Consider the following 274,604-nt stretch of genomic DNA (forward strand, 5'->3'; position numbering starts at 1 on the left):
TATTACCTTTTATTACTGTGCATTATAAGAAGAAAAGCATTTGAAGTGAAAATACTAGGTTAAAAAAATCAACAAATACAGTTATCCCTGAGGCAAACATATTTCAAGAAAAATGTATATGGTTTAACACATATGCGGGCCATTTTTAGAATTCTTGATATTTTTTTCCTCCTTTAACTGAATTACATTTCCATGGCTAATGGCTACCCAGGAAGTTTGAGCTACTTAGATGTCTAGCTAAAGCATAAAGAGATAAGCAAATTGGCAAAGGGGGTGGCGCCAGGAAAGAGAGAAAAGAGGAGAGAAGCAGAATCAACAAGTACATTCTGTTTGAAAATACCAGAGTGAAGTCTAATATTGTATGCTTATTAATTTTAACATAATTTTAAATAAACAAGTATCATTTTAAGAAAACACTGTGTAAAGAAATACATGATAATTATATTTTAAGAAAAATTAACAGCTGTTTTAGTGTGTGTGTGTGTGTGTGTGTGTGTGTGTGTGTGTGTATTGTGTGATAGGGTCTCATATAGCCCAGGCTAACCTGGAATACTCTATTTGGATAAGGATGACCTTGAATTCCTGACCCCCTGCCTCAAGCATGTCCAGCTTACTGTTTTCTTTTTTGTAAGATTTACTATTTTTATTTGTGGGGGGGAAGGGTTCGAGACAGGGTTCCTCTGTGGCTTTGGAGGCTGTGCTGGAACTAGCTCTTGTAGACCAAGCTGGTCTCAAACTCACAGAAATTTGCCTGCCTCAGCCTCCCGAGTGCTGGGATTAAAGGTGAGCACCACCAACGCCCGCCTTGACTATTTTAGGTATATATGTGTGGGCCTGTGTGAATTTATATATGCCACATGCATGCAGGAGCCTTCCAAAAGCCAGAGGAGGGTGTCAGATTCCCTGGACCTGGAATTATGGGCAGTTGTAAACCACTGTGTGGGTGCTGGGAACTGAACCTGGGTCCTCCGGGGAGCTAGTAAGCACTCTTAGCCACTGGTCTAACCAGCCACTCCCAACTATTTTCTTGAAACAAGATTATAATCTACTATAACTATGTTTGCTTCTAATCATTCAGAAAAATACAAGTACTTTCACTTGCCTACACTGAGCTCATTCAAACTCAGTGATTGTTCAGTGACATGAGAACAAAAGCTATTCAAAGGCACCCACTCCTGCCAACTTTCTATTTAAACTCAGGGAATGCTGCCGTTACATGGGCAACAGGTTGTCAAATGGTCCACATGGCCTCTTTCATTTTTCCTCCTTTCTTTCCTTCCAGAAATACCCCGTGCAAGTAAGAATCCAGACAACCAGATGTGGAGGATTTGTCTTGTGAGCTCATTGATTACAACAGTCAAGTCAAACAGAAACGTCCTTGTGAATCAAGCCATTTCCCAGTCTTTTAGTCAGAATGCTCCCGTGGACACCCGCTGTAAATAGTTTGACCACAACTGTCACATGCCTGCAACTAACTTCTGAGGCAGACGGTGGATATGCAGCAGATGGGCTGCAAATTCACAGACCGTTCTCCGTGAGAGGAAAGACTTGAATGTCATGACCACAACAAAGGAAGTTGTTAACTCAGCAATTCCAGACCAAATGTCCTGCCAAGCGTGGAGGGCAGATGGAGGGAGGATAGATAGGAGACCAGAAAGTCGGGAAGCAGGAACAGCAACGGCAAAGTTAAAGATGATCAACTGCCTGTATTAGATTATTTGCATATGCCCTGGCCGCTAAAGAGTACTGCCTAGAACTCTCGTTAGTGTTAACTTTAGTATCTCATTCCTTCCCTGTAAAAGAAATGTCTTGGATTATCAAGATGGTTCCATGGGTTAAAGAGTCTGCTTCCAAGCTTGACAAGAGTTCAATCTACAGGAAGAAGAGAATCAACTCTTACACATTGTCCTTTAACCTCCACATGTGTGCGGTGACACATAGCCACACACATACACATGCATATGAACAAAAAAAGTATACAGTTTTTTTAAAAAATTTTAAACAAAATGTCTAGAACCAAGCATATTACCCACCTATTGCAGAAATATGTATGGGTGTTTTCCTGCATGTATGTCTTTGTACTACACACATGTATGGAAGTGAAGTTATAGGTGGCTATGAGCTGTCATGTGGGTGCTGGGAACTGAACCCAGGTCCACTAGACCCTAGTCTAGTCAAGTAATACTACCAAGTACAAATACTAGCATTAAAAAATAATGATAAGGGCTGGAGAAATGGCTCATTGGTTAAGAGTGCATATTATTCTCCCAGAAGACCCAAGTTCCATTCCAGTTGCCCGCAAGAAGTAGGACTCTATTATTCCAGCACCATATCTGCCTGCATGCTGCCATGCTCCCTGCTATGATGATAATGGATTGAACTCTGAAACTGTAAGCCAGACATCCCAGTTAAATGTTTTTCTTATAAGAGTTGCCATGGCCATGGTGTCTTTTCACAGCAATAAAAATCCTAACTAAGACACTCACATTGTAAACCTTTGTTCTACAGCTGGTGAAACTGAGAAAGTTGTGGACCCTTTGGGATATGGTGCCCAACTTGTAGACACAGGCCACATGGGGTATACCTCTTTCAGTTCCCACCTCTATGCCTATCCACCAAAATGTGGACAAGCAGCTGCAAGCCGCCGCCACCAAACAAAGCGGCAACACCATGCTGCCCCTGCAATGCCATGCCACCACTGCTGTGTCAGACAATATTTTCTGAAAATGTGAACCAAAGAAAGAGCCTCCTCCTTGAATCTGTGATGTATGTCACAGTCAGGAGAAAAGCAGCTCATGCACTCACCAAATAGTGACTGGGCATCTGTGAGGTGGCTGGCAACATTCTAGGTACAAAACCACAACACAAACTAAACATCTGTACTCTTAAATTCCTAATTTACCTTCCCAGAGACATGTCATTATACCAATAAATACTGAAATAAATAAATAAATAGACAGACAGACAGGCAGACAAACAAACAAACAAATAAATAAATCCAGACAAGGAAGCAGACAGTAGTCAAGAAAGGATGGACTGTTTCAGAGAAGGCCATGAAGTAGGCTGTGCATGCAAACACAAGCAAGATACAACAACCTGTGCGCTGGCCCTGACTGAGAGCATGTGCATGGTGCCACCGAGGGATATGCAAGACAAAGTAGAGGGAGATGCAAAGGAGCCAGAGGGTGTCAACCACAGGGCACCATGGCAACTACCCCAGAACGGATTCTAAGAAAGAGTCACTATGACAGGTTTCAGAGCGAGAGGAGGCTTACTTTCTTGGGGTTTTGTTTTGTCTTGTCCGTTTTTTTTAAGAGCTCGGTCTGCTGTATGTAGAATGCATTGCTGAAGGGACATGGAAACATTTATGGCAAGACACTGTGGTCCTGGCAGATGAGGGCCATGAGGACGCGATTTCAGTATTCGGAGCGCAGGAAACAACTTGATCCTGGATCTGTCTTGAAACTGCACATAGCTAGGGGCAGCAAATGTCAGGATATAGAAAGAACAGTCAAGAAAGAAATACTTTCTAAGAAACCAAAGAGCAGGTTTAGGGTCAATTTTGTGGAAAGATAACCAAAACATAGATCATTTTTAGCACCAGTATATGAAGTATGTGAAAAAAGAATTTGAGGCCAGTTCTCTCTTTGGAAACAATTAAATTGTCATGTAAACATACTGACTTCAGGCAATATTATGAGACACATAAAAACAGCTTGGGCTCTCTTTGGTCAAAGCTTCCTAAGTGAGCACAGCTGCTTACTGCCCAAGCATAGTTAGAGCTCCGCCTGGATTTGAAGCATGGCATCTCATTAGCAAAATGAAAGGATGTGTAAAGTCGTATTTTTAAGCAGATCAAATGGTGGGCAGCTTGTAGGTGGCAGGCTGCTTTCACTGGGTTACAACCTAGTATATCGTAATGACACATGAGCATCACTTGTCCCTTCTTTGAACGGATAAAGCTGGTCTGAGCATGGGCTGTTCATCAGGTGTTACACTGGGCCTTCTTGAAGTAGGCACAGTTGTAATTCCACAGCACCCAGGGAAGGAAAAGGCCATCTGTAGACATTTGTGTTGTACTCACAGCCTGACAAAGTCTTTGTTTTCTTAAGACTGCCAGGCTACCACAGGCACCACGTTAAAAAGAAGCATGTAAAACTGATAATACTTCTATTGACCACTGTCTAATAGTTTCTCATTTATTCGCTGAACTATTGGCATTTCACTAGCCTATTAAGTCATTAGGTACACTAACTAGGAAATAAACTCCTAAATTCTGACTTTTTCAATCACTCAGCAAACTCTACAACAGTTTCAATCAAAGCAAAAGTCTCTGTTTTCCCCTCTGTAGAATCTAATCCTTAACAAAAAGAATGAAGTTGAATCATGAGTTGTTTCCAAGTAGCCATCTTACAGAGAATAGTTTTCTATTTAGTCACTAATATAATAGGGCCAAATAACATTTCTTCAAAATAAAGTAACTAAAATATGTCTTTAAAAAGGAAAGAATTGGCCAGTCAGAAATGGTAGTACATAGCTGTTATCCCAGTATGAAGAGGCTAAGACAGGAGAAGCAAAAGTTCAAGGTCAGCCTAAGGTATATAACAAGGTTCTCTCTCTAAATACATTAATTAAATAAGATAATTGGCAAAGCACTCCAGTAGCAGTTGCTTTTATTGTAGGGCCTTTAAAACCCAGAGAGAACGTAAACCTACTAATATTTACAAACAGCAATTTTAAGAATTAATTTAATGACTCCATAGAATTCTTTACATATACCCACAAAACAAGTTTCAACTAATGTAATAGGCTATAAAGAAAATCATACAAGCACTCTCTCTGACCACAAGGCAGCAAAATAAGGAAGTTAGCTTTGAATGCAAAGCCAAAAATCAAACACTTGGAAAACTAAAACCATTCTTCAGAGTAATTCAACATCCACGAATCAAATTATACACAATTTCATTTGTCATTAAAAGAAATACCAGGACTTAATGGGAAATTAACAGGTTCTAGGTACAGGGTAGAAATTGTCCAAGATCAATCTGGAATATCTAGCAAAGACTGCAAGAGCCACATGGAAGGATCTGAAAATCAAGACAAAGGTCCTCCCACTGATCAAAGATGGGACTGTGAGAGCATAACAGCCAGTGACCACAGTGCTTGAAACACAGCAATGTGTTGAAATGCATGCTTTTGCAAACAATGCCTTAAGACAGCCATTCTGAAGGCTTCCCGAGCACCCTTTATTCTGAAAAAAAATTCAAGACTTTACCCTGCCCTGTAAAATCTATTTCAGCATAAACACTTGTGACAGTTGACACAATAGAATGAAGTAACTCATCCTTTCTTCAGTCCATGATGAAATAAGTACCTGTAAAATCTGCTGGAACCATTAGGTGAAGCTGTTGGGGAGCCTCAGAAGGATGGCATCAGACTAGAAACTCGTGATTAGTCACAGGACCACCAAAAGACTCACAGTATCCATTGTGGGTCTCTTGATATGGTGTAACAGGAAGTGTACCACTCCTCCCATGAAGAAATCATACCAAAACTCACATGTGTAAAGGGGGAGTGTATGGATACATGTATGCATGCATACTACAAAACACATGTGGAGATCAGAGGACAAATTTCAGGAGTTGGCTATCTCTTTCCACCATGTGAATCTTGGGAATCCAGCTCAGGTTGTCATGCCTGGCATTATTGTGTAGATGAGGACTCAGTAATAAATCAAAAAGAAAAGCAAATAATTGGGCTCTCTTAGGATTGACATTATATCAGTAATTTACAAGAAGAGGGGCATGCAGAAACAATGTGTCAAATGCATGATACGTTAGTATAGACTGAAGAGCTCCTCATTCCACACACTCAGAAGGTGCCCAAGTTCTCATCCTCAGAGCCACTGGATATGTGACATGACACGAAAACAGCATGACTGCACATAAGAAGGTCTTCTGGGACCAAGACCTGAGATGGAGTCCTGGATCGTCTGGGAGGACTTGGTTGTAAACACACAGAGTTCCTTGGGGCTGGGGGAAAAGGCCAGAGACAGGGCTGAGAAAACTGATGATGCTATCTACATTCTAAGTGTAGAGCAGGGCCATGAGCCATGGAACACAGGTAGCATCTCCAAGATGGAAAAGAAAACAAATTCTACCAAAACCTTCCAGGGGGAACCAGTGCTGGACCAGCTTCACTGGAAAACTCTGATTCCAGTGTGGAAAAGAATACATTTGTGTGCTTAAGCCACTAAATCTGTGCTAACTTATTGTAATAGGAAAGTAATACAGATGAGAAAAATAAAGCTGAAGGCACAAGTGACAGAAATTGGTTAGAGTTAGTGTTTATTTTATACTTGTTTATTCATTTAGAGAGAGAGAGAGAGAGAGAGAGAGAGAGAGTGTGTGTGTGTGTGTGTGTGTGTGTGTGTCATACGCATGAGCACAGGTACCTGCAGAGGCCAGGTGATAACTCTGTATTTCTCTCTACTTTATTCCCTTAAAATAGGGTCTCTCAATGAACCTGAAGCTAGGCTGGCATGCAGCAAGCCATAGAAATCATCGTTTCTCTGTCCCATACAATGCTGGTGTTACAGGCATGGACACAGCCATACCAAGCTTTTCACATGGGTGCTGGAACCAGAACTCAGTTCCTCAAACTTGTACAGCAAGTGTTCTTACCCACTGCGCTATCTCCCCAGTGCCATGTTCTTTAGATCCGAACAGCCTCATAGGAACTAATCCTGCCACAAATGGCCTTGGAATGAGATCCTTCCTCAGTGACTCCTTCAGGTGAGACTTCAAACTCTACCAACACCTTACTTGCAATGATGCTCAATATCCAACTGAGCCACAACCTCATTTCTGGCCCAAGGAACTTATAAGACAATAAATATTAGTTTACACTTGATATATTTTGGAAGAAAATGTTGTACAATGCATAACCAGTACAGTTACTTTTATCCAAAACAATGAACAAGCTAAGCTAAGCAGTTGTGGGGGAGGGGCAGTACATGCACATGCATGAATATATACATGTTTGTATAGAGTTAGTAACAGGGATGGGGGACAGGAGCCTGAAGGAAGGCACACATCTGCTAGTGGAAGCTATTTCTGGGGTGTGAAATTAGAGGGGAAGGTATACTTTCTATTTGCATATTGTTTGAGTTGATTACAGAAAGCCCTAATTACCTCCCATATCTAATTACCTCCTATTTTCTAGAAAGGTGTCTGGATAATTACCCTGAATGTTCTTGACTCATTAGCAATGATGAGCTACTGCTCTGAGCTGTTTGGATAAGCATGAAGTTGGATTCCTACCAATCCACCTACATGCTTATCATCCGTTACAGTAAATAGCACACTTGCAAAGACACAGAGCCCATATTCAGTCAAACAGTCAAACTAATAGACCTAATAGAGTGAACCATTGCCCTTATCAGGTTAAGGGATAAAGTTCTGTCCATAGCATACTGCAGAGGCTGGAGAGATGGCTCAGTGGTTTAGTGTACTTCCTCCTCTTCCAGAGGACCTGACTTTGGTTCGCAGACCTGCTCCAGGGAATCTGATGCCCTCTTGTGGCCTCCATGGGGACTTACACACACACACCCTCTACACAACTAGACACACACGTGTACACTTAAATAAAAGTTATATAAGCATACTGCACCATCACCACCAGATCCTCAAGGAATCCAAACACCTCCTTCCATGTTCTGAACAACTTCAGGTCTTCTGTGTCATAGCCCTGGAACACTATGGTCACACATCACTTCTTTCCTTTGCTACACATACTCATGAGCAAGTTTAAGAAACAACACACATTTGAGTGTGGCCACTTTTCTCCCTTTTTATGGCCATCACCTTGCTGTGTCTCTCCTAGACCACGAAGTTGCTCTCTCACTAGGCTTCCAATGTCTATACTGGGCAGCCAACAAACTACCCTACACAGGAGCCAGCATGATCGCTTTTCTTTTTCTTTCTCTCTTATTTTTGTTTTAATTTTGTATTTTATAATGGTTTCAGATATACAGGATGTAGGGGATAGCAATAACACACACACACACAGACACACAGACACACACACACACACACACACACACAAATCCTATCTAGGCTAGTAAAATGACTCAGCAAATAAAGGTACTGGCTACCAAGCCTAACTACCTGAGTTCAATTCCCAATATCCACATGATGAAGGAGAGAAGCAATTCCCACAAGCTGTCCTCTGATTCCACCCATAGACAAACATACACACAAACTAAGTCAATAAAATGCAACACAAAATTTAAAATAATCCCGATGAAAAATTCCCTATAAATTCACTCCAGAAAAAAATAGCCCTGCATTTGCTTAGCATCACCTGAGACCACCTCCCCCAACCCCCAACCCCCCCCAACTACCCCCAACACCACCACATGTGCACACAGACTTTCTGAAGCATCTCTGTTTCCCCGTCCAAATACTTCCAGATGCATCTCCTAAAAAGGAAAAACTTTCTCTTGTGAAAGCAGTTATTAAAACAGTGCTACAACTTTGTTTTCTAACCTACAACCTCTGTTTAGATCTTGCCAGTTGTTCCAACAATGAAACCACCTTTTGTAGCATCAACTAAACCATATACATAGTATTTTTATGGACACACACTACACTGCATACACAAACTTCTCACTTTAGTCTAAAGGTTTATTCAGGGTCCTGCCTGCTTATCCTCCTTTATCTCCTAATATTCTCCCATTCTCGACTCTGATTGAGTCTTGTGCATCATTCTCTTCCCCGAAACCTATCCCTATTTCCACCAGAGCCTGGCAGCCACACTGTGCCTCTGCAGGAATGGTCTGCCCCACAGATCCACAGTGGTTGAGATCATCACAAGCGGCCACAGGCCTCCTTGCCAACTTTGTGCTTTTTCCTTCCCTCGTACAGTGTTTAGTGTTTCGTTCCAGGTGGTATCAAGATCCCTGAAGGGCTGAATTCTCTTTTATACACATTTCATTTTATTTAAGTAATTTATAACTTGTAAGTTATGGACCACATAGAGCATCCAAATTCAATAAAACATCCTTCTTCCTAGACAGATGAGGTAGTGCACACCTTTAATCTCAGCACTCAGAAGGTAGAGGCTCTCTGAGTTCAAGGCCAGCATGATTACATAGCAAATTCCAGATCTTCTTCAGACTCTCTATGTCAATAACAACGTATACCACCATACAGCTGTCCTTCAACACTACCAAGTTCCTATCAGTGAGTAATGTCTGATTTTTTTTCTACCTTCAGTATGCTGACCAATACGCATCACACCCAAATGCAAGCATACCTACAGTGAGGCTCTTCTGAGTACAAGATGTGCTCCTAGGGAGTGCAAGGGTCTTAATGACGGTATGTAAGCCAGCTGTGGTAGCATGCACCTGCAATCTTAGCACTAGGAGGGGAGGCAGGAGAACTGATCGCCTTGACATTGAGGCCAGCATACTCTTAGTAGCCAGGCCAGCCAAGTCTGCATAGCAAGATCCTGTCTCAGAAAAGAAAAACCAAACTTTTATAATCAGATTAGCATGTATGTATTTAAGATTTATTTAATTTTTATTTATGTGTGTGTGCATTTGTCTATCTGAGTTTATGCCCACATATATGTACAGGTGCCCGGAGAGGCAAGAAGAGAGCATCAGATTTCACTGCAGTCACAGGGGGGCTGTGAGCTGCCTGATACTGGTACTGAGATTTGAACTCTGGTCCTCCAGATAGACTAGCAAGTGCTCTTAAGCACTGGTTCATCTCCCCAGCCCTAGCATATGCTTACGGCCTCTGCATAAGTAGGTGTGTCCCAAACATCGCTCTGAACCACAGAAACCACTTCTATCATGAACCCAGCACCACTCACCATCATGTGAATCCAAGGATGGCGTGACAAATGGAAAGTAATTATTGACATTATTAGGGCTTCATGTCATTTCTCTATAGTGTCATCCTGTATTGCTCCTACTCCGGGTGGCAATCGTTCTCCTGCCCACACTCAATGACAAGGATTACATGTTTGAATAAAATGTCAACATCCTACATTATGCAGGGTAATGGGACTCCATCATTTAAATATCATCACAACCCAAGGATGTCATGTTCTGACTCTCTCTCACTCTTCAGAGCAGCACATCTTTGAGACCCTGCCTGAATTTTCAGCTGATGTCAAGGTGACAGACTGTTCTTAAGAACTGTTACCACCTTGGATAATTATAATGCTAGAGAAAGGCTTCACGAGGAAACAAAGAAGATTAACACTTCTGCACGACAGGCGACACCATGTAACTGAGGCAGGTGCAGGGGACCCAGAACTAAGAGAGCTGCTGCATCACCCCCAAACGGGAAGAAAATTGAAATCAGCACCCAGGGATCAGACCTTTCACAACAGTTCAGTGCAAAGACGATGGCTGTACCTTTTTGAAAGCTACAGATATTTGTGGCTCAGAACAGAGTTCCGAATACAGTCAAGGTCACAGCTGCAAATGAGTGAGCTGTCCAGCAATGTTAAGAGGGACAAAGAACAAAAGGAGAAAAGTAAACAAAAATATCATTGCAATGCAAAAATGCAGGGAACGGGAATGGGCCTTCTCATTTGGCTGTGGCCCACACGAGCATGCAGGCCCGGTGGAAGGATGAACCCCATTACCAAAGCTATGGGTCATGTGGTTCCTTTGATGAGTTGAATTCAAAACTACCCATCTCTGCTTAGTTAGTTCAACTCAGCAAACATGTTCTGCAGCAATGACCTTTAACCCTTGGCCCAATGCGATATGAAGAAATGATGTCCCAACTTTTACCATATAATTTTTAATCAATGAGGCCCCGATGGTTTGTTGTTGCTTTTGTTTTGTTTTGTGAGACAGAGTTTTTTTGTGCCACAGTCCTGGCTGTCCTAGAACTCATTCTATAGACTAGACTAACCTCGAACTCAGAAATCAACCTGCCTCTGCCTCCCAAGCATTGGAATTAAAGGCGTGTGCCGTCACCACCCTGCTGATGCCCTTTTAAAACTCTCTTTCAAAATGTCTAGCTTACGTATGTTACAAAATACACAAGTCATATCAAGTCATACATGTAGATTACTAAACTCATGAGCACAATCATAAAGTGAATTTTTTTGGGGGGGTGGTTTTGTTTTTTTTAATCTACTGTGCAGGTATAATGGTGTATGCCTGTAATCCCGGTGTTGAGGAACTGGAGCAGGAGGACCACAAGGTCACAAAAGGCCAGCCTGGTGAGCCACTGCCTCAGGAAAACAAGCAAAAAAAGAAAGTTTGATGACTGGCCAGTGGTCAGCAAAGTACAGAGATGTTGACTCAGGAATACCAGTGTGGGGCCCTGGAGTGAGCCTTCCATATGACTCCACAGTGGAAGGAGAGAACCTACAAGTTGTCCTCTGACCTACACACACACAATAAATAAAACAGAAAACACTAAGGCTAGTACTCCAGTCTCCACCACCCCTCTTGTCTATAGTATCAATAATTCACAGCTAACCGCTTTCTAGAAATATTCATGGAAATTACATAACTTTAAATTGACATCCTGAGTGATAACTCTGCTACCATCCTGTCCCATTCAAGATACTGATTATCCATCTGCTCATGGTACCCACACTGTGAGCGCCAGCTACTCCTCGGAAGCTTAGAGACAGAGAGCACATCCACATAACTTGCTTTAGCATATTATTCCAATAATTTTGTTATATTATATATTGTTAGTGATCTCTTACTGTGATTAACTTATAGATACAAGTTTCTTATAGGTATGTAGTACAGGGGAAACAAATGGGAAATGGCTATTACTGTTATCCTACTCTGAAGACAAAAGCCACTGAAGCTTAGGGAACTTGGTCATTCCCCAGGTTCACAAAGCTAGTAAGTTAGAGGCAGAACTGGAATCCCATATCAGTGGGATAATCTCACAAAGTTAGAAAAGTACAGTTGGCCCAAAACCAAGGTAAGCAGAAAGAATTAGAGAATGTGCACCCATATGTGTCCGTGCGCACGTGTGTGAGCCTGTATATGCCTGTGTATGCATGTGCACAGGAAGGCCAGAGATCGGCCCCAGGTGTTGCTCCCCAAGAACCACCCTGTTTGTTTTTTGTTGGTTTGTTTTTGAGACACCTCCCAAGTATGAGCTCATTTGGCTATCATGGCTGACCAGTGAGCTCCAGGGATCCTCCTGTCTCCGCCTCCCCAGCGCAAAGGTCCCAAACTTGTACATAGGCATTGAGCATCAATCTCAGATCCTCATATGAGAAGCAAGATCTTTGCAGACCCGGTCCTCATCTCACCAGCCCAGAATTAGTCAACTTCCAGGTAGAGCCTCCAGGGGGCGCTCCAATGGCTGCATCACTCCCTAACAAGCCTCTCACACAAAATCCGTCTTCTGTTGTGTGTTAAGTCACCTTTTTCTGGGTCATGAGATGGAACCCCTCTCGAGAGTCAAAGATAGAAAATAAGACACAAAAAAAAAATGCTTCAATAAAGTATCATCAGCCAGAACCGCCTGCTGCCTCTGTTTTCCTTTGAATGCAGCCTTTGACCATATGGAACTCATCACCATCTGCCGCTCTCTGTTTCTGCCTCCTTTCTAGCAGTTCCTTCTCCAAACACTCAGTAGCTTCCTCGCTTTACATTTGTAAATGCTGTTGACTATGGATAGAATCCATGTTTACTTTCTACTCGAAACCCCACAGGAAAGCCTGTCTTAATCACCCACAGATGCCTAGTTCAGCTCTGCTTAGCTTGGCCCAGAACTTCAGAGGGAAATAAAAGGGCAATCTTTATTTTATATTTCAATTGTAGATTGCTACAGACTAAATACAGCCCCAAACTGTTATTGGAAACAACACAGCCACTGGAATAACGATAGCCGCCATCGCGTTTTTACAATTATAATTTTTTCTGGCATTTGTGTAACTCAAGATGGTTCCTGTATTTTATAAAAAGTGCATTTTTCTCCCCCTACTACTCTAAATGAACCTTCATGGAAGCTGTAGAAATTTATAATTTATTTTTAATACATGCTTGTATATTTGGGAAAAAATGAAACTATGCCACGATATGTAGTCATTAGGCTTTTATGTTATCCCTTTGAATTCCTTCAAAAAACACTCATTAACCAGCCTTAAAGTCCATTGATTAAGTCTGGAATACCTCAATGGGTGGGTTCTTCCTTACTCCCCTTACATACCTATATCTCTTAAGTACATTAATACATAGGGAGGTTGGGAGATGGTTCACTCAGTAACACGCTTGTCACACAAGTGTGAAGATCTACGTTCGGATCCCCAGCATCCACCTAAGAATCCAGGCTTGGGGGCACACACTTATAATCCCAATACTGGGGAGTTGGGACAGGAGGATGTTTGGGCGTTACTGGCCAGACAGTTTATAGTAAAATCTGTGAGCTCCAGGTTGACTGAGAGACTGTCTTGACAAACAACAAAGAAACAATGGAGGAACACACCCAGGCTTGACACACTGGCCTCCATACACGTGTATCAAAACACACGAAAGGTATATAAATACTCGCTATGCTTAGATTTACACTTCCCAGTTATTAAATGAAAGGGGAGAGTTCAATTTTCTGGCAAACTATTTCTAGGAGTTTCAGGCAGACTATCTGCTTAACCTCCCCAAACTTTCATGGTTGCTTAACATCTCCTGTCTTAATTGTCCAAGCTGGCCTGCATCCCTGCAACCTCAGGTGGTTCAATGGAGTTTTGTGTGTTTTGTTTTTGATGTTGTTTTGTTTTGTTTTTGTTTTGTCTTTTTCTCTTCTCATTCCTACTAATGAAAAAAATCAGACTGAGCTCCACAAGACCAAAGTGCAAAAATCACCAAGTTTACCTCTCCAGCAAGCTGTGACATCATTCCTTCAGGAGCATTTGTATCTGCATGGCAGAGCTAATGAACCTCTCAGTTCAATGTGTTAAGTATCACTGGTGTTTTATTAACTTTGGTGGTAGTATTTGACTCAGACATTCAGTTCATAGTGGAGAAAAAAGATTACCTCTCAAAAGTGACCCTAGAATTGGGACTGGAGGGGTGGCTCAGAGGTTAAGAGCACTGGCTGCTCTTTCAGAGGACCAGAGTTCAATTCCCAGCACCCACATGGCATCTCACAACTGTCTGTAACTCCAGTTCCAGGGGATCTAACACCCTCACACATGCAAGAAAAACACCAATGGATGAGCATAAAAAAGAATCATCAAAACCTTGATGAATGTCCACCTATGGCTCCACATACACATGTATGTACACACACATGAATACTTACATATGCCACACGTACAAAGAATTTAAAAGTTTTGTCTTGAATGGTTGAAGGGTTTTCTCTGTTATAGTATTCTGCTACCATATATAGTAATAATCCTAAAATATCACTCTAGTCTAGACACACTTGTGAGTGTGGTATGAACCATAGCACCAAATGCTCACTCAAACAGTTTCTCCATGCCCATGCAATGTGGATCATCCCTTTCAGGGTATCTTGTACAGGCAGCCAGTTGCTGTGAAAACAGCAGGGAGAATGAATACAGAGTTGTTGACACTCTGTGACAAGTATAATTAAAATGAAATGCAGGGAGGAAAATTAAGATGCAATACACACATAGGAATAGAGGCATGTCTTCTATCACAGTTAAAGCTAAGATAATTTAAATCATTTTTAAGTTCCAAACATACGTTTTCCAAACATCTCCAGCACAAATGTGTCATTCCTTGTCAAGAAAGTTCCATGTCAAAAATAAACAAATAAATAATAACAAACTTAATTATATGTAAATATATGTTATTGGTTCCTTAATTTACAGAATTAACTATGCAATACTGTATTTCTTCATATCCACAATAACATCAATGTTAAAATATACTATCAGTTTATTTCCCAAGCAGGGGAGGGCAGAAATGTCAAATGGGACGGGAGAGATGGCTCAGTAATTAAGAGTGCTTGCTGTTCCTCCAAGGGACCTGGGTTCTGTGCCCAGCACACACATGGCAGCTCACAATCACCAGAAACTCCAGCTCCAGGAGTTCTGACTCCTTCTGGCCTCCTTGTACACTGCATTCCCATGTGGCACACACACACATGTGTACACACACCAAAAGATAAAAGATAAATGCTGAAAAATGAAAATGAAGCCCAGGTATATGATCAAATGAAAACAAATTCTAATTTCAGAAATTAAAATGTGGTGGAAGTGGGCATCTTAGACTCTGAAATTCTCTAGACACACACACACACACACACACACACACACACACACTTGCAATAAGAATCCTGCTCAGCAACACAATAGGACACCTGCCTAAGAACATTAAAAGCATAATAAATGCCTTCAACAAGAGTTAACCCTCAAGCAATGTGGGAAACCAACTAATCTCTACAGCTTCTGAAATCTTTCCATCTTCCAATACATTTTTCCTCTATAGTTTTACATAATAATGTATTTTATTATGTTGGGGTTTTCGTGGATTATACTATTTTTAAAGTGCTTAGAATTAAGAGAGGTTGCGGGATGAGGGACTTTTTAAAAATACACAAAAACATAGCCGGGCGTTGGTGGCGCACACCTTTAATCCCAGCACTCGGGAGGCAGAGGCAGGCGGATCTCTGTGAGTTCGAGGCCAGGCTGGACCGACAGCCTCCAAAACAATACAGAGAAACCCTGTCTCGTAAAACCAAAAAAAAAAAAAAACCACACAAAAACAGAACCTGTATAAAGATGTGACCTGGTTTGGAATGGCTCTGTTTTAAAAGAAAAACAAAACTCTGGCTCACTCCTTGAGCTCAGGCATCCTCCTCCCCGACAAGCGGCTGCTGTGGCTACGGCCAGAACCCAGAAGACTCTGCCTTGCCTATGCAACTGCCAAAGCTTTGCCCAGTTTGCAGAGAAAGACTCTGACCTTGCCCCTCTCAGCTGATGATTTCGAGAAGAGATGGAGGTAAGGGCATGGAGCCCAAAGACATGAGGACACAGGCTGATGCCATAGCTATGGTGTCAGGCAAGTTCAAGGCCAACACTATAACTCTATTTCTATTGCCTTACTGAGACTAATGGAAAGCCTTGTGTCTCTCCATTCAGCTGTTCTGGAGATCTCATTTTAGTTTTATGCTAATATGAATGAACATGCACTAATAAAAAGCTCCAAATTCTACTTCACTTATGATGTTGAATGGCATCAAGAGAAACGTCAGAGAACTACAAAATCCTAAGTATTCCCGCAGCCATCAGAGAGCTGAGGTCATAATGTAACCAAGAAAACTGATATCCAAAGATGTCCTGAGAGAGCTGGGGATGTTCACAGAGCCTCTGCCAGAGCAAGGAGAAAGATCTAGTCACAACCAGCATGTCACAGAGTTTCTACTATGGAGTCTAGACTGACTCACATTCATCATCCTTCTGTCTCAGCCTACCCAATGATGGGTGACACTGAAATGACTTTCTTAAAATATAAACACTGCTCAATGTGTCCATTTGAAACAACTGGAGTCCTAGAAACAATGTTTCTTCCGACCATCTTACGTTCAGGACCCTGGATTGGGTGCTCACTCTTGGGAGAAAAATGAGGACAGGATGGGATGTCAGAGAGCCCTCTTCAGTGGCCCATCTGCTGTGATGGGATAGACCTTACCTTCCATGCAGGAAATAGCAGACTTAAGTTGCTAAGAAGGGACAGCAAACTCCTGTCTCTCAAGCCCAGGCAAAAAAAAAGACCTGCTGCTTCTAAGGAAGTGACAGAAGCAGGTACCTCTCTGCCTTTGAAGTTTGAAAGGAAACTGTCCAGGGCCCAGAACTCTTCTTATTATTACTATCATCATCATCATCATCATCATTTATTTCAATGCATTCATGTTTTGCCTTCATGTATGTCTGTGTAAAGGTGTCAGAGCCCCTGAAACTGGAGTTACAGGCTGACATATGGGTGCTGGGAATTGAACCCAGGTCCTCTGCAAGAGCAAGTCACTGAGAAATCTCTCCATCCCCAAGGACCCAGAACTCTTGCAAGATACCAGTCATACCAGAAGTGACAAAAAATGTTCTCCCACATAAGAGCAGACAGACACAAGGTAAGAGTCTGGCTCTCATTCTGAGAAAGGGGGGAGGGCGTGCTGAGAAGACCTCCTTCCAAGGACTGCTTGAGTCTGAGACTCAACCACCAGAAAACAAAAGCCTTCTACACCTACCACAAGCCCCACACCAGTGGATGAGCAGTGATGTTGCCATGAGGTAGAACATGAAGATGAAGAAACGTTTCTGTGGCTGGAGGAGGCAGGACAGATACACTGGAGCACAGCACCCAGTACTCCAAGTACAAGCAGATATCAGCACTACTAATGGAACTTACAGTCTACCAGCTCAACGCCTGACTGTTCTCATTCAGACTTCACGCCTATGGCATGAAAGAAAGAGCAATATGGCCATTAGCAGGCAAAAAAAAAGTATTACTGACTTCAGGCTCTCTATTTAGATGCCCAGCATTTAATAAAAATGCAAGAAGAGACCTTCTGTTGTCAAATTATATAGGCACAGAGAGACGATATAAATATTGGGACCACCAGAGTCACTAACCATGATCAGTATGTGAAAAAGATGAACAACATAAACAAACAGAGAAGAAATACAAGCTGGGAGATGGGAACTATTAAAATGGGATATCACGGAGCTGAATAGATAGCTCAACACACAAAGGCACCTGCCACCAAGCCTGTAATCTAAGAACAGACCCCCAAAAGTTGTCCTCTGACTATCACATACTATGTGGCACACTTGAGTGTGCATACACACACACACACATTCACTTGAAATAAATAATATATGTAAAAAAAATTTTATGGATCATCAAACAGAAGCACTAGAATTTCATAAAAGATAGTATCAGAGACCAGGGCCCCTACTCTGAGCCTAGTGATAGATTAACAGAGAATTCCAAACTAAATCACAAAGGAAAAAAACAGGATTTTAAATAGAGCTAGAACTGTAGAATAATAGCAAGTGTCTAACATGTGACTCAAGTTCAAAAAAGACAAAATAGGAATGACTATAGAGATACTAGTCAAATTTTCCAAAATTAGGAAAACCAAACCACAAACCCCAGTGCCCTCAAGGATAACAAGCAGAAACTTCTTCAAAAAAACAATGAACAAACACATGTGTTATTGTTAAACTGTTTTTTTAAAAAAAAAAAGAATGATAATATGTCTTAAAAGAGAGATTACCTGTAGAGAAAAAATATAACTGTTAAAAAATCAGTGTCACAAACTTAATTTAAAACCATAAAAAAACCTATAATCCTCACCAGGTATGGCAGCTTTCACCTATCATCTCAGCAAACTGAGACAGGAGGCTCTCCATGAGTTCAAGGCTAGTAACCCTATTTCAAAAAAGAAATGAATGAATTGTAACCTTCATCCCACCATTTGATGTTGTTTGATATTTCCTGAGGACATTTTTTTCTGGTTGAAGGACAGATATTAAGAGATCTGCTCTTGTCCTTTTGGGGGTTTTGTTTCCTTTTTTTCTAGCTTTCATATCACTGTGCAGCCCAGGCTGGCCCTGAACTCATGATCTCTCCCTCCCTTCGTCACACAGGCACTGGGGCTATAGGCATGTAGCACTATGCCTGGCTGTGTCTGGTGTCTAACATCACTGTCTCACGGCACAGAAGGAAGCACATGTATCCATTAGCACTCCAAGCACCAGGAGACTTTCTTTGTACATAACTCTTAACTGAATGGAAGACTCTTTTTAAAGATCCGGTCTTAAATCCTAAACATATCTTTAAATCAATTTCATGAGGCATTTTAATCTTACATTCCCTACCTTTTGTTTTATGGAAACAAATATGAGATGAGCATTTGTAGGGCCAACTCCACCCTTAGCAAAATGCCATCACGGGTCCTCCCCACCTGGATTGTCCCTTCCCCCACTCTAACGTGCTAGGTTTTAGAAATTGTGATCTCCAACACACCATCTTGCTCTCTGCAACTGCATATGTACGCTTCAACTTCCCTTCCATGGGTTGCCAATCCTTCACAATAAAGGCTTTTACGTGGGCACACACTGAATGCACCTTTTTTTTCCGTCTCTTTTCTTTTCTTTTTTTTTTATTTTATTTTCCAGTTTAAATTTAGATAAGAAACAAGGTTGCTTCACAAGTCAGTTCCAGGTCCCTCTCCCATTCCCTCCCTCCCTCCCGAGCCCTCCCCCCCCCCGTTATCCCCTCATTTCCCCAGGGAGGGTGAGGCCCTCCATGGGGGTGTGCATAGTCTGTCATTTCATATAGGGCAGGGCCTAGACCCTTCCCCAAGAGTTCAGGGTGAGAGTGTACCTCACATTGTTCTACGGGAGTCCAAAGTCCGTGTGTATACTTGGGATGGGTACTGATCTGCTGCCCAAGGCTCAATAGATTCCCTAGGCCTCCTCACTGACACCCACATTCAGGGGGTCTTGATCAGTCCCATGCTGGCTTCCCAGGCTGATGCCTGGGATTCAAGAGTTAACCTTTGTCTGGTCAGCTGTTTCTGGGGGTTAAACCAGCCCAGTCTTAATCCCTTTGATCATCAGTCCTCCCTCTCTGTTACTGGCTTTCTTGAGTTCAGCTCAGTACTTAACCAAGGGAGTCTGCCTCTTCTTCGATCAGCCACTAAATAAAGTTTCTGTTTCCCAGACTCTCTGGCCATAGGATTGAAGGCTGGCACTCCCCAGATCTATGTCTAAAATCCATATATGAGAGAGTACATGCCATGTTTCTCTTTTTGTGACTGTGTTACATCACTCAGGATGGTTTCTTCTAGTGTCATCCATTTGCCTGCGAATCTCATGATTCCATTATTTTTTTCTGCTGAATAGTACTCCATTGTGTAGATGTACCACATTTTCTCTATCCACTCTTCAGGTGAGGGACATCTAGGTTGCTTCCAAGTTCTGGCAATTACAAATAAAGCTGCTATGAACATAGTGGAACAGACATCTTTGTTGTATGAATGGGCATCTTTTGGATATATGCCTAAGAGTGGAGTTGCTGGGTCTCTCCATACCTTTTCAACATGGTACTTGAAGTTCTAGCTATTGCCATACGACAACAAAGGGGAATCAAGGGGATACAAATTGGGAAGGAAGAGGTCAAACTTTCACTGTTTGCAGACGATATGATAGTTTACATCAATGACCCAAAGAACTCTACCAGGGAACTCTTACAGCTGATTAACACCTTCAGCAAAGTGGCAGGCTACAAGATCAACTCAAGAAAATCAGTAGCCCTACTATATACAGATGATAAAAGGGCTGAAAGAGAAATCAGAGAAACATCACCCTTTACAATTGCCACGAACAACATAAAATACCTTGGGGTAACGCTAACCAAACAAGTGAAAGACCTGTATCGTAAGAACTTTGAATCTTTGAAGAAAGAAATTAAAGAAGCCCTCAGAAAATGGAAAGATCTCCCATGCTCTTGGATAGGTAGGATCAATGTAGTAAAAATGGCAATCCTGCCAAAAGCAATCTACAGATTCAATGCAATCCCCATTAAAATCCCAGCACAATTCTTCACAGACCTTGAAAGAACAATAATCAATTTTGTATGGAAAAACAAAAGACCCAGGATAGCCAAAACAACCCTGTTCAACAAGGCAACGTCCGGAGGCATCACCATCCCTGACCTCAAGCTCTATTATAGAGCTATAGTCCTGAAAACAGCTTGGTATTGACACAAAAATAGACAGGTAGACCAATGGAATCGAATTGAAAATCCGGGTATTAACCCACACACGTACGAACATCTGATCTTTGACAAAGAAGCTAAAAATATACAATGGAATAAAGAAAGCATCTTCAACAAATGGTGCTGGCATAATTGGAGACTGGCATGTAGAAGAATGCAGATCAATCCATGTTTATCGCCATGCACAAAACTTAAGTCCAAATGGATCAAAGACCTCAACATAAATCCAGTCACACTGAACCTCTTAGAAGATAAAGTGGGTGGTACCCTTGAACGAATTGGTACAGGAGACAGCTTCCTGAACATAACACCAGTAGCACAGACAGTGAGATCAACAATTAATAAATGGGACCTACTGAAACTGAGAAGCTTCTGTAAAGCAAAGGACACAGTCAGCAAGACAAAAAGGCAGCCCACAGAATGGGAAAAAATATTCACTAATCCCACATCTGACAGAGGGTTGATCTCCAAAATTTACAAAGAACTCAAGAAGCAAGTCTCCAAAACACCAAAGGACCCTATTAAAAAGTGGGCTGCAGAACTAAATAGAGAGTTTTCAATAGAGGAGTCTAAAATGGCTGAGAGGCACTTGAGAAAGTGCTCAACATCCTTAGCCATCCGGGAAATGCAAATCAAAACAACTCTGAGATACCATCTCACTCCTGTCAGAATGGCTAAAATCAAAAACACCAATGACAATTTATGCTGGAGAGGATGTGGTGAAAGGGGGACACTCCTCCATTGCTGGTGGGAGTGCCAACTGGTTCAGCCACTTTGGAAATCAGTATGGAGATTCCTCAGAAAAATGGGAATAAAACTGAATGCACCTTTAATCTTAGGGTTCAACATGCTTGGGGTTTTAGAGTTTTGAATTTGAGGTTATTTTCAAGCATCTGACAGTAGGACTCAAGTCTTACATTTCATATACACCTTACATCTAGCAGCCTAGAGATCATTGTCTATGTTGTTTTCAATGGACCTGGATTTTGAATACTACTGGTCACACAAGATAGGATGTGGCATCTTCCATCTACGGCATTGTGTTAGAGTTAACTTCCAAATTAGAGGTTAAGTTTTTTTTTATATCTCGCTCATATAAAACATGCATGTTGAAATGCTTGGCTACTGATGTTAGTATTGTGAAAACATTTGGTCATGTCAGACTTTGTTCTTATATTTTTAGGTTGTAGGCCCAAGAAGAGGGAGCAAATGACTAAAACACTGACTTCATCACTGGGCCTTACCCAGTGCCCACCCATTCACTCCTTCTCTACCCTGACTTCACTTTTCTAGACTGATTGTTCCCAATCCATAGTCAGTTCTGGAGTCCTTCATCTACTTAGCTTTCTGGTTCCTCAACAACCACTTTATTCTCCCTGTAGAAAACTTGATGCCCTGTTTCCCACTAAACACTATGATGCTCTGGAACATTTTTTAGGTGCTTCAAGACACTGTGTCATAAACTGCACACCTGGGTTCTAATTCAAGCCCCAAGGCTCAGACTCTGGACAAGAAGTAATCTTTTAAGATTTACAGTTTTGAGCTACCCAGTATGGGTTCTAGGAGCCAAACTTGAGTCTTCTACAAGAGTAGTACTGTGTTACTCTTAACCACTAAACCATCTCTCCAGTCTTAGTTTCACTTTGAGATAGGGTCTCACTATGTAACACTGGCTGGCATCAACCTCACTGGATAGGACAGGCTGACCTCAAACTTGCAACGATCTTCTTGTCTATATCACCTTCATGCTGGGATTACAGGTGTGTGTCATCACATTTAGCAAAACATAATCCTAAAATACATGAAAACAAATAGCCCTATTTAAAGCCAAAGTGAAAATGTGGTCTTAAGCAAACAATTCTCATGCTAGGGGTATGTTTAAGGGAGATGGAACAGATTTTCACACAACACATTATCTATGTCTATGAACTCCAAAAAACATAATTCCAAAATCACTGCTTTAGCAGAAAGTTTAAGTAAATGGAATGGGCTGTTTACCAGCTTCCCATACAAGCAGAACAATTATTTCACAGAGTGAAGCCACTCTACCCATGCATGGCCATGCATGCCTGTCATCCCATCACCTCAGACATGATAAAAGAAGCAGCAGTTTCAGGTCTAGTCTCAGCAAGCTTGAGGCCAGTCTGGGCTACATGAGACCGTGTCATACAAAGGTAGGCTCTTGAAAAATCCTCAGGATTTTTGCTTAAACACTGAAAAACACTGAGGTATCCAATCAGTTTCTTTGACCTACCTGAGGCTCTGTGGTCCGTTCTCAATATTCATGATAGCTGTGGCCTATAAGACACTACAATGGTTCTGAATGATCTGTCACAGATCACTGCTTCTAGGCAAAGGATATTGTTAGGTTTTAGATGGTCTCCAGTTGTAACCCTCTTGTTCACTTTGGCAGCAGTGGTTACAAATAAAACCTCAAAACCTCAGACATTTGTCTTTCCTGGGCATGAGATTGTCTCATCCTTTTCTGAAAAGAGACTTGATAGGAATAGACACCCAAGAAGGAGAATCCAGAACCTAACAGAAATCTCTGCTATTTTGTTCCTCAGTTCTGTTTGGCCCCAGTGCTACTCAGAGGGGCAGCATCCCTCTGTTGCGCCAAGCACAGGACTTCACAGAATCTGGAAGTCACTGTTTTCTACGGTTTACAATTTAGACATGTTTGTCAGAAACTTAAAATTAATCCTTTCAACTGCCATATTCCGTGAGCTAAGAGAGATCTTTGTATAATATCTCAATATAAAATAATGTCTCTTGAAGGTCTGTTTAATTTTGCCTTTTTAAATAATGTTAAAAGATTCCTGCTAACTGAAGAACTTTAAACAAGCTACACTGAGGAGTTTTTAAAATAAGATTTGGAGGCTGAAATCACCAAGGGGAGCAACTGTATTTCATAGGCCATTGGTATTCCCTCAATTTCATAATTTTAGAAATTCCGTAAACCAATAAACAATTTAACCACTTGATTGCCATCAGTCTACATTTCACCAGGGTTGGTATTCTTGGCTGGGACACATTTTCTCATGAATGAGATGTCTTGTTAATGTGTTCAAAATGTGATTCAGTAATATATCCATGATGTTTCTTCAGCTGCTAATTTCAGAATTGGAAATAGTGCAGTTTCCAGCTTATTTACAACCACTGTCAAGGGGTCCTTGAAACTGCCATTCTCTTGGTCTCAGTCACTTCTCTTGGATGCACAATTGTGATTCACAATGTAACTTCTGCCTTTCATTGGAACATCTCTCAAATGACATCCTCAATCTTATGGTTTTGTAAGCTTGTACCTGATTCTACATCTTACGCTATCTTCGTCCCACCTTAACTTAGCTACTCTTTGATGGCCACCCATCCAATCTAGATGCAGATGCCTCATACTCTTATTTCAGATCTGTAACTGACTAGTAAACAGACCCACACATCTGAGACAGCCACGTTCTGTGGACATTAATAAGTAGGTCTGATGTTAAAATTAACTAGGCTATTAGCACAAAATAACTAATGGCCAATTCAGATGTTTCAGGCTTCCATTTTAGTAATCCAAAAATATGTAATTAGTGTCAATCTTTCAGAACAACATCAATGGGTTATGTCACTGGACTGACTCACTGTGCTAAAGAATTTTGTTCTCTAAGAAGGATGTAAAACTAGCTAACTGAAATTCTTATGCAAGATTTTTAAATCCACTGAAAGTTGTTTTATTTTTTAATTGTTGCTGCCTTTTAAGCCAGGGTACTCCTATTCAGTAGTTGTAACCCCACCGCTACCAGCAGCAGCTAGGCCGCAAGAGCCGAAGCCTGAGGGAATTCTGCTCCCTCAGGCACCCACTCTTTCAAAGCTACTAAGAAAATTTATTTAAACCTCTGTACCGCTAAAGAAATCAAGATTCAAAAGTTGAAATAGAAATCTGCTTCAGAGAGGCTGGATAGCAAGCAGCTCACATCTCCCAAGACGTCTTCGTGCTTGTCTCTCTCCTCTCTATAAACCCTTCTCCACCTGCCTCCTCCCTGCAACTTCCTGTCAGCTAGTTGCTGACCCAGCCTCCTGACTCCAGATGAATTTTATTTAATCAAACACATCTTTGCATCATTAAACAACTGTTCCAGACCGTAAACAAAAGTAACACACCTTTAGATAATATTCTACAACAGAAAGCTATCTTTCAAATGAGCACAAAAAATATTTTCTGCCCTCACTTCTGGTTATTGCCTTTGAGTATCATGTGTATAGATTTCTAAGGCCACTGTGTAGATAAATTCAAGAATCACAGCCCTTGCTGAAGTCCCTGAAATAGTCTGGCAATTATCTAGATTTAGAACCATGAGCTTGGATTCAATTTCTGATTCTGTAACTCCCAAATCATTTAATCTCTCCACATATGTAGTCTCACTACACATCCATCTATTCGAGAACAACAGAGAAAGAAATAATGAAAATCAAAAAACAAAGGTTTCCTAAGCTTGACCCTACTGACGTTTTGGGCCACAAAGTTATTTGCTGCAGTATTGTACATTGAAGGACCTTTAACAGCAGGCTTGGATTCAATCCACCAGATGCCAGTAATGTGTGAACATACACGCATGTGCACACGCCTGTGTGGATGTGCACACTCGTGTGTGCATGCAACACACACACACACCTCAGTTCATGTGGAACAGTCAAGAGTACCTCTAAATACTGCCAAAAATCTCAGGGTGAGGAGGTGAGACATTACATCCACACTCATACCCTTGCCCTGTTAAAGATGACTGAATTAAATGGTTTCTATGAAAGCCTTCATTAATACTTCAGAAATATAATAATCACTTGCTGTATGACTGGCACAGAAGCCAAGTTGAACAAGACGTGATTGAGCAATCCAACAGAGCAGGCAAAGCACCGAGGCATCTAAGGAAAGAGTAGAGGAGGAGCCCACGGGTGCATAGAAGGGCAGGGGAAGAATACTTGATACTTAGGAGCAGAAGCCACAGGAGTTGAACTAAATGGATGTAAGGGAAGGAGTAAAGGCCAGAGAGAAAAACAACTCTTACAATGTCAACCATGGTTAATTACTATGTATTACCTATATCAATAGAATTTTTCTACAAGATAGTGCCATTTACCAAAAGCAAATTCATACCATATAAATGCTCACAGACTTGACTTTTAAAAAGTGCAGGGACATTCCAACTCTTACATTCTGTTTGCACACCTATCCCAAAGTCATCAAAACTAATGGAACTCAGTAAAATCTCACAGCATAACTAGACTACAGAAGTCTCAAAAAATGTGGGAAGGGTGTAACGAGTCTATTTCTGTCCCTCCAGCCAGTTCCCAAATAATGACACAGAAACGTATTAATTACGGAAGCATGGCCTATAGCTTAGGCTTGTTCCTAACTAGTTCTTACAACTTAACCCATTTCTATTAATCTACATTCTGTCACATCTCATCGCCTGCTTCCTCCGTGTCTCCTCCTGTTTCTCAGGTGCCTAGATTCCTCCTCCTCCTTTCCTTCTCTGCCTGCAAGTCCCACCTACACCTCCTGTCTAGCTGTTGGCCATTCAGCTCTTTATTAAACCAATCACAGCAATACATCTTCACACAGTGTACAAATGTCCCACAGTGGGGGCTGCTGGAGAGATGGCTCATCAGTTAAGAGCCCTTGCTGCCCTTTTAGAGGCCCTGAGTCCAGTTCCCAGCACCTATGTCAGGTGGTTCACAACGGTCTATAACTCTAGATCCAGGGCACTAACGCCCTCTTCTGACCTCCCCAGGCACCCCACATACATTTGGCATATACACACAGAGAGACACAGAAATCAAAAGTAAAAATAAATCTTACAAAAATGGCAGCAATGTAATAAGGAGCAGCACACTTAGTTCATGCTTTCTGGACTCATTCACTGAAGAACACAGTATTTTAAGCATTATCTTAGAGGTTTGTTAAATGTCAACTGAAAACTCAAGTTGAAATTTCTCCATAGCAGTGGCAAAAGGAAACCAAAGCTAACCTGGTGTGAAAAGCCCCTTTCCCCCTTTCAGAACATTGTCTCCTGTAAGGCCTCACAGACCACTGCTTTAGCCATCAGCTCTCTTCTAGGACAGGGTGAGCCACCACCCCATTAGCGTGTGGCACTTCCTAGCTTGTGTGAAGCCAGGGAAGTACTGTTTTGTGTCACATAGCATTCCTTTAAAGAGAGCTGGCTAAAGGCTGCTAATGGGGCCTGGTTCCTACTTCTGCTGTAGAGTTTGGAGAAGGACCACACACCTAACCACATTGATTTCAGATGAAATTCTCTTTGCAAATATGTGCTAACCCACACCCTGAAAATGATAAATGCCTTCCTAGATTTTAAAATTTATAATCTCCCTAATAATGGAATTCTGTGTGGAAATATCAGAATTCAAGTAACAAAGGCAATTTTTGCAATGATCAAAAAATAGAAACCATTATTAGGATATAAAAACATTTTTGTTACTTAAAAACCCATGTTTCTAAGAAAGGCAGCCTTATTAACCAACATTTGCTCAATAGGCAATTTTCCCCATTTAATTTTCATAAATAGATCACTTTGAAAGCTATTTCCCCCTAACAAAAGCTGCACATTAACAACAAATGATACGTCTTCAAATTTTAATTAATGTCAATAGCTTTATTTCGCTTCCAAGCAGCTTCCAGAAACATGTTATTAATAGAATTTCATTTAAGGGACAGGCATTTGTTTTCTATTTTTAAAACTAGGTGGTGCTAAGACTCTGGCCCTGTCAACATCATTTAGACATCCCTGTCCCTCTCCTCTATCTAATAAATTAAATCGGCATTTTAATTGTGCCCATATCTTGTGGTTCCTGGCAGCTCAAAAGATCCTCTTGTGAGCTCATGACTCCCTCCCCTGTATAAAGCCCACTGAGTGATTAATTGCTAGTCTGGAAGATATAAATATGTCTCTCAATAGAGACAGTATGGACAGCTGAAAGCCCTAGCCTTAGCCGTCTCCATGGGGCGCCTCAGCATACAGACATCCTCCTAATTCAAACAAGACTCTGGCTCCAGCGCTCAGGGACAGCTCCACCATGACACACTGTGTCTCTCTGGAGCAGCACATTTGTTTTAATTAACATCATTTGGGATGTATCCAGGAACCAGAGGGAATCAGGCTTTTGAGACGTCTCCAGGTGTCTCTGGTTCTTGAAGAGTACAAAATGACCTTGGGTCTTTTAAAAGCACCATTTCTATATAAAAGTGTTTTGGTTACACCCTGACATTAATCATGGGCCCTTCTAAAGGAAAAGTTTGGCCAAGAAATCATAACTTTGTAAGTGAAGTTATAAACCAGCAGGTCCGTTTGCTGAGCCTCAGGGTCACCTCTGTGTAGACTGAGCAGCCCTCATTATCTCTGGAGCCAGGGCAAGGCAAGAGAAAGGACTTGATGGAGCTTCCTCAGGACTGTGGACAGCACAGCCAAGGCCTAAAACAAGGGCTGACGGAATCCCAAGATCTTCTACAGGACCAAGATCAGTGAAGAGGCGGCCACAGAGCGAGCAGTCAACTGACTTGGAAATGAAACTAATCTAAGAAATGGGGGCTAGAAGCCAGCTAATACCTGAGGAGTCTCATGCGGGACGCTTGGTTTAACCCTTTATATGACAGGCATGGTCATGACATGAACTACCAGAACCCAGCATCTCAACCCCTTTAACAACATTCAAGAACGTAAAGGTAGCTGAAGATCGTTCTGGCCAATCCAGAAACACAAACATTAGGTTCCTAAGCACCCTGTTAGAAACAAGATGAGAAAACATTCCCTAAAAGGTCAGTATGTGTTCTATGACAAAACAATGCCATGTGTATCCAGGCTTACCACCCCGTTTGATTTTACCTGGTGTTTGGGAAACAGATATTTTTGAGCATGGTCAAACACAAAGGAAAAGATTAAGTCACTCAGCAAATGTAAATTTGAACCAGAGTTCCCTAATTACCTACCATGAGGGCCATCACAGTTCAACTTATCCCTCAACCCAAAAAAGACCCTAATCCAAGCCTCTAGAGCAGTTATTCTCTGCTCTAATCCTTTAATCCAGTTCCTAATGTTGGGGTAACCACTCCCCTCCAACCACAAAATGAGTTCATTCCTTCTTCATAGCTGTAATTTTGTTACTGTTATGAGTTGTAATGTAAAATCTGATATGCAGAATGGTCTTAGGTGGCCCATGTGATAGGGTCCTTCAATCTGCAAAGGGGTCACAACCACGGTTAAGAACCACTGCTCTAGAAACTTTACAAATTCTATCCCCAAGTTTTTACGACTCTAAGCCCACTATGGCAACAGACCCTGGCGAGCCTGTGAGAGGGTGAGAGGCCCTGGGTAAAGAGGCTACATCCTCGAGGCTGTGACCATCATAAACCACCCAACCCCTACAAGCTACCATCTGACTATAGGCCGCAAGATTAGCCACGCTTAGCTTACCAGCCAGCAGAGCCCCATCAGAACTGTCAGCCTACAATATCAAAAGCTCAATTAACTGGCTACATTTTTAATGGCTAAGTTCAGGAGTAGTTTGGTGGACAGAACCAGAATGGGTTCCAAAACCTCAAAAGAAATCCTTCCCAGGTTTGGGCTCTAGGTCAAGTTTCCCACTATGCCACGGCCTTTATTTATCATGCACTGGAGCATGTACCTGCTGATCTAGTCCCTTTTCAATTCTGATGACTTTTTCACTGAAGCAAAATTTAGGGTTTGACTAACTCATGTCTCATACAATTTCCTAAAGGGTGTCTATGATTCACATACAAATTATATTTATTTATTTTCGAGTAGCCAGCACACTGAACTCTTAGTTGTTCAGTAGATACTTAGCATGATTTAGAAGTCGTTTCACTTTGCAACAATGTTACATGCTAACCCTTTCTTGTCTGTAACATGTAGATCAATTTAGCCCATTCCAGCACAGAGTAGAGTCAGTCGTTTTTAAAATCAATTAATTAACCTTTTCAATATATAAGATACAATAAATTTTATAAGAAATCAAAAATCAATTTAACATATATAATTACATAAGTCACAAAAAAGCACAATTAAAGAACAAAAAGTGGGGGGGACAGTTAGATTTAACATATAAAGTTCTATGATCCATAATACATAGAGTATTCCTGCAACGCGAAGGAGAAAGACAAACAATTCCAAAGAAAATGGAGGTACTTAGGGGCATAAATGAAAAGAAAAAGGCACTTCATTTACAAGAAGTCAGAACACAAATTAAAACAAAGAAATGTTTCAACCATCATATCATTAAAAACTAAAAGAGGTTCATAATTAGTGGGAAGAAGATGAGATCAGGCTTTCCTGCACACTGCCCTGAGGATAATAGCACAAACCAGCATGGTTTTAGAGTAAAAAAAAAGCTTGGGGGGAAGGAAAATATCTACCAAAATATTAGGCCCATGCCTTTTAGCCCAAAAATATTCATTGAAACCTTACTTTCAATATTGAATTCAAAAGCTAAACATCCATCATTATTCTCATGACAAATACTGATTCACTCATGTATGGAAAACTATGCAAAATATTTTAAAGAATGTGACAAATATGTAAGTATTGCCATGAGACATCAAAAAAAATCTTCATTTAAAAAAGACAGTTTGCCCAAAGAATGTGAGAAAGTGATGCTATTTCTAAATAGTTAAACATATAAATGCACAGAAAATAGTCAAGACTGATTTAAAATAAATAGTAGCTGGTGCAGAAAGTGGGACCAGCATCCTAGGAAAGTGGAGACAATTGTGCGTACTTGTGTGTTCTCCAAGGATGCATTTATGCCTGTTATTTGTTTCCATTGCACATACCTGGCTGGGTAGCAGGAGCAGGGAGCAAAGATAACTTCATCCATGGAGCCAAAGGAGCTCTCAGAGGACGTCTTTAGCGTATCCCAGCTGGAATGAGCAGTGTGGCTCACATAGATGTTACACACAGGTGGGAACTTGTACTTGAGTTAGCGGCCCTGTAAGCATTACTTCATCTGTGACCAAAAAAAAAAAAAAAAGGCAGTTCAGAGCAGTGAGCTGTGCTGGTGGCCTTGTGTTTGGCTTCTCAGGACTACAGAGGAACATCCTCCCGGAATCAGCATCATGAAAATTAAACTTGAGAATCACCATGAAGTGGGTGAGAGGAGAGAGAGGAGAGGCTGCCTGAAATAACCAAGTCAGCAGCTACACATTATAAGGGCTACCTGCATGTTGTTGTGAGCAAAACACCTGCCAGAAATGAATGAAGAGAGGAGCTTACTTGGGCTCATGCCTTCAGAAGACTCAGCCTGTGGAGGTGGGACAGCCTGATGGAGCTCACGGAGGCTAAGGTTTGTGGTCCAAGCTCCTCATATCACAACAGATCAGGAGGCTACAAAGAAGCCAGAATACGTGAAATTAGGCTCTCTCACACACATACACACAATAATGACAATTCTTTAAAGAAGCAACTGTTCACGGACCCTAGATGAGTTTCTTCCCTATTTTGAATGTGTATGGTCCTTTAGATGTGTTTCCACCATACTTTGATATTTTAGGTCTATATCAAATGCTTACAATCTACACATAAGTAGTTGGCACAGACACTGTTGAATGTATAGATCACAAACCTAGGCTAAGGTGGAGGAGATGCGGGGCAAAGTAAAGGAGCTACCTCCGGGCATTGAGAATGGGACTCGGAACAGTTCTGATAGGCACAGTGTAAGTGCAAGCTCATGCTCATTTCACATACTGAGAACATACTGAGATGTTCTTAGACAAAGCATTCGTTTGCCTTAGGACAAAAGGGAGGCAGAAGGAAGAACTGGCCAGTGCTCTGTTCCCCTAAGAAAGGACTATATCAAGAGCCTTAAAACCCTTTGGAGAGGGCTGAAGAGATACTCAGTGGTTAAAAGCACTTGCTGCTCTTCCGGAGAACCAGAGCCCAGTCCCCAGCATGCATCAGGCGACTCACAACCACCTGAAATTACTGTTCCAGAAGATCTGATACTCTCTTCTGGCTTCTGCAGGTACACATAATGCACACATGAGCACATGCGTGTGTGCACCCACACACACATAAAAATGAAAATAAATCTTTTAAAATTTTTCTTTGGAATGTAACTACAGATATTTGTGATTAAAGCTGACTGAGACAAACTGGTATGGGGGTTCAGTAATTTTCTCAGAAGTGCCTTAGCCTCTTAGTTAAGGGTCTAGTTTATAGCCACAAAGAGCCCTCATAATTAAAATCTTCACCCCTAACTATAACCTTAAATAGAAGGAGTCTTGCAATCATTACAGTGACTACAAAGGGGATATAAGACTTCTGGAAGTTGGGTAGTGGTGGTGCATGCCTTTAATCCAGCACTCAGGAGGCAGAGGCAGGTGGATCTCTGTGAGTTCAAGGCCAGCTGTCTACAAAGCAAGTGCCAGCACAGGCTCTAGGATCCAAAACTAACAGAGGAATCCTGTCTTGAAACACCAAAAGGGGAAAAAAAGACTTCTGGAAATGCTAAGACATCTCCTTAGATTAGAAGCTACGAGGCTAGAAAGATGGCTCAGCAGTTAAGAGCACATGTACCCAGAGAGGGAGAGAAAGAGACAGAGAGAAAGAGAGAGAGAGAGAGAGAGAGAGACAGACAGACAGACAGACAGACAGACAGAGAGACAGAGAGAGAGACAGAGAGAGAGAGAGACAGAGAGAGAGAGCTAGAGAGAGTTAGAGAAAACAAAATGATCACACACACTCAGGAAGTCACTGCTTAAGAAGTTTCTCTCTGAAATAGTTTTCATAGTTTTATCTCTTATGAGATCCTTTGGCTCAAATGTCAGACTTTTTCTCCTGTGTGTTTAAGAGGCTTCTTGTCATTGCCATTCAGGCCTGAGATGACCTGAACATCCACAAACACAGAAAAGGAAGATGAGAATTGCATAGCTTGTTGGGTAATATAAAACTGAAGATGTTCTAGGTTGAAGAGCGTGCCCCAAAGATGCCTACACCCTAATCCCTAGAACCTCCGGGCACACTACTTTATACGACAATAGGGACTTGGCATATATGACTAAAGATCTCAAGAAAGATGGTTCAGAGGTAGAAAAAGACAGAGAGTGATACACTTGCAAGATGGAGAGTGAGTCAAAGAAGGCAGGCAGTTAATATCAGCTGGTCCAGATAAGGAAATAGATTTCCCCAACCCTGGACCCCAGAGGGAACATGCCTGCCCGTCAACACCTTTAACCCTAAAGGCATATTTTGCATTCTTGCCTCCATAATTTAGATAATGAATTTGTGTTCGTTGAAGTTATCAAATGTATAGTCATTTGTTACAGAGCCAATAAGATGAAATAATGATGAAAGAGAAGGGTTTAATCTGAAGCCAATCCTCAATAGCAAAGCAAATGCTGTGTTCTCCTTAACACCCTAGAGAATAAAAAATGGCAAATAAGAGTTTAGAGTGAATGATCCAAGACAATAAAGTAAAAAAAAAAAAAAGGAGCAAGGAAGAAAAGCCGAGGCTAATGAGCAGAGGGATCTCCCAACTCCAAAGACACACGACTCGAGTTTCGCTTCAGTGACAGATTTCAATACCAAATACTCTGAGCAGCTCAGGGTCAGAGCAAAAGAAGATGGCTGCCCATCTGTGGCTTCCTTGCTACTTCCGGGAGAGTAATGTCCACACCACACACAGTGATACAAAGGGCTGCAAGCCAAAGAGGACCCAGATAAAGAGATAGGGTGTCCGAATTAGCCCCAGACGTGGAGGTGTGTCTTCTTGCGCTCCCCTACCCTCACCAGTCCAAGTGTATGCGAACTTCCATGAAAGGAAAGAGAACACAAGGAAACATCTGCATCAGACACATCCTTCAGCACATAAGAGACTCGGGACTCTAGGGAATGCCAGACTTAGTTATCCGCAGCATTCCTTTGCCAGCATATTTAAATGCGATTACCAATAACAGTCCCTTCTAAAATAAATATTTTCATTTATGAATTTTTCCTCACTTTGACCACACGAAACCTGAAAACTTAACATGTGCCAGGAGATGCTGGCAATGGGGTAGCTAATCTCCTGCTAAAGCATGTGAAATTTTTTATAGATGTTTATGTGTATGTGTGGAGGGGGGGAGGAAGAGGGAGAGAGAACCTACCTTTGATGAAATAACTGCCTCAGCTGTTATTTTTTGCTGTTGCTTTAGAAATACGCTCTCTGGAGCTCCCTCCCCCTTCTGTGTCCCCATAGTGAGGGGCCCTGCTGCTGAGGTAGATGAAAGGTCCAGTCTCTTTAAAATTTCATGCCGAGTCCTTCTCAGCATCCAAGCTTTATAAAGGCCCGTGGCAAATTCAACATATTGTTACACTTGATGGAAGCAGATAAAAAATTACATGTAAAATATATCATATTTTCACTGTCTGGAAAGACTCTAAATTAAGGCTTCCTCACTGTCACTAGCCAACATGGACACGGACATTCTGATTCCAATATTTAGAGACACAAAGGCTGCCCATGGAGTAATGGAACAAAAATGAGAACAAAACAAATCTTGCAGGGTTAGACTGGAGCATTACAGTATGTGAAAAGCTTTATTAATAGTCCTCTGAAATTGCTTAAGACATAGAGGCATATTTTATAGATAGTAAAAGACACAACAAAAGATATACATTTTAAGACTCCGCACTTTGGAGACCATTGGCCTAAGACATTTGCATTTGCAAGAAGGGTGTAGTCAGGTGTGTTGATTCACTCCTATAATACCCACACTCTGGAGACTGCAGCAGGAGGATTGCCTTTAGTCCAAAAACAGTAAGAACTACAGGTTTAAACTACAGTGTGTAAAATACTGTCCAAAGAGAGTTTTTTGTAATTCACAATTGTAAATTTCTTATATTTTTAATGTAATTCTCTCAAAAAGTTAAAAGCAAAAAATAAAAATAAAAATCATGGTGGCCTCAAAAACAACTTCCTCGGTCATGGTTCTTGGAAGCTTGTCTATAACAAGCTGCCTGTATTCCAAAGTCTCCTTGAAATTCACAATTTAGACATCACAAACTATGTCTAGATTTTTAGCAGGCATTGTGACTTAGTCTAGTAAATCTGGGGTTGTAGATTTTTTCTTCCATTTTTATTCATTCTTGGAGAATTTTGTACACAGGTGTGCTGTATTTTGTAATCTCCACTCCAATACATCTTCACTCTCAAGTTCAGGCCAACTTCTTTATTTTTTTATAACCCACTGAGTCTAATTAGTGCTGCCCATATGGTTCATGGGTGTGGGGCCATCCACTGAGGTATGGACAATCTATAAATGGCCACATACCCAAAGAAAACTGACTCTCCCTCCCTGAGCAGCCATCAACTGCCAACAGCTCTCCTCCACCAGTAATGGCTCCTTTTAAACACCTCCCAATCCACGTTGGAACACTGGCTGGCCTGACCCGCCAGTAACCACAGCTACTGTAGCTCATTAAGTACAACAGTCAGGTCACATTCAGACAGCTTTTCACAGCTCTCTTCCTCCCCAGTCTCCAGCTCTTACACTCTTCCTGTCCCCTCCTCCTCCATGTTTCCTGAACCTTGAGAGAGATGAGCTATTTTAGGCTTGGCTTGTTTAGATGGCACTATTTGGCCTGACTTATGTCATTTGAATTCATTCATATTCTCTCTCTTCTCTTTTGTTTTTGCTTTTTTGAGACAGGGCTTCTCTGTGTAGACTGGGCTGTCTCTCTGTAAACCAGGTTGACCTTGAACTCACAGGAGACTAACCTGCCTCTGCCTCCAAGTGCTGGGATTAAAGGCATGCACCGCCACCGCCTGGCTCATTCTATTCTTTTAAGCATTTACTGGATATTTCCATGGCAGGCACATGCTAGATATCAAAGATGAAACAGTAACCTATGCCTCAGGGTTATAATAGGGAAGAAGGATTTAATTAAGCACAGTGCCTGTGATGAGCCTGAAGGCCCTTTAGCAGAAGTAGGTTTGGAGAACTTCAGTGCCTTGAAGGGTGATTTGGTTCTTCTACAAGAAAAGGAAAAAGGTAGCCAGTCGCCGGGCCTCTGGTCACAGGCCAGCTCTTGGCTAAGAGCTGGTGGAACAAACCCAGTGTTAGCAGATGCCAAAGGAAGGACCAGCTTTGAAAGCCCAACAGTACAGAATCCATAGGATTGGCCACTGGTTATGGGAAGAAAGCACCAGATGGATGGAGGGCAAATGCCTGCTGCTAATACTGATGTTACCACGTTCATCGCTCTTTACCCGTCACCCCTGCCAGGCACCGTTACAAAACTGAAGACGCTGCAGTGAACAAACCAGAGAACCAAGTCACCGAATACAGATGTTCACAGTGCCTCTGAGGGACAGCCCAAGAGGTTCTGAAATGAAGGAGTCTTGGAAAGGTCCTGCCGGCCTCGCCATGAAGGTCAGTATTGACTGTCACCTAGGGATCTAGAACCGTTGAGGAGGACAACCTCTGCATATGTCTATAAGGGAGTTTCTAGATTGAGCTAACTGAACCCCACACTAAACGTGCCTGGTACTAACTAGCACATGGGCTGGGGTCCTAGACTGACTAAGAAGGAAACAGCGAAACGTTTCCTTTCATGGTTAGCTTTACCAGTCAACTTGACCCAGCCTAGAGTTACCTGAGAAGGGAGACTCAACTGAGAGATTGCCCAGATGGGAGATCACAGGAAGTGTTTACAGCATAGTTTACAGTTCTTTGCACCGAGTCTGGCCATGTACATTTGTGTGAAAACTACTTCAGTCCAGGCTGTAGATCATTGTTTACCCAGAACCCGAAGAGCAAACATACAAATAAGCATTTTGATCAAATGTTTACACACTTTAGTGACAGGTAAGCATGAGATTATCTGTCTACACTTGCAGATTAAAGGGTAAAAAGAAAAGTATAAATTAGTAACCATTGGAGACACTTAGAAAGAGGTGGCCTGATTCTGCAGAAGCAAGGAAGTCAGCTTCCTGCCTGCTGAAGGTGCGGGCCAAGTGAGTGATTTCAATTCACCGTGTATCTGAAGAACTGGAGAACCACAAATTAGGCAAGCATGGTGGCACACACCTGTAATCCCAGCTCTGAGGTGCAGAAGCAGGAGGCCAGACTGAGCAAGTCAACCAGAAATGTTGCCTCATTATAAATTTACTTAACATAAAATAAATTTTAAAACCGTCATAATCAACACTAACCATAATTGGGTTTTTTTTGGGGGGGTTGGTTTGGTTTGGTTTGGTTTGGATTTTCAAGACATGATTTCTCTGTGTAGCCCTGACTGTCCTGGAATTTCCTCTGTAGACCAGGCTGGTCTTTAACTCACAGAGATCTATTTGCCTGCCTCTGCCTCTTGAATGCTGAGATTAAAAATGTGTGTCACCATATGAACCATAACTATTATATATGTTCTAGTGTTGTGATTTAGGTAGTATCATCTGGCTTTGATGTTTGGCTCATGAATAAGTCTTTGCACCATTAGTACAATTCAGTAAAAGACAAAATAATCCATAAAAACAACTCAGACTTTGCCTGGAAGCTGGTTGGTTTTAATCACAGCCATAACCATAACTGCTGACTTTGTGTCTAGGCACAGAGCGAAAGGGTTTACATTTATCGTGTACTTTGTTTTTTTGTTTTGTTTTGTTTTGTTTTTTTGTTTTTGGTTTTGAGACAAGATCTTGCTATGCATTCCAGGCTAACTTAAACCTTCCATCCTCCTTCCTCAGCCTCCCGAGTACTAGGATCAGGCATGGTCCTCGACACCCAGTTCATCACTTACCTTTAGTTATTGGAACCAGGTTTACTACCTCAACTTTCCCACTATTTGTCCATCAGAAATGAGGTTTGTCCCACTGTTGGAGACTTGAAGACACAGGACTCCTTTGCAGTTGACACATCTGACTTCTGTCTGACAGGACTCTGTGCTGGGAATTCAGTGAACTCATTTTAGAGATACTCAGCACCTCCAGGCTTTCGTCACCCTGTTCAAAGCCTCACAGCTGCTGGGTGGCAATGCTGGGAACTGAAGCCAGGAAGACACCCAACCTAGAATTACTTTTTTAAATATTTGTGTGTGTGTGGTATGTTGTATGTATGTGCATGTCCATGCGTGTGCATGCATGTGTCTGAGCGAGGACACGTGGAGGACAGAAAATGCTTCTAGTGTCAGCTTTAACCTTCCACCTTAAGGAAGGGTCTCTTGCTTTCATTCGACCGTGTCTTCAGAGCTTTGAGTAATTCTCTGTCTCCACCCCCATCTCACTACAGAAGCGTTGTGGTTGCAGATGTGTGTGTCACAGAACCTTCCCATGGCTTCTGAAGGTCCATAACCAGGGTTTCACTCTGGAACAGCAAGCACTTCATCCATTGGAGCCAACTCCCCAACCCCAACCTAGATTTTTCCTCCAGCACCTAGCAGTGGAAAAGCTTACCAAAAATATTGCTACCTATGAATGAAAAATCCAGGGAACAGCAACTCTTAAAATTCCCACAGGCCTAGAAATGAGGGTCTTTGACAAAGCCAGAGTTCTTGTGGTTTTTTTTTTCCATTGCTGAACTTTGAACACCATCACAGCCCTTTCTCCCACTCAGGAGTCAGACTGGCTCAGCTCCGATCTATCCCATGGGGTCCTTCTCTGCCTAATTTCCCCCACAAAAGTATTTTTTCCTTATTAGTCAAATGCCACAGTTACCAGCTCTGCCCCCATAGTATACTAGCCACAGAAATGGTGTAAGGGATATAGTCTGAAAGAAACAGTATTTACATGAAATACTAGTGTAAAATTATAATTAAATTGGGGGTAACTAGGTAGGAGCTATTTATGCATCAGTCCCCTTTAAGTTTATCAGATGATACAGAACATATACCAAACTAGTCACAGAAACAGAATGGACCCTCCAGCTACATCCCCCAGGAGGGGGAAAAAAACCACACTGGGTAAGAAGTTCGGGTTTATCTTATCTTAAATCGGACCAAAGGGATTTAGGATGCTTTTCTAATCTACTTGTGCATAATGATCTCTCAGATTAATCATACTGTTTAATAGAATATTATTATTAATTAGACATGTCAATGCTTCAGGCAGGAAATGATTGGAAAGTAGAAAGATCTGTATTCCAAAGGCTCATGAGAGAGATTTCCACTTCTAACGCCTCACACATCTCTCTCAGTCCAATTCTCAGTGGAAAACCCTCAATGAATTCACCTTGTGTAACACTAACATTCAGATGTTTCCCATTCATGAGCCAGCTGAACAGAATTGGCCTTTTAAGGTATTTTCTGCTATTTATAACCCAATTACATTGTTTGAGACTTTATTGTTTTATGTGTAGGAGTACTTACCAGTGTGCCACATGTGAGCAGTATACAAGAAGGCCACAAGAGGGAGTCAGATCTCCTGGGAATGGTACTGCAGATGGTTGTGAACCACCATGTGGGTGCTGGGAATCGAACAGGACCCTTAGAAAAGCAGCCAGTGCTCTTAATCATTGAGCCATCTCTCTGGCCCCATTTTTAAAATGCTCAATAATTATATTAATGTAAAATATGAGGCTTAGAAGACATGAGTGAATTCTTTGCAACGATCCCTGATAACTTAAAATAATACAGTAGTTCTCTGTGTTGCTACATTTTCTACTTTAACAAAAAAATCTTCTGGGTATAGTGATGCACAGCAGATCTCTGTGAGTTTGAGGTCAGCCTGGACTACATAGTAAGTTCCAGGCCAGGCAGGGCAATATAGTGAGACCCTGTCTCAAAACAAACGACAACGAAAACCTGACTGAGTATGGTGGCACACACCTGAAATCCCATCACTTGAGAGGTGAAGACAGGGTGGTCAGGAGTTCAAGGTCTCCTTAACCACACACTAAGTTAAAGACAGGCTAAGACCCTCCATCCCCCATCTCAAGAAGAAAAGTAATTCAAGTGGTGAGACATGGTTATTGCAGCAAAACCTTAAGTTCAGGAGTGGGTCTATAGACCCTTGCTGAACTCCAATCCCCAGGGTGACCTCAAGGTTAAAGTTCACACTTCCTGAGGACCTGTACATACACCAAAGTTGTCTGTGCTGTGGAAATAGCCTAGCCAGTAAAAATCCAGATAGTGAAGGCCCACCACCTCAGGAAATGCCCATGTCTGGATGAACGGAGGTCAGGGAGGTGCCATTTGCTAGGGTTCTGGACTGGAAGGATGGGAACTTACGAGAACAGAGTCTCTCTGGTGTGCTGAGGTTGCCGCTTCACCTTTTGCCCTATCCTGATGAGCATCTGAAAAAAAAACTAGAATTATTTTTGTTGGTCGTTATTGTTTGAAATATGGGCATGTTAGGTAGCCCAGGCTAGCATCAAGCTCAGGATCCTCCTGCCTTGGCCTCCCTAGTGCTGAAGTTACAGATGTGCAAAATTGTGCCACTATGGTATTTCTAAATGTCATTTTATGCTTATAAATCTGTGCTGCAAAAAAAAGAAAACTAAAAAGCATCCAAACTTTCAACTGGGACAATATATGAGGCCACTGGCACTGGGTCCAAGACCTAACACTAATGCACAAACTGACTTAGTGGAGCCCATTCTATATGGAGAGACACCTTGCTCAGCCTAGACACAGGGGTGTGGGGGTGGAGAGGTGCCTTGGTCCTGCCTCAACGAGATGATGGGACAGACTTAGTAGACTCGCCCAGGAGCACATGGGAGGAGAGGGGGAGTGTGGGGAACTGGCATTGGAATATAAAAAATAAATTAAAAAATTGTTTTAAAGTTAGACTTGATCTGTTTACATATGTATAGAACATTAATCTAATAATTCCATTTACATAACCAAAAACATAAAGAAGCATCCAAACCTTGCTTGAGGCTAGGAGATGGCTAGGCAGGTAAGAGCTTTCTGCACACGCATAAGGACCTAAGATTGGATCCCCTGAACCCACACCAAGCTACAATCCCAGCACTCCCATGGGAACCTAAAGAGATAGGAGAGTCCTCAGAAGCTCGTTGACCAGCCAGCCTGACATGTGCACAGACTAACACAGAAAGGCTGTCTCAGGTAAGGTGGGAGGTCGAGCCAACACCTGAGGTCGTCCTTTGACCATCACACACATGTGTCATGAGATACACAGACCTGCACTCAAACACAAGTACACACACATGGGGAGTGAGAGAGAGCTAATAAGATAAATAACCTGATGGCAGCAAACTGTGGTATCTGTGTATCTTTATCTTGTGTGTATGTGTGTGTATTTGAGCACGTGCACATGCACACGCATGTTCATGTTTATGCTTGTCTCCCCTAAGACCACAAAAGGGTACTAGAGCCCATGGAGCTAGAGTTACATACAGTTGTGGGCCACTCAATGAGGTTGCTAAGAACAGAATTCCTGTCTTCTGCAAAAGCAGCAAGCTTTCTTAACTTCTGAGCCGAGCCAAACGGTGGTGGCACACGAGTTTAATTCCAGCACACAGGAGGCAGAGGTAGGCGGATCTCAGAGTTCAAGGCCAGCCTGGTCTACAAAATGAGTTCCAGGACAGGCTTCAAACCTATACAGAGAAACCCTGTCTCGGAAAAAAAAACTCTGAGCCATTTCTTCAGACCCAAGAAACTTTTTAAACTATTTAATTGGGGGCTAGAAAGACAACTCAGAGGTTAAGAGCGCCATCTGCTCTTGCAGAGAACCCAGGTTCCATTCTCAGCACCTACATAATGGCTCACAGTCATCTGGAACTCCAGTCCCAAGAAATCCAGTGCCCTCTCCTGACTTCCATAAGCACCACACATACATGTGTCGCACATACATACATACATGCAGGCAAATCACTCATACATAGATGCAGGCACTCGTACACAGGAAATAAATCTGTCAAATGTTATATTGCTGTAGATGTGTCTGTATGTGCCCACGTGTATTAATGTGTACCACATGCATGCAGACACTATGGAGACTGGAAGGGACGGCAGATCTTGTAGAACTACAGTGACAAGCAGTTGTGGCCTCTTGCTGTGGGTCCTGGGAACTGAATTCTGACCCTATGTGAGAGCAGAAAGTGTCCCTAACCACTGAGCAATCTCCAGACTCCTGCAATTAAAAAAAATAGACAATCATGCTTGATTTGTATCGGGTTACTAGAAGGGCATTTATCCTTTTAAGCCCTATAGATGCTTCTACAAAAAAAGATGGACTTAATAAAGGTAAAGGAGGAAATTTTAGGTTAATGTGAAACAGTCTGTGACTTCTTTTGGCTGCCTACTTAGGTGTAAAAGTTTATGCAACTGTAGTGAATATTTTTCTTGTGAACCAGCAGATAGCCTGAGAAACAGCCTTTGACAACAAAAAAATTCTTTAACTTTAAAACTAATGCCTCCCCAGCAGCCAGTATTCTCCAAATGATACTATTTTAACCAACTGTAGTTTTTTTAATTGAGAAAGAATAATTTTTATAATATCTTTGAGTGTCTAGAAGTAAGGAGTTATAATGAAATTTTCTTGTAGCTTCAACATTACAATTCATGATTCTAAAAATGTACCTATGTATATTAGGTCAATATTTTATAAGACTATGCATTCTAAATTATACACAAAACAGACACATGCACATGCCCTATGATTATTAAACTTCACAAATCTACTCATAATGTAGAGTTTCTTTGCCCTTTCTTCTCTGTTTAAATCTTGCTGGGTTTGTATTTAGACTCTACCTGATCGCAAGGTAACCCAAAACACATTGACTTTAATAACTTTTACACATTCATAAATATTCTTAAACCTCATAAATGTTTAACATTTGTATTGTAGATCAAAGTGCCGTGCTTTTCCCTGTAAATAAATCATTTCTAATCTAAAGATGGGGGTGAGGGGTACTTAGGGAGAAGGAGGTTCTGAATGCCGGTCCTTCTGGCCACTGAATCAAAAGACATTCCCAGACATTAGCTTTTCTTTCCAAATCTGAGAAACATATTAAATGGACATCTTAACTTAAGATGTTTTCCTCATGTTTCCTGTGGACCAAGTCCCTTAGTGCATTCCTCTCCACGCTAAGCTTCAGAATTCTCAGCTTTGTCATTTCTCCCTCTGCAAGGGAAGGGAACCAAAATGACTGTGATATCCCTTGATCAAGACCCACTGTGTCAAGCTCAAGTATGAAATATCAAATACATAGACAGATATTCATAAGCACAACCTACTATACTGCTCTACAAGTGATTCCCACCATCTGTGTCCAGAAGAAAGTAAAAAAAAAAAAAAAGAACAAAATGAAACATAAGGCAAGCCTGGGATGCAGTTCAGATAGCAGGGTGTTTGCTAGGCAGGTTCAAACCTCCATAGACCGGGTGAAGTAGCTTGTGCCTGTTACCCTTGCCCTTAGGTGACCGAGACAGAAAGATTGGAAGTTCAGGTTCATCTCCTGATATATAAGAAGTTGGAAGGCCTGCCTGGGCTACATGAGACCCTGTCTCAAAAAAAATATAAAAGTAAAACATCACAAGGCATTCACAGAATTGAGAAGAATTTTCAGGACTGCTAACTGGTCTACAGCTCACACAGCGGTCTGGAGTAGGGCGATGTGTCTTGCAAACTGAGCTTTCCCTACTGCTCTGAACTCTTCTGACACTTCAAGGAACAGGAATCAAATAATTAGTAGGTTTCGCAGGCACCCGTGCTGCCTGCATCCAACAGGGAGGCTGGGACTGTGCTGTGGAAGTGGTGAGCTCTGTCACACTTGTGTTTCAGCAGCTCCGAGTCCCTGTGTTACTCCCATGATCTCCTTTCCTGTGCTTCAGTCATGCCCGTCACTAACCGATTATGCTATGCCAACTGACGATGCCCGTAGCTGTCAATAATTCTTCTGTTTAAACATCCTCTTTGAATCCGTTCTTGGCCACCCCAATTGCCCCACCTCACTTCCTCCCAGCAGCACCCCCACTTCAAGGGAGGGAGCGCGTCTGAAAACACGGCTCTGCTCTGCAGCAACCTTTTGGTTCTGTGTGTGCATTTTAATTTCATGCACAACAGGGGGGGAATCGCAATCGGCCTTAAACAAAAATTGAGTCTTTAGTGTTTTATTGTGCTGTACCATTTATCCTTCATATAGGCTATTAACTCTTTATAAAAAAATATAAAACACAAAACAGAAGGAGAAAAGGGTCCTGTTGATACCACGTATTCAGAAACACTCAACTTCCAAATCAAAATCCTACCAATATTTCACCAACTGTATTTTTGTCGAAATAAACTGAGTCTGTCAGACGCCGCCTCCTTGTTATGCCCGCACAGTGTGGCTTCCCGCTTTAAACTTGGTCCCCGTCGCCCTGGTCACCAGGAGAGAGAGAGACTATCTCAGATTCAGAATGGCTCTGCAGTGTGGCTATAATTTAAGCCTCGAAGAACAAAAAAGAAGTGGGACTGGGGGGCCAAAAGAAGTGTGGGGGTGGAAGCCAGTGCGGAGAAGCTGAATTATCTGGAGCTGGAGACAAACGAGCATACACAATCAGAACTGGTCTCTAGCCTGGCACGTGATTTCCTTCTTCCCTTGACAGGGCTGTCTCCCTACATTGGCAGTAACAGTCTAGTGAAATTCTGGTCTTTTCCTCTTCATGTGTGTTTTAAGGGGCGGTGGACTTATATGTATATATGTGATACACACACACATACACACACACACATCTCACAAGTCAGTGAGGACAGGCCTGCCTCCGTCACTGATAGTGGTGCTAAGTCCAGCAATTAGAACTCGAGTAGACTCCAGAGAGGCAGTAAGTGATGGGCCAGGCTGGGCAGTGCAGGAGAGCCACAGCCCAAGGAAAGCAGAGAAACTTTCCGAATCATCTGCTCATGGAAACTACACAGAGGGAAGCCTCACATTTTAAAAAGCACACATGAAAGGCAAAACGGGGCTTCTGAGAAAGACGTTGTGAAGAATTTTATTTACAGCCCAGACTTTTCTGCCCTCTTGTGGAGAAAATACAGAGCTCGGGAGCCATGTCAGTATGATGGTATTCTTGTTTTGTTTTGTTTTATTGCACAGGGATGCATGTTCACATGTGTGTGGGTGCACATATTGGGGGTGCAAGCAGAAGTTTGATACCAGTGTTTTCCTGGATGGATCTGCACACTATAAATAGAAGCGTACTCTCTCTCTTGAGCCCAGAGCTCACCAACACAGCTAGACCAACCAGTGATCTTACCCCAGGAATCCCCTGACTCTGCCTCTCAAGCCCTGGGATCACAAACAGACTGCCACACACACGCCCAGCCATTTGTACAGGTACCGAGGATTTGAACTCTTGTCTTTGGACTTATACAGCACACTCTTTACTCACTGAGCCGTTTCCCCAGCAATGAGGATGCCTTTTTAAGTGGCTTCTTGTGTGCTTTGGCATCACAGTTGGGTTTTCAGGTGTTCGCAGAGTTTTACTAGCTGTGTAATGTCCTCAGACCAAAAGTAGAACCTGTGGGTTTCTCTGCTGAGGACACACAAACAGCAAAAAGAATCTGACTTTAAACTGATCCCAATTGTCATTTAGAAGTCACTATTGCAAGAGAATATGATGTGGATAATTCTGGGAAAGGAAACTTTTTTTGCAGAGTTAACACTCCTCATCATCCACCAGGTTATTCTATGCAGAAGGATGCTTGCTTCAGGGGCAACTTAACTAGTTTTGCCTATTCAAGTCAGTGCTGTAAGTGATGATAGGTATACTGATCTTACCCCTATATTTCCAGTCCTGCTGTTCTGGGGTATGTTGTATATTGCGAAATAAAGTAAAATAATGTATACTGTAACATTTAAAAGTAAATGAAAAGCAGAATTCAAATAATCAAGTAAAACCAAGACAGGTATTAAACTGGTAGAAACCATTTAATATGAGGAAAAGCGGAAATTGCAGTGGGTTTTAATAATAGGCACATAAATGCATTTAAAAACAAGAGAAAGAAAGCAGAATTTGCAAGACACCCTGTGATAGCTGCTGTTCTATTTCTATTTCCCACCTAGAGAATGGGGAACACTGGAGGGGGGGTGCGGGGGGAGGGGCTCAACTGTGCATTGTCACCAAGCCAGCCCGGGCAAAGGACAGGCAAATCCCATTAGCAACTCCTGTAAACTCAGAGGGTTCCCAAGCTGCTCTGGGTTATTGGTTATTTATATGAGGGAAATGTGTGGAAGCTGTTTTAAATTGACACAGAGAGAGATGAAGACGAGCCTTGAGCCACAAATACAATGCCCAGCTAACCAAAGGCCAACTAGGGCCATGGCTTAAAGGCTAAGCCTGCCTTGGCCATCCTAGAGGACATTCGAGTTTTTCATTGCTTGTCTTTGGGCAAGATCTCACTGAGTACAGCTCCAGCTAGCATGGAACTTGCAGTGTAGACGAGGCTGGTATGGAAGGCACACAGAGATCCACTTGCCCCAGCCTCCTGAGGGCTGGAATTAAGCCTGGCCTGAGAATGAGCTGGTGTTTTTATTCAGTACATGTCCTGAAATTATCACACAAAGGGTGCCACAGTACAATCCAATGGCTCTTCTTAATGTTTAAGATGTAGAAAAGAAGAGGAGACATATTCACCATCATAGAAAAGGAGTCATGAATACGTGTGAAACTTTTGAAAGGCAGGTTGATCTGGTGTTGGCAAAACCCTCTCAGAGTGCCAAGCACACAGCAGCTGACCCTAGCACATCTCAGCCATGCTGCTCAGTGCTGGGATGACTCACGAGAAAACAAATAATCCCTGCCTTGCATCATGAGTCATCTCTCCAGCTACCAACCACGAGTAAGTTCTCCTTGCAGAAGGCCAAAGACAGACAACAGCTGGCCAGCGAGGCCCGAGGGACAAAACAGGCCCTCTAATTAATGGACTAGGGAAAAAATCCTGTATGTCAGCGATTTCCTGGGGAGGAAGGGCAGCCAGGGAGACACGGAGTTGGAGAAGAGAGAAGCTATTCCTGACAGAGCAAACCCAGGCTGGCTTACCAACAGCTAGCAAGCTAGATTCCAATGGCTCCCAAGACAGGGTACTCCAAGTTAAAGTGACTGTGGGGCTGGAGAGGTGACTCGGTGGTTAAAAGCACTTCCTGCTCCTCCAGAAGACCCAGGTTCCATTCCCAGCACCCACATAGTGGCTAACAAGCAATGGTAACTCCAGTCCCAGGAGATCCAACTCCTGTTTTGGGCTTCTGGGGACATTGTAGGCACATACTCAAGGAAAAAGCCCATACACATAAAAATAGTAAACACTTTAAGCATGTGTTTAAGAACACAGTCCTGGTAAGACGGCACTGTAGTATAGAGAACAGAACTGCAAAGCCTCAGTCAGGGTTTCAACAGAGGAGGCCGGACTGATGTCTGGGCTGGGGCTTGTTGGTGTCATTTCTGCAGGTGACTCTGAAGGGGTCTCCAGTGCCTCGGAACGGGGTACATGAAAAAACGAGCCCATGAAGTGATGTTAAAGCTTTCAGAGGGACCTAGAAGTCAGGGAGGAGCCCACAAGCTGTGTGCAAAGACTAAATAAGCAGAGTTATCGTGTAGTGACAGTCCTGTGGGGATGGCAAGGCATGACATTGTCAGAACCAAGAAACACTCAGGTGTTTATAACCTCCAGTGGGCTACCATAAATGGGTAGTCATTTTCCGTCTATATTTTTTAAGTAAACTTGAGTTTAAACTACAGACTCAAAAGGAAAAGTTCCTAGACTGGCATTTAAAAAAAAAGACTCAGTAACCTTGCCACCTTAGCAGGCTTAAACACCCAACAAACAAAGTCACATTGACCAGGTTCAGTGATAAGTACTTGTAATACCAGCACTCAGGAGACAGAAGCAGGAGGATTGCTGCAAGTTTATGACCAGCCTGGTCTACAGATCCAGGCCAGCCAGGGCTGCATAGAAAGGTCCCCTCTCAAGTGCCAGCTCAGAACAAAACAAAACAAAAGACAATAATTTCCCCCATTACATCATCATTTAAGCATTTACTGATCACTTAATATACCTGGCACTGTACTGGGGACTAAAAGTAAAATTAAGCCCCTAATCCCAGTATTCAAATGTAGTATGTATTTGTGTCTATGCTCGGAGGGCACATGGATACTATAGTACATATATGAGGGTTAGAAGACAGCTGGGTGGGTCTGTTCTACCCTTCCACGATGCCCAGGGGTCAAACTTTGGTCATCAGACTTGGCAGCAAGTCCCTTTACCTGCTGAAGCATCTCGACCCTCAGTTTCTAAATCTGATAGAACAGGAGTAAGGTAGAACATGGTCAAGGATATCCTAAGGACATTGTGAATACAGTGCACAGAAACTCAAGAGGCCTCCCATCCCAAGATCCTTTGCACACTTAAGGGGAAAGCATAGCAATGTTGAGAGAGAATTTTCCTTTTGTTTTCTTTGGTTTTGTTTTCCCCAGGAACTTACTTAAAAGCCAGAAATGGTGACACACACCTGTAATCTTGGCACTGGGTACTGGGGAAGTAGAAACAGGCCTATGGGGCTCACTGGCTAGTCAGCCCTGATCAGTTAATAAGCTCACAGGAAGGGTTCATTCCACAAACCCAAAATTCATTTTTAAAATATAAATGTGCTGAGTTGCGTACAGGTGAAATCCCACCACAGTGAATCTTGTAACAAGATGTTGGGAAAAAGCTCTGTCTTGGGAGAGGACTACCCTACCAGGTCCATGACTGGGGCAACCATCACCCAAGCCTTGATGGAAACTGATCACTCCTTTTGAAGCAATTCTAGCTCTTCTGGAAGAAAAAGATTTTTGTTTGATCTTTTATTCTTCAAGAAATAGTTACTTTTAAGAAAAAGAGAAGACATTTCATTTGACAGGCAGGTGAAGTTCTCAATCTATTAAAAGTTAAAAGAGGAACAAATGACCAGCTTTGCCTAAAACACTTACAAAGATGGGTGGGAGGATGGGTGGCGGGGAGGACAGAGGGAAAGATGGAAGGTTGGATGGATGGATGGGTCGATCGATGGGGAGGGTGGGAGGATGTATGAACAAATGCATATATACGTGCATGCATGCGTGGGTGGATGGTGGATGGAAGGACAGGTAAGAACAAACAGCTGAGGAAAGGTACGGAGCCAAGACATGAAACACTGTTTCTGGAGGGGCAATGTGACAATATACATCCAAAGTGTTGATATGGGGCTGGTGACAGGGCTCAGCAGGTAAAGCACTTGCCATGCACACTTGGTGATGCAAATTCAATCCTAGACCCCACATAAAGGTGCAAGGAGAAAACTGGCCCCACAAAATTGTCCTCTGACCTCCATAGGAGTGCCATGGCACACACACACACACACACACACACACACACACACACACACACACAAGTAATTAGTATTTTGAGCTAGGCATTAATACATAATACATACATATTCTTGAGGGATTTGGGGGTGGGAGTATTTGTTGTTGGGTTCTTTTGTTTGCTTTTGGTTTAGTTTGGCTTTGTGACAAGCTCCCACTGTGTAAACCAGGCAGGCCTGAAACTCACAGAGCCTACCTCTGCCTCCCTTTGCTGGGAATAAAACTAGCCCTGTCTAATTCAACTGTTCTCATTCTAGGAGTTCACCATAAGAAGAAATGGCACATATAAAATTCCCCAGGCATAGTGGTAGATGAATCTCTATGTTCCAGACCAACCAAGGATACGTAGTAAGAGCCTGTCTCAAAAAAAAAATTTAAGTGGGGTGGTGATAGTGAATGCCTTTAATCCCAGCACTTGGGAGACAGAGGCAGGCTGATATCTGTGAGTTTGAAGCCAATCTGGTCCAGGACAGCCAGTACTAGGCTACACAGAGAAACCCTGTCTCCAAAACAAAACACAAAATGGACAACTCCTAAGGAAGGACACTAAGGTTAATGCCCAGCCTCTACATATGTGCACATGCACACACAAAATAAAACTTAAGATGCAAACATAAATTTGCAACTAAGTATCAAAATATCTGGTTTAAATGAACTATAAGACATCCACAATAGAATCTTAGACAACTATTTTAAACAATATCCAAAATGGTAGTATGAGTCTACTTTTGTGAAATATACATATTTGAATTTCTAATAAGTATAAAAGACTGAGTAAAATAAACTGACAAAACAGCGGTTTTGCTGGGGTGGTCAGAAGCATCTTTTTATTTGTTCCTTATTCCTAAATTTCTTCTACAAAATTCTTATTATAAGGACACAAGAACTTTCAAACTACCTTTTAGCTGCTCTTTTCCCCTCAACTTTTCAAACAAACACAATCAAACTACAAAAAAGATTAAAGGGCTGGAGAGATGGCCCAGCAGTTAAGAGCGCTTGTTTCCAGGTTCTGGCTATTACAAATACTGCTGCTATGAACATAATGGAGCAGATGTCCCTGTTGCATGAATGTGCATTCTTTGGGTATAGTCCTAAGAGAAGAATTGCTGAATCTTGAGGTAGACTGATATCTATTTTCCTGAGGAAGTGCCATACTGATTTCCAAAGTGGCTGTGCAAGTTGGCACTCCCACAAGCAATGGAGGAGTGTTCCCCTTTCTCCACATCCGCTCCAGCCATTCTAACAGGAGTAAGATGGTATCTCAGAGTTGTTTCGATTTGCATTTCCCTGATGGCTAAGGATGTTGAGCAATTTCTTAAGTGTCTGTCAGTCATTTTAGATTCCTTTATTGAGAATTCTCTATGTAGTTCTGTACCCCACTTTTTAATTGGATTGTTTGGTGTTTTGGTGCCTAGCTTCTTGAGTTCTTTGTATATTTTGAAAATCAACCCTCTGTCAGATGTGGGGTTGCTGAAGATCTTCTCCCATTCTGTGAGCTGCCTTTTTGTCTTGTTGACTGTGTCCTTTGCCTTACAGAAACTTCTCAGTTTCAGGAGGTCCCATTTATTGATTGTTGCTCTCAGTGTCTGTGCTACTGGTGTTATGTTCAGGAAGTGGTCTCTTGTACCAATTCCTTCAAGAGTAGCTCCCACTTTCTCTTCTAGGATATTTAGTGTAGCTGGATTTATGTCAAGGTCTTTGATCCATTTGGACTTGGTGATAGATATGGATCTATCAGCAATCTTCTTCATGTCAGCATCCAGTTATGCCAGCACCATTTGTTGAAGATGCTTTCTTTTTTCCATTGTACAATTTTAGCTTCTTTGTCAAAACTCAGGTGTTCATAGGTGTATGGATTAATATCAGGGCTTTCAATTCAATTTCACTGGTCTGTTTTTATGCGAATATCAAGCTGTTTTCATTACTATAGCTCTATAGTAGAGCTTGAAGTCCAGAATGGTGATGCCCCTCAACCAAAGAATGGATAAAGAAAATGTGGTACATTTACACAATGATGTACTACTCAGGGGAGAAAATGAAGTTTTGAAATTTGCAGGCAAATGGATATAACTAGAAGAAACCATCCTGAGTGAGAAAGACAAATATGGTATGTACTCACTCATATATGGATATTAGACATAGAACAAAGGATTAACAGCCTACAATCATACCTCCAGAAAAACTAAGAAACAAGGAGGACCTTAAAAGGAGACAAGCATAGTCCCCCAGAAGAAGGGGAAAGGGACAAGAACTCCTGAACAAATTGGAAGCACGAGGGAGCAGTAAGATTGAGTCGGGGGATGAATAGAGTGGAACAAGAAAAGAGATACCTTAATAGAGGGAGCCATTATAGGTTTAAAGAGAAATCTGGTACTAGGGAAATGTCTAGAGATCTATAAGAACGACCCAAACTAAGAATCTAAGCAATAGTGGAGGGGCTACCTTAAATACCCTTCCCCTATAATGAGATTGATGACTACCTTAAATGCCACCCTAGAGCCTGCATCCAGTAGTTGATAGAAGCAGAAGCAGAGACCCACAGCTATGCACTGAGTCGAACTCCTGGAATCCAGTTGTAGAGAGGGAGGAGTGACAAACAAAGGGGTCAAGACCATGGTGGAGAAACCCACAGAGACAGCTGACCTGAGCAAGTGGAAGCTCATGAACCCCAGTCTGACAGCTGGGGAACCAGCATAGGACCAAACCAGGCCCCCTGAACTTGGGTGACAGTTAGGAGGCCTGGGCAGTCTATGGGGCTTCTTGAGATGGAACCAGTATTTATTCTTAATGCACAAATGGACTTTGGGAGCCCATTCCTCCATGGAAGGATACTCTCTCAGCCTAAATACATGGGGGAAAGCCTAGGCTCTGCCCCAAATGATGTGACAGACTTTGATGATCCCCAATGGAAGGCCTTACTCTCCCTGGGGAATTGATGGGGAATAAGGGGGGGCAGCATGGGGGAGGATGGGAGGGAATGGGAACTGGGATTGATATATAAAATAAGATTGTTTCTAATTTAAATTTATAAAAAAGAAAAACCAGAGAAGAAAGAGCACTTGCTCCTCAGTTCCCAGCACCCTGGCAGCTCACAACTATCTGTGACTCCAGTTCCAGGGGATCCGGACCCTCATCTGGCCTCTGTGGGCACCTGGCACACATGGGGTACACAGACATGTGCAGGCAAACACCACATATAGGACGAAGATTACCATACATGGGATAGGGATGTCATAGGTATTTTTGTTGGGGAGAGGTCACTTACATGAGAAACCAATTACCCAGGGGCAGCGCTCCAAGCATCCAGTCTCTGCCATTCTCCGAGAGCCAACCGGGACCCTTAGACAGCCTATATCCCACAGGCCTCATACACACCTGTGGCCACGCCCAAAAGGGCGTGGTCAGCACCACAGGTGCCTAGTGAGATCTCTCCCTATACCCACATACATAAAATGCATCTTTTAAAAAATCAAGACAAAGACAAACATATATCACAACAGAAATACCTTTCGGTATTACTTCATGTCTTCACTCAGTTAAGACCAATTGCTTTCAATACTTCCTCATCACTGAAGTTTTGTGTTTTTTTGGGTCTTGAAGCCGAGTCCATACAGCGCAGGTGGCTTTAAACTCATGACATGCTTTCCTCAATCTCCTAAGTGCTGTGGTCTAACTGGTGTGGCACCACACCCGATTCTGGATCTCTTTGTTCTCCATGGCTAAGACTGCATTCTCTGGATCTGTATCGTGTTGTTTTAGTGTGTGTGTGTGTGTGTGTGTGTGTGTGTGTGTGTGTGTGTGTGTGTGTGTGTGTGTGTTTGGGGCATAGCCATGCACATCACACCAGGTTCATGCAGTTCTGAGAACTGGCCTTGGGCATTCTACCAACTGAGCCAATTCCCAGACTTGGGTACCCATTCTTAACAAATATTGTTAAAACTGTGAATACTTATAGAAACTGCCCTCTACTGCTATTTGCTTCTCATATATGGATAGATGGGAACAAAAACAATGGTGATAACTTTGTAAATGTTGCCTGGAAATAACAACAAAAAATAATTTTTTTTTGAGATCATGAGTTTCTTCTCTCAGACTTTTAATCCACAGAGCCCATCCTAATGATGCCCCTGGTGGCAGGTAACATTTAATTTTTCTGTGTCATTGAAAGAGAATTAGATGTAAAACTCAGGTAAGAGATTAATATTTCAAACCCCGAGGCTAAGTACCTCAACATGAATATTCATAAAGGCCTATTCTGAGCGAAATCGCATGTGAGGATAGATTTAAACCCGCTTCAATCTTTTTCACAGTTCAGAGCCTGGGCATTCCTGAGAGAAAGACGTTTGGTCAGCCAGCAGGCTGTTCACCGCAGGTCTCAACGCGTGGGTATAGGAAGAAAACCACAGGTACAGTGGCACACGCCTGCAATACCAGTCCTGAGAGATCAGAGGCACGATGGCCACGAGTTCAAGGTCATTCCTGGCTTTCAGCTCAGACAGTACGTTCATTTTTTTTAAGAAAGTAGGAGAAAGAACATCTGGCAGACACACCCATGCTCTCACAACCTTCCCACATTGAAAACTCGACTCCCTTTTTCTTTGCCCCTACTGGTGAGGAAGGCGGCAGAAGAGCCGCGTGACAGCCGGAGTCTTCACAGACCCACGCAAGTGTCTGCTCCTAAGAGGACTTGGGTAGGGAGGGCTATGGTTTGAGCATGTTCCTTCTGGAAGTCCAGTGTTAGCAACATTGACAGCTTTAACCTGGAGGGGCGGAGCCCTTGGGAGCGGAGAACTTATAGGCAGAGCTTTTCAGGGGTGGTTGGGCCTTAAAGGCTCTCCCATTACAAATGGCATTAGACGGCCTTCTGAACGAGCTTATGGGCTGTTTGTCCCCTTCTGCCTTTGTCATCTTCCACTGGAAACTGTAACTTTCCTCCATTGTAAGGGCACAGCATTCTGGGCGTCATCTTGGAAGCAGAGAGTAGCCCTGAGCACATGCCAGCATGCTGATGCTAAATCTCCCAGCCTCTGTAACTGCGAGAAAGGAAGTTCTTTTCTTTGTGAATGACCCAGCCTCAGGTGTTCCATGGTAACGGCACAGGATGAACCAAGACAAGAGGAAAGACAGAAAAGGAACCATAAACGGAACTACCCGAGCTGATTAAACTTACTTTACTGTCAGGCTCCCACCTCCACAGGAAGGCTGATGGGTTGCCTCCTCATACAAAGCTCCCACTGAGCATCTTCCCTGTATCCATTTCAAACCTGGTCTCCGGTGTAATTCACACCTTAAAAAGAGGGGCGTGCCCACAATGAGAGATGCTTTCTCAGTCGGGACTCGTGGGGGGAGGGCCTAGGTCCTGGCCAGGATGAAATGACAGACTATGGATACCCCCTATGGAGGGCCTCACCCTCCCTGGAAAAAGGAGTGGGGATTGAGGGGGAAGGGTATGTTGGCAGGAGGGTGAGGGAGGAGGGGAGGGAGAGGGAGAGGGACCTGGGATTGACATGTGAAGTAACCTTGTTTCTAATTTAAATTTAAAAATAAAAAAAGACATAAATTTTTTTTAAAAAGAGGGGGTGCCATGGTGTGGACATCTGGGGCCTCTCAAAATTCCTATGTTGAAACTGAATCTGAAGATGACGGTGTTAGAAGGAGGGGCCTGTGAGAAGTGGTTGGGTCATAAGAATGGGTTCTAACCAATGGCATTTGTGCCCATATCAAACAGGCCCCGGGATCCACTTCATCCTTTCCACCGAATGAGACACGCAGACATGATTAAAAGATACCATCTAAGCCAAGAGCAGGCTCTCGGTAGACCCTGAATCCATCGTCCCCTGGGCCATGGAAATCTGATTTTGTTTTCATGATCCAGATGGACTAAGACATGACTATGATTACACAAATTATTCCAGTATAAAAAAAACTCAGGGGGTAAGAGATAAAGACCTGATAAATCCAAGGTAAAAGGAGAGTGGGATGGCTGACCCTCTCTCCACATGCTACTCCCCCTCCAACCATCAGCCCCGGAAATCCCCAGGAAAATCTCTCTTCCATCTTCCTGTCCTCTCTAGCAGACCTCTTCAGTCCTCCAAGAACTCCATGGCTAGTCCCGGTCAGCCAATTACTGACTCCATCCTTTGATTCAAGGTAGGTTTATTGGCACTGTGGAATGGTGGTACAAACAATTCACCCCCAACATTTAGGCCTTGTAGAATTGGGGGCGGGGGATGCTGGAGCAGAAAAGGAGAAATAAGGTTAGAACTTTGGAAGTAAAGGAAGAGAAGAAGAAACCACATGGCCAAAAGCCAAGGCAGCCAGGGAGTCACAATCATTCCCGCCCCCATGCCTCTAAGACAGAGACAAAGATAAACAGCTGAGGGTATCATCTTACCTGACACAATAACCAATGAACCTAAACAAGGTAGAATAAGCCTAAGCTCCTAACACATCTAGGATTTTGAAGAATGTTTTCCCCCAGGGGAAAGTGCTTTTCCCTCTGAGTAACAAAGCACTGGAGGACCAATCAGCAGGTGACATTAGTAATAGACTGACCTTGTCTCATGTATTGCATTCAGACTCTGAACAAAGGAACTGCACCATTACCTATGTGGTGGTTTGAGTAGAATTGGCCCCATAAGCTCATAAATAATGGCATTATTAGGAGGTGTGGCCTTGTTGAGGGAAGTGCTTCTCTGTGGGGACGGGCTTTGAGGTCTCCTATGTTCAAGCTAACATAGTTCAGTTCACTTCCTGTGGCCTGCAGATCTACATGTAGGACTCTCAGCTCCTTCTCCAGTATCATGTCTGCCTGCATGCTGCCATGTCCTACTATGACGCTAATGGACTAAACCTCTGAACTGTGAACCACCCCAATTAAATGTTTTCCTTATTAGGGATTGCCATGGTCCTGGTGTCTCTTCACAGCAATAGAAACCCTAAGTAAGACAACCTGATTGCCTCTGTTCTCATATCTGGCTAGGAGCACAACTACTCCTCCCTAAAGCTCCCGTCCCTCTGCCACTGCAACCATACATGCACATGTACATCAAGGGAAAGAAACTCCAGCAATGGCTCAGAAGCCAGAAGAGGTCTTTCAGGGATGTGTTCCAGCCCTGGGAATCCATTCTCTTTCCTGCTTATTCTGATGCCCACCATGGTGCACCTCACACAGGACAGCTGGTTGGCTCTGGTACCAAGGAAGGATTTAGACCAGGAGAAATAAGGTCACCTGGAAACAGAAGGAGTCAGGCAGACACGGTGACACTCAAGGACTGTGAGATCAAGGCCAGACTGATCTGCATAGAGGTAGGCCAAGTGCCTACCAAGAGTATAGTGTTAGCACCTACTTTCTCTTTGGTGGTGTATGTTCCAGACAGTGTCTCACTATACATCCCTAGCTGGCCTGGAACCCAAGTGCTAGTATTAAAGACACTTGCCACCATGCCCAGTTTACCTTTCTATTTCAATATTGCATTTACAAACAAACAAAAAAGGCTTAAGTAGATATCCCATGCTATGATTCAGACCTTTTATCAAAGAAGAGCTCACTATATCCACAAAAGTACCTTCTAAAACATCACGTCAAGGCTGGAGAGATGACTCAGCAGTTAGGAGCACTTATAAATCTGCAGAGGACCAGAATTTGGTTCCAGCACTCACATCAGGCAGCCCACAATTGCCTGAAACTCCAGCTCTAGGGGATCTAATGTTAGGCATCTGCATGAACATATACATAAAAGTAAAGCTAACAAAAGCATTATACCATGATTTAAACAAACACATATTAAAATGCATAGACATTCATGATCCAGAGAGGAGGCTTTTTCCCTCGTTTTATTTTATGTAAATGGGATTTTGCCTACATGTATATTTGTGCAGCACATATATGAAATGCCAGCAGAAGCAGAGGGCATCTGAGCCCCTGGAACTGGAGCTCCATCATGTCGATGGAATTGAACCCAGGTCCTCTAGAAGAATAGCCGGTACTCTTAGCCACTAGGAAGAGGCTTTTTGGAAAATGTCATGGCAACAGTGTGATCACCTGCCTCCCTTATACACATCTTCACTTCTGTCCTTCTTTGCTTCATTTTTGAAGTTCACACAATCCATAAGGGATTCCCTTTTCAACTCTGTAATAGCCAAATAGCAGGAGTGAGGGAGTAATAAATAAAATACATAAGATATTTGCATGTAAACTAAGAGTTTTGAAAAAAAGCATACTTTTAAGAAGATAGATGCCTATGCTTACATGTATGTGTTCAGGTACTGGAGGATAACTTCTGAGCTCTTTCTCTATTGCGCTCATCTTTTTTTTTTATTGAGGCAGGGTCTCTCTTACTGCACCTGGAAAAATGCTGGAGATCTGTACTCAGGTCCTCATGTTTGCACAATAAGCAGTTTGTCCACTGAGCTTTATCCACAGCCCAAACTGAGGTATATAGCTTTTTTTTTTCTTCATAAGATTGCTAGGCCCCCTGACCTTACCTGCTAATACCACCAGAGCTAAAGCCAGGGAGCACACCTATACTTGAGAGTATATCCTGACCTTACTTTCACTTGAGTGAGAGTAAGATATACAAAAGTAAGGAAGGGAAAAAGGCCAAAGGCAAAAGGTAGATGGCATCGTTTAAGTTAAGAAACACTGACTAGAAACAAGCCAAGCTAAGGCTGGCATTTATACGAAGCACTAAGAATCCATGTGATTTATTTGAGAGCTGGGTGACAGGACCCCCAAAAGAGGAAAGAGCAAAGAGTAAGAGCTAAGAGTGGAGAGTGAAAACAACCAACTACAGGCAGCTTTTCATAAGCATATATTAGGAACATTTCAATTATCCTAGACTATAAATAGCCATTCATTTAATACAGTCTAATGTCTCATAAGAAGATGGAACATTGTCACTCACAAGCATTTCTTCCACTTCTCCAAAACCACAATGCCACCATGTTCACTCTAAGCTATTTTGCCATTATAATCATCTCTGACTTTTCTTACCGTGGCATAATTGATTTCTGAGTTATTCTCAATCTCATTTTCCAATACTTTGTCATTCCCAACCTGTGTTATAAACAATCAACCTAAGAAAAAGAATAAATCAAATCACTGGAACTCTTGATTTATTTGCAAACAACCAGGAAATAAACAGTGTCCTCTATTTCTTTCTCTTGTACTTTCTACAGAGGTCAACTTGGGATCAATCTACAAGAGTCGATGTTAAAGAACTCAAAACACTCCTAACCCAGTTCTGCCATATAAATAGTGCCGACTTCGGGATCCAGCTCCTGGGAGGCTGAGCTACCTATCTAGCACCGAAATAACGTCAGATTTTCACTTGATTATTCTACAAACATTACAAGGTCCCTCGATCCACTGTCTAAATCAAAAACATTATATTTGCTGGAGACAAAGAATCCAAATTTTCCCCCTTCAAAATCCTGAAGGGGGATCAGAATCAAGGCCATTTTCTACTATCTAGCAATTAGATAGCCTGGGCTACTGCAACCAAGGTGGAGAAAGAGGGAGGGAGAAGAGAGGAGGAAAGAGGAAGTAGAAAGAAAGGGGAGATCAGGAGGAGCAAAGAAAATCTACAACTTCCTGAAAAACAAATTCTTAGCCCAGAATCCACCCATGTCTTACTGTGTGAGCTAGGGTAAACCGGGAAAGGCAAACAATCCCCATTTCCAAGTGTCATGGGGTTTGTCTCGTGGTCAATAATCTCCGGTGGTCGTGTTTAAGCTCCTGCAGCAAGGCTGTTGGCCACTGCTGTGCTGTCTGGATCCCAACTGATGCTCTGCTTTCTGTGTGACTGTTCACACTCCACACCCGGTCCCTCCTGCCTGTTGGTCAGCGCTGTAAATATTCACCAATAAGCTGCACTGGCCAATGACTGACCACTTGTGCACTGTAAAAAGGGGGCTGCAGATGGGTTCCTCTCTGCTGCTGCCCATGTGTAGACAGCTTGATTGTTTTACCACCACCCAAGCCATCTATACCTACATGTGCGTTCACACACCATCTTACACACGCACACACATCTTCTTGCACACATACATACACAATAGTATAGAAGGAAGGAAGAATGAAAGACAGGAAAAGATGAGGAGAAAAGAAATAAAGAGGGGATAGCCAGATTGAGCTAGATCAAGCATGTACTGAAATAGTAAGTGGACTACAGCCTCCAGTGTCAAAGCAGCTTCGCAAGGGATGGCGATGCTGAAGTGACAATTTGAGGAGAGCTCCTGATTTGGCACTAGCTGCTTAGGGAGCTGAAATGAACTAGCCACCATAGGCCAGTACATTAAATTCAAGAAGGAACTAAATTCAAGCCAAGCTCTCAAAGCCACGATGCTCCAGAAATGAGATTGGGTCTCCCGTGAGCAGAAGAGGAGAGGTCCTGCTGCTTAGGGGACTTCAGGGTTCGAATGTTCAGAACACCATTATATCCCAGGCACTCCACTCATACAATCAATACCCGTGACTTGGCAGAATGGGTTTCCTAGATGAGAAACATGCTTTTTCCCAATGTGCCCAGTTAAAACAGGGTAAGCCATCATCTTGAATTTAAAAACCAAGGAAGCAGAGATATCTCAGTTAGTAAAGTGCTTGCTGTGCAAGTATGAGGGCCCAAGTTCAATGCCCCAAACCCTCTTAAAGGCGAAGCACAGTAACATGTGCTTGCAGTTCTGGAACTGGGAAGGCAGGCATAGGAGGATCTCTGGGATGCCTGAGTCTCACTGGCCAGCAGCCTTAGCCTAATCAGTGAGCCCCGGGTCCTAATGAAAGACCCTGTCTCAAAAGACAAGGTGGACTGCTCCCAAGCAGGGACACCTGAGGTTGACCTATAGTCCCCACATGCACACACGTGATCTACGCTTTCCTAACCCTTCCCTTGGTGTCAGTCTGCTAAGGAGAAAATTCCTTAACCAGTTAAGTTTGGTAGAACTTAGATGAGCACAAATTCAAAACAAGGCAAAAGAAAATTCTGCTCAAGCCTGGCAGCTGCCATGACTAGAACAATAATATTCTGAAAAGTCCAGCCAGTGATGTTCAAACACCATTAGTGGAAAAACTAACACAAGGCATGGTGGTTCAGGCTTGTCATCCCAGCACTCAAGAGGCTAAAGCAAGCAGTGTGAGTGCAAAGCCTGCCTGAGCTACAGTTTGATACTCTGTCCTCAAAAGGAATAGGGGAAAAGCAAGATGAAAACAATTTAGCTGGCTATAGCTTCACTCATCAGCTGGTCAACTGGCTACAGCTTAGTCAGTTGGGGATCCGGTCTCCGGCAACCAACCAACGCCCATAGTTGCTGTCACGCTCCACATGAGTATGATCTGCTGAGTCCAGGGCAGGCGCCTAGTCCAAACCCATGACCACTTACGAAACATCTTTCCGTCTCACTCGAAACTCTCTTTCATCACCACCAGGGAATCCCAGACCACCTGCCAACGTCTTGCGGAAGTCAGAGCTACTCACATGCATGATCCATTTTTCACTATTCCTCAACTGGAAACCCCTGAAAGACAAATTTGGCTTCAATATGATGAGCAAGAACAATAAAATTAGCATGCAAATGAGGCATCTCTGGCTAGATCTGTTGGCGCATGCATGTCATCCCAGCGCTTAGGACACAGAAGCAGGAAGATAGTGAGTTCCAGACCACCTGTGTGTGTATGGGGCAGATAAGGGGGCCACAAGCCTGCAAGCACCCTTGAGATCTAGAAGCAGGAAGATCTTCAGATAGTTGATGGCCTGGGCTACATACTAGACCCTGTTTCAGCAAAAAACAAAACAAACAAAAAACAAAACAAAAAAAAGCATGCAAGAAATCAAACCAACAGGAAACCACAGGGCAGGCATAACATAGCCTCTCTCCTAAGGCACGGGAACACGTTCATTCTAATTCCTGCTCATTTTCTCACCTTTCTAAATGGAATAAGGTGTTATCACCATATGCTAATGCTACAGCACCTATGGAAATTTCTAGAAAGACTTATCGGTTTACTTTCATGGTCAATTACCAGAATAATTTGGAATAGTTCTAAAGCATTTTAAAGGGAGAAAAGGTACACTGAAATCCCCAGAAAGCTGACAAAGGGAAAGGTTGCCCTCCTGGCACCTCTCTCCTCTTGCAATTTTTCCCCAAATCAAATAGAACAAGAAAACCCCACACTTTACAAATCAATACAGAACTGCCCACCTCATCTCATTTTTCCTGTTTGTAAAGAATTCAAAGGGCGGATGTTTCTGTATTTTAGCACAGAAAACTCATATACAATATCCCTGCTTCACCCCAAAAACAATGCTCAGGAAAGGCCGCTGGTGACAGCCCACGGCCTGCTGAGGGGGCACCCATGAGCAAGTCACCTCTCAGACAGGCAGAGCATGGCCCGATGGGGTCCTCGGGGACACACCCAGTTCCCAGATTGGAACTGGCACAAACAGCTGAGGCTGGAGAGATGAGGCAGTTACCCATCAGTCTCCTAAATCCCATTGGTCGAGACTTGGGTCTGACTGACTCGGCTCCACCCGTCTCTTCACAGGCTGCACCTGTGTCCCCTTCCTCAGCGCCTCTGCTGTAACTTTTTAATACCGTCCCTCAAGCTGTGGTGACCTCCAACCATAGAGCTGTTTCGTTGCTACTTCATAACTGTAAAAATATCTAATATGCAAAGGGGCCGAGACCCACAAGTTGAGAACTGCTGCTATAGGGGACAAGGGGGTGGGGGACTGGGAGTGCCTGACACTCACCTAGCTGAGGACATTACTGGTGGACCGAGGGAATGCAATGGGGAAGGGATAGAAAATGCCTGCCACAACTATAAGCGTTTTTCTTGAGTTTCCTCATGTCTTGTATGGAATGTGTTTTTCCACTGCACAAACCATTTATGAACAAGTAACAAATCAGACTCTGGGGCCAACAAGATGACCCAGCACATCAAGGCTCTTGCTGCATGCGCCTAGCAAGCTAAGTCAGATCCCTACACCCACGTAAAAGTGGAGAGAGCTCACTCCAGTTATCCCCGACCTCCATGAGCTGTGTGCCCATGTGAACGTGCAGCCTACACAATAATAATTCATTAATTGAAACGTAAAATAAATCAGACTCTGCCAGTGAAAACACTAGATATAGTGTCTTGATTAGAGTCACTATGGCTGTAATGAAACACCATGACCAAAAGCAATTTGGGGACAAAAGGATTTATTTGATTTATGCTTCCACATCACTGCTCATCATTGAAGGAAGTCAGGACAGGAACTCAAACAGGGCAGAAACCTGGAGGCAGGAGGGCATGGAGGAGCGCTGCTTACTGACTTGCTCAAGCTGCTTTCTTATAGAACTCAGGACCACCAGCCCAGGGATGGCCCCGCCCACCATGGGTCAGGCCCTCCCCCATCAATCATCAATTAAGAAAATGCCCTACAGACTTGCCTACAGCCAGACCATATGGAGGTATAGTCTCCACTGGGGTCCTGACTCTAACTTGTGTTGAGTTGACATAAAAGCTAGCCAGCACAGATGAGCTGGGATGCAGTTCACATAAGGATTTGGTAGAGTGTTTACCTTGTGTGCACCAAGTCCTGAGTTTGATCCACAGCACCAAATAAGCCAGACATAGTAGCATACATCTGTCACCCCAACACTCAAAAGATAGAGACAGGAAGATCAGAAGTTCAAGGTTATCCTCGATTATGCAAGAATTTGGAGGCCAGCCTGGACTACATGAAACCCTGCCTCAAAATTGGAAGAAAAACTAGTGGCCCTGAGGAACTTGTTCTCGCCAGGCAAATAAAAATGCTGTATTTAATAATTTATGTAAGTCAGCACACAGCTTGCTGGATACAGAATTCTAGTTTCTAAATCAGTTTCTCTAAGTCTTGAGAAGATATTGTTCCCTTTTCCAGCTTCCAAGACTGCTGTTAAAAAGCCCTTTTGAGTCTCTATTTACCTATGTTCTCTGATTTTTAAAGTTACATTTAGTGTGTGTGTGTGTGTGTGATATCCATTAAGTCCTTTTTACAACAGTTCTATTCTCTTTCATTTTGCATACTCTTTAACGTCTGAAGATTGTCAGCCATCTATTCACATCGCAGAGTGAGGCAGGCAAAGACCAGCCAGCTGATGGATGAGCCTGTGGGAAAGGCTTGCTGACCTCAATGGGGAGTCAAATGCAGCCCTCGCCCTTTCCTTGACTTGAATGTCGTTATTTTCAGGGCTTTTCTTTGTGGCCGTCTCCCCAGAGAAGATTCCCCTGTGTTGTGAATGGGAGCATAGAACCTGCCTTGGGGTTTCTGGAAGCTGCAACAGCAAACACTGTACTGCACCCATTCAGCATTCAGGATTCATTTTATCTCTGATATAGGCAGGCATCATTGCCTGGCGCCAACTGTGCCTAGGATCTCTTGTTCACTCTCCAGAGACTCCCCTCTTTGACTAGGTGGAGAAGAGGTTATCCCAGGGACGCACGCCGTGGGAAGAAGAGAATCTTACTGCTTCTTTTAAGGGCTTCCAGCCAGTCCTTTGTCCACTCGCACACTCAGAAGTCTTGACTGGCACTAAGCCTGTGGCTCTCCTCTGGTGCTTCTCGAGATCCATCTCTGGTCGGCCTCACTAATCCCACTTTCCTATCTGTGTTGTAGCTCGGGGTTGGAATGGAAACTCTAGTCTATGGTTGTTTGTACCCATTTAGTCACTGTCGTCTTTTACACTTCTTTACTTAAGGAGGGCGGACAACACATCCTGCAGCACGCATGTTGAGGTCAGAGAGCAGCTTACAGGTATTAGCTCTCGCCTTCCATTATGTGGGTTCCAGATTATCAGCCAGGTCATCAGGCTTGGCGGCAAGCACCTCTACCCACTGAGCCGTTTCCCCAGCCCTGTCATTGGAATGGACCTGGAGAGGAACCAACAACCAACCTAGAAAATCTGAATTCCAAAGCTCACCCACACCCAAGGTTCAGAAAGAAATCTGTAGCATGTAGCTTAAAACAAGACCCTTCCTTCCAAAGCTGAACTGGGGGGGGGGGGGGGTGTAACTTGGATTTGGGTCCTTCGTCAGTCACTATGTGATCTCAAGCAAGCCTTAACCTCATGTCCCTTGACTTGTTTATCCACCAAAGGAAGCCACAGACAAGACTGCAACCTTTCTAGACGCAGAGGTTTCACTGGGGAAAGCCAACGTCACTTAGAAATAAAATATACTTGAATTTTCAATTCCCGATTTCTTTTTCTGAGACGTAGGTCTGAAACCACTGCTGCTCTGCTCAGAATTCAACAGAGACTAGCCAACTTCATGGAAGCATGAGTAGCGACCGCATGGATCAGAAGGCTCTGGCCTGGACGAGCAGATTGAAAAAAAATCAGGAACTGTCATTAAGTGCTAAAGTTTGCTCGCATTAACAGCAGCTGTTGAGTTGCTGACCAAGTGGGAAATGCCTCACGGAGTGAAAACACTACTGTGCGTGCTAGCCTGCCATGCTCCCCCTGTCCCAGGGAAACACAGAGAGCAGGTTAAATGCGTAAGCTCTGCTGCCTTGGTAATTGAGCTTTCTTCTGCTGCCCCAGCCTCTCTTATATGAGGATGGGAGGCAGAGGGAAATGTTTTATGCAAACTTTCCATTAAAAATCTCACACTGGGGCAGGCAAGATCTCTCAGTGGTTAAGAGCACTCGCTGCTCTGTGCAGAATACCTGAGTCCAGTTCCCAGCACTCACATCAGGCAGCTCACAACCACCTACGACTCCAACTCCAGGGTACCCAATGTCATCTTCTGACCTCTGAGGACACCTGTGCACACATATAAACAGAAGTAAATCTTGCCTAAAAGTCACACTACTTACAGGGATTCCCACACTATAAAAATGATATCTTAGATGATTTGTAATATTTTCCCTGAGAAATAAATCCTTAAAAAGTGGCTTTGTTTCACCCAAAAGGGTAGGTGGGAGGGCAAATCATTCTACATTTCTGTAAAAAATATAATTCATCATTACTCAATTACCAGATTACATGCACAATTAAACTTATTTATTAAACAAGACATATGCCAACAACTTTCAATAATCCTCTAAACCCTAATAGCAGATTTCCAACTTTAATAACAACATCATGCAGTTAATACTCAAAGGACTAATTTTAAAAGTGAGGGCGTTTGGTAATTGAAACTGAAATTATACAATTAAGCACTTGAGTAATTTAAACATGAACATAAATATCGTGACTCTGTTGCTCTTGGCTTTTAGTCAAATGTACGCGTGCCAGTTAGATGCTATCACTCTAATTACGTCTGCTCTCTAGCAGGGCTGGCTAATGAGAAATTGAGAATTATTTGAAGTATTTCTTATTCCTGTGACTTCTCTGCTTCAGATATATATTACTCTTTCCTCTAATTAAGGCTTCATAGGGACACTCAGGAATAGCCCGTGGTAATCAGGACTCCACGGAAATGCAAAGGGAGACTTTTTTATGTAATACTTGGACCTAGAAAGAGGTTCAAGAGAACAAGTTTTAACATTAACATAAAGGTTAGTGGGTGAGGAGGCTGGGGATGTGGCTCAGTTGGTAGAGTACTTGCCTCTCACCTATGAGGTAGACTCCCCATCACTCTCACAAAAGCTTGGGACAGCAGTGCACACCTAGGACCTCAGCACTGGAGAGGCAGTGGGGAAGTCCCTGAAACACACTGCTCAGCCAGCCAAGCCAAGTTGATAAATCCCAGCTTCAGTGAGAGAGAGAGACCGCTGTGCAAAAACTAAAGTAGGAGGGCTGGTGGGATGACTCAGTGGGTGAAGGCACTTGCTGCCAAGTCTGATGACCTGGGTTCGATCCCTAGGATCCACACAGTAGGAGAGAATGGGCTCCTGCAATGTTCTCTGACCTGCATATGTGTATCATGCGTGCACTCGTCCTCATGCATGCACACACACCTGTAGTTCCTTCAGCAGCAAATATAATCACCTTCAGTGATTTCAGCTAAAATAACAAAATTGTCCGTCTAAGAAGGAACAAGAAACTCAAACATACTGTCAAACGAAACTGTAGAATTCCAGAGGCGGTAGAAAGGGGAAATCTTCTATAATTAATTAGTCTTTCAAAAGAGAACTCCCTTCCAGAATTAGTATGTCATTTTCTTGGTTGCAACCCTAAAGAAATGAAGATCTGAAAGCTTGATTCTGGCTGTATTTAGAGAGGAAGTTCAGGGTCCACCCAACTCTCTCATCCGAAGGTGGCGGGGATACTGGCTGAAACATCCACTGCTTCCTCTAAAGAATGTTGAATTTTAAACCCAGTAAGTCCAAATGTAGCTCTAATGTAATCTGCAAATGACCTTACTAAGTCTTTCTACATCTCATAAAAGTATATTAATTGTATCATTTTATTTAAGTCCCCAACTTGCTGTGATGTATTAGCATATTAAAATTAACTCTGCAGGCTCTAATCATTTTACCTTCTGAGCCAACTTGCCAGGACAAATTTGATAAAATTATAGTTCCCCCTTGTGGTGTTACCTTCATACCCAATGAGGACATTTTGTAATATTATATATTTTTTAAAATCTTCTTCCCCTGAGATCAGCGGTTGCCTAATTAACCTTTTCTAAACTCTAATAAAAATGGTAAGGAGAATTAAAAGGACTATCACTAGATTTTTGAGAAGCTATGAGGCAATGTGTCATTGGACCAGAAGGTCAAACTCTGGAAGCCCTGACACATTATTTTGAGCAGACAGAAAACAGTATTTCCTAGAGACTGATCTACAGAGTAAATTACAGTACACAACTCTAAAATTACTCACTGGGTTTTCACTTGTTTTACCAGAAAATTCAAATAGCTGAGGAGGGGAAATAAATCTGTTACTTCCTGAGCAGTAAGCCACTGTAAATTCTTCTAAAATCAAGCAGGATGAACAAAGCCAGTAAAATTTAAACATTTATTTTGATTTTTTAAAATTATGTATACTGACCATCTATGGTGGCACACACCTTTAATTGCAGCACCCAGGAGGCAGAGGCAGATGGCTATTTTTGAGTTTAGGCAAAAAAGGCCAACATAGTAAGGCTCTGTCTCAAAAAAAGAAAGAAAGAAAGAAAGAAAGAAAGAAAGAAAGAAAGAAAGAAAGAAAGAATAAATGAGATTCTAGCATCAGTTCTTTGCCAATGGGAAAGTAGTCATTAAGGGAAAGACTAAGAGTAGAACTATATTTAGAGACAGAGCCTTTAAAGAGCCGATTAAGTAAAAAAAAAAAAAATGAGACTGATAGATTAGGCTCTATATCAAACAGGCTGTGATGTCCTTGAAAGAGAAGATTTAAACAGTGAGACTTCAGGAGCATTCCAGCATAGGGGGAAAAAAAAAAAAAAAAAGACCAGGAGAGGACACAGCAAAAAGGCATCCATTTGCAAGCTGAGGAAAGAGACCAAGTAAATAAATAGATAAATAGCAAACAAACTGACAAATAACCCATGGAGCTAGTGAAGTAGCTCAGTTGACCCCAGAACTCGGGAAGTGAAGGCAGGAGAAGCAGGGGTTTAATGTCATCCTCCATCCACAGGGAATCCCAGTCCAGAGATACATGATACTCGGTTTCAACAACAATAGCAAAAAAGTAACACCTTGATGTTCTGAAAAACAGTTTTTTCTGGTGTTTGGTAATTTGTTACAGTAGCCGGAGCTAACTAATATATGTAAGGAAGACACCGAAACTCAACTTCCTTCCTAAAGCAGTCTACTCAGCCAAAAAAACAAGTGTTGGTAGCTGTAAAACACTGACATTTCAGAGCTGCTTGTTACATAACATTGTTGCAACCAAACCTGACTAATACACTTTCATTTATTATTTCACAAACATTTGTTTCTACGTATATCAAAGAATTGTTATTATTAACACCCATCAGTGCTATTGGCTAGAATCACTTAAAAGAATCAATAAAGAAATAAATAAAAACAGAGACTGTCAGCAATCTAAATACTAACAAAGACAACTGTGTAATCATGAATTCCTATCTTGGTTCAGCTTCTCTGGTTTTGTCTTTCTTCCACCTGAGATCTAACTCGGGTCTTCCGGTACCTTGTCACCTCCCTGGCCTCACAGTAGGCTTTCAAGTCTTACAATGCTGCCATGGGCTGACTCACTCCCCTCTGTTGTTCTCTAACCCATTCTAAAATCCCTGTCACCTTCAAAGTTGCCATGCCAAAGTGGAGAGGGGAAACCAGAAAAGGTTCCACCCTAGAGGAAGAGCTACAGGCTGTATACAGCTGCTGAGGGAAAACTGTTCTTCGACAGGAACCAGCTCCCCCAATCCCAAGCAGTCAGCCCCAAACACATACGTACATACAAGCAACAATAAATGCACTCAGTAGGTTTGGAGTGTGTGCATGGACACATGCATATATGTAATATAACAATAATAAAGAAAAAGAGGTTGATAATTTGAAAGGGAGGTGGGGGGGACACAGAAAGAGTTAGATGGGGAGGGGCTGGAGAGATGGCTAAGCCGTTAAGAGCACTGGCTGCTCTTCCAGAGGACCAGGGTTCAATTCCCAGCACACTTGGCAGCTCCCAACTGTCTCTAACTCCTGTTCCAGGGGATCTGATGCCCTCATACAGATACACATGCAGGAAAAGCACCAATGCACATTAAATACATTTTTAAAGAGTTAGACAGGGAGGAGAAAGAAATAGGAATATGTAAATGAGGTACTCCGTGTACCAAATTCTAAAATAAAGAAAACCACCACCTGTGTGGAGGGCTTTCCATCTTAAACATCCCCCTAAGGCTTTGAACATGTGAGTCTTGACCCCTTTCAGAGTCAAATGACCCTTTCACAGGAGCCACCTAAGACCATCCAGAAACACAGATATTTACATTGCAATTCCTAACAGTAGCAAAATTACAGAAATAAGGAGATTCAGAGCTCTTAACTACTATATGTCACTTAGTGTCAAATAAATAAATTTGCAACATTTTCTCAAAACTTGAACAAATCACAGCTAATTTGCTTTTCATTGTGTGTGTGTGTGTGTGTGTGTGTCCACGTTTGTGTATGTGCACAGGCATGTGCATGCCAGAGGTTGGGCCTGGGTGTCTTCTTCAACAGCCCCCCACCATATTTTTCTTAGGCATTCTCACTGAACCTGGAGTTCGCTGATTGGCTAGACTGGCTGGCCAGCAAATCTCAGGGGTCCTCCCATGTCTAGCTCCTCAGTGCTGCAAGTCCAGGCACATGCTGCCAAGGGAGTTTTTAACACGGCTGTTGGGGACTCGCATCCAGGTCCTTGTGCTTGTACCGCAAGCACCTTATCAACTGAGCCATCTCCCCAGTCATTTTTCAAATGGCAGTATTAGCTAACATTTTGGGGACCAGTCTTTCAAGAGAAATGCTGTGAGTACATCAATATGGCAGAACTCTTAAGAACCTCAGGATGCAGGTTGTAGGACTATGCCCAATCCACATAGGAGAAACCACCACACAACCCCTGTCCCACTCCTGTCACAGAGGCGCTTGTACATCTACGTTCATTGCTGCTCTGCTCACTGCAGTAAGGAAATGGGCCAACCAAGGCGTCCATCAACGGAGGAATGTGGTATACACAGACAATGGAAGTGTATTCCGCCGTAAAGAAATATTAAATTATGACATTTTCTGTGATTGTATTTTGTTGTGTACATGTAGAAAGTTCTCAAAAATAAGTATTTTAGGAAGTGATCAAATTTGCAAGGAAATGAATAGAACTGGAAAATATTCTACTAAGTTAGATAGCCCAGGTTCAAATTCTGCATGTTCTCTCACGTTAAAAATCCTAGCTTCGCCGGGCGGTGGTGGCGCACCCAGCACTCGGGAGGCAGAGACAGGCGGATCTCTGTGAGTTCAAGGCCGGGTTGGACCGATAGCCTCCAAAACAATACAGAGAAACCCTGTCTCATAAAAACAAAAAAAAAAATCCTAGCTTCTAATTTATACACATTTGTAAAAATTTATTATTTGTGTGGGAATAGGTGTGGAAAGGCCAGAAAACTAGAAAGAGGCGTGGGAGGAAGGGCAACGGAGGCTTGGACACAGGGGTGGGGAGAGTAAGGAAAAAGATATGACAGAAAAGTAAGCAGGAGAATACTGGGGGTGGGGTCTAAGTAGGAGTGGGGTCAGGAGAGGAAATCAACCAAGACAAAAGAAAATAAAATCTAAATTGGGTTCCTTGATTCTAATATTCTAAGGCAGGACATCTTGAGCTTTTCCCACTCACGACTCCTATTTGCTAGGAAAATTTTATATGACCACAGCATATAGGCATGTAATGTAAGTATGAAGCCAAACATCTACTGATAATAAAACAATTCTTTGATTTACATGCAGTTTTACCATTTATTAAAGACAAAGTGAGATGGAACCAGTTTGCTTTGTCCCCACACAATACAATCCAAAGGCACACAAGTTTGAGACATGCTGAGAGATGTTGGTAGGAAAATATTGAAACGGTAGTTTCCGTAATTAAACCATCATGTTTCTGTAAGAGCAGGGAACTGTGAGTATACTGTAAAAACACTGCAGTTTGTAACGTGCAACACCTGGGATCTGAGCCAAGGCGCTGCAGGACGAGCTTGGTGGCACAGTGTGTCTTGATGGCTTGTGTGGTGTGAAGTGCGGCAGGTGTTCCAAAACACCTCAGATTCATCACGCGTTTCATTGTTAAAGATTGATCTTATGTTTCATTATGTGTACGGTGTGTGTATAGCTGTGTGCAAATACATATGTGTAAGTGCAGGAGCCCACAGCAGCCAGAAGAGGGCACCAGAGTTCTTGGAGCTGGAGTTACAGGTGCCTGTGGGCTACATGGCATGGGTCCAGGGAGCAGAACTTCAGTCCTCCATGCCTACTCCTAATCACAGAGCTATCTCTCCAGCCCCAGGCTTCTCTTTTAATTAATCACTGGTCTTATGTTCAGAAATCTCTTGCCATTGTCAAATTTTCCATGACCCCCATACTCAGTTATGTGACCCCATTTGGGGTTGTCACTCACAGATTTAAAAACAAAGTTGTTGTTTTTTTTTCTGAAGGATCAACAGCAGTCACCTGCCACTGAACTCTGGTCACTGAAACTAATGTCCAACTCATAACCACAAATAAGATGCTTGCTGTGTAAGGACCAGAGTTCAGCTTCCTAGAACCCAAGGAAAACGAGTGGGCAAGGCAGTCTGCCTATAATCCCATCCTATGGGAGCAGAGACCGCAGATCCTCAGAGCAAGGTGGTCAGCTTGTCAGCAGAACCAGGAAGCTCTGGGTTCTAGTGGGAGACCCTGTCCCAGTGTATAAGGTGGTAAGTGGTCAGGAAAAGCAGACGACCTCAAATGCTGGCCTCCTCATGAGCGTGCACACGCACCTCGTACACACATGAACATGCACACACACACACACACACACACACACACAAATGACATAATTGAATTTGAAAAGGCTCTATTCACGACAGCGGACCTCGAAGCAGAACTACTAACTGCTAAAGTTTACAAGTGCTAATGAGCAATGCTGTGCCCGATGTTTGATTTCAATGACAGACTCAATGGCAACAAGTGTGACCCTTGAAGGATCACATCCCTGCCTTCAAAGCCACCACACAGCCCCCTCAGGAGAAGGATGGACAACGGAGCATTCCAGACAAAAGGAAATCTTAAGCACACTTTCTCTGGCCATAAACAAGGCCGTCGTTTGCAACAAAACAAGTAAGTAAACAAACAAATAAAAAACTTCTTGAATGATTTCACCAACCCCATGTGTGGCCTGACTCTAAATAGCAATCTCTCTCTCCATTCCCCTGACCCAGTCATGGAGGGAGGAGAGAGAGAGAGAGAGAGAGAGAGAGAGAGAGAGAGAGAGAGAGAGAGAGAGAGAGAGAGAGAGAGAGAGAGAGAGAGAGAGAACCTGAAAGAAAAAAAACACTGTGTCCATCACCCGGCACATTGCATTCGACTGCAACACATTAATCTGCCTCTGATTTTCCTACCACTTTCCTGAGATTCCAGAGGCCAGGGTGATTGTTCCACACAGCAAGTGCTACCCTCACAGCAGCGCACATTAATAATGGTTCTATGTGGTGTCATGGAAGCCCACAGGCTCTTAGCTGAATTTATTTGAAAAATAAAGTTGGTAGGGTTTCTCCCCCTGAAGATCTTTACTTAAGTCAGCATGGAGCTGTTGTAAAGATAACTACCCATAAGTCACAGCTACCCAAGGACCGTCCTGCTTTTTCAATTCACTGGTCACCATGACAACGTAATAAACATGCCCTCAGAGGCTCCTGCTCACCTAACTTTCGCCTGTGTCATAGTTCCCCTCACGGTGCTCCCAGGCATAGACATGAACTACTTTTCTGTATTCTCTGAAGTCCTAGTCAAACACCCATTTCCCACTAGAAGCTGCTACTAACTGTGTCACCATAAGCCGGGCAAACAAACTTTATTCCACAATCCACTAATGATTACTGAGATTTTTTTAAACAAAAAAATAACAGCAAACGATTGAGGCAGGAGGGCTTCGGCATCTGTTTTTTCCATTCTTGTTTGGAGCGCTGTTAGATGTCCCTGTGCCCTTTCATAAGTGACTAATAGGAAAGATACAAGACTAATAGGAAACACAACTTGACGCAACCTCATTGACGGTTGGTTCCAGTTAGCAGCTGCTCTTTAAACTGCCCAACATGAAAGCATACATTTTAGGGGGGAAGTTGACCCCAAAACTGCTTCATAAAATAAAGCATTTCATTTTTCAAAGCGTTAGGATTATCTGAGAGGCCCTTGTACTAAAAAGCCCCACGAGTTCTGTTCTCTCTCTCTCTCTCTCTCTCTCTCTCTCTCTCTCTCTCTCTCTCTCTCTCTCTCTCTCTCTGTGTGTGTGTGTGTGTGTGTGTGTTTAAAGAGAGAAAGTTAAAAATTTCCACCTTAAATATCAGAGACTAGAGACTTTAGAGCACAATAAGTATCAGAAATAAAATGTAACTCCTTTTTCAAAGTCATATAAAAAGCAAATCTCTGTAAAAAAGGGTTTTCTTTCCAACGGTGAGCATGAAGTTCAAATCATAACAAATGGTTATGTTGGGATTCCTCTAAAGGTGACCAGGCAGCCACATCAACCCAAACTTCAGATTTCTGGGTGCCTTAGCTGGTAGTGACAATTCCTCAACCACCAGCGGCTGCTTCCTCCTTTTGGTTAAGGAAATCTTACAAGATTTGAAATAAAATAACAAACTCAAGAGACTAGTAAAAATAAAGTCTTTTTTAATATATTCTGCAGAAAGAGACAACACAGAGAAAAAGCAAAAATGGCCAGCTACTGATTTGACACAAGAGAGCCATTTTTAAAGTCCCCCATCACAAGACATTCCTGTCCCCTTCTCCCCTAGTTCCCCTAATCCCCATCTCCTTGGTTTAGAACCCTAAACCTTATATAGTGAATAATCCGGGGCTTGAGTCTGTCCTCTTTTTCTGATCTTGGCCCCAGTCTATAGCAAGCTTTCTGGATCTTTCCAGTTCTCTGAGTTTTAAGATAAATGCCAGCCTTCAGCTACAGGAAAGAGGGCCATAATACCCCCTGCTTATCCATAACTCTGATGAACTCTAAGCATACTTCATACAGAAAACAGGGGAACAGCATGTTTCTTACAGAACCACATCATGGGAAATAGAGTCCAGCCTTCCACCGTTAGTGCTGAACACTGTGGCATGAGCTTGCAATTCCTGGAACTGAGGAGGCTGAGATAGGGGATCCCTTGAGCCTAGGAGCAAAGTGAGACCCTATCTCCAAAGGGAAACACATACACACACACACACACACACACACACACACACACCACATATATATACACATTCTCACATACCACACACACACACACACACACACACCACACACCACATATACATACACATTCTCACATACCACACCACACACACACACACACACACACACACATACCATATATACATTCGCATTCTCACATACCACACCAAACACACACACACACACACACACACACACACACACAATTTCCAACAAACAAATTCAGTCTTTTCCTAAAATACCTAGAAGGGAAAGGTGTGATTTCTCTATGCAAATGATTGTTTGGATTTGAGGTTTGGTTTGTTTCCTTCTCTATACCCTACCTTCTTCTTTCTTGTTGTTTAATTAATCAGTGGGAGGTGGGTGTGTGTATATCCATGTGTCAAGGGACAACTTTCTGAAGTCTGTTCTCTCCTTCCTCCTTTTGGGACCTGAGGATTGCACTCAGGTTGTTGGCTTGGCTGCGAGTGCCCATACACACCGATCAACCTCAGCAGTCCTCCAACCCACATTTTCTATAACAACAAATCTCTTTTAAAAATCAGGGGGAGGGCACAGTGGCACATTTTGAAAGTGTAGCACTGAGGAGGCAGAAATGGGCAAAGCCCTGGGGCCTGGACTAACCACCCTCTGGAGCACTGATGTGTCTGGTGTTAGCACAGTCCTGGATCCCTGTCTGTTCAAACAAACTCATTTAATTAAAAAAAAAAGTGGCCAGCTCCTAAGGAACCACCCCGAAGGTGGTCCTCTAACCTCCATGAACCTAGAGAAACAAACAGGGAAATCAGCCAAGCGTGGGGATGGGCAATGCCTCCGATCTTAAAAAAAAAAAAAAAAAACATGAGGTGGGCTCAACAAGAATGTCTGGTAGGCAGGATGAACTTTGGAGACCAGAGTCCCAGCTGACTGCTCAGATTCAACAGGCAAAGGCTGCCGGTCCGCACACCAGGGGTGACTTGCTTTCTCTCCAACAGGGATAATGGGCTTTTCAGCACTTCTGCCAAATTACTGACAGAAGGACCTATTTCCCCTTCCTGTGAAAGCAACTGATAGTGACAGAAGCAAGAGAATCACTTTGACCACTAAATTATACATCGCAAAGGACGAAGGGTGACATGAAACTCCCACGTAAATTCTATTCCAAAGTCCTTCCCGCTCAAACTTTGTAAGAATGGCTGACAAAGGTGTCTGACTTGAAGTTTTCCTTCCAGGATCTTTTCATGGCTTCTGCCTTATTACTGACTTATGGACACATTATTTTTCATTTTTAAAAAGATCATCTTATTAGTAAGTTATGTATATCTGTGGGGGGTTGTTGGTTTGTTTGTTTGAGAGACAGAGCATGAAGTTGGAAAGGGGAATATGGGTGGAGAGGACCTGGGAGGAGTTAGGGGAGTGGAAAAATAGGATCAAAATATATTGTCTGAAAAAATATTTATTTATTTATTTATTTATTTTTACGTTTGCCCAGAAGAGGGCACCAGATCTCATTACATATGGCTGTTAGCCACCAGGTGGTTGCTGGAAATTGAACTCAGGACCTTAGGAAGAGCAGCCAATGCTCTTAACCTCTGAGCCATCTCTCCATCCCTGTGCGGAGAGGGGTATGGGGGGAGTGGGGGAGATCTTAAATAAGACAGGTGTAATGGCCCGTGCCTTTGGTTCTAGCACAGGGGCAGGTGGGGCTCTGTAAGTTTGAGGCCAGCCTAATCTATATAGTGAGTTCTAGGACAGTCGGTCCTGTCTAGAAAGACCCTTTCTCAAAAAAGGAATAAGTTTAAATTGATAAAAAAATAGTAATTTTACTTTTTTAAACATGTATATCTGTGTTTTTTTTTTCTTTTTTCCTGTTTGTGGGTACAGCTGTGTGAGTGCAAGTAAGTATCCATGGAAGCCAGAGAGGGCACCAGATATCCAGGAGCTACCTATATGAGTGCTGGGAATTGAACCCAGGTCCTCTGCAAGAGCAGCAAGTACTCTAACTTCTGAGCCATCTTTCCAGCCCCTCATATTATTTTTCATTTACATTGCAATTAATAAGTATTGCAGATTGTTGTATGATTAGAAAATATTGAAAGATCTCTTATTTGGCCCTCTTGTTTTTTTTTTTCTGAGAATGAATTAACCTTATAACTGGGTCAGTTAGGAATTTCCAATTTAACACTGGTGTACATTTTCCCACAGGTGTAAAAACCCTCTGCCACCATGTCTGGCTCCAAATTGTTGACACTTTTTCCCCCAGTAATCTTTGTGCCTGGCTCATGGTCACGCGCAAGTGGATGCTTAACAAATAGCATTGGGTGATGGATGTACACAATTATAGAATATTCAAAACTGCCCCATTTTTAAGTCTCTCAAACAGCAAAACTACTGTAGCCTTTACGTTCACCTTAGCTCAATGCCTGACCAGTTCATTTGAGAAATGCACACGTGTGTAATCAAAACTCAGAGGGCGGCTGAAAAGCATCTCCCATCTCCTGTATCATCCCTGTCTTCTCAGAGCACAAGGCAAGTCAACATCAAATAATAGGAAGTGAATTAAAAGACAGTGTTCTGAAACTCAGGGTGCTTCCCAAAATCCAGACACGCTTCAAAATCTGAACCCTGAGTGAGTCCTACCGGCAAAAGAAAAGAAGCCACATTGTCTAAGCGGAAGAGAGCACACAAATACATGCACGCATTATTCAAAGCAAACCAAGAATTAATGCTGTAAATATGTTGCCAGGTAAAGATCATAATTGCTATGCCTGGCTAAGTATTCTAAGTATACCCTCAAGGTTTTCATGGTCGCAGTTTATCACGAAGCGGGGATGAGGTGGCGACCGCCACCGGTGTCGCCTGGTGGGCCCAACTGGGAGAATGGGGAGCAGAGATACGTGTGTCGCTTTAGAACAAAAGAATTCATTTCATCACTTGCCTTTAACCGCCGGACAAAATGGCTTCTGGTGTGGGAGTGCGTGATAAATGTGCTCCTCCAGTTCTTTATTGCCTCTGTAAATCACGGGACTGACAGCAGTTAATAAGAAAAGCTTCTGAGTGGTTTTGAAGTTTGGCTTTGTACAAATAAAGTCTCATATTAAAGATTTTGCTAGTCTTCAAGGTGTACAAAAAGCAGCGTGCGTAGCCTTTCCAAGCTTTTAACCGCAGGTCTCCTTTTTTCAGATTTTCATGGTGGGTGGGGGGAAGGGGGCGGGAAGAGACCCTTCCAGACACACACGTTGGAAAAATACAAACAAATCTGAGTTTAAATAGCTTCCTATGCCCAGGGTGTTGCTGGCACAACTGAACTGACAAACTTGTAGATTCCATAACCTGCATCTTCAGCTAAATACCAGAAAAGGTACGTGGTAAGGAGGTTGTTACAATAGATTTACTAGTACGTTGCTGGACATAGTGTACATTTTACCTCATTCAGCCAAAGAAAACTTTGGTTCAGTTTCTAGATGGACAACTTTAAATTCTTCTGAACAGATCAGCTGCCAGCCCAGTCTTGGGCTCCAAGTTCTGGAATTGTGAAAACACATTTCAGAGCATAGTTGAGGCTAAAAGGACTAGAAAAAGCACCACCTCACTGAGTGTCCCTTTTCTCCATGGAGCTCTGGATGCCTTCCCCCTCAACCAGAGGAGCTCCTAAAGGGCAGGCTCTGTTCTTTGTGAGTGCCTAGGGACAAAGCTGAGACACAAAAGGCAAGCCGTGTCTTTCCCCGATTATCGCCAAATCTTCCGTAAAGCCCCAAACAGACTAGACTCATTGTTCTCGCAAGATCGCACTCAAAAGTGCAGAAACATACCATTTTTAATGCATTTTCCACAGCAGACGGTTGAAACACTTGGAATCCATCTACTCCGGTGTGTAGCTGTCAGGACAGTAGAAACTGGCCAGCTTACAGTCTGAGCTCTGTGTTGCTTTGGCCCAAACAATGGGAACAAATAAAAACCAAATTTTCACAATATCTACCGGGGCTGAGACTGCTTCTTGGTAAGCATGAAGTTACAGGGGCAAGACACTTGCTAGCTTCACCAAGGGGTGTGCTAAGGGTATGTATGTATGCACACATCCATGTGCATGGATGCAGGTGCATGCACACACACTGTGCACAAGCGTGCAGAGGCCACATTTCAGAGCAGCACACCTTCAGAACCCCACTTGGACATTGGGACTTCATTAAATGACATTTTACTGAAACAAATTATACCTAACGTTCCAGTTTGGCTTTGTTCCTTTTCTGTGGTTTGCCTTATCCTAGTCTAACTCTGGGCAATGCTTTCCAAATCCCTTTTCCTTAACCCACCATCTAACATGACCCTCTCTAAGGAGACATCTGACCACAGTAGATTGTGTCTGGAGTCGCCCAAGGCTCTTGAAGAACAAGCGCTCCAGTAACTCAAATCAGCGGCAGTTCCTGTCCCTCGACCGTCTCTTCCTTCCCTGCAGAGGAGACTGACTCCCTGGGGCCAGACCTGCACATGTCGCATGCACCCGTGTGGCTCTAGGCATTCCTTTAAAAGGAAGACCCCCCTCTAGCTAGATTATCTCCAAGAATGTCCTCGACTCTGGTGGAGTCCATTAATGAAAACGTGCCAGTAAAGGACGTGTAAGAAGGAAGTCTGGTCTACCTAAGTATCACACACGTGCGGGCAGGTGAAATGTCCAAGATAATGCCTGCAGGCAGACAGCACACTCAACAATCGAGATCCTGAGAAAAGCAAGTGGGGTGACACACAATTGTAACCGCAGAACCTGAAAGGCAGGAGGACCAAAGGTTCACGGGCCAGCCTGAGCTGCATAGTGAGTACCAGTCCATCCTGAGCTAAATAGTGAGAACCTGTCTCAGAAAAAAATGTAAATTAAAAAAAACTGTGGAGGGGGCCCAGATGATGTGGCAGACTTTGATGATCCCTCATGGAAGGCCTCACCCTCCCTGGGGAGTGGATAGGAGGTGGGATGGGGGGTCCGGTGGGGGGCATGAGAGGATGGGAGGGAGGGGGAACTGGAATTTATATGTAAATAAGATTGTTTCTAAAGTAAATTTTAAAAAAAGAAAGAAACTGTTAGCAGAAACAAACCATGATAAGCCAGAATGGGCACTGGGATCCATGGGTATGCACTACATTTAGAACAATAAAACCCGGATTAAAACAGGACCAGAGTCGGGTAGAAGGCTGGCTCAGCAGCTAAGATCAGGTCCCGCTCTTGCAGAGGACCGGGTTCAGTTCCCAGCACCCAAGTCAGGTGGCTCTCAGGTGCCTGTAACTCCAGCTCCAGGGGACCTAACCTTGTCTGGCCTCCAAGAGCACTGCACTCAGTACTCATGTGGGCACGCGTGCGCGCGTGCGTACACACACACACACACACACACACACACACAATTTAAAATTAAATAAATCTTTAAAAAAGACTCTGGAATTATGGAAAACAGCATAAATTCAAGCTCTCTGTCCCTTTGCGACATTGCAAATGTAACATGTCAGAGTTCCTTTAAGTCCGTCTTATAGGGTCTGTGCATGACAAGGCTCGTGAGGCAGTTGCAGAGTACCCTATAGACAGTGCCCAGTACATCATCCCTTGGCGTGTCTAAACACGTGCCAGCAAGAGTGATCTACATATATTATTTCCTTTAATCCTCACAACAGCTGTATGAGTGGTTCTGATGTAAAAGAAATGTGGCCAGGAGGCATTCTAAAAGAGACCTCCCTCTAAAGGGTCAGGATAGAGAGAAATGGACCATGAAAGGCAGCCAGAGAGACAGTGTGTGACCCCGGCAGCCACTGTTCCCTGTGGAGTGTTGATGCTAGACACCTGCCAGACCCAGGTCCTCGAGGAAGTCCTTCCTGTCCCTTGCCTTTCCTCCCCCTTTCTGGAAGCTCTCACCATAAGGGTGATAGGAAGCTCCGGGGAAATTGCAGCCAGGAGTCCCCACCTCAAGTAGCTCACAACCACCTCTCAGACTTAAGCAATACTAAGCTGGAGACATACTTTGGATGGGAGTTGGAAGGTTACACAGGTGGTTGTTTGTATTAGAGAAATCCAGTCATTCTCACAACAAAAGTAACCAGAGTACAGTTCATTTGTCTAAGAGTAGACAGGGAAGCTAAGGGATGTGCCTGAGACAGCACCCCCGAAAGTGTCCCACAGAGCAGGCCAGCTGAGAAGGGCAGAGTGTTCTACACCCCAGAATGCTTTGTTCCCCTCTTTCAAGTTACCACCCCCTATAACCTGAAATACCACCTGGAGATCTTATGAAACCGGCACGTAAAAGGAGGGGGGGGGAGCGGGTTCTGTTAACCTGTTCATCGGAAAGCAAGTCTGGAAACACTCAACTTACAGATGAACATCCATGGGATGCAGAAGCCTTTATGCATGAGCACTGCGACTGACTCACCGGAGCCAAACATGGCTCCGCTACAATGTGTCAGAATTACTCATTCAATCGGGGTATATTGGGCAAAGAAAGAGGAGTCAGTAAAGCTGGGGACTGAAGAGATAGCTTAGCAGTTAAGTGCACTTACTGCTCTTGCAGGGGACCCAAGTTCGGTTCCCAGTACCCACCTCAGGTAGCTCACAACCACCTGGATATCCAATGTTCTCTGGCCTCTGTGGGTGCCCTCACACACATACAGACACGAACACACACACACATAAATTAAAAATAAACAAATAAATCTGAATAAATTGAACTACTTCATCTATTTAAGTTCTTTTGACTGAGACTGTCTGGAATTCCCTTTGTTTCCCATCCCCTACACACACACACCACACACACACACAGGCTTTCTTTGTAATTATAGCATACCAGGCAAGCACCAACACATTCCTTCATTTCATTTCTCATGAATCCAACCAAAAGTAAGAATAAAAGTTGCAGATCTTGGCCAGTCTAGAAGTTCTTATGTTTTGCATCTGGGTGGAAATAATATTAATTAATTTAAAGTATTGGTTGAGCAGGAGGAAGCCATGAGCCATAGGTCTTCAGGGGAATTGTTAAGATTCTACGGCTTGTTAGGAAAGAAAAGAGATCTTAGTTTTTTTCACTGTTCTTACCTGCACACATTTTACAATGTGTTAAACACTTCACAACAAATGTGAAGAAGGAAGAAACAGAACAAAGATTGTCCTTTTGAAGCCCGGCGGTGGTGGCCCACGCCTTTAATCCCAGCACTCGGAAGGCAGAGGCAGACGGATTTCTGTGAGTTCGTGGCCGGGCTGGACCGATAGCCTCCAAAGCAATACAGAGAAACCCCCCCCCAAAAAAATTGTCCTTTTGAGATGCTCCCTCTGATTTCCCCTTAAGCACACAGTGCTGTTCTGGTTGCTAGTCTATGGAATGCCATCGTCCCATATCCCAGGTCCTTTTCTGAAGCCACCTCCCTGGCATTTCCCTGTGCCATGGCTCCCATCTCTACTCCAGTCCTCCCGTGGGGCATGTCACCTCCACAGAGGAGCAACAAGATTTGATGTTCTCTATATTTGAGACACCTACAACAATGTCTTGCATACTCAATATTTACTCAGTGCAGTTTAGGATAATGTATCTAGTTTATGAGCTACCATAGGCTAATCGTTCACATTACAACTAAATCTGGTTTGCAGTCTCCAACGAATGACTTCTTTCCAGGTGCTCTGAACCTCACTCACCTATTGGAAGTGATGCCCATCCTCATCTGAGCTGGTTTTCTTTCCTGGCCCATGAATGACTGCCACAACCGTAGACACGAGCTCATTTGAAGGAATGAAATGCACTCGCCCAACGATCATTTAACAGACCTCGCATAATTATCAATTTCCTCTCGAAGCTAACATTTGCTAAAAGAAAGGGGGAGACTCTATTAATAATCAAAACACTTGACTTTCTGGATCCATTCCATCTAATGAGAAGAACTTCATTCTCCGGTCTTGGGCTACAGCCAGGTGGTCTCTTACCAGGAATCATTTTCAACTTCTAATCACAGTTCAACAACCATGCACCAAATCATATACAAGTATTGATATTTGCAGTTAAATTATATCAAATGTCAATGCAATCAACTCATTAGCAAGCTTGTAGCAAGGCCCCGTGCTCACTACCTGCATCTGTCCCTCTTTGATTAAGCAGTCTATGGGCCATATTCCCTGCCTGTCTCCCAGCTGATCAGCTCCGTAATACCACTAATATAAAATCAAATGAGCATAAGAAGGGAGCCGTTAGAGGAGAAGGGGAAAAATTAGAGTATCTCACTTCCATCTTATGCAGAATATTAACATGCTAGAATTGAGCAAGAAAAGCAAATGAGATTACCAAATAGAGAGTCATTTTAACTAAAGATCACAAGAGGTTGTTAGGAAAGTCTGTGATGGTCCAGAATGATCCACTCTGCTATCATCCCTCCAACTTCCTGGCTGCCTGGAATCTTAAATCTTTCCTGCTGGCTGTGAAAACCATAAGCAACCCTGGAGTGTGATTGGCACACGTGGGATCTGCAGGCACGAGGTCAGCGGGGCTTACGGTATGCTGGCCCACTGCTCCAAATTTTATATCTCTCTGTCCCTCCGTTATTGCCTGACATGATTTAACAACTGTAATTCCTTATTTAATGATGTCAAAGGTTTTTAGGAAATTGACCGTATTTCACCAACGATATATTTCTTCTTGATTACGGAGTGGTTAAAATGATTTTAAACCGAGACAGCAAAATAAAGCAGTAATAAAATCAATAAAAGGTGCTTAAAACATTCCTTCTATTAGGTAATGGCATTTAAAATATCCGTAGCTTGTAATGGCACTTAGGATATGCCCAAAAATCAATGAGCTAAATTACTTATTGAACTAGTTAATTTGAACATCGAGTTTTTTATGTATATTGATAAAATGGGCTACAGGATACTGGCAAGTAGAGACACCACGTCCATGGTCAGATGGCTCCCTCTGCTGGAGACATGGGTTAAACAATTGTTTTCCAGTTGCAGAACAAAGATGGTTTTCTCTTTTTTTAATTTTAACTTAAATCTATAACTTCAAAACATTGCCAAGAAAGTGTACTAAAATTCCCCAGAACAGTACAAAACCATACATCCATACACTGTTTTAAATGGTTATTAAGCCGGGCATGGTGACACAGGCCTGTGATTCCAGCACTCTAGATATTGAAGCATAAGAGTTCAAAGCCAGCCCCAGACATACACATAGTGAAGCCTTGGCTCCAGAAAGTGGGTGGGAGTCATCCTTGCAGAATATGATATTGTATGTTCAATATCAAAACCAGATTTTAATTATTTCAATTTTTTTCTTCCTAATTTCCTAAACATTATCCTAGGGCTTCAGTATTTTTAAAATGAGATTCTAAAAGCCTGAATTCCTCTCTCTTTGATGTCAGAGGGAAGGAGTTTAAATTTTAAAGGTAAAAGCATAAATCTATGCTCAAGGAAAAGTCTCTATTCTTGGTAGTTTAATTTGATCAAGCTTGAACTATCCTTGAAAGGGGGTTTTGAGCAGCTGAGGTATCAGTCCACTAAAGAGTTTCTCATTTCTGTACCTGGAGTTTTCCCTCAAACACTTTATATTTAAAATGCTAAGCACAGTGTGAAAAGACAACTGTTTTGTTACACACACACAACCCTCCCGCAGCCTCATGCTGACATGGACTCTGAAGAACTCACCTCCTTCAGCTCTAGCTACAAAGGGGAGCTTTGGAAATTATTATAAAAGGAGGACACAAAAAATGGAGGGGTTATTTGACAATAACCCAAAATGGTGCATAGCACCTTCTGAAGACTGAACCAAAGCAAACCATTTTGATTTTGAAAGATTTCATTCGTTTGTATAGCCTTTCAATCTTGTTTTTTAGGTCATTTGGACTCAAAACAATGGGTTTATTAAAAAAAAGTTGTATGCACTAATGAGGAAGTTTGAGTTGGGGTTTTGAGTTTTGTTTGGTTTTAGGGAACAGGCTTTCACTCTGTCACTCATGCTTGAACTACGGTCCAACAGCTGGGTCTACGGGGCTGCACCACTGCACCCAGGCTGGGAGAAAATGTAATCAAATAACCTTGTGTGTGTGTTCAAATTTTATGCTATAAAGATTGGAAAGCCTTTGGTAAGCTTCTATTTGATCCGTGTGTGTGTGTGTGTGTGTGTGTGTGTGTGTGTGTGTCTGTCTGTCTGTCTGTCTGTCTGTCTGTCTGTCTGTGCATGATGTATGTGTGGGGGCATGTGCACACGTGGAAGTCAGAGAACCACTGGAGAGTTGATTCTGTCTGTCTGCCTTTACTTGGGTTTCAAGAATTGAGTCAGGTTTTGTGGCAAGTCTCTTTCCCTGATGAACCGTCTTACCAGCCCTGTTTGACAGATCTTTCACTTTGAGGGGCAAACACACCTCAACTGAATGGACAGTCGCACGTACATGTAATACCAGCAGTCAGGAGGCTGAAGTGGAAGAATCTAGAGTTCTAGGTCAGCCTGGGTATGTAAGAAGACGTGGTGAGAGAGACAACAGAAAGGAAGGAGGAAGCGGGGGAATGGAGAGGGCCGGGCTCAGTGGTGCACACCTGTGACCCCAGCATGTGGAAGGTGAGGTAAGAGGATCAGGGTTTCAATGTTATCTAGCTGTAGAATGAACTTGAGACCATCCTGGACTACATGAAACTTTGTCTCAAGTAGAGAGAGAGACAGAGGAAGATGGATGGGGAGATTGAAGAAGAGGAAAAAGGAGGGTAGAAGGAAAATCCTGCCTCACATGGCATCACTCAGTCACATCCGGGTTGCTAGTTGAGCCTACAGACATCCTACATGCTGCACTTCGACCAATGTGGGACAGCCTCAACTTAAACACAACATCCACCAAACAGCTTGTCTGGGACTCCAAGGCTTACCTCCTTACCTACACCAACCATCTCAATTCTTTTCCTTCTTAAACACAAGCCATTTGTTTCCTCTTTGGGATTCACCCCTGGTGTTATCCAAATTAATATCTCCTAAACTACAATCCCCAGAACCCCAAACAAAGCTGCTTCTACTTAACAACTCTGATACTGGTTATCAGCTTGTAACAGACCTCCAGACCTCAGCACCATTCTGACCTGAAAGCTCAGCACTCAGTCCTCAACACCTCAACACCAAGACTGGAACAGAGACCTAACCCGTCAAAGACCCAGGCCATAGTTCCAGGAAATTTCCTAACTGTACTAGCCTTGCTGTTTGTCTTCTGAGGTTCTGATTTTTCACTAACGGAAGTGTGGCAATCAGGATGTGGGTTTTGTGTATAACAAACAAAGAGCTATAAGGCTCGAGCTGCATGATTTGGGCAAGTTCCCCTGAAGCAGCCAGATAGCAGACTTTCTTTTGGATTTTAAGAGTGTGTGTGTGTGTGTGTGTGTGTTGTCTGTGGGCTTATCTCACAACAAGCTGACAGTGCTCCGTGTGGCCTTGATGAAAGCTATTCAAGGCACAGAGGATGAGGCACAAACTGAAGGAACAGGAATGGAGGGGATGCAGGGGTGACCAACCATCACCATAAAGGCTATCAGTGTCTGCTTGTCTTCTGACAGCCATGTCAAAAAGAAGAAATTATTAAAATTCGGTGGACAATATATGCACTGTTTTGTTTTGTTTCCCTGTTCTACTGTATAATTGGCAAATAAATTATATAGACTTCTGGTGTTTGTTATGGTGTTTTGGTACACACACACACACACACACACTGTAAAAATGGACCACCACCAATTAATCCATACATCTATTACTTATTGTGTCTGATAAGAGCATTCCAGATCCAACTTCCCACCCCTTTGAGATGGGAATCTTGAGCTAGAAATGAAAAATTCAACAAAATCCTACAATAAAATGCATGGTATGAAGAGCAGGACAGACAGGGCTTGAAGACAAGACTAGTATTGATTTTTTTTTGTTTGTTTGGTTTGGTTTGGCAGGGTTTTTTGTTGTTTTGGTTTGGGAGGGTTGTTTGTTTGGTTAGTTTTTGTTTTGTTTTTGAGACAAGGTTTCTCTGTGTAGCCCTGTCCATCCAGCAACAGTAGACTAGGCTGGTCTTGAACTCAGAGCTCTGCCTGCCTCTGCCTCCCAAGTGCTGGGATTAAAGGCTTGTGCCACTATGCTCAACACTAGTGCTTCTCTTAGCCTCAGAGAAGCTTCTTTTTGCAAAGGGTGATGGTTAATGGAGAGACTCAACATTTGTCAAATTACTGAGAATAAGTGTGTGCTTAGCCCTATAAATATAGAGCATCTATATTACCTCCTTGAAGGCCTAGGGAACATCACAGAGAAGGAGTAGAAAGACTGTAAAGGCTGGAGGATAGAGAAACACTGTCTTCTAGAGATGGAAAGGCTAATGCAAGGACGGTGAGTTCTAGGTCAGCCTGGAGTACAGTGTGAGGTCCTACCACAAAAACTAAACAAAACTGACTAGTGAGAGAACTAAGCAAGTAAAGGTGCCTACTGCCAAACCTAGGATCCCAGTTCTGTCCCTGGAATCACATGGTGGAGGTGAGAACCAACTCTCAAAAGCTGCGCTTTGGCCTCTTCATGTGTGCTGTGGCATTTGTGTGCAGACACAAATGCACAGGTGCAAAACAAACAAAATGCAATGCAAAAAACTTAAACAAAAACAATATCAGAATGACAACGAAAATGGGCTCAAGGCACTTTAAAACATAGATGAGATCGCCTTACGGACCCAGGGTGAACTCAGAGGTAGAGGGCTTGCCTAGCATGGGCAAAAACAAGAGCCAGTTCTCTTTTGCTTGTTTCACGTTAATGTAATGAGTTGTTTCTATTAAAATTGGCACCATGCTTAATAGGAGAAAGAGATAAATTCAAAATAAAGGTCTAGTGAGGCCCCAGCTGAAGCAGCTCCCAAGGCCGTGCGCGACCTCCTGGGTTTCCTTTTCATAATGTCTGCTCTAGGTGCTCCACTCCCAATCTCAGTGCCTCGTTTTAATCGCAGCAGCTTCCAACCCTGATTCTGAAAGAAAATGAGCTCTTCAGCTGGGTGATTTCCTACGGTCTGTGCACCAAGGGCTCTCTGGGCTTCATCCAAGAGAGGTGAGCCGTGCTCCGCAGTGGGCACCTCACAGGCCTAGCAGCACAATGCAAAATGATTTTCTAACTCATGCAAGGGTTCCTGTGGAGAGTTCTATTTCCTGGATATGAACAGAAATTGCTGTAATTTTGTTCAGTTCTTTTTTTAATTTGCAGTTAAATGAAATATGACAACAACAAGATGAATAACAGCCACATAGGATCCAAGGCCAGCACACAGGGCCATCACCTGTACAAAGCAAAAAAAGCAGGAGACCTCTTTAAACAAATCGAATTTTCCCTGCAACAACAGGCACTGGAAAGATCAAAATGGCCACAGGTGCGTTTTAGAGAAAAGGATTCATAATAAAATTGCACTGGGCAAAAAGATAAAGAAATATTTGGTAAGGGCAAAAGAGTCACCACTTATTCTTCTAGGTTACCTAAAATATAAACACCAAGTAATAAAAACACAAGATGCTTGTTCCCTATCATAAGGCAGAAAGCTGATGACACATCTCTATTCTAATGATAGGTGTGTCTACAGACTTCTACCAAGTTCTTGGCTTGCTCCTATAACTGTGCTAAGTTCATTTCATTATCACACCATACTCCTGATCCTACTACCCGCACTCATTCTCCCTTCTGTAACACAGTTGTTAGAGTGCTCACCCACCATGACCAAGGACATAGGTTCAGTCCCCCAGCACCATACAGACCAGGGATGGTTGTGCATGCCTGCAGTCTCAGTACTTGGGAAGCAGAAGAAGGAGTATTGGGAGTTCAAAATCATCCTTAGCTACTCAGTAAGTTTGACACCTACATAAAACCATCTCTCAAAAATAAATAGCTGGGTAGTGGTGGCAAATGTCTTTAATCTCAGCACTCAGGAGGCAGATCTCTGTGAATTCGAGGCCAGCCTGGTCTACAGAGTGAATTCCAGGACTCACTCATGGCTATACAGAGGAACCATGTCTCAAAAATAAACAAACAAACAAATAAATAAAGGCCAGAGAGATGGTTGAGTAGTTCTGAGCACCTGGTGCTCAATCATAAAGACCAGAGTTCAAATCCCACACCCACACACAAACCCAGGCCTGATGGTGAGGCTGTGGGCCACTAGATTGGGAGACTGTGAAATGCAATAACCTGTTAGACATTTTTTATGGCTTTTACCCCTAGTGGTGGGTAGTTAGTTTCCATCTCTTCATGGCTTCTTGCCTCCAGCAGTACATTTCCATTTCTCTGAAACAAAGGCCATCTCCTTCATACAGGGTCTCTACTGTTACACCACAAAGAGCAGAGGAGGTCAGGGCACCAACTCTTACCACAGCTAATCAAGACTAAAAGAGACAGAGACCCAATCCCTGCTACAGATGGGGCACACAGCTTTAGTTATAGAGAAAGGGGGGAGATGGAGTCAATGAATGGGATGCCCTAACCCCAAATAAATCCCCACACTTCCTAATTCCCCCCCCCAATTTTCACCGCCCAAGAAGTCTAACATTTGTCAATAAACTTCCATTTTGCACTGAGCCATTACATCAATGGAGGAAAATAACCCACGGTTAGCCAGCACTAGTGGTGTGCTCCTATAACTCTAGTGCTCAGGAGGCAGAGACAGGAGGCTCTCTGAGGCTCATTCATCAACTAATGGTCAACTTACCTAATCAGTGAGCTCCAGGCCCAGTGGAGAGACTGGAGAAATGGCTCAGCAGTTAAGAGCTGTTAGCAACCACTTGGGACAGCTCACAACTGCCTGGAACAAGAGTTTCAAGGGATCTGGAGCTTTCTCCTGACTTTTGCAGGCATTGCACTCAAGTGCATAGACACTCACATACACACACACACACACACACACACACACACACACACAGACACTCACACACAGACACATAGACACTCACACACATAGACACTCACACATACACACAGACACTCACACATAGACACACACACACACACACAGACACACACACACACACATAGACACATAGCAGTTTTAAAATGTTTAATAAAATGATTTTTAAACGGAGACTTGGCATGGTGGTGCATGCCTTTGATCTAAGCATTCAGGAGACAGAGACAGAGGCAGAGGCAGATGGAGCTCTGTGAGTTCAAGACCAGCCTTGTCTACATAATGAGTTCTAGGACAGCCAGAGTAACGCAGTGAGACCCTGTCTCCAATAAAATAAGGTGGGAAGCAATAAACAAAGACTCCTGACATTGACCTCTAGACCCCCACACAAATGCACATGCATGCATGTTCATCTATACACACACACACACAGAGAGAGAGAGAGAGAGAGAGAGAGAGAGAGAGAGAGAGAGAGCAGAGAGACAGAGAGAGAGACAGACAGAGAGTAAAAGATAGTAGCCATCGGAGCTACTCAAAGAGTCATCTTGTTTATTTCCTTCCAAGCTTTTTTCTGAAGCATGATCTACTAATATTTCACATTAACATTTGAGTATTTACACAGTCTTATTTTAAAACAAGAACTTTGTGTTTGGGGCACTATTATAAGTCCCCAAATCACTGGAAAATACCATAAGTAGCACAACAGGAGCCCTGGGAGTCAACTGTGAGACATGAGACAAACTGAAGGCAGGATGTGCGAGCACTTAGGCTTCCTCGAACATCAGATAGGATTGAAAACACTGAGAACCAGCCTAAAGGTCAGCACAGCTTTCACAAAAGCTTTTAACCATGCTGACATTAATTCTCCCACGTTCCTGGAAAGAATAAAAAATAAAACATAAATTTATTAAAGGTTACTGAAAGCATGGCTTTGAATTACATTCAGTCAGCAAGCCCTCATGACGGAGAGATACTATGAACCAACACCAGCCTGCCTTGAGATATTGGCTTAGTCTATTTTCTGTTTCTATCACAATATATCAGAGCCCAGGTTCTTTACAAAGACGTGGACTAGCGAAACGTCTTCATAGGTAAAGTGCTTGCTGTGGAAGCATGAGAACATGAATTTAGATGCCCATATAAAAAGCCAGCTGATTAATCCCTGTGGGGGGAAGGGGGCAGAAGCAAGAGTGTCCCAGGAGCAGCCAGTCCAACCAATTTTGTGAGCTCCAGGTTCAGTGAGAAACGCTATCTCAAAAAACAAACCAGAAGGCGGGGGATGTGGTTCGGCAGTCTTGAGCACTTGCTAATCTTGCAAGTTTCACCAGGCTGGGAATGGTTGTGTAAGTGACCACCACAGGTGACAGGAAGCCAGAGAGCCCCAGGGTTGGAATCACTGTTTTCCTAACAACTCACTTTTGTGAGTAACTGTGGCCTCACGAGAACTACACTTATGCTTCTGAGGATCTGATCGCCTCCCAACAAGCCCTGTGCTGTGACTGGAATGTGAACTGCCCTCACATGCGCACATGCGCACAAGCGTTTGGGAAAGTCGTGGACCCTGAAGGAGGCAGAGCCTCGTGGGCGGGAGTGGGTCATTGAAGGCAAGTCTTGAGGTTTGAGAGCCCAGCCACACTTCCCGCCTGCTCGCTCTCCTTCCTGACTGAATGAAATGCCACCAGCCGGTCTTCTCCTCCTGCCGCCGAGCCTTCCTCACCATGATGGACAGTATCCTCTGCAACCATAACCCTGAATGCACCCTTCCTCCTTGCAACTACTTCTCGTCAGGTATTTGGTCACAGCAATAACTAACGCATCCTACATCTCTCAGGTTCCACGGCTCTCAACACTGCCTCACTGAAGATAAAGCTATTAGCACAGACCTTTAGGGAATTCATTTAGAGCATAGCCAAACCATCGCACACGAAAAGATGAGCAGCACTAATTCCCCACCCTTCAAGGTCCCTCTTTCTAGTGTGGAAATAGGAACTGAATAAGGAGCTTGATGTGGGGGTCAGGTGGCCAGACGGCTCAGTAGGTAAAGGTGCTTGCCACCAAGCCGCATGTCCTGAGTTTGAAGCCTGCAACCCACATGGTGCTGGTACAAGGAGAGGAAATCAACTCTGTGAAATTATCCTCTGACCTAATGGTGGCACATGCAACACACACACACACACACACACACACACACACACACACACACACACACACACACGAGAGAGAGAGAGAGAGAGAGAGAGAGAGAGAGAGAGAGAGAGAGAGAGAGAGGAAGAAGGAAGGAAGGAAGGAAGGAAGGAAGGAAGGAAGGAAGGAAGGAAGGAAGGAAGGAAGGAAGGGGGAAGGAAAGGAAGGAAATGCTTTATACTAAATATTTGGGTATAATTGTGCTGGGGCCAAGGTCTTGAAAAGGTTCCTGAGCTGAGACTTGTGGGATTCTCTAGGGTTATCTAGACAGTAGAAAGCAAAGCAAAAACACATGTAAATAATCAGTACACAAGTGCGAACCAATAGGGACAGAGTTCCTGAGGAGCTGAGCTAAGGAGCCACACACATCTAGGCTCAGATGCCTATTATCTCAATAATTGCCATATTCTCCCCAAAGTCTGAGGCTGTATGTCGAAACAAACAAACCAATCCACCTCTTTAAGGTGAGTCCATCCTGGGTCTTGTACCTAAAAATGGTTCTAGAGACCCTAAATTACCAGATATTTCCAAGGATGGTTGCCTCTGAAACCCAACAATGGACACAGACTTGTTGACATTATCATCATCATCACCACCACCTCCTCTTCCTCCTCCTCCTCCCCCCTTCCTCCTCTTTCTTCCTTCTAAATTCAATAAGATGAAAACTAGAGGTCACAAATCTCAAGATATTGCTAGATATTCACAGGACCATTGCCCCTTTCCTGGATTTAACAAAAATGAGAACTCCTTCAAGATCCTGGGTCAGGAAGACTAACTCCCTAAACTAAAGACAAAAATGATCAAAGGAGAGAAAACCAGATTATCCTTAAAATCTCATCAGGTGCCCCAAAAGTTAAGTCCAGGATCTGATGAACAAAAGACAGCCACCCACCTCCTCTGCATTGCTCTGAAAGAATTTAGCCACCGGGAGGGGCTCTGGTGTCAGGGATTATTTAAAGTCATTTCCATATTTTAAAAATCAGGGTGCAACATGGAAAAAGTGCCTTCCTTATTATTTCAAGCTGCCTTTTTTATATCTGTATATATATTCATCAAAAAGATGTTTCCTTGGGACTCCTATCTTAAGCTTTATTTGACACATAAGGAAAATTAAATCAGCCTTTGATCACTCAATAGCCACTAAATCTCTAAGGACAAAATTAGAGGGGAAATCTGCCCAAGCTCTTTCTATACTAGACACGTCTTTTCTGTGCTGAATAGCATTGTGTTAGTCATGAAATGAAGACGTCCACTCCAAATCAGGCACTGCACACACGCAAGCATGCTTTAACATGTTGTGAGTTTTGAGTTTTGAGGTCATCTTGGTCTACATAGCAAGTTCCAAGATCATCAGGGCTATACAGTAAGACCCTATCTTTAGGAATTTTTTTCTTTAAAAAAATTGTCAGGAAATGGTGGCATACACCTTTAATTCCAGGACTCAGGAGGCAGAGTTAGAGGCAGGTGGATCTACAGGTGGTATACAGAGTGAGTTCCAGGACAGCCAGGGCTACACAGAGAAACCCTGTCTCAAAAAAAATTGTGTGTGTGTGTGTGTGTGCGCGCAAATGTATGTGAGAAGTGTGTGTGCATGCATTTGTGTGTGTGCATATACATACAGGTGCACATGCATATGTGTGCATGTATGGGAGCCAGATGTATATGCCAACTGTCTTCATCTATGGCTAGGCTAACTGGCCAGCAAACTCCAGGGATCTTCCCATCTCCAGTCCTCTATTCTGAAGTTACAGACAATACCAACACATTCAACTTTCCACATATGTGCTGAGAATCCAATCTCAGGTCCTCATGTTACATGACAGGCACTTTATTGACTTCTTCCCAGCCCCAATTTTTCTTAATCTAAATGTTCCATGATCTTAGGAAGTAGTAGAGGTCATCAGATTCATGTCAAATAAAAATATTAATGGGGGGGCAGCAAGATGACTCAATGGGTAAAGCTGCTTGCCACCAAGCCTGAGGACCTGGTTCTGATCCCCAGGAATCACATGGTGGAAGGAGAGAACTAAGTCCTGCAAGTTGTCCTCTGGCCTACACACACACACACACACACACACACACACACACAGAGGCACACTGGCGTGAATGCTCCCCCACATATTAATAAATGTAAAACTGAAAAGAAATGAAGAAAACCCAAAGCAAGATTCTCCAAAGTAAGAAAAACCTGTAGTGAAAGTTGACTGGAGGGACCCAGAAAGGACACAGTGAAAGGAGGTTCCAAGTAAAAGCACCCCACTTCTGCAGATACAAAGACCAGCCTTCCTCAGCAATTGACGGAGTTGACCACAAAACACAGAAACCATTCTTCCTCCCCACTCACAAGTCAGGGATGAAAAGTTAAAAGTGGGCGGTGCTGTCAAGTCCGACAGCCCTGAAACAAAGAGACGTGACGGCCACTATCTCATTCTGAAATCAGAATTCTTCAAAACTTTCAAATATTTCCTCCAGAGCATTGGTCATATCCCAAGGTGAGACGATGGGAAATCTTTACTCTGTTTTATCTCTCTGTACCACCTGCTGTTCTAATAACAAATGTGCAGAAACAATGTATTCTTCAACCTTATTTTGAGGGCATGATAGCTCACACCTGTAATCCCAGCAGAGGCAAGTCTAGTCTACATAAACTTCAGACTAACCAAGGCTACACAGACCCTGTCTCCAAATAAAGAAAACCAAAACAAAACAGAAATTTGATATGGTTTTGGAAACATATTAACATTTTTGTCTGGGGATACTAGGGATTAAACCCATGGATTTGTGCATTGTAGGCAAACACTCTGATACTTTCATCTCCAGCTCTACGTTAGCAGTTTTTAGACAGAATCTCACTAGCCCTGGATAGCCTGAAACTTCTTGTGTGGACCAGGCTGGCCTGGAACATACAGACCTGTCTCTACTGGCATCAAAGGCTACATTAACATTTTCAAAAACAATAATTAAGTAATAGCTATGAATTAGCAAAGTTTTAATCCAAAATGTATGATAACATTCCCCAGAATAGCTCTGAAAAAGTCAGTTCCCTTTCCTAAGAGACCGTATACAATAAACACTGCAGTCGTCACAGGATTAAAGAAAATTACAGCCCTATCTTCTGCCATAAAAATTTTCATGGTTTTTGGTTTGGTTTTGGTTTTTCAAGATAGGGGTTCTCTGTGTAACCCTGAATGTCCTGGAACTCACTCTGTAGACTAGGCTAGTGAACTCAAAGATCTACCTGCCTCTGCTTCCCGAGTGGTGTGGACCACCTCACTTGGCTAGTTTTGAGTATTTTAAGGGAGACCTTGACACCTCAAATAATAGACGAGAGACAGAAGGGAGAGTCAGTGGAAAGCAATGATGGCAGGGACCATGAAGCATCTTTCACACACTGCTGAAGAGGGGCTCAGAGGTTTCAAACACTCACTGCTCTTTCAGAGGACCTGAGTTCAGTTCTTGGGACCTACATGGTGACTCACAACCATATATAACTCCAGTTTCAATGGATCCAATACACTCTTCTGGCTACTGTGGGCACCTGCATATATTGGTACACAGAGGCACACATAGACACACACACACACCTTACACATTCAATAATAATGCTGACAAACAGCATCTTTAAAATGAGACAAAATAGCCTGGCAGTGGTGGTGCATGCCTTTAATCCCAGCACTCGGGAGGCAGAGGCAGGCGGATCTCTGTGAGTTCAAGGCTGGGCTGGACTGACAGCCTCCAAAACAATACAGAGAAACCCTGTCTCGTAAAAACAAAAAAAAATGAGACAAAATATAAAACTGAGTAAATTTTAATGTACTTTGCCTCTACAATCAAACTGAGATTTGTCTCCCATAAATTTCTATTGTAGACTTCCTTTTTCTCTTTCCTACTTAATATCAAAATATTCTTTCTCTTCTTCAACCCTTAAGTTTAAACATTTAAAACTGGCACAAATGGCTTTCTTCTATCTCTGGTTACACAGTAAGTAACATAAGACAGGGAGAAACTGACAAACCAGCCTGCCTCCATCTCAGACTTGAAAGCCATCTTACAGTAGACACACTAGGCTCATCCCTGTTTATGATTAAACCTCTATTTCTCAAGGATAGGGCTGTGCCTCACCTGTAACCTTAACTACAAATGGTTCTGCACTTCCTGTTACAGGAAATGACAACCATGTCTTTGTTTCAAAATCATCTTGCAATTCTATCTTTGTTTCAAAAGATTATGACTACCTTGCTATGAATACCTTGTAGGGAAAAGGGACCAGTTAAAGAAACACACCCTGAGCAGAGCCAGAAATGTACCCTGACCCTGAAACCAGTGCCAAAGGAACACACTTTGTCCCTGGAATCAGATTCAGTGAAAGAAATGCACCCTGGCCCTAAAATTGGAGCCAAAAGGCTAAAAAGGACCAGAGAAAGAAACACACTTTGGCCCTGAAACCAAAGCCAAATCTGACCCTAACCCTGTGCAGAAAACTACCCAATCCTCGAGCAGGAGCTCTAGCCAATCTGAGCTCAGCATTAAAATCTGACCAGTCCCCACCCTGAAAGCCCTATATAAATCCTGCTAAGCTTGTGGCTGTTCATGCTACTAGGCTGTCCTCTGCCACTCTCCTGAATTCTTCCCTCCCAATAAACCCCTTGGATGAGCAGTGGAGCAGAGGCGACCCTGAGCAGAGCAAACAGAGAGAGCAGAGCAAGCAGGGCTGTAACACTTCTGCCGGGGAAACTCTTCCCTGCCAGAGTGGAGTTGTTACACTCGGCTCTCCACTGCTCTCCACTTCTGGGAGCAGAGCTCAACTGTTACAACTTCGCCCAGGAAACCCTCTCCTGCTGGAGGAGCAAAACTGCTGCACTGGGCAAATATCTCCAGCTGGAAGACCCTCTCCTGGAGCAGAGCTGATACACTGGGGAAGCCTTTCCTTGAGGCAGGGCTGTAAGCTGCTATGGTTACTGTAGCCTGCGGTAGTCCTTGGATACCCGAGCTCCAGGATACCTTTCCACCTGAGCTATGTAACACTCAGTATCCTGTGACTCCCGATTGCCAGAATACCTGTCCTGATCCTATCTGCCCTAAATGCCTACATACCTGTTGCTATGACCACCATTTTAAGATAAATTTGCAATCATGTCTTTGCTTCAGAGGGTCATCATAACCAACGTGTGTGCTCATGTTCTGCTCCTGTAACCCCACCTATTTTGCCCACCGAGTCCATTATTTGAAAACCACCTACCCCTGAGCTATAAAAACCATGTCCAGTGCTGACTTCTTGAACTCCACCTTTAAGGAGAGAAAAACGTATACACGAATTTAAAAAAAAAGTTGCTTTAATTAATTGCTTGCTTTAACTAATTTAGCTATGATGATTTGGGTCAGTGGTCTTTCTCCTCAAATCTTTGGGACAAACAAAACCTAAATGTCACTGTATTCATCATATTCAATTGGACATTCAGGAAAATTCCCAGCAATAAAAATGAGGAGAAAATACCAGGCAGTGGTGACCTATGTTTTTAATCCCAGGGGTTGGGAGGCAGAGGCAGGTGGATCTCTGTGAGTTCAAGGCTAGCCTGGTCTACAAAGAGAGCTCCAGGACAGCCAGAGGAGCAGTTACACAAAGAAACCCGGTCTCAGAAACAACAACGACAAAAATGATGAGATAAATTACCCAGTCCTACATCCAAAGCTACTGTTAGAGACTGAGAGCTCCTCTAGGCCAAGTGTGGTGGCACATGCTGTTATTCTTGAGCTTATGAGGTGGAGATCAGGGAATCATGATCATCCTGGACAGCATCTTCCACGTCAGTCTGTGTTACATAAGGCCCTGCTTCAAAAATAATGAAATGAAACATTTTAAAAAAATGAAATTCCTCTGCAAACAGTGCTGTCTTTAAATGAAAGTTAAATATATGTGGTTAAGTACTTGAGTGGGTAGACGTATAAGCTGTTACTATTTGTTTTTCTGGGGATTTTTTTTCTACAGTTTTTCAGAGGGGGAGAAATAGTGAGCTGGGAAGCAAAAAGCTAGGGGAGACAAAAGTCAAGCTTCATCAATAGCGTTAAGTCCCACAGTCGGCCCTTTCTCAAGATGGCGGCCCTGGCGACAGTGCGGGCACACGCGCGAAGCACTCCGGGAGCGGAAGTCGACTCTGCGGCGGTAGTCAAACCGGAAGGGGAGGCACTGGGGCCTGGAGGAACGGCCTGTATCGCTGCGGTTGCCGGTGTTTGTGGGTCGCAGGGAGCCGGGCCGGCGGGCGGGCTGTGTCGCGATGCCGGAGCTGGCGGTGCAGAAGGTGGTGGTCCACCCCCTGGTGCTGCTCAGTGTGGTGGATCATTTCAACCGGTGAGCGGGCGGCGCGTGGCGGCCGCACGGCGCAGGGCTGCTGAGTCACGGGCGCTCCGGGCGTAACGCGGCGGCCGGAGACGCGGGCGGGGGGCGGGCGACCCCGGCGGCTCCACACCGCGATGCTGCGAGCCGATTGACAGCCTCGCACCCGCGCCGCGGCCACCATTCCCAGGCCTGGTCCGCCTGTTCAGTGACCGGAATCGGGGCCATGCTGCCCGCCTTTCACCAGCGCGGCTTGGTGTCCCAGGACAGCGTCTCTCGCGTCGGTGCCTGTGAAAGCTGTCACCGAAATTCTGGCCTCGGCGTCCCCGATGAACGGCTTGGTTGTAACCAACAAGTTTTAAGCAGGAATCTGGTTGGGTGGCACCTTAAAAATGTGGATAAGGTGCCAGCTTTTTCCCTTAAAAATGAGGCAGGTGCAGATTGGGGCCATCCAACAGTACACCTGGTTAGCTCTGCCACTACCACCCTGCTCCAGCCGCTCATCCTGCCGGACCTGTTGCGCGTGTTTGCAAGTTTTACAAGATAATGAGTTGAACTAACAAATGGGAAAATCCCAGCAGGGAGCCTGTGCTTGCTGTGAAGTCGTGCTAGAGCCCGGGCCGAACCAGCCTTTGTGCAGCTAACTCAAATCAGATCCAAAAACACCCTCGAGACGGAGGGTTCGGAGGGTTTGGAGGGTTTTGATTCCGGGGTCAGTTGTCTCTCTCGTTAGGTGCCTCGGTATTTACTGGCTCTGTGGGCTTTCTACAGCAGATACAGTTTTACTCCCTTGGGATACCAGGGCCCCCAATGGTTGAGCACTGCTTCAGTTTTCTTCCAACGTTTGGTAAGAACCAAGTAAGGGCGGACACTGCTGGTGGCCGTGTCGTGGTACAGATGGGGGGGCTCTAAAGACACAGATGGACTTTTGTAAACTGAAAGGCCCGTGAGTGAAGTTTCCATTGACACGTGGAAACTCGTTGTTGGAAGTATTTTCAGTGGATGGGGGGAGGGCGGCGCACCAGGAATACGGTACCCTTAATTTCATTCAACCAATACCCCAAATTTAGTATTGATTTCCCAGGCTCTATGTTAAGCAAAATACTACAGTTAAACTAATTCGAAATTTAGGATTGGTGAAGAGGTACCGTGGCTTGTATGTTTCCTTAGCAGAGAATTCAATTATTTCCAAATGTACAATTTGCTAGTGGCTAAAAACAATTATTTGCAGAGCAATATGCTTGTACCTCCTTAGCAGAAAACCACACAGGAGGTTTGAGATGGGTGGAGATTGACATGAAGCAAAACCCTTCTCACCCATCCAGCCTTTCTCCCCATGTGCTTAGTCACTGACCTCTGCTTAACAAGCCAGTGGGAGGCTGCAAAATGTCACGTCGGTGCTTCTGAATGGGAATCTCTCCTGGGCCCTAGCCCTTCCAGAGGATGGAGCGCGTCTGAAGCTGGGTGACGTGGTACAGAGGTCCTGGAGAAGATTTGGCTGTGCCATAAAACTGGTGCCACTCTAGTGTCTCCCTGAGAGATTGGGTGTAGAGAAGGCGGAGTTTAAATAGTGGGAAAGGAAAAAAAGCATGAAGTTTCTCCAGCGTGTGTTAGGCTAGTTTCCTTACTAACCTGTTACATTTGTTTATGGACTTAGCTCCCACATAAACTAAATTGTATCTGTGCTGTTGATACTTACCACTGAGTAGCTAACTGTTGGGGCTGAGTGTCTGGATGCCTGTAAAGACTGACCACCTGTTTTTCTCATTCAGCATTGGCAAGGTTGGAAACCAGAAGCGGGTTGTCGGTGTGCTTTTGGGGTCATGGCAAAAGAAAGTACTTGATGTATCCAACAGTTTTGCAGGTAAAGGACAAATTAAGCTTTTGATTTTGCTGAGCATGGTTAGAATATGGGTTTAAATATGGGAAATGAGCTTTTTTTTTCTAACTGCAACCTGAAGATCCTATATCAGAATTGCTCATTGAGCCTAATGACTACACACTAGACCAGAGTGAATATTTTTAACCTGCAGTCTCCATTGCAGCTGCTCTTTTGTCTCTTGGAGTGCACGAGCTGCTACAGATTGTGTAAACGTAGAAGTGTGGCTGCATTTTAGAGCAAGCCTTCGGGATAGCTTGTTGGCTCGAACACTGGCTGTGGTAGAACAAGGAGGAAGATGTGGGGTGGGGCGGGGGACCTTGCACTCTCATCAGTCTTTACCATAATGTCACACTTCCAGTCTGTGTATTGCTGGCAGGATCTGCAGTCTAAAAGGACGTGGATATTGTCTATAATTCGCCATGCGGGAAATGTCAGAAAGAGCTGGGCCTTTAGCAAGCCAGAGAGTGTGTCCTTTTTAAAAGCGCTTCCCGGGGTTAGCTAAGTCTTTAGCATTTTGAGAGTAGCTGGAAATGTGGAGGTCTTAAATGAAGGTGAAGCAGACGCAGCTGAGGGGGCACGAGCTTTTAGCCCCTAGGAGGAATCTTTATTTTCTTTTCTCCCCTCTTTTTAGTACCATTTGATGAAGATGACAAAGATGATTCTGTCTGGTTTTTAGACCATGATTATTTGGAAAACATGTATGGAATGTTTAAGAAGGTCAATGGTAAGTCTGGGTGTGGGTGTATACACCTGATGTCTTTGTTGTCACGGATGGGTTCACTTAGCTGAACTAAGTAAAAATAAATGAGATAGGGTAAATAAAATAGAGCAGTAGTTTAAGGCATGGAGACCATCTGGGCTGGAGCAGGGCTGTGCTCGGGTCTGCATGCCCCTAAGCTTTAGTACTGGCAAAGTGCATTGTTACGTGTTATTTCGGTACATCAACTATGGCTCTTTGGATATACTCACAACTGCCATCGGTGGATGGGAACGTGCATTTGTTCATATATTGTTCTGTAACTGATATCTGGTCCCTGTGCAAGTCAGGGATACAGGTGTGTCTGTATCACACCTGCTTATTTTCTTAGAATTCTGCTTTGGAGTTTTAGATTTCATAAATGTGTCAAGGTCTATCTTTGTCTGGAACTCTCAGAAAGGTAGACAACTTAAGAATTGGTGTTATTATTTTGAGCCAGTTGCACAGATCTCAGTGAAATAATTTAAAACTTACTAAGGTTTTGCTTCTCAGCCAGAGAAAGAATAGTTGGGTGGTACCACACAGGCCCCAAACTGCACAAGAATGATATCGCCATCAATGAACTCATGAAAAGATACTGCCCCAACTCTGTAAGTACACTGTTCTCAGAACTCTTCCTTGCTACTCAAGGGTGTCATCAGAAGGACCTGGGTAGCAAACATTCTGTTGCTGCTTCTCCATAAGCTTTGCAGTAAAGTATATTTCTGAGTAATTTGTTCTAACCTAGTATATTTAGCAAGCAGCAGCACCTGCTGAGTGGTGTGTATATAACTGCTGTAATCCTCTCAGTAACTATATGTTGTCTTTATAAATGAGAAAATTCAAGTTAAGAATGGCTAGTGGAGCCAGCCAGGTGGCTTGGTGAGTTAAGGCCTCTGTCGCCAAACCTGACAAGTTCTTTCTCCCAGAGCCCACCCTGGGGAAGGAGAGAACCAACTCCCACAATTGATTCCCTCCCCCCCCCCATGTAAATTTTAAATGTAAATTTCAAGAAAAGGTTAGTAAGTTCTGGGAGGGAGTGGGGCAGAGGTTGAAAGTTGGGCTCTTATGGCGTGATGGATCATGTGAAACATAAACGTATCTTTTGCTGGACATTCTGGCTTGTTTCTAAATGGAACCAGAAGAAAGGCTGGAGTTGTACTTTGTCAGGAGGGAAGTTTGCTAAGCTGAGGATTTTTTTTTTTCTGCCAGGTGTTGGTCATTATTGATGTGAAGCCAAAGGACCTAGGACTTCCTACCGAAGCTTACATTTCAGTGGAAGAAGTTCATGATGTAAGTTGCTTGCTTTGAGCTGGAGATAAGGTTATCAAGTTCTTTAGGTTTTTAGAGGTTTTTGTTTTGTTTTCCATGTTAAACCCAACAAATCTTTATCTCTCTGTAACAAAAAGGAGGTGTTGGTTCCTGCTATCAGTCTGTCTAGCCTTGAGTTTTAAAACTAGAAAAAAACAAAGGAACCTATAATCCTTTTTCACTGAAGAAACTGAAGCCCTGAGTAGTCAGATGAAGCCCAGAGATCTTCACAGTAAAGGGAAGGCCAGGCCTGAGAGCTGGTTCTTTAGTTCAGTGCAAGATCCTTTTGAAGATTTCAGTCCCTTCAGACAGCTCCTAGGTTTTCAAATACGGTAAGACAGCTGCCAAGTGCCAGGCAGCAAGACCTGTGGTCCTTTGACACTTGGGTCGCAGTGACTAGAGCAGTGAGCCATAGCCAGCCCTTTTCTGTCCTTAGCAAAGCTGGTGGGGAGTTCTTAGGTAGAGCCGGATATAACAGGATTGGGGAGTGAGTGCCAAGTGTTTGTATTAGGCTGTCCAAGGAGCCCGGTCTGCAGTGTCAAAAGGGATTAAGATTGTAACATTTTTCTTAATACGGCTTTAGAATTTGAAAAGGGATGTTGTAGGGTGACTCCCTCCCAGCCTTTACACTAAGCCTTGTTCTATTTTGTTGTTGTTTTTGTTTTGGAGCTCTAGGAAACTTAGATCCAGATGTATTGTCTGGTTGCAGTAAAGTTTCATCCCTGCTCTTGACCCAGTTGTCTGTCATGAAGTCCTAAAAGACTGGAAGGCTCAGGCCATCTTAAGCATCCAAAGACTAGAGTGCCTTTAGGGGATTCTCCCACCATCCTGAGTAAAGTGAGAACCAACCACACTTCCAGCAGGTCTGGTGTGTGATAGGACTTAGAGACTTGTCCAGGGCCCTGTGACTTACTTTGCACAAGCTGGTAGAGCCCTCATAGGAGGGGCACAGCCTCTACTGGCAGCCGAGCTAAAAAGTGTCTTCTCAAGTTCTGTGACTGAGTCACTGGTGGTCAGATGAGCCACACCACCCCACCGGATGCTACCCTTCAAACACTAGTTACTCATTGGATCACATTTGGGGCTCTTAGGTCATTTGATTCATGGGACAGTACGTGCTTAGGTTAAATTTGTTGGCATGAATGTACCTCGAGTGCAGGTGTTTTGTATTTTCCCTTCTAGAAATAACTAAACTCTTACCCTGAGTCTGCTGAGCATTGGTCCCTACATGTGGGCCTGAGGGAATACCACAGTTTTCCTTGACAAGAAAATTTCTTCAGAGAACAATTTAGTGACAGCATGATGCAAACAAGCTAGCAGCAGTGTCCCAGCAGAACTGTCCTAGCCCTAGAGACTTATTTGTCAAGCAAACAGTCATGAAATGTGCTGACTGGCAGCACAAGACTGAGGTGTATCACAAGAGAACATGCCAGTTGGCTTGTTGAAAATAAATAACAACAGTTAGGCCTCTTCTCACAGGACGGAACACCAACATCCAAAACTTTTGAGCATGTGACCAGTGAAATTGGGGCAGAGGAAGCTGAGGAAGTCGGAGTGGAACACTTGCTAAGGTGAGACGGTGGGGCTGGGGAAATGACTCAGTGGTTAAGAGCACTGGCTGCTACTGCAGGAGGACCCGGGTTCAGTTCCCAGCACCCACGTTGGTAGCTCACAGCCACCTGTGACTCCAGTCATGCCCTCTTGTAACCTCCAAGGGCACTAGGGACATACGTGGTACACGCATAGAGATAAGCAGGCATGGTAGTGTACACTTTTAATTCTAGCACTTGGGAGGCAGAAGCAGGTGGATCTCAGAATCCTAAGCCAGCCTGGGGGGTGGGGGGCAAAAACCTTTGTACAGAGCCAGAGCCAGCTGCCAAGAGAGCCTGAGTGTGGAAGGGTTGTTAGGTGTTCAGATCAGGGTCAGGTCATCCACTGTGCTTCTCTTGTAAATGAATCACAGCCCCTTCTACGCCTTTTTAAAACAGGGGCTCACTGTAGCCCGTACTGCTCAAAGTCACCATCCCCCTGCTTCATCCTACAAGGTGCTGGGATTAAAGACGTGAGCTACCACTTCCAGCCCTTTGATTTTTTTTTTTTTTTTTATAAATCAATATGGTTGAACAAATTCACCTCTAAAGTGTCTTGACTGAGGAGGTATGACTGTGATAGGATACACATGTGTAATGCAGGCCTGTGCTCTCCAGTGAACAGTGCTTCTGCAGAGAATCTTCCTCCCCAGATGGGATTTGTGTGTGAGCCATGCTTGAAAGATTTCATTTTCACCTTGGCTAAAGTTCTTCCGGGTTTTGAAAACTCCAGAACTGATTTAAGCTGCACAACATTGTAGCAAGACAGGTGGGAAAATGTCATCCTTTATAAACCAGGGAGGCCAGGGCAGAGCACTAAACAAGGTTACCTATGAGGGCTGGAGAGTGTGTGGGTCAGTGGTTAGGAGCACAGACTGCTGCTGAGAACCTGAGTTTGGTTCCCAGCATCCATGTCAGGTAGTTCTTTCACAACTGCCTGTAACTCCAGGGAAATCTGATGCCCTCTTCTGGCCTCTGAGAGCATTGCACTCACACACGGACAAACAGCTAAAAATAAACATTTCCAAAGACCCAGGTGACCAGGAAGTTGTTGCTGATCTGAACTGTTATCCCAGATAGTCCTTACATTTGTGATCGTGTAACCTGATGCTCTTTCTGCCTTTCTTGTGGGTTCCAGAGACATCAAGGACACTACAGTGGGAACTCTCTCCCAGCGAATCACAAACCAGGTCCATGGTTTGAAGGGACTGAACTCCAAGCTCCTGGACATCAGGAGTTACCTGGAGAAAGTGGCCAGCGGCAAGCTGCCCATCAACCACCAGATCATCTACCAGCTGCAGGATGTCTTCAACCTGCTGCCAGACGCCAGCCTGCAGGAGTTCGTCAAGGCCTTCTACCTGAAGACCAATGACCAGATGGTGGTGGTGTACTTGGCCTCACTGATCCGCTCTGTGGTCGCCTTGCACAACCTCATCAACAACAAGATCGCCAACCGGGATGCAGAGAAGAAGGAGGGACAGGAAAAGGAAGAGAGCAAGAAGGAGAGAAAAGATGACAAAGAGAAGGAGAAGAGCGATGTAAAGAAAGAAGAAAAAAAGGAGAAAAAGTAAATGGTGTAGCTTTTTTTATTTGTAAATTAAAATCTTATAAACTAACTTGGTGTGCCACTAGAGGGTTCTTTGTCACATTTGGTGCTTGTTAAAAAGCTATCCTGACAAGCGCTCTGCCTCCGTCACCCTTGCTGTGGCATTCTGTGGAGATGAGTGGACAGAAGGACCGATCCCAGCCTCCCTACACTGCAGCTGCCCCTGCATTCGGTAGGTGGGGTGGAGGAGAGCAGCGTAACCTTTGGCATTCTCCATTCTTTTATCCTTAAAACTGGGATCGGGTATGTTTTCCTACCTTAAAAGATCCTTGGGGTCTGTCGGTAGTAATTGGCAGAACTGCTAAATGGAGCTTTTGGATCCCATATTCTATGCCAACAAACACTTGAGCTCTGACCTTTCTGAACTCTTCAGCCTACACCACCTTTTGGATCTGTAACTCTAGCATTCTTAGGGCTTGTGGTGCAGGTCCATGTATTGTTTACCTTCAAGATAAAATTAAATGGCTTGGTTTTTACGTCTGTGTTCTAGTGGTTTGTGTTTTCAAGAGCAAGCAAAATGATCTTCGGTGGCTGCTGCAGCAGCTCCTGAGAACTCTGGGCAGCAGGTAAATGGGAGTGCTAACTAAGAATGGAACACTGGCTGCAAACGGAAACCCTGTCTCAGAAACAAAAAAAAAATGGGAGGACAGAGAAATGAACTGAGCTATCGCCAGTGAATGTACACAATAAGGGATCTAACACAGGATAGTCACCCAGCTGTCAATTCGTTTTGTTTTTTGAGACAAAATCTCACTGTAGCCTGGCTATCCTCCCAGATACTGAGATTAAAGGTGTGTACCATGATACCCCCGCCTTGAACACCCACAACATCCTTAAATTCTCAAGTGTACCACTTGGGTTAAAATATTCAGAAGTTTAGAAATACTGTAACAAAAAGCAAGTTAACAAATGAATGGGTTTAAGATCAGAAGCATAAATTACCCATACACCTTCCAAAGGACTGGTCAGTGCAAACATTGGCAGTAAAATATAAAGAGCTATAGGAAAAACCTGTGTTAGGTCACTAAGATTCTGAGATACAAAGGGCAAATGACAGTTTTAGCTGGTCTAGAATTGAGATGTTTGCCACATCCAACTGGATAGAAGGAATGTGTAATGTATAATTTAAATTTGGTGGGAAGGTGCTCACAAGACCCCTCGGAGGTTCTACAGGCTGTGGTTGCATAGTGTAGCTGTTGGTACACTACTGTAAGTAACCCTAAGTCAACTCACTGGGTCACACCCACCCATGAAAGTCATGAGAGCAGGAGGAAGGAAGGGGAAATGGATGAATATATCAAAATGCATACATGTATTAAAATGTTATAATGGAGCCTTTTATGAGATAATACATGCTAAAGCGAGATAAACCCCACATCACTAAGTTGACGATTTGAGATGGGTTCCCACTTAAAACATGTTGATGGAGAAGAAAGTAGACAGTTAAATCTTTTCTCCAAGCTGGGCAGCGGTGGCGCTTGCCTTTAATCCCAGCACTTGGGAGGCAGAGGCAGGCAGATCTCAGTTTGAGACCAGCCTGGTCTACAGAGTGAGTTCCAGGACAGCCTCCAAAGCTACAGAGAAACCCTGTCTCGAAAAACAAAAAACAAAACAAAACAAAAAAAAAAAGCTGTCTCAACTTACTCTGTTTAATATTTTACCCACATGTGGACAAAACAGGGTCTTCAGTGTCTAAAGAAAATAGGCTGGTGGTGTATCTTGGTGGTAGTTTGCCTAGCATCTGTGAAACCCTGCACTCAGTCTCCAGCACAGTATAAAGCAAAGAAATACAACATGGGAGGTAGGGGCAGAGAGATCACCGAGAGTTCAAGGCCAGCCTGGTCTACACCAGTGCCACAACAGCCAGGGTTTTGAAAAGGCCAAAGAACAAGAATAGCTGGTAGGTTGTGAGAACACTTGAGCGCATTTCCTAAGGCCAAATTGCTGGCATTCTGTAGAAGAGGGTGAGCCTAGAAGGCTGTGATAAAGTCACCTACACAAGTGACAGAGGATTTTACTGCCAACCCATGAGCCAGGCTTAAAACGAAGATTTGTGCTTATATAACTGGCAGTCTCGAGATTTCTAAATAAATTGTCCTTTGGGAGCATTGAAGAGAGGGATCCGTGGTAGAGAAATGGGATCCCAGGGTGGATTCTCTCCAGACAGGTGTTAGCTCCCTTCACACACACAGATGCAGTTAGCCTCTCTTCACACACACAGATGCAGTTAGCCTCTCTTCACACACACAGGTGTGTTAGCTCTCTTCACTCACACAGGTGTGTTAGCTCTCTTCACACACACAGGTGTGTTAGCCTCTTCACACACACAGGTGTGTTAGCTCTCTTCACACACACAGGTGTGTTAGCTCCCTTCACACACACAGGTGTGTTAGCCTCTCTTCACACACACAGGTGTGTTAGCTCCCTTCACACAGGTGTGTTAGCTCCCTTCACACACACAGATGCAGTTAGCCTCTCTTCACACACACAGGTGTTAGCTCTCTTCACACACACAGGTGTGTTAGCCTCTCTTCACACACACACAGGTGTGTTAGCTCCCTTCACACACACAGATGCAGTTAGCCTCTCTTCACACACACAGATGCAGTTAGCCTCTCTTCACACACACAGGTGTGTTAGCTCCCTTCACACACACAGGTGTGTTAGCTCTCTTCACTCACACAGGTGTGTTAGCTCCCTTCACACACACAGGTGTGTTAGCCTCTTCACTCACACACACAGATGCAGTTAGCCTCTCTTCACACACAGGTGTGTTAGCCTCTTCACTCACACACACAGCCACATTCACTTCCCTTTAGCTTCCCAGCAGCATCACAGCCAGACCTGTGCCAACGCCTCAAGAAGAACACTTGTCCTTCCTGGCTTTGTTTGAAACTGACCTACCCTTGTGAAGGAATGATGGTGTCTAGTGCATGTAAACCAGGAAGCTTTAGAAGGTATGGCCTTCAAGAGGGAATATGTCACCGGGTGAGGACTTGGAGGTTTCAAAAGCCACGCTGTGCTCCCGGTGTGTTCCCATTGTCTTAGCTCAGCTCCTGCTGTGGTTCAAGATGTGAGCCCTCAGCCCTCAGCTGGCTCCAGCCTCCCAGTCTGTCACCTGCTGTCCCTGCCATTATGGACCCAAACCCTCAAACTATAAGCCGAAATAAACTTCTAAAATTGCCTCAGTTATGGTGTTTTATCACAGCAATAGAAAAGAACAGAAGCTTTTAGTGAGAAATGCCCTTCACAGACTCAGATATTCGAACACCTGGTGTTGTCTGGGATGTCACGCAGGCCCTGCTGGAGGAAGCGTGTCACTGGGGAGTGGCATCTGAGAGTTCTTACTTCCAGTTCCCACCTGCTTCGCCCTTGAGGTTAGAGATGGGCTCTCTCTGCTTCCTGTGCCTGCCTCACTGCCACAACGGGCTCCCAGCCCTGTGGAATCGCAGGTGCAAACCCTTCCTAATGCAAGCTGCTTCTGGTCATGTAGTTTTATCATAGCAACAGAAGGTAACTGATAAATGACTACCCTTGGGTTTATCCTTATCGAAAAGATGGAAGCTGTCAGAATTGGCCAAAGGGTGCTGAGCCAATCAGCTAAACGTCCTTCAATTTAGCTCAGGCTATCAGTCACTAAAAGGACAGAGAGGGTTCACTTTTGAGGGGCTCCCTCATTTTCCTATGTGCTAGATGCAAAGGAAATCTTTCAATGAGAAATTGGAGCTGGATTTTACTCTGTTTTCAACTTCCGTTGAAAGTTCAATTATACACAATTATGTCTCTTCAAATAAATGGCACTGGTCCTGATAAAACGTAAGAAAATAATACGTAGTCTGACTTTTTCCAGGAAATAGGAAGGATACAGGGCAGGTTTGAAAGGTATAAAAATGTTTATGTGACCCAAGGAAAAACTTGGAAGTTCATTCTAGGTAACACAGATCTGCCTGCACTGGTCAACATTATAGACTTTCACATGACATCTTTTAAAAACCTAATTACTATCTTTGTCAAAGGATAGATAAAAATTCACTCTGGAAGTAGAGAAATGGAATCATAAAAAGAAAAGCAAGGAGGCAGCCACTGTGGAGATCAGGGTGTCTAGAGCCCAGACCAAGAGGGTTCCCTTTATTCCTCTTAGGAGGCAATCTGTTCTTGGACACTAGGTGGCACCATTGTCTGATCACTACCTGTTCAGAAATCTACCTCTCAGAGTCCAAATTGTCCTCACTACAGTCACTCTTAAGTACACAGTTCTCCAACCTTGGTGAGAGGTATTGATTTGTTGTCGTTTATACCAATTTTCCTGATGTAAGAATCCCAGACAGGACTCCAGCCTAACTACAGGAGTCAAGAGATGGGAAGAATTATAAAGTATTTCCACAAAGACACAATGGAATAACCTTGAATGCACACATCCGAATATGGTGGCCAACACCTGTCATCCCAGCACTTGGGAACAAGAGGCAGGTGGATCAGGAGTTCAAGGCCCTCCTGGGCTACAATAGTAAATACAAGGCCACACAAGACTCTGCGTCAACAAACCATAGGAGAGAGGCAGAGAGAAAACATAACCAAATATAGTGAGATAATTTGGATGTTTGAGTTATGATCTTTTAAAAATAAAATCTACTTAATTTTAGGGTTTTTGTTTTCTGATTTGTTTTCAGCACTAGACCTGGAATCCAGGTGCATGCCAGACAAGCTTTATACCATTTAAAGGTCATTTTGTTTGTTTGTTTAGGGAGTTGGGATTTTTGGTGGTGGCAGTAGTGCTTTTGTTTGTTTGTTTGTTTTTGAGACAGGGTTTCTGGGAGTAACAGCCCTGGCTGTCCTGGAACTCACTCTGTAGATCAGGCTGACCTCAAACTCACAGAAATCTGTCGCCTCTTCCTTCTGAGTGCTGGGACTAAAGGCCTGTGCCACCGTGCCCAGCTTTTAATGTCATTTTTAATGATAGTCATATTTAGCCAGTAGAAAGAAAACTCAAAGTTTAACCACTGACTTTTGGCACCTTTTACAAACTGGCTCTAAGCATTGCAGCAAGGATCCCCAATACCCTGACCCTCCAAATACTATTTCTATGACTTCTGTGACCCAAAGAACTGCCCACAGGTTTATTACTATTATTATTGTTGTTATTATTATTGCAATTTGTTGATTGTGTATATGTTTGTGTCTGAGCATGCCACGGCACATTTGTGGAGGTCAGAGGACAGCTTGCAGGTCAGTACTCACCTTCCACTGTGTGGGTTCCAAGGAGCAAACTCCAGCCCTCAGGACTGGCACCTCAGCGCTGAGTCATCTCACCCACCCAGGTTTTGGTTTTTCATGTTTCTATCCCTTTGCTCCACTTCAAGTTGTAGGTGACAAATCTTTGCTTAGTGCTGGGGACTCTTCTCAAAGGCTGTGGTTGTGTTGGCTGGTTGACAGTCTCAGGTGCTTTTTTCCAGATGTCAAGAGGTGGGGCATGATGGCACACGTGGTGGGCATGGTGGTGCACGCCTTAATCGCTGCACGTGGAAGGCCAGCCTGGTCTACAAAGTGAGTTCTAGGACAGCCAGGACTGTTAACCCAGAGAAACCCTGTCTGGGGTGGGGGAGGGGCGCTATCACATATCCATGCTGGCCTCAAACTCACTGTGTAGCCAAGGGCCTTGAATCTTTTATCCCCTGCCTCTACCCGCCAAGTGCTGGGATCTCAGGTGTGCACGAGAGTGCTGGCTAGTTTTATGTCAACTAGACACAGCTAGAGTCACCTGAGAAGGGGGACCTCAACTGACAAAACCTCTCCATAAGATTAGCTGTACAAAAGCCTGTAGGGCATTTTCTTAATTGATGCTTGGTGGGGGAGGGTCCAACCCACTGCGGGTGGTTCCATCCCTGGGCTAGTGGTCCTGGTTCCATAGGAAAGCAGGTTGAGCAAGTCATGAGAACAAGCCAGTAAGCAGCACCTCCATGGCGTTTGCATCAGCTCCTGCCTCTGGGCGCCTTCCCTGTCTGAGGTCCTGTCCTGACGTCCTTCAGTGATGAACAGCAATGTGGAAGTGTGAGCCTAATGAACCCTCTCCTCCCCAACCTGCTTTTGGTCCTGGTGTCTCATCACAGCAATAGAAACCAAACTACAGTGCCAGGCCCAGTTTCTGTGGTGGCGAGGTCAAACCCAGGGTCTTTCATGCTAAGCAAGTGCTCGACTTACTAAGCCCTCAGTTCCATGCTAGAGCCGTTCTCCAAAGATGGAAACAAACAGTCACAATTAGTGATGGCAACTTTTTAAAACTTCTTTTTTAGATTTTACTTCAGTTATGTGTGTCTGGGGGTGTGTATTCATCAGTTGCTCTGGAGTGGGAGGTATGAGCAGGCCATTGTGAGTTGTTGCCTATTAGTCATTCGCCTGTGGTTACATTGCCTTCCAGGTCATATTTAGGAAGTCCTTTCTACTCCCATGCAGCCATATCCATCATAATCCATGACTGCCGCCTTCTCCGCAGAGCTGCCGCTTGCTTCATAGAGAGTGCTGCCACACAGAGCCGGGCAATGTTAAAGCCACAAGACTCATCTCTTATTTTATTTTTAGATTTAATTTTTTAATATTTCATGTGTGTGAGTATTTTGTCTGCATGTATGTCTGTGCATTGCACGTGTGCCTGGTGCCCTCAGAGACCAGAAGAAGGCATCAGATCCCAGGAACTAGAGTTACAGATGCTGGGGTTAAAGGCGTGGGCCACTACTGCCCAGTGAGTGTGCGTCTTTATGTGAATTCGTGAGCATATGGAGGCCAGAGGAGCCATCCATTTTGTGACTTTATTGTTTTTAATATTTATTACATTGTGTATATGTGTGTGTCTATGTGTGTCTATGCACTTGTGTGCAGTGCCTGTGGAGGCCACAGGAGAGCACTGGATCGCCCGGAGCTGGCAGTCGAATACCACTTCTGGGTCATCTGGAAGAGCAGTAGTCTCTCTCTCTCTCTCTCTCTCTCTTTTTTTAATTCTGTGTGTCTTTTACATCGTGTATCTTGATCCCATTCATTCCCTGTCCCTTCACATCTGCCCTCAGCCCCTGCACGGTCTCCAAGTAAAACAAAATGTAAGAGGAAAAAAAGGAAAAAGAAGAAAAAAGAAATGAAAAACTCAGGAATTTCATCATGGAAGTTGCAGTGCAACACTATAAATCACACCACGTATCCCTTTGTCCATATACCTTTGTTGTTTTGGGTTTTTTGTTAGTTTTTTGAGACAGTGTTTCTCCGTGTAACAGTCCTGGAACTCACTCTGTAGGCCAGGCTGGCCTCTAACTCACAGAGATCTGCCTGCCTCTGCCTCCCAAATGCTGGGATCAAAGGTGTGCGCCACCATTGCCTGGCTTTTGTCCATACATCTTTACTTGAAAGTGTTCATTGCAAAGAGTCATTGGTCTGGCTCAAGGTCTCTGTTTTCCACTACACAATGGATGTTTAGCCTAGGACTCCTCCTGGATATCCTGTTGTTGCCCTGTGTTGTGGAGATCCTGCAGCTTTGGGTCTGCGGGTCAGGTCCCTTCTTGTGCTCCAGCAGATCACAGATGGGGTGGATGTTGGATCTTGGCCTGGGCAGCTGTAGGGTTGGTCTGCCAGGTGTGAAATGCTTACGACTTTTGGGCTGACTTACCCACACCTGCACTAACAGGGTTGGCTCCCCCACTCTTATGACCATAGGGCCAGTTCTCCCACCTGCCCCAGACATTGATAGGGGGGGGCTCATTCCTCTTAACCATGCAGGCACAAGATAGATGAGGAATGGGGCCGTCTCTCCCATGCTTGCGACTTCATGGCTGGCTCACCCACTCCTCCACTAGCAGGGTTGGCTCTGTTGTGCTGCCCTGGCATGGTGCAGGACCTGCTCTCCTGAGTGTTGCAGGTGGTGGGGGTCAGGGACAGCTCTCCCACTCTTTTTTATTTTGTTTTGGTTTTTGAGACAGGGTTTCTCTGTGTAGCTTTGGAGCCTGTCCTGGAACTAGCTCTTATAGTCCAGGTTGGTCTCGAACTCACAGAGATCCATCCGCCTCTGCCTCACAAGTGCTGAGTTAAAGGTGTGCACCACCAACGCCCAGCAGCCCTCCCACTCTTATGACCACAAGCCATCTCTCCCACCTGCCACAGGCATTGATGGGGCAGGTGGTGGGGGCGGGCATCGTTCCTCTGCCTATGTTGTCAAAGACAGACGAGAGATGGTGAGGGCTCTCCCATGCTCACAACTTAGGGGCTGGCTCACCCACACCTCTACCAACGTGATTGGCTCTGTTGTGCTGCCATGGCGAAGTGCAGGGCTTGCTCTCCTGAGGAACTGGGGGGAGCAGGTTGGGGGGCAGGGACAGCTCTCCCACTCTTGCTACCTCAGGGTCAACTCTCCCACATGCCTTAAATGTTGATGGGTGGGGCAGAGGGAGGGCATCTCTCCCCAGCCCATAGTGCCATGTGGGTGATGAGGGGTAGGGCTAGGTCTCCCAGGGTCACTTTCTCAGAGTTGGCTCACCTGTGCTCTCATCAACAGGGCCATCTCTGCCGTGCTACCCAAAGTGCAGGGCAAGCTTTCCCATGTGTTGCTGCTGGTCAAGGGGTCAGCTCCCTCACCATCTCAGCTCTCTCCCTTCCTCCCTCATCTCTTCAGATATGCCTCTGACCACAGGACCTGAGCCATTCTGTCTCTCTCTCCCAACACCATACCATACCACGGCTCACACCAATGGTACTGCAGCGTACCAGATGGGCCCATGTTCTTCCTCCAGAGCCAGGAGTGTACAACTGCAGACCTAAGTGTAGGTCTCCTTGACAGACTCAGGTCACCCTAGAGGTGTGTTGGGCCATGCTTCCTCATCACAAAGAGACCACCATAGTGCCTGACCAGCAATGGGTGGGCTCACTCAATATTTATTCTTAACTCACTTTGTTTTATGAGACGGGGCCTGTCATGGAGTAAAATATTTGTTTAGCTATGTAAAGATGTGCTGCATTTGTTTACCTTGCAGAATAATTGTTTAACGTCATAAAGATGGGCTGCATTTGTTTCACCTTGCCTGCCTAAGGCGCCTGATTGATCTAATAGAAAACTGAATGGCCAATAGCTAAAGAGAAGAGAAAGGCGGGGCTGGCGGGCAGAGAGGAAAGCCCTAGCAATCTGCCTATCTCGGTCTTCCCAAATTTTCCCAGATTTGGGATTACAAACAATGTATGTGGGACTTGAACTCAGGTCTTCATAGCGTAAGCATTTTAGTAACTGAGGGAAACGCACCACCCCTATATAGACCTAACTATTCTACCTGACTTTAGTCCCAGCTTCACTGGGGCTTCCTGCTGTCCCTCCACTGCTATATAGAGATCCATTCTCTTAAGTTCTGTTACTCTAGAGAACCCTATTACAGGCTCTTTGTGAGCTACACACCCAACCTGCCAATCTTATCCAACCTCTTGTTATTGTGAAACTCTCGTTTAGAGACACTTTCCTGAAGTCCCAGTCTGCATACGGACCAGCCCTTCACATCACCCTTCTCATCCCTCTTCCTGGTTTTGTAAGATCTGTTTCCTACTTTATTAAAGCTACATGGCTTTAGTCCCCATCTTCTCCATCCTCCTCCCATCTAGGCAGCTTCAAGATTTACAACTTGTGTGTCCTGTTTTCCTTTTAAACTCAAGCTTCTGTTTCTTCTTCTTCTTCTTCTTCTTCTTCTTCTTCTTCTTCTTCTTCTTCTTCTTCTTCTTCTTCTTCTTCTTCTTCTTCTCCTCCTCCTCCTCCTCCTCCTCCTCCTCCTCCTCCTCCTCCTCCTCCTCCTCCTTTTTCTTCTCAGAGATTCTCTGTGTATCTGGCTGTCCTGGAACTCATTTTGTAGACAAGGCTGACCTGGAACTCACAGAGATACCTCGTCTCTGCCTCCTAAGTACTGGGATTAAAGGTGTGTGCCACCATTGCCTGGCTGTTTGTGTCCATTCTTGGCTTTTTTTATTAATGAAACTGAGAACTCCAAGAAAGGACACTGATATCCCAGGTATTATATGATGGCTTTGTTGGGACTCCCCAAGACTTCCAGTAGCATGTCTTTCCTCTTCTAGTTCTTTAATCAGAAAAGAAAAAGAACCTGTCCCTGTACCCCAAGACAGCATTGCTTTCAGAGGAGAATGAGGTGACAATTTGCACCACTTCATGCATAGGACATTTGTCACTCATTTCCCATGGTAATCCATGTGGACAAATTACAAGCAGTTGGCAAACAACTACCATTGTAAGAGCTGAAATTTCAGAGGTGGAATGAACTCTCTGGAGGGAGTTCTTCACCCACCACCTGCCAGGGCCCAGATATGCACATGTGGCCCCTGCAGCAGGAACTGTGCCCCCAACTCACCCTCAGAGGGAGTCCAGGGGCTGCAAAAGCCACTCTTTGGGTTAATTTACTGCTGTAATAATACTGTTTTCCTGGTTACATACCCGTAATTACGCAGGAAATGAACCCAAAATTGTGCTGAGAGACTGGACTGACCCCTGCCAAGTGGGCTTGGCTGGAGGCCCAGGTAAGAACTAAAGGCGTCTGAGGCCACCTGCAGTCTCGGGCGAGGCCAAGGTCCAGGCAAAGGGTGCCAGGAGAGGACTGGATGCAAGGGCAAAAGTGACACTGTGTTGTGGCACCCTCCACTCCTCAGAAGAATATGACTACAGCTGGCTTAGAACAGGCTAACAAGATGGCTGGCTTGCTTGTTTTGTTTTATTGAGACAGGATCTCACTATGAAACCCTAGCTGACCTCAAACTCACAGAGATCCTCTGCCTCCCAAGCTCTGGTGCTAAGGTGCATCCTGTTATATGCCTAATAACATTTTCTCCACACCATGAGCCTTTAATTTACTAAGAGCCATAGCTGCATTCAGGTATCAGGCAACAGAAGCAAAGCTCATCTAAGCACATTTGATCTGACAGTGAGTGTAGAAGTCATCTACAGCTGTGTAACAAGTTACCCTATGATTTAGCTGGTCAAGACGTGCCTTTCCCGCTTCCCAGGTGTCATGGGGTCAGCAACCCCAGGCATGGCTTACCTGGAGCCTCGGCTTGGGCCTGGTCACAGGCTGCAATCCAGTTACCCACTGGGCTGCTGGCATCTGACAGCTCAAGGCGGGAGGAGCCAGTTATTGTACTGGCCACTAGCAGGGTTCAAGGCCTCATGGGTCGCCGGACACCCCCTCTTGCTAGCTAGTGGACAGGAATCGTTGCTCCGTCCCTCACCGTGAGGGCTTCTCCACCACAGCAGCCTCATCCTCAGAGTGTACATGCTGGGAAGCTGGGAAGCTGGAGAGTCAGCTGGCAGCCAGGCCACAGCTGTCTGTTATCACAGACGGACACCCATTCTTGCTGTCATGGTCTGTTGGGGACATCCCATTCTTGCTGTCATGGTCTGTCGGCTGGAAACAGGTGCTAAACTAGTTCACACTCAAGGTGAAAGTCCCTCCACAAGCTGTGAGCGTTAGTAGGAAGGCATTGAGGACCACCTAAGAAAGAAATCCACCTACCTCAGGGGTGGATCATCAGGGGCTCAGATTTTAGGGGTTAGGCACTGATTTAGTGTTTCTCTTGTGATAAAATACCACGACCAAAAGCAACTTGAAGATGGGTTTATTTCAGCGTACAACTCTCAGGTGACTCTGTGATAGAAAACTCAGGACTAGAACTCATGACAGGAACCTGGAGGCAGGAATTGAAACAGGCCACAGAGGAACACTGCTTACTAGCTTGCTCTTCTATTTTGCCCAAGGGCTGTACTACCATGGCTGGCTAGTCCCTCCCACATTGATCATCAATCAAGAAGATGCCTCGCTGGCTTGCCCGTACACCAATCTTATGGAGGCATTGTGTCAAGTTGGTAAAAAACCAGCCAGTATCGACCAAGCCTGTTGACCTGAGTTCTATCCTAGGATACACATGGTGGCAGGTTCCCACAAGTTGCCCTCTGATCTCTCCATGTGTGCTGTGGACATACCCCTCCCCAATCAATCTATCATTGGATCATGAATGTAAAGAAGGGATTTTAAAGACATCCCAGGCTAAGCAGAAGCAGGTACTATCGGGTTTTCTAAAGACTGACAATGAGGATAATATTAATGGGAAATGCAAAAGCAAGGCATCCTAGGATTTTGCTGTGGTTTGTTGAGGAAGGTCTCATGTAGCCCAGGCTGGCCTTGAAGTCAGTATGTAGCTGAAGATGCACTTGAACTTCTGATAGAATTACAGGTGCATTCCAGCAACCTGCTTTTATTGAGACAGATTCCTGCTAGGCAGACCAAGTGGCACTGGACAGTGTAGTCTAGACTAACCACAAGTCTCAGTCTTCCTGCCTGAGTACTCTGAGTGCACATACATACATGCATGCATGCATACATACATACATGCGTGTATATGGACGTAACAATAAAGAGATAATGGATTTGAGGTGAGAACACAGAAATGGGAGGGGAAAGTGATGAGGTTAAGTGCTCATTTTCGAAGTCTCAAAATAAAAACCCAATAACAAGAAAAACTCCAAAACTAATTTTAAAATTCTGAAATGTGTATTCAGTAGACAGACACCAATGTCCCCTTCCCCTGAACCCCTGGAAATCACCATTTTACTTTGTGCTACAGTTCTGACTAGATCATGTAAATGGAATCTCAGTATTTTCCTTTTTGTGATTGGTTTGTGTCACTTGCCATAATGTCCTTATTTCTACAAATGGGAGCAGAGGATGTAGCCAGTTGATATTGTGCTTGCCTTGGTATTCACAAGGTCCAGAGTTTAGGCCCCAGCCCCAATAAGCCAGGCTTGGCGGTATATGCTTGTAATCTCAGCACTTGGAAGTAGAGGGAGGAAAATCAGAAGCTCAAGTTCATTCTTGGCTCTACAGCAAGATCAAGAACAGCCTGGGATACATTAGACCCTGTATCAAAAGGGGAAAATGGGGCTGGTGAGATAGTTCAGTGGATAAAGGCTTGAGTTTGGCTTCCCAGGACCTACATAGTAGAAAGAGAAGATCAACTCCTGCAAGTTGTCCTTTAACCTTCATACCTGTGGCATGGCATGTGAATGCCCTCCCAACAAATTAATTTAAAATGTAACAAAAAACAAATCTGTCACACCTAGTGGTGTGTGCCCCTAATTCCAGCACTTTCAAGGTGAAGGCAGTGAAGCAGGAATTCAAAGCCAGCCTCAGCTACACGGCAAGCTTGGAGTTAGCCTGGGTTACGTGAGCAGTTGTCTCGAAAACAAACAAGGCTAAGGTGGCTCAGTGGGTAAGGCTGTTTGCTCTGCAAGGACCTGAACTCGAGTCCAGCATCCATGTAAACAACGGGCACTCACAACTGTCACCCCGGCACTGAGAGCTAGACAGGCAGGTCCTGGAAGCTTGCTGGCCAACCATCTCAGCCAAAACAGCTTCTGGCTTCATGACAGACTCTGTCTCAAAGCAATAACCGTGGGGAGCTACAGAGGAAGACGCCTGCTCTAGCACCCCCAACTCCCATCATGCCCTCCACCCCACACACAGGAAGTCAAAGCTGAGAGAAACCAATCCGGGACTTTCAAAATGGCACAGTGAATTCACACTTCACTTCTCTGATATAAATATAATAAAGCCACACAAAATAGAAGGAAAAAAAAAACCTGGTTTAAAACCTAGACCGCAGATTCTTTGGGTCAGACACAACCATTTGCAAAGCAGTAAGCAGGATTGAGACTGGGGGGACTGGAAGCATTTTAGGTCTGAGCTGCTATGCGTTATAGATAATGGCAATTGAAAAGAAAAAAACAAAAGACAGGAAAAGGAAATCGGACACTGTGGCCTGTGCCTGACATGGTCACAGTATATGCATATGGACACAACCTGTCTGGAAGAATCACAGCCCCCTGAGTGGCAGTTATGCCTGGAGACATGTAGATGAGTCCCCACTGTGGCAGGTCATACTAAAATGGTTGGGCTGGTGGCACAGGCCTTTAATTCCAGCACTCCAGAGGCAGAAACAGGCAGACGGCTGTTGAGTTCGGGAAGAACATAGTCTACATAGTGAGTTCCCAGCCAGCAAGGGCTACATAGTGAGACCTTGTCTCAAGAAAGCAACAACAAAACATGTTGCTATGAAACTTCTGTGTACCATGTGAATGTTCCCCGATAATTTTTATGGAAGTATAGTGTTTCCCCATCAAGTGGAAAAAAGCTTTTGGGAGGGCATAGAGCTGCACTTGTATGCTTAACAAGCATGGAGACCTATTTTCAAGCTCTCATACCCCAATATAAGAGCTTCAAGGGGCAGCCTCCACCTCCTGTAATCAGTGTGCTTAGAATGTGACAGTCATTAGTGGGACTGTGGTTCCATGCACCTTTAGTCCCAGCACTCAGGACTAGGCTACAGAGACCCTGTCTCAAAAAACCAAACAAACAAAAAAACCAAACAAAGAATATGTAGTCATTTCAATGTCAAATGTGTCATCAACATATCAGATGGTGGTCTAGTCCATGCCTATTCAGCTTTTTAAAAAATTCCTGTGATATTTATGTATGAATGTCTTGCCTGCATGTATTTATGTATAGCATGTTGTGTATAGTGCCTGTGGAGGCCAGAAGGGGCGACAGACCCCCCGGAACTTGCAATATAGATGGCGAGAGCTACCATGTGGATGCTGAGAACTGAATCCAGGTCCTCTGTGGGGCAATAAAAATTACTGAGTGCCAGGCAGTGGTGGTGCACGTCTTTAATCCCAGCGCTTGGGAGGCAGAGGCAGTTGGATCTCTGTGAGTTTGAGACCAGTTGGTTTACAAGAGTGAGTTTCCAAAGCCACAGAAAAATCCTGTCTTGAAAAAAACAAAATAATAACCTAAAACAAACAAAAAAACTACTGAGCCATTTTCTATACCCTTTTGGCTCTTTTTAAGGCAGGGGCATTCTCTTACCTGTCAAAATAATTGAGTGGCAAGACAAGGTGTGACCCGAATTCAACATCAAGGAATCCCTTGCCATGGGACTCATGCAACCTGAGTCACTTCCTAAATGAATGACAGCTGTACCCAAATCTCAGCTCTTCTGCTCTAAAATGGACAACTGTTACTGAGAGAGTAAGTCACAGTGACAAGGGCTGAGGCAAGTGACCCCTGGAGGACTTGCCACCCATTTCAAAAGCAAAGCTACCTTGGTTACTGGTACCCAAACTTCTCAAAGGTAGCAAGGCTGGCGCATTATCATTCTGCTTTGGCCTAAAGATTCTAGAAGACCTAGGGGGCTGGAAGTCCTGGGACAGAATGTGGGGAAACAGCCACACTGACACCACCCACGGCTGCTGATTGTTTATTGCACAAGAAACTGGCAATACCGAGGCAGGGGCAGGCATTACAAAACAATCTGTCCACCCACTTGGCACTAGCTAGCACAGGCCTTTCTGTACACACTTCCGACACACACACACACACACACACACACACACACACACACACACACACACACCACCTGTGAACCTGATGCTTCCTAACCTTGGGGGCAGCTGGTCCCCCACCAGCACGGAGCAGCAATGAACTGAGCCATTCAGATCAGCATGTGCAATTGCGGGGGGGGGGTAGTCACAGGCTGTACCGGGAAAGGATGAAGGTAGAAAGGAACTGTCCCCTGTAACTAGTTTGAGAGCACGCCTGGGGTGCCTCAGAGCTAGTTTGCACAGGGAGCCTGCATGAGGGAGTGTGCCACCATAACCACTCCGACACCCCAGAGGGACCTTCGTACTGCCTACATGGGAGGCTGTCAGGAGTGTCATAAATCCAGCCAGCGTCTTTTCCCATGGTCAGATAAAGTCTCATGCCTGCATAGCACACTCAGCTGGCCAAGATGTGCTCCACCCTAAGCCGTGTGAGCTCCACCATTGAGGGACAGCACTGTCAACCTGGTCTTAACTGGGGGCTGCGGGGTCTAGCAAAAAGATCTTGTCAGTGGAGAGTTTGAGGGTGGCAGGGACTCAGAGCCAAGCCTTGAGCTGGGGGAGCTACTAAGTGGGTTCCTGAGAGATGCAGCTGTTTGGGAAGCTATTGGATCAAGAGGGTTAAGACCCTCAAGGACTCAGAACACCTGGGGCACCAGCTCCTTGACAGACGGTGATAACAAAATACCCAAACAAAACAGAAGGCAACCCTACACACAAATATACTTCAAGCTTATGTCACAGGACAAAGTCTGGGAGTCTGCTGTCTCCTTGCCACTGACACACAGGTGGCGGCTTCTTCAACCCTTTGCTTGCTAGAAGAGAGACTGGAGGCACTGAGTGCCTGCTGCTCAGTCCCTCTCGGCTGCATCCCGCCAGGGAATAAAGCAAAGACAGCCTTGATGTGGACTCGCTCCCTCAGGCCTGTTTCACACAGACTTCAGGAAAGGTCTACAAAAGCGGAGCCTCTTCTGTTGGCAAAGACCCTGGGCTTTCTGGGTCTGGTCAGCCAACCCATACAGCCTATCTCCTCACCTAACACGTGAGGCCCAGCTCCTGTGGCAGCCCTCTGACAGGGCATGTTCCCTCACACACTCACACACACCCAGATGTGGTCCTAGTGGAGGGGGCAATTTTGCAGAGGGGCAGCCCTCTGACTTTGCGACAGGTGATGAAGTCAAAGGTGATAGGGGCTTTATTTCAGACTGCCATCATCAGGTAGGAGAAAGGGGCCACAGAGCCTCTTGGGGCCAGACTCTTCAGTCACCAACATGATCAAAGCACAGTCCCATACAGGGCCGCTATCCAAAGGGGCCTCCTGAGGGCTGTGCAGCCAGTGGCATCTCAGGCAGGAAGGACTCAGGACTACATGTGCTGGAGGGCATGGGAGGGACAGCCTCGGCTACTCCTGTCCAAAACCCTCAGTCTCCTCGATGGCGTAGAGCAGCTTCTCCTTCAGTTGTTCATAGCTCTTGTAGGGCGGCAGGTCCAGACGGTTGAAACTGTAAGAGACATTAGAAGTGGCATGGGGAGGCCAGGGCTCCAGGTATCCTGCCCCCAACATTCAGGCTCCGGCTTCCAACAAACTCACCATGTATGGCTCCGGGGCAGCCAGGTTTCCTTGCCAACTCTGTCAATGCAGAACTTCTGGGGTCCATTGCTCCCTGTCATCCAAGGCAAGGTGTACTTTGTGTCAACACAGATGGCCTTTTCTAAAGCAAGACCCGGTCCCTTCCCAGCTTCCAGGACGGCGTGCATGCTCTGGGCTGTCCTCACCCCCAGCCAAGGTCCCAGGAGGGCAAAGGGAAAACGCACCAATGAGTTCAGCAAATCCCCCAACAGGCAGGCGACAGGTTCCTGTGACAAACTGCAGTAGCCGGATCCTCTTTTCATTGTCCATCTCCTTCACTACCTACAATTCCACAAGGAGTCAGGGCGCCCTTAGCCTAGCACTCCACACCCCAGCAGGGACATCTCTAGGTCTGGTGGGGCCACACTGGGCAGGGAAGACAGATCCCAATCAGGAACATTCCACAAGGGTCCACGGGACACTGCTTGGTCTCAGGGACATCCTGGGCCTGGCATCCTTTGCCCCTCCCCCACATTCAGCTTTTAAAGACACGCTAAGGTTGGGAGTGGCTGTTTGGGGAAATGAACTGTATTGAAGTTGAATAATGCTGTTAATTGTACAGCACAATCAAGGAGCTAAAGTCACTGAACACCTTAAAATATCCGAGATGGTGAATTGCACGCCATGTGAAGCACACTGCACACCTTCACAAAAACTTTACACACACACACACACACACACGCACACGCGCACACACGCACACACACACACGCACACGCACATTTGTAGCTATCTTTTTCCATGCACAATCTCCTTGTTAAACAGCTGTAAAATCCATATATATAAAGAACCAAGTCATTCAATTCAGGATAATGGGCTCACTGTATTTTTCTAGACACCCGTGCCTTCATTTCTCACCCCGTCTGACTGGAGGAGACCGCACAGTCAGTTGTAGCTGGCTGTGGGTCCCCTTGGCTCCCTGGCACACTGACCACTAACAACCTCTGTCACACAAGCTGGTCGACAATATAAACACAACAACCTCTATCCCGACTAGAGACAGTTTATCCTCTACTTTTCCAAGTGGGGGAGGGGAGGAATGGGTCAAAGATGAAAGGTCCTTGTGTCTGGTGTCGGTCTCATGTCTTTTGGGTAACTGGTAAGCATCCCTGACAAGACCCTTGCCCCCGGCCTAACAGGGGAGACACAGAGCCCAGGACGCACCTGCCAGAACCACTGGATCTGCTTGCTACTTTTGGTGTAGTGCCGGTAGATGGCGTTCTTCTGCCAGTCGTTCATGTCTATCTCCTGCATGCCGCAGAGCATCAGCTGTAGGGAGGGACACGTCAGCAACCCTGAGTCAAGTCCTCCCCCTGCACTGCTGCATGTCCACATGGTGCAGCCTCCTCTCACCAGTAGGTGACTCCTAAACTTCGTCAGCCTGCTATTTTTTTCAGAAATGTTAATGCCCCTGCTCTCTAAGCACAGGGAACTAGGGCTGAGGGTCAGGTGACACTACCTGTACTGCGGCCTCTAGCTTGCTGAAGTGTGGGGCTTGGTGGGTGACTTTCTGTGGTTACACAGCACGGATCTGGGGCAGCCTAGAAGCACTGAAGTCAAGGGCCCATAACTTTTGGCACCTACCTCCAGCTCTTTCTCATCAAAATATCGCAACCACTCCAGAGGGGCCACCTCATTGAAGCCATCCAGGAAGGCTTTGGTCTGCTCTTCCACACCTCGGGTGAATCGCCAGTCAGTCAACAACCTAAAACCAAAGGCAAGCCACCGATGGAGGCCAGGCCACCCTGCTTGGTACACTCCTTTAACCGTTGAGCCTCAGACTTACACAACTGTATGGTTTAATGGGATAGACCAGCCAGCCTAAAGACCGTGAGTGTGAGGTTTGTACATCAGCACCGGAGGGCTGGAAGACTAAAATACACTGGACACAGAAATCCTCTAGGTCAGGAGAGATGGCAACATCTAAGCTTTTCATTTCTTTAAAAAGTTCCTTGCAGTTAGAAGTCTCTTGAACACAGAAAGATAAACCTGGAGCTGGTAACCAAGGCCAGAGGCTCCAGGTCCATAGCTCAAGTCATTATGTGACCAGTCAAGGCAAATGCACCCAGGATATTTTTGCAGTTTGTGAGGACCATGGCCCCACAGCAGTGCCTGGTCAAAGATGGTACAAAAACAAGGGCAGATTCCTTGAAACATGCCCACCCCCAGGCCTGAGACTCACATGATGTACTCTTCCTTGTTCTCTTCTGTAACTCGGATGCTCTCACCACCTTCCTTCAGCTCATGGGTTGTCACCTTGCCCAGGATCTCCATGTCCTGGATGAAGAACAGCTCCAGGCCACACTCTTCTAGGTTGTTCTCTCTGGGACACAGGAGGCCAAGGGAGAAGATGTTCATCTTATCAAGGTCTGCCCTTGACCTGCCCTTACCAAGGTACCCAAGAGGCACTGGGAACTCACAGGTGGCCAGGCACAGTGACTTGGAACATTTTCTGCTGCAGAAAGAGAATTCTAGAACTGTACTACAAGGGACCTAGAAACTCTTATCTCTATAGGCCTTGGGGAGGCCAGGTAAGCACCCAGGAATCTCTGGTAGAGGAAATCAGGGTCAGGATGCCAACTGGCCAATCAGAGCCTGGCTCCATCAGAGCAGGGCAAGCCAGAACTCACTTGATCCAGACAATGGAGTTGTAAAACTCAGGGTCAATAGACTCTAGGTCCTTCAGAGTTGGTCTCTTGTTGAGCATCCGCTTGTAGAAAGGAAGGGTGAAGCCTGTGTCGATGAACTTCCCATGGTACAGAGCCTGGGCAAGGAGGAGGCACAGAGAAAGGGTTTGACTTCCCTGGATGGCAGCTGGCACAGATCAGGAGTGCTTTGGGTGTCAGCTGCCCTCCTTCTGAGAGGACACTCCTTGAGAGCCAGCCGCCTTAGCTAAAGGGGAGGCCTGGGAAACAAGCACTTTTTTCTGACTTGGGCATAGGAACAGACTCATCCCATCTTGAAAGCCATAGGGACAGGCAAAGCAAGCCCATTGTCTTCCCAGCACACTGGTCTAGCAAAGGCCCGTCCCCCACTACCAGGGAGAACTTGTTCATAACAGCTCCAGGTGGCAGCCCTGATTCACTGGCACTCTGAGTGGGTAGCACAAGAGGCCAAAAATAATGCAGACACTGAGGCTGCCGAGAGCTGGCAGTCAGTGGTGAGTAATAGTCTGAGAGTCTCACTGGTCTGTCGTTGTCTGCTGCTAGACCAGGCATGTCTCTAGCCCCAGGAAGAATGTGCCCACTTTTGGAGGGATTGCCAGAATTTAGCCAAGAACTTCCAGATGATGGGAATGGCCATATTTAGTGACAGAGCTTAGGTCCCTTGGCATTCCAGAGAAGGGAATGTGGGGTAAGACTCAGGATATCAACAAAAGCTGGCACTGGGGCACAGTCACACCACAGCCTCACAGACCCCTACTCAGTACAGGTCATCACAGGGGATGGGGCATGGCCCTCTCCACCGCTATGCTGAACCTGTATTTATAGGTGACTATGGTTGCTACACTCACACGCATGCGCATACACACACACACAGACACACACACACACACACACGCACGCGCACACACACACACACACACACACACACACACGCACGCACACACACACACACACACACACACACACACACACACACACACACACACACACACACACACACACGCCTTGCATCAGCCAGCCAGTTTACTTTGGTTCGGATCTAAGTCCATGCTGGATCCTAACTCTCTTCTAGAAGGCTCAGTGTCTCAGTCAGACATTTCCAAAGGTTCCCTTGCCATTGTGGCTCATGCAGCACCTCCAAGAGAAAGGCAGCAGGCAGGCAGTTAGGGCTTTGCCTGAGCCAGCCACGTCCTATAAGTCCCCTGGGCTTCTGTACAGAAAGGAACATGAGAAACCCGTGAGAGCCCCAGGTGGCCACTGAGCAATCTGTCACGTCTCCACAACTAGCTAGCTCTTCTGCTTTTTAATTTCAGGTTAGCAATGTGTAAGGAAGCCAGGAGAGTCACAGCAAGTCCTACACAGAGGGCAGGACCCTGAGGGCTGCTGCTCATGTCACTGCTGCCTCCTCAGGGACTGCCCTTCTCAGAGACCTCAGGTCCCTTACCATGGCGATGAATCTGCCGATAAAGCGGAAGTAGGTGAGGTGGTCAGGGTTGATGGAAGAGGCGGGGTTGATCTGCAGGCAGTAGTTGCTCTTCCCAGCATATTCAAATAAACAGTACATAGGGTTGAGCACCTCATGGGACAGGAGGAAAAACCACTCTCTGTGAGGGGAGAGAGGACAGAACAATGGAGCCCTCTGCTGGGAGCCATCTGGACACATGTGTCCTGGGAGGTCAGCAAGCCAGCCCAGCCCAGATCTTGGGTGAAGCAGAATAGCACCTGAAGATAGTACTAGGAAACCCTGTGTGGGTGCCTGTCAGCTCCCAGAGTACACTTATTACAATATCTAGTGGCAAAGGGGCTCCTCACATCCAGGGCCACCATGCATCACTGTGGAGGCTGCGAACTGCACAAAGCTACTATATTCAATTATTATAGACTGGACGGCAAGAAGGCTCAGCAGGTAAAGGCTCTTGCATCCAAGCCTAACAACCTGAGTTCAATCCCTAGGGTCCATTTGGTAAAAGATGAGAACTGAATCTCCATAAGTTGTCTTCTGACCTCCACACATGCTATATGGCCCATAAGAACACATACACATACACCTATGCCCCAAATAAACAAACAAATGTAATGAAATCATAAACATACACATTTATTACAATGACATTTCTGTCCTATGACAGTATCCACCCTGCTCCACCCAGTGCAATGAGCAGAATACACAGCAGCACGTTCCCCAAGCCCAAACCCTGAAAGCTCTGTGATTCATTTGGCCTCTAGAAACCTCATTCATTCTAACTACCCTCTAGTACCTCACTTGCCTGTTGCCCCCCCTTCACCCCAGAACCCAAACTTGGGCACATTCATCTCAAGTGACGCCACCCAACAGATGCCTCAGCATCCATCTGTACCCTGAGTATAAGTCAGAATTCAGGGTCCTTCAGGGCTTGAACTAAACCAGCAGGGAACACAGGTCAAGGGGGCCAGTCCCTGGCTGCTGGTCTGTTTGTGGCTGTGTAGACGGAGTCCTTCGATGCAGAGGGTGCCCCGGTATCCTGTCCGTGGTTCTACCCTGTGGTAGAACAGCATGACGTAACCTACCATAGGGTAAAACCACTGGCAGGACACAGAGAGAGACACACAGGGCGGGAGCCACACCAGAAGGCCACAAGCACAGCCTGGAGAGGTCACCACGAGAAAGAACAATCCATTCGCAGGATTACAGCAGCAGCAAACAGGACCAGGGATGGCAAGCCCAATGCCAAGCAGGAAGATATCCCACCACCACAAGGTCAGCGGGATGAGGGGTCACCACAGCCAAGACGCTCCTTCTCACTGCCAGGGCCCTCTGCCTGTCGTCCAAGGCGATGCTTTGCCAAACAGCCTGCTAACTTTTGTGGGGGGAAGGTAGCACAGTGTTTTGGGTTCTTTCAGGGATTTTGTTGACTGGTTTACATGACATTCAGCAAGGGACGGATATGCTTAGACATATTAAAAAACGCTCTGAAAATCCTGACTTCACCTGCTCCGGGTGCCTCAAAAAGAAGGAAAGCCGAGAGTGATTTTAAGGGACACCCACAGACTCTAATAGTCAGCCACTTCCCACTGATAAGCTTGACAGGTTGTTTTTTAAGTACAGAAAAATGACATGTAGACTGGCATAGAACCACACCATGTCCCTCCCCAAGAATCTTCCAGGCGCCCCCCCCCATAATCTAGTAACCAAAGGGCTGAGGCCTGACCCTCCTTCATAGCTTCATACTAACCAGAGATTTATTATAGAGTTTTCTTTCTTTTCTTTTTGGATAAAAGGTCTCATGAGATCCACGCTAGTCTCAATTTCGCTATGTAGCTAAGGGCAGCTTTGGCCACCTAATCCTTCTGCTTGTATTGCTCAAGTGCTACAATTATAGATGTGAGTTACCATGCCTGATTTATGTGGTGCTGGGGCTCAAACCCAAGGCCTGCTCACTAGACAAGCACCCTACGTTAACTGAGCTGCAACCCCAACCCAAGAGATGACTCTGACTGTCACACCAGGCCTCCCTGCTCATGTAGGAGAACTCAAGGGGTAAAGAACAGCATGGAGGTGGTGGCTTTCTACACATGGGTCCTGAAGACAAGGGGCATGGGGTAGAGCACAGCCCTCTGGGCACCCTAGCTCACCTGGCGATGCCACCGTAGTCCAGGCCCTCCTCACCACGCATGATGATGTAGAGCCGGCGGCGCAGGTCGTAAGGTTTCATGTTCATAATCTGGGGAGACAGGGCATCCGGCCTCCTGCCCCTGACCCCAGCACAGCAGGCAGGGATGTGGGGGCAGGGGGCTCTAGGGTTTACTGTCTAGCAGATATGGTCACCAATGCTTATGCCATGAGGTGGGGTTAGGTGATGGGAGGAAGCCGCTTAAACCAGGATCCCAGAATCAGTAATATTCTCTAACCTGTTGGAAAGAATCCTCAAAGAGCGTCTGCCTGGAAACACTGATCTTCACGTGGCTGGGGAGGGCATTTGACTGAAAAGGAAAGGAAAACTCTCAATTGGGGCTTCCCAAGGGTGCCCACTCAGGGGACTCTCCCATCTGTGACAACAAACCCCATGCCCCAGGAATAGAAGCCTCCTCCTTAGAGACAAGCAGCTCAGAGTGGGACAAGCATCTAAGACACATGCACCTCAGTGCCATATGGGCCTGGGAGACCAAGCTTACAGGTCTTAACAGCCCCACACACCCATGGAAGCCCCCAAGCCAGGACTCACATGGCAGAGGAACCGGAACTGGTGATACTTCCACCGAAAACTTCGGTCGTAGGCACCAGGTGAGCCTTGTTTTGTCCTGGCAAGAGCAAAGGAAGTACTGGAACCTGTTTGATTTCTCAGAAAATGAGCATCCCATTTCTGAGGGCCCCAGGGAAATTGATGCTCTGTCCATGAATTTAAAAAGCAGTGAAGCAAGACACAGAGGGAGGGGCTGCCGCTGGGAGTAAAAGACACATGGAGACGATGCCACACCTCTCACTGGAAGAGGTCACATACCTCCACACTCTGCTCTAAGTAAAGAGGATGGCCCGGGGTCCATCTCTCGGTGGTGACATCCTCATGAGCACTAGAGGGTAGTGATTAGCACAACACGAACACACACACACACACACACACACACACACACGGTATCTCAAATCTATTGATGGAACAAGATGCCACTGCACAAAGACCCCCCTCCTCCCCAGCCAGCTGAACAGGGCACACTGGGGTTGTGCTGGGAGACAAGGCTGTGGCTGTGAAGGTCCTTACCCTGACTCGAACCCTGGGCGAGGGTCCTTAAAGGTAGTAGTTCGGGTATTGTGGTCCACAAAGTACCGCACACCCTCACTGGTGTATTTCATCTCCCATCCTGGGGGCAGGGCTGGCTCCTGAATCATCCTAAAAACACAGAAGGCGGCTATGGACTGCCGTGTGCTTAGAGGCTGGGGTCTCCAAAGTCCTACTTTGTCTTTGCTTTCTCCGGGCTCTCCAGAACCCTCTGTGGGCAAAGGGACACACCAAGGATATGAACCTGGCAAGACTCAAGTTGTGAGGAAACAAGTCATGTGCAAAGGGCCCTTTATTATGGGGCTAAAATGCTAGTCAGGGGTGGGTAGCAACAGCTTGAGTCACCAAGTGTCCCTGCCCTACTTCTGAGGGGCAAGGGTGCCCTCAACTTTTTGGCAATCATATTCTCAGTGCCTGCCTGTGACATCCTTCCATGTCCCTGTGCCCACCAGAAAGTGTGATGCTCTCACTGGCCTGCTATGTGTCCTGAGACTCCTAGGTCCTCATGAAAAGCTGAAGGCCCCTAATGTTAGCATTGTGAGGCAAATGCACAGGCTATTTGACCACAGCTGGAGCTGCACAGAAACCCTCACCCCATCCCTCAGGGCCCCTCTGCCTTAGTCCTCACCCCTGGGTCCGTGGGTCCTCCCACTGGGTAGTGCGTGTGTTGTGGTTCACGTAATACACCCGTCCATTGTCCTGCCTCTTCTCTGCCACAGGAGAGAAAAGGAGAGGACAGTCAGATTCAAACAGCCTGTCCCTTGGCTCCAGCTGCCTGTGTGATGAGTTAGGATTTCTGTTCCCATCACCACCCTATTGCAGAAGGTTAAGAGGAGAGAGCCTGGCCCAGTCACACTTGTCACCAAAGAGTCTTTCCCTGTTGCAGGGCTGGGGAAGGGTACATTGGATGGAAGGGCGGTGTAGCAGTACAGATGGCGCAACACTGCTGAACCAGGGACGTGCCTGCATCCGGCTGGACAGTATGGCTGCCCTGCCAGGCTCCTCAGCCTCGGAGTGCAATGCAGGGTGGCTGGAAGAAAACCAGGAGCAAGCTCCAAGCTTCAACAGGCCACCTTCCCCAGGAAGTTCCTGAGCCACAAAGCTGTTTCTGCCCTGGCAATAAGCAGCACTAACAGCACTCACTCTAACAGTGACACAGTAAAATTAAAGAGACACCATTATTAGTTCCAGGAGCTACAGGGAATCTAAAAACTGCAAAGGGGAAGAAATGGGGAGACCAGCAGGCCCTGCTCCCCTCTAAAACCATGCTGAGACAGTTCCTGTGACCCTACCTTACCAGCTGTCTACCCATCTGCAGCTATAAACAGACTTTGTCAACCGCACCCTCACAAAGCTACGAAAATAAAGGAAAGAAAGAACAGGAGATGGCGGAGCCTTTAGAGATTTCAATCCCCAGCTAGTGGCTATGTTGTGCCCTGGAAAGCAGTCCCCATGCTTATCCCAGTTTCCACCTTAAGGTATCTGAGGAATTGGCCGTCCTAGCTTAGGAGCCACTTTGTAAATCTTCCACGGCTGCTCAGGCCAATAACAAAGCAGGGTGTTCTGTCCGGTGGGTCTGAGCCCTTGGCCACTTGGCCTTGTGCTGCTACTGTTTGGAGGCCTATGTACCTACTGGAGGCCTTCAATGAACAGCTCTGTACTGCAGGGATGGGGAAAGTCTTTTGTGAACACAGCAAATGGACTCAGAAACATTTGTCACATGACAAGGCTGCTCAGGAGCAGATGTAACTATAAACTGGAGGTGTCTCCCCTTACCCCTGCCGTCATCAAACAACAGTTAGGGACAGCCATGGGGGCTCCTTGAAACCTCAAGGCAAATAGAAGAGCAGCAGGCTCGCCATTAAAAGTATTTTCTTGTGGCCTTGCTTTTCCATTCTTCTTACCATTCAGGAGGAGGCAGCCCTGATATAGCGCCCCGGTGATCCCAACCCAAAGCCCCAAACACTGTGTTCTTGGCACAATGCTTTTCTCCAGCTCTTAGATTCTAGCATTCCTCCTGCCTCAGCCTCCACAGTGCTTCAGCTACAGACAAACCCCACCACACCCAGCCTAAAACGTTCTTTTCTCGCATAAGAATGAGCATTTCTGCTTTTCCAATAGACATAAACAGCACTGACTCTGAGCCTGACTTCTCCTACTGCACATGCTTGCACACTCTGCACCTGTGAGCTGCCTTCCTTCCAGTCTCCACAGTTGTCTCGATCATGACTGCCATTTAGCAAGATGGCTACAGAAAGAAGTAACTGTGGCTGAGCCGGGCGGTGGTGGCTCACACCTTTCATCTCAGCACTTGGGAGGCAGAGGCAGGCGATCTCTGTTAGTTCGAAGTCAGTCTCATCTACAGAGAGAGTGCCAGGACAGACTCCACAGAGAAATACTATTTCAAAAAAAGAAAAAAAAAAGTGCAGCTGATGGAGCTGCACTGATTCCCCATGCATAGCCCAAACCGAACTCCAGTCTAGACTCCAAGTCACCAACTACCATATGATGCTGCAGACTCCTACTTAGCCTGATGCACTTTCCCTGCCCTTGTCAGAACTCCCAAGGTTTACCCACCCGGGGTCAGGGAGCCAGGCAAGTTGTCTATGTGTATGGGAGTTTCCTAGCTGAAATCAAGAATCCAACATTTCCAACTAGGATACAGGAGCCTCTCGGAACTCTGGAATGAAACAGGAGCTCAAGGATACTGTAGGGTAGTTGACAGAACCTCTTAAATTACTACCAAGGGGCAGCTGTGTCTGCATTGAGACCTGGCCCCAAAGAAGCATATCCCAGAGGTGCCCTTGAGACTGTTAGCATTGCAGTGGCACTTCCCCACCCACGTAGGACCATCTGCGAGCACCACCAAACCAACACCTACCATCTTCCACTACCCTAACAAGAAACTAAACCCAATACCTGCTTATTCCTGGAAAAACTGCTCCCTTTGGCATCAGGGACTCTTGCAGGATCGAATAAACTCCTGCCCATCTTAGAAAGCTGCATAAGTTCCTGGGTCTTGCCATTTCTAATAATACTTTTTTGCACAGCACTTCTTCCTAGAATAGCAACGAAGCCTACAATCTCTCCCAAATCATGGGTATCTGACCCTTAATGGATGCCTGTTCCTTACCCCTTGGCAAGTCATACCAAGGGCCCAGGATAGGTGAGAAGCAGCTACTGTTGACAAGGGATCTCTAGCCACTAACTAGCAGTGCTGCACTCTCAGGACCAACACCCAGTATGCATCTCTGCTGGCCTGTGGGCTCGTTCACAACAGGACCACAAACAAAAGCAGTTGACACTAGTCAAAATTAGGCTGGTGCCCGTCCTCCGGTGTCTCAGCTGCAAAGAAGAAGACTTGTTATGATGGCCCCTTATGCCAGAGTCACAATCAGAAAGAAGTCTGCGTGGACACCACATAGGTCAAAATAACTATGGGAGACAGTGGATTCCTGAGTCACCACCCTGAAACTCAGGACTCAAGTACAACAGCCCCATGGTCACCTGGGGATATCTCTCTTGGGTCACACTCCTTTAGCTGTAGCAGATGGCTGCTGCGGTGGCTCAGGAGAAACCTGCTGGCTCTGCCACTGCCATTGCTCCAACTGGGGGTCCTCAGCACACATGTAAGGGTAGTGGAAACCCAAGGGATAGCACATGCAGGAGATGCGGGCAGAATGCTATGACTGCCAAACAGAAGCCAAGAGCTCAATACTTACCCCAGCCAGGCGGGAGGGGACCCAGGGGATCATGGTCAGACGAAGCACTTGAAGACTAAATACAAGAAACAGCAGAACAGAGAAGTTAAGAAAAAGACAACCCTGGTTACAAATAAACGGGTCAATGGAAGTAGAAAAGCCCAAGACTCACTTCCACATTTTAGGTAGCCCTTGGAGAGAACGCAGCAATCGAGGGCTAGGGCAGGGAGAACAAGTGGGTAGAGGTGATCCAAGGATGGTGGGTAAGGCCCCAGAAGTCTGGCCTGGGCATGGCAGGAGGGCTCAGAGCAAGCTCCCCCGCCAGCTCCCGGTCGGTCTCTGCTCAGCTCCCTGCGGCCAAGGCAACTGAAATCCTCACCACCTCCAACTTTCTCCAAGAACCACACACAGGAGGGGAAAAAATACCGCAGGCCTTTCCAATGAAATCATTCCCACAAGCCCTGCCCACGCCCAGGGCTTCCTGGCTGGGGCCCGGCCCTCCTCCCGCCACCTCCCTCCTGGGTGTGCAGCATCCACCCGAACTGAGGCCACTTTCATGCCCAAGCCCCTCACCTCCCCCAGGAATGTTTTCCTTCCCTGTCACAAAGCACCTTTATTCTTTCTCTGCCTGAACCTGAAGTTGCTCAGTGTTCTGCGTTTGCGTGTCTGGGGAGGTGGGGCTGGGGAAAGAGAGGGGAGGGGCTCTGAGACGGCAGGATCACTATTTACACTAGTGCCCCTTCAGCCGATTTCTGCCTCAACGTCCCAGGGGAAGGGCTGCAGTAGATGGAGAATTTTCATAGCCTTCGGGAAGCGGGGGTGCACTGTCAGAAGCTTTGCAGAGTTAAATAAAACAAGCACTGTTGTACTTTTCTCTCCCCCATTCAAGCATTTTTATTTCACTTACTAGAATTTGATCATCCTATTAGGGATCAAGTTCTAAATACAGACTTGAGGCTGCAGACCTGGCTGGCCCCATCTGGGGATGACAGAGCCACACACACCAGCAGGAGGATGAATGGGGCTCAGTCTGGGCTTGAGCAAATACTGGTGCTCCACTGCCAACCAACCCCCAACGCAGCCCCCTCTACCTCAACTGAAGGGACAGAGGAACCTTCTTCCCAAGGTGGCAATACAGACTCTTCTTCTAAGTGAGTTCCAACAGAGCCATCTAAGTCTTGAAACCATAGGTGCCTTGATGGGGGACAGGGGACCTTTCAGTAGAGGGCCTCCTTCACATGGACAAAGGAAACTGGGGGAAGCTGGCCTCGGTCTGGGGCCTGTTACTGCCGACTCCATCCCAACTCAGATATGCCTCAACGTTGAAAATCTCCCCGGCTCACACTGGTCATAGGGGTAGGGGTGAGTTCTGGAGGGGTAGGTGGGGGTGAGGTGCAGCACCCAGTAACATTCCTGCTTTGGAGCTAAGGGGTAAGAAGTCTTCATGAAAGCACTTAGCAGCAGAAGCTGAAAAATGAGTGTGAAACACAGTGCATTCATCAGGTAAGAGCCAAGCCAAAGGCAGTGGTCACGCTGAGCAGCAGGCATGACTGCACAGTTTTCAGGGACTGAACACAGGTGTTCACACATGCTAGGTGAATGCTCTCACCACTGAGCACATGCCCAGCCTGCAACTGAAACAAGCCAGGTGTGGTGGCACACACAGACCCTTAATCCCAGCACTTGGGAGGCAAAGGCAAATGGGTCTCTGTGAATTCAATCCTAGCCTAATCTACACAGCAAGGTCCAGGCCATGTGAGGCAACACAGAGAGACACCCTTCCTCAAAAAACAAATAACATCAACAAAAGAAAACCAGAAAGAAAGAAAAAGAAGAGGTAATTGGCACCTAAGCCTGGCACTTCGGGCTCTTTGGAATGTGTAGATAATGTATAACATACCAAGGCTCTAGCAGGTCCCTCACTGATGGCACAGAGCTTGACACAAAAATATTCATCAGCCTCTTCTTCTTTTTCCTTGAAATGAAATCTCCATAGTTCAGGTTGGCTTCAAACTCAGGCTCACACTACCTCCTTGCCTCAGCTTCCCAAGCAGCTGGTACTACAGGTATGGACCACTGTACCCGTTTCTTATATTTTTGGTTGTGAGCCTAGCCTTTAACAGCTGAGCCATCTCTCCAGCCCTGTACCCGTTTCTTTCTTTCTTTCTTTTTCTTTTTTTTTTCTTTTTTTCTTTTTTTTTTTGGTTTTTATGAGACAGGGTTTCTCTGTATTGTTTTGGAGGCTGTTGGTCCAGTCCGGCTTCGAACTCACAGAGATCCGCCTGCCTCTGCCTCCCCAGTGCTGGGATTAAAGGCATGCGCCACCACTGCCCGGCCCCTGTACCCGTTTCTTAACCCTTGCTGTTTGTTTAATTTTTTTTTTGTCTCTACCCCAAACTCCCTAAAATGTTGGCTCTCCCTCATGATAGCAGGTCTTCACTACATTTCCTTAGCACCCTCCAGTTCCTACCACACCTCACCACATCCTCAGTCTGTAAGAAGGACAGAGAAGAAAAGGGAGACAGGAAAGAGCGGGATAAGACTGAAGAACACAACACAGGAAATCTGAACTGATGGACACCAATAGTGATTTCACTGTCCATATAAAGTGGATCATAAGGAAAGAAAGGACACAGAAGTGAAGGAAAAACAATAAAAGTTTTGCATCATGACCAGGAAACCCAAAGCACATCTCCATGTCTTCACTGGGAATCAAATGCCCCCTTTCCTCAGCTTCCCTGAGGGTCCAGTGTGCCACATAGAGCAGACAGGACGAATACAGACAGGACAAGGGGTCTGATGCCCAGAAGAGAACACCTGCAGGTGCAGATAACTCCGAGAGACAAAGCTGTGTCCTTCATTACCAGAAATGCGAGTGTGACTGCTGAACCACCTTCTTAGTAATGCCCAGGGCTAGAGGTCCATGATGCATGCCTTGAGTCAGAAAGTTCACGTGAGTGCAAGTCCCTCTGGGATTAAGCACAAAGTCCCACTGATATTTTAAGATACAAATTCAGAAATAAAGAATGTCTAACAAACACAGTTGAGGGCAGGAAAGACTCTGGGAAGGCCAGAGGGTGCAGAGCACAAGGCATGCATCGAGTTTGAAGAATAGACCTGATGGAGGCAGAGAAAAATCTAGGTGCCCAAGGACACGATCCAAGAGCTCACTGAAGGAAGGATGGAGCCATCTGTTTCTGGAAGGTACAATCTGAGTCCACACAGCAGGAAGCACAGAATGACCTGGGTGGGTACTGCAGAGCCTGGTGCTTCCTCCTTTAGTCACCAGAGGAGGACGGGTAGAATGAAAACAGAGGTGCCACATAAACAGTAGCCTGTGGGACGGTGCTAGTGTAATGCCACAACATGCAAGACTGTGCTGGTGTCCTCAGTGGGCCACAGCAGGGACACAAACACAGGCAAGGATAAAGCAAGCAAAAATATGGGCACACTGATTCAGAGCGACAAAGGCAACTTAGGCAGTAAAAAGAGAAAGCACCGAAATACAGAGCACAGTAAGCCAGGGAACATGGAAACGGTGTGTGCATACGGAGGCCGGCCCAGGGAGGGATGGCAGGAGCCAGCAATCCCGATGCCCTCGATGCCCATTAAAACTGTGTTTCATGTTCTCTAAAGTGCAGTAAAGAACAAGATCTCAGTTTAAACGCAGCAGGGGGAGTTATGGGAGGGCGGGGGGGGGGGACACGACTGCTAGCACAGTATCAGTTCTTAGTCTTCCTAGTCAAAGCCTGGGTCAAGGCCAAACCCCAAAATAACGGTATGAAAGCAAGCCTTCTTACTTGTAACCAGAACATGGCACCATAGCAAACGAGAGGGAAAACCAAAGGCAGGAGAAAACCAACAGAGACATTTAGAGCAGACAAAAATAAAAAAAGGTCCCCACCACATTTCTTCAGTACAAGACGTCTTCTATTTCACAGAACAAGGTAACTCCCCCAGCCCAAGCAGAGCCTCCAGGCCGCCGCTAAGACAAGCAAGCCATTCCACAATACTCAGAAAGAAAACTGGTCTTGCATTCCCACTTCTCAAGACACCCCGATCCGAACTTCTACCCTGAGGCTTGCTACAATAAGAGAGGCAGCAAAAAGGAAGACGGCAAAAGACCAAGCGGAAGTTAGGTCCCCAGTCCCACTAGACAATCCATGAAAGAACGTGGAGTCTGGGCCAGGAAAGAGGATTCTTTTCACTGTTTTTTTTTTTAAATATGGTTATTGCGAAGTTGGATAAAGAAATCACAAAAGAAAGCTGTCTCAGGCAGGCCTTCTGGGTTTAGGAGCCAAGGTCACTGTGAAAACAGCAAGAACGATGGCAAATCCAACTTCAGGCACATTAATTAATGCACCTATCTGAGGCATGACGCGGAGTTACTAAGTTAGAAACTTGAGGAATCTCACGACGATGAGTGAAGTCTTAGTGTCATGACATCTCTGGCCACCCTTTGCTCCTGCTCACCAAGCAGTCGACAGAGTGTGTGTGGCTGCAGAGCCTAACGTGGAGGGAGTCATCCCGTTCTGGGCCGGCTCTGGCCCTCTCACCTGGTAGAGGAATCTTTGGCTGAAGTGCTGCATAGCCCCCTGGAGCTGACTCCGCTGGGACTGCCACTGCTCATAGCTGCGCACGTACTCAGCAGTTGGGCGCTGCCAGGTGGTTGTCCGAGTGTTGTGATCGACGTAGTAAAACCTTCCTCGGGGGTCTGTGCGTTTTTCCCACCTGGAAACAAGGAGCTCAGCTGAGATGGCTACCTCACCCAACAAATTCTAAAAGTATTCTCAGGATGTCTTATAAGGAATTGACTAGTTGCCTGGGCCACAAGTAAGCATATGGCCTCAAAAGTGCATCTCAGGCTATCTGCTGGGAAATTCTAGGGGAGGAAAAGTCTTCCATCTTTTCTAAATCTGAGTAGAAAGCATGGAGCCAGCAGCCACTTGTTCGGCTGTACAGTGAGGTCGGCCCAGAAGACAGCAGGACAAAAACCCAGGAGAAAAGCTGTTTCTCTGGCTCTGGCCATGCCCAACTTGGAATACCAACTTTTGTGATTTAGTTCTCTAACGGACAGTGGTCTCATGGTGTCATTAATTTTTTAGTTGCACCTCTCCCATGCCTTCCTCTAACATGGGTGCTTGTATGTTCACAATACCTTGCATGTCTACAACAACAGCTCTCCACTGTTGTTCCTGATAGGACTTTCCATGGTCTCTGGGTTGGGTTCCCTGTGTGCTGCACCCCCTTCCTTCTGGGTCTGCCTGCTCTCATCTGCTGAAGTAAATCACACGGTACTTTCCAAGTAAAGTCAAGTTTCTGAAATCAGCATGTCTGAGGATGCCTTTATTAAGCCATTTTCCATCCTTGATGTGATGGCCCACTCTGCTGCTGCTATGGCATTCCTAACTCTCAACCCTTTCTATGTACTCTATTTTCTCCCTCTGGAAGCTTCCAACATCTTTTCTTGGCAGTCTGGAATTCCATGAGATGTGGCTTGGGTGGGTCACTCTTCATTTACCGGGCTGAGCACTGGATGTGGGCCCTGTTAATCTGAATATTCACACTGCCATTTTGGCAATTCTTTTCTTTTTGGTTTTTTGAGACAGGGTCTCACTATGTAGCCCTAGCTGTCCTGGAACTTATTATGAAGGCCATAATGCTCTGTGGCCTTGAACTCACAGAGATTTACCTGCCTCTGCCTTTGAGTGCTGGGATTAAAGGTGTGTACCACCACGTCCAGCTCATTTCATTTCTTTTGTTGTTTTTTTTGTTTTGTTTTGTTTTTCAAAACAGGATTTCTCTGTGTAACACACCTGGCTGTCCTGGAACTCTCTTAGTAGACCAGGCTGACATCAAACTCAGACATCTCCCTGCCTCTACCTCCAGAGAGATGGGATTAAAAGTGTACACTACCGCCACCTACCTCATTTTTTGGGGGGGGGTTGAGACATGGTTTCTCTGTGTAATCATTTTTTCTTTATATTTTTCTATTATGTTTTATTTAGAGTGTGAGCACATGTGTGTGCCAGAGTGTACAAGTGTATATATGGTAGTCAGTGGACAAGTATGGGAGTCTATGATTTCCATAAGGTTGCTAAGTTTAGTGGCAAGCACTTTCGCCCATCTTTCCAGCCCCCCCCCCATTTTGGTAGTTTTCTATTTTTGTTGTGATAGTCACTCCTTATTCCTTAATTTTTATCTTCTAATTTCCATGTCTCCAAACATTCTAATAAGCTTTGGGTTCTTTATTTTGGGGGGGCTTTTGTTTGACAAAGTCTCATGAAGCATAGACTGGCTTCAAACTCATGATGTAACTGCGGATGGCCTTGAACACCTAATCCTCCTGCCCCTATTTCCCAAGAACTGGGATTATGGGACTGGAGTATTGACTCACAACGGTTAAGGCCACTTGCTGCTCACACAGAGGACTCCGGTTCAAGTCCGTCACCCACACAGCAACTCATAATTGTCTGTACCTCCAGTCTTGGGGATCCAACACCGTCTTCTGACTTCCCCAGGCACCAGGCATGCACATGGTGCACATACATATAAACAAGCAAAATACACATATAACATAAAAACACGCCAACAAAAAGAACTGAGACTATAAGTATGCACCACTATACTTGGCTTTGATTTTATTTCTAGTGCCACACACATTAACTGCCAGGGAACAGGCCCAGTGCTGGCCAGGTCCCAGAGAGGAAGTGAGAGCAGGATGATCCAGGCACAATGGTCAGGAGAATCTTGTAGCCTGACTGACTAGCAGCCAGAGTGTTTAATATTTATACAGAATTTAGGAAGCAGGGATACATTCATGATCTCCTACTCTTATACTGAGGCTGTATTTTTATTTTTTCCCCAAACCTTTGAGGATATTAATTAAAATTTAGAAGCTGGGCATGGTGGTTCATGCCTGTATTCAGGAAGCTGAGACAGGAGAATAGCCGTGAATGAGCAGGCTGAGTCCTCAGGTGGGAGCTGCAGGCTATGCTTGTCTTACTGAGGCAGAGGCTCAGCTAGCTCACCCAAAGGGTCCTCAAATGTCACAGTCTGCAGTTCTCCTCCTGTATGCTGGCCAATTTCTCCAGTAAAGCAAAACAAAAAACAAACAAACAAAAAACTCCTTCAATCTTTCATTCTAAGGGATGGTTTCTTCAGTCCATCTGTTGTTGCAGTTATGGCTTGTGCCCCTAAGGATGCCTTGGTTCTCTGAGAAGCTTTTAAGGGCCGGTAACAGTCGTGCGTGCGTGCGTGCGTGCGTGCGTGCGTGTGTGTGTACGCACATGTGCTCAAACATGTATGTGAGGCAGCAGAACTGGAGTGGTGACTGACAACCTGGGACTTGAAATGCTCTTGCAAAGAAGCCTTGAGGTGATCTCCAGGTTTTCATCTCTCCTCACAGCCCTCCTTAGGGTTTTTAGTGCTCTTTGCTGTAATCCAGTCAGATCATTCAGACTGCAGGCTTCCTCAGCTCTACCACTTAACTGTCAGCAAAGACATTTGCATCATTATCCTGTGTGCTGTTTGTCTATCTGTCTGTCTCTCTCTTCCTCTATTCCCTTCATCCTTCCTTCAACTTCTCTCTAATCTTCTGGCCTCCGATTCCTATGCTATTATTATAGGCATGTACAACCACACCTGGCTTTATCTCATTTTTGAACATTTGTGCTTTTCCTAAAATGAATTTGTTGCCATTTTAGCAAGTTTTCAGGAACGATGAGATAAATACATGTTCACTCTACGTGTTTACCTAGAAGTCCTCCAGTAGGTGAATTTCAAACTTCTTCTTTTAAGGCTTATTTTTATCTGTGTGTGTGTCCATCTGCATACATGCCATGTGTGTATGAGTGCACTAGAAGAGTGTTGTGGATTGAGGAAGGAGAGAAGAGGTCACTGGCCACTTCTCCGCTACTTCCCTGGTCAACCAGGTTCTTACCCTGATATCTGATTCTGAGTTTTTTGTTGTTCTTTGCTTGCTTCTCAAAAAAAGGTTTCTCTATAGTTTTGGAGCCTGTCCTTGGAGCTAGCTCTGTAGACCACACTGGCCTCAAACTCACAGAGATCCGTCTGCCCCTGCCTCTTGAGTGCTGGGATCAAAGGATTAAAGGAGTATGCCAACACTGCCCATCTGACTCTGAGTTTTTTATTGAAGTTTTTTATTGATCCAAAAATAAAAAATAAAAAAGGCTGAACCTTTCTCTCAAGCCCACCCTACTACTTCTTGTGTCTCTCTATCTGTCCTTGGTCCCTCAAAACCTCTCTGGCTAACTTTGGCCAGCTAGTAGCTAGCTCTGTTCTCTGATTCAAAGTCAACTTCATTGGCAGTCTCAGGAGTGCCAGAATGGGATCAAAACATCCCACAACAAAAGAGGGCCCTGACTGCCCTGGAGCTGGAGTCACAGATGGTTGTAAGTTACCTGACATGGGTGCTCTTCTGGAAGAGCAGCAAGCACTCTCGACAGCTGAGCCATCTCTCTAGTTCCAATTCTCCAGCTTCTAAACTGGATAATTCTACCATTTGTTTCCAATACAGAGCAGTGTTTGAAGGCTGAGTCAGCCTGCTTACTTTGATTCTACCTCCACCTCCACTGAGCACCAAAAAGGCTTCATGGGGCACACCTGGAACATCTGGTTTTACTCAGCCTTCTACTCTGGCACAATTGTTCCATGCACCATTCCCTATAACCTTTCAGATCCATACACACACACTGAACCTCCACTGATGCCATCCTCCTGCTCTTATGTAAGTATAGCCCTCCTACAGTAATCCCTCTCTGCTTAGCTCTGGTCTGAGCATTGCTCAGGACTAACCAAAGAGCACCTGATGCAGCCTTGGCTAACAGGTCCAATACTTTGTGCTCCAGAATAAAAGTACTGGGCTGCACATATGTCACCATGAATTTGCTACAACAGGGTGGCCATGATAAAGTGAGTCCTTTGACCCAATCTTGTTTCTTAATCAGTAGCTTGCTGAGATAATGGTTTTATTTGTTGTTTTAAAGTCACTATGATAGTGATCATATCTCACACTACCCCGGGGAAGAGACTTCTCTTATTAACTATGTTTAATGCTTATGTTTTTTATGCATTTCCTACCACACAAGGAAGAAGAGCCCTTCACTTAAAATTCTGGAAGAACTGTGTTGGGTAACAAGACAGGCATCTCCCATGAGAACATTAAAAGTATCCTGGGGAGGTAGGCTGTGACTAGGTTGGCACAGTGCTTGCCTAGCATGCATGAAGCCCCATACTGCATAAACCAAGTGAGGCAGTGCACACTGGGAATCCCAGCATTTGGAAACAGAAGCAGGAAGATCAGAAGTTTGAAGTCAGCCTTGGCTATATAGCAAGCTTGAAGCCAGCCTGAGCTACATAAGAGTCTGCCTCAAAACAAAACAAAAACAAAAAACAAAACAAAAAGCCCCCAATAACAGTAACTCTATCCTAGAAAGAAGAAAGCTTGATTGGTGTCCCACCTTAATACCTGATGAATAATATGACCCTAGCCATCCTTAGAACCCCAACTTTACTTTAGCTCCACCCAAATGCTTAATAGATCAACGTCTACACATCCATTAGGAGTGATGACACAACCCAGCAGTCGGGAGGCAGAAGCAGAAGATCTCTGAGTTTGAGGCCAGCCTGGTCTACAGAGTGAGTTCTAGGACAGCCAGGCTGCACAGAGAAACCCTGTCTCAAAAAAGCCAAAAAAGAAAGAAAGAAAATCCAAACATCTATACATCCTATAGACCAGAGGATTCGGAGGTAGCAACAGTACATTTTACAGCATTCCTGTTCTAAAGTTCAAATGTGCAACTCATACTGTTAGATCAATGCTTGACAATTAGAAAAATCCAAATGTTGACTGGATTGGATGATATGGAGCAATACTGCCAGGTCCAAAGTCCCCTTCCCTGCAAAAGGCTATACAGGTAGCATTGGACTAAACAGGACTTTGGCCAAGTAAACAGGCAAACAAGCCTAAAGGTTTCCATTTAGTAGAAAAGCAGCTCTCTTCTGCAGTTGCTGCTTACCAGGAACCTCCCTTAGGCTTCCACCAAAGGTCAATCACAAACACACCTAGTTCTAGAGCACTATGGACATTCAGATCCCCACTCTACTAGCACATAAAATTGGCTTGCTTTCCCAGCATATTGCTCTTTTGTCTGCCTCCCCACCACCTTGAGATGGCCTTTGCAATCTGATCCCAAACAAATCTTCCTCTCTGTTCACAGATGATCTAGTTTTGTAGTTTTGATGCACCATCACATGTTCTAACAATACAGAGGCTCTACTGCAGCGACTTTTTGTTTTTTCAAGACTAGATCTCATTATGTACTCTGGCTGTCCTGAAACTCACTGTGTAGGCTAGACTGTCCTCACTGAGATCCACTTGCCTCTGTCTCCCAAGTTCTGGGACTAAAGGCGTGCACCATTATGCCTGGCTAATGAAGTATTTAGAAGTGTGTACCGAAATTTGGGCAAATAATAAAGTATAGGCCTCCCTCAAACTAATATAAACCAAGACAAACAAGGAAGGTGGATGAAGGGTATAGATTACAGACTGGAAATATTTTCTGTAAAGTAAACATTTGAAATTTTCTGGGGCCATACAGTCTGTGTTGCAGCTACTTGATTGTACCACTGAAGGAAGAAAGCAGCCATTAAAAACATAAACTCAACCCTTAGAAGGCTGAGGCAAAAAATTACTACAGGTTCAAGGACAGTCTGTGCTGTGAGACAAAGTGAGTTCTAGAACAGCCTGGGCTTCAGAGTGAGAAACCTGTCTCAAAAAAAAACAAAAAAACAAACAAAACAAAACAAAACAAAACAAAAAAAAACCAACCAACTGGGACAGACATGGTGACACACGGCTTTAGTTCTAGCACTCAGAAGGCAGAGGCAGGCAGAACTATGTTGAGTTAGATGCCAGTCTGCTACATATTGAGCACTAGGATAGCCAGCACTACACAGGGAGACCCGGACTCCAAAGCAAAACAAAACACCAAACAACCAACCAGTCAACCAACCAACCAGCCAGTCACAACAAAAAACCCTCCCGTAACCTCAGTGGCTCAAAAGTACAGTGCTTGTCTACCAGGCCGCTCACAGCCAAAGCACGGGGCATGAGCCCCTAGCACTGAAAGGAAAAGAAGAGAGTGGTTAGCAAATGAACGTGGCCATGTTCCAAGAAAATATTATTTACAAAAATGGGTGGAGGCATCGATTTTAGCCACATGCTGCTATAGGGTGTCAACCCCTGGGACAGATAAAACTGGCTAGGAATAAGTGGGGCTCATTGTACTATTCTCTCTATACCTGAAAATTTCCATAATAGTAAAAAATTTCCATCATTTCCACAATAAAATGTAGAAACAAACAAACAAACAAAGACCCTAAAAAGCAAAAGTTTAACTTTGGTAGCCTTCACTTGAGTCCAAGTAGAAACAGAGTGAGCACTAGGGATGACAGATGAGGAGCACCACTCCAGCAAAGGAAGAAAAGGAAAACCCAATGCTCCACTGGAAACTGCAGTGACAGCAGCACATCTGTGGAAATTTGTGGAGCCAGATGGTGAGGTGGGATTTGCCTGGCTCACTCTTGACAGAGGCTCTTCCCAGAGGCTCCCCACCCCCTACTCGCCAGCCACCATCCTTCCCCTAGGTAAACTGGGAGGATGATGGTCATATTTATGGAGGAGTCCTTCATGGCTGCACTAAGTGGGTTGAGGGCAAGCCTTTCCTGAGAACAGAATTCATTCCCTTTCTTAAGTTCTCAAGACCAGGAGACACATGTGGAAAGAACTTTCTGTCCCTGGCAGACAGGAAGTCAAAGCCCTTTTCTCTTTGAACTTGGACCGTCTTCCCCACTTGGAAGTCTTTCTCAGTCTTTGGTTTTGGAGAACTCCACTGTGTTCTTACCAAGCCCAGATGAATTAGGAACAACCTGCTTTTGGGGGCAGGCTACACAAGGAAATGCAGCTCTCTTTTTCTTTGTGCGTGTGTATGCATGTTGTATTTGTGTACATGCTCTGTTGCTACATGTATGTGCACGTGTATATGAAGGACAGAGGTTGACATTGGCATCTTCCTCTACTGCTCTCCATATTTTTTTTGAAGCAGAGTATTTTACTGGATCTGGAACTTACAATTCAGCTAACCTGGCTGGCCAGTGAGCCCCAGGGATCTTCCTATCTCTGTCTCTTCTGTGCTGGTCTTACAGGTGCACATCACTGCGCTTGGCTTTTTATATGGGTGTGGGGATCTGAACTCAGACCTTCATGCTTGCCTGGCATCTCTCCAGCTATTAGTCCTTTTTTTTTTAAGAGATTTTTTTACTTACATTTATATGTATGTGTGTATGCACATGTGTAACTGCCCTCAGCGTCTAGAAGAGGGAATCAGACCCCCTAGAGTTAGAGTTACGGTTGGTTATGAGTCACCCAGGTCCTCTGGAAGAGCAGTCAGTGCTCTTAATCTCTGAGCACTTTCCTGGCCCTTGGATCTCTTTCTTACTCACCCTTACTCTTTCTTACTCACCCTATACCCATTTAACCCCAGAGACTCTCAAAACATTACAGTATATTCTAAGAATGAGGGCTGAGTTAAGGGGAATGGGAAAGAAAAGTCATCAAGAGACCCAGGGTGCCAGGTGGTGGTGGTGCACACCTTTCATCTCAGCACTTGAGAGGTAGAAGGCAGGCAGATTTCTGTGAATTCAAGGCCAACCAGGTCTACATAGTGAGTTCCAGGACAGCCATAGCTACAGAGAGAAACAATCTCAAAAAACCAAAGAGGAGAGGGAGGGAGGGAGGGAGGGAGGGAGGGAGGGAGGGAGGGAGGGAGGGAGGGAGGGAGGGAGGGAGGGAGAGAGAGAGAGAGAGAGAGAGAGAGAGAGAGAGAGAGAGAGAGAGAGAGAGAGAGAGAGAGAGAGAGAGAGAGAGAGAGAGAGAGAGAGAGAGAGACTGACCCAGGGTAACTGTCTGCTGCCTCTGAAGAAAGGAACTGAACTGCCACTCCTCGTAAGGGTGTCACAGAAAGCTGACTAAGACCCAGGAAGTTTCCCCTCAGACCTGTCTCCAGGCCTCAGCAGCCCTGCTGGCACTGAGAACCACACAGCAATAAAGCCCTGGCCATGCAGTGGGGCCAATGTAACCATGTGGAGTAAAGGACAGGCTGGAGTCAGGGGAGAGTGGGAGGAGGAGAAAGTCAGCAGAGAGAGTCAGGGTCTGACCGAGACAGATAGCAGAGTAGTGGGGGAGATGCCTGGTACCCATTCCAGAGTCTCAGGCCTTACCCTGGAGGAAGAGGCCGCTCCCAGGTGGTGGTCTTGGTATTGTGGTCAACATAATAGACACGTCCATTGGGCAGCTCTCTTTGCTCCCATCTGGAAAATAAAACCAAGGGAAGGCATGACACATACAGTCACAAGGTACAGTCCCAGGAAGAAAGGAAGTCCTTCACTGTGGATGGGCTCATAGAAAAAAACAAAAAACGAAACAAAGATGACATTCAAGGGCAGCCCAGTATCACACCAGCTCTGTGCTGCTGCTGGAATCCTCCTGACAAAACTATGGTGCATCCCTTTACAGCAGAGATTACTGTAAATCCCCTAAGCTCCACATGCCTGCATTCCATGATTTCTTCTTCCTTTTCTCAAAGACTTATCTTTTATTATGTGTATGTGCATGTGTGTCTGTGTGTGGGTATATGCATGTGAGTGAAAGCCAGACGGAGGAACTGGATCCCCCTGGAGCTAGGGTGACAGGCAGTGGCGAGCCACCCGGCCTGGGAACAGTACTGAGGCAAACTGGAAGAGCACTATGTGCTCTTTACCACTGAGGGCCCGTCTCTCCAGCTGCTCCATGGCTTTTCAGATCAAAGTTTCGAAGATCCCTTAAAAATACAATGGAGGAGCTGGATAGACGGCTCAGGGGTTAAGAGCACTGACTGCTCTTCCAGGGGTCCTGAGTTCAATTCACAGCAACCACATGGTGGCTCACAACCATCTATAACCCTCTTCTAGCATGCAGTCATACTTGTAGGCAGAATACTGTATACATAGTAAATAAATAAATATTTTTTAAAAAAGAATACAATGGAAATTGAGAATATTTTCTTTCTAAAATGAACTTCCAACAATAATTTGCATGCCAATTTCTGGGTTACACGGGCTTCTCTGAAAGTTTAGTTATGGGCCCCTTTCTGCCTTTTAAGCTACCACAACCTGCTAAAATTAAAAACTATAACTACTGAGATGGCTCAGTAGTTAGAAGCACTTGCTGCTCTTCCAGGACTGAGGTTTGATTCCCAGGTTACAGCTATCTGTAACTGCAGTCCCAAGGGATCCAATACCATCTTCTAGCCTCCAAGGTCTCTGCATGTATGTGGTTTACAGACTAACACTCGGGCAAGAAAATGCTCAAAGACAAAAAATAATAAATAAAATCTAAAGAAAATTATACCACCGAGTCCTGTTCTCCTAGCTTTGTGTATATTTATGATGAAATCTTATTTATTTATTTACTTTGAGATAAGGTCTCACTATGTAGCCAGCGATGTTTATTTTTAAACTGTAGGATTTGTTAGCAGAGAGTCACATGAAGAGACTGGCATGGATCCAGGAACATGGTGCACTGTTGTCTGATGACTGAGCTTCAGTCTGTGTGGAAGTTAACATGAGTCTGGGAGACTAAGGGTGGCTCCTGTGTGCTAATGATGCCGAGAACCAACCAAGCCAAGAGGCACAAAAACAGCCAAGGCCACCATCCCACACTCCTGCTACCCAGATGCACGTGACCACAATATTATAAAGGACACTCAAGTATGACACAACACTGTTTTGTGAAGGATGAAAACAGTCCAGTGAGTTTCCCACATTTCATTTACTTCTACTTTGGGGTACTTCCTGGCCTTTTGGGAGGAAGTTAATATAGTGTGTGCTGACAAAAAGCTTGTTTTTAAAATATTATTATTGTTGCCTGTGTATGTATGACGCATGTGTGAAGTCACGTGTGTCACAGTATGCATGTGATGGTCAGAGAATAACTTTACGGAGTTGGTTCTCTCCTTCCACCTTTACACAGAATCTGGGGAATAAACTCAAGTCCTCTGGCTTGTGAAACAAGGGCTTCAGTGCTGAGCCATCTCACGGGCTCTGCATGCTTGTCTGAAATTAGGGATTTGTTTCAATGTGACCACTACTTCAGAGAATGAAGTAGGCAAAATGTAAGATTTGTGTTTCAGAATTTTACTTGTAAGAAAACATTGAACAGAAACTGCCTCATTCAAACTTACATGGAAATATTCAAAACCCACAGGAATCCACCAAACAGAGATGGGAAGTACAGGAACTCAAGGTCATCATCAGCTATACAGTAAATTAAGGATAACCTGGGCTACATCAAACACTGTCCTGAAAATTAAAACTGGGTATATTCTATATACCTTGGTATATAACACATGCCTAGTATGTGCAAGGCCCTGGGATCTATTCTTACCACTGTAAAAAAATAAAAACAGGATCAAATCCTAATAACAGTCATCTGTTCATTTTACAAAACTGTCCACAATAATTTGATGGGGTGTCCCCTCCCCATCCCATCTTTTTGAAACAGGGTTCTGCTATGCAGCCCATGATGGCCTCAAACTTATCATCCTCCTGCCTCAGCCTCTTTGGTGCTGGGATTTATAGCTATTTACTACCAAACCCAGTCTGGAATACCCTTCTTTAAGTAGCAACTGGAGAGTCAAAAAACAACCTACACTCTTTGCTAAGGGTCACATTGAATTAATGCTGCTCTGGAGTAGTCCTTAGCAGTCAGCACCATGGCTGAAGACATCAAGACTAAAACCAAAGCTGCCCCTTTGACAGCCCCTTCCTAAACTAAGAGCAGACCAGGACTTCCACTGCTGCGAGAAGGCAGTGACTGCAAAGGCTGTCCCTGTGTGAGTGGTACCCACATGTGTGCAAGCCCTCAGCCCCATATCACGAGTCTCAGTCCAGGATGACAGCACAGCAGAGGGCACACTTCCTGGGAAGAGCTGACCTGACCATGTCCACCTCTCCTCTGTTCTCTGTCCTTCTTCCCAAACAGTAAAGGGGGACCTGGATATATGATACTTCCTGTCCTGGGACCCTGAATCATAATGTAACTGCTAATAAAAATTTACTGGAAAAGTTCAAAACAGACAAAAACCCTCAATATATTTTTCTTTTATTCTTAAAACCCTTTTAGTATATAACTCATCAGTATATGCAATTTCCATTTTAACTTGCATCTGAAGCAGGGGGAATGGCTTTATTATGCCTTGCCTAACATTTTAATTTGAAGACAGGCAAATACTTGAAATTCCAGGCAATGGATGCCTTTAATCCACACAGTGGTATTGAACTGCCAAGACACACAATCATGTTGCCCCTCCCCCCTCCCTGCAGCCCATGGTTCGGGTGGCTCTTCTAACACACAGGCCTAGGCGAGATCGGTCCTCCCATCTTTGATCGCAGCTGATCCCAGGAATGAAAGTCACTCTTTCAGGGACTGCCATTGTCCAGTCCTGCTCTGTGTCCTTATGAGCCCTCTCAACTGACTCGGCTAGGAAAACAGTTAGCAGAGGGACAAGACCTTCCCTCCACCACCTTGTCACTATCTACGCTTCTCCTTTTAAAGTTGGACTCCTGCCCAGATTAAATGACTGTGGGGTCTTCCCTGACCCCGGCCTAGCTTGCCTCCCTTTCTTTGAGAACTCTCACTCTTCCCTTGCCTGCGCAGCTATTCATGAGTCACACAGATCCCTTCCCCTCATTCATTCAGCACAGTGGGCTACTTCTGTCCCCAGCCCACGCACGAGCCTCCTGCTTCTGCTGACCCACATAGATTAAGCTTCCCGACTATCTTGGCTTGGACTCCTCATGCCAAGAAAACGACACTGGCTTTGACTTTTTGTCAGCATATCCCTGCCAGGGGTTGAGTTTCTGTCCCTTCTAAGCATCTTCCTCACACTGAGATGAAAAGCCTTTTCAATTCACTGCTGTGGGTCTCGCTCTGCTCTGCATCCGGGTCGTGCAGGTTCTATCCACCTCACTGAATAGCTTTCTTTGATGCTCTCAGAAACAGTGTTCAAAGCTTCGAGTTTGTTCAGGTCACTACCCAACACGTTGCTCCTTGGCTCTCAGTGAGTGACACTGGGCTGAACACTGATCACACTTAAGAAGTCTCCAATTTCACTCAGTCCTAAGGTTATTTTTCTCATACCTAAATTACCTTTATTCATTCATTCTGTTGTATATCTTCTATCCCCAGTCTCCCCATAATTACCACCCCAAAGAGTTTAAAGGCCAAGACAAAGTCTCAATCCCATTACTGGAATTAACTCTCAACTATGTTAGCTAAAAGGTTACCATCAGCATGGTGTGGTGTGTACATGGAATCCTAGCACTCGGGAGGAAAAGACAAAGGCTCGGGACTTCTGGATAGCCTGAGCCAGTGGAAACTTGGTATCAGAAACTCTGTTATAGAGTACTTACTTAGCATACATGAAGCCTTGCTTTTGGCTCTCAGTATCATGCAGAAATTCCCCAAAAGTAATTCTCCATTAAAAAGTCATCACAGAATAAGTTAGCCACAAACTGTGATCCTGATCAACACATTTCTTAGTTGGACCTATGTTTGGACAGAATCTCAGTTTCACAAAGGGCGAAGCCAGGAATGTGTTGATCATGGCAAGGAGTTTAGATAAGTATTGGGGTTCTTCCTACATGACCTTTATAAAATTACATGATTAAGTGCTCAAAATGAATTTTTAGTAAAAGCACTTACGGGGCTGGAGAAATGGCTCAGCAGTTAAGAGTACTGACTGCTTCTTCAGAGGACCCAGGTTCAGCTCCCAGCACGTACATGGCAGCTCATAACTGTCTATAACTCCAGTTTCAGGGGATCCAACATTTTTACAGACATATGTGCAGGCAAAACACAACAGCACATGAAATTAAAATAAATAAATATTTTTAAAAGAAAGAGTATCACAATTTGTAGTCACTAATGTGCTTATTTTTATTAACTGGGTGTTAATAGCCCTCACGGTCAAAGAAAACCTTTCTCCATTAGAAAATAGAGCCATTGGGAAAGTGGTAGGATGGGGGCACTAGGCAGAGTGAGAAGGAGTTAATAATAGATGGATATGATCAAAGCATATTGTATAAATTATATGAAATTTTCAAAGAATAAATTTAAAATACAATTAACAAATAAAAATAAAAAATCATAAGGTTGACATGGTGATATGTACACATTTATAATTTCCATATTGATTCCATACTGCCTTCATACTGGTTCCTGGGTAACCTAGTGCCTTCATACTGGTTCCTGGCTTTAGTGGGTCTTTTTTCAACAGAATAGGAACTGTGTCCAACTCCTTGCTTCTCCCAGGGCCTTTCCTGAATTCTGGACTAGCCCTTCAATCTGAGCAGACTAACTTCCTTTGAATAACTACCAACAGCATTCTCTGCCGCCTAAGCCCTAGTTGTCACAGTAGCAGCTACTGAGTTTTCTGAATTAAGTCTGTTTTCTTTTCCTCTTCAACCATCCTGTTTTCTTTGCCTTGAGGAAATCCCAGATGGAGTCTGGTAACATTCAAATATAAGCTTTTATAGAAAGTAAAGACAAGTCTCAGAAATGGTCTCTGTAAAACACACACACACACACACACACACACACACACACACACACAATTTTCAAATGGAAAATTGACAACATAGGTAGATAATCTGAAAAATAGTGGATGAGAACAAAAATGAGTTTTTTCTTTCTAAAGGCAACTTGCCCCTTGGTCAATAGCCCTGTCTATATAAATCCTCTATGAGCTTGAACAGTCAAGGAAAGAACTGTGTCAGAGACGCAGCTGTAAGACCATCTATTATAATAGCTCATCACAGCAGTGGCAGAGACCCTCAATGGCTCCTGGTGGAACAAAGAGAAATGCTACCACCACCACTACTTCTTCTTTTGTTTGTTTGTTTGAGACAGGGTTTCTCTGTATTGTTTTGGAGGCTGTCCTGGAACTCACTCTGTAGATCAGGCTGGCTTCAAACTCAGAGATCCACCTGCCTCTGCCTCCTCAGTGCTGGGATTAAAGGTATATGCTACCACTGTCTGGCAAGAAAAGCTACTTCTATAATGAGGCTATTCCAGTTTCAAAACAAACTGGAAATGAGTATTAACTTATTCAGATGTTTGCAACATACTGGATGGAAAAGCAACTCTGCTTGAAATAATCAAAACTGAGTGTTCAGCAGAGGCAGGAAAGCTAGTTCAGTAGTATAAGTACTTGCTATTGGGCTTGAATTTGATCCCAGGACCCACACTACGAAAGAAAGAGCTAACTCTTGGAAGTAGCTTCTGACTTCCACATGTACTTTCTCACACACAAAACAAATGTAATAAGCATTTAATTATATATAAAAATACTAGTTTTAATTAAATCTAAATTGCCATTGTATGATTAACCTACCAAAAAAGACACTAACAGTTAATGGCATGCCAATGTCTATAAGTTACATAGATAAAATATGAAATAACATGCATATCAAAATCAACAATGGGAACTGGAGAGATGGCTCAGTGGTTGAGAGCATGTACTGTTCTTCCCTGAGGACCCAAGTTTGGTTCCCAGCACCCCTGTCAGGTGGCTCTCAACCACCTTTAACCCCAGCTCCAGGAAATCCAAAGCCTCTGGCTCCTTCACACATCTCTCTCAGGAGCACATATCCACAAACATACACATAATTAAAAATAAAAATAAAGCCGTTTCTTTAAAAAAAAATCAACAAAATGGGGTATCTGTATGTTACAACCTCAGAGCAAGGAGGAACTTTAGATGACCATACACACATGTACACATACACACACACAATTATTTTTAATGTGGGGAGGGGAGGAACTGTGGTTGGTATGTAAAATGAATAAAAAATTAAAACAACAACAAAAAAACTGACCAAATGATCTTGGAGTTAAGCTTAGCAGTTCCCAGCTCAGTGTGAAAGTTCATTCCACCTGGTAGCTACTATTAATGGTCAGGAAAATGACACAAGATACATAAACGTCAATGCTTAAGTCCAGAAAGGTCTTTGATACAGTTGTTGCTATGCTATGTCTGTACCCCCACGCCCATCTCTGCCTATCAAAGATCTTATTTGGTGTTGCTTTGTTGTTTTGTGGGTTTTGTTTTTCAGCTTTTTGAAACAGGATCTTCCACTCTGTAGGCCAGACTGGCCTCAGATTCAACTATCTTCCTGCCTCAGCTTCCCTAAATGCTGGGATTGCAAGTGTGAGGAACCACATTCAGCTCAATGGTCTTTTATAAGATCAAAATGTAAATTAAAATACTAAGGAAAAGTAAGAATGTGAGTCCCTTATTTACTTATACTTCCCACTCCATCTCCCTATACCATGGGAGATGCTGAGGGTGCCAAGACACGCCTGATGCGCCTTATTCTTGAGGAGCTCTCAAGAAACTGTAGTAAAAATGGACTAATCATTATGTGTGATTACCTAATTAAGACATGGGACAAACACCTCACAGCTCAGTAAGTCCACTGGTGACAGCAGAGTCTTTTAGAAAGAAGACAGAACATGCACTATTTGAGTTACCTATGTATGTAATAACCCTTTTAGGGTCAAAACCAAAACCATATTCTACAATAACACAAGGTGAGAAAAAGGGCACAGTCTTCCAATATTATCCATGTGGTCCATGCTCCAAACTGTTAACAGTCTGCACCCAGAAAAAGAAAGCTTCTTAGCTCCTAGAAACTTCTGTGTCTATGACATTGCCTCAGCATCTAGATATGTTGTGATCCCTTGAACAGAAGGTAAAACAAAGGTAAAGACTCATCATGGTTGAAAATTTAGAAGTAAATTAATAGCAATTCCCCAAAAGGCAGGCTCTTCATTTATAGTTTGTATGACACTGTAGAATGAGATTCAGCGCTCGGGCTAGTTATAACTCAGCAGAGGTGCTCCAAACACTCCCCTCCACAAACAACACATCAGAGAACTCTCCCAAGGCTGTCGCAAGGTCTACCTAGAGAAGCCTCTGGGTCTCCAGCAAGGGCATGGGGACAGATGGCAAATGTGAAAGGGCTAGAAAACACCACTCCATTAATTCCGCTCTGAGGCAGGAAACAGGGCAGCCAATGACTGCGGGAGAACAAGGTGGTGTGAAACAGCAGTGCTGAGGTAAGTCGGCAGTCCAAACACAACGTCCTCTCTTATGTAAGAAACCACAGCCGTGTGCCAGCTGCCAGGGGAAATAATGTGCCTCTGTGTGAGGGACTCTGGGAGCTAAGAGACTGGGGTGTCCTGGGGGTTTGTCAAAGCCATGTACACACTGTCTGTTCATGAGTATTCAGTCTCCAAAGTGGACTCCGACAGGGACAAAAACCAGACCCAGGGCCAACTGACCCAAGTGGCCACGCTTTCTACTCCCTGCATGGGCCACTACCTTACATGTGTCCAACATCCCTGCTCTCAATAGACACTTACAACCTGGAAACTCCACACCTTCCAGGAGCTTCTTTGGGGCTAATTAAGTTAAAAGAAAAAAGAGAGAGAGAGAGAGAGAGAGAGAGAGAGAGAGAGAGAGGGCTTCCAGACAGGGAGAGAAATGGACTGAGGAATGTTGTATTTGGCCTTAGGCAGCCTAGGTTTCCGAAGCCCTCAGCCTGGAAGCACACAGATGTATGTGACCAGTCTTTCCTGCTGTAAATTTCAGACGATCAATGTGGCAATTCTTGGAAACCCCAGTGAACCTCTTTTCATCAATTAGCAAAGGAGATAGAGGAGCTGAGCAGATAAAGTTGGAGGCAGAGTCACCCCTCGGCCCGAGCAAGCAATCTAGGTTGGTTCAGAAACAATTTAAGTCAAGGGGAAGCAAGTGATGAGCCTTCGTGTTCTGACGCGTGACAGACACTGCTGAACCCAAAGCCAGTCTATACTGGGAATGAAGGAAACAGCAGTGTTCTCTCATAGATGCCCTTCTTTAAAGCATCACCGAAGCAGAGACCATTCATCCAGACGGAAAAAAGGAAATGGGGGTGGCATTGAGATGTATTCATAACAAGTAGGTCCTGGACTTACTTTGTCACCTACAGCCCAGAATGACAGAGGGACCTGAACAAGCATTTACAAATGTGAGAAAAGACATGGCCATACACCAGGTACCAGGAAGGGCTGATTCCCTGAGGGTTGTCATTAACCTGAAACTTAAGGAATTAAATGTTAAGACACTGAGGAAGCTTTGAGAGGGACCATCATAGGAGGGGGGATGCTCAGTCTGGAAGAGGGTAGTGTGTGGATCGGACTAAAGTCATTTACTGTGGCTAGAGCTCAGAGTACACAGGGAAGGTGGTTTCCACAGAGATTTTCCGATTATGTAAGGATTGGGAATTTAACCCTGAAGACAGTAGGAAGCCACTGGGGCACTCCAAGTGGGAAAGGTCATGCTTAGAACATTTACTTTAGAAGGTATACTATAAAGAAAGACAGATGACCAGGCAGTGGTGGCGCACGCCTTTAGTCCTAGCACTCAGGAGACAGAGGCAGGCAGATCTCTAGTTTCGAGGCCAGCCTGGTCTACAAAGTGAGTTCCAGGACAGCTACACACAGAGAAATCCTGTCTCAACGAGAGAGAGAGAGAGAGAGAGAGAGAGAGAGAGAGAGAGAGAGAGAGAGAGAGAGAGAGAGAGAGAGAGAGAGAGAGAGAGAGTGTGTTAGGACAGGTTAGGATGGGTCAGATAATGTTTCTGTTCTAGGTTGAGTTAAGATACACAGAAAGTAGTACAATGGGCTCAAGATACTGAAATGAGAGTTGGCATCGGTTCTCAAGGGAATCCAGAGAGAACTCAGTGGGACCAGAGCAGACTTCATAAACTATTCTGAACACAGACCATTCCTTACTAAGCTGTACATCTGCAGTGCCTAGCCCGGGACTTACCATGTCTTCAACAGTAATGACTGTCCTATCTGATGGAGGAATGCCAGTCAGTGAGATGGCTCCCTAGGTAAAGGCACTTGCCACCACACATGACAACCTGAGTTCAACTCCCAGAACCACATGATGGAAGAAGAGAACAAACTCCCTAAAGGTTGTCCTCTGTTCTCTATATATTTGTGTACACACAACTACACAAATTAAAAAAAATAATGAAAAACTTTTAAATAAAAAAAATACATCCTGTAAAAGCATTGGCCTGTAACTTGAACACTAGCAGTTTAGTCTAGATACTTCATTTATAAATTCTCATAAAGAATAAAGGTATTCTGTAATTTCCACTCATGCCCCACACATACCTGTACTTCAGTCCCTCTACAGAATTTACAGCAGGATGATGGACTAGGACTAAGTTCATCATCTTACTGCCTGGGTCTCCTCAACTTAGAAACAAGGGAGGGAGGAAAGTGCTGGGCCTACAAATTGGGAGGCTCTTAGAAACTATGTCCTTTCCAGGTTCCAGTATCAAAGCCAACAGAAAAGCCTGCTGTCCTGTCCGCACCACCATGCACTCAGCAGAGCTGGTGGGCACACAAGTAGGGATGGCCATCCCCGGCTCTGACAAGGTCCTCCAAATACTGACGCAGCAAGTACTCCTGGAAAACTGGGACTCCCAAACTCTCCTCTGGAATAGTTTATACATAATAGAGCGTGCGCGCACATACACACACACACACACACACACACACACACACACAAGCGTGCGCACGTGTACCTTGTCACATTCTAAATCCTCTAAGAAAAAGACACTGTCCAAACTCCACCTCAGAAAAGTGTTTCAGACTTGGGGGGCCTTCCCTTGCCTGCTGAATAAAGAGTGTTTTCAGAGTCTGGAGTTTTCCAACTATTTGGAAACAGGAAGTGCCAAATCCCAGAGAACAGTAACCCTCACATACACCCTACATAAAGACGTGTGGAGCCATTAGCCCTAATTGCCTGTGACTGACACAGGAGTGAGGCTGGCCTTCCAGGCATCTGCTCCACGGAAAGAAACAAACAGCTCACTAGGGACACAGGCAGCCATTCTCTCTCCTTTCTGCCAAAATGATTCTGCTCTGTTCCCCCCAAATTATAGCATACAGATTTGAAAGTATAAACAACACATAGTTCTTTCAAGTCTCCCATACCACATATGAAAGAGAAAAGAAAAATCTCTGCAGGGGTACACAAGCAATTGGTTAATAAGCTCTTCACAAAATTAAACACTTGACCCCCTCCAAAAGAAAGGCCTTTTCAGAGCTGCCTCTCAATACTCCAATTTTCTTGAGATTCTAAGAGAATTATCTGCAGTGGTTTTTGTTTTCTGAACTCACTATTTAGGAGAAAGGATCTATGTGAATGCTAAGTACAAACAGCAAAAGCCACACATGCATTCTGACATGGGATTCTCAACAACTGGGGGTTCAGAAACGCCTGTGTGAATAAGGCATCATATTTCCCAGCAAGCAAGAGAAGAGACATCTTTCCAATGCCCATTATGAATTACACCTTGAGGGAATACTCACTATCCTGAAGCCCACATCAGCATATCACCAGTGACTGACAGGGCAGAAACAGGTTTCTCGTTTAAAACTACCTCTTTCTGGGTTTATTTGTGTGTCTGTCTGTGTGGGGGTGCGTGTGTCTGTGTGGGGGTGCATGTGCGTGTGTGTGTGTCTGTGTGGGGATGCGTGTGTCTGTGTGGGGGTGCGTGTGTGGGGGTGATGTGTATGTCTGTGTGGGGATGTGTCTGTAGAGAGCAATGGACAACCCACAGAAGTCAGCTCAGCTTTCTCCTTCTACATATAGGGCCTGGGGACTGATCTCAGGCTAGGTAGCAAGTGCCTTAACCTTCTGAGCCATCTCACCAGCAACCCTAAAACAATTTTTTAAACATTTATTTACGGGCAGGGAACATGCGCCACTGGGCACACATAGAGGCCAGAGGGTAACCTGCAGGAATCAGTTTCCTCCCTCCGCCCGGGGTTTTCAGGCTTGGTGACAAGCAACTTATACTAAGCCATCTTGCCAACATGGGACCTTGTTTTCTCTTAGGTCAAACTGATAACCAGGATGGACAATGGGACTGGCCCTGACCACAGTTGGCCTTACCTGAAGTAAGACTTTGTTTTCCAGGTCCAAAGCAGTCTCTAACTTTGTGGCTCCTTCACAGACACTTCAAAGAAATATGTGCCTGGCTGTCAGCACATGTTTCACATACACCATTTTATTGAAGTCCCTAGACGTGGATGCTTATTGTCACCACATAACCAACATGTAAGTCACACAGCCAAGGCCACACAGGTGAGGGAGATGGCTGGATTCAATCACCAATCTAATGAACCCCACCACCAAAACCAAACCAAAACAAAACAACAACAACAACAAAAAAAAAGCTCGTTCTCTTAATTTTTTTCTACGTGTGTTTATTTGGTGTGTGTATGTGTTTGTATAAAATATAAAAGGTCAGAGGACAACTTGTAGGAGTTGGCTCTTTCCTTTCACCATGTAGATACAGAGATCAAACTTAGGGTGCCACCTGGCTTGGTGGCAAGTGCCTTTATCCACTGGGCCATCTGGTCAGTCCCCAGGATCCATGCTCCTAATCCCCACTCACTACGTGGTCAACATTGAGCTCCCTTTGCTTTGCTGGAGTTGTCATCTTGGTTGAGGTCTTTTTATCCAAAGTAAAAGAGGACAAGAAAACAAGCATCTATGCTACACTGACCACAGTTGTGGGGATAACAGCCACAGTAATTCAGCACCTAAAGCCGAGTCCCTCATGGGTTGCCAAGGTCAAATTCAGGAGGGAGAAAGCTATTCTCTGGGCAGCATCTAGTCAGACACCCTCCCACAACCATGAAGGCAATGCCCTCCTTGTTCCACAGAAGCTATCTGCTTACGCCCCAGCATAAGGCAGCACTCGCCTGCCTCCGGGATGGGTTAGGGTCTCTCAGATATTTGCAGTTTAGCACTTTTATACCTCTCTTGCTTCTACACATGGTAGCCTTCCCAGAGACCCTGACCCGGTGGAGGAGGCAGTCCCTGAGGAGGAGAGTGCCATCATGGCACACAAGGCTACTCACCCGGCAGGGAGAGCATCAGGGGCTTGGGCAGTGGCCGGAAGCTGCTGTGTCCCTGAAGTGCTGGGCTCCTCTCCCTCAGCTGGTATGGACGGTGCAGGAAGGGATGTCGTGTTGGGGTTTGGGGACACATTCAAGGCTGCAGCAGGTGGGGCTGTCACACCAACAGCAGAAGGTTCTTCAGGATCACTGGCTGTAGTAGGTTCCTCGTTCACTGAAATGCATAAACCATAAACCATTAAAGGTAACTAGAAATAAGAACTTTCTTTTCTTCTACTAGGTTTTGAACACCATGCACTAACACTGTGTCTATGATATTAGCCTATTAGACACTTGTGAGTTTCACTAAAGCAGACCTTGCGCACTGGCTCCAGCACTCAGAAGGTAGAAGCAGGTGAATGGCCTCAAGTTTGAAGCCATGTGGTGAATTTCATGTCAATCAGGTCTGATATCAGCCAAAAGGGATTTATACTCTAGTTAAAGCGCATATTTGTATTTTGTACTGTGGGAAGGACTCTACATACACACACTATCTAATAATCATAATCACAGTCAGAAGACACACTGATGAGAGTGTGTCCTAAGTTAACCTACCTGAGTGGGACTCAGGAAAGCTGGCTATACTAGAGACTTGATAATAACAAACGTACAGGAGACAATAAGGAGAGCTGCACCATGAACCTCACAGACAAGGCTTCCCAGCCACCGGGCCAAGGCTCCTGCTCTCTATGGAGTGTGCTGGCAGGCACTGGGAGGAAGGTAGATTCTCTGAGGTACTAATCCTGTTTTCACAAATTGTCAGATCTAAATAAAGTATAGCCTAAAGATTCAATCCCAGGGCTAGGGAGATGGCTCAGTGGTGGGGAGTGCGTGCTATTCTTCCAGGGGACCTGAGTCAGGCTCCCAGCACTCATGTCAAGTGGCTCCAGGGCATCCGCCACCCCTGGCCTCATCTACACATACCTACATGCAGACACATACCTACGCATAATTAAAAATAGCAATTTTAAGAGGAAAAAAAAGATTCAATTCCCATCAGTGTTTTGGTGACAAGTGACACAAACTCTGGTATTCTGGTTGAAGGGCTACATAGTAAGCTCTCAGCCAGATAGTTGGGGCTATAGAATGAGAACTTATTTCCAAAAACAAACAAAAAACAACAACAAAAGCATTACTATAAATATTATATGAAGTGAGTAATGCCTTCCCAAAGGACATGAGAAATGAATTACGTGTGTTGTGCATGTGAGTGGACACCCTGTGCACTTGCATGCAGAGGCTAAAGCAGGCTATCTGGTGTCTTCCTATATCTCTCTGTTCCTTGTTCTTTGAGACTGGGTCTCTCACTGAACCAGAAGCTTGCTGCTTTGGCCTGGCTGTCCACCAGCAAGCTCTCAGGATCCACCCATTTCCCCCCCCCAGTGCTGGGATTACAAGGGCATCCATATATGAGTGCTGGGGATTCAAACTCAGGTCCCTTGATGGAAAAGCAAGTACTCCTACCCACTAAGCCACCTCCCCAGGCCCAGAAAATGGATCTTAAGCAAATGAGTTAAATAACTTTATTAGGGTTTTCTAATATACTATGGTCACACTGACACCATACAAGAGCATCAGGAAAGAGAAGGCTAACAAAGGAAGGTGCTGGTGTAAGTGAAGCAAAGCCAAGGCCAAGTTTACAGGGACACATCCTTTCCTTTAAAGTTGCCATCTGCCTGCTAGACACGGACAGCACTTTTCTTCACACACTTCTGCACACACAAGCCATAGAAACTTCTATAATGGTCTTTTTATGATTTTAATCTTATTGTATGTGTTTGACTGTTTTGCTCCCATGTATGCTTGTGCACAACATGTATGCAGTAGCCCACTGAGACCCGAAGAGGATGTTGAATCCCTTGGAACTGGAGTTACAGACAATTGAAGCCAGGTCCTCTGCAAGAGTAGCCAGTGCTGAGCCATCTTTCCAGTTCCCCAAAATGCTCTCCTAAGGCAGTGGTCCTCAACCTGCCTAATAATGCGACCCTTTTATACAGTTTCTCATGCCACGGTGACCCTCAACCATACAACTATTTCATTGCTACTTCGTAACTGTAATTTTGCTAGCTATGAATTTTAATGTAAATATCTGATATGCAGGATATCTGTTCTTTGACCTCTGTCTTCCAAAGGGTTGTTCCACCCCCAAGGTAGTGTGAGGCACAGGTTGAGAACCGCTGTTTTAAAGATCCTTGATTCAAGGACAGAAACAGGGATTAATAGCTAGATGAACGGGGCTCAGAACTAAGGACTTGTCTCCAAGGCAACAACAGACAACAAGTGAAACAAAGTAGCTCCTAAACCACCTTCTTCTTCTTTTTCTTCTTCTTCTTCTTTTTTTTTTTTTTGGTTTTACGAGACAGGGTTTCTCTGTATTGCTTTGGAGGCTGACGGTCCAGCCTGGCCTTGAACTCACAGAGATCCGCCTGCCTCTGCTTCCCAAGTGCTGGGATTAAAGGCGTGTGCCACCAACGCCCGGCAGCTCCTAAACCTTCTTACCTCACTGTTTCTTTGGGTCTTTGATGATCGCTGTGTCTATAAGGGTCCAAGGCACTACAAATCCTCTAACTTGGAAGGCAGATCAAATAAGGTTTTAAAGAATTACAATTCTTTAAAAATAGAGGAGCTATATGCAGAACTGTCTATACATTTACATAAGAATTTCAATGCAAAACATCTTAGTCATTATTTAGTTTCAGATTTCTAATTCAGAAATTTGTTTTGTAGTTCCCCTAAAACAGCATGTGTGTAGCTGCTCCTGGGTCTCCTCTGAGTAGACCACCACAGTTACAGTTTACTGTTGAGCAGATATAGTTAAAGGAAGTTCAGCTTAACTGGCCTCCATTCTCCACATCAAAGCAATTCAAAATAAGTATCTGGTGCATCTTCTGTTTCTCATTAGTCTCCTGTTCTGACCCTGATAGAAAGGCTACTATTTCCTCACTGTTACTAGGCTATCCTTTTGTAACTGGCTGTCATTTCTCCTAAACAGTGTAAGGCTATGACCAAGAGAGCCAGATGGCAATTTCCTAAAAGACTTACTATATGTATGTGTAAATGTTCTGCTACATGAATGCATGTCCACTACTTGTGTGCTTGTGTCTGAGGAGTTCACAAGAGGACACAGATTCCCTGGAACTGGAGCTAGGGAAGGTTATGAGCTGCCATGTGGGTGCTAGAAATTGAGCCAGAGTTCTCTGAAAGAGCAGAAAGTGCTCTTAACTGCTGAGCCATCTCTCCAGTCCCCAGATGACAAGTTTAAATAAGAATAATAAACGTTACTACTGAATATGAGATGGGATGGGGGTGTGCCAGACAAGACACAAGGTTCTCTCTTAGTTTATGTTCTTTAAGCTTCACACACAACCCCACGAGTTAGGCAACTCAACTGTCCCACATTATATGGAGGAAACAAGCATCCAAGAGGCTAAATAACCAAGCATAGCCGTAGGACATTTAATTCATACCCCTCTATCTGCCTCCAGGACTTAAGCCACTCACTCCATTATCCTGCATATCCTTCAGTAGGAACAAAGATTACATATAACCAGGTCCAACTGGCGAACACTGGTAGCCAGCTAAAACCAAAATGTCTTCCCAGGATGTGACCAAGCTTGACTTTAACAAATGGCTGTGAGCCTAAGATGTGGAACTGCTTCTGACTGAATCCTCTGGGTTTTGTTCTATTTATTTTTCTTGCAGTGCTGAGGACCAAATCCAGAGGCTTGCACGGGCTAGGCAAGTGCACTGTCCCTGAGCTGTATCCTTAGCCTGAGACCTGCTTGCTTTCTTCTCAGTGTTAATACTGCCTGGCAAAGAGGCTATATCAGATGCTTATAACCAAATCTGTACAATGACTGTTTCCCCAACATAAATGCAAAGCTTTGTTTATTTTCCATATTCTATCTGAACTAAGCTAGTACATACAACAGATGGCAATCCTCTTTATGCAAATCTATAAACCTTATGCAATTCCAATCTTTAAAAAACTCCACCATGCCTTTTTAAGTCGTTAGATAAATTCACTGTAAAATGTATAAGGGAAACTAAATTTGTAAGAACAGAGACGAAGATCTAAAGAAGAGTGCTGATTTTTGTTGGGGGTTTTTCTCTAGTACATCAGACCTACCACAGAGCTATGATAACGAACTAAATCATGAACAGTCAGAGAATAAATGAGTAAATGAACAAAGCGTTCAGAAACTGACAAATAATTCAATAATTCATTGGAGGTTGCAAAATAATGATTCTAATTCCCTTGGTGTGGTCTTCACTTAAATAAAGAGGAGCTGCCCCTCAACCACTCTGGTTCCCCCAGTTTCAGTTTGTGAGGGATGGAGCCTGTGGAAAAGCTCAAGTCTCCCTCTGCTAGTCCCCAGAATAATGAGCTGATGACTTTGAAAAATTACTGCGGGGTGGTAGAGGTGGCGAGATGGCTCAGCCATCCAGAGAACCTGACTTCACTTCCCAGCACCTCTGTCTGATGGCTTCCAACCTCCTGTAACCTAGCTCCTGGGAACCCAACACCTCTAGCCAATTGGGTCCCTCTACTCTTAAGCACACACCCACCCACCCACCCAGAGTTACAATTAAAGCTTTTTGCAATGCTGTGGGAAAAAAATCACATGAATAGGATTTAAAATTCTCAGTCCATGTGTTAAAGCCCTTATTTATAGTAAAAGTTCCCCCATATTAGCTGGGGTTAGTGGAGGAGTTCATAGGACAAAGCTCTTCACATTGGCCTCAAGTCAATGGAAAAGCTCTAAGATAATTAAGTGGGAAATGGCTGTAAAGTGTATATATACTGTTATTCTCTGTGTGTTTTTCCCCTCTGATAACACATATTTATACACTTGTACATTTACAGAATGTCTTTAGGGGAACCACAAAAAACACAATAGTGACTGTCTATGCATGTTTGAGCTATGCTTTCTCTCACACACGGTTTTTAGAGACAGGGTTTCTCTGTGTAGCTCTGGCTGTCCTGAAACTTTTCTTAAGACCATGATGGCTTCAAACGCAGAGATCTGCCTGCCTCTGCCTTCCCATTGCTGGGACTAAAGGCATGAGCCACCTCGCCAGCTTAAATTGCTTTTTTATCTAAAAATTGTTAATAGGTGTATTTGTATGCACGTGAATGTAGGTGCCTGCTTAAACCAGGAGTGCTGGGGCCCTGGGGCTTGCAATTAGTCATGAGCTGGGTGACCTGGGTGCTAGGAACCAAATTCAGGTCTTTTGGAAGAGGAACAAGTTCTCTTACATTTCTTCAGCTCCCATGGAAATTAAGTTCTATATACAAATATTGTAAAGACAATGGTACTGAGACTCTTCTTTAGCCCACAATCATGCTCTTAGTATCTTGTTTTCTTCCCAAGTGCTCCTCATAGCTCCTGTGCTTACATTACATTTTAAATCTATATCGGAGAGTTGGTCCAGCAGTTAACAGCACTTGCTACTCTTGCAAGAGGACCCAGTTTTGGTTCCCAGCACCAACATGGAACTGTCTGTAACTCCAATTCCAGGGGATCTGACACTCTCCTCTGGCCTCAAAGGGTACCAGGCGCCCAAGTGGTATACAAACATACATGCAGGCACAGCATGCATATACAGTAAAATTTATGGAAACAGAGGTGATTGGATCTTTGAGTTCAAGGACAAACCTGGTCTACACAGAGTTCTAGGTCAAGGGCTACACAGTGAGATCATCTCAGTAAGATAATAAATAATAATAATAACAAATGACTTTTAATAAACTCCATTTCTGCTTCATACTACTCATCCTGAAATTCTTTTCTATGGTAAAGCCAAGGAACTAGCTTTACCTCAGTGAATAACTATGCATTCACTAAATCTAATAATTTTAAAAGATAGTAGAATTATAATCATCTGCTAATTGTATAGTATTACCACTTAAAAAAAGATATTTAAAATATTTGGGAGTGAACTGTTATTTATTTAGCTTTTGTCTTTTCACTGTTTGAGATGGAGTAGCACCTATGTAGCTCAAGCTAGCCTTGAACTCATGATCCCCTTGCCTCAGTCTCCTGTGTGAGTATGCTATCACCCCTACTTTAGAACGAATGCTTACATAGAAAAGATGGTGGGTCCTTCACCCCATGTCCCAGAGTGTTACTCTTTTATATAACCATGGCACACTTACCTAAACTAAAACAATCTGTACAATACTATTAACTAAACTCCAGACTCTATTTGAATCTTACCAGCTTTTCCACTAAGTTGCTTTTTCTGTTCTAGAATCCAATCCATGATCCCTCATTGCCTTTAGTAAGGACACTTTTATTAGCTCATTTGCAATTCCAACAGCCCATGAGGAAAATGTTATTCTCACTCCATCAAAGACATGCAAGCTTCCTGACTGTTCAGACAGGTGCCTGCAGTCAGCGAGCAGCAGAACTGACACTCCAATCCAGAGTATCTATCATGAGGTGGAAGTAAGGGGGAGGAGGAAATGGAGAAGGCCTGGATGTTCTCCTGGATGGGAAGAAAGCGGAGGACCAAGGGCAGGAGGGTCGGGTGGGGTGCCAAGGCAGCTGAACAGATAATGGTTTCTGTAACTGCTGAGTGGTTCACAAGGCCCTGCTGAGATGTTGGTTAAACACTTCAACTTTATGAATTACATTCATAAAGGAACAGGAAACCCATTGGCCAAGAAAAGATCAGAAATTGGACAATCTTTTTCTTAATCCCAGGCAAGTCAGCCTAGCAACTGGCAAGCTCCAAGTTCATAGAGAAAAGGAGGGCGGGCAGGGAAGGGATAGAGATCTTGTCTCAAAATAAGGTGAAAAGCATCTGAGGAAGATACTCAACAGTGACCTCTGGCCTATATTCAAAGGTGCAGGAGTGTGTGTGTGCGTGCACACACACACACACACACACACACACACGCATATACCTGTACACATATGAACACATATGTGAAATTACACACAAAGAATTTTTGTTTTAAAATAGGAGCTGGAGAGCACCTGAGTTTGGCTCCCAGCACCCACATCAGACCTCTCTGGTACATACCCAAACACAGACACATGCTTAAAAATAATAAAAATAGATAGAGGTGGTGGCAGAGGCCTTTAATTCCAGCACTTGGGAAACAGAGGCAAGTGGATCTCTGAGGGTTTGAGGCCAGTTTGGTCTACATATCAAGGTCCAGGATAGCCAGAACTTGTAATACCTTCACTCAAAGACAAAACAACAACAATGAATCTTTAAGCAAAAAGAAAAAAAGTAAAGTTACATGAGAATAAAGGGGAAGGTGAACAAACCATACCTCTGTGCCTGATCTTAATTAACCTAAGTAGATAAATGTAACTCCTACTTTAGCATGTCTCTAAAAGTTTAAAGTCTAAAATTTGTTTTTGAAAAGTTTATGGACTTTCAAGTAGAAAAAGTAACAAGGCAGAGTTAGTCCTTTTAGACATTAAAAACATACTAAGCTAGGGCTGGAGAGATGGCTCCAAGGTTAAGAGCACTGGTACCTCCTCCAGAGGACCAGGGTTCAACTCCCAGTAACCACATGGCAGCTCACAGCCATCTGAACCCCAGTCACAGGGCATCTGACTCCCTGTAAAGAGGATGCCAGGCAGCCATGTGGTGACGGACACATGCAGGCAAAGCACATACACACATGAAATAAAAAATCTTTTAAATATTATCCCAATAATCAAAATAAGTGGGACTTATTCAAAACAAGAAAAATTCTCACAGTATAAAAGAAAGCAGGAAGTGTACACTCTAAGGAAAAGCCACAGTGGAAGCTGCCTGACTTGACACTCGGTGAGAACAGGGCTCCAATACAGAGGAATCAGTCTAGGGCTGGGTAGCTCAGTGGTACAGTGTGTGCACAGCATGCATAGAGCCAGGAGTTCAATCCCCAATACAAAACAAAGCAAAATAAAAAAGTAATAGCAAGAATAAACCATGAATGGGACTCAACACTGATAGCATAAAAAACTAGAACAGTATTTATAAGGTTGGAGAAAAAGAAAATCTCATATACCACTTTGTAAAAGTTTTTTTTTTTCCCCCAAGACAGGGTTTCTCTGTATTGTTTTGGAGGCAGCCCTGCATCTCGTTCTGTAGACCAGGCTGGCCTAGAACTCACAGAGATCCGCCTGCTTCTGCCTCCCGAGTACTGGGATTAAAGGAGTGTATCACCAACACCAGGCATAATTTGTGAAAGTTTTATGCAGCCTTTGACATATAAGCAATCCTCCTAAAATTGATCTCTTTTTAAAAATTCATATCCATTTACACAAGAATTGTACTAACAAACTCCTGTGCAAACAGGATCAGTTTCAGAAGGGTCCAATGGGACAGCTAGAGCCCAGGGATTCAAGACCAGCCTAGGAACACAACTACAATGTTCCTTTAAAACAAAGAACAAAGCTGTATGCATAGGACATGTGCCAGCAGAGGTGGTACATGACTGCAGTCGCAGCACATTAATGCAGAGGCAGGAGTGCTGTGGGTTCAAGGCCAGCCTGGCGTACAAAGGCTTCCAAGCTAGCTACTCTTATCTCAAAAACAAAACAGAGAACTACATAAGAGTTGAGGAAGAACAGTTAAATGATATATGGCTATTAACTACACTAGAATTTATTATTTTAATTTTGTTTTTGAGATGGGATCTCATAGTGCCAGGTTCTCTTGAGTTCAGTTTATGTGGGGACAGAGACTGGCCAGGACTCACGCAAGCTAGGCAAGCTACACTCCCATCATGAGACTACTTTTAAAAAGTAAACAGTGAGGCTGGAGAGACAGAATGGTTCAGTAGTGACGAGTCCTGTTTGCCCCTCATGTCTTTTACATGCATACACAGTCAATAGGAGACAGTTAAATTAGTCTTGCATGTTTGTGAAACTCTAGCAGCAGGCACAGTTAGCTACTCTTTCAGAGGACCAGAGTTCAGTTCCCCGCATCCACAGGAGGCTCACAATCACCAATAACTCCAGGTCCACGGAACCTGACATCTTTTTCTGGCCTGCTTGGGACCTCTACACATGTGTGCATATATGCATACAGATAAATGCACATTCCATTAATAAAAATAATCTCTTAAAAAGCAAACAAGAAGACCATACAGATAAATGGAAGCATGGATAAAAAAATAATGAAATGAAACAAAAAAGCAAATATCCATGCCTCATAATCAAATTATTCATACAAATAAAAGCTATGTGCTAGACGCCATGCCTCACACTCTGTATGCCCCTCCCATATGGTTTATTCCTTATAATGACATATAAGATGTACACTCTGGCCCTTATTTTACACATGAGGAAAAAAGTCCCAGCAAGTAAATCACTGAGTTTTAAACATATACTAAGTATAGGGAGTTAGATTCCCACCACAGCCTATATAACCACTGTGCGTGCAAATCACATTTAAGAGAACTGTAACAGATGAAAATTTTTGGTGAAATTTTCAATAAAAAAATCAGACAGTAAATCACTGTGCTAACAGTCCAATGAGGTTCAAAGCCATTAGTCTATTTCTCAGTCCCACCACTTCTAAAACTTAGAAACATGGTGTTAATATAGACAGGCTTCCATTCACTCTCATTATAAAATGGATATTATACAGTTGTAATAATATAAAAAAGCTAGCTGGTGGCTTTACCCCTAATGTCTTTTATATGCATAAGTACAATATACAGGTAATAGCGGTTGTTAAATTAATCTTGCCTGCCTGTGAAAACTCTAGCAGGAGATACAGCCCCTATACTGCCATCCTGAAGTGGTCCTCACAGGCTTAAGATGGAGGGATGGAGACATCCTCATTCATATCCTACACTGCCAAGAGGGGGACCTTTGTCTGCCCACCCTAGTCACAGCTCTTGCTTTCTGTTTTTACATAGTCCGGGCTGCCTGTAAGGGCAAGATGAAATGTCATCATTCCTAAAAAGGCAGAGGCAGAGGCCAAGGCCTTTGTGTTTTAGCAGGTAGGAGCTGCCCTTTGAAGCTAGGTTTTAGGAATGGTTTGGGCATTCAGACACACAACCATAAAAGATGTCTAAAGTTGCTGGAGCTAGACACATGTGAATTTTTAAAGACATGACTGGAACCTACCTCATAAGCTAGAACATAATGTTCTGGGGATAAAGACAAGAAGCAAAGATCCCTAAAACTAAATATAAAGCAAATAAAAGTTTGCTGCTATCCCAGAAGGTCTGGGGAGATGGCTCAGTGGTTAAACACTCACTACTCTTGCAGACAAGCTGGATTCAATTCCCAGCACTCACACCAGGAGGCTTCCAATCACCTGTAACTCCACCTCCTGGGGGATCCAATGCCTCTGATCTCTATGGGCACACGAAGACTCTAACCCTACCCCCATTTTAAAACTTTTAAAAAAATCTTTAAATATCTATGAAGTTTGACTCAAAGACCATTACCACATAAAGCCAATTCTATCAACAGTTTTTATAAAAGCAGAGAGGGTGGAGGGACACTGCTATCATGGTAACATAGAGCCTTGGAAGGATAAAGTGACTGGTGGCCCAGCTGCTGCATCAGGAGACTGCTTCCATGTGGACAAGGATGACATGGCTTGTGTCCAGTAGGGCTACTGCAAGTTTCTCTATAAACAACTGTTTGCTGCTGCTGGGAGAGCTGCGTATGACTCTATGCAACAGTCCACAGTCACTCGCAAGCTTCTCTATAAACAACTGTTTGCTGCTGCTCGGAGAGCTGCGTATGACTCTATGCAACAGTCCACAGTCACTCGCTTGCTGCCATCCCTTTGTGCAGACGGAAAGGATGTGACGATTGGACCCAGACCACTGGGCAGGCCGAGACAGCAGCTGCTGGGACTTCACCCCTGCAGTGACCTCATCCAGCAGGTTCACGGGGAGCCGCTTAACTCATTCTTTCAAGCAGGTCCCCAACTCTAGGAAGGAAGACAAGTCATGCCCCAGGCTTGCCACTTTACCTTTCCTTGTACACAGTGAGGTAAGGAGGCAACATTAGCCACAGAGGGACTCTGAAGTCCCAGCCACTGCTCCAGAGAACTGAAACCCATGACAGAGCAACCCAAATAGAGTGTGACTCAGTCAGTCTGTCACACACAGGCCAACAACAAACTATGCTGCTGTGTCTTCATGTCACGCCTCTGCAATCACAAATAGGCATCTATAAAAGTCCTTTCTGTGTCACTCCCAACTACAGTCTGTGGAAGCAAATGTCCATGTCTCCTTCCATTGGCTCCAAATGAAAACAAATGACCAAATGACCTGTTGTCACTAAAGACTTAACAGTCTTCAAGAGCTTCAGAAAATGAATGTTTGCCTGACACTGTCTCAATGAGACAAAAAATAGGATTAAAATGATTTACTTTGTAACAGGCTTCCCCTTCCCAAGTACAGGGAAACAGTCAAGTGTAGAAAAGTTCCTGGATGTGGATAGGACCCAGTGTCTCTTCTCCCACAGTGTCCATGCTGGAATAGTGACAGCAACACCTGGGGGGACTTAACATTTGTCAGCCTCTTTACCCCTTAGAATGCTGTCATCTTCTTCCACTCAGCTCTTAGGGCAAACTCATTCTTTTTCCCTAGTTGACAAACTCCCCAAGTAGGAAATTTCTTTTTTTCTTCAAATATGCCAGTTATAAATAAGATACCTAAGGCTAGGTGTAGTAGACCTCTGCTTTGATGCTAACACTTGGGGGAGTGGCAGGCAGATCCTTGAGTCTGAGGCTAGTATGATCTACACAGTTGAGTTTCAGATCAACCAGTGCTACACATTGAGGCCCTATCTCAAAAAACAACACAACAAGACTAGTGACATGGCTGAGTGGTTAACTATTCTTACAGAAGATCTGGATTCAGTTCTCAGCACCCCCATGGGTGCCTCATAACCTGCTGTAACTCTAGTCTGAGGGAATATATCACCCTCTTCTGGTCTCTGAGAGCATGTGTATGCATGTGGTGCACATATATACATACCCTCAGGGGCACGCATGCACACACACACACACACACTCACAAAACGAAAGCTGGGTGATGGTGGTGCACACCTTTAATCCCAGCACTTGGGAGGCAGATGCAGGCAGAGTTCAAGGCCATCCTGGCCTACAAATCGAGTTTCAGAACAGCCAGGACCATGCCACAGAGAAACCCTGCCTCAAAAAAAAAAAAAAAAAGAAAAGAAAAGAAACTAAATAAATCTTATTTAATCCAAATGAAACTCAATGTTGATAATAAATTAATTTTAAAAACACACTTGTAAAAAATTTTCTCGGCTGGTCGATGGTTTCCGCACACCTTTAATCCCAGTGTTTGGGAGGCAGAGGCAGGTGGTTCTCTATGAGTTTAAGGCCAGCCTGGTGTACCGAGTGAGTTCCGGGACAACCAGGGATAAACAGAGAAACCCTGTCTCAAGAAAAAAATCTCCACAAAGGGATATTTTGCTTTTCATTTTTATTTTCTGAGACAGAATCTTATGTATCCCAGGCTGACCTTGAACTGTCATGTAGTCAAAGATGACCTTTAACTTCTGATCCTCCTACCTCCTTAAGCCAGCTTTATAAGGTGCTGAAGTCTGAACCCAGGTCTGCCTCATGAAGACTACATAAGTCTCCACCCAATTGAGCTACATCCCCAGGCCCAAAGGAGTATTTTAGGCATGCATGGGAACGTGGAGAATAACCCTGGATGTCCAGAGTAAGCCAGAGGTCAAACAAGATGGGTCAATGGAGTAAGTAATGGACTCAAATTCACACAAGTGCTGGAGTCTCTCTCACTGCTCTGACACAAAAGGCAATGCCCTGAGTGCGAACAGGACAGGCACAGACCTCCTGTTCCATCCAGGCTGATGCTGAGTGTCATCACTCACCTGTGCCATTGGCTAAGCCACTGTTGCTGGGGTTCTTCACAGGCTGGCGGTGCCGGTTCCTAGCACCAGGGCTTTGGTCACCGGTTGTTGTGGTTGCTCTGGCTGAGCCACCTGAATGTCTGTGCGTTCTGGGGGTGCAGAGGAGAAAGCAGACCAACATAAGTCACCGCGAGAAAGAAAGACGCTTCCCCCTCTTGCTATTTATTAGAAACAAGACCTGGAGTCACTTCAGCTCTGCACTCAACAGGAGCTGGCTCTGAGCAGAGGCCCAGGGAAGCTTCCTTCTTGGTAAAAGCCCAAAAGGCAGCTCTGTGCAAACTTTTCCACTTGAAATAAACAAATCAGGAGCAGATCACCCCCACATCTGAAATAACTGGCAAAATAGCCTGTGACCATCACATTATTTTTATTGGGCTTAGATGTTAGGAATAAACAAGAGCCTCCGGACAGGCAGTGGATGAACTTTCTCCGGTTAGGTACAGGGGCCCAAACTTATGCAAATCATTCCCCTATATCTGGGAGATGACTATGCAGCATGAGCCAGTGCATATGTTGGGACATCACACCTAGACAAGAGGACTTAACAGCTCTCCAGGTGAGTGAAACGGATTTAAGGAGGGTTCTAGCAGAAGAAACTGCTATTTTCCCAGAGCACAAAGCAACGATGACAAAAGTTTGTTCTGTAGGGTTCCTTCACTCCACTCAGTAAAAATGTCTAGGCCTCTCTGCCTTGGCTCTTTCGCTAACAGACATTATTGGTATGCCCACGGTCATTATTTAATTTGCATCAACTAGATGGTTTAAATGCCATCTAATGAATAAAGACAAGTCGGGTTCTCCCTTCCCCCCACCCTGCCCCACAGGGTTTCTCTGTAGTTTTGGGGCCTGTCCTGGAACTTGATCCATAGGTAAGGCTGGCCTCGAACCCAGAGAGATCTGCCTGTCTCTGCCTCCCGAGTGCTGGGATTAAAGGTGTTCGCCACCACTGCCAGGCTCTACAAGTCTGGTCCTTTCCAGGCAGGGAACCAAAGGCTGAGAGAACAACTTACACTACAGGGCATGGGCAGAAGGACCAGGAACAAGAAAACTGATCACAGAGACCCCAGAGGAAACCACACTCACTGAGTGACACCACCATGACCTGAGCATTACACTTTAATGTACCACCTCACTCAGGGCGGCCACTCTGACAGTGGCTCTATTGCTCCATTTGCAAGTAAGTAAGCAAACAGGAAGTTCTGCAGACCACATTCTCACCCGGCCCCTCCTCCTCGGCCAGAGGGTGAAGGTGGAATAGATGGTCCTTTGTTGACCTTCTCTGGAGCTACTTTCCCCTAGTTACTGGGCAAGTGGTAAGACTTGATCTCTAACAGAGCTTCCTGCCAGAAAGACCACCTAGCAGAGTCTCCCTGCTACTGAGAGCATCTCTCCACCAGGCTGGGATAGGCCTACAGCACAAGGAACCGTTGGTTTTGTGAGGGGTTATAAGTCACCTACTTTCTCAGTAACAGATTCTTTTTTGTTATTTCAAGACAGGGTTTCTCTGTGTAACCCTGGCAGACCTGGAATTCACTTTGTAGACCATGCTGGCTCTGCCTCTGCCCTTCAAGTGCTGGGATTATAGGCATGCGTCACCATGCCCAACTTTCAGTAACAGACTCTTGTACAAGATGGACATAAACCACAACACTAATGGTGGTTATCTTGGAAGCTTGGAATAGGGATACTTTGTTGATTTTTCTAGTTTCCTTCTCTGAGCTTGTACACTTCTGATGGAAAAGACCCCATAAATATTTTTTAAAGAGAAGTAACAACTGTTCTTGGGGTAGCGAGTGTGTGTGTATTGAACTAGATGTGGTAGCATACATCTGTAATGCCAGCACTCAGGAAGCTGAGTCAGGAGAATTGCTCAGAGTTTGAAGACAGCCTTGGTTATACAACAAGTACTATACCAAAGACTACTGAATGAGATTTTATCTTTTTGTTTTGTTTTGTTTTGAGACAGGGACTCGCTTGGTAGACCAGGCTGGCCTCGAACTCACAGAGATCTGCCTGCCTCTGCCTCTCTAGTGCTGGGATTAAAGGTGTGCACCAACGACAGGTGAACTGGGATTGACATGTGAAACAAGCTTGTTTCTAACTTACATAAAATTAAAAAAAACTGGTAATGGTGGTACATATCTTTAAGCCCAGCACTCAGTAGTGAGATCCAGGCAAGCCAAGGCTACACAGCAAGACCTTGTCTCAAAAAACAAAACAAAACAAAACAAACAAAACACAGTGAAAATGACCGACAATGAGAGGCCCCATGACCTTGCAAACTCTGGGGTCTACACTTCCTAAAGACGGTGCAGTTGTTGACAGTTAAGAGAGGATTTGGTTTGACTTTCCCACTCCATCTTACTTTTCCCTGCGCTACCTTCATAAAACAAAAGCTGCCAACCACACCTCAGTCAAAGAAAAAGATTTCAAAGCCCCGACTTCATGAGAAGAAATGTTACTGCGAAGCCCTTCCCCACAGCCACACATCAAAAGCAGAAAGTAGTCCCCAGCTCCTGAGGGAACAGCAATGCTCAGTAACTGTTCAGCATGGCTCAGTGTATGCATGTGTTGAGGACAGAGCTCTAGAGGTGAAATGGCTTAATAAAGGGTTATTCCAACCAAGAATCTCCTCACGAGGACAAAACAGGCCTCCTAGGCTTGAGACCCACAGTCTTTAGAGTAGGTCTGTCCCTCAGGGAACAGAAGCAGACACACAGGCTTTGACAAATCCTGACTTCTTCCAGGGCCAAGGTTCCTTGTCACTCTATAGAGCAGCTGGGTGTAGACAACAGGGTGGGACTCCCTGCTCTCCTGGCTCCTCCCCACCTCCTTTCCACGAAAGGGCATGTGGTCAGAGTTGAGAGGGAATACTTTCAGAAATGTTTAACCACTAATGATAGCAGCTTACCCTGAATGACAGGCTGGAGCAGGGCTGGGATTAGTCCATAAACCAGGGACAGCTGGGAGCACTTTGCAGGAATTGCTGCCTCCCTGCCACCACCTCCCCCAAATTCTCTCTCTCTCCTCTCCTCTCTCCTCTCTCTCCTCTCTCTCTCTCTCTCTCTCTCTCTCTCTCCCCTCTCTCTCTCCTCCCCTCTCTCTCTCTCTCTCCTCCCCTCTCTCTCTCTCCTCCCCTCTCTCTCTCTCCTTCCCCCCCCTCTCTCTCTCTCCTCCCCCCCTCTCTCCCTCTCTCTCCCTCTCTCTCTCCCCCCCTCCCCTTCTCTCACTTTCTCCCTCCACCCCCTCTTCTTACCCTTGTACTAACTTTAAAGACCCTCTCAGGGAAGACAAGGCCTCACTAATTGAGGAAAATCTCTTCAGCAGTTTCCTCTCCTGGCTTGCTCACTCAACCCTTAAAAGATGTGATTGTGTTGTGATTACAAACTGGCCCACTCAATGAAACCACACACCACAGGCCAAAATAGCACTAGGACAAACTCTCAGGGCAATAGGGAGGAGATGAGCTGGCCCCTGCCACAGACAGCCTGGCTTCAGCTCTGCCAATGACTTCAAACTTGGCTTCATCCCCCTCCACATTGTGGGGGCAAGGAGCTTCTGTGAAGCCCCCCAGGCAGTGAGGAGAGGGCTGAACCACCATGCCAGTTAGAACAAACTCCACAATAGTTTCAAGTTGCCTAGATACAGAAACTTAACTGTTTCTATCCAGTCCTTCCGTGAATGTCGGTAATGTCCTTACCCTGGTTCCTCCCTGAGGAACTGAAGTCACCAAGGAATGCCAGTCAAGGCCAGAGCTTAGGATTCCCTCCACACTCATCAAAATGGTTCTGAAGCAGAAAAGGTCTCAGGCAACAGCTCTTGGCTCTCATCTCAATCCTGAAGCTTTGTCTGTACCATGACTACAACATCTTGGATGCCTTGGGACAGCTTGTCTCACCTTCTTGTTGATTCTGAACTGTATTCAACTGTTACCTCTGACATCCCTGTTCTGAAACAAAATAGTCCCTGACCCCAAGGCAAAACACAGTGACCTGTAGTCTTGCTCCAACACACGTGTATATCCATAATGCTACTGTGACAAACTGTTCTTCCAAAGCCACTGCCAAATGAAAAGATGGGCTCTGGAGAGGTAGCCTGGTAATTAAGAGCACTGGCGGCTCTTCCAGAGGATCCAGGTTTGACTGCCCAGCACTGTCATGGTGGCTCACAAATGACTGTAATTCTAGTCCCAGGGGATCTGACAACCTCATCTGGGCTCCTTAGTGGTATACAAACATGTATGCAGGCACTCATACATATACATTAAATACATATTAATTAAATAAGTTATATTTTTGTTTTTTTTGAGACAGGGTTTCTCTGTGTATCTTTGGTTGTCCTGGAACTCACTCTGTAGACTAGACTGGCCTCAAACTCAGAGATCCTCCTGCCTCTGCTTCTTGAGTGCTGGGATTAAAGGCGTGTCCATCTTACTTCATAATTAAAAAAAATAATAATGGTAATAATTTATATATTTCAGCCACTGAAGAACTATCTCACTAACTGAGGAAAAAATAAAAGTTTGCACACATTTTAGAGGGCAGGTTACTTGCAGTGTGAAAATACCACATGTATACAGAAGGATTTGATAGGGTTGTGACTTAGGCAAAGCCCAAGACCCACAAACATCTCTGTTAGCCAATGTAGAGAGCCTTAAAGGCCAGTGTTGGCTGAAACCCAGATACCAAGCACACCGGTCTATCTCAGTACTGGACCTGGAACATGAAACTCTTTAACCTCAGATCTGCCCACTGGTGCAGGAAACAGACATTTAGAGCTAACAACTGATGGCTTTCCTCCAACTTAACAGAGCAAGCACAGTCACTAAAACACCCTAATAAACACAGCCAGTCTGTGCCATCAGAATCAATACTCGCCTGAGAGCACTACAATCAGGAGGCACCTGCCTCACCTCAGACGCTTAACTAGTCATTGTCTTTTAATAGCAGCATGGGAAAAAAGACAGAATCAGTGAGAAACGGGCACTCAAAATAGAGGGAAGGAGGGAGGGAGGGAGGGAGGGAGGGAGGAGGGAGGGAGGAGGGAGGGAGGGAGGGAGGAAGGGTGGTGTCTATAGGCAAGCCTACTCTACTCGTATTCTTTTCAAAGCTCCTCACTCAAGAACAGATTTTAAAAAAGAAAAAAAAATGGAGGTGGAGGGAGAGGTGAATGGAGAATGGCACAGTTACAGCTAAAACGAGGCCATCTGAGTCATTCCTGGAGTAAATTATGGCTCCCTCCTACCTCTAAGCTGTCAGCCTCAGAAATGACAGGGGCGGTAGAAAAAACACAACTGCCAAGTCCATTCTAAATTACAGGAAGACAAACAACTGACTTTTGCTCAACCTGGAGGAGACAGCAATCCTCTCAATGACTGCTACTTTCTTGGACTAAGTTCATTGTAAGAGAGAATTAATTGTCCCACATCTACTCTAATTCCAGGTCACATATTGGGTTTCATTGATCTGAAAACTCCAACACTCTGCCAAACTTTCATGACAGATCAAGTTGACTCAGCACAGCTGTAGAAGACTAAGTAAGGCTCCTGGGCAGAGAAAGCAGCAAGTGAGACTTGAGGCTCTCAGAACCTGCACTAGGAGAGTGTGGGATACTCCCACAGGAATCAACCTTCACTAACACACAAGAGGAAACGTTAGGGGCTGGCCTGCAAGCAGAGCTGGAAGGAATACCAAGATGTCTATCCAATCCATCTTCCTACTGAAGTGGGTCTGTCTTAACCTGGCCTCCCGCTGCCTCGAAGGCTGACAGCTCTAATCCTGAAGTGACCACTGACCAGGCCCTAGTATGGCACTCTATCCAAGGGGTTCTACCGTCACACACTCAACCAACCAAGGATCAAAAAGAACTGGGGTGGGGTGGGTAGTGGCATCTGCATTGAAATGCAGATGAACTTTATTTTCTGATATTATTCCCTAAATCATTTACATGGCCTTTAATGGGTATATGCAGGAGGTCTAAGGGAAGACTGAGGTAGGAACATACCAAATGCTTTACACCACCTTACCTGTGGGACTTGAGTGTCCATAGATTTTAGAGTCTAGGGAAGATCAGGGGATCAGTCCCCGAGGGCTACTGAGAGGCAGTTGTAACTGGGGACATGGTGTGTTATTTCTAAACATTCTGACATGACAAGTGACAAAGGTGGATACGTAGCAGGAGGGAGAGAAGAAAGGAAATGTTCAATGGACATTCCTCCAGCTGCTGCTGTGCCTTCCTGCCCAGGAAAACACAGGTCTCTGGGTCTACTCACTGCATACTCTCCCGGGGACTCCTGAACCCAAAGCCAAATTGTGGGGTTGACGTGCTTCATCTAGAGCAGATCCACTTCACCCTCACATCAACACTCCCACTGTGGGGCTGTGATTTTCAAGCCCATATTTGTTTTGTCTCTTAAGTTTAACATCTGTCTTCGATGAGGCCCATGAAAGAGGAGCCATATCTATTTTGTGGCACTGTATACCCAGCACCTAACCTGACTTCATATGAAGAATGTAAGGCTACAATGTCACTCTGCTAGGTTTTAGGTATTGTTCCTTCCCCACAAAGGCTGACCCTAGGCAGCATGTGAAATGACCTAGTATCATGACTTACTTCATTAGACTCATACTGTGTCTCCAAGCCCTGGTTTGATCTGGCAGTTTCTTCTTGAACTGTAATTTTCAAGCAAGGAGTAGCACACAATCGAAGGCAGGAACTGAGAGACTTATTATAGTAGACAAAATTTCTAAAATGACCTCTGCTCTCCTTTCAAAGATACCTTACCCTGATGCCTAAAACCAATGAGTGGAGTATCACCCACTGTAAGCAAACTACACAAGAAATAAGACATGTTCACATCTTTCCACAATGTCAGTTCTGTCAACTGTATTTCACCAAACAATTCTTGACTTCACTTGATATTGTGGCCATTCACAATCACAGGCTATTTTATTCCAATCTTAATTGCAAATATTAACTCTCCAATCACGCATTTTTACAGCTCTCTCTCTCTCTCTCTCTCTCTCTCTCTCTCTCTCTCTCTCTCTCTCTCTCTGTGTGTGTGTGTGTGTGTGTGTGTGTGTGTGTGTGTGTGTGTGTGTGTGTGTGTGTTACATAATGGTTAGGGAAGGCTTTGTGAGTCTCAGGGTTCAGAGAGGCTCCACTGAAGGCAGAGAGAGGCTAAGGACACAATGGAAAGTCTCTGTAGGGCACTAGATAAGAAGTTTCATGAACCACAGTTCAAGGCACAGAGGACCTGCACATAGGCTGGGTGGCAGGCGGTCTGAGGGTTAGTATGAAGTGGCTTGTGCTACAAGCAGAAGAAGCAGCAACTGATGTGTGGCTAGAGGCAGAGCCCCTTCACTGGGTCATTTTCCTGAAGAGGCTCACAGCAAGTACTCAGGTAACAGAACAGTGTGCCTACAACCTCTTGGACTTCAAGTGCTCTGGTCAAGGGAGCTGCACTCCACTGGTCTGGTGTGCTTGCTAAGTTCAAAAGCCTGATTTGTCTATTATGATTTTATTTTGTTTTGTTTTGAGAAAGTATCGAGTATCCCAGGCTTGCCTCTTACTCCCTATGTAGCTAAGACTGGCCTTGAACTCAGATCCTCCTACTTCTATCACCCAAGTGTTAGGATTATGACTTAGTTAAGGTTTCTATTGCTATGATTTAACATCATGATCAAAAATCAAGTTGGGGAGGAAAGGGTTTATTCGGCCTATGCTTCTCCATCATGGCTCATCATCAAAGAAAATCAGAGCAGGAATCCAAGCAGGGTAGGAACCTGGAAGCAGGAGCTGATATGGAGGCCATCGAGGGCTGCTGCTTGCTGCTCAGTCTACTTTCTTATAGAACCCAGACCACCTTCCCAGGGGTGACACTACCTACCTTCGGCTAGGCACTCACCCATTGATCACTATTTAAGAAGATGCCTTACAGTTGGATCTTTTGGGGGCATTTTCTCAGTTGAGGTCCCCTCCTCTCTGATGACTCCAGCTGGTGTCAAGCTGACATAAAACCAGGCAGCGCAGATAAGGAGATAGCATGCTACCCAGCTCTCTGATACGCATAGTGCTAAAACTTCATGTAAGTTATCTGTCTTTGCCTCATAAGTAGTTCCTTCTTATTTCTTATACAAACATGATGTAGAGCCATTTTACCTTAGTGTTTGGGCTCAAAATAGAGCAAACTAATCTCTTATAAAATGAAGCAACTCAAGGTCCCATCTCTAAGCAAAGTGCTTTCTCCAGCAGGTGGCAGAAGAGAAAACCAGAGATTCAGAGCTCCAGAGAGTTGACATAGCATTCCTGGCATAAGGACAGAAGAAGCCAAGTGGGAAGTCACACAGGTATCACTTCTCAGACACACAGCTGGGTAATAACATCAGTACAATGCTTGCACAGCACCCCATTTCACCCTCTTCCTTTAGGATCTCTCTGGAATCCCCTGCCCATCGCCACGGGACAGCAGTGCAGGGACTGTGTCCTTTGTGAGGTACAGCCTTTCAAGGCCCAATAAACACTAGAGAATTTGGACAACTACGTGTGAGACCTGGCTATTCTTCAAAGGCAGAAACACTCTTTTTCTGGTAGAATCAGAGTACAGGTCTTTACACATTCTTTCCAGAAACAAGCCTTGGTTTCATGACAACTCATCTCCGAGTCTAGGGTCAACCTTAAAAGCTGCATGGATCGGAAAAGAATAGTTCATGATGCCAGCGTTGGTGGCGCACGCCTTTAATCCCAGCACTCCAGAGGCAGAGGCAGGCGAATCTCTGTGAGTTCAAGGTCAGCCTGGTCTACAGAGTGAGTTCCAACCGGGGAAAAAAATAAAGAATCGGTTCATGAAAAGAGTTTCAATAAGGAAATAGCAAGCACAGGGAGAAAGGCACCAGATGAAACAAGAAGAATGGGTAGGCTGTGAGATTCCCCACACGTGTGAGAGGGAGTAAGACTGGGAAAGGGCGAGGGAGCTACAAAAAAAAAAATTCTACTCCACCCAAGCTCCTGAACCATGCTCTCACACCTCAGAGTTGGGACGAAAAGAAAGGAATGTAAACCAGTAGGCAAGACCCACCCTGAAGTCCTGGCAAATGAAGAAGCCCAGAAACACAGGGCTCTTTCAGCTCAGCAAACACAGAGCGAGCCGCTGCTACGTGCAGCAAGGCACCACCCCAGGCTCCACTGAGGACACAGAGACGAATGAGGGGCACACTGCCCTGACATGGCACTCAGCCTAGAGTCTCAGTCCACTCTCCCTGCATACCTCCTTCTGCAAGAAAACCGACAAACTACGGAGGAGAAGGGAGAAGGAATTCCTTCCATTCTTCAGTTCATCATTCTTGAAGAATAAAGAAAACTATTACGATTTAATTGAAAATAAAATTGGGGGAGGCTGGGACTGTAACTCAGTGGAAGTGTGCCTAAGCATACTCAACCAAAGCCCCAGTATGAGCTCCGCATCCAAACAAACAAAGTTTTAAAGGCAAAGACCTTGGATGGGTCAGTGAGATGGCTCAGTAGGTACAGGCATCTGCTGCCATGCCCAACGGCCTGAGATCAATCCCTGGAACCCATAATGGTGGAGGAGAGAACTGACTTCTGCAAACTGTCTGACCTCCACACTCACCATGTACATACACACACACACACACACACATTCACACTATATATATATATATTTACACACATGAACATACACATATATACACACATACTACATACACATATATAGAAAATCATTTTAAAAGAGGAACAAAATAATAATAATAACAACAAATATTTGCACCATATCCTCCTTAGAGTCTTCATTCATTTCCCTTTTCCCCTCTGTTGCTAACGTCTGTCTCTTTCACAGCCGTTTGTAAGCACACAAAGTAGATTCAATGCACAGAAATGCTACAAGTCATTAAGAAGCCATATGGAAATGTGCACACAGGGAGTGCACGGCACTTCTTGTCTCATCCCACTGCCAGACTCAGAGTGTGGCGTCCAGCTATCAGTGAAGAGCGTGTCAAAAACACCTTCCACTTACTGAGATTCTTTTGTTTGTTTGTTTTGGGGGCTCTGTGAGAGCCAGACTGACTTCAAGTTCACACTTCTCCTGTTTGGGCCCCTGAAGACTAGGATCACAGGGGCCCTTCCTCACACTCATGTGCTCGTCTTGGGCTAAACATTCAGGGAAACCCAAGAGGCAAGACAGACAGAAATTATGAGGCACAGGGATGGAAACAAGCCCAAAAATACCAAGAATCACATGAAACATAAACAGACCAACTGACTACAGAGCTACAAATGATCACATTGGTTTCTTTTGTTTTAGAATTACTTAGATGCTTTCATGAGAAATTATACCTAAAGTCTTAAGACCCTTGGAAAAGGCTGACCTTGAATGGATGGGGGCATAAGGGCCAAGCAGAGTTGGTGAAACAAGCTCTGGAGATAAAAATGCTGCCTCCCTCACACTCAGTCTGATCCCTGGAGCCTACATGGTGGTCTGAGAAGCCAAGCACGTGGGACGGACGGATAAACACACACACACACACACACACACACACACACACACACCAAATGTTTAAAAAATACTTTTTTAAAAATAAGAAAACAATGTCAAGTGAATCAGAAAGCAGCTGGAGGTAGATAGCTTCACTAATGTTAAACTGAAGAATCTCTTACACAATTTTTAAAATTAGGAGCAGGAGAAATGGCTCAGTAGTTAAGAGCACTGTAAATCTCTGTTCAGTGCCCAGCATGCACATCAGGAGATCCAAGGCTCTGGTCTCTACAGGCATCTGCAAACTTGTGGCGCACAGGGACTCATACAGGTACACATATACCATAAGTAAAAATATGACTTTTGAAGCTTTATAAAATTAAGGCATAATTTATATACAGTATAATTTATCCTTTTTTACATGCATCACTTGATGAGTTGTAACTAATGTGACATGACTACCATCACAGTCTAGACAGGGAGCATACCCACTGGCCCCACATTTCTTTCCCCTGGGTCCCGAGCCACTGCTGATTAGAGTTATCTCTGTCATTTGGCCTTTTCTCAAGTGTTATACAAGTGGAAATATAGAAGATGAAACTCTTTGGGTTTAGTTTGTTGTGTTTAACATAATACTGTTTTCTAAATGAGTTTCTACCAAGTTTCTTCTTTTTTAAAATATGTGTATGGCTGTGCTGCAGGTGTGTCTGTGTACCACACGTGTGCCTGGTGCCCATGGAGACCAGAAGAGAGCATCACATCCCCAGGAACTGGAGATGCAGATGGTTGTGAGACTACTGCTCAAGCCAAATAACTTTTATGAGAAAAAGTAGTAAAAAGAAATGGCTGGGGATGTAGTTCAGTGGTAGATAGCTTACCCGGCATGCAAGAGGGCCTAGGTTTCATCCCCAGAACCCATACACCCACTCACCAACAGACACACATACACACTCACACTCTCCCCAACCCATTCCTTCAATGTTCAATCCCTAAGCCCTAAGCCTCCTCCTCAAGTCTTTGCTCAAAGGTCTCCTTTCCACGATGCCTCTCTTGAATGTCCTCTACTTTTAAGGAATACATTTATAATTTTTTACATAAACCAAACTTTTGAGGAGAGGCAATATGACAAGGTCTTACTAGGTACTCACAATGGCCTTACACTCTCCCAAGCACTGGGATCATAGGCATATGTAACCATAGTGTTTAAAATAATAAAGTTCAATAAAATCAGAAGAAAAGAGGAATGCTCTGAGATTCCCGCCACAGGGTCTGAGGCACAGAATGTCTATGGAAAAGACTACATCATGGTGTTACAAGGCGGGCAGCACGAGTGGGTTTGGGAGGCTGTAACCTTGACAGGATGCTGGAGGCAGATGCCAGAGTGGGGTGATTTAATAAATAAATAAGAAGCAAAGGTGGGAGGCACAAAGACTACTGAAACCAGTATCTGTGCTAAACTTCATGAAACTGTAAAGTAATATAAATTCTAGGTTTAAGTTCTATAGCTACCTTTATCTATTACAAAATGGGGTGGGAGGGAGCCTCAAATATAGACCTGTTTCAGCATTTGAAAGGAGTCATTCTATTACAGTCACTAACCCAAACCGCAAATAAATCACCGCCTCCATTAACCGTGGCACTTTACAGGAGCTATGCAGCTCCAACAGAACACTGGAGAAAGTCTAACGGCATCACACCACACCACAGACACCAACACTGTCGCCTGCACAGCTGCTCTCCTGACCATCATGTCTGCTCAGAGCATTTGCTGTCATTTCTGCTCTCATCTTTCCACAAACACCAAGCTGCCCAGGTTTTGAATGAAGAGCCATTCCTCCAACGCCCGCGCTCTTCTCATTGGCTTCTCTCTAGACCTCCCCTTTCAGCCACAGATTTCTAGCTCTGAGAAGTCCTAGAGTTCCACAGTCACCTTCATCTTGACCCTGTTGTCCATGCCCGAGAATCTAGTGCCTAGGGCTCAGCAGTTAAGAAGACAGCAGCTCTTCCAGAGGACCCAGGTTCAATTCCCAGCATCCACATGGCAGCCCACAACTGTCTGTATCTTAAGTTCCAGAGGATCTGACACCCTCACACAGACATATGTGCAGGTAAAATATCAGCGCACATGAACTAAAAAAAAAAAAAAAAAAAGATAGACAAAAATTTTTTAAAAACACACAGAGTTTGAGTTTGTGTCTCTGAAGTCTGGCTTTCATTTTTCTTCATCCTTGTAGAAAGGTGAAGCTTCCCACAGCCAAGCAGCACTACCATTCAGGAACTCTGCCCAGCACCAAAGCCAGCACTGCAGGGGATATGACACACACACCCTCTCTCTGAAGTTCCTTTTCTCTGTGGATGATGCCACAATTCAAGAACCTGAGAGTCTCCTCTATTCCTCCTCATCCTCCAATCCCCTCCATGATTATACCTCCTAGGTAGCTTGAAGTAGCTTTTTTTTTTCTGTTTCATCTCTATTCTTCCACAGCTTAATTCTTATTTTAAAAAAATTCTCTTGCTTCTTGGGGATAGGAGTTTGTGGCTGTGACAGCTATGTGTCAGACAGATGAAAACTGAGGCCCACACAGATTCTAGAACAGGAAGCCAGCAGTTAGAATGGTGATGTCCAAATGGTCTGGACTAGGTTTATTTTTCAGTCAGAGTTGCAAGCCTTCGTGTGGAAGTTTGCTTGGGTCTAGACTGTGGAGACTTAAAACTATAAGGAGTCTGCTAGGTGATGATAGCACGATGCCTTTACTCCCAGAGGCAGGCGGATCTCTGAGTTTAAAGTCAGACTGGTCTACACAGCAAGTTCCAGGGCTACACAGAGAAACCTGTCTTGTAAAACAAAAACAAGAAAACAAAATAAAAAACCCTAAATCATAAAACCAAAATGTAAAATGCAAATTTCTACAAGGAAGAAAATCCTCTCAATTGGTTTCTGATTTTAGTCTTAAACATAATGTGCCAGACATTCCCAAGTAGCTCTCCTCCCCCAGGAACTGGAAGACTCCCAGCCTCCCTTCTGGGAAAGTTCTGTGTAATATAGACTGCAGCTTTGTTCACAGTTAGCAAAATTTAGGACTAACTAAAGCATACTTCAGTTAGCCCATAAATAAATAAAATATGCTGGATTCAAACAATGAAATACTATTCAGTATCCAATAGAAATTAACTATTCCAATGAAACTAATGTGAAGAAAGCTCCACAGTGAGCATAATTCTAGAAAAGGAAAAAACATGAACACAATTAAAAAGACCAGTGCCAGGGTCAGAGAGAACAGGGAGGACAGGGGCTACTCTGCATGAGCCTGTAACAGTGGATATCCATCATGAATTTGTCAAAATGCACAGAATGAACACCACCAAGCCAGAGCCCTAGCATAAACAATGGCCTCCAAGTGTCAATGTGTCTCCTAGGCTCCTAGCAAAGGTTGGTTATGAGCTACGGAGGCACAAGAAAACTCCTATGCTGCTGCTCTATCAGGCTTTTACAAAAAGAAAACAGACAAAAGCAGGTGGTGGCTGGATTGGGCCTGCTACAGCGATCATCCCCATTATGGTACATGCCAGCATGACCAAAGGACTCCTATCCCCTAGTAAGCCAAGCTCTCTCATTTTCCCTGCCTTTTTCCACGCAGAACACTCTACTTGTAGGGACTCCCCAACCCCCATTTCACTGGGTCAGCAAACTCCTTCCAAGTATCTGTAAATGTTTCACTCTTGTGTGTGTACTCACTAGTACTTGGGTGTGTACACACTAGTACTTGGGTGTGTACACACTATGGGTGTGCAGGTGTATATACTCTAATACTTGTGATTGCTGCCCAGTGTCCTCCTGCTACAGAGTCCTCGGATCAGATACCATGTCTTTCTACCTTTTGTCACCATGACTACTGTGTTCACTGAAGATAGCAGGCTTCCTTATGCTTAGATCTACTCAGCTTTCTGGGACACACTACCTCTTGCTGGGCTCCTATCCTACAAAGGGAATGCCAAATAGCTACTTACGAAACAAACAGATACAGATAAGTAAAAGTACAATAATGTCACTTTTATTAACAGATGATCAATACATCAATATGCATATTTAAATGGTACTAATCTCCATATTTACTTTTTGAAAATGCCCCAGACACTGTCCATAGTCTCAACTGCTCAGAAGACAGCTTGCAGCTCCCTGGAAGCAGGGACTGTGTCTGTTGCCACTGAATGATGAAATAGATTTACATGTATTTCTTTCTCCTTCCCAGCAACACTAATGAGACTACAGGCACATTTTAAAGGAAGCAGAACTCCATTTCAGACTGACAGGGTGACATCTCCAAGTCAGCTTTGGTCAGCTCTATGGAAGAAGGGGTGGCGGGAGCCAGCAGGGCTGAAAGAATGGCCCAGTGCCTGAAGGCTCGGGTCCCAGAGTCCCTCTGCTCATGTCAGCTTTGCTTCCCCGTTTTCCCCTGGCTCTCCCAGGGCTTCCCAGCAGACTCACACCCGCCTAAGTTTATTTGTCTTTCCTTTCTGGGATCCGCTGTCTGCAGACACAGCCCATGAGCTATTCAGAGCTCACCAGAGACTCTGGGCTGTACAGGCTTCCCAGAAGACAGCTCTTTTCAGACATCGGTGGGGGAGGGGGTACTAATGCCAAGGCAAAGGAGTTAATAAATCTAAGAGGTTTTCGTCATAGCGGGACAAAAAAGAAGAGTCACAGAGGGAGACAGAAAACCATTACAAGGAGAACCTAAAACAGCCACAGTAAAAATGTTGCTGGGAGGGAACATGTTCAAATGCAGATTTGAACTAATGTTAGCTGGAAGGACCTGGGAGAACTCAAAGCCTTCAGGTCTCCATCCCTCACACCACATATGCGTATGAAGCGCCGGGAGTATAGTTTGATGCTAGAAGGCTTGCCTGATGTGCTCCAGGCTCTAGGTTCAGCTCCCAGTATTAGAAAACATTCACTACTTTTAAAACAAACAGTTATACACATAATAAAGGACAACAAACTGAGCGCACATAGCCAGCTTCTTAACCAAAATTCCTTGTAAAGTCCTATTAACAAAAAGCTCTACCAGGCCTGGTGACACATGCCTGTATTTCGAACTATTCAGGAGGCTGAGGCAGGAGGATCTCAAGTTTAAGGTCAGCCCCAGCTACAAGAGTAAGCTGAAGGTCAATCTAGACAGGTTAGACTCCATCTCAAATAAAATAAAATAAGATGGCAGAGACTACATATAGATCAATGTAGAGCACTTGCCTAGAATACAGAAACCATGTCACTCAATCCCTAACACTGAAAGGGAAAAACAATAACTTTATGAAGCTAAAAGTAAATGAAGACATATTTCCTTTTTTGTTTCATTTCCTTGTTTATAGAGACTCCAGTGGAAGCCAGCATCCATGTCGGAGGGCCCGACAAGGCTGGGGCAGGAAGGAAAAGTGCCCCACACATACAGTACTACTAACTGAACTTCCTCCACCATCACTTGCCTCAGACAACACAGAGGAAGAAAGAAAAGAGAGGACCACAGGTGACCAAGAAACAGAAAACCACAAAGGAAATCCAGACACCCTTGGCTTTCCAACTTCAGCCTGGAATTTCACAACCATTTCTAACCTACAGGAAATCCAAGGAAGGCTGCCAGTTCCGGTGTAGCCCCTTCTATGGGGTTCTTCTTCCCTCCAGACACACCCCACTGGATCTCCTTAGCTCCTAGGATTGAGTGGCATGTCCTGATGTCTGGACAAAGGACAAACCCCAGCCCACACTGCTCAGCCTTGCCCCTGCCATACTGGTTTCCTCTCTTGCATGCATCTGCCTGCTCCACAAACGTCTCTCTCATCACTGAGACTGAACTCACTATAAAGACCCTGAGTGGGACCCTGAATGACGGTGCGCAGCACTAGAGACATGGGACAAGTGTCCAAAGCCAGCCTCATTCCAGGAACAGAAATAAACATGAGGGATCCTTACATGTTCTCTGTGCCAACGAGCACATCATACACCAGCCCCTCCAAGGACATGGAATGCTGACATATACAGTGAACCTCAATGGGGACAGCTCATACCTGTTTCTACCTGCTGCTAACCAAATATGGAATAGCCTATTGGAAGCCTATAGAAAATCAGCCTTCTCAGGCCACCAAGATTAAGGATGTTCTGATGTTATCTGGTGGGGCCAAGCTTTCACCTGGGCTCAGAGTCCCACAGTGAACTCTCAGGATTGCAATTAATTGTAAGACTGGGGTGGTGGTGCGTGCCTTTTGTCACAGCAGGAGACAGAGGCAGGCAGACCTCTGAGTGGCGGGCCAGCGTGGTCTACAGAGCTAGTTCCAAGACAGTCAGATCCGCACAGAGAAACTGTCTTGGGGCGGGGGCTGCAGGGTGTTCTAAGAAGCCAGTGTGGAGTATCCCTTGTCTCCCTGTTACATATGTAAACCAGGCAGAATGTATGTAAGGAGCTACTACAGAACATTTGGGAATCTGAAGTCTGTCTTCAAGAACACACAATAATTCAACTTAATACCCTGCTGTTCAGTTTATTTAGCATGGCAGGTGGCACTTTTTACTTAGTTATTGTATTGTGAAATATACCCATAAACATAGTAAAAGGTTAAACATATCGTCAATTTTTAAGAAAGAGAGGAATATTCCAAATTACAACACAGGCTAAGAAGCAGCATGACCTTAAGCATACTTTCTTTCCAGCCTTTCTTTATTATTCCTGTGTCTTCTGGCCAAAATCAACCATTCTCTTGTACTCAAGATTATTTTTCCCATCCATTTTATTTTATTTGTTTTGTTTTTATTGAAGCATAATCTACCTATATTGCTCAGGCTGGCCTCAAACTTTTGACTCCAGCAATCCTCCTGCCTCGGTCTTCCAATGGCTGAGACTACAAGTACATGCCATTGAACCCTGCTTTTCTCACCAATTTTTTAAAATACTTTTACCTATGAATGTATCATTAAAAAGGCATTGTCAAGGTTGGTGAGGATGGTTCAGCAAGTTAAGGCACTTGTTACCAAGCCTGGTAACATGAGTCAGCTCCCAGAACCCATATGGTAGAGGAGAACTGACTTCAGCAAATTATCCTCTGACCTCCACATGAGAACTGTGGCACTCACACAACACACACAAAATAAATAAGCAAATAAATCGATGTAATTTTTAAATTAAAAAGGTAGTGTTGCCTTCTGCTAGCAGCAATTTGCCTACTGTAAGAAGATAATATTCACAAACTACATTCATATGATCCTCTTCCTGAAAATGTCTGGGGATTTGTACACTGCAATAACCAGTGTTAAACACCTCCTCCTTCTCCACCATCTTTCCAATACATTTAAAACTGCTCTCTTGCCTAGGAATTCAGTTGTCATGGAAATGAGTTCAGAGCACAAATACAGGTATAAGAAAGAGTAGTAAGCAGAATCACATCATCCACAAGACATAACAAGTATAAATGAACTCAGACTCTCAGCAAACAAGGTTATAACCAACATGAGAATAAGAACCATCAGCAATGTCCCAAGAGGGAAATGCAACCAGAAAATTCTACATCCAAAGAAACATGCTCTCCATGCATGGTGACCGCCATAGCCCCTGATGGAAAAGAGAAGGCCTTTCTTACCCAGTCACTAACCCAGCCAGCCCCAATCTTTGTCAGTGCACTGCTGCCTCTCCTAAGGACGTGGAGCACTGCACTCCCTCAAGAACTCCATAGCTTCAAGCACCTTCCCAGGGCCATCTCACCAATAAGGGTACTTACCGGGACCTGCCACCAAAGCAGTTTGTACTGGGGGGCTGGTGCCGGGACTCTGGAGCTAGAGCAGTCCCACTGGATTCTCTTGAAGGTGGCTGTGATCCTAGATCAATCACAAGAAAAGCAGAGATGTTGAGAAATTTCAGCCCTTGAGAGCTAACCACCAGGCAGAGAACTCCCTCTGGATTTTAGGAGTTACCCACCAAGATGGAACAGGGACATCTTGGCAGTGGTAGCCACTCTACAAACCACTCCTTGTAGAGACAATCATATGAGATAGTGCAGATGGAACTCAAACCTAGGAAACAATGTCTCTTCGCCAACACATTCAGGAACATCCCAGACACTAACATGTAGCCTGCCTTATCCATCAGATGAACTTCAGCCTCTCAAAAGTAGGGCCAAGTGAGCACCTGAAATGGGGGCATTTTCCACAAGACAAACAGAGCTTGTAATGCCAAAGTAGATCACGTCACTCTTTACCTAAAAGGTTCTCCAACAGCCAGCTAGCTGAGGCTAAGACAGGATATCACAATAAGCTAGTTTGGGTGACAGTGAGTTCAAGGCCAGCCTGAGCTATACAGTAAAATCTTATCCAAAACAAACCAACAAAAAATTATATATATGGAGCTATCAAGATGGTTCAGGGGTTAAGAGCAATTGTTGCTCCTAGAGGAAAGAGTTTTTGATTCCCAGCACCCACTTCAAATAGCTTACAACCATCTGTAATTCAAGCTCAGAGTCCCTCCTTCTGCACTCTGGGGACACCTACACACATGTGGTATACACACATATATGGCACAAAATTTTAAATAAATATTTAAAATTATGCATATATATGTCACATAAAAGTAGAAGTAAAATCCTGGGGATAAAGGGAACTAATTATAAAATGATAAGAAGCAAGTGAGAACATGGGGGTAGAAATATGCACAAAAGAAATTATTCATGTTCATGAAAACAGCCTTACATAAACAGTACTGTGTATGAATGAAGAAAACAAAACAACCAACACCAGAGCGACAGTTCTGCCAGAATTATAGCACTTGTCACCAAGCCTCACAACCTGGGTTCAATGCCCAGGCCCCTCAGAAAGAGTCAATTCTCACAGGTTGTCCTCTGACCTCTATACATTTGTCCCACAAGACAAATTTTTTTTTAATGTAATAACAAAACATTTTCAAAAAAAAAAAAAGCTAGCTGAGGTGGCACAAGTCTTTAATCCTTGGCAGGCAGAAGCAGATGGGTCTCTGTGAGTTCAAGGCCAGTTTAGTCTACATAGTGAGTTCTAGGTCAGCTAGAGCTACACAGTGAGATCCTGTCTCAAAAAACAAAAACAAAACCAGCAGAAGCCAGGCATGGTGACGCACACCTTTAATCCCAGCAGTGGGAAGCAGAGGCAGGTGATCTCTGTGAATTCTAGGCTACCATGGTCTACATAGGGAGTTCCAGGATAGTCAGGATTACACATTGATACCCTGAAGACAGAGAGGATGGAAAAACAATGCCCGTGAGCAGTCTCTGTTTCTTAGGGTAAGGTTCACTATCCTGATCATAGTCTCTGAGGTGGCGCACTCTGAGTAAGACTCATCTCTCCATCTTTCCCTCCTCTATCCTCCTTGCTACTCCCCAGACTCCAGTCACCCCAGTCCCTCTGTTTTCACCACAGACCCACTCACTCTTTTCTCCCACTGTCTGAACTCACAGTCCAGGTCTCAACTTCCTGAGAACACCTCCCTAGTTTCCATGACAGCCCCTCAGACTTCAGGAACCTCAGACAATCCCGCCCTTTCTGTCCGAGGTCCTGTCACAGTGACACTTATGTGGTTATTTCTATACTTACCTATTTGATGTCTACCTCTCCCTCCCCCACCACCAAGTAGATTAGAAACTTCAAGGAGAGTCGTGAATTTTGCCCACTGCTATTTGGCTAGCACCTGGACTAAGACCTAGTACATACCAGGTATTCAATTATATACAACTGAGCTAACCAATAAGAGATGTATGCTTGTGCATGTTAAAGCACACAAAACAATAATAAATCCAAAATCAAACATACAGGGGGAAAAAAACCACACCAAAAATACCCTAAGCAAAGCTCCACCCAGTGCAAGACCATTATTTTGGTGGGGGGGGGGGATAAAAATTACTTACTGTTTATTTCTTTTGCCTATATGTATGTCTGTGTGTGCCTGATGTGGTGGGGGTCAGAAGAAGGTATCAGATTCCATCCATGGAAATGGAACAGGAGTTATGGATGACTGCGAGCTGCCATGTGGGTGCTGGGAACCAAACCCAGGTCCTCAGCAGGAGCAGCTGTGCTCTTCACTGCAGAGCCATCTCTCTAGCCCCAGAACAGAGGCTCGTCTCGGCAGCTAAGTTCTTCCCAACCTCTGAGATATGACCCTGCCTTTAAGTTGGAAGTTCACACTTCACCCCTACGCTCCAGAAAGTGTGCTTAGCCTGAGAAGTTCTATCTTACATCACACCTAACAACACATTTAATGACCTTAGACTCCATGAAATAATTTCCTGCAGATCCTGAAGTGACTAATTTCAGACTAGATCAAATAGAACAAACTACCTACACACCACACACTCAGGTCAGAGCAGGGGACACTCCACAAGGACATGTAGTTCCTCCCCAGCCAACACCATCTTATAGGAACACACGCAAGCTCCCCAGAGGACTTAACTAGAATCACATTTGTAAAGAGGTTTTATTTCCATGGTCCATATGGGATGAAAAGATGTTTTCTCTGCCTTCAATCCAAACAATCGCACACAGAAATGTGACATTTATTTTGATCCTTGAAAACTGAAGTCATATTTTGAGCTAGGAGACTAAGAAGAGTCAGAGCTAGCTCTAAGTTCGGGCTGGCTAAATAGTACTCTAACCAAGATGCCTAGCGGAGAACCAAGCTCTCAGAATTTCTGTCCATCCACCCCTTTACTGGCGCAGCCTGGAGAGCAGGGCGGCACTCACCGTCTGTCACAGCACTGCCATTAGGCATGCTTCCCAGATCAACAGTTGGCCCATCCAGGAAAATTGTCAGCTCTCCTCCGGAGACAACACTGCCTTTGTTCTCCGTCTGCAGGTTCAGGGTCAGTTGTGTGTTCTCCACTGTTCGATACAAAATACATCATGGACAGACTAAGTCAAATGCACAAGTTAGGATTCTTTAAGTTAGAGGCCTCCATTCCTCCTACAGTGGCTTCCCTGGCGGTGCTTTCCTGCCCTTTCCAATGTCTTATGGACGAAAAGCAGAGTGGGGTGCAGTGTGCTGAATGGTAATGAACTTCATGTTGGGCAGCTGGGAAACCCATACTGTTTCTCAAGACACTTTATACCCACATTAGCTGCATCTTTACCTTATTGGCTCATGTGTGCTTGCTTACAAGCCAGTACTCAGAGGGCAAGGCTACTGTGGGACACAGGAAAAAAAAACTGGGGGCAAGCTACACCCCTACTCTGCATAGGAAGGGCAAAACAAAAAACACCCCTGCACATACCCTAGCCCTACCTGCCATAAGTCAGGGTACACTCAATAGCTTCCTACCAGGCAAGTATCTATCCACAAGGAACACTTAAGTTCTCTTCAGTTTGGTCTAGCCAGGAACTGGAGCCTCCGTCTCAAGGTCATTCAACAGTCACAAAGCGAGAACCAGCAGGCAGATGTCCACAGGTTTGGGAAGGAATAGCCTCACGCTAGCTTCTCCCACCTCACCTGTCCTGTACCATGTGTTACCTGTGGTTACATTGTTATAAACTATCATTCCTGTCTGGAGAGCAGTGGTTCTCAGCCCTCCTAATGCTGCAACCCTTTAATACAGTTCTTCATGCTGCGGTGACCCCAACCATAAAATCATTTTTGTTGCTACTTCATAACTATAATTTTGCTACTGTTATGAATTGTAATGTAAATATCTGTATTTTCCAGCGGTCTTAGGCAACCCGTGAGAGAGTTGTTCACCCCCAAAGAGATTGAGGCCCACAGGTTGAGAATCATTGCTCTAGATCAAGGACGTCTATAGATAAAAAGTTTCCATAAGCACTAAAGTAAATTTGAACATTTTCTGGAGATCATTCCTTTCCCCAATTGGGGGGGATGAAAGCCAGCTTCCAACCTAAGAGAGAACCAGCCCCTTTAAGAACTTAACAGAAGGGCTGGAGACATCAGCAATGAAGAGAATGTGCCGCTCGTACACAGAACCCGAGTTCCATTACTACCGCTCACATCTGGCAGCTCACAGCCACTTTTAGCTCCACCTCCAGGTGTTCTGACACCCACTCCTGCCTTCCGTGGGAAAGCTATATCCACACAGATACAAGCATACACACATAATTTAAAAGAAAAAAAAAAGCAAACATGGAGCTGGAGAGATGCCTCAGAGATTGAGAGCACTGGCTGCTCTTGCAGAGGACCTGGGTTCAGTTCCCAGCACCCACATGGCAGCTCTCAACTGTCTGTAATTCCAGTTCCAGGGTATGTGACTCCCTCTTATGGACTCTGCAGACATCAATATACATGTGGTAAACATACATACATATAGGCAAACACCCATGCACATAAAATGAAAATATATCTTAAAAGTAAAACTAAAGGGGCTGGGGAGATGGCTCAGTGATAAAGAACACTGGCTGTTCTTCCAGAGACCCTGGGTTCAATTCCCAGCACCCACATGGTGGCTCACAACAATCCATAACTGTAGTCCCATGGGATCTAATGCCCTTTTCTGGTATGCAAACATACATGCAAAGAAAATACCCATAGGTATAAAATAAACGTTAAAATAAAAATTATATATGTACATATATATGTATATGTGTGTATATACACATACATACATATATATACTATGTGTACACACGCACACACACACACACAAAAGACAGACCCATCCCAGATCTCTGAAGTAAGACAGAGATTCCCAGGCTCTCCAAAGCATCTTCTTCCCTTAATCTCTGTCCTGTTCTGGGTCTCTTAGGCTCCTTTTTCCTTCTGTCTCTATTTTTGGTTAATTTCATTGAGAAACTTGGTGAATTCTCATGTTTCTATAAAATAATAGTGGGAATTTAGAAACTCTGAGAGCCAAGGAGTAGAGGAGGAAGTAGGAGGACCTACTGGTACTGTTTCAGGACCATGAGTACACCATCTGGGAGCGGACTTTCCAGCCCCATGCAAGCCCTTGCATGACAACAGCCTAAAAGTATGGAGCCTTGAGACATCCAGGACCATGCTGTTACCAATGACCCACTAAAACTATGAACTAAGCCAGGCATGGTGAGCACACTTTTAATTCCAGCAGGCAGATCTCTGAGGTCGAGGCCAGCCTGGTCTACAGAGTAAGTTCTAGGACAGCCAGAAAGGAAAAACCCTCTCTCAAAAAAAAAAAAAAGAAGAAGGGCCAGGCATTGGTGGCGCAAACCTTTAATCCTAGCACTCGGGAGGCAGAGGCAGACGGATCTCTGTGAGTTCGAAGCTAGCCTGGTCTACAGAGCGAGTTCCAGGACAGGAGGAGGAGGAGGAGGAGGAGGAGGAGGAGGAGGAGGAGGTCGAGGAAGAGGAGGAAGAGGAGGAAGAGGAGGAGGAGCAGCAGCAGCAGCAGCAGCAGCAGCAAACTATGAATGATACATGGTTTGGTTTGGTCTCTTGAGAGGGTGCTGTTTTCTATGTGACTGATTTAAAGGTCAGAGAGTGTCCTCCTATCTCCAACAAGCAGGATGGCGGCAGGGCGGGCCAGTGTGGTCAGGTACTCTGGATTCAATCTCAGTGCTGCTACCAAAGAGTTGTGACTCTACAAGTCACAAGTTACTTACTTCAGCACTGGTTCCCTCATTGGCAAAATAGAGGAATCAAAGCACATTCTGCAGAGGACACTTGTGAAAACTTGGGTGGCACCAAGTAAGTTCCTAAGCTGCCATTTTTACTACCTACCTTGACTTCCATGTCTAGAGGCTAAAACGCACAGCTTTCCCTTGGTCTACCTACCATGAACTCTCTTACAGTCACTGGACTTTTCTCTTGGTCTACTCTCCCTTGTCTACCTATCATGAACTCTCTTACAGTCACTGGACTTTTCTCTGGGACTTTTTAGGTTGCAGCAGCAAACTCCACAAAACCTTCCAAGCTATACGACCATCACAAGGGAACAAAGGCTTATAGATAGGAGCCAAGGACAGATGGAAGCCACCAGGCCCACCTCCTACAAGAACACACTTGGGAGATGTGCGACAGACTGAGAGTATTTGCATGGATGCTCAAGTGACTTTGTAGGAAAACAGACTACAATTTTCCAGAACAAAGTCATAACAGCTTCAATTTATCTTCAAATAATTTAGAAAAAAAAACTGCACACAGGGAGTTGGGAGACAGCTCAGCAAGGAAGACCATTTTCTGCACAAGCATGAGGACCTGAGCTGGATCCTAGCAGCATTAAAAACAAAAAGCCAGGCCGGGCAGTGGTGGCGCATGCCTTTAATCCCAGCACTTGGGAGGCAGAGGCAGGCGGATCTCTGTGAGTTCGAGGCCAGGCTGGACTGACAGCCTCCAAAACAATACAGAGAAACCCTGTCTCGTAAAAAACAAAAAACAAAAAGCCAGGTATGTGGGCTGGAGAGATGCAAGAGTACTTGTTGCTCTTACAGAGGACGTGGGCTCAATTCTCATCACCTACATGGCAGCTCGCAACCATCTGTAACTCCAGTTCCAGAGGTTCCAACACCCTCTTCTGGCCTCTAAGGGCACTAGGCACTCACATGGTAACACTCATCCAGGTAAAATACTCATGAGTCATAAAATTATTATTATTAATAACAATGATGATAACAACAGTAAAAAACAAAACAAAACCCAACCATTTTAGAGCCACATGTGGATGCATTCCTGTCACACGAGCACTGCCAGGGGTGGTGACTGGAGTTTGTTGGCAGCTAGCCTAGCCCCAAACTTAGTGCAACTCTGTCTCAAAGGAGTAAGGTAGAGAGCAATGGATCAGAACACCTGACATACTCCTCTGGTTTCCACTCACACACAAACACACGCACGCATGCACACAGCACACCAGGTACAGACACATCACACACAAATATACTACACACATGCACGCTCCACACAGAGAAGAGAAAGCTGATGCGGTGAGGTGGTAAGTGTAGACCAAGGTGGAGGCGCTGGGTGTTTATTCCATCGCCTTCCAATTCTGTACATTTATGAATTTCATAATAAATGGTTGGGAAAGTTTTTTTAATTGGCAAAGCTATTAAAAATATTAAACCACCAAGAACAGAACACCCTATTATTTCCTTTAAAAAAAAACTGAGCCAGGGGAGCCTTACAATGTATAATGGGACTAAAGAAACTGTTAGCTAATTGAATGGCAGACTGGAGCATACAGAGGCTGAAAGGCCTAAGTGTGGCTGAGAAACATATACTGGAATCTTAATTATAAATAGAAGCCTGAGCCACCTCACCTCCGGCCCTCTGGTTTCCTTACAGCCACACTCACGACTCTACAAAGGTCCCTTCTCTTCCAGCAAGTCTTTTTATGACTTTGGGAGGCACTGCCTAAAATCAAGAAACCTAGTCAGGACTAGTTCACTCTGTAGCACCAGAGGTCAGGAGGCTGAGGCAGGAGGACTGACTTGAGTTCAAGACCAGCATGGTCTACACTGTGAGTTCCAGGTGAGTATGTTTTCTCTCAACAAAAAGAGAGAGAGAGAGAGAGAGGAGTTGGAGGAATGGCTCAGTGTCAATTAAGAAATGCTTTACTCTTATAGAGGACTTGAATTTCAATTCTAGCACCCACATGGCAGCTCACAACTGTAACCCTAGCCCCAAGGGACACAACACCCTCTTCTGGTCGCATTAGATACCAAGCATATACATGTACAGACATGGAGGCAAAACATCCATATTTTTACCATTTATTTATTTATTTGTTTGGTTTTTCAAGACAGGGTTTCTCTGTGGCTTTGGAGGCTGTCCTGGAACCAGCTCTTGTAGACCAGGCTGGCCTTGAACTCACTGAGATCTACCTGCCTCTGCCTCCCGAGTGCTGGGATTAAAGGCGTGCGCCACCAGCACCCAGCTAAAATTTTTTAAAGAGAAAAAAGATCAGGAAACACATTGCATGGCTGGTAAGATGGCTCCGTGGGTAAAGGTACTTGTCAGCCTGGTGACCTGAGTTCAATCTCCAGGACCCACATGGTAGAAGAAAAGAACTGACTCCTAAAAGTTCTTTAACCTCTACACATGAACCATGGCAATGGTGCCTACATCCTCTCCCCCCCTCTCTCCCCTCTCTCCCCCCCCTCTCTCTCTCACTCACTCACACACACCTAATAAAAATAAACAAATAAGAAACAAACTTATGGGAATTGGGCTTGCCACTCAGTGGCAGAGCATGGGCTTAGCATCCGTGAGGCCTGGGTTCAATCCCTAGCAGGAAAGGGAGGGGGGAAAGAAAGAAGGAAGGAAAAGAAAGCAAAGGGAAAGGAAAAGAAAAGCCCCTCATGGAAGTGGGTGAACAGGGCAGCTTTTGTAACCAGACTGAGATTAGCAGAGGCCCGCTGCCCTTGGCCTCAGAGACCCTGTTCTGTGTGAAGCCCACAGTCCACAACGGTGCACCCTACATGAGCTGTTCTGTATGATGCATGGTGATTCACGGAAACAAGGAGTCTGTTCTAAATGTGAGGGAACAAAAACTAAACATAGCTTTACTTCTCTTTTTTCATTTCCATGTGTGCATACATGGTGTGCCTGTGTATGTGGTGCCCGTGCATGTGTGCCATGGTTTGCATATGCATGTGCATAAATGTTGAAGCCTGAGGTTGATATTGATGATCATCTTTGTGTAGTCTTCTGCCTATTCATGGAGGCAGAGCCTCCCAATCAAACCCAGAGCTTGCCAATCACTAGTCCCACTAACCAGTTTGCTCTAGGAATCTCCTTGCCTCTGCCTTTGGTGGTTGGAATTGCAGGTGTGCCGCCATGACCACCTAGAATTTACAGAGGCTATGGAGATCCAAGTTCCAGTACTTAACACTTGCTAAGCAAGTGCTTCAACCACCAAGCTATCTCCCCAGGTCAGAAAAGCAAGGTTTTTAGAAACTTAATTGCATACTCTGATAGAAGGAACATGAAAGTACACATCCATAATTCCAGCCCTCAGGAACTAGAGACAAGGATCAGGAATTCAAAGACCAGTCTTGGCTATATAATAAATTCAAGGCCAGCCTGGGCTACATGAAAATCTCTCTCAAATAAACAAAGAAAGAATGTAGTAGCTGTATATGATTCACGCACCTTTAATCTCAGCACTTGGGAGGTAGAGGAACTCTGAATTTGAGGACAGACTGGTCTACATAGTAAGTTCCAAACTAGTCAGGCCCTGTTTCATACAAACAAAACAACAAAAAGGAGAGTGGCAGATACAGTTAAAAAACAAAAAACAAGAAAGGAAGGAATTAAGTTGGAGAAGCTTTGGAGTGAAGAATGCCAATGGGAGAAATGAGGAGATTGAGGGGATGGTGGAGAGAGTCGTGCAGGTATCTAACAGAAGATCAGCCAAGGCAGAAGGCGGAAGAACACCTGCTTGTCTACAGAAGGCAGGGAGACTGGGTGGCTGGAGCAGGTGAGAGCACGGGCAACTGGAGACCATGAATAATGCCTTAGAGCCTTGAAAGGCCCTTAGCATTCACTCTGCATAAGATAGGGCCCCAGGGGAGGGTTGTGGGCAAGGGATGTGACTGGATCCTACTGCAACAGTCCCTCTGGCTACAGAAGAAACTAGGCTGAAGCAAGACAAAGCCAGCTGGGAAGACTTGGCAACGGCACAGGTGAGGTAATCTCACTGTCTCCCAAGAATGCATCATCTAAGAAAACTTGGTCTGGTACTTCTCTCCGGTACTTCGCTGGAAAGATCCCCAAGAGCATAACCACAAGGCTGTGTGCAATCTCTGGGAATCCAAGGTTTACAGAAAAGGCAGGGACTGCAATCAGAGGCTAATCAAGAACATGGGTTGGTAAAAGTCAGATTCAATTAGGGCAAAATGGAACATATAATAATAAAAATATTACTCTGGCAAGAGACATCAAATCTACCAAAAAAAAGCCAAAGGCATCAGCTCAAGCCAGCTTCAGCAAATGTACTTGTCACATATGACCATACTCTTCTGTTTGATGTCCCAACCAGTCACCAAAATCTTGTAACGCTACTTTATAGAAGTGGACAGACGGCAACAGGAAGTATGGCTTCCAGAATCTAAGGGAAAGCAAGGACACTGCAGGAGAACCTTCTACTGGCCAGCAAGGCAAGGAGACAACCAGAGAACCATGCCCCCTAAAGGGCAAAGCACACAGCCACACCAAGAACAACACACCAGCCTGGGGTGGGCTGATGTGCTTACTCATCACCTTGCAGAAGCAAGAGACGGATGCACACTGAACTGCATGTCAGGGACACAGCAGTCAAATCCAGAAGGTTGAAACTAAGATAAACTGCCTTGTTTACTCAGCAACAAAGAAAAAGGTGTAAAAGGGAGTCTTGGGATAAGGAGGCTTAGCAGACATGGCACTCTCGTCCAGATTCTGATTCAAGTAAGCCAAATGCAAAGGAGAACAAACTTGCCAGTCAGATGTGGTACTGTGCATCTGTAATCCCAGCACTTGGGAGACAGCAGCAGGAAGGCACTGAGCCTGACACCAACCTGGGCTAGGAGCAAGACCTAATCTTTAAAACAAACCAGTCAAGTGTGGTGACCCATGAAAGGCACCAGTATCCTAGGGTATAGGACGGGTTGGGAGCCAGTTTGGGCTTCCTTAGACACTGTTTCAAAAAAATAAGCAAAACTTTCCTAAGACAACTGGAGAAAATAAAAAACTGCCTGGGTAGTTGATAGGATGGGATTAAGTGGTTACCTTTAAAGTTTTTTTTTTTTTAAGATATAAAGTAGGCACCAAGAGCTATGGTGTTTTTCAGTGCTAGAAAGTAAAACCGGGGCCTCTGTCCACTAAGTACTCTCCCACTGAGCTACGCAATTGCCCAAGATCACTAGTTAAGAATCCTAATCTTCAAAACAGGCATGCACACACAGTTACAATCCCAGCACTTGGAAAGAGGCAGGAGGATGAAAAAAATTCAAGGTCATCCTTGGGTACACAGCAAGTTTAGGGACCGCCTTGGAGACTCTGCTGCAAAAACAAAACCGAAAACTAAATGAATAAATAAGTCATTGTCTTGTACAGTTACCTACAAGTAGACACAGATGAGAAACACCTATGATTTACATTAAACTAGCAAGAGAGGAGATGAGCAGAGACAAAAATGAACCTGATGCCCTCTTCTGACCTCCTCAGGCACCAAGCACACATAATCACACACATTAAAAAAAATACTTAGCTTTAATTATGTATTGGGGATATACACAGGTAAGAATGCCTCCCAGAAGGGGGTATTAGATCCTCTGAAGCTACAGTCATAGTTTGTACGATGGCCAATATGCTCACTGAGGAAAAAATGGGGCATCAGATCTCCTGAAACTAGAGCTAGGGATTTGTGAGCTGCCATGTGGGTGCTTGGAATTGAACCTGGGAACCTGGGTCCTCTATAAGATCAGCCCATACTTTTAGCCACTAAGCCATTGCTCCAGTCCTGTAATTTTTTTAAAGGGGAAAAAAAAAACAAACCACATAACTTTTATTAACATTTACAGGCACTGGGATTCTCAGAAAATAAGCTGGCTGATCTCAGGAGCCTGCTTCTGCTGCCAACAAGAGAAGAAACCAAAACAGAACAGCACTGAAGCTAGGTGCCTTCTAGTCAAACTCTGAACAGACCACTTTTCCAAAATTCACAGCAACGGTTTTAGAAGGGACCTGACTGTTCTCCCCACCCACTCACGTTTGCCCATGTGTGCCCGTGCCTGTGTGTGTGTGCATGTGCACACGTGCACATGTGCACGTGTGCTTGTGTATGTGCTCTTACATCTACTTATAACATGATCAGGAGGCATGCATGTGGTAAAAGGACAACTTTGTGAAGCTGTTCTCTCCTTTCACCTGTATGTGAGTTCCAGAGTTCAAGCCCAGACCATCAGGTTTGCATGGTGAACATGTTTACTCATGCACCATCTCACAAGCCCTTTAATATTTTTAATACTTTAATATTTTTCACTGTGCTTCACTTTGTTCACTGTTTTTTAATTTTCTCCTAGGCCAGCATATTAAGACACAAAGTATTTGTAAACTGACAAAAAACACTTACCAAGAACACAACCTTACACACATACAGTGCAAAAGTTCCAAAGCACACCGATTAAGCAGTGAGAGGGCTCTCTTACTCTGCTCCCCCAACTGCAAAGCCAGGACATGCTAGTGACTGGAGGCTAGCATGCCTGACTGCAAAGGGCCAGTGCTGACTTGGGTTTTTGACATGTTGTCTGAATATGTATTAATAAGTATGGCTGGACACGTAGGGTGTGGACGTTACCTTCGTTATGCCAACAAAAGGCAAACTGCATGAAGTGGGACTGTCAAGTCATGCCACAAGAATGTGACCCCGTTATAAAATCCAGTGGCATGGACACTTTCACAGAAATGTGTGAAAGAACTTTCGAGTCGAGAGCTTTTCTCACCATATTCTGACAAACATGTGCATGGTGCTGGAGAGATGACTTAGCAGTTTAGAGCACTATTGCTCTCACAGAACCCAGGTTCGATTCCTAGCATGTATATGGTGGCTCACAACCATCTATAACATGCATCCCCTCTTCTGGACTCCTCAGACACCAGGCATTCACATGGTGCACATACACACATCCATACATGCATGTACATACAGTTTTTTCCCCAGTGCAGGGGATAGAACCTAGAGCCTCCTGTCTAAGATGGTAAGGAGACAACAAGCTATGTATGTCCCCAGCCCTGAATACATAAAGCTTTCAAAGGGAAATAAGTTTTCTTTTTCGTCCTAATTCAGATTGCAGACATAAAAATTTACCTGGAAATCTGAAAAGAAAAAAAAGAGAGCGATGGCCGGGCGTTGGTGGCGCACACCTTTAATCCCAGCACTTGGGAGGCAGAGACAGGCGGATCTCTGTGTGGTCTACAGATCGAGTTCCAGGGAAGCCTGCAAAACAATACAGAGAAACCCTGTCCCAAAAAAAAAAAAAAAAAAAAAAAGACAAGAAAAGAAAAGAAAAAGAAAAAAGCAATCAATGACACAACAGTAGGATAGTTTTAGGGAGACCACGTTTGAGGGCTGACAATCTCAAGGCCAATAAAGAAGTTTTAGCCTTAACAGAGCTGCTGGGTGGGGCCAGCCACCTCCTTGCTTCCCCCTGCCCCAAATGCCACAAGCCCAGCAGAGAAAGTGAAAATAAGTAGAGCATTCATTAGCAGGATGGTGTTCATTCTACATGTAACTGTGAGAAGCTATGTACAGGGAAACGGAAACGGGAAATTCCAGAAGGGCAGAGTCAATGGTCTTTCCAGCTCCCCGTAACTCAGACTCACACAGGCTGGAAGTTCCCCAGAAAGGAAGAGAGCACCCTTTCACATCCCTTTGCAGCATAGGAAGCCAGGGGCTTCCTGGGTTTAGCGTTAAGAGGTTTCTTTAGCTTCCAACTGTAGCCAGTGCCTAACAAATGAAGATGTTCCTACCTCACTGGAACCAGGCTGTAAACGCTAGAATTCTTGTTTGAGTCTGCAGAGGGTTTCATGAACTCTTCTACAGAAAATGGACTCTTTTTACAAAATCAATGTATAAACAGCTCTTTTGTTTCTTTTTGTTTTTGAAATAGGGTTTCATGAAGAGCAGACTGGCCTAGGACTCCCAGTGTAGTTGAGGATGATCTTGAACTTTTGATGTGTCCTCCAATACGCCCAATTTTATGCAGTCCTTGGGATAAAACCCAGAGCTTCGGGAATGCTAGGCAAGAAAAAGATTCATGCATGGCATGAATAGTGTCATGAGCAGCCTGTTACTTGGGCTGGGAAAGCATCAAGAAAAGCACAAGATGCCAGTCCAATCCAATAGGGAGTTCAAGTTTTGTACAGTGGGTGATGGGGTGAGGTTGAGAATGAGGAAATCATTGTACACACAAAGGTCCTGGGGCATAATGAGCTAGACACATTCAAGAAGCTTAGCAGAGGGGGTTGGAGAAAAGGCTCATCGGTAAGAGTCCAGAGGACCCAGGTTCAATTCAGCAGCTCACAACTGTCTGCAACTACAGTCAGGGGACCTGATACACTTACACAGCCAAAACACCAAAGCACATAAAAAATAGCCACACACAAAAAAGCCTAGCAGAGGTGAATGGGGCTGGAATGGTATATGATCCAAATGAGGCAAAGTGCTAGCCACGGCCAAACACTGCAAAGCCTTGTGCAGGTCAGCCTTTTAACAGGCTTGGTTTGGTTTTCGTTTTCCACTTCTGGCAGTACAGGGTACTTAATAATTTTTATTTTTTACATGACAAGATATGTTTTCAAAACTCATTCTGTCTGCAGCGTAGAAAACAAGCCAGAGGGAAGTAAAGGCAGGGACAGACAGAGCAGAGGGGCCACAGTGAAAAAAATGTTAAGAGAGGATGCATCTAAGAAAAGAAATGAAGATGAAAGGAGTCAGCCTCCTTGGGCATGTCAGGACAAACCAAAGATCTCAGCACAATGATCAGGAGTTCAAAGTCATCTTCAGCTACTTAGCAAGTTAGGGCCCAGTCTGAGCTACATGAAGCCCTTTTTCAGAAAAAGAAAAAAAAATGTGAGCAGAGGTTAGAGAGACAGCTCAGTAGTTAAATACACATACTATTTTCCAGGGGACCCAAGTTCCTGACACCCTCTTCTGGCCTCCTTCACATGCACAAACTCACACACAGACATACACACATAATTTATAAAATAATAATAAAATATATTTTAAAAGTGGGCAGGCCTGCCAAGGTAAATCCCAAGAGAACTGTGAAACAGGTTAGAAAGTGGGGTTAACAAGAGGGGGCAGGGTCCCAAAGACCACCCTGGGTCTCTCACTGATTCACAGTGGCTCTAGACATGGGAATATGGAGTGCTGAGACAGGGCCACTTCTCAGGAGGAGGCAAAAGTAAAATTTGGACACTGTGGGGCCATGTTGAAGTGTTCTGACATACCCACAAGAGTTATTGATATTGAGTCCTTAGAAATAAGGGAGTGGGGTCCAGGGCAGAGGCAGAGGCAGAGGCTGGAAGCTAAAACCTGTGGGTCACCTGCACAAGGTGGTCATGGAGAGAAAGGAGGTCTAAATAGGCATGTGAACATGTGATCACTCCAGGGGACTGAGTGAGATGAAACTAACTTTTAGTAGTCAAATGTCATCACAAAGAATGGGTAGGGGAACCAGAGAAGAGTCCTGGAAAGGTAGAAACCATGGTCTCCTTAAGATACATGGAGCACCCCCGCCTCCACCCCCAGGACTGCTCAGTCATCACAGCCATCCATCTAACAGGGCACCGGTTTCCCAAAACAGAGGACTCCTTTAAGACATAGCCTGTGTCTGTCTTGCAAATCTGATTGTCAAGCCACAGCATGTTTTCCATTTTGATAGAGATTCAGGAGGAATGAATACAGACCAGGAGAGAAGGAAAGTGAGGTTTGTAGAAGGAGCTGCTCCATCAGTTACTGCAGCTGCCTCTCAGCCCGAGGGAGGGAAAGTTCTCCTCACACCATTAATCTCCACACAGCCTGGGCCAGCTTTCACAGATCATCCATCCCCATGCCCTCAGGGAACCTCAGCCATCACCCTCTCTCCTGCTGCCCAGGCAGGGCCAAAGCCATGTTTATACACACAGGACTGATACAGGCTTACACTCAACAAACTCCTTTTAAAAGTTCCCAGCATAGCAAAAGAAGGGGCCCTCATAAAAATTTATTTTTATGATTAAATTCTAGTATTAAAACTGGGTTTTCAGAAATTACAATTTCAAAAGTCTGAATCATTGTGCCCCATTAGGATTTGGGTTAATGACTATAGAGGTGTGCAGAATATGGAAATGACACTAAAATATCAACGCATGTGGTTGTTTTTGTTTTTTGTTTTTCAAGATAGGGTCTGTCTATGCAGCCCTGGTTGTCCTGGAACTCTGTAGACCAGGCTGACCTCAAACTCAGAGATCTGCCTGCCTCTGCCTCCCAAGTGCTGGCAAAACATCAATATTTAAAGAAAAAAACTTTATAGAATGATTCTAGCACTCTTGCCATGTGAAAACAAGTATATCAGAGGTAAAGAAAGAGCTCATATCCAAGAATGTCTTATTTCCTGTCACTAGGGCAAGGTCTCCAGTGTGGCATGTGGGTGCCAGACTGAGGCGCATCTGTGTCGCAGGCTCAGACAACCTCTGCTTTCTCCCTCGCTTCCATCCACATGGCTTGAGCCTTAGTCAGCCAGGTTTCGGCTTCTTGTCTAGGCCCTTAAGAGGAGGACTGCAAAGTGGTCTGCCTCGTTCTTGGCTTCAGCTCTACAGCCTAGAGATGAGCTGCAGAGCTAAGCGCTCAAAGGCAGGTGTCGTGTGAATGCTAGTCAACAGACTTCCCACCCTTCCATCTCTGGGTTAGCCTCTGTGCACCTAAGAAAACGCCCTGCTTCCTCCACACATACCCAGGTCCAATGCTGAGGGCTTTCGTAAGCCTAAGAAAGAAATGAAGGAAAACATTTCAATTTATCCTCCTTCCTATGTTTCCCAATCCTAGCCTGGAAGAAACATCTTGACCACCTACTCTGGGTAATAATGCGAAGGTCACCCTCTACCTGCAAAGAGAGGGAAGGAGAAGCCATCTGACTAGCATTCAGCTCATCCACTGCAGAGGTGGAACAGCTCACAGCTCCACAGAACACTGAGCAGCAGCCAAAGGCAGCAATGAGGCTCCCACCCAGGACAAGGCTGCTCAACAGAAGGCTTTTCTTTTTGGCTCGACTGGCCTCCACAAAGCAGCTTCTCAGCCAGTGACACTGAAAGCAGCTTTGTTTGGACATTCGTTTGTGGGGCCGTGTTTACTTTTCAAGACTCTCGGTTAAAAGGACTTTTCTTTCCAACAGCTCATGGTTGACACCAAAGCCACGAAGCAGACCCAGCCTGGGAGCTGAGAGGATGGGGGTAAAATGCTGTGGGGGAGGGAGCTGCTTTTGGCTTCTTTGAGAATTCCTTGAGGTTCTGGCTTGGGCATGTCTGCCTGAGGTGCAGGAGGATGGAAGGCAATACGCTGCAAGCTTTCAGAGACCATTAACAGTGGGTTAGACCCAGAACCTGGCAGCTGGTGCCAATCAAGACAAGAGTAGACGCTGATGTAGATGCAACTGGATGGGGGAGAGATGGAACAAAGGCTTACATTTGGAGCCGAGGCTACAGGCAGCCCACGGTCCCAGAGTGGGCATGAACACACTGATGGTCCAGGCTCTCTGCCTCGGGGTGGAGGTGGGGGAAGAGAGAGTAGAGGGGGAGAGAAAGAGGGGGGGGAAGAGAGAGAGAGAGAGAAAGAGAGAGAGAGAGAGAAAGAGAGAGAGAGAAAGAGAGACAGAGACAGAGAGAGACAGAGAGGGGGAGAGAGAGAGAGAGACAGAGAGAGAGAGACAGAGAGAAAGAGACAGAGAGAGAGAGAGAGAGAGAGAGAGAGAGAGAGAGAGAGAGAGAGAGAGAGAGAGAGAGAGAGAGAGAGAGAGAGAAAGAGTACGTATTTGTGTTAAAACATAAAACAGGCTGGTCACAGCAAACAAGGGTGAACAAAACACAAAATTCATACCCCTACAGATCTGACATTGGAGGAGGCAGAGTTTAAGACAGCCTGGTCTACAACATGAGTTCCAGTCAGCCAAGGGCTGCATAGAGAGACCCTGTCTCAAAATAAAGAAAATCACTAAGTTGCACACTTTTTTGTTTTATGTTGTTGCTTTTCATTAGTTAATTATTTTTTATATGCATAGGTGTTTTGTTTCATGTATGTCAGTGCACACATGCATGCCTGGTATCTGCACAGGCGATAGAAGGGTGTTAGAACCCCTGAAACTGGAGTTACAAATGATTGTTAGCCTACAAATGGGTTGCTAGGAATTGAACCTGAGTTCTCTGGGAAAGCAGTCCATACTCTTAACCACTGAGTCATCTCTCTAGTCCCTCATTTTTTGTTTTTGTTTTCAGTTTTTTAAGCTAATGTCCCTGACTGGCTTGAGACTCACTGTGTAGACCAGTTGATCTCAAACCTGTGGTGCTCCTGAGTGCTAGGATAAAAGTGTGTTACACTCCAGCTGAACTGCACTCTTTTTTTACATTTCAAAGTGTTGATTAGAAATAAACACTGTTTTGTACAGTCATGAGAAAAGACCCAGACTACAAACCATAGATGCACAGAGGGGGTTTAAAGCCATGAGGTCACATGATCTCATCAAAGGAAGGGTGCAAAAAAGGACATGGTACTAAGTCAACTTGGAGCACCGTAGTGTCTCAAGACTGGCAAGAAGGAGAATTAACAAGAGTCACTGAGTCAGAGCAAGCAGAGAGACAGAACCGGTAAAGTGTGTCTATCAAACCCAGTGACACAGACAGCATCACCAAGGAATCAATGAGTTGTGTCCATTTGTGAGACAAGTAAATTGAGCTTGAGAACTGACTCTGGGTTTAGAAATGTGGAAGTCGGGCTGGAGAGATGGCTCAGAGGTTAAGAGCATTGGTTGTTCTTCCAGAGGACCTGAGTTCAATTCCCAGCAACCACATAGTGGCTCACAGCCATCTACAATGAGATCTGGTGCCCTCTTCTGGTCTGCGGGCATACAGACTAAATAAATAAATCTAAAAAATGTTAATAATAAAAAAAAAAAGGCCGGGCATTGGTGGTGCACGCCTTTAATCCCAGCACTAAGGAGGCAGAGGCAGGCGGATCTCTGTGAGTTCGAGGCCAGCTCTGGTCTACAGAACGAGTTCCAGGACAGCCTCCAAAGCAATACAGAGAAACCCTGTCTCAAAAAACCAAAAAAAGAAAAAAAAATGTGGAAGTCACTGGCAACGGTGGCACAGCAGTTACAGAAGAATAATAATTGCAGGAATCTAACTGGAGACTCCTAAGAGGAAAAGGCGGGGCTGGAGATGCAGCTCAAGGCTCTGAGCACCATCCCCAGCACAATACACATAAAGAAAAAGAGGAAAAGAAGAAGAGGTGGTATGGATGAACAGTCACTTATCCCAGCACGTGGGGGATGGCAAGACAATTAGGAACTGAAGGTCTATATAGCTATATAGCAGCTTCAAAGTCACCTTGGGCCACATGAGGTCCAGACACCAAAAATAAAACCACTTTTGCCTTCCAGACTAGCTAATGTTAAAAAACTAACAATATCCAAAGTCACTTAAGTCACATGAAAACAGACAAAATGTGCATACTCACAGTGAGTATGAATTAACCAGACTTGACAGTAGACCCTGGTAACTGGCAACAAAAGACATGAACCACACCAGCCCTCCACTAAAAAAGTACAAAGGTATCTTTGGAAGAATTTAAGCACCACAACAAAAATCCATAAAGGCCGTGGTTAAACTATGGGTACATGCATACAGGACAAAACAAAAAGCCCTAAACTAAGTATGGCGACCCACACCTGTAATTCCATCGCTCAAGAGGCAGAGACAGAAAAATCACTGCAACTTTAAGGCCAATCTGGTCTACACAGGAAATCCCTGACTATCATGGGCTAAATAATGAGACCGTATCTCAAAAACACAAAAACAAGCAGCTATTATAGCATTTCAATTGATGTAGTTCCACTGATGGGTGGGGAGATGGTTGGGGGGTGGGATGCTGGATAGCTTAGCTGTTAAAAACACTTGCTACACCAGCAGTGGAGGCGCACGCCTTTAATCCCAGCACTCAGGAGGCAGATGCTGACAAATCTCTGTGAGTTCAAAACCAGCCTGGTCTACAAGAGCTAGTTCCGTGATGTGCTCCAAAGTGACACTGTCTGGAAAAAACAAAAAACAAAAAAACACTTGCTGCTCCTCTAGAGGAGGACCTGAGTTCGATCCCCAGCACCCATGTCAGGCAGGTCACAACCACCTGTAACTCCAGTTCCAGAGGATCTAATGTACTCTTCTGGCCTCCATAGGCACTAACACATTTGTAATACACACACACACACACACACACACACACACACACACACACACACACACACAGACCCCTACACATAATGAAACCATACTCCAGGTTTTGAATCTGCTCCCTTTTCCTGTACAGTGAGATGTAATACAATCTACCTCTCTCCACAGATGCTGAGTGGGGAAGGTGAACCACACCTCCCAAGCCGCGAGCTGTTGGCTGTGCTTATATGCTATGATGCTCAGTGAGTCTGGGGCAATAAATTCAACTTCAGCTTAGGAAATTTTAATATGAGAGAGGTTTATCCAGGCATTACCTCTTAAGTTGAAGAGTAACTATGTACAGATCTACCTATATCTATAGTTTCTAGATAATATAAACAGAGAATTCAAAACAATGTCTAACACATATTAAGCATTCATACATGACATAATCAGAAGATAAACAAACACTTTTGTTTGTTTTTCAAGACAAAATTTCTCTGTGCAACACACCTGGCTGTCCAGGAACTAGTTTTGTAGACCAGGCTGGCCTGAACTCACTGACATCTGCCTGCCTAAGCTCCCAAGTGCTGGGACTAAAAGTGCACCATCGCCACCCAACTAATACTTTTAATTTAAAAGCCTGTATTGCTTTTTAACTTTTAATTTTTTCCTTCTGCTTTTATAAAAGTGTATATGCATGAGTGTTTTACTTGCATGTATACAGGCATACTGTACATATGCCTGGTACCTGAGGAGAATAGAAAAGGGCACAAGATCCCCTAGAACTGAAGTTACAGATGATTTTGAGCTTCCATCAGGGTTCTGAGAAGCAAGCGTGGGTCTTCAGAAAGAACAGTAAACTCCTTTAACCACTGACCCATAACTCCAGCTCCTATTTTTAATTTTTAAAAATTAAATCAAAAAAAAAAAAAAGCCGGGCGGTGGTGGCGCACGCCTTTAATCCCAGCACTCGAGAGGCAGAGGCAGGCGGATCTCTGTGAGTTCGAGGCCAGGCTGGACCGACAGCCTCCAAAACAATACAGAGAAACCCTGTCTCATAAAACCAAAAAGGAAAAAAAAATAAATCCACACACAGCATGAAATTAGCAAACCCCACATTAAATATACAACATAAATTTTATACTACTTTTATAGACAGGAGGACTATTAGTGTAATACTCAATTCCATGAGCAAGACAAAGTCTGAGTCTGCTGTTGCTGTGAACTTGCCATGAGCTGGAAATCAATGGCTTAGCAGGCTCACAAACACAACTACCTGGCTGTGCAGGCCTGGTTCAGCTGCGTCTGCCATGAAGCCTACTCAAGACACCATAGCTCATTGCTGTGTCCTGTGCACTGCCTGCCTCTCCTAGCTCACAGCAACTCACACACTCTCTTTCGCCTCCCTCCCTTGCCTGCCTGCTTGTCAGACAAAGAACTGAATGGTTTTACAAATTTAAATTTAAAACTGTAACTGAACAGCAACCTTTCACCATTTTTCCCTCTTCTCCCTCTGAATCAGCCTTCTAGGTTCAGGAGTTTTATTTCCCCTTAAGCTGAAAGTGAGGCAAAAAGCAGTCTGTTTACTTTATAATAATGCATGCTCTGTCTGTCAGGCGCCGTGGCCCACCCACCAGAAGCCTCCATCCTTGGGAGTCTGGGAGGAGGCTGAGCTGACTGACCAGTCTGTTCTCTGGAGGTAAAGCCTGGTGACAAACTTCTGCTTGTAAGATGTTTAAATAAACAAGGAGCTGTTTGCTTTCTTTTTTTCTGATCTGAGAAACACACACAGGGGAAAGAAAAGAGCTACACATAAGTGAGCAGGAGCGGGGAGCTTTTCAAAGCTCCCTTCACATTCATTGCAGGATGAGGGTGGCAAGTCTCAAACAGATGCGAAGGAATGAATAAACATACAGACGATGCTGAGAACCAGGCTTCTCATATGGAGAGGAGGAATGCTAGAAGCTGTGGGTTTCAACTGGAATTAGAGGGTTCATTCAGTGTGAGTTCATAACACAGAGTTACAGAGATATTTGCTTATCCGTGTGCACGAATGATGTGTGCATGTGACTATGAGTGCGTGCACACAGGCACATAGAGAAGCCTATCAGAGAGTTGGGGACACAGCTCGGGCTAAAACTGCTTGCCACTCAAGGTCACCTAAGTTCAAATTCCCAGAGCCCACCTAAGCCAGCCATGGAGCACAAGCATCAGCAATCTCAGCACTCCTATGGAGTGATAGGATCCCCAGAAACTCGTGGGCCTGCTAACCTGGTACATGCAGCAAAATTACAGAGCCTGTTTCACACAAGGAGGAAAGTGAAGACAGACACCTAAGGTGCACACTGGCACACTTACACCCGTATGCCTGTGCCTGAGCACACAAGAGCGTGTGCATGCACATCACACACACACACACTCACACACTCACACACACACACAGCAGACACAGATACACACACACACAGAGGAAGTTTTTTGTACATTGTTTGAGACAGAGTTTCACTATGTAGCCTTCACTGACCTGATACTCACTATGGAGGCCAGGCTGATCTCAAATTTACAGAGATCCACCTATCTCAGTCTCCCAATTCTGAAATTAGAGGTGTAGAGGTGTACATTGCCACACTAGCTAATTTAAGAGTATTTATTATTTAAGGAATAACCAACTCATTATTTAAGTCCATCAAAACCAAGCATCACAGCATAGGTGTTACCCTTAGCTGCTTGGGAATCAGAAGTTCAAGACCTGACTGGGCAAATCCAAGGCCAGCCTCACATCTTAAACAAGACCTTGTTCCAAATGACAAACATAAAAAAGAGCTAGGTTGCCAGATGGTGGTGGCCCATATCTTTGATCCCAGAACTCAGAAGGCAAAGGCGGGCAGATCTCTTGAGTTCAAGGCCAGCCTGGCCTACAGAGCAAGTTCCAAGACAGCCAAAGCTACAAAGAGAAACTCTTATCTCAAAAAGTCAAAAATTGAAAAGAAAGCTAAAGAACCAAAAAAGTGCTTAAGACTAGGGGTGGACATGTTCAGTGACACTAACCCTCTATTGGACACAACCCCGAGAACACAAAGGACCTAGACAGGAACACCCTAGACAGCTAGAGGTCTCCCCCAAAACAAAGTCACTAAGTAACTGCACATGGCGCTCTACGGTCAGTATCTGACACTACTTTCACAACTAGTTAGTTTTAATGGTGCTCAAATTGGAGCTTAGAACCAAACCCTGCTTCTTTTTTTTGTTTTGTTTTGTTTTGTTTTGTTTTTGTTTTTTATGAGACAGGGATTCTCTGCAAACCCTGCTTCTTAAGATCATGACTATTGGATATCACCCCAGTTTTAGAGTCCACAGTCTGCCTGACCTGAAAATTTACATCTTTATACAATGCTCTGGTCCCAGGAGCATGGTTTAAAAATCCCTAGGGTTGAGCATGGTGGTATATACCTGTCATCCCAGCATTTGGAAAGATGAGTTGTACAAACTCCAGGCCAACCCAGAATACAGTGAGTTCAAGGCCATCCTAAACTATAAGATAAAGCATGTCTCAAAAAAAAAAAAAACAAAAAAAAAACAAGGCCTTGCTGGGCAATGATGGCGCACGCCTTTAATCCCAGCACTCGGGAGGCAGAGGCAGGCAGATCTCAGTGAGTTCAATGCCAGCCTGGTCTACAAGAGCTAGTTCCAGGACAGCCTCCAAAGCCACAGAGAAACCCTGTCTCAAAAAAAACAAGGCCTCTTCTGGACCTACTAGCACACACCTGTAATTCCACCCTGTGGTAATCAGGGACAGGAAAATAGAGAGTTTAAGGCCACCATGGACTATCTGAGACTTTGTCAGAACAAAACAAACAAAAAAGAAAGAAACAAGGGCTGGATGTAGCTCAGTGCCTCCACATGGAATGGAACAGGAGTTACTGAGTCAATGCCATTTATTTCCTGGTATTTATTTATCTACTCATTTCTTGATACAGAGAATTTGCTGTGAAGTCACAGTACATCACCAGGTCATTTTATGAGGTGCTGGAAATTGAACCCATGTGTGTTAGGTAAACACTCTACCAACTGAGCTCCACACTCAGTCTCTTTTCTGATTTTATTTATTTATTTATTTAATTCACTCATTTATTCATTTGGTTTCTCAAGACAGAGTTTCTCTGTGTAACCCTAGCTGTCCTGGATTAAAACTGTGTGCCACCACAGCCTGGCTCTGATTTTTATTTTTTTAATTTTTAAAGATATCTGAAGTAGGGCTGGAGAAATGACTCAAAGGTTAAGAGCACTGACTGCTCTTCCAGAGGTCCTGAGTTCAATTCCCAGCAACCACATGGTGGCTCACAGCCATCTATAATGAGACCTGGTGTCCTCTTCTGGCTTGCAGACAGACTTGGAGGCAGGCTATTGTATTCATAATAAATAAATAAATCTTTTTTTAAAAAAGATATCTGAAGTTTTTTTTGTTTTGTTTGATTTTTCGAGACAGGTTTCTCTGTGGCTTTGGAGGCTGTCCTGGAACTCACTTGGTAGTCCAGGCTGGTCTCGAACTCACAGAGATCCGCCTGCCTCTGCTTCCCAAGTGCTGGGATTAAAGGCGTGCACCACCACCGCCCGACCTGAAGTTTTATATGTATGAGTGTTTTACCTGCATATAAGTGTATGTACCACCTGTATGTAGTGTTCATGGAGTCTAGAAAAGGGTGACAGATCCTCTGGAATTGCAATTACAGATGGTTGTCAGTCATCACATAGGTGCTGAGAATGAACCCAGGTCCTCTGGAAGAGCACGCAGTGCTCTTAATCATTGAGCCACCTCTCCAGCTTTGCTTTTTCTGATTTTAAAGAACTAATCTTCATTGCAGGATAAATTTTACAGATTCTGGATGTTGGTATGAGTTTTTGTTTTGTGCGTTTTGGCTTTTTAAACTAGGCTCTTGCCGGGCAGTGGTGGTGCACGCCTTTAATCCCAGCACTCGGGAAGCAGAGGCAGGCGGATCTCTGTGAGTTCGAGGCTGGGCTGGACTGACAGCCTCCAAAACAATACAGAGAAACCCTGTCTCGTAAAACCAAAACAAAAAACAAAAAACAAAAAAACTAGGCTCTTGCTGGGTGGTGGTGGTGCATGCCTTTAATCCCAGCAATCTGGAGGCAAAGGCAGGTGGAGCTCTGTGAGTTCAGTTCGAGGCCAGCCTGGTCTACAGAGCAAGTTCCAGGACAGCCTCCAAAACAATACACAGAAACCCTGTCTTGAAAAAACAAAACAAAAAAGCTAGGCTCTCATTATGTAGCCCTGACTGGTCTAAAACTTACTAAGTAGAACAAGCTGGCCTCATACTTGAAGTAACCCCCTGCCTCTGCCTCTACAGTGCTGCAATTAGAAGCATGTGCTACCACACCTGGCCCAAGATTATAGATAAACAAAAACAAGTGATGGGAACATGCCAAAAGAACAGTGAAAGGGTCATCAAAATGGTCCAGCAGGGTCTGACAAACTAGAGCTCAATTCCTGGGACCCAAAGATGTAAGAATCGAACCAAGTCCCATGAGTTGTCTGCTGATCTGCACACATGCTTTGTGACCGGTGTGCACATATACACTTACAAACACACACAATACAAACAAATAAATGTGTGTGTAGGGTGCATGCTGAGAGATACAGCTCAATGTTAGAGGCTTGCCTAGCATGTACAAGGCTAAGGATTCTATCTCGAGTACTAGGTAGACAGACAGACAAACAGGAAGAAGGGAGGGAGGGAGGGAGGGAGGGAAGGAGGGAACAAACCAATATGTAAGCAAAGTATAATCCCATCTTTGTGATAGCTAGCATATTATCTTTATATATTACATATAAGGAATAACTTTAACCCAAGTTAAAGCAAAGGATCAGCTCAAGTCATCCTCAGATCCATAACAAGTTTGAGGACAGCCTGGGCTACCTGAGACCCTATCTCAAGAAAAATAAAACAAAAGAGTTAAAGATTTGGGTCAGTGCTTGCTAACTGAAGTCAGATCCCAGCACTAGGGAAAATCAATAAGAAACCTCAAAAACTAGCTTCTAGACTAGTGCAATCCTTAGGAGCCAAACTGGCATTTTTGGTGAGGTCCTTTGTGAAACTATAACCAGGTCAATGGCCCTGTAGAAAGTCAGCAAGCATGACCACATAGAACCACAGGGCTTGAGGAAACCCTCCATTACAGCACCCTTCAAGGAAGGCATAAAACAGCTGAGTTTCCCAGTCAACCTCCAAGTCCACTCAGAAAACGGAGAGTGAGTGGAAGAAGTAATTGCATCGACAGAGCAAAGGAATGGCAGGTAGGGCAACTTCCTCTCATCAGGTCCTTTCCTGACCTATCACAAAAGACCAGGCCAGAAGGTAAGCGTGACCACTACTTACCTTACACAGCTGCCATCATAGACATTGCTCTGGAAGCATCTCCAGGCCACACCTCCAACATGGGAGCTGCTAACAAGGACAGCATTCAGAAGCCACAGTCTCCAAAGCTTTGACATCTATAAGAGCTCTCCTCAGACAACCACGGAACTGTCTCCCATTCAGACAAGAAGGTCTCCACATGAGAAAACAGGTTCACCATCTCTGGGAACCACACCTCTTCATCTTTGGGAAGAATGTTAACGTGAAGACAATCACTACAATCACGTTAACATTCTTCCCAAAGAAGAAGAGGTGTGGTTCCCAGAGATGGGACTATTGTTAGCAAGCATTTAATCCAAGTAAAGAAGCCCATGGAAGTTAAAGTCAAATGTCACAGAGCTGATGGAACTGGAATTCAAATCCAGTTAGTCTGGCTCTAAGGTCTCCATGTTAGAGAGAGATAGGTCACTTCTCTATATAACGTATGCCAGAAGACATGTTGAAACAGAAAGCTTTATGAAACATGACCAGAATATCATGTAGACATACCATGCTACTGTTGTTCAAGAGGACTTGTTTCTCTAAAAACAGCCCCCTGCCCTGTTACGACCCACATCTCCTGTCTGATTCTCATCAGATGGGCTCACTGCCCACCCAGTCACACACACAATGTGCTACAGTTCACGCCAAAACAAGCAATGGCAGCAAGAGATGAAGGCAATGCCCAGTTTCACAAGACTCCTGGGTTTGAGCCAGCATCACAGAAAAAGAAAGTGGGGAGGGGGGTACAGAAGAGGAGGGGAAGGGGAGAAGGGAGGAGAGGGTTGGAGATGTAACTTAGTGGTGGTATATTTACTAGCATCTAAAAGAGGCCCTGAGTCGATCGTCAATCTCCAGTAATGAGGCAAGGAAAAAAAGTTAAAATAGAACAGCTTAAATAAAACACTGTTTAAAATCCTTAGACTATTTCTCAGAAAAAAGAATTAACAAAACTGACTCAAGAAGACCCAGGAAAGTTGCACAAACCAATAATTATGGGGAGGGGGTGTAGACTAAAGAAGTCATCAAAGAATTACTCAAATGAAGATGCCAGGCCTGATTGGTTTCATGTCTGGGCTCTTTCCTGCACTCATGGAACAGATAATTCCCAAGTTGCAGTCTGTTCCCAAAGTTGGAAAGTGCTTCTGTTCACTTTAGAAAATTAGTTAGCCTTAAAGCCAGGCATTGGGATTTCATGCCTAGAAGTCCAGTACTTAGGAGGCTGAGACAGGGGGACAGCTGCAATTCTAAGACAAGCCTGGGCTACATAATAAGTTGGACCATGATGGAAGATCCTGTCTTTTAAAAAAATCAATAAAAAATAATTTAAAAAATACCTTAATTTTTAAAACTGACAAAAACAGAATAGCAAAACTACAGATGTCACCAAGAATACTAATGGAAAATTCCTAAACTAACTATTAGTAAGGGAATCTAACCAAAATTTCCAGGAATAATCTACCTTGAGTACTTAAATATAGTCTAGAAAGTTTATACAATAAACTAAAGAAGAATGCTCACAGCCCAGTGTGGTAGCTGGCACATCTATGCAGTCACACACACACACACACACACACACACACACACACACACACACACACACACACACACACACCACACACACACAGAGTCTCTCACTCTCTCTTTCTAAATATTTAAATGAAGCAAATGGGGCTTCAGAGATTAGGAACACTTTGATGCTTTTTTTTAGGATTTCTTTTTTATTTATTTTGTATACAGTGTTCTGCCTGCATGTTTACCTGCAGGCCAGAAGAGGGCACCAGATCTCATAACAGATGGTTGTCAGGAATTGAACTCAGGACCTCTGGAAGAGCAGCCAGTGCTCATAACCTCTGAGCCATTTTGCCAGCCCCACTTTGATGCTCTTGCAGGGGACTAGAGCTTGGTTTTCTTCACTCACATCAGGTAGCTCACAACTTCCTGTAACTCCAGCTCCTGGGAATTGAATGCCTCTTCTGGCCTTTGAGAACACCCCACACACATGTGCACATATACATACAGACACATAATACACACAAATATACACATACAGCCAGGCGTTGGTGGCGCACGCCTTTAATCCCAGCACTCAGGAGGCAGAGGCAGGAGGATCTCTGTGAGTTCGAGACCACCCTGGTCTACAGAGCGAGTTCCAGGACAGCCTCCAAAGCCACAGAGAAACCCTGTCTCGAAAAACCAAAAAAAAAAAAAAAAATATATATATATATATATATATATATACACACATACATACACACATAGTGCACATAAATTTAAAAAAATATTTCCTTTTTTTGAGTTTTATATGATTTCCTGTAACCTAGGCTGTCCTTGAACTCCTGATCCTCCTGCCTCCACCTCCTGAGTGCTGGGATTACCCGTGAGCATCACCACAGTGGTTCTCAACCTGTGTGTTTTGACAAGTTTTGGGATTGAACAACCCTTTCAAAGGGATCTCATATCAGATATTTACAATTCATAACAGCAGCAAAATTAGCTATGAAATAGCAACGAAAATAATTTTATGGTTGGGGTCACTACAACATGAGGAACTGTATTAAAGGGTCACAGCATTAGGAAGGTTGAGAACCACTGCTCTAGGACAATTTTATCAAAAGAGAAAACTTCAGAGCCAGCAAGCCTCAAATCTTGGCAGCTGTCAAAAGGAGGGAGTAAAGCCCTGCCTTGTGAGTGAGGGGCTGAGCAAGTTGTTCCATTCAACACAGGAGGCTGTCAAGCAGCTTCATTGACGGGAAGGGGAAGCTTCAGAGAAAGATTGAAAAAGCATGCTTAGGCTTCTGGGGAATATCCGAAAGATAAAAAGAAAAAATAAATGGTTATACTTTTCTAACTTAGAACTTTAAAAAAAAAAAACAGGTGGCCCTATAGTAGCAGCTGCAAAAATAAACACAGCAGTTCCAGGACAGACCCTTCCTCAATAAGCAGATAGGTAAATAAATAAATAAAATCTACTGTGTGCCATGGTACAATAGAAACCAGCAATCTAGCCATTACTGATGTGAGGATAAACTGATAAAATTTTGGCAACATTTTGAAAAATGTTTAAACTTAGCCATTCATGTTCAGTAACTTACCCTGAGTAAACTTTCAGCCACAAGCAGGGAGACTGACAAACTTGTGAGATAGCATGGCTTTTCAGCCTGCCAAACACTTGAAAAATAGTCATATGCTTAACCTTAACTTTCATATGGCTACATAACAGAGCTATCAAATTTGTACTTTAGAAAAATAATTAAAGATATAGTGACCTCTGTAAGCTCCTGCACACATGTGGAGCACATATATACACATAAGCACACACACATACAATAAATCAACTTTCAAAAAAGGAATTAAGAGGCAGGGGAAATCAAGAACTGAAGTCAGCCTGAGTTTCACAGGGAAGCCACGTTTCAGAAAAGCAATACATAAATAAAGTTTGTTTTGTTTTTTGTTTGTTTGTTTTTTTTTTTTTTTTTTTTTGGTTTTTCAAGACAGGGTTTCTCTGTAGGTTTGGAGACTGTCTTGGAACTCTCTTTGAAGACCAATCTCAAAGAGTCTGAAGAGTGAAAAGCATGATGCAAAGCATACAGAACATGTTCCTGTATGGCCTGAATTTTGAATCCTCTGGAACTAGAATTACAGACAGTTCTAATTTCCATGTGGGTACTGGGAACTGAACCCAGGACCTGTGTAAGAACAACAAATGCTCTATAACCACTGAGCCATCCCTCCAGCCCTATAATCATCAGCTGAAGTATGGGGTTGGCAAGGTGGCCTGAGTGAAAAGAGCATACTACACAGGCCTGAAAACCTGAGTTCAATGCCATGTAAAGTTAGAAAGAAAGAAGTGACTCCACAAAGCTGTCCTCTAACATATCCTTACATGCAGTGCTGGATGGGCATGTGCCCCCAAACACACACATATACACGTGCACGCACACACACATGCACACATGCGCACACACACAACAAATAACTTTCAAAGCACTATAAAAATGAAGAATGCTATTGCCTCTATGAGTGTAACTCAGTGATAGAGCACCTACCTAGCATGCCCATGTTCCTAGTTCTTTGCCAGTGCTGATAGATAGATAGATAGATAGATAGATAGATAGACAGACAGACAGACAGATAGATAAAATCAAGCCAAACGGCCTGTACAAATGAAAAAGGAAAGTTTATTGACACTAAACTTTTTTTCTTTTTCTTTTTTTTTTTGGGTGGGGGGTCATTGAGACAGGGTTTCTCTGTACAGCCTTGGTTGTCCTGGAACTCACACTGTAGACCAATTTGGCCTCTAACTCAGAGATTCACCTGCCTCTGCCTCCTAAGTACTGGGACTGCCACCTCCTGGCTGGCACTACATGTTTCTTAAAGATTTGTGGATTTTAAAAAAAATTTAATTATGTGTATGTGCAAGCGTAGTTTGAGCTCTTTAACCCCTGAGTCCTCTCTCTAGCTCCCCACCTTTTTCTCTTAAAATACATTTAGGCAAGAAGAACACACACACTCACACGCACGCATGCACACACACGCGACAACTAGTTCCCTCCTTCTACGATGTGGGTTCCAGGGATTGAACTCAGGTCCTCAGGCCTGGCAGCAAGAATCTCTACCTGCTGAGACACCCTCCCAGCCCTGGTACTACATCTTAATGTGAGAATGTCCACAAGCATATTTTCACAAGTATAATACATATATCCTTCGATCACAAACAGCAGACTAAGGATTGGGAAAATAAAGACCCAATTGGAAGGTAGGCAAGGTACTATACTCCTATTGATGCTAACACTTGAGAGGTGGAGGTAGGATGATAAGGAATTCAAGGTCATCTTCTGCTACACAGAATGTGAGATTAGCCTAGATTACATAAAATTCCATATCAGAAAAGGTGGGGGGAGGGGTATCTCAGCTGGCAAAGTACTTGCCACATAGTCATGAAGACCTCATTAAATCCCCAGACCAACATAAAAAACCAGGCACAGTGCACATGCTTATTTATAATGCTGCCTGTGAAGGTAGACATGGAGGACCTTGGGGGCTTGTTAGCCAGCCTGCTTAACCTCGGTTTCAGTGAAGGACTGTCATAAAAAACATGGTTGATGGTGCCTGAGAAATAGCACTTGTGACTGACCTATGGTCACCACATGTATGCATACATATGAACACACACATACATGCACACACATAACACACATAGAAAAGGTCAACTCAAATGACAAAACAACCAATATGGAGGCATGTCCCTGGTCCTAAACAATCTTTCACTGTGTTGCTGTGTGCTCAGCAAAAGGAACAGAGCACAGGAGGAAGAGAAACCCCCCAAGCAGCCCCCAAGGAAGGACGGACTCTGAAGAAAAAGACTCAAGCTGCCACAGTTGCCTCCCTAAACCTCAACAACCCCCGCCCACATGTCTCACTTAGGCTAAGTCCACTTTCAAAAAATATTTTCTCGACAGTAGGCATAAGGAGAAAAAAGGAGCCTTTCTTCCTACACCATTTGGCTGCCACATATGGTACTGCTCTGAATAGAGGCTTTATGAGGGAGGGTCCACAGCCCACAGGCATGGGTTAGGCCACTAGCCACAAACAGCAAGAAACAGACCTGAGGATTTATATGTCCGGGCAGCAGAGGCACACTCGATAATTCAAATGGAGCTGCTGTCACATCCCAACAGGCATTATGGTCTACTGAGTGTCTAGGAGACCTAGGCACCATTTGTAACTCTATCCCAAACATAGAACTCACACATACGCACACAGCGCCTTTGTTCTGTTTCAGAGCTCAGACGTGAAAAGCAATGATTTCAGCTGGAGGTTTTTGACAGCTTAATTCAATGTATCACGTGTCTCCTGAGTGAGAAAGAGGGTAAAAGGAGAGCCTCCATCCCTAAGGAACAATTAGGGGACACAGTCTGCATCCTATAGCCCATGGGCCACGCATGCTAAACCCTGCCTTCCTCGACCTCCATAAGTGTTCTGTAAGGGGCAGAAGCACTATGTCAACCCCAGAGCTGGCTGCCGTACCCTCCCTGAGCTCAGATGAATCATACATACTTTTGCCGCCATTGTTCTTCAGGACACTGGAGAGGTTGACAGAAGCAGTTCCCAGTAGTTCATTTCTCAAGGTATGACAGCTCCAGACCTTCAGATCTAAATGACTCTGGGCTGTGACATTCCTGGAAAACAAGTAAGTGATTCATCACAGCCCTGCAGATAAGCTAGTCACCCCTTTAACATGAAACAAACTACTAAAAAGCTATATCGCTAACATATTGCAGGGGACAAAACAGGAAGGCAGCCACATTCACACCTCATACACTGACCTGTAAGCCCCTAGCTAACAATGAGTGCTCTGTGAGCTCAATGAGATACAAGCACAGGGAGGAGCAGCATGGGGGTCAAGGGCAGCAGAGCATGCCACCCCAGTCTTCTCTCCACCCCTGCCTGCACTCTAAAATGACGCCCTTACAGAACGATGATTTCATTCCAGAGAAGCTCAGAGCTCCCGATGCGCTTCCCAGTCTTCTTGGTCTCACTGGGGAGTCCGTCTACTGCCACCTCCACATAGGAGTTGATTCTCGGCTGGCGGTTGTGCACCTTGGGCTTTGCTGACACCACTGAAGGGACAGAAAGAAAAATGCAGACAAGCCAATGAACTATATACACCCTGGCTCCTTCTGGTTATTTCCTAAAGATCTTTCTGTTTTGTTTTGCTTTTTTCCTCTAAATATTTTTGAAGAATTACATGGTGATAGTTCAGGCAGGACAATGTTTTCTGTGAATTATCTGAAATCCTCATTTCCATACCCAGTACCCACGAAAAGGCCAGGTGTGGCATAGCAGTAATGTTTGTAAACCCACAGACAGGCCGATCCCCTGGGATCAACTATCAGCCAGGCTGGTCTACTTGGCAAATCTCAGGCTCTGGCAAGAAATTCTGTCTCAAATAAGAAGGTGCCTGAATAATGACACCCAAGGTTGTCCTCTGACCTCCAAATGTCTGTGTGTGCGCGCGTACACACGCGTATACACACACACACACACACACACACACACACAAATAAGAAACAAAAAAGGGCATAAACAAAACGAAGAAAATAAGGAAGTGTGGACATATAAACAGTACGAAATATAAAGGGGAAAAAAAATCACTCCTAACCTAAAAACATATGAGATAGCAAAGGTCTTTGCCTGCTACCTGCAAATCAACTTTTAAATGACTGTCACAAAATCCACTGCACAGCTGTGCTAACTTTTTCATTGTTGAGATGACTGCAGCTCTTGGCTCTGGGGCAATTAGCAGGAGTGCAGCTTGCAGGCATGGCTGGAGGGGAGGGAACCTCTGGAAGCAGGGACTCCCTGTGGTGCTCTGAGTACCTCCATTTGGCCATACTGCAAAGGCGAGTGCTGTTTCCCCACTCTTTGCAAACCACACTGATTTTTAAAAATAGCCTAAAGATGATCACTAAGATTCAACAATTAGTACAGACACTGTAATGCACACATCATTGGACTGAAGCTTCACAACAAACTCAGGAAGCAGGAAATATACTATCATTTTAATTGTGCCGGGAAGAAATAGGCTTAAAATGAGAGATCACTAAGGCTGGGTATGGGGACATAGAAGAAGAAGAAAGATTGCTGCAAGTTCAAGGCTGGCCTGGTCTACATGGGGAGTTCCAGGCCAGACAGGGCTACTCTCAAAATACAAAACAAGAAAGCCAGGCAAAGCCACTCAGGCCTATAATCCCAACTTGAGAGGCTGAAATACGGAGGGTCATGTTGAAATCAAAAGTCCACCCTGGGCTACAGAGTGAGTTCTAGGTCAGTCTGGGCCTGTGCGTGTGCGTGTGCGTATGCGTGTTCGTGTAGCTGTATGCCATTCCTGGACTTTGCCACTTCTCTTCGACGGCAGTAAGACTGAGCACACTCCATGACGGTCAGCCACCTGTATTGCTTGTTCTGTTTACAGCCTTAATACGAATCAATCCCAGTTAATCTCTCAGTCCCTGCCCCTCTCCTCTCATTTTGGTTTTCTTTTGTTTGTTTCCTACATAGCATCTTGCTATGTAGTCCAGACTGACTTGAACTTACCATGCAGCTGAAATGGCCTCTGTCTTCTGAGAACTGAGAATACAGGCTATCTAGCACACAACAGCCCTTGTGACAGTCATTTGTCACCAACAAACTGGTAAAAACCCACAGAACATAAAGCCACGCATATCAGATCCTATGGGCACCTATCCTACAGCATTCATGACTCACAGCAGGAACTCTGGGGTGATCAGAAGAAGCACATCTAGACGCCATCAACACTGCCTAAGTCAGAGGATAACTGATATTCCTCACCCATAATGACAAGACCTTCATAAGGTCCCTCCTATTGAGAGAAAGCTAAGCTCCTTCCCAGACCCCTCCAGGAGGGGTCTGCAACTTGGCAAAGGTCACAGCCACCCCTAGATTTTTTAAAGCAGTAACTACGCCAAACCCAAAAGCAACAGTAGGGAGGACGTAAAAAACAAGACAAAGGAACGCTGTGAGGTTAAGAGTCAAGCAACAGGGCCGGGTGGTGGTGGCGCACGCCTTTAATCCCAGCACTCGGGAGGCAGAGGCAGGCGGATCTCTGTGAGTTCGGGGCCAGGCTGGACCAATAGCCTTGAAAACAATACAGGGAAACCCTGTCTCGAAAAAACAAAAAACAAAAAAAACAAAAAAAAAAAAAGAGTCAAGCAACAGGGATGGGGTTGAGAATAAAGGTTTATCACAGACTAAGACTAAGTGGAACATGTACCACTTTACACACATATCAAGGCTGTCTGAGGCCACCTGGTGGTAAGATAGAAGCACTGAATCCCTTAGCTTTAAAACTAGGGACAAGTTTTAAACAGTACTAGAAACTTCTTTAAAATCAACAAGTTTCTGCCAGGTATGGTGGCATAGACCTTTAGCTCCAGCATGCAGGAGGCAGAGCTAGGTACATTTATGTAAGTTCAAGGCCAGTCTGGTCTACACAGGGAGTTCCAGACCAGACCAGCCGGACTATGTAGTGAAACCCAGCCTCAAAAAAGGGGGCTGGAGAGATGGCTCTTGCAAAGGACCTAAATCTAGTCCCCAGCACCCACTTAGCAGCTCACAACCATCTGTAACTCTAGCTCCTGGGAGCTGATGCTGTCTTCCAGTCTCCACAGGTACAAGACATGAATGTGGTAAACATACATATATGCAGACAAACACGCATACTCATAAAAATAAATCAATCTGCCTCTGTCTCTGGAATTCTGGAACTATGGGCATGTACCACAACACCCAATTTATTCAGTAGGACTGACCCCAGGGCTTCATGCATGCTAGGCGAACTCTACCAACTGAGCTACATTTCCCAAGTCACATTGGCAAACATCTGGGGTCAGGGGATTAATCTCTAAGTACTTTTTTTTGTTTGTTTGTTTTTGTTTTTGTTTTTACGAGACAGGGTTTCTCTGTATTGTTTTGGAGGCCGTCGGTCCAGCCTGGCCTCGAACTCACAGAGATCCGCCTGCCTCTGCCTCCCAAGTGCTGGGATTAAAGGCGTGTGCCACCACCACCTGGCTATCTCTAAGTACTTTAAATGTAAGTACTTGGTGTTAAACAATAACAATCTTGAAAAGAAAAATCAAGTGGGGGGATGGACAGATTTGAGGAAGCTAACAAGACACAGCTATAGAAATTTCTGAATAAAGCTAAAAGCAGCTCACTCAGAGACAGCAAGTGCAAAGGCCCAGAGGCAGAGGCCTGCCGTGTGAGTGCAGTGTAGACCCAGGAAGCCAGACAACTCGGGCAAAGTGAATACAGAAGGTAAGAGGACACACATGAGAAAACAGTGGCCATCGGCTTTTACTCTGAAACGCAGGGTTCTTGGTGACTTATACTGTGTAAGTCACAGTCTGAAAGGGAGACAAAGGGCAGAATGCAAGAGGCGGGTCTGCAGACCTCAACCAGAATAGAATGCCCTTGGCTAGGGACGGGCAAGACTGGGAGGGGGGAGAAGTGAGCACCAGATGCCAGCTTCACTGCTAGGTTAATGCCAGCTCCGAGAAGAGAAAGTCTGGAGCACAGTTCCAGACACGGGCTCTTTTCTGTGGTCACTAATGGGATTGCAATCGGCTACTAGATACACGAGTCAGGAAGGTCTGGGCTGCAGACAGAAATCTGACAGTGACCTTTTACTGGAGGCATTTAAAGCCATGAGGCTAGATGGGACCACCTAGACCATTAATGTATAGAGGGGGAGCCCAGGACACAATTCCAGACAATTTTAGCTGAAAGTCCCATTTTTCTCGCCTTCCCATTATTTGCCTTTCTTTTCCGAGAACTCTAGTTATAATATGACAATCTTTTGAGAACAAATGCTTCTACAACTATTTCAGAAGACCTGGTTCTCTAGACAGATGTGCCTCAAACACTTCATTCAGTACCACTCACCTTTCAGGGTGAGCTGGGACTTCTCAAAAGGCAGGGCCACTCCTGCCCGGCTGGAGCTGGCAGATGCCATGTCATCACCGTGGAACTGCAAGGGAAGCAGATGGGGTGTTAGACAATGGCTGAGAAGGACACCAAAGAACCCAACCCAATGGGCTGCAGAAATGGCTCAGTGGTTAAGAACATCCCTGGCAGCCGGGCGGTGGTGGCGCACGCCTTTAATCCCAGCACTCGGGAGGCAGAGGCAGGCGGATCTCTGTGAGTTCGAGGCCAGGCTGGACCGATAGCCTCCAAAACAATACAGAGAAACCCTGTCTCGTAAAAACCAAAAAAAAAAAAAAAAAAAAAAAAGACCATCCCTGGCCTCTACAGAGGACCTGGGTTCAATCCCCAGCATCCACATGGTAATTCACAACTATTTGCAACTCCAGTTCTAAGGGATCTGATGCCTTCTTCTCATAGTTTTCAGACATACATGCAGGCAAAATACTCATCCACATAAAATAAAATAAATAAATCTTAAAAATTAAAAAGAAAAACTCAAGCCCTGGGTGGCTGCAATGGTACATGCCTACAATCAGTGGCAGCACAAATTTATAATCCCAGTACTTGCAAGGTGGAGGCAGGAGAATCAGATCAAGGTCATTCTCAGCTATCTACTGAATTCAAGGCCAGCCTAGTCTACACAGTGAGCCCCAGGACAGCCAGGATTACATAATAGATCTCATCTCCCAAAAGTATAACTAACAAGTAAAACAATAAATCCAACTTTTTATGAGTCTTTTGAACCTAAAGATCTGATTGAACATTTCTCCAATGATCCCAAGCAGCTAATAAAGCCATTAAAAAAATGTCTGATACTACACAACAGGTGTCCCTGTCACTCCTGGGGGTTGAAGTAGAAGTTCACTTGAAACACAACTCGTTCTAAAATGTAATTTTTTAGAACATCATCATTTTTCATTTGGAAAATATTGGTTCCTTGAGCTTTATAGGTATTCTAAACCTTAACCCACTTCATTATACATTAAAACACACACACACACAGACACACACACATTTGTGAATGTCATTGGTGATCTCATTAGACTAGTGTCAAGCCTGTTGTGGTAGAGTGGTCCAAAATCCTAATTTTCTTGTAAGAACAATTTTGTTAGTGGCAACAAATTCTTTCAGTTGTTTTCCTTAGAGTTTCAGGTTTGCATCATTCAGTTTGAAGAAAATTTGTGCCAGTTTCTCAAATCTAGTAACTTCCATTTGTTTCTCAGTTGTTTTCTGAAGGAAAGATGGTTATTGGGTGAAAACATCTACAATGGGCTCTAGTTCCTAGAACTGATCAGGTGCTTGTCTTCAGCAGTTACCACAGTTCACCATGCAGCAGATGCACACTTCAACAAAGAGAATATAAAAAGACATGCTCAAAAGTCAGATGGGCTGACAAGATGGCTCAGCAGGTCTGACACCTGCCACACAAGCCTGGAGACCCGAGTGCAATCCGTGGAGCCCACATGGTAAGAGGAGAGAACCGTCTCCACTGACCACTGACCGCCACATAAGCCGTGGCATATGCACGCACGCGCACACACACACACACACACATACACGCACGCACGCATGCGCGCGCGGACAATATTGAGAATAAATGGTGAAATGGCTCAGCTGTTAAGAGCATGTACTGTTCTAGAGGAGCTGAGTCCAGTTCCCCGCATCCACATCCAGCAACTCACAACTGCCTGTATCTCCAACTCCAGGGGATCCAGCACTGTGGCTTCTGCAGGCATCTGCACAAATATGCACACACATACGCATACACATAAATGCAAACTTTTTAAGTATAAGAACACAGTGAATTTTTAAAATTTATTTTTGGAGACAGGATTTGTCTGTATAGCTTTGGAGCCTGTCCTGGAACTAGCTCTGTAGACCAGGCTAGTCTCGAACTCACAGAGATCCGCCTGCCTCTGCCACCAGTGCTGGGATTAACAGTGTGCACCACCACAGCCAGCTCATTCAAGTATTCCGTATTCCTTTCTACCAAGACTGTGTGCTGATGGAGAGCATGGAGACACCAGCACTCTCGGCTGCAGCACCAAGGGCTTGCTTGACTGGTACTCACAGTGGGACAGTAAATGGCAGGTGAGTGTGTTTAGTTTTGGTGATGCAGGCTCAGAGACGTATGGATGTCTGAGGGTCACACGAGAAGCGGCTGCTATACAAGCAGTGTGCAGGCTGAGAGGTACACAAGTGAAACTCTAGAACTTGAAAGGCAGGAGGATCACTGTGAGTTCAAGGTCAGCTACACAGTAAGACTTAGCCTCAAAAACAAAACCCTGTATGGGTTGCATGTGGTAACACACATTTATAATTCTAGCAACACTCCAGAGGCTGAGGCAAAAAGGTCACAAGTTCAAGGCTAGCCAAGACTACAAAACAAAACAAACCATCACCAGAGCTGTACTCATGACAGGAAAAGTCCTCTGTCAGAGCTACACCTCTGACCTTGGACTGGTCTTTACAGATATTCTGTCTCTGGTGGAAACCTCCAGAATACTCCTTAGAGAAAAAACAGTATAGTATTCTCCAGCTCAAGATCCCAGGAGACCTTGTTACCACCTCCAAGGATGATTCTCAGTCCCCTCCACATGGCTGTGCAGACAGCTCCAGACACAACTGAGCGCTCTCTTCTCTGAAACTCTAGCCTCTAGGACCTCACAGCTTTCTTTGAGTTCTCTGCCTTTTCAAATTGTGATGTGTTTCTAAGATGGGATGCTACATCACTCTTGAAAGATGGGAATCCAGTTCACATGCGCAATTCCTTAATATGGTGAAGGGAGGGGGAGGGAGGAGGGAAGAGGTGAGGAGAGAAAGAGAAAGAGGAGGACACACAGTCTAAGTACAGGAGAGTGTCCTTGGTGAACACTTGAATTTACACAGCACTGTGTCACAGGGGACACACGGGTATAAGGAAACATGACAGCACAGAAAGGAAGGAGCCACCTGAAGCCAAAACAGGAGTTCCCTCTTTACAGGACAAAAGGAGGGAGACTGAGAAAGAAACTTTAGCTGCACGTGCAACATATCTTTGCTTGTTTGTTTTTGGAGACAGGGTTTATCTGTGTAGCTTTGGACCCTATCCTGGAACTTGCTCAGTAGACCAGGCTGGTCTCAAACCCAGAGATCTACCTGCCTCTGCCTCTGCCTCTGCCTCTGCCTCTGCCTCTGCCTCTGCCTCTGCCTCTGGAGTGCAGTTTTTTAAGGGCTTATTTATTACATATACAAAGTTCTATCCACATATATGCCAGCAGGCCAGAAGAGGGTACCAGATCTCATTACAGATGGTTGTAGTCACCATATGGTTGCTGGGAATTGAACTCAGGACCTCTGGAAGAACGGCCAGTGCTCTTAACCACTCTCCCATTTTATCTTTTAATACATGTATAGATAACATATATTAGATGTTTCCATGTAGGAGTAGTTTGCCTGAGTGTACGTATGTACACCATGTGCTTGCCGGGTGCCCATGGAGGCCAGAAAAAGGCTTCCGATTCCCTGGAACTGGAGTTATGCCCAGTTGTGAATCATGTGGATGCTGGGAACTGAACCTGGATCATCTAGAGAAGCAACCAGTGCTCTTAACCACTGAGCCCTCTCTCCAGCCCCAAATCAGAGTTCTTATGACTTTATTTGGGTCTCTGAACCATTTATTTTGTAAGCTTGACCTTTTTTTCTAAGTGAACAACAATTTTCAGGAGGAAATTTCATTATAAATCAGGCCCTGGGGTCAGTGCTCTAACAAGGCTAAGACACTAAAAGTTGGAAACTCACTATTTATAGACTTTAAAAACAAAAGACTGTTTTTAAAAATCTAGGGGCTCTCTTCCCTACGGCCACTGAAGTAAGGGTAGTTTCTTAACCAGCTTGTTCTCTGGAGCTTTGGTCGTTGGTCCAAACTTTTAGACAATGAAACTTGGAGCTGTCACATGACTTTGTTAAGGAGGAGAAAAACTTAAGTGTCTCGAGTTACAATCAACAGCCCCAAAACAAAACCAAGGATAAATGCTAAAGAAAGCTCAGAAAGGCACTCGGGAGACAGAGACAGGAGGATCTCTGTGAGTTCAAGGCCAGCCTGGTCTACAGAGCAAGTTCCAGGACAGCCTCCAAAGCCACAGAGAAACCCTGTCTCAAAAAAGAAAAAAAAGCTCAGAAAGAACAAAGCCAGCTGAGAACATAGGAGAAATTAGGGCCCAAAATTCTGCAATGCCTTCTCTCTCCAGTCATGCAAAATTACACCCCGCCATTTATGAGCACTGATCTGTTATTATGTGAGCTTTGTCTGAAGTTCCAGATCCAATTAGCCAGGTACCACCTGATCATTACAAGGTAAGCTATGCGAACTGTAAAACCTGTCCAATGTGCACACAAAGAAAAGCAACCACAACTAGAAAGTGAAGATAGACACCAGTCTGCTGAGTGTGCTGGTTTACATCACTAAACCTACCACACAGGAGGCTGAGACAGAGGCCAGAGTTTGGGGCTAGCCTAGACTATGCGGCAAGACTCTATGCAAAATAAATAAGAGACATTGATCGCCAAGTACTTAGAACCTACTGGCTTTTGTCTCAGGGTCTCACCATCAACATGACATCATCTAAATGAGTACTGTGTTGGGTTCATATCCCCAGTGCACACTACAGGGAGTTTGGAAAACCTGAGCACAGAATGTGTTCACCTGCTGATTCAGAAACAGAGAGATGACTAGTAACTCTTGCCAGCTAGTAATGAGGAAGTGTTTACATACAATCAGAAAGACAGACAGAGAAGGGGGAAGAAAGGAGAAGGAGGGAAAAGAGAAGAAAGAAAACAAAGTCGAGAAAGTGAAGCTACCTTATGAGCCCAAGACAGATGGGGGGTGGGAGGGAAAGACTGATGTTTAAAATATAACTGAAGGCTGGGTATGCCAAGAACCTCACCCCTGAAGACAGCAATGGGTGGTGAAAAGTGGGGAAGACACCAAAACTTCTTTCTTTTACTAAACTGGGCAGATTTTCTAAATAAATAAGATGGCATTTTATCGCCTCATAAGTCCTGACAGGCATTTTTGTTTTATTTAAGATCTTTTTTACTTGTGTGTGGAGGCACAAGCGCTCGTGTGCATGCACAGACCCCGCAAGGGAAGGCGGTGGCTCTCTATCACTCCGCACTTCCTCCTCTAAAGCAAGGTCTCCTCTTGATCCTGGGACTCCAGTTTTAGTGACTAAGCTGGAAGCCAGCAGCATGCAGTAATCCTCCTGTCTCAGCCCTCCACCAGGCAGGGTTCAAGCATGTCAGGGATACTCAGCTAGTTACCCAGGTGCTGGGATCCAAACTTCAGTCCTCCCAATTTCATACAAGTACATGTAACTGCTAAGCTCTCTCACTAGCTCCATATTTTCTTTTTTAAGGCATGATCTCTTAGAGCCCTAGCTGGTCTTGAACTCACCATGTAGCAAGGTCAGCCTTGAAATCTTGAGCCTCATCCCTCTGGCTCCCAGGCCTTGAAAGTACTTTTAAAATAAAAGATTGAATCTGGGTGTGGTGGTACATGCCTTTAATCCAAGCACTTGGGAGGCCGAAGCAGGCAAATCTTGGAATTTGAGGCCAGCTTGGTCATAGGATAGTCAGGGATACATAGAGAAACCCTGTCTCAAAATCAAACAAACAAACAAAAAACCAATAAAAGACTGAAAAACTTTTTTAAAAATTAAAAAGACTCTACAGAGAACAGTTGCTGTCCAGAGTCCCCAGTCTATCCAACTAGACATGCAGAGGTGTGTCCTTAAACCCTTCTCGACTGTTTCCCAACAGACTGAAGACTCCGGGCCGACCCCAGAGAGAGTAGCCACCAGACACCCCATTATGCAGGGAACAACGGAGACAAAGAACAGGTGAGAAGCCTCAAGTCCTCTCTACTCAGGTCACTTTCTTCACTGGGGTCCTGGCAGACCAGCCTGTTGGCACTTCACACTTCAAGTAATGCTGGGGACGTAGCTCAGCCTAGCACGTGAAAAGGCTCTGGGTTCAGGCTCCAGTACAGAAAACATTTCCTGCTTCCAGTTGGAAACAACAGGGGAAGTTTGATGACCCTGGGTAGCACAGCAGGTTGAAGGTGGGGTAGACTACTAGAATCCCGTCTTTTCCTTTATCTTTTCTTGCAGAGCTGGGCATCAAACCCAGGGCCTCAGGCTTACTGATCAATACACACATACCCTGTCTTGAAAGAAAAAAAAATTCCCTTTAGTCAAGATTGGTTTCAAACTCACTATGTAACCATGAACTTCAGACCTGCCTGCCTCCACGCCCTGGGTGCTGGGGATGACAGACACAAACACCAAATCTGGTTTGTGAGAAGTTGGAGATGGAGCCCAGGGCTTCCTCTGAGCAGAGTAAGTACTTTGCCCACTAAGCTACACCCCTCATCCCAAAGTCATTCTTTCAAGGCAAATACTTACACTGGTTATTAGATTTGGAGTTGAGCTGAAATCACTGCCATCCAATTCCAAACCATTTCATCAGCCCCAAATAAACCCTATTCTGTCAACATCAGCCCACCCCTCCCTCCCCCAGCCCCTGACAAACACCAATCTATTTTTGACACAGTGGATTTGCCTACTCCAGACAATTCATACAAATGCAATCATGTGACCTTTGTGTGGCCGCTTGTGACTGTTCTTTCATAGAATGTTTTCAGGTCACTATAACATGTATCTTTCTTTTTGTGGCTGAATGTTGCTCCATTGTATGGTTATACCTTTTATTTATCCACCTGGGTTGTTAGGATCATTTGACTCATTGTTTGTTTAGGGTTCCTTTTTTATTTACTTGTATGTGTGTGTGTGACTACATGAGTTATTACTGCACCAAGTGCACGTGAGTGCCCACGGAGGACAGAGGGAGCTGGACCCCCTGGAACTGGAGTTGCAGGCAGTTGTTCATCACCATGTGTTAACAGAACTTGGGTCCTCTGGACCAGCAAGGGCTCTTAACCACTGAGCCATCTCTCCAGGCCTGCTTATTGTTTTTCTCAGTGCTCAGGATGTTAGAACCTCGAGCCTGACCCATGCTAAGCAGCACTGCACCTCTAAGCAGCACTGCACCTCTAAGCAGCACTGGGGTATGCCCTCAGTCTGCAGTCACACTCTACCTAACAGGGCTGAGAGACAGACAGACAGACAGACAGACAGACACAGAGAGAGAGACAGACAGACAGAGACAGACAGACACACACAGACAGACAGAGACAGAGAGAAGAGAGTGTTAAACTCAGCACTCAGAATGTAGGAACAAAAGGATCAAGATTTTAAGGCCAGTCTCAGTTACACAGTAAATTTGAGGTCAGCCTAGGCAACATGAGACCCTGCCTCAAAAAAATAAAAAGAAAAGACTCCTTTAATCCCAGCACTAGGGAAGCAGAGGTAGATAGATCTCTGTCAGTTCAAGGTTAGCCTGGTTTACAGGCAGAGTTCTAGACCAGCCACCTTGTCTTAAAAAAGAAAAGAGGGAGGGGGGATTGGGGTAGTAGCTCAATGGTAGAGCTCTTGTCTGGTACACATGAAGCTCTAGGTTCAATACCCCATTCTTCCTAAAAACAACACAGACACATGAAGGAGGAGGAGGAGGAGGAGGAGAAGAAGAAGGAGGAGAAGAAGAAGAAGAAGAAGAAGACGAACAACAACAACAACAACAGAGCCAGCCTCCTGGCCACTGGCACAGGCCTGTAAACTCAAGCAGAGGCAGGAAAATCACAAGTTGAGGGTTAGCCTATGCTACAAAGCAGCCTGATAGATGACTGAGACCATTTAAAAAAGGAGGTGAGTGGTAGCACTGGGGCTATAGCTCAGATGTACTGTGCTTGCCTGAAAATCACAAGGCTCTAGGTTCAATTCCTACCACTCTGAACAAGAGAGAAACAGGCAGGGCTTATCTGTAAGTAAAGGCCAACCTTGTTCCTCTACCGAAAGATGTGAAAGAGAGGAGTCTGTCCAAAGATCTCCCCTTCCCTCCCCACCCTCAAGCCGGTCCAGGTCTTTCCAACACACAGGCTTCTTTCTTGGCCTCTTTCCACCATCCAGCACTGAATTGTCTTCCATTCCCCAAAGGCCCAAATAGCAAACCAATCACACTTAGAAAACTTTGCCAGATAGCATGTAAAAATTAGAAAGGAGTTTTCTGCTGGGAAGAGGCTACCAGCACCAACTGTCTCCACCATGCGGTCCAAGTTCAACCCTAAGGAGATTAAAGGTATACCTATGGTACACTGGAGATAAAATCAGCAACATATTCGCCCAAGATCAGTGCCCTGGATCTATCTCCAAAAATACGTAGGTGATGATATTGCCGAGGCAACTGGAGATTGGAAAGGTCTGGATGATGGTGAAAAAGTGACCACTCGAGCAGACATGCCAGACCAATGTTGCACCTTCTGCCTCTGCCCTGATCTCAAAGCCCTCAAAGAGCCACCAGGAAACAGACGAACATTAAACACAGTGGAAGTATCACTCCTGATGTCAATACTGCCACCCCACAGATGAAGTACCAATTTTTAGCTAGAGAACTTTATGGAACTATTAAGGAGATCTTGGGTACTGCATAGCCTATGGACTGCCACATAGATGGCCACTGTTCTCATGACATCATAGATAATGTCAGCAGCTGTGCAGTGGAATGCCCAGCTAGACAGGAAGCAAAAAAAAGGCTGGGTGTGGTGGCCTATGCCTTTAATCCCAGGACGAGGGAGGCAGAAGCAGGCAGATCTCTGGGTTCAAGACCAGGTGGTCTACAAAGCGAGTTCCAGGACAGTTAGAGCTACACAGAGAAACCCTGTCTCAGAAAGGAAAAAAAAAGAAAAAAGAAGCAAAAGAAGAGAAAATAGTTCAACTAATAATAATAGAGATGGCAAACTAGATCTCAGGATAAACATGACTGACAAAGCATGAATGACCAACGAAAGAGGCCTGCCCTAAGTCAAGAGAATTGGTATTGCCCAGCAGTCATAGCCACTCAAGTCACTGTTTGCAAGCTGAGGGCAGTGACGAGAAGAGGGAGCTCAAAACCGTCTAAACAGACTCCAGCTGGGCTCTAAAGGAACAAGATCTTGGAGATCGCAGGGTCCATCAGTCCTAAGTTATGCAGGTACTCAAAAGCTCACTTGGACCAGGCTGCTCGGATGGTCAGCAGGAAAAGATGTTTGCTGCCAACACTGAGAATCTGAACTCCATCCCACATGGTGGAAGGAAAGAACGACTCTTGAAAGTTGTCCTCTGATCTCCACGTTTGCCATGGCCTCTACACATGTGCCTCAACACGCAGGTGCACACTATAAATAAACAAATGTATTTTTAAAAGCAACAGCTCACTGATCTGATCATAATTTGAGTTGGTTTTCATGAATCCACTATCTTACTGAGGAAAATTTCAGATCCCAAGAACAACACTGAAATCCAAGGATAACTCACCAGTCAGTGTGAGGTTACATTTCTGTTAAAGCTATACGATGGCAGGCCGAATTTGCGGGGGAAGAGGATGCACTATGCTCAACATGTCTGGTAAAGCTGGTATTTTAACCTTTAAAATCCCATCTACCATCCTGCCTGCCTTTCTCTTTTCCAGCCTTGAAGGTCCCTAAATTGGTTGCCAATACAGAAAGTCAGAAACTCCTGAAGTTAGCACTTGAGCCCATCTCAGCCTTACAACAAGGTAGCAGTTGGGAGAACAGCCTTCTCAACTACGCAAAAGAAACTCATCAGCTTGTTGGGTTTGGTTTTATATGCATTAGTGTTTGGCCTGCACGAGGTTGTCAGGTGCCCTGGAACTGAATTTATAGACAATTGTGAGCTGCCATGTGGGTGCTAGGAATTGAACACAGGTTTTCTGGAAGAACAACCAGTGCTCTTAACCACAGAGCCATCTCTCCAGTCCATAGCTTATTGTTTATAAAAGGGCCTTTAATCCCAGCCTTGGGAAGCAGAGGTAGAGGGATCTGTGAGTTCAAGGTCAGCCTGGTCTTCATAATGAGTTCCAGGACAGCCAGGGCTATGTAGTGAGACCCTGTCTTGAAACAGACAAGCAAACAAAACGGTCTTGCTCTTTCTGATCTCTTCTCTTTCCTGCGGTTCCCCTGGGGCAGACAGGACATTCCCTGTCTCCCTCTTCTCTTCTGTCCTCTCTCTGTGTTTCTTTTCTCTTTCTCCCTGCCCTCCCTTCCCCTTTCTAAAAAACTTCTCACTTAAAACACACACACACAGAGCCAGGTAGTGGTGGTGCACGCCTTTAATCCCAGCATTCAGGAGACAGAGGCAGGTTAATCTCTGTGAGTTTGTTTGAGACCTGCCTGGTCTACAGAGTGAGTTCCAGGACAGCCTCCAAAGCCACAGAGAAACCTTGTCAAAAAACAAAAAAACGCGCGCGCGCACACACACACACTTTTAACTGAAAAGGGGAAAGGAAGAGACCCAAGTTCCTAGTGTCCCACCAAAGTGATTAACTGGCCTTGAGATAACTGAGATGTATTCCAAAAGTTTAAGCCCTGCAGCAACTCTTCCTGACATGTAGTCAGGATACTCTCCTTGTGTGTTTTTTGTTTGTTTGTTTTGGTTTTTCGAGACAGGGTTTCTCTGTATAGCTTTGGAAGCTATCCTGGAACTTGCTCTTGTAAACCAGGCTGGTCTGGAACTCACAGAGATCCACCTGCCTCTGCCTCCCAAGTGCTGGGATTAAAGGCATGCGCCACCGATTCCGGCAGTATTCACACTACTCTCAAAGTGACCATGTCTGGTCTCAACTCCAGCCCATGAAGTAACAGCTCCCACGTATACACCTCCTATCCCTGCTTGTCACCAGACTTGCTCATCTAACTGCTTCCAGTGTTTTCACTGGGGTTTACAACAGGCCTTCCACAATGAATGTAAACAAAACTGACCCCAAGTCCTGACCACCCTACAGTCTCCCCCTATTTTGTTTGTTTCCTGAGACAGGGTCTTACCTTGATTCCAAAGGATAACCCTGACTGAACTTTAATCCTCCTCCAGTCTCTACCTCATGAACACTGGGATCACAGATGTGTGCCACCAGGTGTTTATGCAGTGCTGGGGATCAAACCCCAGGTTTTATGCACATTAGGCAAATACTCTACCAACTGGGCCACATCTCCAGCTTTTGTCCCCCATTTAAGGACAACTCGCTTTCTACTTGTTCATACCCAAAATCTGGAGCCACCTTTGACTGCTCTCATCCTCTCATATTCCGTACCTTCATCAACTCATCCACAAATCCCACTGGCTGAGCTCCAAAATCTATCCCAAAGCATTTTTCACCAAGCGTGGCAAGGCCCTCCTCATCCATCTTTTTACTTCTACCCTGGGCTCCCTTTGCCCTCCATATAACAGTCCCAGTGGACCTGCCAAAAGGCAGGATAGACTGTATCCACTCCTCAGCTCAAATGCTCCACACATTCCATGAAAACCAACATCCATCCGCACAAAGGCCTTCAAGGACTTCCCTGCCCTGCCCAATGTTTCCTCCCACACCTGACACCCTTCCAAGCTCATTCTTTCCACCCCAGCTCACTTACCCCTCTCCAGCCACTGTGATCCTGGCTGGTCCCCAAGCCTGCCAGAGGTTTCTCCTTCCAGGCATTTGATCTTGTTATCCCTTCGCCTGCACCACTCTACCTTAGTCACTCAACCCACACCTTCTCCTCTTCGGGATCTTCATACAGGAACCAGCACCTGGAACCCTGGCACCTGACAGGCTGAGGTAGAAGGGGGTGTCAGTTTGAGGCTAGCCTCAGCCACAATATGAGTTCTAGAAATCTTGAGCACTGAGCAAGTATGAAACCTGCCTCCCACACCCCAAAAAGGAATGCTAAGATTATAGGCATGAGTCACTGTTCTCTACTGAAACTCAATTATATTGTATTTAACATAAAAAGTATAAAATATTATCATCCATAGCATGTATTTATAGATAAAATTTATATGATCTTACTAGAATATAAAAACATTAGTGTAAGCCAAGCAGTGGTGGCACACCCCTTTAATCCCAGCACTCAGGAGGCAGAGGCAAGTGGATCTCTGTGAGTCTGAGGCCAGCCTGGTCTACAGAGTGAGTTCCAGGGTAGCAAGAACTACACAGAGAAACAATGGCTCAGGAAAACAAAACAACACAGTGCAACATTTCCGTTTTCACACTGAATCTTCAAAATCTGATATATTTGACATTCACAGGCTATCCCAGGGTTCAATAGTCCTATGTGGCCAGAAACCTCCAAATGACCAATCTCTAGAACAAAGGAGTGTGTAGATATTCACTGAAGGAAGAATATTTTCCTGGGAAAAGACAACTGTGACATAAGTTATGGTTTCAATGTATCCCCCAAAGTGTACATGATGGAAATTCTATTCCCAGTGCAACATGATTGGGAGGAGGGACCTTTAAGAATTGGGTCATTAGAGGTCTAGTGCTGACAAGACACAGGACAGGACAGGACAGGACAGGACAGGCTCTGTTACAAAGGTTCAGAGTCCTGTGCAAGTGCTCTCCTACCTTCTACCATGGAATGACCAGCATCAAGGCCTCCAAAAGCGGCCCCTCCATCTGGCGGCTCAGCATCACTCCCAAGAAAAGCTTCCACGGTTCACAAATTACCCTGCTGTGGTAGTCTGTTACAGCACCACAAAGCAGACTGAGACAGTATTATAGTGCAGGCAGGGTTTTCTCAAAGTCAGTTACACTGTACATTCACAATGTTTTTTTCTGACTCTATTCTATTTTTTGTCTACATGTCTTTTCTTCCTTTCTTGTAACTCCAGCTGTACCTGAACATTTGAACTTACGAGCAATCCTCTTGCTTCTGCCTCCCAAGAGCTTGGATTACAGGTATATACCACTTATACCCATTCTAATAGCATACCTTTTATATTCAAAAACTACTTTTAAATAAAACTTTATTGTTTCTATGAATAAAAACGAATAGGTCCAGGTATAAAAAAATTAAGATAAAAACCCTATGTGGTGACTCATCAGGGAACGGTGTTTGTCACCAAAACTGACAACTGGCGCTTGATTTCCAGGAACTCCAAGGTAGGAAGGGAGAACCAACTCCTTCATTTATTCTCTAGGTCTGGAATCTAAAGTCAGGACTTCAGTAAGCCTCAGTTTCTTCACCCATAGAATGAGAGCAATGCATCCTTCACAGATCATGGGTTGAATGAGATGGTGGGCCAGATACAATGGTACATGAATGCCTGTAACCCCAGCTCTTGGAAGGCAGAGACAAGAGAATCAACCAATCCTAAATTCCTTAGCAACATAGCCAGCTATGGGCTACAACCTACCTTGTATCAAAAAGTCAAAAGACACAGTGAGACCCTGTCACAAAAAAAGAAAGAAAAGAAGGCTGAGCATAGTTTTAATTTAATACAACTTTAATTCCAGCACTTGGTAGGCAGAGGCAGGTGGATCTTTGTGAGTTCTAGACCAGCCAGGGCTACATAATAAAATTTTGTCTCAAATAAGTAAATAGATAACCAAATATAAGAATAAATGAGAGTGAAGCAAGCTCGTTCCTAATTAAAAAAAAAGAATAAATGAGAATCTGGTATAAGTTTTTTGCAAATGGGAAAGTAGTCATTAAGTGAAAGTTAGACCTGGTGAAGCAGGCTTGTAATTCCAGCTACTCAGGAGACAGAGGACAGAGGAGCACAAGTTCAAGGCTTGCCTGAGCTAGAGGAGTTTGACGCCACCCAGGGAAACTTACTGGGAGTCTGTCTCAAAAGAAAAAGAAAAAACTTACAAAAAGAAGGGCTATGGCTCCAACTCAGTGGTGAGGTGAAAAGTTCAATGGCAACAACAACAACAACAAAATAAGAGAAAAACAAGCCAATCCAAGCCTTTGCCTCAGGCTCCTTGTTTTCCCAGGGACCAATAACACAGAACAAAGCTAGTTTCACTGATCAGGAAAGAGACAAGAAGCCGGGCGTTGGTGGCGCACGCCTTTAATCCCAGCACTTGGGAGGCAGAGGCAGGTGGATCTCTGTGAGTTCGAGGCCAGCCTGGTCTACCAAGCGAGTTCCAGGACAGCCTCCAAGACAATACAGAGAAACCCTGTCTCAAAAAACCAAAAAAAAAAAAAAAAAAAAAAAAAAAGAGAGAGAGAGAGAGAGACAAGAAACTTAGGTTCAAACCCCTTCTTCACCACCTACAGCAGTGTGACCTTTAAAAGCTCCCTTATTTCTCAAGCACTGACCATGCACTCACAACATACGAGGCATGAGGCTAGTAGCCAAGGAAGCCACATAAAATACGATCACTGCCCTTGAATGATTTAACAGTCTAGCAGGAAGATGAGTAAACAAGAAAAAAAAATAGAACAAGTCAAGTTGGGGCTAGAGAGATGGCTCAACAGTTAAAGAGTATTTACTGCTCTTCCATAGGACCAAAATTTAGTTCCCAGCATGACAGTCCAGAGTCCTGAGGCTGAAGAGATGGCTCAGTGGTTAAGAGCACTGGCTGTTCTTCCAGAAGACCTGGTTTCAATTCCCAGCAGCCACATGGCAACTCACAACTGTCTGTAACTTCAGCTCCAGAGGATTCAGCAGCCTCACACAGGCATGAATGCAGACAAAATAAAATTAAATAAAATCTTTTTAAAAAGAAAGTGCAGAGGCTTACAATCACCTGTATCTCCAGTTTCAAGGGACCCATGCTCCCTGCTGGCCTCTGTGGGCACCCACACCCTACATATGACACACATACACAGAGACAGGAACACACACATAAATAAAATATTTTTTAAAGTCAACTCTCTTAGCTGTTTGTTCTCTGTGAAGTGGGAATTGATTTCTCATGACTGCTACAAAAATTAACTTTTGAATGTTTTCCATATACCCCAAAGTCTTCCACTCCTAATGTATTAATGCAAAGTACTTTTTTTTTACCCCAGTGATCTGTGATCCTGGCTCCTGTCAACGTTCCATTTGAAGCCTAACTCCTTTGCATTCACAAAACTCATTTCACTTCTGCAAAGTTTAGTAATGTGAAGGGAAAAGGATGGCCTGTTTGTTTTAGGTCTCAACAGGGTAGCCCGGGCCGGCCTGGCCTGGAACTTGCAGCCATCTTCATGCCTGGAAGATGAACAACCTTAAGATGGGTATTTTAACCGCAAAAAAACATGATCTAGGTCACAATTCTAAGGAATACCACAGAAACTTTTCTGTCACCCCACCCAGCCACAGCTGGCCAAGATAAGAAGTTACATGGAAAAGGAAACTGCGTAATTCAAGCCTAGGACGGATCGGCTAAAGCAGTATCGGTAGACTTTCAACTGTCCAAGAGTTAAGCAGTCAATGCGTTGCTGAGGTAACGCTGGCCCAGGCCGCTGACAACAGTGTAGGTTGAAAGTCATGATCCCAGCAAAGCACCTACACGTCTTTAATTTTTTTTCTTTTGTTTTTTTTGTTCTCGAAGATGAGCCGATCCGGGAGCATCTCAAAGAAAGATGATCTAAAGGGCTAGGCTCCCAACAAGAGGAAACCCTACGCAAACAGGGCAAAGTGGGTGTGACCAGAGTCAGCCGATCAAGACTGAGGGATCCCTCCTGAAGTTTAAAAACTGAACCCGACCGAAATCAAAGTCTCAGGTCGCCATCATCTTCAAAGAGGATGGAAGGAAGAGACTCTCGGAATGGGGTCCAGGCCGCATCGTCCAGATTTTTTTTCTCCACGTCTCTACGAGCCAGACGCCCACTCCCAGGCAGTCCCTTCTAAGGAGCTTGCTGGTCTCCCCGGCCCAGGTCGGGTCCCCTCCACAGACGCGGCTCCTCCGCCCCGCAGGCGCCCAGGCAGGGGTCCCCGGCAGGAAGCGCCAGCAGCTGGCAACTCCCGCCGGGCCCCGCGCCCACCCCGCTCGGGCGCGAGCCGGGACACCCCTCCTCGGAGGCCGGAACCGCGCGCCAGGCCCCTCCCACAGGAAGCCGCCGCCCCCCGGCGCCCGCCCCGCGCCGCCCCCAGCCCCTCGCGCCGCCCGCCGCCCCCGGCCACCCCGCGCCACCCGCTCGCCACCGAGCCCCCAGCGCCCGCGCCACCTACCTGCAGCGGCCACACCAGCGGCGCCCAACTCCGCTCCACTTCCGCCTTCCAGCGCCCGCACTCGGGCCGGGTCACGTGAGCGCGCGCGGTCACCTGACCCGGAAGAGGCTGGCCTGGGCGCGCAGGTGCGGGCCACCTAGACCCAGCCTGCGGGCCTTTGACTTACCGAGGTCCCGAGCGCAGAGGACCTCTTGCTCCTGCGCTGTGCCCGAGCAGACATACAAAATAGGGGCTCTCCGGGCACCGGGGGCTTTATTTATTCCTTTGGAAGTAGGTAGGGTTTCCCTCCATGAAACAGGTGGAAGAAGCCCATCCGGTCAGTTAAGTCAGAGTCTTTCGGGAATTACTGGAGAAAAAAACAGTATGCTAGCCGGGTAATAGTGGCGCTCGCCTTTAATACCAGCATTGGGGAGGCAGAGGCCGGCGGATCTCCGTAAATTCGAGGCCAGTCTGGTCTACAGAGTGAGTTCTAAGTCAGCCAGAACTACACAGAGAAACTCTGTCTCGAAAAACAAACAAAAAACTTGCTAATCAAGAAACAGTATGCCCCCCCCCTTAAATTTGAATATCGGTTAAACCGTGTAACTATAACCACGTCTATAAATTTGGAAGGGATATATTGACACCACGAAGGTATACTGGCCAAACTTAAACATCTTGTGTATTTGCTAATATTGGCAGCTTGTGCCAACTGGGTATGCTAGGCCTTGTTCTCAGTTCTAGAAGTATAAATGCCCTGGCCTTTGTAGAACATCTGTTCTACAAAGAAGCAAAAGTGGAAGGGGGTGGGGGTCACACTTAAAAACTTCACCCAAGTCCGTAAGTGTCCCCATGGGGAACCAATTCCCATTTCCTCCCTGTGTGGAGTAAACTGAACCTTATGAATTAGCAAACGGCCTCTGCGTAACCCTGACTGATCTGGAACTCAACGCTGTCCTCAGCCTCCTGATTTCCTGGCATTGCTGGCATGCCTCACCACAGCCTAGCTAGCAGAAATGTTCTGGGTTTTACTGGACTGAGGATTGGACCGAGGGCCCCTGCTGGTACTAGTCAGGGATGGCTCCCACTGACTTCTGTTGCTGGTCCTGTTGTTACATTTCTAGTTTATTTGGAGCAGGGTCTTGCTTAAAGTGCTCTAACTGGTCTTGAACTTTTGATTCTCTTACATTAGTCTCTGAGTAGTCAGGATTACCAGTTTGTGCCATTAGGGGGTAGGGTGGGGGAAGGGGGGAGAAGACAGGTTGAGTCAGAGTTTCATGCAACCTAGGCTGGGACCCACCTCCCAGCTGATCAGATAACAGTTGTGTGCCACACCATCTGGCTTTCTATTGGGTTTGGGTTTGGTTAACGGAAATTTTTAATTTTCCATTAGTATTTTATATATGGATATTTTGCTTGCACATACATCTGTATGCCACCTGGGTGTCTAGTGCTTTTGTTGTGGGTTATCCACAGAGAAGAAGGTCTACAGAGCAAGTTCCAGGACAACCAAAGCTACACAGAAAAACTGTCTCAAAAATTAAAAAAAAAAGGTGTAGTTGGTCCTAAGGACCATTAATGGTACTGAACTGATACATAATTGGCCATATAGTTTAAGATGCAGGGCCCTGGCCGGGCGTTGGTGGCGCACGCCTTTAATCCCAGCACTCGGGAGGCAGAGGCAGGCGGATCTCTGTGAGTTCGAGGCCAGCCTGGTCTACAAGAGCTAGTTCCAAGACAGCCTCCAAAGCCACAGAGAAACCCTGTCTCGAAAAACCAAAAAAAAAAAAAAACCAAAACAAAACAAAAAAAAAGATGCAGGGCCCTGCCATTAGTCCAATCAGAATGAGAATTAAAGGTCCAACAAATGCTGATAGATCCAGGAGGTCTAAGAAAACAGACACTGGTATTAATTATTTGCTTTATGCCTTTGTCTCTTTTTTCTTTTGGAGGTTTTCCTCAACCATGACAAATTTTTTGCTACTCTTGATGAATTAGCATAAAAACAATAGGTTTCTCCCAAGCCCATACATACTTTCCTTTATCCCATGAGCAGTAAGTCTAAGCCTCTCCAATTTTGTAGGACCATTTATTTCTGCAGGGGAATGCAACTGTTGCTTTAATTTGGAAGTGGAAACTTTGAATACCTCTAGGTCCTGATGAACCTGTCTACTTAGTTTGGAAAGCATCAGAAGAGGCACATTTAATCACCATTAGTACACACCCGCAAAGTAGTCTCAGGGCCCAGTAGTCGCATTACTGTTGTACGGATGAGTTAACAGGCTGAAAAGCAGGCATCGGAATGGGGGGAAGTGTCTAGATGAACGGTTTTGGATAGTAGACAAGTTCCCATCCCTAATAAGTCCTTTCATGTGAGCTGCCCCCTGTCACAATGAGTTCTGACAGTCTAACCAGTAATCCTGACTGATTTCTGGCTGGAAATGATTAACTCTATCCCCAGGGTCCCTTCCTGTGGCATAGAGTCTGATTTTCCAGGTTTTCTGTTTTTCCAAAGGCCTGACTTAAGGAATTCTTCAGGAAGCCTTCACAACTCTTAATCTTTGCAGTGGAAACTCCCTTGCTCCTGACAACTTGGAGGCCCAGCCTCAAGGCATGCATAAAATTATAAACTCTGTATCTCAAAAGATAAACTCCCGGATATTTCTTTTCTCCAGTACAACCAGAAGCTTAAGTTGGGCATCAGTGAGTAAATAATGTGGAGGATGGGCTGCTATCACCTCCACTGTATCTGTCGTTCTCAGTTGCCAGGCCCAGGCCTTCAGGCAGTAGGGTTTGAACCGTTAGCCTGTATTCATACCAAACATAAGCCTCAGGAGCAGGTAGAGGGGCAGTGAGTGGAAGGGGCCGGAAACCCTTCATTGTCATGGATCCATAGCCCAGAGGCAGCCTATTCGGGACCATCATTTGTCGTCGCTTCCACTTCTTGACCTGGGTGTGGTGGATCCACAGTGTAAGGCTACTTAGCCTTCACAGTCGAGGAGTGGAGAGAATCACTGTTAAGGGCCTTTTCCAAGTTGGTTCCAGCACCCCTTTCGTTACCAGTCTGACCAGGTCAGCATCAAAGGACTCAAATAAGGGTAAACTGGTGGTGGCCTCGAAGGTGGGCTAGGTCTCTCAGCTAGTCCTATGAATAGCCTATATGGAGGAGTGAAGGGGTTGCAATGACTTGAGAAAGGATGGGTTAGAGAGTTCTGTCAGCTGCTCGTCTCTGAGCCAGAGAAGCACTGGGGGAGGTCTTCCAAACAATCTCATAGGTAGTAACTCCCCACCCCCACCTATGTAGCAGGCCCAAAGCAAAGCAAAGGAAGGAAATCTATTCACCCTTCCCTGGATTCTAATGAGAGCTTTGTTAGTTCTTTTTAATGTCCTGTTTATTCTTGCTACATGTCCAAAATTCTGAGGTCTCTAAGCACAATTAAGTTTCCAGTCTATGCCTAAAGCTTTAGTTATTAATTGAGAGATTTGTCTCTGAAAGCTGGGACATTGTCAGACCCCATTGCTAGGGGGAGGCCAATCAGGACCAGTCCCTGGAGGAGCTTTTGGCTACTATTTGAGCAATTTCAGTCTGGGTCGAATGCTTCTACCCACCCAGAAAAGATATCTGTAAAAACTAGCAAGTACTGGTATGCTCCCCTGCAGGCTGATCTCAGGGATGTCAGTTTCCCCAGAGTTCACTGGGGTGCTGGTCTCTCGTTTGAACCTCTTTTGTGGTAAGAGCTCTCTGTTTTGAGTTAATTGAGCGCTTATCTGGCACCTGGCTGAGACATCTTGTGCCAGGCTGTCCAGTCTAGTTGTCTGGGAAAGTTTTGTGAGCCCTAAATGAGTAGCCTGGTGAAGGTCAGTTGCCAGCGTCCCGCCAGAAGTGGGGATTCTTCCCACTGGTGTCCTCCATAACATGTGGATTTGAGCTGTCCATTTATTCTTTACTATGAAGTTGATAGGCTCCCCTGACCTGAAGGCCATTTGTTGGACAGCCATGTCAGTGGTTGGCAGGGAAGGACAGCAAACAATTTGTAGAGCCAGCCAAATGATCTCTAGGAGGGCCAAGATTTTCTAGCATCCTTTTTCCAGCAGGGAGAAGCCCTCGTTCTCTATAGATCATACTGTAGACATACCCAATGGTAAAGGCACAGTGCATATGGTGGTGAACTTTCCTTTTCCCACCTGAGATCCTGGGTCAGATTGATCAGTTCTGCTCTCTGGGCTGAGGAACCTGGAATGGGCCCAACTCATCTTAGTTAAAGTAACTGCTGCAGTTCCCACAAACTGGCTTCATTTTCATCTCACAGCAGTCATGGATGAGCACCTGCGGGTCATCATCAGACAAGAGGATAGCAGGACTGATGGCAGTGGGTTTCTCAAACCAGACTTGAGGGTGGACCAGGAGTAGGGCCTGGTACTGTACTGGGCCACACAGGCACTAGAAACCAGCATTCTGGTGTTCCTTGGAGGAGGGTCTCAACCCTGTGGGGTACTCCCAAGTTATAAGATCCTGACCCAGAGTTAACTCATTTGATTTTCATTAGACTAGCAGTAATGGCCACAGCTCTTAGACAGGTGGGCCATAATACAGGGTCCAGTTGTTAGGACAGGTCATGGCACAGGTTATTTCCATGGCCCCCAATTTGAGTTAAAACCCTATTATTATCTTTTGTTTCATGAACAAAACAGATAAAACAGTTTTGAGGCATTTGGAAGTACTAGGACTAGAGCTGAATTCACTCTGTAGACCAGGCTGGCCTCAGACTCACAGCCACCCACCTGCCCCTGCCTCCCAATTGGTGGAATTAAAGGCATGTGCTAACATCACTTCAGAGTTGTTTTTAAAGCCTCCATTGCGTCAAATGTTTAGTCTCAGTCCAGATTAGGAACTCAGTGTCCACCACTGTGCTGGTACATAGAAGCCTTGCTATTCCCATAAACTCTGGAATGCAGAGGCAGCAATACCTAGCTGCACCTAGGAACGCTCCAACCTGTCTCTTAGTCTATGGAGTTGGGAGCTGAAGGATGTCAAGCAGTCCTGCTCTGAGACAGACTCCTTTTGCCTCCCCTCAAGGTCTGCTCTCTGGGGAGCTCAGTGGACCACAAAATGTTGCAGGATATCTACCAGAGAAGACTGCCCAGACACAGGTTTAAGCAAACAAAGGCTTATTAGTCAGTCAGTCAACAACTGCACTAGGGGGGTGGGATCCCAGTGTAGCATCGGACCTTTTCCAGGGTGAGGTTTTTGGTTTTTTTGTTTGTTTGTTTTGGTTTTTCGAGACAGGGTTTCTCTGTGGCTTTGGAGGCTATCCTGGAACTAGCTCTTGTAGACCAGGCTGGCCTCGAACTCACAGAGATCCACCTGCCTCTGCCTCCCGAGTGCTGGGATTAAAGGCATGTGGCACCAACGCCCGGCCCAGGGTGAGGTTTTAAGTGGGGAAAAATATTCTAGCTAGGCAGTGGTGATGCACGCCTTAATTCCAGCACTTGGGATGCAGAGGCAGGCAGATCTCTGAGTATGAGGCAAGCATGGTCTACAGAGTGAGTTCCAGGATAGGACCTGTCTCAGAAAAAAAATGATTGACATACTTCATTAACAAGAGCAGTTAGCTAGAGACAGAACTACAGAAGCCAAAAAGCAAGGTTAGTGCATTTAGAGACTTTCCTAGAACTATGGACTTTGATGGATTAGGTCTATGTTTTCATTTTAGCAGGTGGTACTGTCTACGTGCTGAGTTTTATGGTCTGAATGTTCCTTCCACGGTGGGGTCAGTTGTGTTGAGTTCTGGGGGCCTTTTGAGATCTAGGGCCCTGTTACACCTTTTGAATCCAGAAGAGGACATCAGATCCCTAGGAACTGAAGTTAAGGTCAATGCTTAGCTGCCACGTAGGTGCTGGGAATTGAACTCAAATCTTTGAAAGAGCCATCTCTCTAGTACAGCTTTTTTTTTCTCTTTTAAATACATGGTCTCACTCTTGCCCTGGCTGGTCTGGTACTCATTGTATGTCTCAGACCTAAAATTTGATGTGGTCCTCCAGCCTTTGCCTTACTAGTATTGGGATTGAGGTTGTATCACCACATCTCAATTTTTCTGTTGTTGTGTTGTTTTTGGTTTTTGGTTTGTTCATTTGTTTTGTTTTTCACGACAGGGTTTTATTATGTAGCCCTAGTTGTCCTGGAACTCACTATGTAGACCAGGTTGACTTTCCTCTGTTTCCTAAATGTTGGGACTAAAGGTGTGCACCACTATACCCAGCTTTTTACTTTTATTTTTTTTAAGTTAGGGTCCACTGTAGCCATAACTAACCTGGAAATCAGTGTGTAGTGCAGACTGGCCTCAACTTGCAGTGGTCCTCCTACCTGGTACCTCAGAGTGAGAGCATCATAGCATTACATTCTTGGACACCTATACCCAACCTTTTCATTTGGGGTCCCATGTAGCCCAAGCAGGCCTTAAACTCAAATGCAATAAAGGGTGACTTTGAACTCCTGATCCTCCTGCCTCAGCTTCCTGAGTGCAACTTAGTGTAAACCTTTCATTTAAATTTTCTTTTGAGGGGCCTGAGAGATGGCTCAGAGGTTAAGAGCACTGACTGCTATTCCAGAGGTCCTGAGTTCAATTCCCAGCAACCACATGATGGCCCACAACTATCTGTAATGAGACCTGGTGCTCTCTTCTGACATGCATGCAGAACAGTGTGTACATAATAAATAAAATCTTAAAAAAAATAAGCCAGGCGTTGGTGGTGCACACCTTTAATCCCAGGACTAGGGAGGCAGAGGCAGACAGATCTCTGTGAGTTCCAGACCAGCCTGGTCTACAAGAGCTAGTTCCAGGACACCCTCTGAAGCCACAGAGAAACCCTATCTCGAAAAACCATAAATAAATAAATGCCATACATAAGCATAGAGTTTGTGTGCCATGATCATTAATGTCTGGCAGGTAGGTAGTGAAAGACCCCTACCCAGGACCCCCTAGAAAAAGAAAAGCAAGGCCAGGCCATTGCCTAATGAAAGAAACCCAGACCAGGTGGCTCGCCCAGCTGGCAGGATGTCAAACAGGATCTGTGGTCACCAGAGCAGTCATGGGACCCGGATAATAATTGCTGAAGCGTGCCAAGGTCTTTTATGTGGCAATACCAGGACACCTAGTCCTTGGCAACTACCCCTGCCCCCAGTTGTGTCTATGATCACCATAGTAGTCATGGGACCAGGATAATAATTGCTGAAGCGTGCCGGGGTCTTTCATAAAGTAATACCAGGAAACTTAGTCCGTGGGAACTACCCTTGCCCCCAAGATGAGCCAATGAAATGCTTGTTACTTATGTAACCATTAAAACTCTATAAATATTGTACTCCCTGCAAGCCCGGTATGCTCTGCACCCAAGTTGCAGTAGCATCCGCAGGCGCCTGTGTACTCAATAAAGCACCTCTTGCATTTGCAGCCAGTGGTCTGGCCCCGGTTCTTGGGCAGAGGGTTCGGTTCAGTGCCCAGCGCTTTGATGCCGAGGTCTTTCAGTAGTATTGCTGAAGAAAAGAGCTGGAATTGATTGGGGTGCAAAGACAGGTAGAAGGTACTATAATTTTCAGGGCAAGAAGAGAATCTGTTTTTTTTTTTTTTTTTTTTTCGAGACAGGGTTTCTCTGTATTGTTTTGGAAGCTGTCCTGGAACTCTCTCTGTAGACCAGGCTGGCCTCGAACTCACAGAGATCCGCCTGCCTCTGCCTTCCGAGTGCTGGGATTAAAGGTGTGCGCGACCAACGCCCGGCTCAAGAAGAGAATCTGATGAAGATGAAAAGCATCTAAAGTCAGGGAGATTAGGGTGGTAAAGAATCAGCAAAATCAAATAAACCCAGAAACAGGAAACTATAGGCAATGTCAGATCCTGCAGAGAAACATGCCAAAACACTGAAAAAAATTTATCTAAGAAGTTGGATAGTTTTCGCCGGGCGTTGGTGGTGCATGCCTTTAATCCCAGCACTTGGGAGGCAGAGGCAGGTGGATCTCTGTGAGTTCGAGGCCAGCCTGGTCTACAAAGTGAGTTCCAGGACAGCCTCCAAAGCCACAGAGAAACCCTGTCTCGAAAAACCAAAAAAAAAAAAAAAAAAAAAAAAAAAAAAAAAAAAGAAAAAAAGGAAAAAAAAAGAAGTTGGATAGTTTTCAATTGGGATATTATTTCAGAACAGGTAGCACTTGGAAATTCTGTTGATTGGAGTGACCGAGGGCTAAAAAGACTATCGATATAAAATGCTTAGGGTCTAGGTGTAGTGGTGCATGACTTTAGTCACAGAGCTTGGGAGACAGAGAGCAGGAAGGCCTCTGAGTTCGAGATCAACAGTAAGAAGCTGTGGGGACGGCACCATCACTGGCAGAGCCTGAGGACCTGAGTTCCATCTCTAGGATTCTCTTGACAGGAGAACACTGACTCTCATGATTGTCCTCCGGCCCTCACATGAGCACCTGGCATGCCCCCCAATAAATAATGTAAGTTTAAGTGTTAAAAAATGTTTGGGGGTGCAGAAGATATATGGGTCACTGAAAATGAAGGATTTTTGACACAGGACAGATGAATGAAACACAACAGTTTAAATGAAAGCAGATGATAAAGACTCAGATCAGCATTGTCAGTGTGTAGTCCAGGTCTCCTAATCGCGTATTTATTTGAAAGGAAATTTGGAAGTTCTTCATATTCCTTCTGTTCAGCTCAGCAACGACTTATTTTCTAGAAAATCATGTGCCTTGCTTAAGGAGGTGGGGCAAGGGTATTAAGCAATGCAGTCGTTGTTCCAAGGTGTTCAAAATGAAATAGGGCTGCATAAGCAATGGCAGTATAGCATAACGGATTTTAGAGTGGTTCCAAGTCAGTTTAGAGGTTATCTGGCCGAGTCATAGATTTGTTGTGACATATTCTTTCTTTCTCTACCTACTGATTTTCAATCATGTGGATATTTTAAAAGTAAAGAAAGCTCTATGAAGTGTATCCCGAGGCGGATTATCTCAGGTGTTTACCGTCCCGTCCCCCCTCCCAAAAAAATAATCCTGCACACTCCCTGGCAGGGCAAACAGAGCAGCTGCGCATGCGCATATAGTCCTGAAGTCGTGGATTGTGCCCGCTAGGGGGCGCCGCTAAGTTGCAGCGGCTGTACCTCTAGTCCCGGGAGGTCTGGCTTGCAAACGTAGGGAACGACGCAGGCTCCGTGCGCATGCGCGGCCTGTCCACGCCAGCCAGCATGGCGCCTGTGGAGCACGTTGTGGCTGACGCCGGGGCTTTCTTGAGGGACGCGCCGCTACAGGTACTGGAGATTCCGTCTAGGGGCGCGGGGCCTGGGCTCGAGACCCTCCAGGGGTGCGCGTGGGGTCAGGCAAGTGTGCTAACTGGGCCGGTGTGTCCGCAGGACATCGGAAAAAACATCTACACTATCCGGGAGGTGGTCAGAGAGATTCGGGACAAGGCCACGCGCAGGCGGCTGGCAGTGCTGCCCTACGAGCTGCGGTTCAAGGAGCCCTCCCCGGAGTACGTGCGGCTGGGTGAGTGTCCCAGTCCAGCCTCGTCGGGGGAGCTGCGCCCAGAGTGGAGACAGACGTGCCCCGGTGCCAGTCAGAGCGTTTGTTTAGAGACAGTCAGTTCAGCCTGCTTTAATAGGAACTAGCAGTGTGCCTCCGGCTGCATCGCACGCACCTTAGGCATTGTCAAATGAGACTAGGAAGACTATCTGTAAGGACTCAGGCACTACGCTGCCCTGCCCCTGTCACCTGGCAGAATGCACTCAGGCAGTGCCCTGGGCAGCCCAGGCTCCATGATTGTGTGGTCTTCACGCAGGTGCAAAGGACCCCTTTAAGACAAAGACCTCCGCCCACTTACACTCTCTTTCTGCTTCCTTCTCTTTTCCGCAGTTCCCCTGGGGCTGACAGGACTTTTCCTGTCTCCCTCTTCTCTTCGGTCCTCTCTCTGTGTCTCTTTACCCCTTTTCTCTTTCCTTCTCCTCCCTCCCCTTTCTAGTAAAACTTCCCACTTGAGCTTTTTCTGCCAGGCGTGTTTGTCCCCCGCCTCGGTCACCCTCGCCCGCCACGAAATCCATGCAAGGTTCCTTCAAGCTTTATCATAACAGTATCTGCCGGTCTTAGTATTGTAGGCCCTAAGGAGAATAGACCTCTTGGCGCATTAGAAGCTCTCAGTAAAGGTGTTTAGATTCCTAAGAACTCAGTGGGAGAGTGCTTGCCAAGTATGTAGACGGCTCTGAGTGAAAAGTTTCTACACCCCCATAAGCCTCTTGATGCCTCAGTCCAAATCAAACCGAATTACAGAAACAAAAACCCAAAACTCATGTTTAATGGAAAAAGGCTCCCGGATGACCTTCTAGCCCTCCAGAGAGGAGGTGGGAAAGAGACTGAAAAACCACAAATCTGTTTTCTGGGGGCAGTTTAAATACCCTGTAGAAGTGGTCTTGAGCATCTCTGCAGGAGGGCTTTCTGAGATGCAGCAGGGTTTGGAGGGAGATAAGGGAAGAGGGCTTGGGTGGAACTTACACCATAACATCCCAGACTCTTTGGGTATACGGATGCCAGAGGCTGGAGTGAAGCTTCCACCATAACAATGAGTACTGTCAGAAACTAAGGAAATTTAAAAATAAAGCCCACGCCTTTAATCCCAGCACTCGAGAGGCAGAGGCAGGCGGATCTCTGTGAGTTCGAGGCCAGCCTTGTCTACAAGAGCTAGTTCCAGGACAGCCTCCAAAGCCACAGAGAAACTCTGTCTCGGAATAAAAAAAGAAAAAAGAAAAAAAAGAAGAACATGGATCTGTAGTCTTATTTGTATGGTGATTATAGTTTTGAACAGAGAAGCAGCCTCAGTTTTAAAAAGGGCATGCAGGTGGCCTGGGTGGTGCAGTCTCTGCACTGGGGAGGCAGAGAGAGGCCTTGGGGTCGTGGGTCCCAGGCCAGTCTGAGCTAGTGAGACACTCTGTCTTGCTGAAAGTAAAAGATGGGTCCATTGTGATTTTAGTCCCAGCCCTTTTGGAGTCAGAGGTTCCAAGTCACCTAGGGCTACATAGTGAGACCTCATCTCAAAAATAAACAAAATTTTTTTGTATTCTTTTTGTGTGCCCTGGCTGTCCTGGAACTCACTCTGTACACCAGGCTGGCCTTGAACTCATGGAGATCCACCCAACTCTGCCTCCTCAGGGGAGGGATTAAAGGCATGGGCCACCACTGCCCAGCTACACAATAAAGTTTAAAAAGAAAAAGGGAAATGTTTAAGCCTTGCTTTTTGTCTGAAAGAAAGTTAGTGGCTTAGGGATCATCACCGTCTTTAGGAATCAGTGTTGTAGGATTGGGAAGTGTCACTGAGAACAGTGGAGATACTGTTGCCTTCTCTGCTAGTTTGTGGTTTCTGTAACTTTTACCTCCAACTTGATAGTTACCAGATCTTCTTTGTCAATGGCTTCAACTTTCCAAACACTAGTAATATTTCATAGGATGTGATTGGAGGGAAATGAATCAATGTAGTACACATGCCTAAATACAAGCAAAATACTTAAAAGTGGATAAACAAAAATCCCCCCCCCCCCAACAGGTATTCTCGGTGTAGCCCTGGCTGCCTTTTAACTCACTTTGTAGACCAAGCTGGCCTCAATCTTAAAGATCCACCTGCTTCTGCCTCCCAGGTGCTGGAGTCAAAGGTGCTTGCCACCACTGAGCAGCAAATAAATTAATCTTTACCAAAAAATATTGGAAAAGTTGCTGGGTGCCCAGGTAGACTTGGTAATATTTTTTGGAGGAAGTTGAGGGGAGACGAGAGTTTCACTGTATACCTCCAAGATGACCTGGAGTTCACCATGTAAACTAGGCTGGCCTTGACCTCAGAATTGCCTACATCTGTCTCCCACATACTAGTATTAATGAGATGTACCATGATAGGGCTGGAGAGATGACTCCGCAGTTAAATCACAGGCCACTCTTCTAAAGAACCCAGGTTCATGCCGGGCGGTGGTAGCGCACACCTTTAATCCCAGCACTCGGGAGGCAGAGGCAGGCGGATCTCTGTGAGTTCGAGGCCAGCCTGGTCTACAAGAGCTAGTTCCAGGACAGTCTCCAAAGCCATGGAGAAACCCTGTCTCAAAAAACCAAAAACAAAACAAAAAAAAGAACCCAGGTTCAATTCCCAGCACCCATACCCATATGGCACTTACAGCCATCTATCTGTCCAGGAATCCAACACCCTCTTCTGAACTTAGAGGGCCCCAGGCATACACATGGTGCACAGACGTGCACACATACATACATACAAAAAACACTTGTAAACATAAAGAGATGTACTGCCACACCTGGCCCTTTTTTTTTTTTTTTTTTTTTTTGGGGGGGGTTTTCTAGACAGGGTTTCTCTGTATTGTTTTGGAGGCTGTTCTGGAACTCGCTCTGTAGACCAGGCTGGCCTCGAACTCATAGAGATCCGCCTGTCTCTGCCTCCCGAGTGCTGGGATTAAAGCCGTGCGCCACCAACACCCGGCTCACACCTGGCTATTAATACCATTTTTATATGAAATGTTAACTGTTTATTGTTACTTATGACATTGTTATCAGAGGACCTGTTCTATGAGGGAATTCTGTTGTGTTTATTATCAGTGTCCCAAATATCACAGTAACCATTAAGTATAGGTGTGCAGTTTGTTTTGTTTTTTTGTTCCTTTTTGAGACAGGGTTTCTCTGGCTTTGGAGGCTGTCCTGGAACTAGCTTTGTTGACCAGGCTGGCCTAGAACTCACAGAGATCCGCCTGCCTCTGCCTCCCGAGTGCTGGGATTAAAGGCGTGTGCCACCAACGCCTGGCTGAGTGTGCAGTTCTTAAAATCTTTAAAAACCTGTCCATTATTGCACAGCAACTCTCTTTGGGTGTTACCATAGACCATGATTACAGGTAGCTTTCTGCTCTAATCTCTTCTGTTAATCTAGCTATTTTACTTAGAGGTAAAGACTTTTAGAGCTAAGAAAGAAGAGACCGACAAAACCAGAGCTTCAGTGAGGAACTCTCATCATGGGCAAATACTATGCTAACTTGAACAATTTTTTTTATGTTATTCTTATCCTTTCTTATCCTATTCCTTGATCTTATGAGAGTGTTGCCTTAAAGCTGCCTAGTGAGTGCTTGGTTGTAGTAAATACAGGCCTTTCCCCCCCCTTTGAGACAGGGTTTCTCTGTATAGCTTTGGAACCTGTCCTGGAACTCACTTTGTAGACCAGACTGGCCTTAAACTCTGCCTCCTGAGTGCTGGGACTAAAGGCATGCACCACCAGCGCCTGGCCAAATACAGACTTTTCAGTCACAATGAAGAAAAAGGTCAGAAAATAGGTGTTGCAGTTTTCATGTGATATTGATTCTTGTTTTTGTTTGGTTCTTTGGTTAGTTTGATAGTGGTGCTTTGAAACAAGGTCTCAGTGGCCTGGGTTGACCATGAGCTTTTTTTTAAAGGCTGGACCTAGCCTTAACTCCTGATCTGAGTGCTGGAATAACAGGAATGAGCCACCACTCCCAGATGGGATATTGATTTTAAGTTCTTTGGAGATTTTTTTGCATATGATACAGTTCAAATGAGGTGAGAGAATTGGTTTTCTTTCTATCATGCAGAGCCTAGGGCTCAAACTCAGGTGGTTAGATTTGCTGTCGGGCACCTTCAATAGACCATCTCAATGACCCATATGCTTTTTGTTTTGTTTATGTGAATAGGAGTTTTGCCTGCTTGTATGTCTGTGCACCATGTGTCTGCCTGGTGCTCTCAGAGGGCAGAAGAAGGCATTGGAGCCCCTGGAACTGGAGTTAGACAGTTGTGAGCCACCATGTGGACAATTAGAATTTAACCTGGGTCCTTTGGAAGAGCAGAAAGTGCTCTTAACTGCAGAGCCATCCCCAGCCCCTACATATGTTCTTTTGATACTGTGGTTATCCAAGGACCTGTCAGGTTTTACCCTTAACTAAAGTTGGAAATCTCTTGTTTACTTGCAGTGACTGAATTTTCCAAGAAAACTGGAGACTATCCCAGCCTCTCTGCTGTAGATATCCAAGTGCTGGCTCTAACTTATCAATTAGAAGCAGAATTTGTTGGAGTGTCTCATTTAAAACAAGAACCAGAAAAGGTAAATCAAATCAGGGGGGTTGGATTGTTTGTTTGTTTGTTTTGGTTTGTGTGTGTGTGTGCGCGCGCGCGCGCTTTGCCTACATGTATGTATGTTCAGTTTGCCTGTATATTATGTATGCTCACCATGTGTACCCAGTGCCCAGGGCGTTCAGAAGAGTTAGAGATGGTCATGTGGGTGCTGGGAAACAAACTTGGGTTCTTTGCCAGAACAGCAAGTGTTCTTAACTACTCAGCCATCTCCAGCACTGACCTTGGATTCTTGATCCTACTGCCTCTGCTTCCCAAAGCTAGGGAACAGGCATGCACTGTGCTCATATCGTGTACTGCTCAGAGCTGCCCTTTCTTGTTTTTCAGTCAAGTTTAGAGAGCTCCAGTTTAAAAGCCTCAAAATAGACTCCCTTCGTTCTTTCTTTCTTTCATTCTGTGTTTGTATCAAAGGCCTTAGAATGGGCTGTGTTTGCAACTCAGTTGGTAGAATGCTGCACAGCGTCCGCAGGGCCTCTAGCTTTCATCCCCAGCACCTCACAAACAGGCGTGGTGAAGCACTCCAGTAATCCCGTGCCTTCATAGGTAGAGACAGGAAGAGGAGAAGTTCAGAGTCATCCATGGTGAGTTCAGGACCAGCCTGGACTAAGTGACCTGTCTCCAAAAGCTTTAGAGCACTGCACAAGTAGCATATCAGTTCAGCTCTGTGACATTAGCCTATGGCTCTCACCATAGGCACAAGCACTCTAAAAGCACTTAATATTGGTATCAGGATGTCTGAATGTTATCATTCATTTTGTCTGTATATTCTTGTGACTTCTAATTTTTATATCCAATAACTAGGGAAAAAGATCCTGATTTTGTTTGTTTTAATTAGCCTTAATGTTGTATTTTCAAGCCAGCTGCCTTATGCTAGCTTTTTTTTTTTTTAAGGTTACAGTGAGCTCTTCCATCCAGCACCCCGAAACTCCTCTGCACATTTCTGGTTTCCATCTGCCCTCCAAGGTAACTGCTTTCAAGATCCCTGACCCTTGGGCTCCTCTCTACAGCATGTCATACTCTTGATAACAAAGCAAATTGACCTGGGCCAGGGGCATGTTTTTCTAGAGTTTCCAGACTCAGCTTGCATACAGAGTGGTTTCGCATTTAAACATCTCATTTTCATGTTTTTAAATTATTCTGCTTCCTGGAAGAGTGCTTACCTGGAAGTGTAAAGCCCAGGATTCATTCCCCTGCACTGAAAAAAGAACTTTTATTTTAACCTTAGCCTAAACCCTCACAAGAAACAGTGGATCATGGCCACCCAGCCGATGGGCCTGAGAACCTGGAATTCAGTTCCTTCATGTTCTGGAGGAACCCTCTGCCTAATATTGATCATGAACTGCAGGAGCTGCTGGTAAGGCCCTGGCTTATAGTCCCTAGTGACATCAGAGCCTCTCCACAAGACTCCTGACCTGGGAGTTTGTTGATGTTTCAGATTGACAGAGGAGAAGAGGAGGAAGAAGAAGATGAGTTTGAAGACAGTGATGACGGTGGGGGTGGGTGGATAACCCCCAGCAATATCAAGCAGATCCAGCAGGAGTTGGAGCAGTGTGACGTCCCGAAGGATGTACGGGTTGGCTGTGTGACCACAGACTTCGCCATGCAGGTGGGTGGGGTAGTAGACCCAGGCCAACATGGTGGCATGAGGGGTGTGAAGCTTCTGTAACCCTGACCATCACATCAGTGACAATATGCACAGGGTAAAAAGAATATCTACATTTTTTATTGCATGTTTTAAAGGTTTCTCTATTTACTATGTATTCAGTGTTCTGCCTGCCTGCACACCAGGAAAGGGCATCAGATCTCATCACAGATGGTTGTGAGCCACCATGTGGTTGCTGGGAATTGAACTCAGGACCTCTGGAAGAGCAGTCAGTGCTCTTAATCGATGAGCCATCTCTCCAGCCCTACATTTTCTCACTTAGTGTATGAATGTTCATGTGCCACACACAGAGTGTGTGTGAAGGTCAGGATAACTTGCAGGGGTTACCTATTTCTGTTCACTGTGGGTACCAGGAATCAAACTCAAGTTATCTGCCTAGTGGCATTTTGATGGTCATGGATGTTTGTGTTTGTGTTTGTTTTTGCTTTGTACACATACGCTTTTTGGGGGGGGGTTTGAGACAGGGTTTTTCTGTGTAGCCTTGGCTGTCGTGGAACTTGCTCTAAAGACTGGGCTAGCTTCAAATTCAAAGGCCCGCCTGACCCTGCCTCCTGAGTGTTGGGATCAAAAGCATACACCAGCTTGCCAGCTTTGTTCTTTAATGCTTTTTTTTTTTTTTTAAAGACAGGGTTTCTCTGTAGCTTTGGACTCTGTCCTGGAACTCGCTATGTAACCCAGGCTGGCCTTGAACTCACAGAGATCTGCCTGTATCTGCCTCCCAAATTCTGGGACTAAAGGCGTGTGCCACCACCGCCCAGCCTGTATTTTAATTCCTAAACATGAGCAGTTGGTGCCTTTTTATTTATCTTTGTAATGTTTGGGGCTCTGGAGAAAATAAACTTACAGCCCCAAAATGAAAGTATTTTCCCCAACAGAAAAAAAAAATTCTCTGTTGAGAGGCTTTGCCAATGAAACCAGTCTCTGTTCTTGCCATTGCCCAGTAACCCAGGTCCCTGTCTTCCCAGCCAGGCCTCTCAGGTATTTCCTAACAAAAGCCAGGGGTTATAAATTAAACTAGAAAGTTGGATTCCCATAACTGTGCAGAATTACTGCCAAATGAATGTTAAAGAAGTTGATTTGAGTCTTTTATTAACTTGTTGGTTGTAGAATGTTCTGCTTCAGATGGGGCTGCACGTGCTGGCAGTGAACGGTATGCTGATCCGAGAAGCCCGGAGCTACATCTTACGCTGTCACGGCTGCTTCAAGTGAGTGGCTGAGGGTCTGGACCCAGGGTCTTCCTGTTCGTGTCCCTGCTGATGGCTCCTCAGAAGAGAACCCTTTCCTTCCACCTCGGTGTTCCTTGTGGCCTACCTACTGTCTCCTCCGCACTGAAATCCCTGGGACACATTGCCAGTGACCTGTCCCTCCACACACATCCCCTAGAGTTAAGGATGTGGGTTCTGGAACAGCGGTCACTTCTCTGGTGACACACGCTGGACTGTGTAGATGGAGAGAGGTCTGGGACATAGGAGGATGGAGCGTAGGGTAGAGATGAAACATGATAGCTGTGAGTAGATAGTCAAGCTGAGTGATGGGTACATAGGGATTCATTGTGGTTGTCATGGCTACTTCATGTCTGTGAATCCAGAGTGCATTGGTTCACATCTAGATGTGTGATTTGCTGGTATTAACAGTTAGCTGCCTTCTTAGCTCTTTCTTAAACTTGAAATATTTGTTGTAAGGAACTAGAACATGAGTCATAGGGATCTAGCAGGGCGTTTGGCACATAGGAGATGTCCCTGTGATGGATTGTCAGTTGGCTGACAACTCCCTTCTGTTTGCTGTTCTATGGGGGGGGGGCTGGTGCTCTGTGGACAGGCTCTGGAGGCTGGTTGGAATGGAAGACATTGCCACACAGCCTTGCTGGTGACCTTTCAGGATCTGTAGGCTGGGTCTGTGGACATCCTTGGAGGTCACCTGGTGGATCCCGAGTTTGCAGAGGCCTGGTATGGGTTGGTTCTGAAGCATTAGGGTGTTCGCTGGACCTGAAGGACTCTTGATGAGATTGGAGCTTCCTGGGATGAATGATTTATTCTAGAGGATAATAACCTCAGCCTTGCCACTGCCCTCTGCAGTTGTGCTAGTTTTTAGAGCTGCTTCTGCAGTCTTCTGTGCCTTAGTGGAATGGTTCTTACTCTTAAATGCGCAAGGCTCGTGACAGCTTCATGTTTCATGATCCCACTGCTAACACTGCCCAAAGGCTCCTGGTGTATCACACACACACACACACACACACACACACACACACACACACACACACACACACACACACACACACAGAGAGAGAGAGAGAGAGAGAGAGAGAGAGAGAGAGAGAGAGAGAGATTCATTCTTAGAAACATGTATAGTAGTTTCCCTATTTGTGTGGCAGTGGCTGCCACTGGTCTGCTTTTCATGAGTAGTTAGTCCATAGCACCACATGGAGGCATTTGTTGAGTTTCAGGAGACTTGTAGGTGAGGGATTTATTTCTTTTGGAGACCCTCTGAGATTTGGCTAAGGCTACCTGGTCTTTGATGGTGGCAGCTTTTCCTGTCCTGAATCCTCCATGGGAGCTGAATGAATGAAGTGGCAGATGTATCTCGCACTTGTCAGCCAAGGCAGCTTATTATAGTGTTCCCTGTGGGGTTCACTTAACTTCTGCCACCTCTTAAGAAGGTAGGTTAGAGCAGGACAGTGACGTCAAGGAGCTCCCATGTGGACCCATCTAGCTGCTTCCCAGCTTTCTGGCCTTGGTTTTCCGATCTGTGACGTAGGGGTGGTGTCAACTTCAGGAGTGTTTGATGTTAAACTGTAGAATAGTCCTGTGTGTTGGGTTGCGTTTTGCTAATGTACCCACAACCCGCTCTTCTTTCTGGGGCACAGTTCAGTGCCCTTACTCTTTTCCCTCTAAGGGAGGCAGCTGCCCTTGGCTGCATCTTCCTTTAACATAAGGCTAGCAGCCTTTGTGTTTTAGATGATGGGTATAACAAAATTTACCCTTTTCTGCTTTTCTTGTTACTCTTTCTCTGAGGCTGGGGTAGGATCGCCTGCCTATGGTGCCAGTGTGCAGCCTTTATTTCCTGTTCCCCTAGGACGACGTCAGACATGAACAGAGTGTTCTGCGGGCATTGTGGGAACAAGACCCTGAAGAAGGTGTCTGTGACTGTCAATGACGATGGTACCTTGCACATGCATTTCTCTCGGAACCCCAAGGTGCTGAACCCTCGAGGCCTCCGGGTAGGTGGCATATGTCTTCCCCCCTAACAACTTCAGAGTCAAATGACCAAGGGAGAACTGGAGTAAAGCACACCTGGAATCCTAGCACTGGGGTGGAGGCAGGAAGAGCAAGAGTTGAAGGCTAGCCTTGGCTACTAGACCCAGTCTCAAAAAAGACCAGAGGACAAAAGGAGAGTCAACCTAGTCACCCCACTGTGGGGCCAGGAGGCCACATTCTGAGTCCACAGGAAGGAAGAGTGCAAAACAAGCCACCCGTGTTTCTTTTTCTTTAAGATTTACTTATTATGTATACAGTGTTCTGCTAGCATATATACCTGCACACCAGAAAAGGGCTCCAGACTTCATTATAGGTGGCTGTGAGCCACCATGTGCTTGCTGGGAATTGCAGCCAGTGATCTTAACCTCTGAGCCCCCCACCTTTGTGTTTCTTAAGGAGTTGGAAAGAGAAACAAGGAGTGATTCTGGGCAGTGGCTCAGTGGTGACCACTTGATTTAGGAAAGACAGAACTCAGCAAGGGTCACTTGGAACACAGTAGAGGCCAGGTTTGTACGGGAGTTGAAAGGGTGTTTAAAGTTAAAGGCCTGTAAGAATCCGAGCCCCGTGAAGCAGAGGGCGGAAGGTGAGTGCCCAGCACAGGAGAGTTGTGGGTTTGTGTGAACGGATGGAGAAAGAGCAGCTAGGTATAGTGAGTGGCTCATGCTGTAATTCCAGCATTCAGGGGCTGAGGCAGGGAAACGTCCCTAAGGTTGGAGGCCCACATGGCTACAGAGTGACACTGTCTCCTAAAGGTGGGAGGTAGCTCAGCAATTAAGAGCAAGGTCCAGAAGGGAGCATGTAAGAGTGCAGTGGCCTGAATGCCACTCACCTGGATGGCGGCCTCGCCCTGGCTCTAAAGCTGGAGCCTTCTGCCAGCCTCTGCCATTCATGACCATACTGGTCTCGAACTCTGCAGTCCTCCTGCCTCAGTCTCCTGAGTGCCAGGATTGCTGGTGTGCACACCACACCAGTTTCAGTTTGTGGTTTTGGTGGAGGCAACCTGGCAGTGTTACTGGGTACTTTTCTTCATTATAGCAGAGGGCACATGATAATCAGGTGACATCTCTCTTGGGTCAGGTGCTTTCTGCACTGTAAAGTTAGAGTCACTTTGCATAAAATTGTTTAGGTTAGTTATGACTGTTTATTGCCACATAATTGTACTGGTTGGTTGGTTTTTTCTTTTTTTTTCTTTTTCTTTTTTTTTTTGAGACTCTTGTTCCGTGTTCTGTGTTTCAGGACATTCTACTTAAAATAATAAGAACTTTGAATTCTATGTTTTTATTTTTGTGGTGCTAGGAATCAAACCCAGGTTTCATCTGTACTTCACTAGCTACTCTACTGCTGAGCTACATACTTGTCTCGTGTGTGTAGGTGGTTGTACACACCCAGTCAGAGGCCAGAGGCAGATAGATAGATACTGGGTGTCTTCCTCCAGCACTCGCCCTTCTCTATCTCTCTGTCTCTCTCGCTTCTCTCTCCCTTTCTTTCAAAGCAGGGTCTCCCTTGTTGTCCTGGAACTCACTCTGTAGACCAGACTGACCTTGAATTCAGAGACCCACCTGCCTCTGCACTCCCCTCCCCAGTGCTGGAATTGAAGGTGTGCTACCAGATGGCTGTTCTGTGTATTTTCATTTTCTGCTACAGCTATGCTCTGTGCCACTCCTTGTTTTGAAACTCCTGTATTTCAATGCTTGGCCAGTGAGAGCCCTTGCGAACTGCATTCTTCTGGCATCTCAGCTCTTCCTTGCACTCATTCTTACTCTTCTGACACAGCAGTGTGTTTCTAGACCTTCAAACTCGCTGACATGTGCGTACACTGTGAGGGGCACTGATGGCGGCACAGGGGTGTGTACAAGGTGTGTGGGTTTGTGTTTCAGGCAAAGTCTCTTGTTTGTTCCTGCTGCTATCTCCTAAGTGCTGGGATTATTGGTTTGTGCAAACACTCCTGGTTTATGTGTACTGGGGATCAAGCCTGGGGCTTCCGTGCTTACCAGGCAAGCACTCAACCAATTGAACTACACACATCACCTACCCTTCTCTTAGGTTTAGGTAAAATAGTTTTTGCTGGCCTTGAGCTTGCCATATAACCAAAGATGACCTTGAACTCCTGACCTTCCTACCTGTACCTTCCTGGATTTGGGTGTGCACCATTCTGCCCAGCCAAGAATGCTTTGTAGTAGCAAAGGTTGCAGCTCTGGCTATGAACCCAACATCAGAGTGCATTCAAGGCCACCTCACCGCCATTCATAAGACCCGTGTAATGCCTTTTTGGTGATAGTTTGCCTTTGCTCAGCCTAGAACCCATGTGGCCATTTCATAGCTGCTAATGCACGCCTTTGTGGAAATGGCAGCAGCTTCATGAAGCTCTCTGTCCGCTTGTCTTGAGCTGAGAATGTGTAGTGAGTGTGTAGTTAAGACACTTCAGATTTTCATCTGTCAATTGAGGTAGGCATGGTATGGGAAACACATGTCTTGTTGACACACAGTGGGCAGGACAGTTGTGTATGCCTGCATGCGGATCAGAAGGGCCACTTCAGTAGACAGACTGGACCTGTGTGAGCAGTGCCTGTTCTAACAGCCTTCCCTCTTATTGCAGTACTCGCTGCCCACTCCTAAAGGGGGCAAATATGCCATCAACCCCCATCTGACCGAGGATCAGCGCTTCCCCCAGCTGCGGCTCTCCCACAAGGCCAGGCAGAAGACCAATGTGTTTGCCCCTGAATACATAGCTGGGGTGTCTCCCTTTGCAGAGAATGACATCTCCAGCCGCTCAGCCACCCTGCAGGTCCGGGACAGCACCTTGGGAGCTGGGCGGAGACGCTTAAATCCCAATGCTTCCAGAAAGAAGTTTGTAAAGAAAAGGTGACATTGCAAACCTGCAGGCAAAGCAGATTGCAGCTGGCTGCTCAGGAGACCTGGAGTATCATCCCCAGTGTTTTGTCTGCACACCAGTTGCACAGAAGCACTGCCCGAGAGAAACTTGTGCTGTGTGGGGTTGGAGTACAACATGGCCGCCCTGCGTACGAGCATCCAGAGCCAAGACTGTGGGAAGGGAGAGAGCTTGAAGCAGAAAGAAGGGTGCCCTGGAGCAAACATTGAGCCTTAAATTCAAAGAAGAATTATCCAAATGGTAATCTTTTTCTAATAAACTTGATAGCTGGCTCGGTTATATTGAAAATTTAAATTCTCTTATCCCTGGTGGACATGGATGCTAACACAACATATACCTGAGAACCAATTATACAGATTATTTTTTTTGCCAGAAATTATAAGTATTCTACAGTAAAACTAAATTTTTAACTCCCCCCCCCAAAATCAGAAGAGTTCAGTCATCCAGGAAATTCAGTATAGTAAATCCACATTACAATCTTTCATTGGGGTCCACATTGACTCACATTCAGTGTGTCTTTACATATAACCGTAAAGTGTGTGTCTTCTGGGGAAAGGACGGTCATTTACAAACCGCAGTGTATTAATCAAATTTAGGAAAATTTCTTCTATTAAATATATACTCAGTTCGAGGCCAGCCTGGTCTACAGAGCAAGTTCCAGGACAGCCTCCAAAGCCACAGAGAAACCCTGTCTCGAAAAACCAAAAAAAATATATATATATATATATATATATATATATATATGTATGTATGTATGTATGTATGTATGTATATGTATATGTATATATATATACATATATACTCAGGCCGGGTGTTGGTAGCGCATGCCTTTAATCCCAGCACTCGGGAGGCAGAGGCAGGCGGATCTCTGTGAGTTCGAGGCCAGCCTGGTCTACAGAGTGAGTTCCAGGACAGCCTCCAAAACAATACAGAGAAACCCTGTCTTGAAAAACCAAGAAAAAAATATATATATATATACACACATATACATACACACACTCAGGGGCTGGAGAGATGGCTCAGCAGGCAAGAGCACTGACTGTTTCCAAAGGTCCTGAGTTCAATTCCTGGCAGCCACATGGTGGCTCACAACCACCTTGAACGAGCTCTGATGCCCTCTGCTGGCAGATGATTGTATACCTAATAAATAATTAAAATATTAAAAAAAAAGAAAACCCCTTAAAAAAAAATATATATATATATATACTCAGTCCAGGATAGTTTATTTCCATCAGCTGCTTATTGTTCTTACAGCTGCCTAATTCTCCATCATGCAAAATTACCAAGCCGGTCAGGGTTCAGAGGAGATATCAGTAGCAGGCTTCATGTTACGTGACCATATTATCACTAGATAGACTGAGAAGTCAGCTTGGTTTGTTCGTACTTCTCATTAGTGCATGCACCTGAGAACACTGAGCTCAGAGATGCCAGCAGAGGGGCCGATACCCACCAGGAGCCTCGTGTTCAGGGGGAGCAGTGGCTAGAACCTAGAACATGTCACACCCTGCTTCCTCACTTCACCTACATACAGAAAAATATGGCAGCATTGTATTTAACATTGTGTTTATGTTTAAAAAAGTCAGGGCTGCCAGGCGTTGGTGGTGCACGCCTTTAATCCCAGCACTGGGGAGGCAGAGGCAGGTGGATCTCTGTGAGTTCGAGGCCAGCCTGGTCTATAAAGAGAGTTCCAGGACAGCCTCCAAGACAATACAGAGAAACCCTGTCTCAAAAAACCAAAAGAAAAAAAAAAAAAAGTCAGGGCAGTGGTGGCACCAGCGTTTAATCTCAGCACTGAGGAGGCAGAGGCAGGTGGATCTCTGTGCTCCAGGCCTGCCTGATCTAGAGTGAGTTCCATGACAGCTAGGGCTACATACACAGAATTCCTGCCTTAAAAAACAAAACAAAAACAAAACAGGACCCAGTTTTGATTCCCAGAACCAACTTCTAATTCAGTTCCTGGGAATGACATAAGATTTTTTTTTTTTTTTTTGGTTTTTCGAGACAGGGTTTCTCTGTGGCTTTGGAGGCTGTGCTGGAACTCACTCTGTAGACCAGGCTGGCCTCGAACTCACAGAGATCCGCCTGCCTCTGCCTCCCGAGTGCTGGGATTAAAGGCGTGTGCCACCAACGCCTGGCGACATTTTTAAAGTTTATACATATATATAAAACACTTCAGGGCCAGCAAAAAGCTGTACAACCTGATGACCTGAATTCGATCCCCTGGACTCCGGTGGACAGAGACAGCATTTCAGCCAGGTATGATAAATACCTGCGTTTCTAGCATGTGGCAGTTTGAGGTAGGAAGTCTTAGACCTGCCAGGGCTACATAGCAAGACCTTGTCTCAACCTGAAAGGGCTGGAGAGATGATTTAGCACTTAACACTTTTCTTCTAGAGGTCTTGGGTTCAGTTCCCAGCTCACAGTTAACTCCAGTTCGGAGGATCCAATGCCCTCTTCTAAACTCTGGACTCTTCATGCATTTGGTGCTTAACATACTGAGAAAAAAAACAAATGCCCTAGATAAACACCCCGAATAATGGGGACTGGAGAGATGCTCAGTGACTGAGCACCTGCAGAAGACCTAGGTTTGGTTCCCAGCAGCCACCTTGAGCTATAGTTCCAGTACCAGGGGCTCTGAGGCCTTCTGCAGCCTTCTGTACATACGGTACACATGCATGCACGCAGGCAGTACACATTATGAAACAATACATTTCGTTTTGGTTTTTGGAGGTTTTTCTATGTAGCACTCACTGGCTATCCTGGAACTCGCTCTGTAAACCACACTGGCTTCAGATTCAGAGATCCACCTGCCTCTGCCTCCTGAATGTCACTATTTCTTTTAAAGAAATGTTTTAAGGCTGGGCATGGTGGTGCATGCCTTCACAGTTCTCCAGAGGCAGAGGCAGGCAGCTGAGTTCCAGAGCAGCTGAGTTCCAGAGCAGCCAGCGTTCTGTAGAGAGACCCTGTCAAGAAACTCTCCCCTCCAATTTTTTTTTTTAAATCAAGTATGCTTGGGTTGCAAAGAAAGAAATTAAGGATTCTTTAAGAATTTGCATGCATTCCAAGGATGCATATCCTTCCCTGGTGGGAAGGAATGGGAAAAGGTGGTGGCTACTGCCACCCGCAGTTCTGTTGTGGAATTGCAGAAAAGTTCAACTATTAAGGGTTGAACCAGAAAGGGTTCTCCTGATTTTCAGAGGTCAAAAGCAGGTTGTTCAACTTAACTCACCTTCCTGTCTCATGTTATCTTATTTCTCAGAATAAGAGGTAGAGGCAGGAGAATCGTGAGTTTGAGCTTTTGACATGAGTGGTGTATTCCAAACTCAAATTCTCATCTTTGTGCTGCAAGCTTGTCTTCCTCGATGATGACCAGGGACAGGCCTACTCCTTGGGGTGAATAGGATGCTGTGGTACTGGAGTTTGTACAGGGACATGACAGGAAACTGGAGGGTCTGGCACGCAGAGCATCATCCAGACAGGGCAGCAGGCATGGTGAACAACAGCTGGAGAACTGCCTTCATTCTGGACTTCTGGAAGTCTCCATTTTTCTTTCTGATCTTTTACCCATGCCCAAAGATGTGTTGATAACTATTGTTATGGTAGTGATTGATGAACGATAAGCCAACTTGGTGGCACAGGTCTGTACTTGCAGCTCCTCTGGGCTGAGGTTGGAGATCATGTATCTAGACTACAGAGTGAGTTCAAGACCAGTCTAGACAACCTAGCAAGAGCTCATCATAAAAAGACTTAAGACTATGGTTATAGCTCCGTGGTAGAACACTTGCCTAGCTTGCATGAGGACTTGCAATACAGGGTTCCTTACTACAAAAATATGTCTGCAAAAGATAGCTGGGCATTGTGGCGCATGCCTGAACTCACAGCGGGAGGGAGAAGGAGGGGGAAGGATCAGGGCAGGTGAGATGGCTCAGGAGGTAAACTGATTGCTGCCAAGCCTGACAGCCTGAGCTTGACCCCTGAGTTTGACCCCATGGTGGAAGGAGAGAACCGGCTCCCACAAGTTGTCCTCTGACGTCTACTCATACACCATGGAAATGAATACTGGAGTAAGTTCTTTCTTCCTTTCTTCTTTTTTTTAATTTAAAGAAAAATCTGGACTTTGAAGCCAGCCTTGAGGGTAGCACATAGGGGGAAGGGGAGCTAGAAAAGTAACTCAGTAGTAATGTTCAAGGCTCTGGATTCAGTCCTTAGCAAGAATGGATGGGTAGATGGATGGATGGATGGATGGATGGATGGATGGATGGGTGGATGGATGGATCATGGATGGATAGATGATAGATGGATGGATGGATGGATAGATAGATAGATAGATAGATAGATAGATAGATAGATAGATAGATAGAATAACCAAAAGAGAAAGAAAAAGGCCAGGTGTGGTGGCTCACTTGGGAGACTTAGGGCACAAGGATCAGCAGTTCAAGGTCAGCCTAGACCACACAAATTTGAGTCCCATATGAGCTACATGAGACCATGTCTCAAAAAACAAGAAACTAAAAAGAAGCCAGGCTTGGTGGTGCATGCTTGTGAAAACAGCACACAGGCTTGGAGAGAAATTCAGAGCTGAGATGGTGTGTCTACATCTAAGTGTCTGTGTGCTCTTGCACTGCGCCAAAGCTTCTTATGCAGGAGACTCTCGCAGTCTGTGTCACTAAGAATGTAATATTCTGTGAGCCAGTGAGTGCCCAGGCAGGCGACCCATCATTGACTTGCTTTAATGTCAGGTGCTGGGAGCAGGAGGCTAACCTGTACCCCCACTGCATGGAGCTGGGGGCCTGGATCTGGTGAGGTTTCAGTAAATGCTTGCCACTGAATGCACGAGTCACACCAGTCTGCAGAAAACAGGGGGAAATGCTTTTTCCCAGACCCTTTCTGTGGTAACAATTGAGCTCCTGGAGGTCTTCCTTCCCTTGGTGACTGTACAAACAGCCTCTCTGAAGACTGAACAGGCACAATGGGGTCCCTCCTCTACCTGGCCTTCTGTGAGCTGCAACCAAAATTTAAGTTACAAGAGGCAAACAACAAAAACAATTTAAAAACACAACAGTTCATGAGGGTCATTTCAATTGAACTATTGTTATAAACCCAGTAGAGGATTCGTTGCTGGGTATGGAGGTACCGTCGGTATCCCCAGCTCTTGGGAAGCAGGGACAGGATTACAAGCTTGAGACTAGCCTGGGCTACATATTGAGACTCTACCAAACGGGGAAAGCAAAGATAAGGATTATTAAGTCCAAAGAAACTCCTTTTCCCAAATTCTGGTTAGTTAGACAGAAGCCAGTGTCCCCTCAGGAAGTGATGGAGCTAGTCCACACTTGCCAAAAAGTCATTCTCTTTATCTCTATCAAAAGGGACATAGGGCTCTTCCATTAACTTGTGCCTGTGGTGCCTATCAGCATATCAAGGTCCACACTGGCTTCCAGACTCCCTCAGTCCCTCCTCACAAGTCCTCATTGGCCACTTCAGAACTCCTACTCCAGCTCACGGGCTCCCTTCATCCCAGGTACCCATTCCCTTAGGTCCCTGGAGATTTTCCTCCCTGCTTTCCCGAGAGACAACCTTGGCAGTTTGGAGTAAACTTTCCCCCTTTCCACCCATGGAGCACCAGTGTTGGTTTCCTTACCTGTTCCTCCCATTCAGCAGTGCCCCAATCTGGACACTATATAACAGCAAAGTTTCAGCAAGACACAAAACACAGGGTGTGCAGGACTGTTGTATGCTACGCCACACAGATGGTGGAGGTGGGAGAGAAGACAGGCCTTAGAGCACAAACTTCTCTCCCCTGAGACTGAGGCCTTCTGTTCCCAGGGATACAGCTCACATTCACAGGAATCATTGAGGACAACAGATACCCAAGTCCCCAGACAGACCAAGTCGTCACAGCTCAGGGAAAGGCTGGTGGCTCTGGGGACTTCTTGTGCTAAGGAGATGGTCTACACCTGGACACTGTGTATTAGCAGTGACTAATGAGCCTGTTTGTACTTTCACCGGGAGGACGACGGCTCTTGGGGATGACTACTTTTTATTTCTAGATAGTGACAGCATCAACAGAGCCTCACGGCTCCTGATCCAGCCTTCCCACCTTGGGGCGTGGGGGAGGGACCCTGAGAGCACCATTTCAGTCCACGAGCAATGGCCACTGCATACATAGCCCTGGGGTGAAGGCCTGTTTCATGATACACCACAGGAATTCTACAAACAAAACCATGATGGAACCTTGACGACAGTGCAGTGCTAACCCATGATCTCCTGTGTCCAAGTTTTTTTTTTTTTTTTTGGTTTTTACGAGACAGGGTTTCTCTGTATTGTTTAGGAGGCTATCGGTCCAGCCTGGCCTCGAATGCACAAAGATCCGCCTGCCTCTGCCTCCCGAGTGCTGGGATTAAAGGCGTGCGCCACCACCGCCCGGCTCTGTGTCCCAAGTTTTTATGTCAAGTTGACACAAGCCAGAGTCCTCTGAGAGGAGGGAACCTCAAAAGAGAGGTCCAGCTGTAAGGCATTTTCTTAATTAGTGATTGATTAGGGAGGGCCCATTGAATTGTGGGTAGTGCCATCCAAGAATTGGTGGTCCCAGGTGGATCTCTGAGTTCAAGGCCAGCCTGGTCTACAGAGTGAGTTCTAGACTGCCAGGGCTACACAGGGAAACCCTGTCTTGGGGAAAAAAAAAAAACAAAATAATATCAAAACACAACATGTTCTGACTCTAACTCAGGCAGTGAACAAACTTGTGCAGAGCCCACTGTGTTGCCTGCTGTCCTAGGTTTACCTGCTGGACTGCTCCATTGGAGGACTATAAATAATGAGCAAATCATGTGACTGCTTGGTACTTAACCTTGCTACAAGCTGAGAGCTTTATTTTCTACCTCTTATCACACTCAAAAAGAAACCATTTTTAAAAGCAGGCTTCCTGGACTATGATCATGCCTAGCCTGATTGGGCCCAGTTAGGACTTGGACGGGAGGCCAGGCATGTTGGCACCCACCTGTAATCCCGCCAAATGGGGGAGAAGGCAGCAGGATCAGGAGTTCAAGGTCATCCCTAGACATACATTAAGATGAATCTGAGCTACGTGAGACCCTGCCTAAAAAAGAAGATGAAACCCTTTGTATACACTTTCACAGCTTTGGATTAAGCAATGTTTTCTGGCACCAAATCACAAGCCAGATGAGAGAAAGTTGGGAGAGCAGGGATGACACAGACCTCGGTGCTGATAGGGTTGGAATAGCCGCTTACATCCAAATACTCAGACGGTGGGAGATGGACTCCCTGAATCTGAAGTCCTGGAAAAAGATCAATGACCCCCGCCATCCAAAACGGGAAGGTGCAGGGTCTTGTGTAGCCTGGGCGGGCCCTAAATTCACTATGTAGCCAAAAATGACTTGGAACCTCTGAGCCTCCTGCCTTCATCTACCAGGTTATTGAACTGCAGGCACGAGCCACACAGGGCCTTGAAAATTCTTTTTTTTAAGAGATCTTATTTATTATTTTATATATGAGTGCTCTATCTGCACATACTCCTTGATTCCAGAAGAGGACATCAGATCCCTACTATAGATGGTTGCCAGTCACCATGTGGTTGCTGGGAATCAAACTCAGGACTTCTGAAAAAGCAGTGTTTTTAAATTTTTTTTATTTGAATTAGAAATAAGCTTGCCTCACGTGTCAATCCCAGCTCCCTCTCCCTCCCCTCTTTCCCTACCTCCTAGCCCTCCAGCCCCCCCCCAACCCAATCCTCACTCCTTTCCCCAGGGAGGGTGAGGCCCTCCATGAGAGTATCCAGAGTCTGTCATTTCATTCAGGGCAGGGCCTAGACCCTCCCCCAAGAGTCCAGGGTGAGAGTGCATCTCTCATTGTTGGGTGGGAGTCCAAAGTCCATGTGTATACTCAGGATGAATACTGATTTACTACCCAAGGCCCCATAGATTGCCTAGGCCTCCTCACTGACACCCACGTTCAGGGGGTCTTGATCAGTCCCATGCTGGATTCCCAGGCATCCAGTCAGTGCTCTTAACAGCTGAGCCATCTTTCCAGACCCCTTGAAAATTCTTTTGATGGCTTTTAATTACAGTGTGTGTCTCTGTGTGTGTGTGTCTGTGTGTGTGTGTGTGTGTGTGTGTGGTCTGTGTGTGTGTGTGTGTGTCTGTGTGTGTGTGTGTCTGTGTGTGTGTGTGTGTGTGTGTGGTCTGTGTGTGTATCTGTGTGTGTGTGTGTCTGTGTGTGTGTGTGTCTGTGTGTGTGTCTTCCTATGTGCATGTGTATTCCGCATATGTATGTACTTGTTATATAGTCCAAGCTGGCACTGACCCCACGGAAATCCTCCTGCCACTCCCTCCTGTGTGCTGGAATCCCAGGAGTACTTCACCATACCTGGCTTAATTTGTAATTAGGAGGAAAATAGTTCACTTAGTTTGTGTGAACAAAGCCAGAAAAGCTGCTGTATGGCTGTGAACAACAAAACAATAGCAACCCCTCCTCCCGGAAGGAGTCTGTGTTGTCTGCAGAGAGGGGTGGACCAGGTGAAATTCAGTACTGTAGAGAGACCGGAATTTGGTGAGCTAATTTTTTTCTTTTCTTTTCTTTTCTTTTTTGAGACAGGGTTTCTCTGTATTGTTTTGGAGGCTGTCCTGGAACTCACTCTGTAGACCAAGCTGGCCTCGAACTCATAGAGATCCGCCTGCCTCTGCCTCCCGAGTGCTGGGATTAAAGGCGTGCCACCAATGCCTGGCTGGGCTAATCATTTTACTTGGGCTAGTTTCAGCTTCTTTAGCCATTCCATGTCCCTCTCTGTATCTGAGTTTTTTCCTTCCTTCCTTTAGTTTTTCAAAACAGACAAGATTTCTCTGTGTAACCCTGACTGTCCTGGAACTCACTCTGTAGACAAGGCTGGCCTGTAACTCTGGAGATCCACCTGTCTTTGCCTACAGGAGGCAGATGTTTGAGGTCACCATTAGATAAACAGGGTCTTCATTCAACTACAGAATAGGCTACTGGCCCTGTCTCAAATAGAAACAAAAAGGCCTTGAGAGACATCAATCTACAAAAGTTCAATTGATCTTTTATGATTCTCTCTCTCCTGTGTGTGTGTGTGTGTGTGTGTGTGTGTGTGTGTGTGTGTTATTACAAGTGTGCAGGTCCACTTGTGTCTGTCTGTGTGAACACATACACTCATTGTGCATATGCAAGACACAGAAAAACATCAGGGTTTGTTCCTCAGACACATTCGCCTTGTGTTTTTGACACAGGGTCACACATTTATATGAGGTCTCAGGGATTCTGCTAGGCTGGCTGGATTGACAGCGACACCAGGGAATCCGCAGGTGGCTGTCTTCTCAGTGGTGGGACTGCAAGCATGTGTCAGCATACCTGTTTGCTAAAGGAGAGGGATGAAGTTAAGGCTCATGCTGGTCTACAAGCAGTGAGCAGACACCACTCTCCCAAGCTTCCTTTGCTTTTCCCTTTGTTTTGGTTTGGTTTTAGGTTTTTTGTTTTGTTTTGTTTTTTGGTTTTTTTTTTTTTGGTTTTTACGAGACAGGGTTTCTCTGTATTGTTTTTGAGGCTGTCGGTCCAACCCAGCCTCGAACTCACAGAGATCCCCCTGCCTCTGCCTCCCGAGTGCTGGGATTAAAGGCATGTGCCACCACTGCCCGGCGGTTTTAGTTTTTCAAT

The 274,604-nt window shown here is 44.9% G+C and overlaps 3 protein-coding genes across 5 annotated transcripts; 2 read left to right on the forward strand and 1 right to left on the reverse strand.

Moving 5' to 3' along the window:
• Positions 1-97,101: 97,101 nt before the first annotated feature.
• Positions 97,102-104,870, forward strand: Psmd7 (proteasome 26S subunit, non-ATPase 7). The gene is made up of 7 exons (XM_005073019.4): positions 97,102-97,285; positions 99,043-99,134; positions 99,784-99,876; positions 100,402-100,499; positions 101,101-101,181; positions 102,679-102,770; positions 103,927-104,870. The coding sequence occupies exons 1-7, from the start codon at positions 97,212-97,214 to the stop codon at positions 104,357-104,359; spliced, it is 963 nt and encodes a 320-aa protein (XP_005073076.1). The 5' UTR covers positions 97,102-97,211; the 3' UTR covers positions 104,360-104,870.
• Positions 104,871-121,014: 16,144 nt separating this feature from the next.
• Positions 121,015-243,053, reverse strand: Wwp2 (WW domain containing E3 ubiquitin protein ligase 2). Of its 3 annotated transcripts, XM_040737189.1 has the most exons (24): positions 242,980-243,053; positions 226,862-226,946; positions 222,870-223,017; positions 222,455-222,576; positions 192,872-193,009; positions 189,892-189,988; positions 171,597-171,724; positions 158,710-158,920; positions 145,893-145,982; positions 137,147-137,321; positions 132,612-132,666; positions 129,518-129,599; positions 128,872-129,000; positions 128,341-128,416; positions 128,027-128,098; positions 127,751-127,839; positions 125,583-125,742; positions 124,103-124,236; positions 123,655-123,795; positions 123,057-123,177; positions 122,637-122,741; positions 121,658-121,754; positions 121,434-121,506; positions 121,015-121,344 (listed from the first exon to the last, which is right to left on the reverse strand). In XM_040737189.1, exons 2-24 carry the CDS (start codon positions 226,929-226,931, stop codon positions 121,245-121,247), a joined length of 2,613 nt encoding a protein of 870 aa, XP_040593123.1. In that variant the 5' UTR covers positions 226,932-226,946; positions 242,980-243,053; the 3' UTR covers positions 121,015-121,244. The 3 variants fall into 3 exon arrangements, with proteins under 3 accessions (XP_040593123.1, XP_040593127.1, XP_040593130.1); XM_040737193.1 differs by lacking the exons at positions 137,147-137,321; positions 145,893-145,982; positions 158,710-158,920; ... (5 more) ...; positions 226,862-226,946; positions 242,980-243,053 and adding an exon at positions 132,763-132,998; XM_040737196.1 differs by lacking the exons at positions 129,518-129,599; positions 137,147-137,321; positions 145,893-145,982; ... (6 more) ...; positions 226,862-226,946; positions 242,980-243,053 and adding an exon at positions 132,763-132,999.
• Positions 243,054-252,129: 9,076 nt separating this feature from the next.
• On the forward strand, positions 252,130-265,202 carry Nob1 (NIN1 (RPN12) binding protein 1 homolog). Its single transcript, XM_040737203.1, has 9 exons — positions 252,130-252,255; positions 252,358-252,490; positions 256,957-257,087; positions 258,008-258,079; positions 258,342-258,470; positions 258,552-258,722; positions 259,887-259,984; positions 261,852-261,996; positions 264,630-265,202. Exons 1-9 carry the CDS (start codon positions 252,166-252,168, stop codon positions 264,897-264,899), a joined length of 1,239 nt encoding a protein of 412 aa, XP_040593137.1. The 5' UTR covers positions 252,130-252,165; the 3' UTR covers positions 264,900-265,202.
• The last annotated feature ends 9,402 nt before the right edge of the window (positions 265,203-274,604 follow it).

The sequence above is a fragment of the Mesocricetus auratus genome, unplaced genomic scaffold (genome assembly GCF_017639785.1).
Source record: "Mesocricetus auratus isolate SY011 unplaced genomic scaffold, BCM_Maur_2.0 Super-Scaffold_6723, whole genome shotgun sequence".
Classification (NCBI taxonomy): domain Eukaryota; kingdom Metazoa; phylum Chordata; class Mammalia; order Rodentia; family Cricetidae; genus Mesocricetus; species Mesocricetus auratus.

Coding starts and splice junctions, on each gene's coding strand:
- Nob1 (XM_040737203.1), top strand. CDS start 252,166: ATGCGCGGCCTGTCCACGCCAGCCAGCATGGCGCCTGTGGAGCACGTT. Junction 258,080..258,341: donor GTTTCCATCTGCCCTCCAAG/GTAACTGCTTTC, acceptor TTTTAACCTTAG/CCTAAACCCTCACAAGAAAC. Junction 258,723..259,886: donor CCACAGACTTCGCCATGCAG/GTGGGTGGGGTA, acceptor TGTTGGTTGTAG/AATGTTCTGCTTCAGATGGG.
- Psmd7 (XM_005073019.4), top strand. CDS start 97,212: ATGCCGGAGCTGGCGGTGCAGAAGGTGGTGGTCCACCCCCTGGTGCTG. Junction 97,286..99,042: donor GTGGTGGATCATTTCAACCG/GTGAGCGGGCGG, acceptor TTTCTCATTCAG/CATTGGCAAGGTTGGAAACC. Junction 102,771..103,926: donor GGAGTGGAACACTTGCTAAG/GTGAGACGGTGG, acceptor TGTGGGTTCCAG/AGACATCAAGGACACTACAG.
- Wwp2 (XM_040737189.1), bottom strand. CDS start 226,931: ATGGCATCTGCCAGCTCCAGCCGGGCAGGAGTGGCCCTGCCTTTTGAG. Junction 128,417..128,871: donor CGCCCAGGGTTCGAGTCAGG/GTAAGGACCTTC, acceptor TGCTCTTGCCAG/GACAAAACAAGGCTCACCTG. Junction 128,099..128,340: donor AGTTCCGGTTCCTCTGCCAT/GTGAGTCCTGGC, acceptor TTTCCTTTTCAG/TCAAATGCCCTCCCCAGCCA.